The 288,358-nt window shown below is 45.0% G+C and overlaps 1 protein-coding gene across 2 annotated transcripts; it reads right to left on the bottom strand.

Moving 5' to 3' along the window:
* Positions 1-53,625: 53,625 nt before the first annotated feature.
* On the bottom strand, positions 53,626-204,765 carry ITPKB (inositol-trisphosphate 3-kinase B). Of its 2 annotated transcripts, none has more exons than XM_040351335.1 (8): positions 204,331-204,765; positions 183,585-184,905; positions 101,007-101,106; positions 99,823-100,036; positions 85,565-85,769; positions 68,340-68,441; positions 68,029-68,100; positions 53,626-54,044 (listed from the first exon to the last, which is right to left on the bottom strand). In XM_040351335.1, the coding sequence occupies exons 2-8, from the start codon at positions 184,737-184,739 to the stop codon at positions 53,829-53,831; spliced, it is 2,064 nt and encodes a 687-aa protein (XP_040207269.1). In that variant the 5' UTR covers positions 184,740-184,905; positions 204,331-204,765; the 3' UTR covers positions 53,626-53,828. The 2 variants fall into 2 exon arrangements, with proteins under 2 accessions (XP_040207269.1, XP_040207270.1); XM_040351336.1 differs by lacking the exon at positions 204,331-204,765 and adding an exon at positions 185,010-185,815.
* Between the last annotated feature and the right edge of the window lie 83,593 nt (positions 204,766-288,358).

Here is a 288,358-nt window from a genome sequence, read left to right as displayed (position 1 = left end):
TATGCAATCAGCTATCCAGAAAATGAATAATGTCAAAGATAAAGATATTTTATATGGAATTAATAGCAAAATTTTCATTTTTTACTAGATTTCCACTTTAAGTTTTTATCAACACTTTTATGTTGAGATTTCACTACTGATAAAAAAAAAGATTTCTGTCGTTCTTGAATACTCTCTTATATAGGGATGGAAAAATGTTGGCAGTATAGAGAGCCCAGGAGTTGTTTAATTAGATGAAGATGTAGAAGTGTTTTCCCACGAACCAAGTGAACTGAGGAGCTTCCTACACTGCAATGAATGTCAGATGAGAGTAATATTAGAGAATGAGTCACATTTACAGTCACGGAGGACTTGCTGGAAGTTAGACAGTGAACATCTTGAGGTGCCTTATTGCCTCGGCTCTGTCATGTCTCTGCCTTCTGACCAGATTTAATAATTACCTTCTGCAGGATTTATTTTCCTTCCTCTCAGAGCATCCAAAAACAAAACGAATTCTGTGTCTTTCTTGAAGCCTTGTGATTGGGTTCTGTATTAAGTCCTCAGGGTTAACTTCCGGAAAAAAAACAGCCAGTCCTTTTTTTCATTGAGCAGCGAAAACCCAAGAGTGTGGTTTTTGGGTTTGGACATGGTTTTACAGAAATTTTGGTGTGATTAAGTATAAATAGGTAGGGGTTTGGGCAGACCAAGTGGAGTTTAAGTGTCCTAATTTGACATTGTGATTTAGGCAAAGCTCAGTGTAAAACAAAGCACTATGTTACAATGGAATGCAAAGATAATCTGAGAAAAATGTAAGTTGTCTGGAGCATTGTACAGGTTGTTGTGTATGAAATTCCAGCTATGTACTGTATATAGAACTGTAAATAGTCTTATTGTAAAATCACTACAAAGAAAAAAAAAAGCATGGGATTTGTGTTTTTTAATGTTTTTAATCTAAATCTTGATGAATGTTTTGACTATGTTTTTCTTTTCTATTTAATAAAACGATTTGTGACCTTTACATAAATAGTTTTGTTAATTTTATGTCGTTCTTTATGGTCCACGTTGAAGCCAATGTTGATATAAAGCCTTCTTGTATGGGACAGTTATTTCAAATTCTCCAAATCATTTCTAATTTTCACTTCTATTTTAAGCAAACACTCCTCCCTTAAAGAGATGGGGCTTAGTAATAACCACATTTATGGTTTTGTCAAAATATAATCTTGGTTGGGTGTATTAAATGAGTATTCCAGGTCTATTGCCTGAATGCTGTCCCCTGGCATTTTTTTTATGACTACAGTGTAAAATTTTATACGGTTCTGTATATCGAATTGTTGTCTTATTTCTTGTTATACTCTGACAATGTCTTTAATAAACATTTATTTGACTAAAAAGAAGCATTGCAAGATGACATTTTATACTGTACATAGTTACTTTGGTCCAGCTTCAACCAACATTGCTATGTGTGCACTATACCTGTGGAATCCCTCTAGAAATTTTAAATTACTGTAGTAGGCAACACTGCTACTCCAGTGATCTCTACTAGTAGCCAGGTCTTGTGCTGAGTGTCTGTGAGGTCATGCTGTCTGTGAGGGAAATTCACCTTAGACCTCACTCAGGATCAAGTTAAGATGTTTTCTTTTTATTGACTCAACTTTATTGAGCGAGTATACAGATATTTGTCTATTGGTTCTAACAACTGTGACCCGTGCAATAGGGCTGCATACACAGCAGTTAGCCTGATAGATTCCTTTCTGAACTTATCTAATTGGCAAATGATTAACTTGAATTTTTTATACTTTTACAAGTGTCGAATTAGCCACCTCTCCTGGACAATGATTGGTTGACGTAAGTGTCTGGGCTTAACCTTTGTAGCTTAGCCTTACAGACTTGGATAAAAATTAAACTAGCTTGTGATTTACATATATTTCAAGAAACAAAAATGGCTTGTGATTTACAGGTACTTCAAGAAAAGAAACTAGCTTGTTAAGCAATCTTTTGCAAGTAGACATAAATGATTATAAAATAAGCATCTAATTTTTCCAACACTATCTACATTGTCCAATCAGAAAATGCTTTACATTCATTCTCTGAATGATGACCATGCCGAGCGGCCTACCCCTTGTGTTCAGAGTACAGTAGAGCAGTTGCCCAGCATGGGACCCAGAAACTGGTGGAGATCGCTGGAATAGTATTACCTACTTCTCTGATTCCCTGCTTATAGTAGAATCTCACAGCTATTTGTAAGGGATTAGCTCAGTAGCAGGGTGTGCAGGACCCTCTGGATGGGTCACAGCACAGTGAAGTAGGCACGGACAGATAGCAGGATCTTTTTGAAAACAAAACAGTGGTTTATTTCCAGGCTGTGTTTAGTAGTGCAGGTATCAAAAACAGCAAAAATAAAACAAAACAGAAAATAAACCCTTGCCACATTGGGCGTCGAACTGCAAAACACAGGAACCTATCTACCTGGTCTGGAACAGCCTACCGATGCCCAAAAACCTGTCTGACACACAGAAAAGTATTTTAGTAATACAGACTTAATCTCACCATCGCTGCTGCTCCCCTGTCCTACGCAGGAATCTGGTTCTAGGGTGGAGCTCCTTGTTGAAGCAACCTGGGAGTTTTATAGAGCCCTGAGTGCTTCATCTGTTACACCTGAGCTCATTAACCCACATTGAGCCCCAAGCAAGCTCACTACCTGCCAGAAACCCAAAAGCAATCAGTGTACGGCATAAGCCTGGGACAAATATATCTCCCATCTTGGACACAACTCATCGATTTTCTTGGCTTTCTGTAACATATGGTATATGAGTATATCCAAGTTGGACAAATGTAACTATGTTTTAAAATGCCATACCTGGAATTCTCCTTTAAGCAGAGTTTGTTTATTTGATAAGACCAGGCATTTTCTGCCACTTTTTGTTTACATGTAGAGGTCCCCAACCCCCGTGTTCTGTCCATTGCCTGCTAGGGGCTGGTCCATGCAGCCAGGGGGGTTGATGGCTTAGGGTAAACTAGCCAGTAGAACCTGCACTTCTGCCCTCCAACCACCAGAAGGCGCCTGCTCCCCTTCTCCCAGCATCACAATTCCCTTGCCTCTCTGTGGTCACTTCGGCAACACATGGGAAGAAGAGGAAGAGAGATGAGGAGAAGAGGGAGAAAAATAAGAAGGGGATGGAGGAGAGCACCCTGTAGAAGTGATCAGGCAACTATAGAGCCACTCCGATCACGTCTACATCAAAGCAAATCACCAAGTTGAAAATGCATTTTAGAACTGCAGTTGCAGCCATGATCCCAGAATGACTGCTTCTACCTGAGCACATACCGGTATATCCTAAAGGCATGAAGTGTTTCAAGGTAAAAAAAAAACTTTTAGACTTAGAACTACTTTAACCACTTGAAGACCAGGCCTAGTCTGACAATTTTTGTTTACATGTAACAATCTGCATTTTTTTGCTAGAAAGTTACTTAAAACCCCCAAAAACTATATATTTTTTTTATCAGAGGCCATAGAGAATAAAATGTTTTTCGTTGCAACTTTTTATGTCATACAGTATTTGCGCAACAGTATTTTTTTGGGAAAAAATACACTTTAATGAATTTTAATGCATAAACCACAATATATAACCAAATTTTCTGGTAACATATGAAAAATTATGTTATGCTAATTAAATAGATACTTAACATGTCACGCTTTAAAATTGCGCATGCTCGTCAAATAGCGAAAAACTACAATACTTAAAAACCTCAATAGGCAACGCTTGCATTTTTTTTACAGTTTACCAACTAATGCCGCGTACACACGATCGGTTTGTCTGATGAAAAACGGTCTGATGGACCGCTTTCATCAGACTAACCGATCGTGTGTGGGCCCCATTGGTTTTTTAACCATCGGTTAAAAAAATAGGAACTTGTTTTAAAATTATCTGATGGTTAACTAACTGATAGAAAACGATCGTCTGTAGGCATGTCCATCGGTTAAAATCCACGCATGCTCAGACTAAATTAGGGGACGGGAGCGCTCGTTCTGGTAAAACTAGCGTTCGTTATGGAGATGACACATTCATCACGCTGTAACAGACAGAAAAGCGCAAATCGTCTTTTTCTAACACAAAATCAGTTAAAGCAGCCCCAAGGGTGGCGTCATTGGTTTTGAACTTCCCGTTTATAGTGCCGTCGTACATGGTTTACGTGACCGCGTTCTGACATGATCGGTTTTTTAACCGATGGTGTGTAGGCACGACTGATCATCAGTCAGCTTCATCGGATAACTGATGTAAAAATACATCAGACCGTTTTCATCGGATGGACCGATCGTGTGTACAGGGCATAAGAGTAACAAAGTACAAATAAAATCCCAGATCTGCCCTCTAAAATTTGAAGCATGAGATAAAAAAAAAAAAAAAAAAGATCTCATGCTTTCCAAAAAAAATCTTCCCTAAATGGAAGTGACGAAAATGCTTGTCGCTTCTGGTCTCCTAGACCAGTGGTCATCAACCCTGTCCTGCAGGGCCCACTAACAGGCCAGGTTTGCAAGATAACTGAAATACATCACAGCTGATATCATTTTCTCCTCAGTGATTGCAGTATTCTAGACTGCATCTCCCCAAGGTAATACATAAAACCTGGCCTGTTAGTGGGCCCTGCAGGACAGGGTTGATGACCACTGTCCTAGACCGTAGAGGTGATCAGAGATGATCTGGTCTCCAGTCACTTCTATTGTAAGCTGGCTCAAATGCCGAATCAGATGTTTGGCTCTCTGCAAGGATGGGAGAGCCCATAGAGACAAAGGGAAGGGGACCCCCTTCTGTCACCTGTAAAAGAAATCCAGTGGCTATTTAGCTGCTAGGATTGCTTTTACTTTTCAGAGCATCAGCAGTTAAAAATTTTGATTCTGGGGTTATGGCTGACAGCTGTAGTTAAAAATAAAAAAGCCGTTCTGGCTGCTTTAATTTCCTGCTCTCTGGCTCTGTCCCCCGAAGACTCATCCAGTCACCGAACCAATACTGGTCCACGTCCAGGTTGATGACCAGCTTCATTAATACAACCTCCTGTGAGCCCCCACATCCCATCCTGGACTTACAGAAACAATGCTGCAGAGTGCAGTGCCATGTCCAACAGAGGAAAAGGAGGGTGGAAAGGAACTGTGGGGTCACCAAACCAAAAGACATGCAGAATAAAGGTATGTATGCCTATTTGGGATGTAGGGGTGCTTTAATGGGAGGAAGGGATAATGGTGGGAAGATCCAAGCTCGGAGTTGGGCTTTAAGCTTCCTAGGGTGTGTGTCTGCACTGTACAGTAGTCTCACAAAAGGACAAAGAGGCAGAGAACAGGGGTCAATGATATGCAATTACATTTACTAACTTTTTGGGGGGTTTTCCTACATGCATCCACACATTTACATGTTTCAGGTACTGAGGGAAATGTCTAGGCAGCACACAAAATTCAGTTAAAAATCGGACAGCAAGGCCTTGATATCCTGTAAAATGATTTCCAGATAAGAAAAAGTTGTTTCAATTGGGGTTCAGCTTCAATGCAAATTATGTCACTGACCCAGAATTTGTATAGTTAAGAATATGATTAAGACATCTGCCATCTAAGGCTTCTCAAACAGGTGTTTTACTTCACAATATTATCCCTTGAAAAACAGACGTGATGTGATTCCCTGACAGGCCCTCTTTGATAATTCAGCGAGAGGGGAGTCGACAAGCAATACGTGGCTTGTTTTGCCCGTGGAGCTCCAAGGTTGTCAATAATCCAGCTCTTCTTCTTTTCATCCCGTACTTATGTGAGATTTATAGAAGGAAGCTTTTCTGCTTATTTTATTTTTTCAAGTCGCCTCTCCAAATTTCATTATTTTTCCTATCTCAGAGCTTTGTAAAATGCTGCCTGAAAAGATCAAAGCGGCCTCTTTATTAAACAACAATTACCCTCCACCGCTTCCTTCTACAAAGGCAGCAATTAAAAAACACTGCTTGGAACCAGAAGGATTTGAATCCTTCCACAGCAGCAGAACAGCGCTTGTGGAAACAAACACATAATATTATACACACCAAGGAAAATGGGGCCAAATTCTCAAAAAGTCTGCGTAACTTAAATTTCAGCAGTTAAGTTACACTGACTTAAAATTTCTACCTAAGTGCCTGATCGTCAAAGCACTTAGGTAGAAATTACACGCTGTGTAACTTAAGTGCCGCCGTCGTAAGGCGGTCCTCCTCTCCTGGGGGCGTTTAAAATTTAAATGAGGCGCGCTCCCGCGCCGGCCGTACTGCGCATGCGTGTGACGTCATTTTCCCGACGTGCAGCGCGTGAACGTAATTAACGCCGGTCGGCTTTGAGAATTTCGACGGGACACTAAAGTTGCGACGGGTGAAAAAAAAAGACGCGCCGGGAAAACAAATAATTATAAAAAAAAATGTCAGCGTCGCTCAGCATGCATTCCTGAGAGGGAGAACTCCATGCCAATTTTCAAAGAAAAAAACGGCATGGGTTCCCCGCCCAGGAGCATACCAGGCCCTTAGGTCTGGTATGGGTTGTAAGGAGACCCCCCCACGCCGAAAAATTGACGTAGGGGGTCCCCCTACAATCCATACCAGACCCGTATCCAAAGCACGCTACCCGGCCGGTCAGGAATGGGAGTGGGGACGAGCGAGCGTCCCCCCCTCCTGAGCCGTGCCAGGCCGCATGCCCTCAACATGGGGGGGTTGGGTGCTCTGGGGCAGGGGGGCGCACTGCGGGCCCCCCCACCCCAGAGCACCCTGTCCCCATGTTGATGAGGACAGGACCTCTTCCCGACAACCCTTGCCATTGGTTGTCGGGGTCTGCGGGAGGGGACTTATCGGAATCTGGGAGTCCCCTTTAATAAGGGGGCCCCCAGATACCGGCCCCCCACCCTAAGTGAATGGATATGGGGTACATCGTACCCCTATCCATTCACCTGGAGGCAAAAAGTAAAATTTAGTAAACACACAACACAAGGCTTTTTAAAATAATTTATTATTCTGCTCCGGATGCCCCCCCTGTCTTCGTTATTAGCTCAATTAGCAGGGGGGGCTTCTTCTTCCACTCTCCGGGGGTCTTCCGCTCTCCGGGGGTCTTCCGCTCTCCGGGGGTCTTCTCCGCTCTCCGGGGGGGGCTTCTCCGGACTCCGGGGGGCTTCTTCCATCTTCTCCCCTCTTCCGCTGTTGACTCAGCGAACCCCGGTTCTTCTGCAGCTCTCCGGTGCCTTCTTCTTCAGCGCTGGCTGCCTGCTATGTTTGTGTGTTAGCTCGATTTCAAACAGGCAGCCGGCGCGGTCTTCTGTGACGTCAGGGTCTTGTCTTCTGTTCTTCCGATGTTGCCTCGTCGCCTGTTGTCGCTGTAATGATGGAAGCGCGCCTTGCATCACATTTATATAGGCATCACCGTCCCATCATGCTCCGGTAGGTACCCACGTGGTGGGTGCCTACCCACGTGCACCCACCACGTGGGTACCTGCCGGAGCATAATGGGACGGTGATGCCTATATAAATGTGATGCAAGGCGCGCTTCCATCATTACAGCGACAACAGGCGACGAGGCAACATCGGAAGAGGGGAGAAGACCAGAAGACCCTGACGTCACAGAAGACCGCGCCGGCTGCCTGTTTGAAATTGAGCTAACACACAAACATAGCAGGCAGCCAGCGCTGAAGAAGAAGGCACCGGAGAGCTGCAGAAGAACCGGGGTTCGCCGAGTCAACAGCGGAAGAGGGGAGAAGATGGAAGAAGCCCCCCGGAGTCCGGAGAAGCCCCCCCCGGAGAGCGGAGAAGACCCCCGGAGAGCGGAAGACCCCCGGAGAGCGGAAGAAGAAGCCCCCCCTGCTAATTGAGCTAATAACGAAGACAGGGGGGCATCCGGAGCAGAATAATAAATTATTTTAAAAAGCCTTGTGTTGTGTGTTTACTAAATTTTACTTTTTGCCTCCAGGTGAATGGATAGGGGTACGATGTACCCCATATCCATTCACTTAGGGTGGGGGGCCGGTATCTGGGGGCCCCCTTATTAAAGGGGACTCCCAGATTCCGATAAGTCCCCTCCCGCAGACCCCGACAACCAATGGCAAGGGTTGTCGGGAAGAGGTCCTGTCCTCATCAACATGGGGACAGGGTGCTCTGGGGTGGGGGGGCCCGCAGTGCGCCCCCCTGCCCCAGAGCACCCAACCCCCCCATGTTGAGGGCATGCGGCCTGGCACGGCTCAGGAGGGGGGGGACGCTCGCTCGTCCCCACTCCCATTCCTGACCGGCCGGGTAGCGTGCTTTGGATACGGGTCTGGTATGGATTGTAGGGGGACCCCCTACGTCGAATTTTCGGCGGAGGGGGGTCTCCTTACAACCCATACCAGACCTAAGGGCCTGGTATGCTCCTGGGGGGGAACCCATGCCGGTTTTGAATTTCAAAATTGCCGTGGAGTTCTCCCTCAGGAATGCATACCAAATGCCGTCGCTGGAATGGGCCTTTACAAGGTTTGGCTAACTTTCCACATTATAAAACCAGCCCTAGTTTTGCGCCGGCAAATTCGGAACTTAGGCAGAAATCAAAGTGCTGAAATGCTTTGAAAATCTGCTTAAGTCCTCATTTGCATATGCAAAGCTGCATTTCAATGAGAAATGCCCCCAGTGGCGGATGCGGTACTGCATCCTAAAATCTGACCGTGTAAGTGTCTTACACATGTCAGATTTTCTGCCTAACTTTGGAAAAAGCCTTTTGAGAATCGTTTCCAAAGTTAGGCACAGGGATACGCAGGCTGAACAGCAGTTAAGTCTGCGTATCTCTTTTGAGAATTTGGCCCATGGTGTCTGAAATGTATATAGGGTGGGAAAAACCTCAAAAATATCAGCGTTGGCCTTACATGCTGTTGTGCTTATTATGGAAAGTTTGCCTGCACAGTATTTATGATTTAAGTAATTTTTAACGATGATACTTTTAAAAATACAGATTCAATCTTTATGACCACAGTCTAAAAATATGAAATGTATTCACCAGACATGCAATCATACAAAATGGTTATATATCTTGGTTGACAAAAACAGACGTTTACATGAAATTAAAATACAGATTGAGTTACATAAAATCTTGAATATCAGTTGAAACACCCGCTAAATGGGAGTGTAGTACCTTTGATGTGATACAACAGTGATAAACTTCCCTGTAGAATCAATAACCTTGTAAAATGACAATTAGACAGAACGTCTGTATTTCACAAATTCAACCGTTACTATACTGCAGGTAAGTAAGTGGTTAACAACGTGAAATAAAATTAGACATTTGTTATGTCAATAAGATGGAAACTATGAAGATAAAAATTGTATTGAAAATTGAATCTTTACAGAAAAATCTACAAGGCGATTATTGATCCGGAAGAAAATTATCAATTGTATTATATTCAATAAATCAATTTTTAAGAGAACACAAATGAATACAAGATAAAATCAACACAGCATAATTACTCGTTCTGGTCTGAATTGCTGGTTACCAGAGTTTTTAGAATGGCTGCCGTGGCTTTCAAGATGGATACTCTTAAAGAGGAATTACTTCTTGCGACCTCCGAGTTGGCATCTTAAACAATTTGTTTCATAATTTGTTCTAAATCACAAATTTATATTTTTACCTTATAACAGAATTACCATTAGGTCAGTAAATACTAAAATTAAAATCATATCTGTGACCTGGAATATAATATATAATTTGAATGACTTATAACCACATGTAGGTATTTTTAACATATCACTGAGTAGACAGTTTGAAGTGAACTTTGGACAGACCCAATGGATATTTAGAGACGGTTTAGCTATACACACAACTCCTAAACTCTAACACAATGGGTTTTGCTAGACAAGGGTGACTTTTATGTGTTAACAGTCGGTGTAACTTTCTTTTCTATGGCAGTATTTGTCGCTTTTATTTACCCACCAAAGACAGGTAAATATCTTCTTGTTTGTGAAACGGGAGATTATTATATAGTGACTTTATATACAGTAATGGGATGAAACGTGTAGGGTGGGGCCTTTGACAGTGACGTCATCACGATATTCCTTTCGAGAGGTCGATACACGAGTGAGCCAGGAAGTGAAGCCAGGAAGTGAAGCTCATAATAAACTTTTAGTTTATTGTATTTTATCATATACTGATTTTATCTGGAACTTCTGTAAGCGCAATCATTTACTCTATCATTAAATTAGTTTTTGATATACTGCACTATGGAAGCGCTTTTCTTTCTCATTCCCGAGTTCCGTGTGAGCGGTGAGGATTGAAGAGAGCATTTTAGGTTTTGGGGAGACCTATTTCCCTACGCTCAGCAGGACCACCTATAACCTCGTGGTCACACATAGCTGGTAAGCAGACCGTTGTACTAACTTTCACTGGGTGTGGAGCAGGACTTCTCTCTGGTTTAAGGATTATCCCCCTTTCCTCACTTAAAGTGTGTTTTTGCTACATGGAGCACGGATGAGGATCTTCTGTATTTATCACTAATTACATGGACTTTTGATATCAGATTTTTTAAATATAATCTCTGTATGTCATATTTCCATTTTGTGATTTAAGATCAGCACTATTTGCATATAACCTTCTATGTGGAGTTTGTATCTTGACTCTTTGAGTGCTGGCAGCTGAATTTTATTCCAATATTTTTTTTATTGAAAATGAACAATGTTGCCTCAGACATAGGTAACAAATATGAAAAGAACAATCGAGCTCTATCAGATTATATTATTCATACAAAGAGTCATAAGCCTAAAACTTATAGACAACAAAAAAAAAAAGAAAGACTCAACATAAAATGCAGTTAGCGGGAAAGCCTGTTAATATATCTATATGACATAAGGATAACCAAGGAAAAAAACAACACAATGTTCCCTTTAAATCGTATCCCTCCCCTCTTCCGCTGTGAAATCATTCACTGAATGGTAATAAAAATAAAAAAAACAAAAAAGAAAATACGAATAAGGCTGATGAGCCATATTCTCGACTTCCTAGGGTCCAACTAGTGGTTGTCCCAGGAAGCCACACTACCCCAGAATCACAAGAATGATTCATACCAGAAGCAAGATGTATATAAAGAACAGAGGAGGAAGAGAAGAGGGAAGAAAAAGGAGGGGAGGGATTGGGAAGGGTAGGGAAAGATAGGGAAGGACAAGGAAAGGTAGAGAAGGGGAAAGAAAGGGAAACCCCTCCATATACTTCCACCTACATCATGTTAACCTAAAGACAGAAGGTCCATTAATGCATCCCACAGTTGGCAACAATAACAACAATAGCCAATTCAACATTAAACGTTTTTTTTTATAAGAGGAAAGAGAGAAAGAAAAGAAAAGAGAAAACAAAGAGAGGGAGAAAATAAGAGGAGAAGAGAAGAGAAGAGGGTCAGCCGGAGACATTTTATGACGGAGATAGGTAACGTATCCACGGATCCCACGTTATATCGAATTTCTTAGTAGAATCGCGAAGGACACAGGTGAGTCTGTCGTTAACCATGATCCAATTAAGTTTATTCTTCACATAATCAAGAGGAACCACCGACTGCTTCCAATATCTAGCAATAGTTATTCTTGCTGCCAAAAACATATACGTGATTAACGTCATTGATTTTTTGGGAACCTCACTGGGTAATTTATGAAAAAGCGCTGGTTGCGGGGATCGACGTATATTAACACCCGTTACCGAATAAATTAAGTTAAATATACGAATCCAAAACCTCGTGACCACGGGGCACTGCCACCAAACATGAAGCATTGTACCCATCTGTCCACAACGCCTGAAGCAATTGGGCGATGCGGACGGGTGCATCTTAGCGACTCTGGTCGGGACCAAATACCAACGTAGAAGTGTCTTATAATTTGCTTCAATTAATGTAGTGTTAATGGAAATTTTGGATAAGGCGAAGGCAATATCTTGCCAATCTGATAATTCCAGCGTGGTATTCAAATCCCGTTCCCATTGTTTCATGTAAGGGAGCTTGGCATCCGGGTCAGTGAGGATAGTGTATACTGTAGATATCCTTCCCCAGAGAAGGCCCTTAGTTTGGCAAGATAATTCAAAATTTGTAAGAACCATGGGTCCAGCCAACTGATTAAGTTTGGATCGTATAAAATAAATAATCTGGTTATATCTAAATAGTTCGCTAGAAGGCATCTGACATGTATCTGTAAGATATTGTAACGAGTGCGGTTGATCTCCATCAAGATAATCACCTATCCTAAGAAGCCCCTTGTTTAGCCACCACAGAAACAGCATTGGAGTCATTCCAGGAGAAAATTCAGGGTTAAAGAAAATGGGGGCTAATGGAGTATGTGGGGAGGACAAGGGTTTGCGATGTCGTACTCCGTCCCAGATTGCCAATGAATGGGACAGGGTAGGGCACAATATCGGAGGGCGAAGACGACCAGGAAGCCACATTAAAGAGCCTATAGCAAAGGGGTGACATGAAAGAGCCTCGATAGAGACCCAAAGGGGTGTAGATCCTTTAGCCGTTGTGTAGGTAAGCTGGGTTATTTGAGCCGCCTGATAGTAGGCCTGTAAATTAGGGAGGCCAAGCCCACCAGATTGTTTCGAGACACATAGAGTCAATTTATTCATTCGCGGTTTCTTATTGTTCCAAACAAAACAGGAAACTTCTGATTGTAATCGCTGTAAATCTCTCCTCGGAACCGCAATTGGCAAAGTCCTAAAATAATAAAGTAACTTGGGTAAAAACGTCATCCTAATAGAATTGATTCTACCGAACCAGGACAAGGGATAATCTGCCCATCGCCGAAGATCCTCCCGAAGTCGACTGAAAAGCGGGGGATAGTTAGCTCGATAAAGAGTATCGATCGAGGGTGTCAGTTGAACACCTAAGTATGGCAACGATTTTTGTGTCCATTGAAATTTATATAGAGTCCGTAAGGTTGAGACCGTTGCGGTGGGTAAAGAAATATTGAGGGCCATAGTCTTTTGGGTATTTAAAGAGAGTCCCGAGATCCGAGAGAACCGATGGAGCAGGGTCAAAAGATTAGGTAAGGTCGATTGAGGATTTGTGACATACATAAGAATGTCGTTGGCGAACAGGGAACATTTATGTTCCCGCTGCCCACAACAAATGCCATGTATATCAGGATGAGATCAGATTGATACAGCTAGGGGTTCAATCGCCAAGGCAAACAATAAAGGGGAGAGCGGGCAGCCCTGTCTCGTCCCACGTCGGATAGGAAATGATGCCGATTTATAACCCCGAACAGAAACCTGGGCCGATGGATTACTATAGAGTTGTTTAAGCAATAAAATAAAGGTGGAGCCGAATCCAAATGCTTCCAGAGTAGTAAATAAATAGTCCCAATGTAAACTATCAAAGGCCTTGTGAAGGTCCAAAGATAGAAGTAATAATTCCCTCGACACAGGGGCATCCCATTTAGAGCGCACTGCAGAGATCAATGCTATGGAACGACGAATCTGATCCAGCGTCTGACGCCCGGTTATAAATCCAGATTGATCCTTGTGAACATATTGCTCTAAAAAAGAACCAAGCCGTATGGCTAAAAGTTTTGTCAGGATTTTAAGATCGCAATTAATTAAGGAAATGGGCCGATAATTAAGAATGTCTGTAGAATCTTTATGTGGTTTGGGGATAACACTAATGTACGCCCTATTGTCATCTAAAGGAACTGTTCCGCCATCCCACAAAAAATAAAGTAGAGAGCCATATGAGGAGCCAACTGTTCAGAGAATTTCTTATAGTAAATATTAGAGAGGCCATCAGGGCCCGGAGATTTATGTAATGACAGTACTTTAATAGTATTCTGTATTTCCTCGCAGGTAATGGGTTGGTCCATAAGCTCTCTATGGGATTCAGTGAGGGATGGCAGTGATAAGGTGTGCAAAAAACCTTCAATGGAGACAGGAGTGTGGTCCTGGGTTGGGTTGTATAATTTAGTGTAAGACTTTTGGCAGCTGAATTTTAATTTATTTTCTCAACCGCGGCACTAGCTTTTCCTTTTTTCTGATGTATTACCGTGTTTCCCCGGAAATAAGACATACCCATAAAATAAGCCATAGCAGGATTTCTAAGCATTTGCTCAATATAAGCCAGCCCTCAAAATTTGCACTCGCCTACTCGCATTTGGCGAGTAAACAAATGAGGAGGGCGAGTAATGACAGGGCTGTGCTATTACAGAAATGTATACCATCTGTCTCTCCGCCGCGCACAGGCTCGCAGCGAGGATATTTCAATTCATACAGTCAGCCGCCTAGGTCCGCCCCTCTCCACCTCCTGCCACACATCCCCACCCAGGCTCGCAGAGTTTGCTGTTCTATAGGCATGAAAGAGCTTCTGTAACCGCCCCCCTCCACCTCCGTTCTGCACATACCCACCCAGACACACAGACCGTGCACTGCACGATACTTGCAAGAGCCGCTGGGACCGCCCCCCTAGCCTCCGTTCTGCACATCCCCGCCCAGACACACAGACCGTGCACTGCACGATACTTGCAAGCAGGGCCGCTGATAGGGCAGTACAGGCAGCCCTGTTGTACCGGGCCCGGCCCCCAGCAGCTCCACAGGGGGGCCCGGGCAACTTGGCAGTTAATTTCTGGCTATTAAAAAATAGAGCTTTCTAAACTTCACCCCCGTCCCCCGCTACTACTTGCTTAAGAAAAGGGGGTGTAATTACATTTTCCTGGGCCCCATCAGGTCATCAGAGGTGCCCAGGAGGTGAGCGCAGTGGTCGGACTATTTTTTGTTTTTCGGGCGGATGTACATAAGACCGTACCACACATTGCTCTGCTTTTTAATTAGTCCCAGCTGCCGCTACTCACTGCCTTCCCTGGTGGAGTAATACTACGATGCCTCCGCTCCACCTCCCGTCCTCATGTGCCGACTGCCGAGACTGATGTGAGGCACAGGAGGCTCTGTGCCTGGATAGGAAGCAAGAACCTGGACACCGTGGCTGCAGTACACACAGTGAGTGGAGCACAGAGGATAGACTCCTTACTGTATATCGCTTACACACAACATGGCATGTTATGATCATCAACATTATGATACTCATGCAGGCAGCACAGTCAGCATGTGCTCTGTAATGGATCTGTCACAGTGTGTCATATTGCTGTTGGGTGCTTACTTTGTTATGGCTGTACTGGGTTATAGTTTGTAACACACAGTACAGCCAAAGTCAGAACCAGGGCAGGACTTAGGGTGGTGGGGGCCCCTGGGCTTGAGTGTTGAAGGGGCCCCCTGGAGCCGAGAATTGGGGGGGATCGAAGTTGTTGAGCGGGGGGGGGGGGGCGAATTGAAGTTGTTGAGCGGGGGGGAGCGCATTAAAGTTGTTGAGCGGGGGGGGATTTTGCAGTTGTTGAGGGGGGGAGTGCCTCTCACCTGTGCCAACAGCCGGGGCCACAGACTGTCATTAGCCCGGCTCTCGGCTTTCTTCCCTTCAGCAGCCACAGTCCTCCACACACCACTCCGGTTCCTCCTGCTTCCGTGCTGCCTCCTCTTGCAGTGCGGGAAAATTAACCCTTTTGCGGGACTGCGGGAAGAAGCTGTCTGTGCGGGAAAGTCCCACAGAATCCGTGCGTGTTGGGAGGTATGCGCAGGGCCGCCATCAGGAATTTTGGGGCCCCTTGCACAGCTTAAGGCATGGGCCCCCTGAAGCAGAGAACCTAGGGGGGGTGGGGGTGCTGCCGCCTGAAATTGAGAAGCGTGGGGGCTGCCGCAAATTGAGAAGCGGGGGGGCCTTTACAAAAAAAAGAAGAAATAAAGAAGAAAACAAATATATATAAATATATGTAGCCATCCGGGGCCCTGGGGACCTCTGGGCCTTTTAATAAAAAGAAAAAATAAACCTCTGGGCCCTTTAATAATAAAAAAAAAATACATTTATAAAAAATACATAAAAAAAGGGAGGTTGCCAAACCTGGGGGCCCTGGGGACCTCTGGGCCCCTGGGAACCTCTGGGCCTTTTAATAAAAAATAAAAAAATAAACAAAAATAAAAAAATAAACATTTATAAAAAAAATAAAAAAGGGGGGGTTGCCACATGGGGCCCTGGGGACCTCTGAGCCCTTTAATAAAAAAATATATATATATATATAAAAAAAAATGTAATTTTTTTTATAAAAAAATAAAAAAGGTGGGTTGCCATCCGGGGGCCCTGGAGACCCCTGGGCCCTTTAATAATAATAATAATAAAATATATATATATATATACATATATATATATTATATATATAAAAATAAAAAATATATAAACATTTTTTTTTTTACAAAAAATAAATAAAAAAAGGGGGGTTGCCATCCGGGGCCCTGGAGACCCCTGGGCCCTTTAATAATAAAAAAAAAATATATATATATATATATATATATATATATATATATATATATATATTATATAAATAAAAAATATATAAAAAAAAACATTTTTTTACAAAAAATAAATAAAAAAAAGGGGGGTTGCCGTCCGGGGCCCTGGGGACCTCCGGACCCCTAAAAAAAAAAAAAAAAAAAAAAAAATTTTTTTTTTTTTTTTTTAAAGGGGGCCCCCTATTGGGTGGGGCCCCTGGGCTTGAGCCCAGTCAAGGCCAATGGTAAGTCCGGCCCTGGTCAGAACCCAAAAGCCATTTGACACTGACAGATCCATGACAGAACACATGCTGACTGTTCTGCCTGTTCATAATGCTGGCGAAGACGAAGTGAGATGCTGCTTTACACTTGTATTTGGGGGGCAGTAAACATGTGCCCCCCAACCACTTCCCTTTAACCATGTGCTGGATGGGGGGGTGGAATTGGAGGCATAGGTGAAGTGAGGAGCAGGACACCCTGCTTTAGGTATTATGTTTCAGGGGAAGAAGTAAAGCTGTGGCTCCCGTTTTACTCAGCAGTGTGGGTCTCTCTCCCCCAGCACCAACCAGCACCAGTCTGTGGGTCTCTCTCACCCCCCACAACCACCAGTAAAGCTGCTGCTTAATAAAAATAAGACATCCCCTGAAAATAAGACATAGTGTGTCTTCTTGAGCAAAAATAAATATAAGACGATGTCTTATTTTCAGGGAAACACGGTGATAATGGTTAGGATGGTAGTCACAGAGATGGCATCCAAAAGTGAGGCAGCAAGGTTCTTCACCACAGCTGGGGCCACTTTTCAAGTTATATACTCTAACATCTATAAAAAAACAAGAAACCTCCACATAGTGTAAAACCATTTGACTACGGATTTTTTTTAAGTAGAAAACTTACATAAATCCTGGGATATCAGGCATCAATAAAATATCTCATATTGTGACCACTTAAGCATTGGAAAATGGATGCAATGACATGGAACGGACTCATCTGAGGGTTCTGTTTAGTAGCAGCTGCAACCATGGATGTATTTAGTTTATTAGATCACAGAGATATTCATTTGGATGAGGTGTTTTCAGGTAACATTAATAGGGAATCAAGCAAGTGATCTTAAACATTCCTTTAGAAAATTGAATAAAAAGATATAGGTATGATTAGTAGTGCTGAACTGTATTAAGTATTGCAGTTTGACAATGATACGCCCACCTCCTGGAGAGGGTCCTTCATTTGTCTGGATGTTGTGAATGGATTTTATTTACCATGGAGAGGATCCTGCGATCTTCCACCACTGTTCTCTTCCGTTTTTCATAGAATGTACCAAACTGTTCATTTGGCCACTCCTAATGTTGCTGCTATCTCTCTGATGGATTTGTATTTATTTTTTTTCGTTTTTGAAGCCTTACAATGGCCTGTTTCACTTGCATGGACAACTCCTTTGAACACATGATGTAGGTTCACAGCAATAGATTCCAAATGCAAATACCACACAATCAACTCCAGACCTTTTATCTGCTTAATTAATAAAGAAATAATGAAGGAGTAGCCCACACCTGGCAATGAAACAGCTTTTGATTTGATTGTCCAATTACTTATGGTCCCTTGAAAAAGGGGGATGGCTATTCTTAAGAGCTGTAATTCCTAAACTCTTCCTCCGATTCAGATGTACATACCCTTAAATTAAACCTGACAGTGTGCACTTTCAGCCCATATCCATTATATAACTATAGCTTTAATATTACAAAGGAAAGGGTTTTTGGGACTTTAAATGCCTCCACCCCTATCAATATGGTGGAAAGAGCAAGGAGTGGGACTTTACATGAAGCACACGGCAGCAAATGGAACGAATTGGTGACATTTTTTATTTATTAAATCATAATATAGAAATTAGACACAGATTTTTATTTGATAATAGTAGCATAACATGATCCACAATCCAATAAAACATCATATCTATCTATCTATCTATCTATCTATCTATCTATCTATCTATCTATCTATCTATCTATCTATCTATCTATCCATATATATATATATATATATATATATATACACACACACATACACATATACAGTCAATATGGATACAGGGAAATAAGTATAATGTCAAAAATAACATAACAAATATATAAACTTATATTAAAAATACAGATGTCATTAAAGATCTTGTATACCATACTGTATATCAATAATGGGTTGACAAGATCTTTAATGACACCTGTCTTTTTAATGTACGTTTTATATATTTATATATATTTTATATGTTTTTTATGTTATTTTTGACATTATACTTATTTCCCTGTATCCATATCGACAGTAAAGTTAACAGGTCACATAGGTACTAACTGTATATGTGTATGTATATACAGTACAGACCAAAAGTTTGAACACACCTTCTCATTCAAAGAGTTTTCTTTATTTTCATGACTATGAAAATTGTAGATTCACACTGAAGGCATCAAAACTATGAATTAACACATGTGGAATTATACATAACAAAAAAGTGTGAAACAACTGAAAATATATTTCATATTCTAGGTTCTTCAAAGTGTGAATCTACAATTTTCATAGTCATGAAAATAAAGAAAACTCTTTGAATGAGAAGGTGTGTCCAAACTTTTGGTCTGTGCTGTATATGATGTTTTATTGGATTGTGAATCATTTAATGCTACTATTATCAGTTAAAAAATATGTGTCTAAACTATATATATTATGATTTAATAAATACATTTTTTCCACCAATTTGTTCCATTTGCTGCTGTGTGCTTCATGTAAAGTCCCACTTCTTGCTCTAACTGTATATTGTGTCACATATTGATTTGATAACACTGCCATTTTGATTTAATTTTGGGAAAGAGTATTGTACATGTTTTGTCTTTTACAAATTGTGTTTTGTGAGTTGACTGTTATCACATTATTTCTTAAATTGAGAATGCTGGTGATTTGAGGTAGCTTTTTTTTTTTTTTTTTTTTTTTATTGTTTGTGGGGACACAGTTGTGAGTGTTGGCAGCTTCCTGGATTAGAAACATTTTACATTTCTTTGAATTACTCATTTGGTTAGCGCATAAGTGGTTTTACTTTTTCTAATTCCTTGGCTTCTGTACTTTATAAAGCCTAATACATGCTATGCGGTCGGAGCTGTTGTACTTCCAATCCCATGTTAGTACAGTGATCTCCCCTGCTTTTCTATTGTGTTTTGACAGGGGGATGCCCCCCCCATCGCCAGAACACTCCGGTCAGCACTCTCAGCCATTGGCTGAGAGCACTGACCGGGAGTCGATTGGCTGCTGGCTTTCCAGCATGCACATCCAACAGAAACCGACCTAACAGCCGGTTTCTGTCGGACTGACTGCTATCCACATGGGCCAAATGTCGGCCGGCTTTTATTGAGGCGGGTTGAACAAAAAACAAACTAACAGCTCCGGTCAGAGCCACTGTACTCACAATCTGATGTTAGTACAGCAATCTAAACTGCTGCTCTTCTGTTGGACCAGCTGCCATACACATGCTAAATGTCGGACAGCTTTTATTGAACCGGCCGATGTGGCCTGACATTTGGCTTTAGTCACTGACCCAGAAAGGGGTTGCAGGTCGAAAACATCAGAGAAAAAGTCAAAAACCATTACCTGTCCTGGATCCATGTTTCAAAGTATTAAAAGCAAAAGGATCAGTATTCCAACCAGGCAATAAGGAAAAGTAATCCAACCTGGTCAGCTATTACCTGTACAATGCAAAAATTGAAAAATGGATACACATCGGAGGAATAAAACTCCAGCTTCTTTATTTCAACAATTAAAATCCTGGAAACAGCACAGCTAGACAAGGAACCAGGTTAATTACCTCGAAGTGTGCATGCACAGCTCCAGTTTACATACAATCCAACAATGGAGTACCACCAACAGGGCTGCTGATAGGGGGGGACCACCAGTCCTCCTGTAGGGGGCCCGGGCTCACAGGGGGGCCCATACAGCAGAGGGAATCAGTGCGGTCGGATGGAGGGGCAAATACAGGATGCCCAATGTGAACCCCAGTTTCTCTCCCTCCCACAACTTTCAGCTGCTGCAGGGAGAGACACGGACACAGCTGCCAGCTTCCCTGTCTCATTAAAAAAATAACAAATTGTTACCCTGTATTGTTTTAAACCCTTGTAAAATGTAATAAAATTCTAGGAAAAAAATATTTTTTTTTATAAAAATTGTCAAATATTTAAAAAAGGGCTAATTCACACAGCTTCTCTCTTATCTTTGTGTCCGCTAAGAATAATTTTAGTATATTTTAATTGAAAATCTTGGTTTGATATATTTGAGGGGGGCCCCTGCCAGGTAGGCTGTACGGGGCCCCGTGATTTCTAACAGCAGCCCTGACCACCAACATCCAACATTCTCGAACCGCTTTATTGATCCAGATGATCAGGACATGACTCTGCCTTGATCCTCACACTCCAATGATAGCCAGGCAAATAGCTTCTCCTATAACAGTTAACTTTTATTTTTAAATACAGAAAGATCGTCTTGTGACTTATCTGTTTATAAACTGTTTACAGCACTCGGGATTAAGTAGCTTATAATATTTAGAAATAACTTCCAGGATGCATGAAGAAAAAAGACAAATAGATGGAAAGAACAAATCTTTTTTTTAATGGTCATGGCAGTCCTAGCATTTCCTCCCACCTCTGGCCTTTAAAAAGCAAGAAAATAAAAACATCAAATCCTGCTTCCCAGTGGAGCCGCACATGTTCCAGGCTCTCGCCCGCAGGATCCAGCCCAGAACAAGATCAAACACGGGTAGTATTAATAAACCATGCTCACTAATTAATTCACATCCAAATAGAGACCGCGGGAGAGAAAACTCACCAGCTTATCTATCATATCATCATGTATGAGGCGCCCTAGAATTTAAAGAAGAATTAAAGTCTTTCAAATGTGTTTTTAGATATGTGTAAAAGCAATTAGCTTAAAGCAGAATTTTACCCATAATAGTTTGATAAAAATTAATGTTCATTAACAAAATAACATTCATTCCACATCATTATTTATGCTACCAAAATTAGTGTGTGCTGTAAATTGTCTAATTTCTTCTCACCAGAGGCTGCCATTTTGTTGAAGCCCAGAGAAGTCACTCCTTATTGGAAACACTACCCCTCTCCTTGGTCTTAAAAGCTATATGTCACTTTCTGCAATTCATTTTTTTTTACATTTCCAGCATTTATGGTATGTCTTGGCTCATACAGAGAGGAAAACTCACAGAAGCTTTACAGTGTTGGCCCCTGACAATGGGGACAATGGGGACAAAGACACTATGGGCTAGATTCAGAAAGATGAGCGGATCTTTGTGCGGGCGTAGTGTATCTTCTTTATGCTACGCCGCCGCAACTTAGAGAGGCAAGTGCAGTATTCACAAAGCACTTGCGTCCTAAGTTACGGCGGCGTATCATAAATTGTCCGGCGTAAGCCCGCCTAATTCAAATGTGGAAGTGGTGGGCGTGTTTTATGGTAATTACTCGTGACCCCATGTAAATGACGCTTCTTACGGACGTCTCCCAGTGCGCATGCTCAAAATTACGTCGCAAATACTCAATGCTTTCGACGTGAACGTAACTTACGCCATAGTAAACAAAAAAGCACAAAAAACAAGATAATACAGCGCTAATAACTTGACCTGTGAAAAATATATATGTGAAATAAATGGTCAATAATAATATGAGTGAACATAATGAGTGAATTAAAAATATAATACAAAATTCAAAATATCAGACCCATCCAAATTGATGTATGGGTGTAATAGGAAAAATAGTCCATAAAAAATCAGTGAATTGAGTGCAATTTAAGTGACCGACAGTATCTGCATGTGAAAAGATCCTCCACCGAAGATGAAGTAGAAAGACACCCAATATGTGGGAAATGAAATCTCCTTACCAGAGAAAAAGACCGGGCTTTCAACGGTCTCATAAGGTATGAGGATGTTTAAAGTCTTCCCTGAAAAGACTATTCCAGACACTGCTACTAACACCAGCATAAGAGCTCCAAGGGACAAGATCCTAATCAGATCCACTCCAGTTTAGCAATTGGCGTTGATGTATTCATAAAATAAAGAATGGTGGGAAACCACATAGTGCGTTACACATTTTTAGAGGCCCAAGAGCACCAGGCAGGGATGGACTGGCCATAGGGACTACAGGGAGTTTCCCGGTGGGCCGATGGCTCAGTGGGCCATTTTTTAAAACAGAGATGCTGCTTGGAGGACTTTTTCTAACGCCCTGGCAGCACCCCAGTGTGAAAGCACTCAGGCTTTCACACTGGGACTGCAGCGGAAGCGTTTTTTAGTCGCTTTACAGGCGCTATTTTTAGCCCAAAAGCGCCTAAAAAACGCCTCAGTGTAAAAAGGGGTCCTACACTGACCCCCTCTCTTTTACACTCACTCTCTTTTTCTTACACTCACCTCCCTCTCTCTCACCCTCTTTTCCTCAACCCTCCCTCTCTCTCGCTCTCATTCCCCTCTCTCTCACCCTCTCATGATATACAATAATGGATGTAGGGGCCTTTTGGTGGGCGTGATTTTGCATTTTATTGAATTAAAGTGGGCCGGTCTGGATGAAGTCCAGGGCCAAATTTTTGTCCCAGTCCAGCCCTGGCACCAGGACAGTTGAAACACCTGCAAACGTCCTCATTTTGAAAAGCAAACACCTTCACATATTTTAGGTGATGATGTCTTAAGCCTCTTGGGAGAGAAAAGACATGCTGCATCTATAAAGAATGAATAATCTAAAAATGGCTGAAGAACTTCCTAGCTTACGCCAGCCCCATTCACGGACGACTTACGCAAACAACGTAAAACATGGAATATTCAACGCTGATCCGACGTCCATACTTAACATTGGCTGCGCCATCTTTTTGGTGGTTTATCTTTACGCCTGAAAACGCCTTACGTAAACGGCGTATCTTACATGCGACGGCCTTTGCGTACGTTCATGAATAGCCCTTACCTTCTAAGTTTACTCATTTTGGGGCAGATCCACATAGATCTGCACCGGCGCAGCGTATCTAAGATACGCTACGCCGCCGTAACTTACCTAGGCTTAGTTTGAATCCTCAACATATTTGCGCCGTAAGTTACGGCGGCGTAGTGTATCTCTCGCGGCGTAAGGGCGCGGAATTCAAATGCGGCGGGTAGGGGGCGTGTTTAATTTAAATGAAGTGCATCCCCGTGCCAAACAAACTGCGCATGCGCCGTCCCTAAAATTTCCAGAGTGGGAGCAGCCAGATGAAGGGGAGGACAGGGTGGATACAGCCAGGTGGAGGGGAGGACAGGGTGGATGCAGCCAGGTGGAGGGGAGGACAGGGTGGATGCAGCCAGGTGGAGGGAAGGACAGGGTGGGAGCAGCCAGGTGGAGGGTAGAATAGAGTTGGAGCAGCCAGGTGGAGGGTAGAATAGAGTTGGAGCAGCCAGGTGGAGGGTAGAATAGAGTTGGAGCAGCCAGGTGGAGGGTAGGATAGAGTTGGAGCAGCCAGGTGGAGGGTAGAACAGAGTGGGAGCAGCCAGGTGGAAGGAAGGACAGGGTGGATGCAGTCAGGTGGAAGGAAGGACAGGGTGTATGCAGTCAGGTGGAGGGTAGAATAGAGTTGAAGCAGCCAGGTGGAGGGTATAACAGAGTGGGAGCAGCCAGGTGGAAGGAAGGACAGGGTGGATGCAGTCAGGTGGAAGGAAGGACAGGGTGTATGCAGTCAGGTGGAAGGAAGGACAGGGTGTATGCAGTCAGGTGGAAGGAAGGACAGGGTGGATGCAGTCAGGTGGAAGGAAGGACAGGGTGGATGCAGTCAGGTGGAAGGAAGGACAGGGTGTATGCAGTCAGGTGGAAGGAAGGACAGGGTGTATGCAGTCAGGTGGAAGGAAGGACAGGGTGGATGCAGTCAGGTGGAAGGAAGGACAGGGTGTATGCAGTCAGGTGGAGGGTAGAATAGAGTTGAAGCAGCCAGGTGGAGGGTATAACAGAGTGGGAGCAGCCAGGTGGAGGGTAGAATAGAGTTGGAGTAGCCAGGTGGAGGGTAGAATAGAGTTGGAGTAGCCAGGTGGAGGGTAGAATAGAGTTGGACAGCTAGGTGGAGTGGAGGACAGAGTGGGAGCAGCCAGGTGGAGGGTAGAATAGAGTTGGAGCAGCCAGGTGGAGGGTAGAATAGAGTTGGAGCAGCCAGGTGGAGGGTAGAACAGAGTGGGAGCAGCCAGGTGGAGTGGAGGACAGGGTGGATGCAGTCAGGTGGAGGGTAGAATAGAGTGGGAGCAGCCAGGTGGAGGGTATAATAGAGTGGGAGCAGCCAGGTGGAGGGTAGAACAGAGTGGGAGCAGCCAGGTGGAAGGTAGAACAGAGTTGGAGCAGGCAGGTGGAGGGGAGGTAAGTTCTTACCTTGGAGGGTAATAAAAGAATCGCTGGCTCCCTCCACGCGACAGCCTCATGGCATTTCTTCTCCTCTCTTCCTATTCCCCCTCCCGCTCGGCATGTTGGGGGCTGAACTCCTCTCAGGGAATCATCATGGGGCCTGCTGATATCCAGGACTACAATTCCCATAATGCTCTAGTTTCCCAGCTATTGGCTCTGAATGTAGCCAATAGGAGCAGGCATTGCCAGGTGAATGCTCTGCTCAAGGAGAGGGAGGGGTGGAATTCCCCCGCAGCTGTGGCTCTGCCTGTGTCCCTTCTCAGAGCCTGTCAGTTTCGTCGCCACTGCCCTGTCACTAGTTTCAGTCCACAGGTTGGGTAAATCACACTGGCGGGCCGCATACGGCCCGCGGGCCGTAGTTTGAGGACCCCTTAAAGGGTCACTAAAGGAAAACATTTTTTTTGCTGAAATGACTGTTTACAGGGTATAGAGACATAAAAGTTAACTGATTCCTTTTAAAAATGATTACAAATAGATAAAAATCAATCATATAATGTGCCTGCAGGTTAGTTTCACTTTTAAACTGGTTTCATGTTCCTGTGAACTAGAGAGACACACAGAACAAAAACAAACAAATCCAGGGCAGTGTTTTGTTTTTAAAATGAATCTGATTGGTTCTGTTAAGTTTTAGACACACAGTAATGACAGCTTAGACCACCGTGAAAATCTCCCAGTATGATGGTTGTAAGGAAACAAACAACCAGGAAGTGTGGAGAACAGAGCAGTTTTACAGCAACATCAAAGCAAAAACGAGCAATGAGGACATGAAACCAGTACTGCAGTAAGGTAAAGGAAGCTATTTAGCTAAAAAAAAATGTTTCCTTTAGTGATCCTTTAATAATATGAATGGTGTATAGCTGCATTACATATGTGGGATTCCATTAATTTACTATACACCATTCACATTTAAATAGGCACATGTATGAGCTTTAAATATTGATAAAAACAATGGGCCAGATCCACGAAGCGCGGTGCTTCTCTCCGTCCGGCGTAGTGTATCTCAGATACACTACGCGCCGTAACTTACTTTGTTTTTTGTATCCTCAAAGATTTCCCGTCGTAAGTTACGGCGGCGTAGTGTAACTTAGGTGGCGTAAGGGCGCGCAATTCAAATGTATGTGATGGGGGCGTGTTTTATGATAATACGTCGTGACCCGACGTAAATGATTTTTTTTTTTAGAACGGCGCATTCGCCATCCGTGGGGGTATCCCAGTGCGCATGCTCAAAATTAAACCGGAACAAGCCAATGCTTACGACGGTGACGTCATTCTACGCAAAGCCCTATTCACGAACGACTTGCGCAAACGACGTAACATTTTCAAAATTTGACGCGGGAACGACGGCCATACTTAACATAGGATACGCCTCATATAGCAGGGGTAACTATACGCCAGAAAAAGCCGAACGCAAACGACGTAAAAAAATGCGCCGGCCGGACGTATGTTCGTGGATCGCCGTATCTAGCTAATTTGCATACTCAACGCGGAATTCGACGGAAACGCCACCTAGCGGCCAGCGTAAATATGCACCATAGATCCGATGGCGTACTAAGAGACGTACGCCTGTCGGATCGAGTCCAGATTCCGTCGTATCTTGTTTTGTGGATACAAAACAGAGATATGACGCGGGAACTTTGAAATTACGCGGCGTATCCATAGATACGCCGGCGTTATTCGTTTGAGGATCTGGCCCAATGTTTTTTAATAATTGGGTTAATGTATATTGTTTGGTGGGAATGTAACTTTATTATTTTATTACTGTAATATGTGGTGTATAATGTGTGCTGATTCCTGTTCAACTTTTGTATTTTTCACTTCCTCATACTGTGATCCCGCTACATCACGCAAGATTACAGTGAGAGAAGCCGTTCTCAGGAGTTTCCAGGCGTTTGTAGATCACGTCTCATCTCAACCTGAGAAGCGAGCTACAGAGCTTCAGAAACAGGCACTCAGAGGAGAGCGATCTCCCCTGAGAATGCCTGAGAACTTTCATAAAAGGACACCTTAGTGCTGGTTCACACAGGGGCAACAGGACTTCCAACGTGACTTTGCGAGATGACTTCATCGCGCCTTCAGCGCGACTTATAACGTGACTTCAAGTCGCCTCCAGGACAGGCAGCTTTGCCAGTGGCCAATCACAGAATAATCAGCTTTGTGGGAGGAGGGGTAAAACTATTTTCTCTTCCTGTAAAGTCGCTTCAGTTAAGACATAGATCCGACTTTGGAGGCAACTTCCATTGAAATCAATGGGTACAAGTTGCCTACAAGTTGCCTTGAAGTAGTACAGGAACCTTTTCTGAAGTCTGAGCGACTTCAGTAGTGTACATTAAGACGGCTCTCATTCACTTCAATGGAATTTCTCATGACTTGGGGCGACTTGGGGCGACTTGGGGCGACACAAGTCGGATCCCAAGTCGCTGTAGTGTGAATCGGCACTTATTTTTAATGTTTTACCTGCAAAAGGGACTAGCCTGAAGTGATCTAGAGTTCCACATTAAGCGCTTCTGAAGGACATAGTTTAAAGTGGAACTTTAGTCAGAAAATGAAGTCCTGCTAGATCACTTCAGGTCGGCCCCTTTTGCAGATATTGCTATGTAAAACATACAAAATAAGTGCCTATACTGTTTAAAATGTAATACTCTGACTCACCTTGCTCTGCACATGCTCAGTTGTTCTCCATTTTTGACACTTTGAGGCACTGACGAATTTGTAGAGGTCGACCTGCTAACAGCCCTAAAGCAGAATTAAACCCTCCTATCCTTTATAGCAGGAGTCTCCAAACTATGGCCCTTTGCTAGCCTTTATCCGACCCTTGGGCCTCTATTCCTTCCAATGATATGAGGAACTATTCCTTCCACTTACACCAGCAATGAGGCACTATTTCTTCCACTAATACCAATAATGGGACACTACTCTTACTAATACCAATAATGGGACACTACTCCTACTAATACCAATAATGGGACACTACTCCTACTAATACCAATAATGGGACACTACTCCTACTACTACCAATAATGGGACACTACTCCTACTAATACCAATAATGGGACACTACTCCTACTAATACCAATAATGGGGCACTACAACTCCTACTGACCACCAGACCATATTCATTCTCACTAATGCTGGGCCCAGGACATTTCCTACCCCCAATGGCCACAATCCAGCCCTCCTAAAGTCTGAGTGACAGTAGACTGGCCCTTTGTTTTATAGCAAAGGAAGCTTCTTCTGTTTGATCTGCAACTGCCATGGTGCTGCACTTGTGATCAGTTATGACACCAGCCATGTGATGGTTTGACAGTTTGGTTGAGGGAGCAAGCAAATGTGACAGTTAACAATCCCGGCATTCCAGGTATGTAACTTTTTCTAAACTTTCTGCTCAGGGGCTGTGGGCTTTAGCAAAATGGTGACTTCCAGCAAGAGGAAACAGAAGCAATGCTGGAGGCAATTTACAGCACACAATAACTTTGGTAGTTTATTTATTTATTGTAGAATGTATGGGCCAGATTCACAAATGAGATACGACGGCGTTTCTCCTGATACGCCGTCGTATCTCTGTTTCTATCTATGCGACTGATTCATAGAATCAGTTACGCATAGTTAGCCCTAAGATCCGACAGGTGTAATTGTTTTACATTGTCGGATCTTAGGATGCAGTACCGTGGCCGCCGTTGGGGGGAGTTTGCGTCGTAAACCAGCGTTTGCAAATTAGGAGTTACGGCAGATCCACAACGGTTTTTCGCGTTCGCTACGTCGCCGCTAGTCAAGTTTCCCGTCGCAAAGTTAGTCGTTTTTTTTTGGTGCCCTAACTTTAGTCAGCAAGTGTATTGCTGTCTAAAGTATGTCCGTCGTTCCCGCGTCGAAATTCAAAATTTAACGTCGTTTGCGTAAGCCGCCCGGGAATACGGAAGTACGCTACGCGCGTCGTCGTTCAAAAAAATGACGTCACGGCGCGCAAAGCACGGAGGGAGTTAGGAAACGGAGCATGCGCAGTAGGTCCGGCGCGGGAGCGCGCCTAATTTAAATGGCACACGCCCATTTGAATTGGCCCGCCTTGCGCCGGAGGCCGCGGGCGTAGTTTTCATCGCAAGTGCTTGGTGAATCAGGCACTTGCGATGAAAAATTGCGGCAGTGTAACCTATCTAGGATAAGTTACGCCGCCGCGATTCTACGTGAATCTGGCCCTATGTTCCTTGCTGAAGGACATGATTTTTTTTATCCTATTGTTACAGTATAGTGTATAGTTCAGCGTTAAGCTAGATCATTCTGGCATCTAGTGGCCCTAAGTGGTAATGCATGTATATATTTGCTATTTGACAATATAACCAGGCAGGTTATTGTAGGGTGGCTTTATAATAGGTATGAACCCTAACTGAATAACATTTAGTTTGCTAAAGCACTGGATATCATTAACGGAACTGTAATTTTTTTTTATAAATAAATAGATATTTTTGCTTTTTTTTTTTTAAAATACAATACTGTTTTGGATTGATGAAATAGAATGCACACAAGTAGTATATATCCATACATCAGTTCAAAAATACCATTAGAAAGCATGTACAACGCATACCATGTAAATTATACTGTAAAAGTATGCGTACATTTCAACTTAAAAAGTACAATTACATTGTTCAACAACTAAGTAACCATAATGTACCGCGATCGATTAGCGCAATCAACTTATTGTAAAATAAATGTGCTAAACGAGTTGCTTGCCAACACAAAAATATGTGATTCAACCAAACTTATGTAAACCTAATAAAAAAAGTTTAGCGCAACTTCCAACTAAATAACTCTATTTAAATAAATAAAACCACATACCCTTAGATCACAGATACTAGTATATAGCAACAACCTTATGTATGTGAATTGAATGATTTTTGCGACAATCCAACAGGTGTCAATCCACCAATTTTCAAATAAATAAATTAAAATAAAAACATATCAAATTCATACACTTATATCCTAAATCATATATAATAACAAACCTATATATGTGAATAAAAGAATTTACGCCAACAGTCCAACATGTATCCAAATTGTAAATATTATCACAATAATAAAAGAGGAAATTGATCAGTGAAAGCAATCCAACTTCCAAAATAATCACAGCTGTGTCCAAACAAAGAATAGCGACTCCATCCCCAATTCAATATGGCCGCTCACCTCACTGCTATGACCCCTGCGCTACCAGATGGTCACAAAACTGGGAAAATTGAAATAATAGCTGACACTTCTTAATCCTCACTGCTTCATATTTGTATCTATGGGTCTCAGATGTAACCAATATACATGCTGTGGCAAGAAGAGCACACAGACCCTAATGTTCTCTGGTTTAAAATCTTATTTAATTTGAAATAAAAAGCAATGCACTTACAAGTAAAGCACTCAAGCCAGTGCTAGCAGTGTATCGCATGTATGGTACAATCGCTGGCACTCAGCCTAGTACAAATATCGCCATGGGAGGACGTCACGTGCGGGACTCCACCTCCTATACGCGTTGCGTCCTATGACCAGGACTTCCTCAGAAGCAAAACTTTTCAAGAATTTGTGGTGAGTTACAGTGTTTATATGTCACTTTTTACTGTATCAATGTCTAATTTATTGGTCTATCCAAATTTGGTGGAATAAATGATATCCATTGTCTTGCTATTAACTTTTGGAAGATATAGAGAAGTCTTTACACTGCTACAAGTACCATTGGTTGAAACATCTCTTTGTCCAAGGAACCCAAAAGGCATATTTCAGGAACAAGGGGAATGGTGATCTGGGAAACCATAGGTATGGTTTATAAAATATCAGACTAAAATCGACCTAATTTTGGACAACGCCAAATCATGTGGATTTAGTCTCTTCTTTTGCTATTGTACTCAGACTCAGGGGATTGCAGGGATTCTTTCTCACCCCACTGAAAGGTATGAAGAGTTGAATGAGTCTGTCAGAAATGAGCAGCAGGGATGGCCAGATCTACATTGCTACACACAGGAAATTGAGAACAGACTATACAGTATATGCTTTAAGCACATTTGTTAACAGTGAAACAAAACACATCCAAACACCTGCAAGCAGAAAACACAGTTAACGTGAAGATAGAAGAAAACCAGAACCCAAACACAAATTACCTAAGAACCTAACTATAATACAATATATACAAAATGAGGAACACAGATCACTGGGTAATTCGTGAGATGCAAGGAAGGGAGGACCAGGACAGGAACAAGGGGAGCAAGGCACAAGATAAAGGTACAAGGCAGGATCGGCAATAAGGCTCAGGATCAAGTGTTAATTTGGTCAACAAAAATATTTTTGCCGACTAAATTAATACTATCTTAGTCGACTAAAATACGACTAAAACTAAAACAATTGACTAAAATACGACCAAAACTAAAAAGGCAATTTTAGTCAAGAGTATGTCTAAAACTAAATTGAAATTTGATGTCAAAATTAACACTGCGTGCATGTTCAAACCTAAATACCATAAATAATAACATATTACATTTTTCACTCCAGGATTATATGAGTTTGGAAATGGTAGAAAATTGCTTAAATAATGCATTACAGTGTAACTACACCCATTAGATTTTAGATGACAAAAATGACTTTAGTCGACTAAAATGTACTGGAGATTTAGTAGACTAAATACAACTAAAACTAAAACAATTGCAGAAGACTAAAATGGGACTAAACAGCATTTTAGTCAAAAGACTGTTAGCTAGATTCAGGTAGGAGAGCCTAACGTTAGGCAGGCGTAGCGTATCGCATATACGCTACGCCGCCGTAAGTTAGAGAGGCAAGTGCTGTATTCACAAAGCACTTGCGTCCTAAGTTACGGCGGCGTAGCGTAAATGTGCCGGCCTAAGCGCGCCTAATTCAAATTGTGAAGAGGTAGGCGTGTTTTATGCTAATGAACCGTGACCCGACGTGATTGACGTTTTTTACGAACGGCGCAAGCGCCGTCCGTGGACATATCCCAGTGCGCATGCTCCAAATTACGCCGCAAAGACATATTGGTTTCGACGTCAATGCAAATTACGCCCAGCCCCATTCACGGACGACTTACGCAAACGACGTAAAAATTTCAAAATTCGACGCGGGACCGACGTCCATACTTAACATTGGCTGGGCCAGCTTTTTGTTGGACTAACTGTACGCCTGAAAACGCCTAACGTAAACGGCGTATCTTTACTGCGACGGGCAAGCTTACGTTCGTGAATAGGCGTATCTCGCTGATTTACGCATTCTAGGCGTAAATCAGCGTACACGCCCCTAGCGGATGGCGTAAATAGTCAGCTATGATACGACGGCGTAGGAGGTCGTATCTTAGCAACATTTAAGTGTATCTCAATTTGAGAATACACTTAAATGTACGACGGTGCAGATTCAGAGTTACGACGGCGTATCTACTGATACGCCGGCGTAAACCTCTCTGAATCCAGCTATGTTGCCGCATACACACGACCGTTATTCATGTCATGCAAAAAAACAAAGTTTTTCTCAATATGATTTGTCGTGATTCCTCTCAAGCCTGCCTTGCATACAGACGTTCGTGAAAAAAAATGCCCGAGCAAAGCGCGGTGACGTACAACACGTACAATGGCACTATAAAGGGGAAGTTCCATTCGAATGGCGCCACCCTTTGGGCTGCTTTTGCTAATTTCGTGTTACCGTGTGTTAGTAAAAGTTTGGTGAGAGACGATTCACACTTTTCAGTCTTCATGTTTTTTAGTCTGTTACAGCGTGACGAATGTGCTATCTCCATTACGAACGCTAGTTTTACCAGAACAAGCGTTCCCGTCTCATAACTTGCTTCTGAGCATGCACGTTTTTTCCCCCCTCGTAAAAGTGTACACACGGCCATTTTTCGCAAAAAGAAATAAGAACGACGTGAAAAACGACGAGAAAAAATAGAGCAGGTTCTAAACTTTTTTCGCCCATTTTTCTCGTAGAGAAAAATGCTCTGGAGCCTACACACGACCGTTTTTCACGACCAATTAAAAAAATGGCATTTTCCTCGTCATGAAAAACGGTCATGTGTACGCAGCATTAGACTGAAACTAAATCGAGATTTTCTGCCAAAATTACCACTGCTCAGAATAAATCAGCAAATCTCTGGCTAGCAGGCAAAATACGATAGGAAATAGCACCAGTAGAGGAGGAACTAAATACTCTCCCAACAGCCAGCACCAGGTGGAGCTTACTGGGATCTGCTGGCTGCTGAGAGACACCTGCTGGTGGACAATGGAACTAAAACCTCTGCCTAGAGAACCACAGTGCCACCAGCAGGCGATCCAGCTGCTGGCAGAATCCATGTGACAATAATGTGATGCTCTGGCACATAGAGAGGGCTCTCTGATAGGCTGGTAGGCTAGCCTGTCTAACCAAGCTAGCTAAAAGCAGTGCGTTTTGCTAGTTTAGCCCATGTACAAAAACTTTACTACACTGTGGGATGCCATGCGAGCGCATCAGCAGCATAGTGCGGGAGCAGCTGCTAAATGGAGGAATCGATCCATCTGCAAAGAAAAGAAAAGCCCTGTCTGAGCTGGCCTGGCTAGCGGCATGCAAGACATAATCCAAACTTCCTTTCATGACCTTTAGTAATTACTCGCCTTAACTATAAATTAATAGGAGTTTGGAAGACTGCATAGCTTATAGTATATAGTATATAAGCAGCTGCGTCTAGTATCATTATTTACAGTATTTGAAATTTGCATTGAGAACTTAAAGCAGAATTCCGCTGAAAAAAAAATTCAGTAGAAAAAGTCAGCAGCTACAAATACTGCAGCTGCTAACATTTAAAATAAGGACACTTACCTGTCCAGGGCGCCCACGACGTCCTCATCCGAAGCTGACCCGTCTCTCGGCTCCCGAGTGGAGGAGTTAGCATTTTTACTAAGGAAGTTAGTGCGGCTTCACAGCCTGGTTTCCTACTGCGCATGCGTGAGTCATGCTGCGCATCCTGATTGGTTCCTGCTGTCTTCTGGGAGATGTATGTCTCCCAGAAGACAGCGAGGGGACAGAGGAGGGGCCGGCATAGTTTCTTGCAGATTCAGCAGCAATCTATCACTAGAAGTGGGAGCAAATACCTGTATTAGACAGGTATCTGCTCTACCCTCCCCCTGAAAGGTGCCAAATGTGACACTGGAGGGGGGAGGAACCGGATAAGCGGAAGTTCCATTTTTGGGTGGAACTCCGCTTTAACCAAAGGAGGACTTTAAACATAAGTGATGCATCCTAAAAACTTCAGCTCATCACCCTGAACACACCATCCCCTCTGTCAAACATGGTGGTGGCAGCATCATGATTTGGGCCTGCTTTTCTTCAGCAGGGACAGGGAAGATGGTTAAAATTGATGGGAAGATGGATGGAGCCAAATACAGGACCATTCTGGAAGAAAACCTGATGGAGTCTGCAAAAGACCCGAGACTGGGACGGAGATTTGTCTTCCAACAAGACAATGATCCAAAACATAAAGCAAAATCTACAATGGAATGGTTCACAAATAAACATATCCAGGTGTTAGAATGGCCAAGTCAAAGTCCAGACCTGAATCCAATCGAGAATCTGTGGAAAGAACTGAAAACTGCTGTTCACAAATGAGGAATGGGCAAAAATTTTAGTCTCTCGATGTGCAAAACTGATAGAGACATACCCCAAGCGACTTACAGCTGTAATCGCAGCAAAAGGTGGCGCTACAAAGTATTACATTAAGGGGGCTGAATAATTTTGCACGCCCAATTTTTCAGTTTTTTATTTGTTAAAAAAGTTTGAAATATCCAATAAATTTCGTTCCACTTCATGATTGTGTCCCACTTGTTGTTGATTCTTCAAAAAAAATTACAGTTTTATATCTTTATGTTTGAAGCCTGAAATGTGGCAAAAGGTCGCAAAGTTCAAGGGGGCCGAATACTTTTGCAAGGCACTGTATATGTGAGTGTGTAAATTACTGCATTTTATTATATGATACATGGAAAGGACTATTATTTCCCTGTTTTTTTTTTTTTTGCATTGAGCCTGAGCTGAAAGATTAGGAGCAAAGTGACTGAGTGGAATGGAAACCTGTCTGTTAAGAGGTCCAACATTTTAGGTGAGCACGCATCCATAATGCACGAGATAGTGGGGTTGATTTACTAAAACTGAAGTACAAAATCTGGTGCAGCTCTGCATAGTAACCAGTAATCAGCATCCACTTTGTGAAAGCTTAATTAAACAAGCTGAATTTAGAAGATGATTGGCTGCCATGAACAGCTGCACCAGATTTTGCGCTCTCCAGTTTTAGTAAATCAACCCTAGAGTGAATTGACACAGTGGCCTACTGCATGCGACATATGGTAAAGATTTTTACTGAGAATTATATAATTTAAAGGGCACCACGGACTATATATAAAATGTTTTTGCATGTGTGTGTATTTAAAGAAAAAGTACAGCCAAAGCTCATTTGGCTGCACTTCTCCCATGGATCACAGGAGTGGCGTACATTTTGCACTCCTGTGACCTGTTTTCAGCAGACAGCAGGCTGAAGCCCACTGTTGGCTGATATCACAGAGCACGTCTAGGCTCGGGAAGGTCGCGCTCCACCCAGGAACCTGGACCGGTACTCAGGTTCAGCCTCTCAGTGAGCCGCTGAGAGCCTAAGCCAGCCGCTCCCACCCCCTCCACAGCCCAGTTCTCCAGCGAGGGGGGGGGGCAGAGTAGAGAGCCGCTGACTGACAATCACTAGCTCTTTTCTAAAGGAGCCCTGAGAACTGAGCAATTGATGTTAGATCGTTCGTTTTTTAGTGTTAGACTGGGGACAGATGCAGCATCGACCAATGCTGCATCCACCTAGGTAAGTATGAATAATAATAATAAAAAAAACATACTTCTCTTTTAAGCCTGTATATTTGAAAATCTACACTGAGGATTGTATGATTTAAAGAGGGCTATGAATAATGTAAAATATGTGATTTATTTTTATAGCATTATTTAGAGCACTAGTTCAGAGATTGAGGAATGTACTAAGCATATGTGAAGCTGATATGACGATTTTATGTTGATTTATTAATATTTGCTTTAATAATACATTAGAGAAACGACTGGAATATGCAGCTGCTCTTGTTCAAAATAAAATGACGCAGATAGTCTGCAGTGAGTAAATACATTGAATCAATGTAAGGTTTCATTGTACAGTAAAACCTTGGTTTGCAAGCATTATTCGTTCCAGAAACATGCTTGTAATCCAAAGCACTTGTATATCAAAACATTTTTTTTACAGGGTATATAAGAGAAGAGAGGCACCTCCTAAGTGTAGCAATAAGTTGCTAAATGTTGTACCTTCATTAAATGTAACCATATTGCTCCACTTAGAGGCTCCTCTCTTCTTCTTTATACTCAGCTGTGACATGAGGCTACTCTTATATCAAGACATCGCTTGTATATCAAGGCAAAATTTAGCAGCCGAAGATGAGGAGCTGGATGTTAGAGGCGAGTCCTAAAATCTTGTTGAAGTTTTTTGGGACATATAGGCCCAGATCCACGAAGCAGTTACGTCGGCGTATCTATTGATACGCCGCGTAACTTCTAGGATGCTCCGGCGTATCTTTGTTTTGTATCCACAAAACAAGATACGCCTGAAGCTGGGCTAGATCCGACTGACGTACGTCTTAGTACGCCGTCAGATCTAAGGTGCATATTTACGCTGGCCGCTAGGTGCCGCTTCCGTTGATTTCTGCGTTGAGTATGCAAATGAGCTAGATACGCCAATCCACAAACGTACGTCCGCCCGGCGCAATTTTTTATGTCGTTTACGTAAGGCTTTTTTCGGCGTAACGTTACCCCTGCTCTATGAGGCGTACGCAATGTTAAGTATGGACGTCGGGCCAGCGTAGAATTTTCCGTCGTGTACGTCGTTTGCGTAAAACGTTCGCGAATAGGGCTTTGCGTAGAATTACGTTCACGTCGAAAGCATTGGCTTGTTGCAGGTTAATTTCGAGCATGCGCACTGGGATACCCCCACGGACGGCGCATGCGCCGTTCAAAAAAAACTGCAAAAACGTGGGGTCAATAGGAATTACCATAAAACACGCCCACATCTTATCCATTTGAATTGCGCGCCCTTACGCCGACACAGTTACACTACGCCGCCGTAACTTACGGCGCAAATTCTTTGTGGATACGGAAAATACGCTGTAAGTTACGGCGGCGTAGTGTATCTGAGCTACGCTACGCCGGACTTATAGATGCGCCGAGGTACGTGGATCTGGGCCATAATGTTCTAAATCCTGAAATGGTTAAAAATGAATGGCCTTTGTCCTGAGGTGTCTGTCTTTGAGATTCTCACTAATGGAACAGTAATTAAAGCCAAACTTTACCCATAATAACTTGATAATTAATAATGTTCTTTAACAAGGAACATACATTCCACATTAATAATTATGCTATTTGTAGCAAGGTCCCAGGCCTCCTTTGGTCTAATGAGAACCTCCAGAGCCTGAGACAGCTGACATCCTTCTGTATATGGTGGGTTGTGAGGCATAGTGGGTGCAAAGTAGTTAAAGTCATTGGGCGCCAGACACTTCTTGAATTCAAAAGAGATTTTTATTTCTGTTAATTGGGAGAGAGGGTAAGGGCCAGGACACCTCTAGGTAGTTGCAAGATTAATTGTCAGACTCGGAGACTACAACAGGAGGACAGCCAGGCAGGGAAAGGCATCCAGCAAGAGGCATCTATCTGCATGTGTGCAGGGCCGTTTGAAGGAATTTGGGGGCCCCAAGAAAAATGGACATGGAGGCCCCCAAACCACCCCCCCCCCACGCACGCACGCACGCAAAGCCTACAGGAGCCACAGCATAGCGATACAGTTTAACGTCACCCACACTTTATATAAATAAAAAGATTTACAGTGCAAATACTGCAGCAGAGCCCCCCCCCCCACAGCAGGTGTCCCCAGCAGAGTCACCCCACATCAGGTGGTGTCCTTATCAGAGCCCTCCCCCCACAGCAGGTGGTGTCCTTATCAGAGCCCTCCCCCCACAGCAGGTGGTGTCCTTATCAGAGCCCCCCACAGCAGGTGTCCCCATCAGAGCCCCCCCCCACAGCAGGTGTCCCCATCAGAGCCCCCCCACAGCAGGTGTCCCCATCAGAGCCCCCCCACAGCAGGTGTCCCCATCAGAGCCCCCCCACAGCAGGTGTCCCCATCAGAGCCCCCCCCCACAGCAGGTGTCCCCATCAGAGCCCCCCCACAGCAGGTGTCCCCATCAGAGTTACCCCACAGCAGGTGTCCCCATCAGAGCCCCCCCCCCCCCCCACAGCAGGTGTCCCCATCAGAGTTACCCCACAGCAGGTGTCCCCATCAGAGCCTCCCACAGCAGTTGTCCCAAGATCATTAGAGCTGTACCTGTCCAATAAGTCCATGGGAACAGAAGCATGTTGCAGGGGGTGGGGCATACGTGACATCTTCAGTTGCTAGGAGGGCAGGACTCGGAGTGCATTTCTGGGAGTACAGGAGATGATTGGCAGCAGCTCTGGTCAACTAGAAGGCTCTCATCAGCCGCCTATGTCTGTGAGAGGAGCCGAAACACACAGAGGGGGCGGGGGGCAGACAGGGGACTGCTACAGTACGGCGCGGCCGTTCCACGCGCACAGGGCTGGAGGATTAGTGGATACAGCGCAGCAAGGCAAGTGCCCTGCTAGGGGGCCCCAGGCCAGCTGGGGGCCCCAAGCAGTTGCTTGTTTTGCCTGTCTTGTTCCGACGGGCCTGCATGTGTGGGAATGCTGTCTCCTATGGCAACAGTCTTTAACAGTTCCTAACACAAAGTGTAACAGTTTCTTCACTTCCACTACAATCACTCATTGTAGTTCTTCAGGTCACTGAGCTCCCAGTCTCTCACTAGACTAGTTGATTCACTGCCAGTCCCTTGAGCTCCTCCAATCTTCACAGGAGTGTCTTCCTCAAGCGTCACCCCTGCTTCTCTGCCGGGTCCCTAGCTTGGCACTCAAGATACTTCGCAAGCTTCACCCCACTGGCCCGCTCGGTCCCTGACTTGACACACAAGGCTGCTCTGCAAGCGTCACTTCCGCTGGCTGAGTCCCTGGCATGATACCCACTGAAGTTTCCAGATTCTTCACCACCTCAGTTGGTGAGAATACTGCTCCAGTACTTGCTTCAGTTACTCACTGTGGTCCCTGGTAATTAGACCGATAGTCCCTTAGTGGCGACAGCTTCCCCTCCACCTCTGACCACGACAGGTTCTCCGGCTGGCAGAACTGTCACTTCTGGTTGGACTGCAAGCTGCAATTCCAACCCTGCGCTGCTCTCTTGCTTCTGGATAGGCCCTCAGACAGCCTATCAGCCAGATGTGCCCGGGACAGGCCCAATATCCAGCCTAGCAGCCTGGGCAGTACAACACACATCCACCCAAACAGCCGTCCAGGTGGCACAAAACACTGATCACCTGACTCCACCCAAATATATAGGTTCTTCCAGCAGGCCAAGAGATCCAAGAAAACCCATGCCCATTGGCTGAGATACCACATATACCCATAATCTGACCTTGTATTGCCCTTCTCATACCTAATGCCACCAGGTACCCCGCCACCTTGCGGCAGAAGAGAGAAGTGCAGCAATTACAGACTAATGCCTAATGTTGACTGAAATTTGTGTTGCATACACACGGTCACACAAATGTTTTTGGAAATGCCGATCGGCCAGAACGCAGTCACATACAACACTACGACAAGCCGAGAAAAATTAAGCTCAATAATTTCGAGCATGAATCGGATGTTTTTTAAGGTGAAAAAACATTTACCTTTACAACCCCTTTAATAAAGGTTTTATTAATTCCCATTCTATCCAAAACAAAAACAAAAAAGTTGTACAGAATATCTAGTTTAGTAAAGAAGATTTTTTTATTGTACCTTGCACTACAGGTCTCATTGTCTCTACTGTACTATTGCAGGCTAATGCCCTAAACCAGGGGTGTGAAACTCAATTTCATTGTGGGCCGCATCAGCATTATAATTGCCCTCAAAAGGGCCGGTTGTATCTGTAAGATTAGATGTCCAGCACATTTCATTAGATGTCCAGAGCCACCCCACCATCATAAGTTGAGTCCCCCACTCTCCCTTACATCACAATGCACCCCCTTTTCTTATGCTGCTGCTGGGAATAAGCTGGATGCATTGCTTGAAAGCAGAAAGTAAGGGTCTGGAGTAGGACCAGAGGAGGGCTGAAGCACTTCTGCAGCTGCAGGAGAGGTGTGAGGGCCACATGAAATGGCCTGAAGGGTCGGATTCGGCCAGCGGGCCTTGTGTTTGACACCTGTGCCCTAAACTATCTACAGGCTGCAGAGATATCATTGCAAGATAAAAATATATACATAATGGTAGTAGTACAATGCAGAGAACATCTCCTTATGATTGGCTGTTCGGGGTTTAATTAATTATTTACTAATTAATTAAATATGTAATTTATCATGGAGAGTATACCTGGCAAGCCAATACAAAACCTCCTAAATCATGAATCTTGAGATTGCATTTACAATATTTACCACTAGATGGAGACAAAGCCCATACTATTGAAGCATCTTATTGAAGAACTATTTACAGTATTATATTTTTTTGTAATATTTTAGGTAAAAGGGCTTGTAAAATATGTGTGTCTTTCTTTTGAGTACTTATGTGTTTTAACATGAAAATTATATACATGATGGGGTAGATTCAGGTAGGGAGCGCATATTTGTGAGCGGGCGTAACGTATCCTATTTACGCTACGCCTCCGCAACTTTGACAGGCAAGTGCAGTATTCACAAAGCAAAGTTGCGGCGGCGTAGCGTAAATAGGCCGGCGTAAGCCCGCCTAATTCAAATGTGGAACATGTGGGCGTGTTTTATGTTAATTTATTGTGACCCCACGTAAATGACGCTTTTTACGAACGGCGCATGTGCCGTCCGTGAAAGTATCCCAGTGCGCATGCTCCAAATTAACCCGCAAACAGCCAATGCTTTCGACGTGAACGTAAATGACGCGCAGCCCTATTCGCGAACGACTTACGCAAACGAGGTAATCGACGGAAAATTTGACGCTGGCCCGACGTCCATACTTAACATTGGCTGCGCCTCATATAGCAGGAGTAACTTTACGCCGGAAAAAGCCTAACGTAAACGGCGTATCTGTACTGCGATGGCCGGGCGTACGTTCGTCAATAGGCGTATCTAGCTGATTTACATATTCTAGGCGTAAATCAGCGTACACGCCCCTAGCGGCCAGCGTAAATATGCAGTTAAGATACGACGGCGTAGGAGACTTACGCTGGTCGTATCTTAGACAGATTATGGCGTATCTGATTCTTTGAATCAGGCGCATAGATACGACGCCTCACACTTAGAGATACGACAGCGTATCTGGAGATACGCAGTCGTATCTCCTACCTGAATCTGGCCCGATATGTCCAAAAGTTTGTGAACGTCTGACCATGACACCTACTATATGGCCACAAGTATGTGAACAGAAATGTTTGGGTTCAGGTGTTTCCAGTGAAGGGTACTGCTATTTCTACACCATAAAAGACACAAGGACGTTTTAGATGATCATGTGCTTCCAACCTTGTGGTCACAGTTTATGGAAGGCCCTTTCTGTTCCAATATGATTTGTACCCCTGTGTAGAAATCCAGCTCCATAAAGACATGCTCAGACCAGTATAATATGGAGGAACTTAAGTGATCTGCACAGAACCAAGACCCCCATCCTACCGTGCCCTTCTAAGAAAAAAGAGAAGGGCGCATAGCGTAATACTGCAGATAACGTTTTTTTTTAATGCAGGTAGGAACACTTACATTAGGAGATGAAAAACAGCACTGATCAAATATAAACGCCAACAGTGGGGTCTCCCGACGCGGTAATACCCCAGACGGTGCACCATGTTGCGAAACGCGTCGGGAGACCCCACTGTTGCCGTTTATATTTGATCAGCGCTGTTTTTCATCTCCTAATGTAAGTGTTCCTACCTACATTAACCACTTGCCTACTGTGCACATACACCCCCTTCCTGACCAGACAAAATTTTAGCTTCCGGGACTGCGTCGCTTTAACTGACAATTGCGCTGTCATGCGACGTGGCTCCCAAACAAAATTTACGTCCTTTGTTTTCTCACAAATATAGCTTTCTTTTGGTGGTATTTGATCGTCTGTGCGGTTTTTATTTTTTGGGCTTTAAACAAAAAAAGAGTGTAAATTTAGAAAAAAAAAACACAATATTTTTAACTTTTTGCTATAATAAATATCCCATTTTTTTTAAAAAACATTTTTTTTATCTCCGTTTAGGCCGATACATATTCTTCTACATATTTTTGGTAAAAAAAATAAAATCGCAATAACCGTATAGTGACTGGTTTGCGCAAAAGTTATATTGCCTACAAAATAGGGGACATTTTTTTTTTTTACTAGGAATGGCGACGATCTGCGATTTTTTTTCCGTGACTGCGACATTATAGCGGACACATCGGACACTTTTGACACATTTTTGGGACCATTCACATTTATACAGTGAACAGTGCTATAAATATGCATTGATTACTGTATAAATGTGACTGGCAGGGAAGGGGTTAACCACTAGGGGGCGGGGAAGGGGTAAATGTGTAGCCTAGTCAGTGTTCTAACTGTAGGGGGTTGACTGGGGCAGGTGACCGATCTGTGTCCCTATGTACAAGGGACACAGCATCGGTCTCTTCTCCCTGACAGGACATGGAGCTCTGTGTTTACACACAGAGCTCCACGTCCCTGGTCAGTTACTGGGCAATCGCGTGTGCCCAGCAGCCATCGTGGCCGCCGGGCATGCGCACGGTGTTCTCAGTAACGAGACAGGTGCACGCGCGCGCCCCTAGCGGCTTCTAATGACAGGACGTCATATGACGTCCTGTCAGAACAATAGAGTATTCCGCCCGCCGTCATTTGACGGCGTGCGGTAGTAAGATGGTTAAATACCCTTTATCTACAGTATTACACTATGTGCCCTTCTCTTTTTTCTTAAATACACTCCATCTGGTTCCGTTGCTCGACATCTGTTGGGTCATTGCCCATAAGCACCCATATCTACATACCCTGCTCCAGCGGTTTGATGTGTGAGACGTTGTGTGGGAACTGCAGCAGAGGATCCGGTCCTACAGTGGTTTATAGTATGCCCAGTTGACCCTTTGAACATATGCTCTTTAGGGTTCACTTTTTCCGGTAAGCCTCTCTCAAGTTGGCGGCGGCCATTTTTTCAGTCTATCTGTCAAGTTCAGATTGTGGGAGCACCAGCACCTTTATTCATATTGGACTGTCACCCTTCCACTTTTTCAGAGACTTTTATCATATATATATAGACATATGTCTTTTTATCACTTTTATACATTGTTGTACACAGTGTTCACATCACCAGGTGTAATTTTTATTTGTTTAGCGCTACAATTTATATGTTGAATTGGAACACTGATTGTGAACCAGATCTTCTCATCCAACATCAATCCCTGACCTAACATAAATTCTCGCAAACAACCTTCAAATTATTATGTAAAGCCATCCGAGAAGAGTGGAGGCTACTCTAGCCACAAAGGTTGGGGGTGTAATGTCATATTATTGCCCATAATCTTGGAATGGGTTATCAAGCAAGATCATATATACAGTAGGTAATAGGTGTCCCTCAATTTTCTGGCATAAAAAGTAAGCTGTCCGGGGATTGCTTGGTATTTTTCCATGAAGCTGTGAGTGATAAAACTCATATATAATGTCATTAAGGCCTGTGTTTACTTCATTTTTCATTCCTGGAAGCTAAAAAAAACTATTGCTGAAAACTGAACTCTGTTGGCATACTGTGCTAAAAGGCAAACCGGTCTTTGGATGCAATTAACGTTTAGTGTAGAAGGACTAGTGTTTTTTGTTTTATATATTTTTATTATTCATTATGTTTAGGAACAAAAATTTAACTGTAAAATGTATTTTGCAATGTTGTCAATATTGCTCATTAATATTTTGTATTTTCATTTTCAGACAGCAGGGGGCAGGGGAGCCCTAGGTTCCTTTTCACACATTTATCTGTATATTCTTAGCTGCTCTGTAGTTAAAAAAAGAAAAGAAAATTGTGTTCAGTGTTCAATAACTCTGGAATGTAACACACATTACTGTATTAGTCAAAGGAGTATCTTCTCCCCTCTCCATGCCCGATTTATCCGGTTGATCTGGAGTTGTTCAACTCCAGATCTAAGACCCCTTTCACACTGCCGACGCCCATAACGTCGGCCATAAAATAGCGTTAAAACACCGCTATTTTACCGTCGGTTTTGCGCCGCATTTTGTCCGTTAGCGGGGAGCTTTTAACCCCCGCTAGCGGCAGAGAAAGGGTTAATACCGCCCGCAATGCGCCACTACAGCAGCGTATTGCCGTCGGTACCGCGGCGCTGCCCATTGATTTCAATGGCCAGGAGCGCATTAGCAGCGGTGAGTTCACCGCTGCTAATGCGCTCCAAAGAAGCTGCTGGCAGGACAGTCTTCTGACCGTCGGAAGCCTGTCGGAAGACTGTCAATCAAATAGGAACGCCCAGTCCCGCAGCCCATACCCAGAAGCGGCGGAGAAGATCGCTCTCTAAAACGGTAAGTACAGCTTCGATTTTTAAAAAACTAGCCGATTCCCCTAGACAAAATGAGCATGAATCTAAGGTTAAAATTTTTTTTTAGGGTGAACTCCCGCTTTAAAGTAATAGGCCTGTGGCAGAGGCCCTAGAGCCAGCCCTGTGAGAGAGACCTGTTCCTCCCAGCAAATCTAAAGTGACATCTCGGCTGCCAGGCTTACGATAGGGGTCTGTCCGGGGGCACTTCACCCACTCTGGCTAGAATGGCGACGAACAATAATTTGATACTTCTGCGAGCAGGACTGCTCGGTTCATATCCAGGCCTGATACTGGAAAGTTTTCTCCCTCTCTTCATTAACCTTTTTCTTCCCATTGAAGTTGATGTTGGTCGTGTTGGCCTGGAAATAAAGCATTGGAAAACCTCTATTCACTGTCTGGACCTTCGCTCACTACTTTGTTCTCCAACTACACCCCTGGACCACACCAAGGTAACTTAATATGCCGATCCCAACAACAAATCAACGGCTCCGTCGGGGGTAGCGCTACACACACGGTCTGAATTTCCGATGGAAAAAGTCCGTCTGACTATTTTCATCGGAAATTCCGATCGTGTGTACAGGGCATAAGTGTCACTGAACATGTCCGCCCGTTTGTACGGCCTAGCGGACAGGTTTCCAGCGGACAAAAGTTTCTTAGCAAGCTAAGAAACTTGTCCGCTGGAAACATGTCCATCGGACATGTCCGATGGTTAGTACACCTAAGCGGACATGTCCGCTGGTTATGACGTGTAACCAGCGTCCCGAAATCCCGCGCATGCGTCGAATTGATTCGACGCATGCGTGGAAGCATTGCACTTCCGTGTTTTCTACGTCACCGCGTTCTCTGTCCGCAGGGATTTTGGTCTGATGGTGTGTACACACATCAGACCAAAAGCTCCCAGGAGACATGTCCGATGAAAACGGTCCGCGGACCGTTTTCATCGGACATGTCTCCTCGTGTGTACGGGGCCTAACAGAGAATAATAAAGTTTCTGCCTAGCCAGACAGGGCTGTGCTGTGTGGTGGAGCTGTTTAAATCTGAAGGCTGGATGGGCAGAAGTACAAAGCCTTTGGCAGGTAAAATATCTCCCTTATACGTACCGTATTTATCGGCGTATAACACTTAAGAGGGAAGTTTCAGGAAAAAAACTTTCCACAGCCCCCTGCGTAAAACACGCAGGCACAGTTTTCACTCCATTTTCAGGATAAAAAAGTGAGTGTTATACGCCAATAAATACAGTAATTCCTTTTAATGCGGTTTATTTATTTTCTGCTAAATATGTTAATAAATACAAAATATAAAAAATAAAATAAAAACAGAACCACAAAAAAATTAAATGATGTTGTACGCCTTTATTTAAGAAACCAGGCTGGAGGCACCGCAAGGGTGTCCGCTTGTAGGGGTGTACAATGTGGTCACACGGAAGCATGTACCAGGTAACAGTCACAGCAAAGGAACACGCGGTCAACCCTTCGGCCCTCCAAGGGGGACCAGCATAACCTCTATGTACAGGCAGCAAGGTGTATATGTAACAAAACAAGCGACAACGGCATGCCATGCTGTAAACTCACAACTAAAGCATTAATATAAAACACAACATTGTATGCCATGCAGTTAGTTGTAGTGTCCTGTGCAAATAAAAATAAAAAATAAATGAAATAAATATTATTTAAGAACATTACACAGAGAAAAAAAAAAAAAAAACAAGTCGGTAAGGCACTTCTTAATATATAGATGTATGTAAATAGACACCTAGGCTATTCTCCATGTGATAATGTAAACTTGGAAAAAAAGCTAGATAGTGGGGGCCAATAAAAAGATAATAAAACAACAAATGCAAAATCCACAAAAAAAACTGCTGCAGACACAACCCTAAAGCATCACACCACCGCTGGTAAATATTACATATTGTAAGGCAAAAAAAGTGAAATAATTACACGTAGAAATAAAATGTATTAACTTATTTATCTATCTATCTTGTTCCATTATGTCTGACTTTTGAAGGTTTTTTTGTGCAGTGTGGGAATTGTTCAGATTTTTATTGCAGCTGTATAAGACTACAGGCACAGCTTTGCCTATGGAATCTACAGTAGATACAAACAGGGCATTCCATAGGCGCGGCTGCGATCTGCTGCAAAAACGAAGGATACTTTAAAAAACAAGTGCACGTTCAAAGTGTACGTCTAAGCATGACTCAACCCCCCCAACCCCCCCCCCCCCCCCATAAACCTCCGTCTTGCTTTGAGATCTGTGGTCTCCAAACAACTGCCCATGGGACAGATCTGGCCTACCACAAAATTGTATCCGGCCCACGGCTAGGGTCAGTGGAATAGTCCCAGTCTGCACAGATTGAGGATTCAGGTCAGCAGAGGTTGCCTATGGTCCCTGCTTTAACCTGATGTAAAGGGGACTCTAATGGGGACCATGATTTAAGGGGGGGGGTTGTAGTTCAGCAACTTTGGTTTGCCAATAGCAACAGTTGTTGGTATTTCCAAACAAATATTAAGGAATTTGATTGTAACTTGTGTGATCGGTTTTAAAGGAGAAGTGTTGGAAATCATAAAAACGGACAAACGTAGTCACTTATATGGCTGCAGCATTAGTCTGATGATGCAGCTGTCCCCCATTAGCTCTAAGACCGAGAACCAAGCGATCACGTGACAGCTGCTCACTCAGTTCTCAGTTTTAACACAGCGGAGAGTGGTGACTGTCACTCACCGCTCTCTGCTCTGCCCCTCCAGCTCTCACTGGAGCACCGGGCTGTGGAGGGGGCGGGATCCCTTAAAATCAGGATCCTTTCCTGGATCAACTCTGTTACATCAGCCAACACCAGACTTTATCACGCTGTTGGCTAAATCTGGATCAAAGGAGTGCAAAAATAAGTGCACTTCTGTGACCCAGAAGGGAAGTGTGGCCAAAAGAGCTTAGGTCATACTTCTCTTTTAACAAAAAAGGATGGGGTTGCAAGGAAATCGAACCTAAAATAGCATTTCAAACATGTTAATCCAGCTATAAATAAGTGCATTACATGTATTTTAAAAAAACTTCTGAAGAATTGTCTGAAATCTGTGTTCATATTTTTTTTCCAGTGCACAGCAGAAATCAGACTGAGAGTGGGAGGTTCTGAACTGTGAGCCAATCAGGGTCTTCAGGTATGTGATGCCAATCAGGGCTGTAAGCTATTGGGTAACTAAGGGCCAGATCCACAAAAGGGATACGACGGCGTATCTGCTGATAAGCCGTCGTATCCCTGTTTCTATCTATGCGACTGATTCATAGAATCAGTTACGCATAGATAGGCAGAAGATCCGACAGGTGTAATAGTTTTACACTGTCGGATCTTAGGATGCAGTACCGCGGCCGCCGCTGGGGGCATTTCTCGTCGAAATTCCGCGTTGGGTATGCAAATTAGCACTTACGGAGATCCACAAAGCTTTTTCCCTTTGTTTTTTTTCCGTAAGTGTTAGTTTGCCGTCGCAAAATTAGGGCTTCTTTTACAAAGTGTAAACTTAGTACACCATGTAAAAGTAGACCCCGAATTTCCGACAACAAATGTGGGATAGCATGCTTTAAAATTTTCCGACAACAAATGTGTGTTGTCGGATTATCCAATCGTGTGTACCCCCCTACTCACTCTGTGCAGTGCTGATTCCTCCTACCCCGTGCCGATCCTGACCTCCCTGGGGCGCTAAGCAAAATTACATGTCACATTAAAGTTGAGAAGCGGGGGGGGGCTGCCGAAAATGACATGTAACATTATGAGAAGCGGGGGAGGGGTGTTCTGCTGTCGGAAATGACATCTTACATTAAAGTGAGAAGCAGGCGGTGCTGACTTCTTACCTCTTCTCCCATGCAAATCACTTCTCACCAGGCGGGGCCTCTAGTAATTTAGGGGGCCCCGCACAGCTTTGCAGGGCCCTAAGCAGCTTGCATAGTGAGCCTATAGGGCGGATCTGCCCTGCTCCTACCGCCTAGGCCTCCTCCTTTGTTGTCCCCACAGTGCTGCTGGTTTCCCTCCTCTCGGGTGCTGTGGGGATGTTTCAGGATGGAGAGTGGGTGAAAGGCCTAGTCAATGTCATTTACCAGCCCCTTCCTTTTCTAAATGAACACAATGAGCACACTCACTCACCTGGTTCAATTATAACTGAAGCATAGTAAACCGTTCAGTTTGTGAATGAACAGGAAGCCGCTCAACACAGAGCACTTCCCCCTTCATTCACTGTCCAGTGCAGCAGAGGCTGCAGAGAAAGATGTGTTTGAGCTTTGAGGTGCACACTCAAATGCAATGGGCTGTGCACACCTATGTGGCCAGTTTAAATCCTTTGAGATAGGTTAAAGCAGTGTCTATATGTATTTGGTTGGAGTTCTGCTTTAAAAAGCTAGGAATATTTTTTATTATTTATTCCAGGTACTTATATATAAAATGGAGGATACTGCAACTATCCTATGATTTTATAAGGAGCCTGCTGTATATAATTAAGGTTTTGGTACATATGTGGCAGATTGGCTTTATTAGGAACCCAGGGACTCTACGATAGAAGGCTGAAGAACGTGCCTTGGAAAATGAAGGGAAGCTCATTGGAATTCCATTGCATTGTTCTCCTGAATAACCATAAACAGGGACAGTGATCCCCCAGCTGTTCTACGAGGCGGGGTCACACGGAAATCCTCTAATGAGCGGCGATGGATCAGTATAATGACCACAATGCTGAGCTGAGGATATCCTGAACGTGCACAAGGTCAGGAAGCTCTAAAGGGCAGCCATTCAGTCCTGACACAAGGAAACTACATCTGTGGTCTCTTTATAAACATTCAGCTTCACATAACTGCTAGGAGCAGACAAATGACTGCCATCTCCTGCAAATGTATATAAGAAAGATTATTAAAGGCATTGGAACCCCTGGAGGTTAATTATATAATCATTTTGGATTGTTATCCAATCATATCACGGTGGTATGACTATGGGGAATCTACACACTGGCTTGTGATGAGGTTAAGTTATAAGTGACGTGAATTTGGCCAGCTCAGAAGGGACTGGTCGAATTTCGATCAGTGTCTAGCAGTCCCAACTAAACAGAAGTTGGTCGCTTGTTCAACTTTTGCCAAAGGTACACGATGAAAATTTTTCCTTAATTTGCAGCTGGAGCCACCAATCAATATATTTTGACAGCAGCGGGTGCCACACGGGGTAGAGGGATCATTTTTTTGCGTTCAGCTCGCTGGCATCAATGTGTATAAAATATATTTATTATTATTATTTCATTTTAATTTATTCATTATTATTATTATTATTTTTTTGTTACATTCAAGCCCTGATGAAGGGGTGGAGTACAGGTCCAGAAACGTATTTTTGAAACAATTTGCCTTTTGGAATAAACCTGAACCAGGATATAAATATTATGGGGTGCCGCTGCAATACTAGACTCACTCTTTCTACATACCGGTATGTATATCGTTGCATAAGCTTTGACAACAAAATGTTGGATTTAACCTGGCCCAAATTTTTTTTTGTATGTTTTGGATAAGTGGAATGGTTAGAACACTTATTATTGCCATATGTGCCCCCATTTGGAAGTATTCTCCTGGCTTCCTATCATTTCACAGTTTTTAAGCAAAATAGTTCACACACATTTTGTAGTAGAGTAGGGCGCTTTAGAACCCCATCAGGTTTTATGGCCATATGCGTCCCCTTAACTCCTGTCCAGATGACAAGTGTCAGACAGAAGAGGAAAAGAGGAAATATCTTTTAATGGGGTTGCAGACATCATTTCAAGACTTGACAGTAGCCCTACCTCTTCCCTACTCAATTCATATGATTACATACAGCATAAAAACGATGAGACTCTTATGCTGCGTACACACGGTTGGAATTTCTGACAAAAAGTGTTCGATGGGAGCTTGTTGTCGGAAATTCCAACCGTGTGTCCATCGGACATTTGCTGTCGGAATTTCCGGCAACAAAAATTTGAGAGCTAGTTCTCAAATTTTCCGACAATAAAATCCGTTCTCGTAAATTCCGATCGTGTGTGGACAATTCCGATGCACACAAAATGCCACGCATGCTCTGAATCAAGTATGAGACGGAAGCTCTCGGTCTGGCAAAACTAGCGTTCGCAACTGAGATAGCACATTCGTCAGGCTGTAACGGACTGAAAAGCACAAGGCTGAAAAGCGTGAATCGCCTCTCACCAAACTTCTACTAACACGACTGATATTGAACTTCCCTTTAATAGTGCCGTTGTACGTGTTGTACGTCACGAGTTCTTGGTGTTTGGAATTTCCGACATTTGTGCGAGCGTGTATATGCAAGACAAGTTTGATACAAAATCTGACGGAAAAAAAAACACGGTTTTGTTGTCGGAATTTCCGATCGTCTACATTTATATAATATATATATATGTTTTATGTATTGGTTTAAACGTATGAATTCTATATGATCCCAGAAGTGCTTTAAATTGATGCCAAAGCAAACTGCATTTGTCCATTGACACAAACCCAAAGCCAATTAACATGGGCCTTTGGGAACAGGGAACAAAATGGCTGCTTCCCTTTCTGTAGAAGTTCAACAACCAAAAACTTTTCTATAATTACAAGGTCTTAGAAAAATCTAGTCTCTTCTCTGTCCTCCATATGCATTCTTCCTCCTGCCCCCACATCCTCTCTTGGGAGTTCTGCCAAAGCAAAATGTATTTTTTAGTTGATGGGCAGTCCAAAATTTTACTGGTCTATTGTCGTAACAGCACTGAGCTGTCCAAGCTCAACGTGACATCATAGCTTATTATTTGGAAGAGGAATGTTCCTAGCATCATTTTGGTAATGATATAAGACAGGGATGCCCAACTAGTGGCGCGCTGAGCCCTCTGATGTGGCCTGCGACCTCCTGCTGCTTAATTAAAGGTAAGTTTATTACTAAAATCACAGTGTATATATGGGCATATCTGTTCTGCAGTGGTTACTGGGCTGCTTTCAAACTGATCCACAGGTTCAGAGAAGTGCACCTGTGCATACAACCATGCATCAGTGTGAAAGCAGTCTTAGGCCCCTTTCACACAGTCAGTCCGACCAAATCAGACTCTCCATTCACCTCTAAGGAGTGGAAGATGTAAATGGACTTGTGTACATTTACAAACGCCTACCCCCAATCCAATCTCAACAAAAAAAAGAGAGTGGCCTCTATAGAGCCGAGTGGGCTGCCATCCACCCGCTCATTGTGGCCCGCGACCGGTTACCAAGTCGCTTAAGTGACCCTTGCTCTTCAAAACGTGGGGCACCCCTGATATAAGATATTGACCTATTACAGTATTGTGTTTGAAAGGAGCAATAATTGACCATGTAGAATGTTGAGGCATGTAGAAAGACCTCCCTACTGTTCCCTAGGAGTCCACCATTGAAATATACTGTATCTTCAGTAGAACATCAGACAGGGATGGACTGGCCATTGGGACTACAGGGAGTTTCCCAGTGGGCCGATGGCTCAGTGGGCCGGCTTCAGTAACAGAGGCCTGGGAGTTTCTCACTTCTGACTAATCTTGTCCCATAAGAGGGGGGCACCAAACTGATTCTTTGCCCCAGGAGAAATAATGTCTAGCTTCCCCACTGGTACTGCCTAAAAGAGTACCAGTACCAGCCGTTCTACTCTACTAAAGTAAAACAGCTAGTGGCTAGTGAAGTGGGAGAGGGGGCTTGGGTGGCCGGTGGGGTGCGAGAGTTGTCCGGCCGCTGTGGGAGAGACCTGTCAAAGTGGGCCAGTCTGGATGAAGTCCAGGGTCAAATTTTTGTCCCAGTCCAGCCCTGACATCAGATGTAAGTAAACCTTTGCCTTCCCTAATCACAATTAAACAGAAGTTCAGGGTAACAGTAATAAAGAAATGTATTGCAGTACAGAGCGGAAGATTTACAAACTCTGTGAAGGTTTTGTTTCTGTTTGTCCATAAGTGAGATGAAAGATGTATCCATGATGCACACAAATCTCTCGCCTTCAAGCTTCTGGGTTGCATCACCAGTAGCGGCCCTGCTAGAGACTCCACGCCAAGAAAAAAAATGGCTTGTTTGAGGTTTAAAAGCAACTCAGTTGTTGGGTTAAAAATGTCAAAGAGCATGAGCTCCAAAAAAGATGATTTACACGCACCCAAACTGCCATCCATTGCTGTAACCTTTGCTCTGTTCAAGAGGTATGGCCACCAGAAGAAACTTCATATTTGACACTTCCGGAGTGTCAGATTCCTGCGCCCCCTGCCATCGGTTCCTTCTGCTGATACCCTATATCACTACTGTGTCCTGTAATGATGTAGGGACCGGAGCAGGAACCACAGGGCGCAGTGGAGACACCCAACACCCCTGGAAATTTGTCAGATGTGAAGAGGTCATTGTTCTGTAATGCCGCGTACACACGATCAGAAATTCCGACAAGAAAACCGTGGATTTTTTTCTGACAAAATTTTGGCACAAACTTGTGTTGCATACACACGGTCACACAAAATTCCGACCGTCAAGAACTCAGTGACGTACAACACCACGAGCCGAGAAAAATGAAGTTCAATAATTCCGAGCATGCGTCTACTTGATTCCAAGAATGCATGTTTTTTTTGTGCGTCGGAATTGCAAACAGACTATTGGAATTTCCGACAAGAACTTTTCACGTCTGAAAATTTGCTGTCTGAAAATTTGAGGTCGGAAATTCCAGCAGAAAAAGTGCGATGGAGCCTACACACGGTCGGAATTTCGAACCAAAGGCTCACATCAAACTTTTCTTGTCGGAAATTCCGATCGTGTGTACGCGGCATAAGAAGGCAAGGATCAGAGGAATGGGAGGCGGGTTGTGTTTTTTAAAACTTTTTAACTTAGCGACAGAGGCCCTTTAATATACAGTATATGGGCTTTTTTATGATTGAAACATTACGTATAATGTGTCTTCTGAAAATGTTTGTCACTTGTAGTAACTAACCGGAATCTAATATCTGATTGGGAAACTCAGCCAGTTCACATCTTACACATTGAAAAATATTTTACATATTGTAATTTACAATGAACGTGTGATTATTTGCAGTGCAGTGCCTCAATGACGTAAATGATATTTAAGAAGGCCACCCAATGTGGTCACATGACAAAATGGCCGACTCCACATTCTTGAAGAACCCAACAGCTGCAGTAATGAACTTTAAAAAAAAAAAGCGATAATTAGGAGGGGAATTAAAAAGCAGATGAAACAAAGATAAGCCTGCTGAAATTCTATATGCACTTTTGTTTCTGCTTTCTTAATTAGAATTTTTTAAAAATAGTCCTTTTTTTTTTTTGTTCTGTGGAGTACCTATTTACAAGACTTAAAATCACAGATTCCATTTTTTCACCCTATAACAGCAGGAGGCTGAGCCGCTCCAGACTGCATCGTCCTCACTTGGGCGGAGGGGGGTGGGGAGAGCTAAAAGTGTTTTGTAGTGCATTCCTGGAGTGTCAGCGAGGGGTCGGAAGTCCCTTTTAATGGTTGTCTTCCTCACATGGCATGTCTCTGAGGATATTGATTAAGTTGTCCAGTCCGTACAGGTATCCATCTTCGCGGTTTCCTTCCACCCAGGCTATTCTGTGGTCCAGAACTTGGCCCTCCGACAGTGGGGTGGTCTTGCCAAAGTCAATCATCCATACTTTAGCCTGCTCCTTCTTATCATGGACGAAGAGCAGGGAGCTCCCAATAACCTGCAGGGGAGACAAATCATGAAAAATTTCCAGTATTTATAGCTTCTGCAAACACACGGACTACTGAAAAAAAATACTTTATGGCTCTGCTTTATCAAGATGCAATAGCATTTAGGGCCCCTTAACCACTTAAGACCCGGACCTTTAGGCAGCTAAAGGACCCGGGCAGTTTTTGCGATTCGGCACTTCGTCGCTTTAACTGACAATTGCGCAGTCGTGCGACGTGGCTCCCAAACAAAATTGGCGCCCTTTTTTTCCCCACAAATAGAGCTTTCTTTTAGTGGTACTTGATCACCTCTGCGGTTTTTATTTTTTGCGCTATAAACAAAAATAGAGCGACAATTATGAAAAAAATTCAATATTTTTTACTTTTTGGTATAATAAATATCCCCCAAAAATATATAAAAAAAAATTTTTCCTCAGTTTAGGCCGATACGTATTCTTCTACCGATTTTTGGTAAAAAAATCGCAATAAGCGTTTATCGGTTGGTTTGCGCAAAATGTATAGCGTTTACAAAATAGGGGATAGTTTTATTGCATTTTTATTATTTTTTTTTTTTTACTACTAATGGCGGCGATCAGCGATTTTTTTCGTGACTGCGACATTATGGTGGACACATCGGACAATTTTGACACATTTTTGGGACCATTGTCATTTTCACAGCAAAAAATGCATTAAAAATGCATTGTTTACTGTGAAAATGTCAATTGCAGTTTGGGAGTTAACCACAAGGGGGCGTTGATGGGGTTATGTATGACCTCATCTGTGTTTCTAACTGTAGGGGGGTGTGGCTGTAGGTGTGACGTCATCGATTGTGATTCCCTACACTCCGCGCGACCCCACGGCTGGGCTTAAAGGGCAACGTACAGGTACGTTGATGTGCCCAGCCGTGCCATTCTGCCGATGTATATCGGCGTGAAGGGGTCCTTAAGTGGTTAAAGTGGTTGTAAACCTCAGACATGAAATATGAATAAAGCATATTCGTCATTCCTCTGCTATCAGCAATAATCACCTCTGAAAAGTTTTTCAGAAAGAGAAAAAAAGGTGACAGGGGTGGGACCTCCAGCTGATTGACAGCCTCAGCTTGGTTCCTGTGTGCTGTGTAGAGCAGTGTTTCTCAACTCCAGTCCTCAAGGCGCACCAACAGGTCATGTTTTCAGGATTTCCCTCAGATGAAATGGCTGTGGTAATTACTAAGGCAGTGAAACTTATTAAATCCCCTGTACAAAATAATGGAAAGCCTGAAAACATGACCTGTTGGGGCGCCTTGAGGACTGGAGTTGAGAAACACTGGTGTAGAGAGGGTGTATCCCATCCCTCCAATCACCTGTCAGGCCCCGTACACACGACCGAGTTTCTCGGCAAAATTCAGCCAGAAACTCGATCAGAGCTGAATTCTGCCGAGAAACCTGGCCATGTGTACACTTTCGGCCGAGGAAGCCGACGAGTTCCTCGTCGAGCCAAATAGAGAACATGTTCTCTATTTCCTCGTTGTTCAATGAGGAAAGTTGGCTGGCCGAGATCCTCGGCGGCTTCACACAGAACTCGACGAGCAAAACAATGAGTTTTGTCCGTCGGGTTCCTCGGACGTGTGTACGGGGCCTCAGAGTTCTCCTCACTGAGCTCTACGGAGTGCAACTTCATCTCTCCGCCCCCATTTTTCTAACCTCTCAAACAAACTTTAAAATTCAGCAGTTTGAACAGCTGTAGAGAAGAAAGTCCTGCAGATAGACATGTACAACTTTTGTTTAATCGTTGTGTATCACCTGAGGCCAGTCACATCACTGGATATATGTACGGATATATGTACGAGTTTACAGCCACTTTAACCACTTGACAACCGCCACGCGACGATATACGTTGACAGAATGGCACGGTTGGGGATAAGAGCGTACAGGTACGTCCTCCGTGACCACGGGACCCGCGGACCCGATCGCCGCCGGTGTCCCGCGATCTGGTCACAGAGCTGAAGAACGGGGAGAGGTAAGTGTAAACAAACATCTCCCTGTTCTTCCTTTTTTTTAAATACGTTTTTGTTTTATTCTTTTATGTGTCTACATTTACATCCATCAATATTATCACGTTTCTTCATTTACTCTTTTTCCATTTCATAAATACAACCACATCAGCAGAAAAAAAGTGTCATCATACATCACATTCCACCTTAAAAAAGAAAAAACAGATAGCAAAAAGGAAAACAAAACAATAAAGACAAACTACCCCAGTACCATGGTTGCAGCGCCCCTCCCACCCTCTTGACTGACTTCCAATAATCCAAATTTCCTTCTATTAGTGCCCCTCTTGTACTTATTCACCACTAATGCCGCGTACACACAATCGTTTTTCGGCATGTAAAAAACAACGTTTTTCAGCCTCTAGAAAAAACAAAGTTTTTTCCAACTTCATCATTAAAACGACGTTGCCCACGGTGACGTACAACACGTACGACGGCACTATAAAGGGGCAGTTCCATGCAGATGATGCCACCCTTTGGGCTGCTTTAGCTAATTTAGTGTTAGTAAAAGACGATTTGCTCTTTTCTGTCTGTTACAGCGTGATGAATGTGCTTACTCCATTACGAACGGTAGTTTTACCAGAACGAGCGCTCCCGTCTCATAACTTGCTTCTGAGCATGCGTGGGTTTTTCACGTCGTTTAAGCCCACACACGATAATTTTTTACAACCGAAAAACGAAATTGTTTAAAACGTCGTTAAAAAATGCAGCATGTTCGATTTTTTTTTTTGTCGTTTTTCAGAACCCGAAAAATGCTGTGAAGCCCAAACACGATCGTTTTAAAGCAGGAGTTCACCCGAATTTTTTTTTTAACATTAGATTGAGGCTCGTTTTGTGAAGGGGAATCGGGTGTTTTTTTTTTAAATCGAAGCAGTACTTACCGTTTTAGAGAGAGATCTTCTCCGCTGCTTCCGGGTATGGTCTTCGGGACTGGGCGTTCCTATTTGATTGACAGGCTTCCGACGGTCACATACATCGCGTCACGAGTAGCCGAAAGAAGCCGAACGTCGGTGCGGCTCTATACGGCGCCTGCGCACCGACGTTCGGCTACTTTCGGAAAATTGTGACTCGCTGTATGCGACCGTCGGAAGCCTGTCGGAAACCTGTCAATCAAATAGGAACGCCCAGTCCCGCAGCCCATACCCGGAAGCGGCGGAGAAGATCTCTCTCTAAAACGGTAAGTACTGCTTCGATTTAAAAAAAAAACACCCGATTCCCCTTCACAAAATGAGCCTCAATCTAATGTTAAAAATTGAGTTTTTGGGTGAACCTCCACTTTAAATGACATTTTTTAAAAACGTAGTTTTTTACATGCCGAAAAACGATCGTGTGTACGCGGCATGAGAGTTGACCCTGAGTTCAACCACTCATCCAAAATTCTATAATATTTGTGGGGTGTTCTTCTATGCTTGTACAATAGTTTCTCATATGGAAGTATTTGATTTACCGCCCCAAGCCATTGTCCCTTCGAAGGAGGCGTAGGTTGCATCCATCCAAGTACAATTTGCTTACGGGCCATAAATAAAGTTTCCTGTAAACAAGTCTTAGCGTATACATTCCACCTCTGACTCTCGATTAACCCCAATAGACATACTTCTGGAGTGAATGGGATGCATCCTCCCACCACCTCTGATAATATATCCAAGACCTGTCTCCAATATCTACTGATGCCCGGACAAGACCACATTATGTGCTCAAAGTCAGCCCGTGGTAGGTGACATCTTGCACACTCCGCATTTACTACTCACCCCATCAGGCTTAGTTTATAAGTTATATAGTTTGTAAGATAAACCTGGTGTATTATGTAAAACTGCATCAATCTATTATTGCTTGCGGGTGATACTGTCAAATGTGATTTGCAGGCTTCCCCCCAAATCTCATCCGTCATAGATGGACATATCATTTGCCACTTCCTAGTGACACTGTCAGTGATCACCTGTTCCCTGTCATCGGGAACAGCGATCAGTGACGTGTCACGCCAAGCCACGCCCCCTAACAGTTATAATCACACCCTAGGTCACACTTAACCCCTTCAGCGCCCCTACAGGTTAACCCCTTCACTGCCAGTGCCATTTTTACAGTAATCAGTGCATTTTTAGAGCACTGATCGCTGTAAAAATTACAATATCCCAAAATGGTGTAAAAAATGTCCGATGTGTCCGCCATAATTTTGCAGTCACAATAAAAATCGCTGATCATTACTAGTAAAAAAAAATATTAATAAAAATTACATAAAACTATCCCCTATCTTGTAGACCCTATAACTTTTGCGCAAACCAATCATTAAACGTTTATTGCGATTTTTTTTACCAAAAATATGTAGAAGAATACGTATCGGCCTAAACTGAGCAAAAAAAATGTTTTTTTTAATATTTTTTGGGCATACTTATTATAGCAAAAAGTAAAAAAAATTTTTTTTTCAAAATTGTCGCTCTATTTTTGTTTATAGCGCAAAAAATAAAAACCGCAGAGGTGATAAAATACCAACAAAAGAAAGCTCTATTTGTGGGAAAAAAAGAACATCAAATTTTGTTTGGGAGCCACGTCGCACAACTGCGTAATTGTCAGTTAAAGCAACGCAGTGCCAAATCGAAAGTAAAGCATGCTTGTTATACTCACTGTGAAACCTAAGGGGTTAATCCTTTGCATTGTGTATAAAGGCTGTTTGATCCTGTATCTCTGATCCTCCAGTTCTTCCACTGTCTCCAAAAAATAACCTGATATTTACTGAGTCAGGGGACAGGCCGCACATGCTCAGTTTGGTATGTATTACTAAAGAGTTTTATTTTTATTTTCTTTGGAGAGTGCATGTGATCAGCACAGGGCCAATCAGCACTGCCCAGACATGTCCAGACAGATGATCAGGGGAGAATGAAAACTCCTCCTACAAGCTTTACTATGAACTTGATAGAGGTCACAAGACTGCTATAAACTGCTGATGAGAAAAGGTATTTAGCTATTTATATTTACTAAAATAGTAGAATTTCCATGTTCTGTGTACTGTGGGAGACCAGACATAGTAAATGCAGGGTCCTGGGTTTAGTAACACTTTAACTTCTATTAAACTTCCACCCGAGTGCAACTTGGAAGCTCAAGGCAACATTTTAGTCGTGTTTCCGGATAACGTCCCTTTGAACATGTAGAAGACACATCCGCTCCAGTGAGAACCTAATTAAGTAAATTCATCCTCATGTTTCTGACATTCTGTAAGCCTCAATAAGCAATTATTCTCCAAATCTTTGTATCCCCTGAGCGAATGTACTTGGCACTCACGCCACTCCTGTGAGCGGCAGGCAGAAAACAATTAACACTCATAAATAGATAATAAGACCTTTTGTTGTACACTGGATGAGTCATGAAGGAGGAATAAAATATATTTTGTTTTAACAAAGAGCCATATTTAGCCGCACGCCATAGAGACAGCAGACCTCTGGAATAGAGCGCACCATAACCGCACGTGTTTTACACGACAGGAGCACAGCGGCCAAACCATAGAACATCAACCCACCAAATCTGTGAGCATTGCCTGCTAGAGAGATAATAATCATCACTTTCCTGACGGAGCGACCGCAGTAAATAAACGGACTTAACGCAACACAGTGTGCACATCAAAGGGCAGAAACCAAACCGGCCAATCAGAAGTCACCAAAAATAAATAAAAAATGTTGGATCCAGCTATATGTTTATAATAAATTATAAATATTTCAGCATATACTGTAAGATTAAAAAGCTGTTCTGTAAAGACCTCAGAGGTTGTATTTTATGGCCAAAACAAGAAAAAAGGGCCTGATTCACAGATATCTGCGGCGGCGTAACGTATCATCTTTACGTTACACCGCCACAAGTTTTCAGCGCAAGTGCCTGATTCACCAAGCACTTGCGTGTAAACTTACGGCGGTGTAACGTAAAGCCGTCCGGCGCAAGCCCGCCTAATTCAAATGGGGCGTGTAACATTTAAATTAGGCGCGTTTCCGCGCCGAACTCACTGCGCATGCTCCGTTTTGAAATTTCCCGCCGTGCTTTGTGCAAAATGATGTCGCCCGACGTAATGTTTTGAATGGCGACGTGCGTAACGTACTTTCGTATTCCCGGACGACTTACGCAAAAAAAAAAAAAAATTGAAATTCGACCCGGGAACGATGGCCATACTTTAACATGGGCTGTCTATTGTTACACCACCTCAATAGCAGCCGTAACTTTGCGACGCGAAAAGACGACTAGCGACGACGTAACGTGGATCGCCGTAAAAGCTAATTTGCATACCCGACGCTGGAAAACGGCTCGAACTCCACCCATGGGCGGCCGAAGTATTGCATCCTAAGATCCGAAGGCGTACGAAGCCGTACGCCTGTCGGATCTTAGCCAAATGCCGTCGTATCTTGTTTGTGAATTACAAATTAAGATACGACGCGGCAAATTTGAAAGTACGCCGGAGTATCAGCAGATACTCCGGCGTACTTAGTCTGTGAATCTGGCCCAAAACTCCTAATGAAAAGGCTAAATAGATGTAGTTTTTTTGTGAATTAATATTTTTCTTGACTTAATCATAATGTCCTATAATAATTAATAATTTTGTGTATTAATCTTTGTCTACTTGAAAAAGTATTTTTAGTATTGTTTATATAAGCCAATATTATTATTATTATTATATTTCCTGTTTTTATATATTTATAAACCGTATAGCCCCTGAAATGCATTGGATTTTCCTTAGTGCTTTAAATAAAATACAATTCTTGACTTTTATATGTGAAATGGCACTTCTATTTCTAAGGGAGGTCATACATGATTCATTTTTTTTAATGCCACCAGCAGGTGGATTAAAACAAAATTAACATATTCCCCGATCAACACATTTGAGGTGGATCGCTCCCAAACGAGATGTATTCTGACAGCGGGAGTCTTCCTCGCCAGCAGAATGCAGTGATCAATGTTGCCGGCCTAAAGCCGGCGGCACTGATCATTTGGAAAAAATTGACAAGCTGGTTGTACACAAGTCGATCAATAGATCAACTTGTGTACAACCAGCTAGCCCAAATATCGATCGGAATTTTGATCCATGTATGTCCAACTTTATCCTATATGTACTTTTTACTCCTTAAAATTTAAAGAATCATCCCAGCCTAGGCAAAGTCACTGAACTAGAGCTCAAAAATGGCTTTTTAATGATAAAAGGTGAAACTTTTTTTTTTTTTTAAGTCAGCAGCTACTAACACTGTAGCTGCTGACTTTTAATAAGGACACTTAACTGTCCTAGTCGCCCGTGATGTCGGTCCCCTTTACTCCCTGTTTCCTACTGTGCATGCGCGACTCGCGCAGCGCATTGTGAATGGGCGGCTGCCTCCTGGGATACACACAGTTCCCAGAAGACAGCGCACCCCATTCACCAGAAGACACCGCAACGGAGGACGAGGCAGAAGATCCACCGCGGTGGAGGAAGAGGCAGAAGAGCTACTTCCGCATAGCAACCGCCCTTTCAGGTGAGTATATAAAAACATTTTTATTTTTTTTCTATTTATTTTTAGATTTTGGGGGGGGGGGGGTGGAACTCCACTTTTAAATATATATATATATATACTTTTGCTGTATTGAGACATGTCAGTATAAGCAGTGCCGATCCTGACCTCCCTGGGGCCCTAAGCACAATGACATGGCACATTAAAAATGAGAAGCGGGGGGCGCTGATGGCAGTGACATGTCACATTAAAGAAAGTTGAAAAGCGGGAGGAGGGGGTGTTCTACTGTCGGAAATGACATTAAATTGAGAAGCGGGGGTTGCTGACTTCTTACCTCTTCTCCCATGCAGCCAGCGACTTGAGAAGCAGGGTGAGGGGGCAAAAATGACTTCTCACCAGGCGGGGCCTCTAGTAATTTGGGGGGTCCTTCGCAGCTTTGCGGGGCCCTGAGCGGCTTGCATAGTGAGCCTATAGGGCGGATCGGCCCTGAGTATAAGTCACCAACACTGCTTGTACATAAAAAGACAGGACTTGACCAAGGCTGACTGTTTTACAGCTGGGTCTCGATTTCAGGCTTCCTCATTGCATGCAGTGAAATATTTTTTTAGGTGCATGTGAAATAAGCAAACAGATTGTACACTGGTGACATTAAATAAAGCAAATAGGAAAATGATTTTGTGTGCCAGAGAGTCTTGTGCAGCCTTTGGCATCTCTGGATGAGAATGAGGACGTTTTACCCCTGCAGCCATTCATGGCACTAACAATGTATGTGCTGCACACAGAAAGGGAGTGTAAAGAGAATAGAGAACTTTTTCTCATGAGGATATAATTGAAAAGTATTCCCCCCTAGGAAGATGAGAATAAAAGACTGAAATACAACTTCATACATACATACTACTTTTTTTGGGATTAATCATTCCAAGACTGGAGTGGAATAATCTCAAACAACCAATCAGAAATCAGCTGCACATATGTTCCACCTTAATACCCCCTTTTCAGGGCAAGTCTGCCAGACAGCACTGTTTGAAAAAACAATTTGAGTGCTTTATGGATGTTGCTGCATCAATCAGTCCAAGTAACTGCAGTGAATTATGGGTCCACCCCTGAGGGACCATAACCATATATCTATGCAGGGAGCCGCAATGACAAGCTCACACCAGCGTTCATAGCTGCAACTGGAAGGCCACCCACTGCCTGCAAAAGACTGAAGAGGAAGAATATTCTCTCTCTCTCTCTCTCTCTCTATATATATATATATATATATATATATATATATATATATATATATAGAGAGAGAGAGAGATACACACAGTGGCCCGGATTCAGATAGAGATACGACGGCGTATCTCCTGATACGCCGTCGTATCTCTGAGTTCCGTCCGTCGGATCTATGCGCCTGATTCATAGAATCAGGTTCCGCATAGATCTCCCTAAGATCCGACAGGTGTAAGTGACTTACACCGTCGGATCTTAGGCTGCAATCTCCCGCTGGCCGCTAGGTGGCGCTTTCGTTTGTATACGCAACGAATATGCAAATGAGGAGATCCGCCGATTCAGAAACGAACGCCCGCCCGTCGCTTTTTTTTTACGTCGTTTGCGTTCGGCCTTTTCCGGCGGATAGTTACCCCTGCTATATGTGGCGTATCCTATGTTAAGTATGGCCGTCGTTCCCGCGCCGAGTTTTGAATTTTTTACATCATTTGCGTAAGTCGGTCGCGAATACGGATGGACGTAATTTACGTACATGTCGAAACCAATGACGTCCTAGCGACGTCATTTGGAGCAATGCACGCTGGGAAATTTAGCCGGCATGCGCAGTACGATCGGCGCGGGGACGCGCCTGATTTAAATAGTAAACTCCCCCTAGCCGCGGAATTTGAATTCCGCCGGGGGATTTACGATCCGCCGGCGCAACTTTAGAGGCAAGTGCTTTCTGAATACAGCACTTGCCTCAAAGACATGCGCTGGCGGATCGTAAATAAGATAGATTATGCGGATCTAAAGATCCGCTGATCTATCTGAATCTACCCCAGTATCTCACAAAAGTGAGTACACCCCTAAATGGAAATGTCAAAATTGGGCCCGAAGTGTGACATTTTGGTTTAGGGGAGTACTCACGGTTTAGACAATAATGGCTGTGTGTTGAGTTATTTTGAGGGGACAGCAAATTTACACCGTTATACAAGCTGTACACTCACTACTTTACATTGTAGCAAAGTGTCATTTCTTCAGTGTTGTCACATGAAAAGATAGAATAAAATATTTAGAAAAATGTGAGGGGTGTACTCACTTCTGTGAGATACTGTGTGTGTGTATATATATATATATATTATATATATAAAAAAAAAGTAACATACCGTATTTATCGGCGTATACCGCGCACTTTTTTGCAGGGGAAAATCGTGGGTGCGCGATATACGCCGATACCCGCTTTCCCGCGCCGAGTTTGAATACTGCGCCGGCATATACCGAGTGCAGTACACTCGTGTATAGTCGGGCAGTCTCGGCTCCTCTCCTCTCGGACATACAGGATGTGAGCGCGAGAGTAGCCGAGCCTGCCCGACTATACACGAGTGTACTGCGCTCGGTATATGCCGGCGCAGTATTCAAACTCGGCGTGGGAAAGCGGGGAGGACGCCGGACCCGACGAAGAGGACACCCGAAGCCGCAGATGGACGCCAGACCCGACGAGGCCGCCGATGGACGCCGCGCAAGACACCAAAACTGTAAGTACAAAAAAATATTTTTTCCACAGGAATGCGGGTCCACTTTAGGGGTGCGCGCTATGCGCCAGAGCGCGCAATACCCCGATAAATACGGTACTTGCTGAGCCAACAGTTGGGCTGTATGGCAATGACAATGTTGCCAGCCTGTAGTGTATTTTAAGTTTTGGATGTGTTTCAAGTTGAAGCTCTTTGAATGCACACAAACATTTGTAACAAATCTTCAGCTATATTTCATACTCTTCTAGTGCAGAAAACAGCCATAATGGGCTGTGGTGATGGAACATTCCAGTCAAGCGGCGTGAACTCTGAGCTGTGGGAGATGGTGACTTGTGATGACCCTCTCTGGAGCTCTCTGAGGGGACGAGTGTCCTGGAATAAGTCTGGGAACCCTTCCCACATCTCTGAAGACTGGGGAACATTCATCTTCTTGTGCATGTAAACAAACACAGAGGCAGGCGAGAACTCTCATTTTCATCAGCTTAGACGATATTTGTTATGGTGCGGTTGCTATGTCAGCGAGCAAAGCTTTTCAAGATTAGTAGTGGCTGTATTTTAGGAGGAATGTCACCACATTCCACAACAGACAAAAAAAAAAGGTATTCGTCCATGACTCTCACTAACCAGATCACAACAATGGACCTTAAGCCTCGGTAAGGGTAGCACACTGGCATAGTGGTTAGCACTAGGGTCCTCAGTTTGAATCCTGGCCAAAGCACTATCTGCATGGACCTCTAGGTATTTATAATCTCTTATAGAGATCACAGTTCTTCCCCTGACAATGCCTCCATCTGCTTTTCTCTTCTGGAGGACAGAGCAATTTTTGTTCAGGCATTCTCCAGGGTCAGCATCTATTTCCTGGACTGAGATTTTGGCTCAGTCTTGACAAATGTCTGGCACAGATCAGATCCTGCTGCATCCTCTCACCTTCTGACTTGCTACAAAGTTATAATGTTGCCATCTGATCACTGGGGGAGAGGAGACTCAGGAAATACTTCTTCTTGCCTGCAGCAGACCGATGACATCATCTTGAACCAGACAAAGGGCCAGATCCACAAAAGGGATACGCCGGTGTATCTACTGATACGCCGTCGTATCCCTGTTTCTATCTATGCGACTGATTCACAGAATCAGTTACGCATAGATATTCCTAAGATCCGGCAGGTGTAATAGTTTTACACTGCCAAGTCTTAGGATGCAGTACCTCCGCCGCCGCTGGGGGCATTTCTCGTCGAAATTCCGCGTCGGGTATGCAAATTAGCACTTACGGAGATCCACGAAGCCGTTTCCCTTCGTGAAGTCTCCGTAAATGTTAGTTTGCAAAGGCAAAATTAGGGCTACTTTTACAAAGTGTAAAGTTAGTACACCATGTAAAAGTAGACCCTTCTTTCCCGCGACGCTGTCAAATTTTTTTTTAACATTTTTTTTTTTCCCGCCGCATCTCTTTTTTTTCCCGACGCAACTTTCTTTTACCCGGCGCGATTCACAAAACTTGGCGTAACGTAATTTCACGCAAAGCACGTCGGGAAAATCGCGTCGGGAGCATGCGCAGTACGTCCGGCGCGGGAGCACGCCTAATTTAAATGAGACTCGCCCCATTAGATTGGGTACACCTTGCGCTGGACAGATTTAAGTTACACAGCCGAAAATTTCTAGTAAGTGCTTTGTGGATCGGGCACTTAGGTAGAAATTTTGCCGCGGTGTAACTTAAAGAGGAAGATTTAAGTTAAGCCCGCTGGCTGTGGATCTGACCCAAAGTCATTGGACTGGAGCTCATGGACAGCTTTTTAACGATGACTAGTAAGCTTTTCTATAAAATTAATGTGTTGCTGTCATAGGTGTGTGCTCAGGGTGTGCCAGGTGTGCCTGGGCACACCCTAAACACCATATGTGGCTTAAATTCCCCCTGTTTAGACCCTTGATATTTCACCAAAGCCCCCCTAACGGGGCTCCTAAAAATATTGCAAAAAAAAATTATAAACAAAACTGTAAAAAATAATAAAAAATAAAAAACTTTTTAAAAAACTTCAGACACCATCCACTGCCCTTCTGACACCAATCTCTGCCCTACTGACACTGTCCACTGCCCTACTGACACCAATCTCTGCCCTACTGACACCGTCCCCTGCCCTACTGACACCAATCTCTGCCCTACTGACACTGTCCCCTGCATTACTGACACCAATCTCTGCCCTACTGACACTGTCCACTGCCCTACTGACACCAATCTCTGCCCTACTGACACTGTCCACTGCCCTACTGACACCAATCTCTGCCCTACTGACACTGTCCCCTGCCCTACTGACACCAATCTCTGCCCTACTGACACTGTCCACTGCCCTACTGACACCAATCTCTGCCCTACTGACACTGTCCACTGCCCTACTGACACCAATCTCTGCCCTATTGACACCGTTCCCTGCACTACTGACACCAATCTCTGCCCTACTGACACCGTCCCCTGCCCTACTGACACCAATCTCTGCCCTACTGATACCATCCACTGCCCTACTGACAACAATCTCTGCCCTAATGACACCGTCCCATGCACTACTGACACCAATCTCTGCCCTACTGACACCGTCCCCTGCCCTACTGACACCAATCTCTGCCCTACTGACACCGTCCACTGCCCTACTGACAACAATCTCTGCCCTAATGACACCGTCCCATGCACTACTGACACCAATCTCTGCCCTACTGACACCATCCACTGCCCTTCTGACACCAATCTCTGCCCTACTGACACCGTCCCCTGCCCTACTGACATCATCCACTGCCCTACTGACATCATCCACTGCCCTACTGACATCATCCACTGCCCTACTGACACCGTCCCCTGCCCTACTGACACCAATCTCTGCCCTACTGACACCGTCCACTGCCCTACTGACATCATCCACTGCCCTACTGACATCATCCACTGCCCTACTGACATCATCCACTGCCCTACTGACACCGTCCCCTGCCCTACTGACACCAATCTATGTTCTACTGACACCATCCACTGACCTACTGACACTGTCCACTGCCCTACTGATACCGTCCACTGCCCTACTGACACATCCCCCTTCCCTACTGAAACTGTCCCCTGCCCTACTGACACCGTCCCCTGTCCTACTGACACCATCCTGTGTTCTACTGAAACTGTCAGTATATATACACATGCACACACACTGGGGGAGTATAAGCTCAGGAAATACTTCCTCTTGCATGTAGCAGACTGATGACATCATCTTAAACCAGACAAAGTCACTGCACTGGAGCTCATGGACAGCTTTTTAATGATGACTAGTGAGCTTTTCCATAAAATTATAGTGTTATTGTCATAGACGTGTGCACAGGGTGTGCCAGTAGGGTGACCACGTGTCCCGGATTGCCTGGGACAGTCACGCATTTTGCAGGGCTGTCCCGGGCACCTTCATTCCAGGCCAATACAGTGTCCCAGAATGAAACTGACACAGCTACCCCCCGCGCCAATCTGATGCCCTCAAAAAAGGCTGCCACATCACCGCTTTACTCACTGACAGTACTTGTCCTGGCCGGGAATGCCTGGAGGAGCACAATGCCCGCCCCCTGCTTGTGATTGGAGAAATCATAAATCCCGCCTCTTGTGTCCAATCATTGTGCTGTGATTCATTACAGCACAAGCTGATTTTTGGGAAGGGGGGGGGATGTTACTTTGCAAGCTCATTTGGGTTGAGGGTGATGTAAATAGTTCTATGTGCTGTGGAATATTTCAGTATCATACAAATAAGGGAAGAAATTATAACAACACATAGACATGGCTCACCTCATGGCTCTTAAAGAAAGGAGACAGCTCTAGTGTGTTTCTTATATCCTCCAATCGATTCAGGTACAACGTCTGTAGACAAAGGTTTAAATAAAGAGAGGTGTGAGTTTTTCTGGGTTTGAAGAATGATATTGGTTTAGCATTAAAACGAAATAATTAAGCTTAGCACTATTTGTATCACATATCCCCAGCACAATGTTAGGGAATCACAACCCTTTCTTAAAGGAAAAACTCTTATTAGTCTATATGTGTGGTGTGGGTTCATTCCACACAACGGCTGCATGCAAAGATTAGGAAGCTGCGACCCTTACCAAGATTGTGGCGTTCCCCTTTGTAAAGTCCCGGAAGGCTTCCTTGATCTGCTCTGGGCTCCTCGTTTTCTTAAAATCCCTGTTTACTGTGCCATCTTCTTTCTGAAAAAAAAAAATGAATATCATACGATCAAACTGCCAATTAACAGATTTCAGGGGTTTAGAAAGTGTTGCTGTAAAAACAAGATGGATATGGAATAAGATAGAAACTTCCTTCCATATCTTTTCTTCCTACTTACGTCTTTAATTTCTCTTTCTTCATCCTCACTTCTTTCAATTGACTTACTTAAAGGGGTTGTAAAGGTAAATGTTAGTTGAAAAAACATCCGACAGCACCGCCCCCCCCCCGTTTTACTTACCTAACCCCTTCGAAAGTCCCGCGCGCGTCCCCCTCATCCTGTTCCGTTGCCAGCCTGGCCGTTGATTGGCTAGCTTGGATGGATTGATAGCAGCGCAGCCATTGGCTGGCGCTGCTGTCAATCACATCCAATGATGCGGTGCGCCGGGGGGCGGGGCCGAGTGATACAGTTGGCAGCTATGGCCGCGGCTGTATCACGGGAGCGCGCTCGCAAGAGCTTTCCACCATGCGAGGGAGCTCGCATGAAGGTAGAAAGCTCTTGCGAGGAGGAGCCGAGACAGCCGCCGAGGGACCCCAGAAAGCCCGGGTTCGGGGACACCCTGTGCAAAACGAGCTGCATAGTGGAGGTAAGTATAAAATGTTTGTTATTTTACCAAAAAAAAATTGGACTTCAGTGTTCCATTAATTAATTTTCCTTCCTTTCTCTTTACTTCCTTCATATCCCTTTATTCCTCCTTAATTCTTTAATTTCCCTTCCTTCATTTCCCTTTCTTCCTCCTTACTTCTTTCATTTCCCTTCCTTTATTTCTCTTTCTTCCTCCTTACTTCTTTCATTTCCCTTCCTTTATTTCCCTTTCTTCCTCCTTACTTCTTTCATTTCCCTTCCTTTATTTCTCTTTATTCCTCCTTACTTCTTTCATTTCTCTTCCGTTATTTCCCTTTCTTCCTCCTTACTTATTTCATTTGCCTTCCTTTATTCCGCTTTCTTCCTTCTTACTTCTTTAATTTCCCTTCCTTTATTTCTCTTTCTTCCTCCTTACTTCTTTAATTTTTCTTCATTCATTCCCTTTCTTCCTTCTCACTTCTTTAATTTCTCTTACTTTATCCTCACTTCTGTCGTTTACCTTTCTTTTTTCTTACTTCTTTTATTTCCCTTCCTTAATTTCCATTTCTTCCTGCCTTACTTCCTTCATTTACCTTTTTTACTTCTGTTTCCTTCCTTTTTTACTTTCTTTAACATATATGCTTCCTTCCTTCTATGCTTCCTTTTCCTTCTTTCCCTCCTCCCTTTTCATTTCCCTTCCTTCATTTCCCTTTCTTCTTCCTTACTTCTTTAAAGCGGTAGTTCACCCTCCTTTCCATCATTAGACCATTAAATTCGGCATCGTAGCGCGAGCTACGGTATGCCGGTCTTAAATTTTTAATCCCCGTACTCACTGTGCTAGCGATGATTGAAGAATCCGACTCCCGCGGGGAATGGGCGTGCCTATGGAGAGGGAGGATGATTGACGGCCGGCTCTGGCACGTCACGCTCCCCGAAGACAGCCGGAGTAGGTCTCGGCTATTCACGGCGCCTGCGCACAGGCTATGCGCAGGCGCCGTGAATAGCCAAGCCTATTTTGGCTATTTCCGGAGAAGCGTGACGTGCCAGGGCCGGCCGTCAATCACCTTCTCTCACCATAGGAACGCCCATTCCCCGGATTCTTCAATCATCGCTAGCACAGTGAGTACGGGCATAAAAAATGTAAGACCGGCATACCGTAGCTCGCGCTACGATGCCGAATTTAATGGTCTAATAAAAAAAAACTTTTTTTTTTTTTTTAACAGGGTGAACCCCCGCTTTAATTTCCCTTCCTTTATTTCCCTTTCTTCCTCCTTACTTCTTTAATTTCCCTTCCTTTTTTTTCTCTTTCTTCCTCCTTACTTCTTTAATTTCCCTTCCTTCATTTCCCTTTCTTCCTTCTCACTTCTTTAATTTCCCTGTCTTTATCCTCACTTCTCAAATTTTTTTTTTCTTACTTCTTTTATTTCCCTTCCTTAATTTTCCTTTCTTCCTGCCTTACTTCCTTCATTTACCTTTTTTACTTCTTTTTCCTTTTTTTTTTACTTCCTTTAACATATATCCTTCCTTCTATGCCTCCTTTTCCTTCTTTCCCTCCTCCCTTTTCATTTCCCTTCCTTCATTTCCCTTTCTTCCTCCTTACTTCTTTCATTTCCCTTCCTTTATTTCTCTTTCTTCCTCCTTACTTCTTAAATTTTTCTTCCTTAATTTCCCTTTCTTCTTTCATTTCCCTTCCTTAATTTCCCTTCATTAATTTCCCCTTCTTCCTTCTCACTTCTTTCATTTCCCTTTCTTTATCCTCACTTCTCTCATTTCCCTTTCTTTTTTCTTACTTCTTTTATTTCTCTTCCTTAATTTCCCTTTCTTCCTGCATTACTTCCTTCATTTACCTTTTTAACTTCTGTTTCCTTCCTTTTTTACTTCCTTTAACATATATCCTTAATTCCATTTATGCTACCTTTTCCTTGATTCCCTCCTCCCTTTTTCCTTCCTTCCTCCCTTACTTCCATTTTCTTCCTTCTGTCCTCTTCCCTTCCTTCCTTCCCACTTTCCTTCATTCCTTCTTTTATCCCTTTCTTCCTCTATTCTGTCCTTGTACACTTTGCTAGCCAATTCCCATGCCCAAACACTCATGTGGGGGGTGGTGTCATTATGTCAACCTCTGAGCTCCAACTGGTAGGAATACTGGAGAGAGATGGCAAGTGTGTATGCCAATTATACAGGCCTATGAAGGTGGGTTATTTGCAGACACCATCACTTTGCCCTTTTCCGTCCCTACCCTTTCTTTCATAACCTTTCTTGTAGCTGTCGGGGGACATATAAAAAGGAATACAATATAGGGTCATATGAGTGACAAGTCTAAAGCTGGGTAGACACGGGTCGAATGTCAGGAGGCATTTGCTGGTTAAAAAAAAAAAAAAAGGACAGCATTCGGCCCGTGTGTATGTCGGTCTGTCTGACAGAAGTCGGTCATTTCGCCCGGTTCTTTGAGACAAGCATGCTGGAAAGCCAGCAGCCGAATGACTCCTGATCAGCGCTCTCAGCCAATGGCGGAGATCATTGATCGGAGTGTTCTGTCGGGGAGAGGGCCCGTCCCCCTGTCAGAACACAACAGTTTAGTGGGGGAGATCGATGTACTAATGTTGGATGATTAGTACAGCGGTTCCAACCGAAACTGTCAGTTTTTTTCGTGCAATCCAAAGGGTTGCACAAAAAAACTGTTATGCTGCGTACACACGAACAGATTTTCTATTGGAAAAAAAATTGATGTTTTTTTTTCGACGCAATTCAGCTGAAGCTTGGCTTGCATACACAAGGTCATGCAAAATTCCGACCATCAAGAACGCGGTGACGTACAACACTACGACGAGCCGAGAAAACTTAAAGCGGTAGTTCACCCCCCCCCCCGACACATTTTACCATCGAGACAGGCATTGTAGCGCGAGCTACAGTATGCCTGTCCCGATTTTTTTAACCCCGTACTCACCTTGTAGTCGTCCATCGTAGATTTCGGCTCCCGCGGGGAATGGGCGTGCCTATGGAGAGGGAGGATGATTGACGGCCGGCCCTGGCACGTCACTCTCTCCGAAGACAGCCGGAGTAGGTCTCGGCTCTTCACGGCGCCTGCGCACAGGCTATGCGCACGCGTCGTGAAGACCAAGCCTATTTCGGCTATTTCCGGAGAAGCGTGACGCGCCAGAGCCGGCCGTCAATCATCCTCCGTCTCCATAGGCACGCCCATTCCCCGGTATCTTCGATGGACGACTACAAGGTGAGTATGGGGCTAAAAAAAACGGGACAGGCATACTGTAGCTCGCGCTACAATGCCGGATTTTAAGGTAAAAGAAAAAAAAAATGTTTTTTTCCCGTCGATAGGGTGAACCCCCGCTTTAAGTTCAATGCTTTCGAGCATGCGTCGACTTCATTCTAAGCATGCATGGTTTTTAGTGCGTCGGAGTTGCATACGGACGAACGGATTGTCAAATAGAATTTTTTTACGGCGGAAAAATAGAGAACCTGCTCTCTATCTAGGTCCGTCGGAAATTCCAACAGAAAAAGTCCGATGGGGCATACACACGGTTAGAATATCTGACGAAAAGCTCCCATCGGAAATTCCGACCGTGTGTACACAGCATTTGTGTGTACGAGGCTTTAGTCTGCCAGGGCTGCTTGCATCACATCCAAGATGGTGGGACCCAGCAGCAGTTTTAGGGGGTTTGGGTGTCTACACAAGGGAGGATTTTACAGGTAAATCACATGTAGAAAACACAATGAATTTACATACAGTCTTAGTAAGGCAGTTATTGAATGATCTGTATTTTACCCTGGAACAGATCTTCCTGCAGTATAAGTTTACAGAACAGTATATCTGCACTGCCTAAAATCCCAGAGTCAATAAAGAGAGTCATTCAACGCTTCCTCCTCCACTTCACAGGAGGCAATTAAACTGTGTGACAAAGTTTAGTCTCAGAACTTAGGGGCCTTTTATCATAAGTAAACAAAACTTCAAACAGAAAAAAATGTGGTTTTATTGTATAATTATCTGGAACAGAAAATACACAATGTACAAAACAGGTCCATACTGATAGAGTCGGAGAGGGGTGAAACTCAGCACAAAGATGTCAGGTCACTTAAAGCGGTATTAAACTCTAATTTTGAAAAACGCGTTTTCATAACAGAAGAGTCTCTTCTGTCATAAATGACTCTCCCGGCCTTTCAGTGGTAATGTCACCTGTGCTGCGCATGCACAATTCATATCACATTTATGGCATCTGTGGAAATGTGAGGGAGTGACATATGTGCAGCCCGGCGAATCAAGCAGCCAGGGAGCGCAAACCCAGGAGGAAGACCAGGCGAGTGAGTGGGAAACTTATATAGCGCAACACATGCAAACTGAATCGCCTCTGGGCGCTTAGTATCCTTTCCCTACTGTACTTTTGCCCTCAGAAAAGATGGGTTTTGAGTTTTTTTCTGAAGGCCAGGTGATTCACCTCCAACCGGATGCTGGTTGGTAGAGCGTTCCATAGTCTAGGTCCTTGGATTCCAAATCTTCGTTCTCCTTTGGACTTGTATCTGGCTTTGGGTATCTGGAGTAGATTTTTGTTGGTGGATCGCAAAACGCGTTTGGGGTTGTGACATTTAAATTTTTTGCATAGATATTGGGGGGCATTTCCTTGAACACACTTATGCGTCAGACAGAGTGCCTTAAAAGTGATTCTGTCTTTTACTGGCAACCAATGAAGGGATCTCAGTGAAGGTGAGATTGATTCCCATGTTTTTTTCCCAGTCACGAGTCGAGTGGCCGTATTTTGAACGACTTGCAGACGAGTGATTTGGTATTTTGGGAGTCCGAGATAGAGGGCATTTGCATAGTCGAGTCTGGAGTTGATAATTGTACCCACCACGACTGCTATGTCTTCTTTCGGGATAAAGGGAATGAGTCTACGTAGCAGGCGCAGCAGATGGTGGGATCCGCTGACTACTGACCCTATTTGTGAATCCATTGTCATGTGGGTGTCAAAAATGTCTCCGAGACTTTTGACTTTGGTGCTAGGGGTGATGGTTTGTCCCAGAATGGGCGGCGGTGTCCATATTGGTGCGGGAAGTCTCTTTCGGTTGGCGTGAAACAGGAGAAGTTCTGTTTTTGCGCCGTTGAGTTTAAGGTAACTCTCCGTCATCCAATTTTCGATCAAAGTAAGGCATTTCTCTAGTCCGAGATAATGATCCTTATTGTTGGAGATGCAAAAAAATAGTTGCGTGTCATCCGCGTAGGAGTGGTAGAGTAACTTTTGGTTACTGATGATTTCAAAAAGAGGGCGGAGATAGATATTGAATAGTACGGGCGACAAGGGGGATCCCTGAGGGACTCCGCATGACACGTTTTTCAGAAGTGAAAAGACCCAGTTTCACTATTTGAGATTGGTTTGGGCGAAGATGGAAGCTCCGGGAGCAGTGGCAGCTCAGTGCTGGAGGGCTCTGTACGAGAGGTATATCCAATATAATGTGCTTGTATGTAGTTAATGAGCCGCAATACCCATAAGTAACCCCCAGGAGAGATGTCGCAGCCAGAGGGGGGGGAGGAGGACCATTGAGGGGGCTTCGGTCTAAGGTAAGTAATTCATAATGAGCTAGTATGCTATGCATACTAGCTCATTATGCCTTTGTCTTGCAGGCTTTTTTTTCAAAGGGTTTACAACCACTTTAAGTGTATAAGTGTATGTTTGTAAAATAAAGAGGTAACTGTAGAATTTAATTTCAGCTCCCTCTCAACTCTTTTGCCTGCACCACACCCCCTTGGGGCATAAAGGAGGGTCGCGGGAACTAGAGTTGAGCTTAGAATAAAGAGATAATAAAATTAGCACCAAAACGAGATTGAACCTGTATGGGTCAAGTTACTCAAGAACCCCCCCTAGCCGGGGAACATACGAGACGTCTCCATTAGCCCTGGAGGGGCACCTTGCGCAGACCAACACACGGAGATGGGTGGCCGGCCCTCCGGGCTTCCCACTGGCAAGTACAGCGCCACCTAGAAAGGGGCTGTACACTGGGAAATCCTCCAGAAACGTGTTATATCGAGACACACATCGTTGTCCCCTGAGGATGTTACTAGTGGTCATTACAGACCCCCAAGACCTGATCTGTATTGCCGTAAATGTTGATGTCTTGCATTGTTGTTGATCTTGTAACCTGATATGTGATGTCACATAAGCTGAATTGTTGTACAACTGTGGACTGTGCAGGTCGATCTCTCTGATATAAATAATAAAAAAAAAAAAAATTAGCACCAAAACATTTGTGGGTGGGGCTTAAACAGTTGGGGAACCCAGAGTGAGCTTTCACTAGCGCCCCCAAAGGCGAGCTGAGACTGTGGTCACATGAAATTAACATTAAGGCAGCACTCTAACTTAAACGCTAAACTCCCCCTTGAGAATACTGTAGAGCAAAAAATGTAAATAAAACATTTATCACAGAAAGCATTCTGGAAGCACCTGCTTACACATTAGTTTAGTAAGTGAAACACATACTAAAAGGAAATGTATGTTGTTTATCTTGTGGCACTTCCTTATGCTGGAATAACACATTTTAAAGGTCACCGACAACGGTTTTGTGGTCAGTAGTTACTTCCTGTCCAGAAAATGCATGCATCTTCCTGTGCATCACTTTATAAGTTGTAGCGTAAGTTGTATTTAAAAATAACATTTCATACACTTCAAGTTTTACTTGCTGGTGATACATAGAACCTTAACCCTTCATCCACCAAGGTACATCTATAAACGTCCTGGTATTTGAGGTATTAACACAAGACGCAGAAGTAGAGACCCTTGTATCATTTTTTCGGGTGCCATCTGGCTTTTATGTAAAACTGATCTATAACTGCCCAATCACTTTTACTGTGAGGGTGTGGGTTCCCCAGCTCATGCCACTTGCTGTGACTTCTGGTCTCTCCCATTCCTGTGGGGAGCCTGGCACCACAGTAAACTGTCTCTGGATGGCGAGCTGACGTTTCCTGAACTCCGTTATGCTTAACCACTTAAGCTCCGGAATATTTTACCCCCTTTCATGACCAGGCCAATTTTTGCTATACGGCACTGCGTTAATTTAACTGACAATTTGCGCGGTCATGCAGCGCGGTACCCAAATGAAATTTGTAGATTTTTTTCCCCCACAAATAGAGCTTTCTTTTGGTAGTATTTGATTGCCACTGGGTTTTTTATTATATAAACTAAAAAATATCAATTTTGAAAAAATTAATATATTTTATACTTTCTACTATAAAACATATCAGATAAAAAATATATATTTTTTTATAAATTTAGGCCAAAATTGATTCTGCTACACATTTTTGGTAAACAAATTCCAATAAGTGTATATTAATTGGTTTGCATGAAAGTTAAAACATCTACAAACTATGGGATATATACTGGAATGTTTTATTGATTTACTTTTTTTACTAGTAATGAAGGCGATCAATGACTTATAGCAGGACTGTGATAGTGAGGTGGCCAATCTGACACTAACTGACACTTTGTGGGCACTGACTGATACTGACATCACCAGTGACATGAATACAGTGATAATTTCTTAGGGCCAGATTCTGGTACATTTTGCGGCGGCGGCGCGTAAGCTATTTACACTACGCCGCCACAACTTACAGGAGCAAGTGCCGTATTCCCCAAACACTTGCTCCGTAAGTTGCGGCGGCGTAGTGTAAATGGCCCGGCGTATGGCCGTGTAATTCAAAGGGGCGGCTTGTATTCAAATTAAGCGCTCCCCGCGCCGATTGAACTGCGCATGCGCCGGGCTGTAAAATAGCCCAGTGCGCATTCTCCAGCTCACAACGGAAAACGTCAATGACGCCGTCGTGAGCGTCATTGACGTAAAGTCGTATTCAAGAACGACTTAGGAAAACGACGTAACCGACGGAAAAAGCTGACGCGGACCCGACGCCATACTTAACATGGCATACGGCGGACTGGCGTAAGGTTACCCCTCATATAGCAGGGGTAACCTTACGCCTACGTAAACGACGACTACGAGACGCAAATTTGTTCGGGAATCGGCGTATCAGGCTCATTTGCATAGTCAAATGAGAACTGAACGTAAACGCCACCTAGCGGCCGGCGTCGCATTACATCTAAGATCCGACGGTGTAAGTGACTTACACCTGTCAAATCTTGGCCGTATCAATGCGAAAATGATTCTAGGAATCACTCGCATAGATACCCGGGCTCAGAAACAGAGATACGACGGTGTTTCCTGAGATACACCGTCGTAACTCTTCTGAGAATCTGGCCCTAAGTATATACACTGTCACTGTACAAATTAATGACACGGGCTTGGAAGGGGTTAACATCTAGGGGCAATGAAGGGGTTAATTGTGTGCCTAGCAAGTGTTAATGTGTTTACTGCTTTGTACTACTTGCTTAGAAGGGAAGAGAAACAAAGTGATCGCTTCCTCTGTATTGAGCTCTGTGTTGTTTACCAACACAGAGCTCTAGACTGTGATTTGACACAACCAATCAACTGGTCCTAGGAATGAATCATTAAACGTGATCTGTTAATGAACTCGCACTGTGTCAAATCACAGGGGAGTAGGCGGGCAGGGACCATTGCGGTGCATGCAGCTGCCAGCCTGCCGCAGTAATAAAACCGGAAGTGTTCAGCTCTAAGCATTCCCTGGTCCAGAGCTGTCAAAGTCGCAGTAGAAATGCCAGTTAAACAACCGATCAAGTAGAGTCCTGTGCTCAAAGCAGAGTTCTACCCATAAAAGTATTAGCAGCAATAAACCTAAGCAACAAAATTGTATTTATTTATTTATTTTACTCACTCTTTCCTGGCTGTTGCTAAGGGGTGCCTTGTAATCTGCCTCTTCCTCTCCTTGGCGCCTGACGTAATTTCCCTCGGCCAGTGCTCGCTAGTGCTCCTGGGAGATGTGTATCATCATTTGCCAGGAGTCAGTGGGCAGCGCAGAGGGCTTCGTTGCCATCACAATGGGGCGGGCACTTCCGACGATGCTGCCCGTTGTGATGGCAATGTCAGAAGTGTACAGCGCTGCAAATGTACATACTGCGCATGCACGAGAACGTGTGGTGCATGCTGGTCGCTGAGCTGCACTGTGACCTGGAAGATAGTACTTGTGGGCTTCACATGCCCACAAGCAATATGGAAAATGCCAGCAAAGCAGAATATAAGTCATCTTACTTTATGAAATTGGCAATCGAGCGGTGATCCGTCCGTAAAAAGTGAGTGCCTTTTAATAAGAGTATTAAAAAAACGATATTAATGGAAAAAATAATTTTTTTACACAGTTGGAACTCCGCTTTAATCCACTGGAGTGGAGGGCAGTGGAGACATTAGGGATCTAATAGATCCCTGAAGTCTCCATAAATAGAACCTGTCAATGTTATAACATAGGGCCATAATATACCACCCATAAAGTAAAAAAAAAATGAAGGAAAAAAAATGTCAATAAAAAAAGATAAAAATGAACAGCACCCTCCATGCACACACGCTCAAATGCAAATAATTACATAGGGTGCAAATGTATATGTAAACATCAAATGCACCACACGTTAGATATCACTGTGAACTTTGGAGTGGGCTAAAGTAATCTAGGGCCATAATTCACAATTAAAGCCGCTCTTCACTATCTTAGGAAACTTCCCTCCAATCCACCCCTCCCCCCTGCTAAATGAATAGCGCCATCTTTTTTTGTTCTGTTTATTTACCTTTTTTAATGAAACCGCATGGCCCCCATGCACGTCAATCGCCTAGGTGCATCACATATCCCAGGAGATACAGCCCTTTATTTAGAAAGGTGAAGGTTAGCGTGCCTAGTACCGCGTCATCGGGAGGTGCGCTGGCTGAACCCGGAAGGGACCAGGCCTCTGGATGACGTCGCAAGCAACATGTCGGTGTGGTACTGAAAGGTGGCAGAAGACATGAGGATCTCAGAGGGACAACGCTGGATCCTCTGGGTGGGTAAGTGTCTAAAATATGTACAACAGACTGCCTGGGGGTAAAAAAATAAAAATGGGCGAAGATCCTCTTTAGTGCCACTTATGGACAATTATGGGTACCATTGTTTTTTGCCATTTTGCAGCCGCTTGACATGCTTGATATCTATTTACTCGATGCAACCACAGCTTGTACACTTTACCAATAAAATAGGTATTATTTTGTGTTTGCATGCACAAAAACAATTTAACTGATGCTATTTTAAGTTACAAGAACTCTTCCAGCAATAAAATCTAATTTCAACATGTGTGTGAAAAATGTAGACCTGGCAAAGACAAAGGGCCAGATCCACAAAGAGGCGCCGTAACTTAACTATTCTGATTTAAGTTACACTGCCGCAAAATTTCTACCTAAGTGCCCGATCCACAAAGCACTTACCTAGAAATTTTCGGCTGTGTAACTTAAATCCGGCCGGCGCAAGGCGTTCCCAATTCAAATGGGGCGAGTCCCATTTAAATTAGGCGCGCTCCCGCGCCGGACGTACTACGCATGCTCATGACGTCATTTTCCCGACGGGCATAGCGCGAAATTACGTTACGCCGTGTTTTGTGAATCGCGCCGGGTAAAAAAAGTTGCGGCGGGAAAAAAAAATAAAATAAAAAATAAATCAGCGTCGCTGCAAAGAAGGGTCTACTTTTACAAGGTGTAAACAGTTTACACTTTGTAAAAGCAGCCCTAATTTTACGATTGCAACGTAAGTATTTACGGAGATTTCACGAAGCTAAACCGCTTCGTGGATCTCCGTAAGTGCTCATTTGCATAGGCGAAGCGGCATTTCGACTTGAAATGCCCCCAGCGGCGGATGCGGTACTGCATCCTAAGATCCGGCAGTGTAAGTCCCTTACACATGCCGGATCTTCTGCCTATCTTTGGGAAACTGATTCTGTGGATCAGTTCCAAAGATAGAAACAGGGATACGACGGCGTATCAGTAGATACGCCGGCGTATCCCTTTTGAGGATCTGGCCCTCAGTGAGTGTAAATAGAAGAGGAAGCACTCGCATTGCCACATCCATAGATTAGAGGGGAAAGCGCATTTCATCATTAGGCTTCATCAGGACACATTCAAGGTTCAAAGATAGCAAAGAGAAAACAGATCTCACTGTCTTATAGTAGAGTTAGCCTCATACACAGATATCAGAAAACAATGATATATAGAGATGTCTTCCGACAAGGAGACTAGTTCCAATAGTCTGTATATAGGTAATATAAAGACAACTTAAAATGATATCTGTGTATGAGGCTAACTCTACTATTAGACAGTGAGATCTGTTTTCTCTTTGCTATCTTTGAACCTTGAATGTGTCCTGATGAAGCCTGTGGTGAAACTCGTTGATGCACAAGGGCTCACTGTATACTTGGTATAATTTTATATGATTTTTTATGTTTTTTAAAGGCTCAATGTATATGATGTACTTTTTTCAATAAATATATATTTTTTTTCTACTTCTCCATTGTTTTCTATGCCTATAAAGTCCGACCTAGGGTTACTTTTTAAGTACCCCTGTTTTTTTGTTCGACTCAGTGAGTGTCTACGCATGTGCCAGTCCCAAATTAAAGATGTGGGTTAGGGGCAAACAGAGTTTTGCATCATCAAGACAACACTGGACTCAATGGCCCAGATTCTCATACAATTACGTTGCTCCTGGGCAGCGTAACGTATGTGATTTACGTTACACCGCCGCAGGTTTACAGCGTTAGTGCCTGATTCTCAGAACACTTACCTGTAAACTTGCGGCGGTGTATCGTAAAAGCGCTCGGCGCAAGCCCGCCCAATTCAAATGGGGCGGGCACCATTTAAAGCGGTAGTTCACCCTCTCGTACTTGATGTTACCATCGAGACAGGCATTGTAGCGCGAGCTACAGTATGCCTGTCCCGATTTTTTTAACCCCGTACTCACCTCGTAGTCGTCCATCGTAGATTTCGGCTCCCGCGGGGAATGGGCGTGCCTATGGAGAGGGAGGATGATTGACGGCCGGCCCTGGCACGTCACTCTCCCCGAAGACAGCCGGAGTAGGTCTCGGCTCTTCACGGCGCGTGCGCACAGGCTATGCGCACGCGTCGTGAAGACCAAGCCTATTTCGGCTATTTCCGGAGAAGCGTGACGCGCCAGAGCCGGCCGTCAATCATCCTCCGTCTCCAGAGGCACGCCCATTCCCCGGTATCTTCGATGGACGACTACAAGGTGAGTATGGGGGCAAAAAATTCGGGACAGGCATACTGTAGCTCGCGCTACAATGCCTGATTTAAAGGTAAAAGAAAAAAAAAAAATTTTTTTCCCGTCGATAGGGTGAACCCCCGCTTTAAATTAGGCGCGCTCCCGCGCCGAGCGTACTGCACATGCTCCGTCGGGTAAATTACCCGACGTGCATTGCGCTAAATGACGTCGCCCCAACGTCATTTGCTTAGACGTTAACGTGAATGGCGTCCAGCGCCATTCACGGACGTCTTACGCAAACGACGTAATTTTTTAAAATTTCGACGCGGGAACGACGGCCATACTTAACATTGGTTGCCCCTCATAATAGCAGGGGCAACTTTACGCGTCGCCTAAGCTACGGAAACGTCGTAAATTCTCAGCGTCGACCGCGCATATGTTCGGGAATCTCGCGTAATTACCTAATTTGCATAGACGACGGGGAAAACGACGATGCGACACCTAGCGGCGGGGAAAAAAAATTGCATTTAAGATCTGACAGCGTAAGAGCCTTACACCTGTCAGATCTAATGGGTATCTATGCGTAACTGATTCTAATGCCGCATACACACCATCACTTTATGTGATGAAAAAAAACGACATTTTCTGTGAAGTAAAAAACGACGTTTTTGAAACTTCAATTTTCAAAGACGAAGTTGCCTACACACCATCGTTTTTCTCACAATGTTCTAGCAAAGTGAGGTTACGTTCCACCACGTTTTTCCATTGAAGCTCGCTTCATAAGTAGCTTCTGGGCATGCGCGGATGAAAAAACGTCAATTTCTGTGAAGTAAAAGTTGACGTTTTGAAAAACGACACATTTTTGGTCGTTTTTTTGAAGACATAAAACGACGTTTCCCCCCACACACGGTCAATTAAAGTGACGTTTTTAAAAACGTCATTTTTTTTCATCACATAAAGTGATGGTGTGTACGCGGCATTAGAATCAGTCGCATAGATTCCCGGGGCCAGATTAGGACTTACAACGGCGCAAATGGTGTTGCGCCGTCGTAACGCCATTGAGAATCTGGGCCCATGCTTTTAGTAAGTGTTTTTTTTTTCTTTTTAATTTTAAGATAAGATATGTTAGGAGTTTTTTTTCCTTATAAAAGATTTGACAATAACACTGTTTATGACACAGAATATTTTTCCAATCCAAAAAGTTTGTCAGGAAGAAGCGGAATGACAATGTAGTGGCGATGCACATCCTGCATTAACAATTCTATTGCTGTATACATCCTTCCTCAGTCACGGCAGCTGGTCATGTATGGGACAGCTTAGTGCTGTTACATAACAATATTGCAGGCGGCCTTTGTGATATAAGAATAGCAATAGGAAAAATAATTGGGCGTTATTACCTGGCCTCTATTCCTGCTTTGAATAGCACAGCCTAACAAGAGCAATAAAGTGATTCAATTTTCCTAGTATTTGCTTTTCACATATGGAGAAGGAAAGTAAAGCATAAAATAAACGAAATGTATTGAAATAAGGGGCAGGTAATAAATGGGCAATAAATGGGGAAGACGGCTTTGCAAGGAACCAAATTGAGTAGTGTCTATTTACTGTCATTCAATAATGCAAGTCACAACAACCTTAACAATATGGGGCAGATCCACAAAAGAATTACACCGGCGTATCTATTGATATGCCGTGTAATTTTAAATTTCCCGCGTCGTATCTTTGTTTTGTATCTACAAAACAAGATACGACTGCATCTCGGATCGATCTGACAGGCGTACGTCTTAGTACGCCGTCGGATCTTAGTTGCATTTTTTCCGCCGGCCGCTAGGTGGCGTTTCCGTCGAATTCCGAGGTGAGTATGCAAATTAGCTAGTTACAGCGATCCACGAACGTACGTCCGGCCGGCGCATTCTTTTACGTCGTTTGCGTTCGGCTTTTTCCGGCGTATAGTTACCCCTGCTATTATGAGGCGTACTCAATGTTAAGTATGGCCGTCGTTCCCGCGTCAAATTTTTAATTTTTTACGTCGTTTGCGTAAGTCGTTCGCGAATAGGGATTTGTGTAGAATGACGTCACCGTCGTAAGCATTGGCTTGTTCCGGTTTAATTTCGAGCATGCGCACTGGGATACCCCCACGGACGGCGCATGCGCCGTTAAAAAAAACGTTGTTTACGTCGGGTCACGACGTGTTTACATAAAACACGCCCCCATCACATCCATTTGAATTCCGCGCCCTTACGCCGCCAAAGATACACTACGCAGCCGTAACTTACGGCGCAAATTCTTTGAGGATTCGAAAAAAAAAAAGTTACGGCGGCGTAGTGTATCTTAGATACGCTACGCCCTACGCATATATGCGACGAAGTACGTGGATCTGCCCCTAAACTTCTATTGTTTGGACCCTTTTGGTCTGTTTAATATAGCACTGAAATCATTTCAATAGAATGTAAAGGGGAGAGCGCCATAGGCTTGTACAGTTTGGGAAATGTTTCTCTGTCTTGACAACCAGCCAAAGGATAAAGCCAACACGTTTTGGATCAACTGTGGGTATAGAATTGGGCATATGGGATTGTATGATATTTTTTTATTTTATTTATTTTTATGGTTGAACTAGATGGACTTGTGTCTTTTTTCAACCTGACTAACTATGTAACTATGTTTTGGGGGGTCACAGCTTAGATTAGAATTGTTGTGGATCGCTACTCTGGTAATCCGCAACCATTGTACATTTTGGGCCAGATCCACGTAGCGTATCGTAATTTTCGGCAGGCGTAGCGTATCGTATTAACGCTACGCCGCCGCAACTTTGAGAGGCAAGTGCTGTATTCACAAAGCACTTGCCTCTAAAGTTACGGCGGCGTAGCGTAAATCTGCCAGCGTATGGGTGCGGAATTCAAATGTTACAGATGTGGGCGTGTTTTATGTTAATTTTACTTGACCCAACGTAAATGACGTTTTTTTCTGAACGGCGCGTATGCGCCGTCCGTGGGGGTATCCCAGTGCGCATGCTCGAAATTAACCCGCAACAAGCCAATGCGCACGACGTGAACGTCATTCTACGCAAAGCCCTATTTGCGAACGACTTACGCAAACAACGCAAAATTTTCAAAAATCGACGCAGGAACGATGTCCAACATTGAGTACGCCTCATATAGCAGGGGTAACTTTACGCCAAAAAAAGCCTTATGGAAACGACGTAAAAAAATGCGCCGGCTGGACGTACGTTTGTGGATTCGCGTATCTAGCTAATTTGCATACTCGACGCGGAATTAGACGGAAGCGCCACCTAGCGGCCAGCGTAAATATGCACCTTAGATCCGATGGCGTACTAAGACGTACGCAAGTCGGATCTAGCCCAGCTTCAGGTGTATCTTGTGGATACAAAACAAAGATACGCCGGAGCAAAATAGAAGTTACGCGGCATATCAATAGATACGCCGTCGTAACTTCTTTGTGGATCTGCCCCTTTGTGTACAATTGTTTTCCAATATGCTCCAATCATTGCCAGCATTCAAGCCCTGCTGAAGGGGGAGCTGTAAGCCCCCCAAATCTGTTGGCTTTATCTTTTGAGTGGATGTCAAGATAAGATTTATTGGACTGTAGAAACCTGTGGCGCTCTCATCCTTTGAATTCTATTGGCTTAATTCTGGGGACCCTAAGGCCCCGCACACACATCCGAGGAACTCGACGTGCCAAACACATCAAGTTCCTCGTCGAGTTCTGTGTTGAAGCCGCCGAGGATCTCGGCGAGCCAATTTTCCTCATTGAACAACGAGGAAATAGAGAACACGTATTGGTACAGGCAGACAGCTATCCTGAAAGTCTGCAGGAGCCAGACATTGCACCCTTGATCTGCTGATCACAGGTGCAATGCTCTGCAGGCTCTATAGAATAAAAATAATAAATGCACATTTTTTTTACCTGCCCAAAAATTAGATTTTTTTTTTGTTTTTAAGTTGAACTTAAAGTGATTGTAAGGGAAATGTTTATTTTTTTTTTAAAAAACAACAAACATTTCTATAATTACCCATTGCTCAGAGCAGTCTCAAACCTCCAGTTATCGGGTCCCCTGCTGGTGCTCCTCCTCTCTGTCTGGTGCCCCCATGGGAAGCCGCTTCCCATGGGGGCACTTGTGCGCACTCACGCCTGAGCCTTGCTGCTGCACCATTCATACCCCACTACCTGGTTACTGGCTTTGATGGACAGCAGAGGAAGCCAATGGCTCCCATGAACAGTCGACGACCAAACTGTAAAGAAAGGTAAGGTCACTGGTCTGGCTGCACTGTCTGGCAGGGGATCAAAAGACTGGTTGAACAGAATAGAATGTCTCCATGTACGACAGTTCTAATGGGTTTTTAGTGGTTTGTCTGGAACTTAGCTTTATATCTTAATCATGGACTATTCTGTACCTTGATGCCTTCAATCCTGAAGCCAAGTGTGGCTGTTGAACTGATCGTCTCTCTCCACGTCATGTAGCGCGGTTTGGTGACAGCTCGCTGCAAATTTTCCTCTTCTGTTGGCGCACTGGGATCCACTTCAATCATCTTGCCATACATGTCTTTTCTCAGGCTAGGCTTCTTCCGGGCTTTTGTCAGCTCTTCCTCTAAGTAGGTCCTGAAGTCACCAACACGGGAAAGATTGAGAAACAACATTTTATATTTTAGTCTTAACAATATTAACTATACAATGTCAGTGAGGGCACTAAAAGCCAATGTCTCCTTGGCTATGTCTGCAAACAACCCCTCTGATAGAAGAAGCGACTTCTGGTTAATGCCCAACTTTATATGGCAGGCCTGTAAATGAATGCCACGCCCACTGCGATTTAATCGTGTATTTTCAGCTTTGCAGTCAATTAAAGTGAAACTAAAGGCATTTTTTATACTCACCTTTCTTCCAAGAGACGTGTCCTTTGTCTACATCTTCTCCTGTATGGCAGTTTCCTGCCATTTTCATTGGCCGGTGCAGCATGACATCACTTCTGCACATGCGCAAGAGGCCAGGAAAGCGGGGGAACAAACACCCCCTTCCCCTCCTGAATTGAATGGAGGATGCTTTCAACATGAAGGAGGGGCACTTTGCCAGGGGGGACCATAACTGCCTTTTTTTTTTTCTTCTTCTTTTTTTTATAAGGTTAACGTGTTACTAAACCCAGGACCCTGCATTCACTATATCTGGTCTCCCACAGTACACAGAACATGGAAATGCAATTTTTTTAGTAAATATAAACTTGAAAAAACTTTTTCTCATCAGCAGTACATAGCAGTCTTATGACTTCTATCAGTGTCTGGTTAAAGCTTGTAGGGGGAGTTTTCATTCTCCTCTGACTGTCCTATGAGGCTGCATGGCCCTTGACCCTCTGTCCGGACAGTGCTGATTGGCCCTGTGCTGGTCCCATGCACCCTCCCAAGAAAAAAAATACCTCTTCAGCAATACACACCAAACTGAGCATGTGCAGAGTGACTCCAAATGTTCTGTCTTATCAGGAGATAGATTGGGGACAGTGAAAGAAGAGGAGGATCAGAGAAGACAGGTTGAAACACCCTTTAACACAGTGCATACTATTAAGGTTTCACAGTGCATATAATCAGCATGCTTTACTGCAGGGGTGTCAAACTGGCGGCCCTCCAGCTGTTCCGAAACTACCGTATTTTCCGGCGTATAAGACGACTTTCTGGATGCAAAAAAATGCATCCAAAGTCGGGGGTCGTCTTATACGCCGGGTACAGTCTCAGTACTCACTTTTTTCCCAGCGCTGACAGTCTAACATGCTGCGATCGCGATCGTGAAGGATTTCAAAGCCGCGCCTTCACTGCAGAGTGTTCTGTGATAGGATGAACAAAAATCTTCCCAGCAGCGCCTCTGTTCTTTGTTCCTCCTATCACAGATGCCTTCTCATCCTCGGACGAGATGAGAAGACGTCCGTGATAGGCGGGAAACATAACAGAGGCGCTGCTGGGAAGATTTTTGTTCATCCTATCACAGAACACTCTGCAGTGAAGGCGCGGCTTTGAAATCCTTCACGATCGCGATCGCAGCATGGGGGACTGTCAGCGCTGGGGAAAAAAGTGAGTGTTAATGCACTGGGGGGGGCAACAAGTTCAGGCACAGTGGGGGCAAGTGATGGCAATGTGGGGGCATGTAATGGCACAATGGCAATGTGGGGGCATGTAATGGCACAATGGCAATGTGGGGGCATGTAATGTAATGGCACAGTCTGGGCATGTAATGTAATGGCACAGTGAGTAATGTAATGTAATGGCACAGTGAGATTTGAAAAAGCCTGTTTCTGTCAGCGGTTCTGGCTACCCCTCAGCTTCCAGAAAGACAGTAAGAAGGGGGTAGTCTTATACAGTGAGTATATCCCAAAACCAAAATTTTTCCTGGAAAATTAGGGGGTCGTCTTATACGCCGGGTCGTCTTATACGCCGGAAAATACGGTACAAGTCCCATCATGCCTCTGCCTGTGGGAGTCATACTTGTAACTGTTAGCCTTGCAATGCCTCATGGGACTTGTAGTTTTGCAACAGCTGGAGGGCCACCAGTTTGACACCCCTGCTTTACTGCATATACAGACTGATTTGACTTTTGTGGGTTTAGCAACACTTTAAAAAGTTCTGTCATGTGGCCATGCATCTCTTCTTCCTGATCCTGATAGTGGGGAGTGGGGTTACAGGAGTGTGCCTGTGTTCTAAAGCCTGTTCATCCTAAGGCAAGATGCAGGCTGGGCTTGAGCAGGGGGCCTGTTCAAGAGGCAGACTGTGATTGGAAGGGGGTATGTAACATGCTAAAGGCATGCTATGATTGGTCAGGGGGTGCAGTGACTGAACAAACTACCCAATACAGGCATGCTGTGTGTCTGCACAGAGTCCTGTACCTCTGAATGGCCAGCCAGAGGATGAAAACTGTCCACACTAACACAGATCAGCTTCTGTGCTTTGTGTGGTCAGTTTGGAACAAGAAAGAGAGGTGATTTGCAGAATAAACCAGGATATGATTTATAAAATAAACATATGTGAACACACACATAGAAAAAAATAAACATTTAGGGTAACATACACTTTAATTTCAGAGCTATAAAGAAAAAGCTGCAGGAATACTTGTTACATGAAGCTTCAGCTTTGCAGCACAAGGCAGGCGGGTGGCAGATGGAAAATTACTTAAAATGTGTGAACAACATAGAAGATGACAGATTATTCTGCAACATTTCTCACGATTCTCTAGAGGAATAAACACGCATTATCTTGTGTCATTTTATGTTTGTTCCATACTCTAGAGATGCATGCGTCATCTGCTACATAAAACATAGTGGCCCGGATTCAGAAAGATCAGCGGATCTTTCTGCTGGCGTAACGTATGTCATTTACGTTACGCCGCCGCAAGTTTTTCAGGCAAGTGCTTTATTCACAAAGCACTTGCCTGTAAAGTTGAGCCGGTGTAGTGTCACAGTTTGCTGCCTATCCTAGAATGCTGCGGAAGTCACGTGGCGGGCAACTGCGCATGCGCGATGCGTTCCAAACGCAAGTGCGATGCATTCCAATGGATTTTCGACAGTACACACCAGCGAACCCGGCATTCAGGGCGACGTGGATTTAGAGGAAAGTGGCCAGTCGGCCTCACGTCCTCGCTACGCTCGGACGGCTTGCTCGGCCTCCTGGCTCTTTTTTTAACATCCTCCAACCCACGGGGATGTTAAGGAAAGAGCCTGGATGCTGACCGAGGTTTCACTGGTGTGCACTGTCGTGAATGCATTGGAACGCATCGCATTTGCGTTTGAGGATAGGCAGCAAACTGTGACAATACCCCCCCCCCCCCCCCGGTGCCACACCACGGCCAGATTGTTAAGAAAGGGAAGGGCTGTGATTATGGAATGCTTGTAGCAATATTGTCTAACATGAGTCTGTAAATGAAATAAACTAAACTATTCTAAATACATCCAAAAACACACCCTCTGAAGAAATAAAAGTGTTTTTCAAATTTCTCTTTGCTTTAGCATTATCACTCCATTCGTCTCCAGTGCCTACCCTTTTTGACCTCCAAAATAATTTTGGTCTTAAGGGTGGTAAAGGTACAATTTTTGTTTTCCTAAATAGCTTCCTTTACCTTAGTACAGTCCTTCTTTACTTACCTCATCCTTCCATTTTGCTTTTAAATGTCCTTATTTCTTCTGAGAAATCCTCACTTCCTGTTCTTCTGTCTGTAACTCCACACAGTAATGCAAGACTTTCTCCCTGGTGTGTAGTGTCGTGCTCGCCCCCTCCCTTGGAAAACAGGAGAGTCGGGACGCTCTCTACGTTGCAGATAGAGAAAGGAGCTGTGTGTTAGTGGGCGCCCCCTTCCTTGGACTCTCCTGTAGTCCAAGGGAGGGGGCGAGCACGACACTCCACACCAGGGAGAAAGCCTTGCATTACTGTGTGGAGTTACAGACAGAAGAACAGGAAGTGAGGATTTCTCAGAAGAAATAAGGACATTTAAAAGCAAAATCGAAGGATGGGGTAAGTGAAGGAGGACTGCACTAAGGTAAAGGAAGCTATTTAGGGGGAAAAAAATAACCTTTACAACCCCTTTAACTCCACTTTCTCCATGCTTGTTTGGTGCCAGCAATGAAGGCATTGAAGCCACAGGGGTCCAATTAACCAGATTTCAGGAGTTGTGCTTTTCTCATGACAGGTTCCCTTTAATGAAAACCAGACCTTGCTCTGCAGGTTAGGGTCAGCTTGCCCGGTCAAGGGCGATGACGGAGCTGGGCTTGTACGGAAAGGCAGGGTGTGCTTTTTTTTTTATGGCCCATGAATTTTGGATAGATTTCATTTTTATTCTACAAGGGTCTGCTGACAATGGGAATAAAAAGTCCATTGATGCGTTAAGCACACAACAATGAGCCGAGTATAATTATAATAATGAGGAGAGACTTTCCAGGGAGAAACAGGAAAAGCCGGAGATGATAAGCGGCTCTGCGGGAGTGACAACCGAGGGTGATACATTGAAACAGTTCAAGGTCTCCTGGAACACCTGACACCTGGACGCACTCAGCGGACTGCTGATGTCAGCAGATCACAATGGGCGATTTCAATCTCGTATTGTCGTCCAATTCTGAAAAGAGGAAATATTTTTTTTTTCCAAGCAGTTGTAATGGTTCCTGCTGTAAAAATCTCATTCTGTTTGGCCAGTGACATCAGTGTTCCCCCCTGTGCTTTGTACCACCAGAGTTTAGATCAGCTGTTAGATCTAAACTTTAGCTAGATGTCATATAGAATATCTGCTAGTTTGGATCTCATATTATGTGTAGCACCCTCACTGTTGCTAGTGTCGGTAAATTTAGATTGGCTTCCCGTAGGCATAGAATGGGTTGTGTTTAGGAGACTAAGCAGTGCTACAAAGGCCGTGGCTCTGTTGCCTCCACGTCTTCTGGAACTCTTTGGATATTTCCAGAACATAGTGGGTGGAGGGACAGAGGCTGCAGTCTGAATATTTAAAGAGTTTCCACCAATCCCTGAGAAGGCGGGCCTAGAAGGTGGGGAAGTAGCCCATAAACACTCAAAAGTCTGTCAAACTCATCAGAGCCCCCCTTACATCAGAGTCTGTATAGGTTTCCCCCCCCCCCTTCCATCAGGGTCCCTATCAGAGCCCCCCTTTCATTAGGAGGATCGCCATCAGTGCGCCCATCAGTGTCCCCTCTTACATCAGGGTCCCCATTAAAGTCCTCTTTTACATTAAAGTGGAATTAAACCCTCCTTTCGTTTTCAGCCAAGGAAACTGCCATCTTTCCCTCTGTTTAATCTTCAACTGCCATGATGCTACACATGTGATCAGTTATGAGACCAGAGATTGGATGATTTGACAATTTGGTTGGGAGCACAACCAATGGGAGTGTTACATTTCCAGCACGTGCCGTAAATGAAACTTATTTATGGATGGGTTTACTTTCCGCTTTAAGGACTCCATCAGAGCGCCCATCAGTGCCCCCCTTGCATCAGAGTCCCACCTTACATCTGGATCCCCGTTAAATTGCCCCTTTACATTAGGGTCCCCATTACAGCCCTCCTTACATCAGAGTCCCACCTTACATCTGGATCCCCATTAGATTGCCCCTTTACATTAGGGTCCCCATTACAGCCCTCCTTACATCAGAGTCTTTCATAGGATTCCCCCCCTCATCAGGGCCCCGTCAGAGTCCCCCCTTTCATCAGAAGTAGATATAAGCAGCCTCTGCTGACCATAATCCTCAATTAGTGCACAATGAGGATATGTCACTGACCCCAGCTGTGGGCCGGATAAAATCAAGTAGCAGGCCAGATAAGGGCCCCTAGGAGTCCCCTACTGTAATGCAATGCATTAATGAACTAAATACTGTACATTAACATGTACCGCAATGGAACAGCACAGCGTAAAGAGGGCCTAGACGAAAGCTGCAGATCTAAAAGACTAAAAATGATGATGTGTGAGCACTGGTCTATGGAGGGTTCCATTGTGAGCCTGGGCTCTATGAGGACACACCTCTAGAGGCCACAAGAAGTGCGTTGCATGACTGTAGACCAGGGGTCTCCAAACTTTTCAAACAAAGGGCCACTTTATTGTCCTTCAGACTTTAGAAAGGGTCGGATTGTGTCCAGTGGGTGCAGAAAATGTCCCGGGCCCAGCACCAGTAAGAATAAATGTGGCCTCAGGGTTGGTGGTCAGTAGGAGGAGAAGTAGGGCCCCTATCAGTAGGAGGAATAGTATCCCATCATAGATATCAGTAGAAGAAATAGTGCCCCCTGTTGGTGTCAGTGGAAGGAATAGTGCCTCATATCAGTTGGAGGAATAGTGCCCCAAGGGCCGCATAAAGGCTAACAAAGGGCCACATTTGGCCCTCGGGCCGCAGTTTGGAGACCTCTGCTGTAGACAGATGCCAAAAGAGGACCACCAATGGAAGGGCAGTGCTGGAACAGGAGAGTGAATTTTTTGAGAAATAAAATATAGATGGATTGCCGTTATAAAATTCTATAGCCAGCCTGTTACCAATAGAGATACAATTCTGAAGACCAGCCTTGGTCTGTGACCGGTAAACCAAGGCGGTATTTTGGCGGCTCTGTGGTTGGACACTGCAGATATCGCTGTCAGTGAGAACACATGTACACTAGTTTCCTTCCAGCTATGTACAGAGCACGCCCACGCACTGTCAAGCTTCTGACAGTTCCTTTAACACCTTCTGTGCTAGTGTCCCTGTCCCAGCAGCCAGAGACAGACACATCTCCTGTAGGATACCGACCATCCCCCGTGACCCTGGGTGACCTGCTCGTCATTACTGCAACCACTAATGGCATTTTTTAGTTTTGAATTTGGAAGGTGCATAGTTGCCAACATTTAAAAAAAAATTCCAGGGACACTTTGCAGCACAGCTATTAATTAATTACCACACTCACTTCCCCGAAGCTCCACCCACTCCGCATAATCTTCGCCTACTTATCAGATTATAGCGGGGGCCTCAAACTCAAATTACCTGAGGGCCACAAGAAAAGTTTTCATATGCCATGGGGGGCCGCATGCAAACTTTCAAACTTCAAAAACAACAGTACTGGTGTCAGCGAACACATTATTAACCCCCAGCACTGGTGTCAGCGAGCGCATTATTACCACCAGCACTGCTGTAAGTGGACGCATTTTTACCCCCAGCACTGGTGTCAGTGGATGCATTATTAACCCTGATCACTACACTGCACACCGACCACTGCACACCGACCACTGCACTACACGATGACCACTACACTGCACACTGACCACTACACACTGACCACTCACCATCAGGGCACAGCACATTAGGTCACAGAGCCCAGCACATTAGGGTACAGGGCACAGCGCACATCAGGGTACAGAGCCTTTCACATCAGGGCACAGGACCCGGCATGACAGGGCACAGGACACGGCACGACAGGGCACAGAGCCCGGCACATCAGGGTACAGAGCCCGGCACATCAGGGTACAGAGCCCGGCACATCAGGGTACAGAGCCCGGCACATCAGGGTACATGGGGCACATCAGAGCACAATCGGGGCACATTAGGGTACATGGGGCGCATCAGAGCACATCAGGGTACATGGAGCAGATTCAGGGTACAAACAGGGTACATGAGGGCACGTACATGGGGCACATCGGGGCACAATCGGGGTACATGGGGGCACAATCGGGGTACAATCAGGGTACATGGGGCACATTAAGGCACATGGGGAACATGAGGTCACAATCGGGGTAGATGGGGAACAAACAGAGCACATGGGGCACAATCAGTGTACATGTCAGCGTTTACTTGTTTTTCTTTTTTCTTCACATGCAGAGTAGCGCAGGAAGCGTCTGTCATATGTTCGATTCTCTGTCTCGTGCTGCGGCTGCTCCCCGCCCCCCCCCCCCTCTCTTCTCGTCCATCCCAGGTGATATCACAAGCAAATAGGGATGGACGAGAAGAGAGAGGGGGGGCGCCGGGGGGGGGGAGCAGCTGCAGCGTGAGACAGAGAAGTAAACTTATGACAGAGACGCTTCCTGCGCTACTCTGCATGTGAAGGAAATCTACTCCCCCCACTTCCGCCCTGCCTGCGGGCCATTTATAACTGGTCCGCGGGACGCAAATGGCCCGCGGGCCGTTTTTTTGAGACCACTGGATTATAGGGTCTACTCAATAAAGAGAGAATTACAGGAAATTGATACAACCTCTGTGATTGTGTAAGAGGGGAGAGGAAGTCCTTAGGGTAAGGGAAGGTCCAATATAAAGGACTACAAGTATCAGCACGCCTCCTGCCTTGTACACCTATGACTCACTGCCTGTGATTAGCGCAGTGCTGACTTCCTGGTGGGCTCTGCACATGGGCTGTGTGAAAACGCTGGAACTCATCCTTAGTCAGAGACTGCAGACATGGTACAGGAGATGGTCAGAGAGTGTGCGGACATAATTGGGCTGAAATTGCACAGAATGCACAGCGTGTTCCTGTGTTTTTCAGTGTGAACCTGGACCTGTGACCTGGAACCCACACTTTGCTAACTTGCCTGGAAAGGGGGCATTAGTATGGGCACCTGGAGCAATTTGCCACATCTTTTCTGAGATGCCAAGGGCCACCCCCTCTGTGGCAGACAGCAGCTTTAATTTGGGGGGGGGGTATGTGCTAAGGGGGTGGATTTCATATCCAAGCCCCCTTGCAGCATACATCATAAAGTGCCCCCTAGAACATTTCCTTTCCCCCAAAATTACTCACAGTAAACTGTAACCTGTAGGCATGACCCCCTCCCTCCCCCTCTGGAAAGCTCACTTACTTTGCATTAGGACATGTGTCATCTTGTCAGACGAGCAGCTTTTCTCGGCAGCAGCGTGGTGAGCCTCCTTCTCCTCCCCCTCCTCCTCTGTGTATACAGGAAACCTCACACAGCAGGAGAAGGAGGGGGGCGGGCTCAGTTCACTCCGTCTCACTCTGCAATGTGTGTGTCAGGAGTCAGGACCAGGCAGCCGGGGACTGCAGGGAGATATATAAACATACTGCCGCACCTGCCTTCCCCACTAGCCGGGACAAGTCCCGGCAGGCTGAATTAGCCGGGACTAGGTCCTATTTCACGGGACTGTCCCTTTAAAAACGGGACAGTTGGCAAGTATGAAGGTGATAGCTGCAGGAGCCCTGCCATGAATGTATTAGTTGTTTTTAACTTGGAAGACCAAAAATACACAGACAAAGTGACAGATGAGATGAACTGATGCAGATTAATGACTTGGTTTCTGTACATATCTGATCACAGATGCACAGATGTCTCACCAAAAAGGTTGACCAGTGAAACGTCTGCCTGTTCATCATCATGCTGTCAGGACTTGGATATCAGCTCTGATCAGGGCCGTCAATAGGGGGGTACCACCAGGCCATCTGTAGGGGGCCCGGGCACACAGGGGGGCCCAGACAGAAGGTGGATTGGTACAATTACAGAACAAATCACTGTGTCTCTCCCTCCCGACTTTCAGCTACTGGAGGGAGAGACACAGCACATTGTCCTGTGATTGTCCTCCTGTCCAGCTGCACCAATCCCCCTCCCCAAAGTACCCACATCATATTCCCCCTGTGTGCCCCCCCCTCGTCCCCCCGCATCGCACCAGCTTCCCTCTCCCGCTGGCTCTTCTGGGCACACAGGCGGATGGAGAGTGGAGGAAGGGGTTGGTAACTATGTCATTTACCGGCCCCTTCCTTTTCTGAATTGGACACAGTATTGGAGATTTATTAAAACTAAACAAAGTTGTGCATAGTAACCAATCCGCTTCCAGGTTTTATTTCCAAAGCTTAATTGAACAAGCTAAAGTTAGAAGGGAAATTTTATCAAGGGACCACAGCACTAGAGGGTTGAGAACCACTGCTCTATAATGTGCGCATGTCTCAATTAGGAGCTCTAAGTGTTATTTCTGTCTGCTGCTTTGTTCCTCTGCTATCAGCATTAGTCACTTCTGACAAGTTTTCCTGACATAAAGAGAAAAATGGTGACAGGGGAGGGACCTCCAGCTGATTGACAGCTTTGTTCCTGTGTGCTGTGTGAAGGATGTGTGTCACTTCCTACCAATCAGCTCTCATAACTTTCCTCACTGAGCTCTGCAAAGTGTAACTTCAGTTCTCCACCTCTTTTTTTCTGAACTCTCAGACAAGCCTGATATATTAGGCACTTTGAATGGCTGTAGAGAAGAGAAGACCTCAGATAAGCAGGTACAACTTATGTAGGCAGATTTGTTTCATCTCTGTGTATCACCTGAGGATAGTCACTTCACTGGGTAAATAAGGGTTTACAACCACTTGAAGCCTCCTAACATGCTTGTCCTGGGTTCTTAAAGCGGAGTTCCACCCAAAATTGGAACTTCCGCTTAACCCACTACTCGCCCCCTTACATGCCACATTTTGCATGTAATTTTTTTGGGGGGTTAGTGGGGGCTTCAGGAGGAGTGGGACTTCCTGTCCCACTTCCTCCTTCCGCCGAGGGGCATTGTAGGCAAATAGCTTAATCTCCTACAGGGAGGGGCTGCAGTAGGCGATCGCCTGGGACACATGACAGGTCCCATGCGATCGCCTGTCCAATGAGAGAGCGCAGCGCCGCTCGCGCATACGCAGTGGGTGCCCGGCCGTGAAGCCGAAAGCTGTCACGGCCGGGTGCCCACACTTAGGATGAAGACGCCGGCCGGGGAGGGGGGGAGAGGAGCGGAGCCCCGATCGGCGCGTCGCTGGAACGTGGAGCAGGTGAGTGTATGTTTATTAAAAGCCAGCAGCTACACTTTTTGTAGCTGCTGACTTTTAATAAACACAAAAAATGCCTGGAACACCCCTTTAAGCATACCTCCCAACTGTCCCTGATTTCGAGGGACTGTCCCTGATTTGGAGCAATGTCCCTCTGTCCCTCATTCTACTCATTTGTCCCTCATTTTGGTCTGATCTATAGAGTTGTATATAAAATGCACTTTTTATCTATCAAAAAGTGTTCCCAGTGCCAAACCATTCATCTGATGTATAAATTGCTGCATTTGTAAATTTCAAAAGCCAATATAAAGGAATAGTAGTGGTAGAAAAGCACTTGTGGGTTTAACCAATCTTATTTTTTTGTACAATTCTCCTTTAAGGGGGCGTGGCAAGGGGTGTGTCCTATCCCTGCATACTTTTGCTGATAGGTGTCCCTCATTCCCATCTCAGAAAGTTGGGAGGTATGCTTTAAGTAAGAACGTAATAAAGGAAAGATGGGGCTGATAGCATAACAAGTTGACAATACCGCCCCTGATATTTCAGTAAAGATTTTTTTCATTTTATTAAATCACACACTTGAGTTCTGCAGCTGAAGCTAATTGTCTTTTATTTGAAAATCTAGCTGACATGTTGTTCAATTATCCACACTGATGAATAATGGCATGTGTACAAAGAAGGAGATGTAAGTTGTACATTTGCATGATTTGCTTACTTCCACTTCAGCGGTTTTGGATAAAGACGATTAAGAACTCTGAATGAGGTTATAATTAGATGAGGCCCGGCACTTTCCATCGCATTACCTGAACCGCCCTGAGTTTCACCAAACAAGATTGTCCTGCTTTTCCCAGGAATTATCATCTATCTGGACTAAAGTGGATCTCTCTTCACAAGTCGGCATAAATCAATTTCTGATGTGTCACAATACACAGCAACAGTATCATTCATTGCTCCAACGTGCAACATTGATTGTTAAAGTAATCTTTAACCACTTAAAGCGGAGGTTCACCCGTACAATATACTTTTTCCCCTTAGATTCCTGCTCGTTTTGTCTAGGGGAATCGGCTAGTTGTTTTAAAATATGAGCAGTACTTACCGTTTACGAGATGCATCTTCTCCGCCGCTTCCGGGTATGGGCTGCGGGACTGGGCGTTCCTATTTTGATTGACAGTCTTCCGAGAGGCTTCCGACGGTCGCATCCATCGCGTCACGATTTTCCTGAAAGAAGCCGAACGTCGGTGCGCAGGCGCAGTATAGAGCCGCACCGACGTTCGGCTTCTTTTGGCTACTAGTGTCGCGATGGATGCGACCGTCGGAAGCCTCTCGGAAGACTGTCAATCAAGAAGGAACGCCCGCTCCCGAAGACCCATACCCGGAAGCGACGGAGAAGATGCATCTCGAAAACGGTAAGTACGGCTCATATTTTAAAACAACTAGCCGATTCCCCTAGACAAAACGAGCATGAAGCTAAGGGGAAAAGGTCAAAAAATAAATAAATGGGTGAACTCCCGCTTTAAGCCCCGGACCATATTGCTGGTCAAAGACCAGAGCACTTTTTGCGATTCGGCACTGTGTCGCTTTAACTGACAATTGCACGGTCGTGCGACGTGGCTCCCAAACACAATTGGTGTGTTTTTTTCCCCCACAAATAGAGCTTTCTTTTGGTGGTATTTCTACCATAATAAATGTCCCCCAAAAATATATAAAAACATTTTTTTTTCCTCAGTTTAGGCCGATACGTATTTTTCTACATATTTTTCGTAAAAAATCGCAATAAGCGTTTATTGATTGGTTTGCGCAAAAGTTATAGCGTCTACAAAATAGGGGGCATTTTTATGGCATTTTTATTAATATTTTTTTTTTACTAGTAATGGCGGCGATTAGCGATTTTTTTTTCGGTACTGCGACATTATGGCGGACACTTCGGACACTTTTGACACATTTTTGGCCATTGGCATTTTTATAGCGATCAGTGCTATAAAAATGCATTGATTACTATAAAAATGCCACTGGCAGGGAAGGGGTTAACACTAGGGGGCGGGGATGGGGTTAAGTATGTTTCCTGGGTGTGTTCTAACTGTATGGGGGGGTGGACTCACTAGGGGAAATGACTGATCGCTGTTCATACATTGTATAAACAGAAGATCAGCATTTCTCTCCCTGACAGGAGTGGGAGCTGTGTGTTTACACACACAGCTCCCGGTTCTCGCTCTGTAACGAGCAATCGCGGGTGACCAGGGACAAGCGGGCGGCACGCCCCTAGTGGCTGCTTCGCGAGGCAACGTAGAGCTACAGGCTCTTGCGCAGGAAAGCCGACCTGCCGCCGTAGAACTGCGGCGGCTGGTCGGCAAGTAGTTAAACGAAACTCTTTAGCCGCTTGCCGACGATGTACTTTGGCAGAATGGCACGGCTGCACAAATGGGCGTATCCGTATGTCCCTTCGTCATCACAGGCTAGCAGGCACGCGCACACCCGCCACGCGCCGCAGACATAGGAGTGGATTTAGTAAAGACAAACAGACCGTACACTTTGCAAGAGCAGTTGTTCCATAGCTTAGTAAATGAGATGGAGCTTAACTGCAAAGAATACCCAATCACGCGCAAGGGAAATAAAAATATAAAACATTTACTTCCCCATGAATGGATGACGGAAGTCAGCAGAGCTTTTGCTCATTTACTAAGCTCTGGGGCAACTGTTCTTCCAAAGTGCACAGTCTATTTGCCTTTAGTCATTTTGCATGGCAAGTGCATCCTATAGCCGGCAATAGCACTGTTCACATGGGTGTGATGCCGACTTTGCGGGGCTGCGCTGATTTGAAAAAGTAGCACATGCACTACTTTGGTCAATTTTGGGTGCAACTTGAAAATAAATCTTTGCATTAAAGGGGTTGTATGCATTAAGGTGAAAAAACATCCGATGGTACCGGCCCCCCTCGAACCCCTGTTTTACTTACCTGACCCCTCAAAAGTCCCGCGCGCATCCACGTGATCCTCTTCGATTCCCAGCCTGGCCGTTGATTGGCTAGGCTGGACGGATTGATAGCAGCGCAGCCATTGGCTGGCGCTGCTGTCAATCACAGCGGATGACGCGGTGCGCCGGGGGGCGGGGCCGAGTGATACAGTCGGCGGCTGTGCCCGTCGCTGTATCACGGGAGCGCGCTCGCAAAAGCTTTTCACCATGCGAGCTCGCTCGCATGAAGGTGGAAAGCTTTTGCGAGGAGGAGCCGAGACAGCCGCCGAGGGACCCCATTTTTCAAAGCCGCAGTCAATGTGAACAGGGGCGAAGTTTCCTGGTAGGAGAAGTTCTCTTTACTGGTATAAGCTCTAAAATGCTGGCCCTACCAATGGGCCATAAGAGAGCAGAGACCCCATAGAACAACCTAGTGTACCCCATTCCCTCTATAGCATTCATTTCATATACATTTAAACCAATTAATAAAAAGCAGTGCTCACCGGACCCCCATCTTGCAGTCCATGACACAGGGACTTTCAAACTCGGACAGCAGGTCCTCCATCTGGTTGTATCTCTCACCGTCTTTCAGCACATCGCCGTGATACATGGGGACGTAGGGCTTCAGCACATCATTCATAAGCTGGCTGAGACATCGCTGCTCGCAGTCACAATGCTTCTTTAGGATCTTACCATTGGCTGCGGCCTTGAAACTACCTGCAAAGACAAGGAAGTTACACGTTTGCCGGAATACATTTTGAACTTGAATTTGGACATTTGCTTTTGTTAATGTGTCTATTATACTGGATGTTCACATTGAGGCCTGGTTCACACCTATGCATTTTTTAGTGCATTTTGCAGAAACGCACTGCAGTCCATTTAACATGGCTTCCTATGGGACACGTTCACATCTATGCGTTTTTTAGCTGCTGCGTTTTTAGAAAGGGTCAGGGACTTTTTTAACCACTTAAGTCCCGGACCATTTTGTAGCTAAAGGACCTGGCCACATTTTGCAATTCGGCACTGTGTCGCTTTAACTGACAATTGTGTGGTCGTGCGACGTGGCTCCCAAACAAAATTGACGTCCTTTTATTCCCACAAATAGAGCTTTCTTTTGATAGTATTTGATCACCTCTGTGGTTTTAATTTTTTGCTCTATAAACAAAAAAAGGGCCTCATATCAGTTGGAGGAATAGTGCCCCAAGGGCCTCATAAAGGCTAGCAAAGGGCCACAGTTTGGAGACCACTGCTATAAGGGATGAACAATCCCTTGTAATAGCTTGGGCAGTGATAGGTCCTTTTTGAGAAATCAGGGGTCTCTGGTAACACATAATCAAAACAATCTGTGTTACCAGCCAAGTAAACAAAGAACTGAAAACTTCAGTGGTCACAGAGGAGGTGGAGGAACAGATGGTCCTACTCCTCTGTAAGCTGCTAGCCCAACTACTTCCAGTGTTCCCAGACTTCTCAATGGAATGGGGAAGCCCAGGAACAGTGGCAGGTTGGGGCAGGGCCCCTTTCACAGGTCTCTAACACCCTCTGTGTTCCCATTAGGGAGATTTTTACTCACTTCCTGTGTGGTGGTCATCATGACAGGAAGTGAGGGCATAGCTCCTTATCTGGGAGCCAGAGATAAAACTGGGATTATGTTCAGAACCTTTCTCTAACATGGTTTTCTGTGTGGTACCTGCATGTCCTGCCAGTTGAATCCAGGGATACTTCTTCTTGAATGACATGACAAAGGGAGACCAGTGAACCATATTCTTGATCTTCCTCCATGACTTGCTCTAAAAAAAAAAAAAAAAAAAAAAAAAGATGAAAGATGTCAGCTTTTGTGTTCTGTGACTAATAAATAGGTTTATTCATAAAGGTAATCATACAGATGATAAATCTGTTCCCCAAAATTGATATATTCAAGGAGACCCAATGGTGATCCAATCTGCAACCTCTTTCTCCAAAATGAAAACACCACACTCAGAAGGTGCTAGCAAGGGAGCTTTGATGTCCCATTTCTGGAATGGAGGTGCGTATTTGGAGACTTTAGTACCACTTTAACGTATAATTTTTAAAAATTGGATGAAGAAGTAAATAGATAAAACCTCTGCCAGATTTTTTTTTTGTTACGGTTATCCCATTACAGAGATTTACTTCCATGTTCTGTCATAGAAACCGAAGTAGGTGGACACCCCTCCAAGTTATTGAGTCAAGGTGTACAAATCCAGCTCCATAACGACATGAAGGACCAATTGGCGTGGAGGAACTCGAGTGGCCTGCACTGACCTCAACCCTACGGAAAAACTTTGAGATGAATTGGAAATCTGCGATTTAGGTCTTTTTGTCCAACATCAGTACCTGACCTCAAAAATACTCTTTTGGCGAATTCCAACACACACTCCAAAATCCAAAACAGTCTCCCAGAGGAGCGGAGACTGTTATAGCCAAGATGAGAAGCTCCATAGTAAATTGTGAGAAAAACAATCAGCGCTAAAAATGTTATTAAATATACAGTGAAATTAAACCATGCTGCTCAATACTATAATAATACCCTGGAGTGCACACCACCAGTAAGAATGCGTGCTCACCTCCCAGATGAGTTAAAACTCATAATTAGATCTTCCCACGAGTCCTTAATGATCTCCTCCTCTCATTAATCAATGGTGGGTAATCCAAATTGCTCCTTTCCACTAGTAACTCTGCACACTTGCATTCCAAGGAAACAAATCACCTCCCAGCTTTGCTCAAGATTCCGTGAGTTCAGGACATGTAAATAATAAGTATAGAGACCATGACCATAGTGTTCTCCGTATACAAATGTATTCAAAAGCCCCCAAAAACAAGGTACTCTTAGGCCTCGTACACACGACCGAGTTTCTCTGCAAAAAACAGCAAGAAACTTGCTGGGAGATATTTTTTTGCAGAGGAAACCGGTCGTGTGTACATTTTCGTCGAGAAACTCGACGAGCCAAAAAGAGAGCAAGTTCTCTATTTCTTGCCTTGTCGAGTTCCTCGACAGCCTAACAAGGAACTCGACGAGGAAAATGATGTGTTTCGCTCGTCGAGTTCCTCGGTCGTGTGTATGAGGCCTAATAAGATAAAACTGTAAAATTTGCATATAAAAACCTCCACAGTCGCGCCACCAAGGTCACACTCACAGTGCCTGGCAAGACGTCACACTATCGGCTCCTCCCCTCTAGACGCGTATCGCCCAATCACAGGCCTTCCTCAGTAGAACTTTTTCATTTAGTGGACTATTTAACATTTGATCTATTAATATTATATATTTGCACCTTTATTTTATGTAATTTCATTTAGCTTCATAGTAATGTCCATGATTTTGGAATTAGATGTCCAACAGCTCATACAGGTGCGATGGACGGGTGTCAGCAAATGTTTGGCCATATAGTGTACACGAGGACAGCCATATTTGTCCATTTCGAATGCAGGCTGTACTTTTTCCTAATAATTATTACTTCTACTGCTGCTATTAATATTATTAATTCCAGAATAAGACTTAAAAGCCCAATGCAGATGCTCCAAAGCTGGATTATTCCTAACTAATAAAGAGCACTATTCCGCATTACTCATAGTAACAATATGGAATGCATCAATGAACACCGGTATTCTCATAAAGGGATGTTATGATGTGACTGAAGGTAGTGAACATGTGTAGAGGAAGCATGCTCAGACACTCACAATGTGGAATGCAGATCTCCTGCCTGTAGGAAGTGACTCCATGTGAAATGATGCGTCCCCGGGGTCTCTCACGCACAGCCTTACGTCTTATGCATTCCGTCCCCCCCCCCCCCATTCCGTCCCACAGAACACCAACAAATAAGAATTATGTGATACTTAAGTGCTGTTTTCAGTGCAACATCTGTTGTACACAATGTTAACACAATATGAGTGTTGCATAATTGAAAGTAGATCTCAACCATAACTTGAAACACGTAGTTTGCCTAAAACATATCCAAACCCAAAAACAACATAATATATTGCAGCTTACCAGTCCTTAGATGTACTGGCTGCATTCCTTTTAACATATTACGGGAACGACAATTTTCTTTTGTCGCTCCCTGGGAGCTTAAAATAAAGCATATTAGAAAAACCTTATCTTCATTGTGTAAACTACTAATCCCAATAATCCATCATGTAATGGAGATGAACAAAGTCCACCCTGGGTGACAACCATGGATCTTTCTTAAGATTAATGGAGAAATTAGTGTAGACACCGAGGGACAGGAACTGTGTAATTTGCAGGATTACCAGGTAAAAATAAACAAAACGATTACCTCCAAAAATATGGGATTTTGTTTGTAATAAGTTCAAAAAGATATATAATTTTTTTTTATATTTATTAAAAAAACATAATAGAAAAAGACACAGAAACCACAAACGTGGTAGACAAATTAAAAAACAATGTTACATTGAAATGCAAGAGCATATAAACCATGATAACGGTAACTGCATTGAGATCCCAAGAACAATCGTAAAGGTTCCCGGGAATGCCAAGCTGCTGGATCCAATGTAACATTGTTTTTTAAATTGTCTACCACGTTTGTGGTTTCTGTGTCTTTTTCTATTATGTTTTTGTAATAAATATAAAAAAATAAATTGACCGTATATACTCGAGTATAAGCCGAGTTTTTCAGCACATTTTTTTGTGCTGAAAGTGCCCCTCTCGGCTTATACTCGAGTCACCTTTTTGCGCCTGATCTCCTGGTTTCGGGTATCCGGTACCAGCCAGCCGTAGGTCCCCTGGACCCCAAACTTGGCACACATATAGCCCCACTTCTCTACAAGTGTGCAAGGTTTGTTGTCCGGGGGACCTACGGCCGGGGAGCACCGACTTTTCAAAGCTGGGCACCCCTTCCATAGACTCCCATGTTAAATGGTAATTTCTCTGTTGATTTTGGGGACCTGTTACTGGCCGGACGTAGGTCCCCTGGACCTGGAACTTGGTACACATGTAGCCCCATTTCTCCTTTACAAGTGTATAGACTCTCATGTTAAACGTCAGTCTAGGCATGGACACAGTGAGGCATGTACATGGACACAGTGAGGCAAAGTGAGGCATGCAGAAGGACACCCTAGGCTTATACTTGAGTCAATACGTTTTTTTGTGGTAAAATTAGGTGCCTCGGCTTATATTCGGGTCGGCTTATACTCAAGTATATCCGGTATATATCTTTTTGAACTTATTACATTGCCAACAAAATACCCTATTTTTGGAGGTAATCCTTTTGTCTATTCACGAGGGATGGTGGCAATTTACATGCCAGTTTATGGGAGTCTATTTTATTACCAGTTAAAAATAAAGGGATAGAATGACTGAAAATAGAAATGTAACGCTACCGCTACCCACATGGAATAGAAATATATTTCCAATATATTTAGAAAATAAAAATTATATGTGACATATATTTACAATATATTGTAAATAAATGTCACAGATATAAAAAAAAAAAAAATTGAAATATATTGGAAATATATTTCTCTTCCATGTGCAAAAGACTGGTAACCTATAATATATAACATGTTTGGGTTAGGTTTTAGATATGCTTTAAAGCTATTCCTTTCATCATCCTAAATTTTTTATATACTTTAAAATGGTGCTAAATTCTGTAAATCCTCACCTCCACTCCAAAGATGAGACATCGGACAGTTCCCTCGCTGGTCTTCCAGGTTGTGGAGTCTTTGGCCATCTTGATTGGCCAGTACAGGATGATGTAATTACTAGGCATGCATACGGGAGGAGACTCATCCAGGCAGATGCTGGAATTGGGAACTTCCAACCTTATAGTAACATTTCGGGGATGTCCCTTTTCTGTTACAGCATGACTGTGCCCTTGGGCAGAAAGCAAGTTCCATAAAGACATGGTTTGATGAGGAGAAACTCAAGTGACCTGCAAAAATTTTAACTAAGCCCTGCCCCTGCTTTCTTGAGGTTCCAGACAACCAACTGTGGCAAGCAGAGCACACAACCAAAGGCCCGTCCACACGATCGGATATTCCGACCATAATTGTCCGATGGACGGATTTTGTCGTATAATCCAACCGTCTGTATGCTCCATCGGACAATTGTTGTCCGAATTTCCGACAACAAATGTTGGATGGTCATGCTCTCAAATTGTCCGACAACAAATGTGTTCCATCGGATTATCCGATCGTGTGTAAACAAATCCGTCGGACTAAAATCTAAAGTACAAACATGCATGCTCCGAACCAATGCTAACCATCAGACAACATTAGCAGAAGTTGCCAAAAGGGTGGCGCTAAAGAGCTGAAAAACAACGTAGTTTCGTGTATGTTGGCTGAAAAAGTTCTGCTGTCTGTCTGCAGAACAAGTTCACAGGCCAATGCCCTTCCAACAAAAATTCACGGATTTGTCCGATGGAAGTCTGATCGTGTGTATGAGGCTTAAGAGAATCTCTGATGCCTTTCCTGCTATAGCAAAAAGTGATTAAAGTGACTGCTTTCTTCTAGGAGTTTGTGATCTCGAGTGATGACATGACTGCAGTGCAACACAGAAATACAGTAAAACCTTGGTTTGCGAGCATAATTTGTTGCAGAAACATGCTTGTAATCCAAAGCACTTGTATATCAAAGCATCTTTTTTTTTACAGGGTATAAAAGAGAAGAGAGGAGCCTCTAAGTGTAGCAATAAGTTGCTAAATGTTGTACCTTCATTAAATGTAACCATATTGCAACACTCAGAGGCTCCTCTCTTCTTTTTATACTCAGTTATGACATGACACTCCTCTGATAAAGACATCGCTTGTATAACAAGGCAAAATGTATTAAAACATTTTGCTTGTCTTGCAAAACGCTCTCAAACCAAGTTATTCTCAAACCAAGGTTTTACTGTAATAATATATACTGGTAAATCCTGGCAAAGAAGCATATGTGGAGCACATGCTTTCCTTGTTCATAGTACTTGTCTGCAGTTACAATGCAGATTGCTTAAAAGATGACAATGGCCTGGGTCTATGATGACAGCCTTCAAAGCACAGAGGGAAAAAAAGGCAGAAATTGTATTTGCACAGTTGTTTGGCGTTTTGGGACATGTTACAAGAGTTGTTGTTTTTGTTATGGTTTAAACGTATACCGGTAGTTCTCCTTTAACCACTTTACTACCGGCCGCCTTCAATTGACGGTGGCACGATAGTGCTGTTGTTCTCGCATTGCTAAGCCACTACTGGGAACCTGATGCACGTGCCCAGCGGCCGTGATGTCCGCCAGGCACCCGCGAGTGCCCAGTAACTGAGCAGGACCGTGGATCGCTGTGAGTCTTCCTGTATCGGACTCTATTCGGTTGTCAGTGTTATGTCCAACCACCAATTCATCAAAATCTCAGATTACTAAGGTTTTAAATAAACCGGAATTGACGTGGTTGGAGTTTCTGATGGGTTGGAGATATTGACAGAACACAGGCTATCTTTCTCCCTGACTCAGTCAATGCAGGGTTGGGGTGTGGGGGGAAAAGCTGAGTTTCTTGTAAATGGAAACAAAAAGGTGAGAAAATTAGAGATTATTGTTTTGCTCTTAACCCCTAAAAGACCTGATTCTAATGCCCTGTGCACACGATCGGTTCGTCTGATGAAAACGGTCCGATGGACCGTTTTCATCGGACGAACCAATCGTGTGTGAGCCCCATCGTTTTTTTTTTTCCCATTGGTGAAAAAAAATAGAACCTGTTTGAAAAAATGTTCTGATGGTTAAAAAAACGATCGTCTGTGGGGAAATCCATTGGTCAAAAATCCACGCATGCTCAGAATCAAGTCGACGCTTGCTCGAAAGCATTGAACTTCATTTTTCTCAGCACGTCGTTGTGTTTTACGTCACCGCGTTGGACACGATCAGATTTTTAACTGATGGTGTGTAGGTAAGACTGATGAAGATCAGCTTCATTGGATATTTCATGAAAAAATCCATCGGCCCGTTTTCATCGGATGAACCGATCGTGTGTACAGGGCATTACACTTGATGCTCGAATCTCACACCTCCTGTATCTTGCTTTGTTTTCCAGCAGTCAAATTCTTCTGTGTGTGGCCACCTTAGGTCTTGACATTATTGTAAAAAAAGAGAAGCAGACTTTATATATAATATTCCAGCGCAGCAGCCAAAACGATTGCAATCTGGTGACATTTGAAGCCATTGTTGTCTCTGGGTGTTGGTTAAACACTCTGTTTTCTGCCACACCTTCTGTTTCCAGGGCTGGGAGATTCCTGGAAGATATGTATCTCCGTATGGAAAATGTCACTGATTGGATTTACAAGACCCAGAATTTCCCGGATACAATCTCACGTTCAGCTTAAGGTGCTTACAGAGATGAGAACTTTCACTGATAGCGTTGTTTCTACCTGCCCTCCTCTATTGTCTCAGATATACAGGTGAACATGCGGAATGACGAAGGATGTTTGGTGGTGTACGCACAATTGGATTGACCCCATAAATGCTTCTATTACTAGACGTGCAAGACTATCCAACCTCAATGAAGATACCTAGAGTTGTGAGATGACTGGGCAATTCATCTCTTATTTTCCATATCAGGTCACCACCTCATATCTATGACTTCTCCACAATGCCACCATCTAGCGTGGACAATCAACTGGGCACATAAGAAAAACTTCCACTAGCTTTTCCCCTTGGTACTGCCAATGTCTTTCTGTGTGACTCACCTCCTCCACCCACCCCCTCCAATCACAGAGCCAAGCTTGCAAACTGTTGGAGCACAAAGAGGACTGGCTACCTAGAGGGTGGTTGAATTGTGCCTGCATGTTCTACCACCAACGCTGTATCCTGGCCTAGGCCAACAAGGCTCAGGCCTAGGGCAGCACTTTGTAGGGGGGCAGCACGGAAAGAAGTTACACTGTTAGTGTAGTGCCAGTCTTATGGGGTGGACTGGGCAGAGAGGCAAATTAGTCTAGTGCCCCCATAAAGCGGCCATGGTATGCGAGCGGCCGGCATTCCCCAATCGTTCCAGAAATCATTGCAAACACTTGCCTTATATCCTCCAGCTCATGTTGTGGCCGTATCCATCATATGTGTGGGCATGTGAAGCCCAGTTCCCTTTTCTTCCTGGTTTTCAGGGAGGGGTGCATGCTGGGCGATTTTTAGGCACAGTAATGCCCAGAGACTCCTGGGAAATGAGTGTCATCCTTTCCCAGAAGGCAATGGGGTCTTAAAACAGGAGGTTGAACCACCTAGGACCAGGAACTAGACAGATTACGAAATCTGCCTAGTAACAGCCAGATAGAAGTGAGTAAATATTTTTTTTTTTTAATTTTTTACATTAAAGGCAAGCTGTTAATAGAAAGTTATTTTTTAGGGTGGAACTCTTCTTTAAACTCCATGCTGAGACTTAAATTTCCTCAACAATTAAAGGGCTGCAGATTATCTGTGCCTATGATACACCTGTTACTTATTTATCTGCTACAGAAGTCACTTATCCTCTATTGTAAATAAGGATGTTGAGGACCCATCAACAACTTGGAGCATTTAGAAGAGGGTAAGGCCTCGTACACACGATCGGAATTTCCGATGGAAAAAGTCAGACTGACTTTTTCCATCGGAAATTCCGACCGTGTGTATGCCCCATCGGAAATTCCGATGAATTCCATCGGAGATTACATCGAGTACATGTTGGCCCAGATTCACGTAGGAGATACGGCAGCGTATCTCCAGATACGCCGTCGTATCTCTGAGTCTGAGTCGTCGTATCTTGGCGCCTGATTCAAAGAATCAGATACGCCAGAATTTGTATAAGATACGACCAGCGTAAGTCTCCTACGCCGTCGTATCTTAACTGCATATTTACGCTGGCCACTAGGGGTGTGTACGCTGATTTACGCCTAGAATTATGTAAATCAGCTAGATATGCCTATTCACGAACGTACGTCCGGCCGTCGCAGTACAGATACGCCGTTTACGTAAGGCTTTTTCCGGCGTAAAGTTACCCCTGCTCTATGAGGCGTAGATGAGGCGTACCAATGTTAGGCATGGACGTCGGAACAGCGTAAAATTTTTCACGTTTTACATCGTTTGCGTAAGTCGTTCGCGAATAGGGCTAGGTGTCATTTACGTTCACGTCGAAAGCATTGGCTCTTTGCGGGTTAATTTGGAGCATGCGCACTGGGATACTTTCACGGACGGCGCATGCGCCTTTCGTAAAAAGCGTAATTTACGTGGGGTCACAATAAATTTACATAACACACGCCCACATCTTCCACATTTGAATTAGGCGGGCTTACGCCGGCCTATTTACGCTACGCCGCCACAACTTTGCTTTGAGAATACTGCACTTGCCTGTGAAAGTTGCGGAGGTGTAACGTAAATAGGATAGGTTACGCCCGCACAAAGATGCGCTCTCCTACGTGAATCTGGCCCGTTATCTTTTCCTCTGATGGAATTCCGTCGGAATTCCGATGTGAGTTTGCTCGGGGTAAAGGCCGATCGTGTGTACAGGGCATAAGAAAGACAGCTGCCAGGGGGGATGACCAGGGTTCAGCTTTAAAGGAATTTTTGTAAAATCTTCTAATTCTATTTGATTGGCTCAGCTCTAAATCTTGGCCTCCTGTGCCCTATCCTTAGGACAACCATATGTGAATATTCAAAGCCATCCTACTGAAAAATGCCAAGATAAATTCCTTGACGTTTTCTTGGAAGCATTCTGCTGTCTATACATGACATTTTTACACTTCATATTATATGTGTTAAAGGTTCAACCTGTGGAGGTTGCAGGGAGCAAATGGACATGAGGATTAAAAAAAGGCTGCAAAGGCTAGACATTTTTTTTTTACCTTAATGTTTCCCCTAAGCTAAGATAAAAAAACGTCCTACTAGTTGTGTCACACCAACCTCCTTATGTACCTCAGTCTTATCTCAATCCAGCGCTGTGCCTGTCTGCAGTGGCGCTGGTCTCTCTCTCTCCTCACAGGTTAGGAGACAGCAGCAGGAGCCATTGGCACCTGCTGCTGTCAGTCAAATCCTATGATCTGAGAGCAGAAACAGGGCCGAGCCATGCTGTGTGTATCAATGGACACACATCCCAGCTTGCGAGCGAGCCCACAGGTGTGACACCACAGGAAGCCTTTTCGTACATTAGTGACTGTGACGGATCTCGAATACCCCAGGTGGGCACATCCGCCAGACCTGTGTCTCCTGTCCTCCAAACGCACCCGCAGCCTGTAGATTCGCCATAACCAGCCCTTTACCCCTCAATCACGAGACAATCCACACAAGTGTTGAGGGTTAAACATGCAGAGCATAAACTGTTTATTAAATCCAAGACATACAGTTTTACACACAGTTAGGGACACTCCCCTTAGCCTTGTCAAAGAGGGGAGGGGGACAAGGAACAACCAATGGGAACTGAACGTTTGTACATTGAAACAGGCTACAGATAAACATCATGGCCCAGATTCAGGTAGAATTTGCCCCATTTTTCCGGAGGCACAGGGCAGCTTTTTTGCAAATTTACTGCGCTGCACGCGATTCACGGAGCAGGAGCTCCGTAAATTGCATGTGCGCTCTTTAAAATTGCCCTGCGTAAGGGCGCCTAATGTAAATGATCCCGTAGGGGGCGGGAATCATTTAAATTAGGCGCGCTCCCGTGCCGAGCGTAGAGCGCATGCTCCGTCGGGAAACTTTCCCGACGTGCATTGCGGCAAATGACGTTGCAAGGACGTCATTTGCTTCCAAGTGAACGTGAATGGCGTCCAGCGCCATTCACGAATCACTTACGCAAACGACGTGAAATTCAAATTTCACGACGCGGGAACGGCGGGTATACTTTAGCATTGGCTGCCCCTACTATTAGAAGGGGCAGCCTTACGCTAAAGACGCCGTACGGAAACTCCGTAACTTGCGTACGCAAGGCCCGCGCAACATTGTGAATCGGTGTATAGTATGCAAGGGGGGGGGGTGGGGGATAAGGGCTGTAGCATTACATTACATTATCTCAATGCCAGCTTGTCTTCAGGTCTCCAGTATCTCCAGTATTCTGGGCCATAATCTGTGGGTAACAGACCCGCCCACAGTCCCTTCCAAAACACACAGTGACAGTGGGTTCTGTCACAGTGACGAACAGAGAAGAGGAGGAGCCAGGAGCACCCCTGAGGAGGAGATTTTGGGCTGCTCTGTGCAATATTATTGCACAGAGCATGTAAGTAAATCATGTTTATTAGTTTAATTTAAAAATACCCTTGACAACTCCTTTATGTCTATATATGTTTATTTTCAAGAAGTGAAATATGCAGCACATGTTGATATTGTAGAATAATTTTTGCTAAAGTTAAACATGCGCTATCTGTTATAAATACCATGAATGTTACTGAGATCTGGGGGAATATTTATAAGGCATTTAATCTGATGTTCACTAATCATTCACTGCAGGGGAAACTTGATGGTGTATGTACTATAAATGCCAATAATTGTTTCACCACCAGTGAATGTTTGAAGCACATTCACTGCTTTATGAAAATGCCCCTTAGATTGCGGATTGCCTCAGTCCAATATACAGTAAGTACTGTAATTCACATCTATAGAAAATATTCTAAAGATGTCTCTGCAAAGTATAAGCAAGAAAGGCTAATTAACCACTTGCTTACTGGGCACATAAACCCCCTTCGTTCCCAGGCGAAATTTCAGCTTACGGCACTGCGTCGCTTTAACTGACATTTGCGCGGTCGTGCGACGTGGCTCCCAAACAAAATTGACGTCCTTTTTTCCCCACAAATAGAGCTTTATTTTGGTGGTATTTGATCACCTCTGCGGTTTTTATTTTTTGCGCTATAAACAAAAAAAGAGCGACAATTTAAAAAAATATATATATTTTTTACTTGTTGCTATAATAAATATCCCAATTTTTTTTTTTAAAAAACTATTTTTTTTCTCAGTTAAGGCCGATACGTATTTTTCGACTTATTTTTGTAAAAAAATCGCAATAAGCGACTGGTTTGCGCAAAAGTTATAGCGCCTACAAAATAGGGGACAGAATTATGATATTTTTTATTATTTTTTTTACTAGTAATGGCGGCGATCTGCGGTTTTTATTGGGACTGCGATATTGCGACGGACGTATCGGACACTTTTGACACAAATTTGGCGCCATTCACATTTATACAGCGATCAGTGCTATAAAAATGCACTAATTACTGTATAAATGTGACTGGCAGTGAAGGGGTTAACACTAGGGGGCGAGGAAGGGGTTAAATGTGTATCCTAGGTGTGTTCTAACTGTGTGGGGGGAGGGGGGTGACTGGGGGAGGTGACCGATGCTGTGTCCCTATGTACAAGAGACACAGATCGGTCTCCTCTCCTCTGACAGCACGTGGAGCTCTGTGTTTACACACAGAGCTCCATGTCCCTGCTGTCTTACCGACGATCGCGTGTACCCGGCGGACATCAAGGCCGCCAGGTACACGCATCGGCTTCCCAGCTATGCGCCGGGACAGTGTTTACCCGCTGCGCGCCCCCCAGTGGCGCGCGCGGGTAATGCTTTCAAATGACGTCCAAAGACGTCCAGTTGGCACCTGAGAGCCGCGCTGTTGACGTCTTTTGTCTTTTGTCAATAGCGCGGGTCTCAAGTGGTTAAACGTATAATGCTCCACTTTATGAATATGTACCATTGCTGCTATTGCAAAGAACATGTTATGTAGTGAGGACTGTAACCTGCTATGCTAGAGTTCCCCTAGCAAGGCATTAAAGCCCAAAGCCTAGTACACACGGGTCGAATGTCAGGTGACATTGGCTGGTTCAATAAAAACTGGCTGATATTTGACCCGTGTGTAGTACCAGGCTCAGGGCTGATCCTAGGGTCACAGGTGCCTGGGTGCAGAAATATTTTGGGCGCCCCCACATGGTCGTCGTCATTTTACTAACTCCTCCCCTTTACAAATGTTTTTATGGCAATGACTCAACCACAGAGATGCTCCCCCACAAAGTCTTCATTACCCTGGGATCCTTACATGATCTCTTAAGAATAAACAAAATACAGGAAGAGAAGCAGAGTACTTTTTTGGGACCTGGAGGGGGGCCTCTCTGATGGACGCAGAGAGGGCTTCTGTTAGAGAATCTGTAAGAAAGAGCCCCCAGACATGATAGAGGAGATGGTCAGAGACGGCAGACATGATACAGGAGATGGTCAGAGACGGCAGACATGATAGAGGAGATGGTCAGAGACGGCAGACATGATACAGGAGATGGTCAGAGACCACAGACATAGTACAGGAGACAGTCAGAGACTGCAGACATAATACAGGAGATGGACAGAGACTGCCGACACAGTCCAGTAGATGATCAGAGACTGCAGACATAGTACAGGAGATGGACAGAGACTGCCGACACAGTCCAGTAGATGATCAGAGACTGCAGACAAAGTACAGGAGATGGTCAGAGATTGCAGACATAGTAGAGGAGATAGTCAGAAACTACAGACATAGTACAGGAGATGGTCAGAGACACATCAGTTCTGGACGGATACACACCTATGCTCAGAACACTAGTTCTGGACAGACACAAACAAGGAGAGAAGTAGGGAGGGGAGAACTCTGTGACTTTGGCGCCCCCATGTCTGCAGGCGCCTGGGTGCAAAGCACCCTGTGCACCCTGCCTAGGATCGGCCCTGACCAGGCTTAAAGCTGGCCATACACTGTTTGGCTGAAAGAAAAAGGTGGATAGCGGTATCCCACCCCCTCCGCTGGAACATTGTATTCTGACATCGGCCCAGTTGCTGTAAGAATACGCTGATCAGCGCCTGCAGCCACTGATCATTAAACATTTTTTCAATGTGTTGCTTTGATAGAAATTGATCAAGAAATTGGCTTCTGTTAAAGTGGAGTTCCACCCATAAATATAACATTACATCAGTAGTTTTAAAAAAATGTCATTAGTCCTTTAAGAATTTTTTTTTTTTTTAGATGCCTTCAAAGTGTTGTTGCTAGGCAGAATAGTTAATCTTCCCTCTTCCTGCACCTAGGTGCTTAAGCTTCCTAACCTACACGGCACAGACTCCTGGGAATGTAGTGGGTGTAACTTTCCAGGAGTCTGTGCACTCTCCAGTCTCGAAGAATCATGTGACTTGGACAGTACAGGTGCTGAAACCTGATCTGAAACCTATTACACTGCTTGTGCAGCACTGAGCATGTACGAGATCTGCAAGGCTGAAATCCAGGAAGTCATACAGTCTGGCTTCATGATGCCCACACTTAAGATGGCCCCAGTCAATTTCTATTTTATAAAGTGTCTAAATGCTGTAACAACCTAACAAAACGGACCTTAGTTTACAGACTAACTTTACTAGAATACATTAAGCTTGTGTATTACAGAGGTATTTATATTTAAAAAGTGAAATTGTGGCCGGAACTCCGCTTTAAGAGGAGGGGTGGGCACACACTGATCACAATTCCGTCCCTGTGATCTACGGGCAGCATTACTTTGAGTATCAGTGAGAGGGGCAGAGACAAGATTGGTTAGAGACTGGCAAAAAGAGTGGGCCAGATTCAGGTAGATCCGTGCAATATTTGCGTGGGCAAAGGGCAACGAGTTTTGCTCTGCGCCCACGCAAATATTTTGAAATGCCCGCGATTCACGGAGCAGTAGCTCCGTAAATTGCGCGGGCGATATGCTAAATAGCCTGGCGTAAGGCTGCCTAATGTAAATGATCCCGCCGGGGGCGGGAATCATTTAAATTAGGCGCGCTCCCGCGCCAAGCGAACAGCGCATGCTCCGTCGGGAAACTTTCCCGACGTGCATTGCGGCAAATGACGTCGCAAGGACGTCATTTGCTTCTAAGTGAACGTGAATGGCGTCCAGCGCCATTCACGAATCACTTACGTAAACGACGTGAAATTTAAATTTCACGAGCAGGAAGGGCGGCTATCCTTTAGCATTGGTTGCCCCTGCTATAGCAGGAGCAACCTTGCGCTAAAGTCGCCGTACGGAAACTCCGTACCTTGCGTGCGCAGGGCCCGCGCAACTTTTGTGAATCGGTGGTAGTATGCAATTTGCATACTATACGCCGATCACAATGGCCGCGCCCCCTAGCGGCCAACGCAAGAATGCAGCCTGAGATATGAAGGCATAAGGAGGCTTATGTCTGTCATATCCTAGGCTGCAGTCGGTGTAACGAGGTTCCTGAATCAGGAGCACTCGTTACACCGGAGCAAGTAAGCACTTGCGCCGCGCAACCTATGGTTGCACGGGCGCAAGTGCTTCTTGAATCTGGGCCAAAGTCTTCTTCCCCACAAGCAGAACTGGTGGAGAGTAAATTGGGGGCGGGGATAAAGGAAAGCAATCACTTTGTATTATCCCATACCCAAGAGCTGGGTCTTTCACCCATTGCGAGGAGGACATTTTTTTATTTATTTATTATCTTTTAGGCTTTAAGTTCAAAATATTTAGTTGTGTCTTTTTGCATTGGTAGAAATACTGTGCCCACTCACATTATGTCACGTTTAATTGTTTATACAAGTGTAGCTCTGGAAGAAATTTTGCTATGCATTAACATTAATCTCCCATCCAGGAACAGCAGCTTGCCATAAACTAGATACAAAGTGTTGGTCGCCAAAGAAATGTCAAAAGGTTTTATTTTTAAAGCTTAGCAAAACCCACTAGAGAGAACATTTAGCATAATTTTTTCTTGGTATGATTGCAACAAAAAAAAAAAGGCGTTGAATGATAATCCAGTCATATGTCTTCTGCATTGTACTGGCTCTGTATCAATCCCTGGAACAGACTCAGATGACATTATGGAACAACATCCCATATGTTACAAGTATAAAAATAGTATAAACATATTGGAAAGGGCTGCATTAAAGCTGAACTCCAGGCCCCAAACTTTTCATCACATAAATTCCTCAATAACCACAAAGGTTATAAATCGAATTTGTGTGCACCAAATGCCTTTGCCAACCCAGATATTACCTTGTTAAGTAGCAGTGACATCATCACTGTACTGTACAAGGCCTATGCATAAAGCAGAGCTGTGGGAGGGACACATCAGGCCCCACCCACTACATGGTGCCTGCAGAAAACTACAGGAGGAGGCGGAGACAAGACCAGTCACCCTGCACAGGGAGAGAGAGCAGCAGTGACTGGTCTCTATCATAAGAAGCTTCTACGCAGAAGGAAAGTTGCATGCAGAATTAATAGAGCAAAGATCTGAAAGAAATACACAAAGTACAACAAGATTCAAGTAAGAATACACACGCTTCCTGTAATTAGACAATATTTGCCTGCAGGGTTCAGTTTTAAAGCGGAGGTCCGCCTAAAAAAAAAAAATTAAAAGCCAGCAGCTACAAATACTGCAGCTGCTGACATTTAATAAATGGACACTTACCTGTCCAGGGTGCCCGCGATGTCGGCAGCCGAAGCTGATCAATCGCTTGGCGCACGGTTGCCCCTGCCGCCATTGTCGGTGAGGCAATCAGGAAGTGAAGCGTTCCCTACTGCGCATGCGCGAGTCGTGCTGCGCGTCCTCACTGGTCCCCGCTGTCTTCTGGGACCTGTGTGTGTTCCCAGAAGACAGCAGGGGGGACGGGAAGTGACGTAGACCCCAGCAGATTCTGCTGGGGTCTATGCCCGGAAGTGGGTGCAAATACCTGTCTTATACAGGTATCTGCACCCCACTCAAAGTTGCCAAATGTGACACCAGAGGGGGAGAGGGTTCCGAAAAGCGAAGGTTCCATTTTTGTGTGGACCTCCGCTTTAAGGCATTTTGCAAACGAGCATTAGGGTTGACACCTTTTCTTCAAGCCAAACCTGAACACTTTAGCGGCCTGTGATACCCCAAGGAGAGCAGTAATGCAGTGTGCATAACATGCCGCAGCAAACAGTGGGTGTTGCCAAATAGCTCTTGCTGACATCATCACCCTGCCCCCCAATGATGCCAAACCTGCCCTCAGACAACCTGCAACAGATTTGTGTGTGACTATCTTGGTTATTTGGGGAGCCACAGTCCGGTCTAATGAGTAATGTGTCCGGGTTTCAGGCCGCCTGAAACCTGGACATAAGATTCAAATCCCGGACTGTCCGGGTGAATCCCGGACTGTCCGGGTGAATCCCAGACAGGTGGCAACCCTAACGAGCAAAACTTATTTTGGTAGCTTTATAGATTTTTTTTATGTATATCTGAACACAGGTGCATTGTTTTCTATGGGGCAATGTACACAGGTGCATAAAGATCTGTAATGTAGACATGTGCATTCGTTTTCGTTAGAATGCATTTTCGTCCGAAAATCGGGTTTTTTGCAAGAAACGAAAACCGAAAGATCCGACATAAAAAATGCTTTATTTTCGTTTTCGTTGCGGTAAAAATTCGATATAGAGAGATTCGACATTACAGGGAAAAGATTCGACATCATAGAGAAAAGATTCGACATTATAGAGAATAGATTCGACATTATTACTAGTCATACAACATTAGAATTCTTGTAGGCGGAATATTCGAACGGAAATGTACGATTCAACGCAAAGATTCGATGTTCCATCGAATATTTTTTTGACCATTAGACAGAAACCAACAAAGATTCGACGTTCCGGCGAATATTCTTTTGACCATTCGACAGAAACCAAGTATTATTGGATTTTCGGACGAAAGCTATTCCCCAACGAAAAACGAAGTAAATCAAAACGATTTTCGGGAGTAACTAAATAAATTTATTTTCCAAACGAAAACGAAAAAACGAAACGAAATATTCCAGTCTGCACATGTCTACTGTAATGCAGAGATGAACATTTTTTTTTTACATTTGAGTGCAGCAATTTACATGTATAAGCAAGTACAACACTGGTAGCTAGAATAGCATGAAGAAGAATTATAACTTTACTTGTGTTATAGAGCATAATGGTTTGGTTTGTTTTTTCCTCGTTCTGCAAGCCTCTGCCAGCAAGATCCTGCATATAAACACCAGTAAAGTATTACGTCTGCGTGCAACAGGCCTAATGATTACAGTGCTGGATGAGACTTTGGTGGCTTTAAAATGTATCTGAATCGAAAGAATTAGAACCTCTTTGGCCCCATACACACGAGAGAATTTATCCGCGGATACGGTCCAGCGGACCGTTTCCACGGATAAATCCTCTCAAAGATTTCCGTAGATTTCGATGCGATGGAGTGTACACACCATCGCATTGAAATCCGCGCGTAAATCCTCTGGCGATGACGTGTCGCGCCGTCGCCGCGATTATGATGCGGCGACGGGCGCGACGCTGTCATATAAGGAATTCCACGCATGCGTCAAATCATTACGACGCGTGCGGGGAATCCCTTTGGACGAATGGATCCGGTAAGTCTGTACAGACGAGCGGATCCATCCGTTGGAATGGATTCCAGCAGATGGATTTGTTGTGCATCACAGCAAATATCTGATCTGCTGGAATCCATCCCAGAGGAGATTTCTCCGCGGAAACAGATCCGCTGGCGTGTACACACCCATAGGATCTATCCGCAGAAACCCATTTGCTGGGATTTATCTGCGGATGGATTCTATCGTGTGTACGGGGCCTATCACGTATGTATTGCTGGATTGGTGGAAGAGGAGCACCACTTGCCAACTGCCCCATAGCAGATTTACAGTTACAGGGCGGCCGCGCTGTCCAGAATCACACATATGCAGTATACGTGACCCTGCACTTTCTGGTAGGGGGCTCGCACGCCGTTTCTGCTGTGATTTTATATCTGAACCCCATCTAATATAGGCCTCCTGTTACACAGCGGAACCTTAAAGTGGTAGTAAACTCTTTACTACCACTTTTACCTATAATACGGCTTACCTGTAGGTATAAATAATATCTCCTAAACCTGTACGGTTTAGGAGCTATTCCCCTCGCAATGTGCCGCTGATTGCAGCGGCGCATGCGGAGCGGGGATCCTCGGCTAAAGGCCCGGCAGCCGCCGGACCTTGCCGGAATGAAGTCTGATGCCGACATCGCAGATTCAGCCAATCACAGCGCTGGAGCGTCGATACACAATGTCAGACAGGTAAACAGTTCCCATCAATGTGGTTCAATTGTTGGTTGTAAACCTTCGTTGTTTTTTCACTTTAATGCATCCTATGCATTAAGGTGAAAAAACACCTTTCACTGTCCGGCCCCCAGCCCTCCTCGTTTTACTCACCTGAGCCCCGAATTTCAGTGGGCATGATCCTGCATCTCTCTCTCCACTGCTTCTCAGCTCTTCATTGGATAGATTAATAGCAGCACAGCCATTGGCTCCTGCTGCTGTCAATCAAATCGAATGACACGGGTGCGGGCAGAGTCATACACTCGGCAGCTATTGACGCTGACTGTATGACACGGGAGCGCGCCCGCAAGATAATGCCCTCGGGAGAGGGCTTCCCAGAGAGCTTTAGTGTCACTTTAAATTCCCATTTCCGACTTTTGTTGTACAGACATTTCCAGCTGCTCATTCCCGGCAGAACTTCTAGGGGCATATTTATAAAGCATATAATCTGACATTCACCAAACATTCACTGCATTAAGGCCCATACACAGGATTGGACTTTCCGACAACAACGGTCCGACGGACGTGTTGTAGCGGACATTTAGGCCGTCTGTACGCTCCATTGGACAGTTGTTGTCGGTTTTCCAACAGACAAATGTTTGCTGTGCATGCTCTCAAACTTTGACAACTAATATCCGATGGAGGATCATCCGGTCGTGTGTATACAAGTTCATCGGACTAAAGTCCAAAGTACAAACACGCATGCTCCGAACCAATGCTAAACATCAGACAACAATAGCAGAAGTTGCCCAAAGGGTGGCGGTAAAGAGCTGAAAAGGTTCCTCCGTGTGTATGCATACCAAGTTCACGTCCAACGCCCATTCGAACCAAAATCCATGGAAAAGTCCAAAGGAAGTCCGATCGTGTGTATTAGGCTTTAGAATATTCTAGGTGAATGTGTTTTAAATGACAGGGGTTGATTCACCAAGTCACATTTACAATAATTCCTTTTCACACACAAGCCCTTTTTTTTACAGACCCAGTGAACCACAGTGCTGTGACAAGAAAAGTATGTAATCTCAGATCTGCCATCACACTTGGCTTTGTACGGCGTACACGAAATGAAGGCTTCACCCAATGTAACCGAGAGCAGCCCTGAAGACACAGTCTATTTGCCTCCCTCTGTTTACCCTGGCCTTTAAATAGTACAGCAAATCACTATTGAATTTTCCATGGCTGAGAGCCTGCTAATCTCTGAAAGGGTTTCCCTGAGAGACTATACTTGCTGTTGTCCGCAGGCGAAGAATAGAAAACGATAAGGGCCACATTGTTTTGGTTTTCCTCGCTTTTTGTTCAACGGGCGCACAAGTTGGCAATGTGAGTTATTAGAAAAGCCTTAGCAGGCAGCTCACAGCCCCCTTCCGGGAACTCTGCACAGGTGATTCCACGTTTTAACTCCACGGAGCGTTCCACGAGGGTAGACCCTTAGCTGGTAACATGGCAATATATTTTACAGTTTTTTAAAGTAGATGTAAAGCTTAGGTTGTAAAAAAAAAAACTGTAATAAACTATTTTAATGAATTTTCTAATAAAAAAAAATTCTGATATAATTGACCCTCTATATTTGTCGTGGCGGCCATTGTCAGTTACTCCCCCCCTACCCCTACTTACTGAGTTAATTCCGACTTTCCCCTAAGGCCTTGTTCACATGGCCCTACTTAAAGGGGTTGTAAAGGTTCATGTTTTTTCACCTTAATGCATCCTATGCATTAAAGGGGTTGTAAAGGTTGAAATAAAAAAAATTAACAAACATACCATACCTACCTCCACTGTGGAGTTCATTTTGCACAGATTGGCCCCGATACTCGTCTTCCCGGGTCCCTCGGCGGCTGTCTCGGCTCCTCCCCGCAAGAGCTAACCCCCTATGGGAAGCGCTCTCCAAAGGGAGTTAGCTTGCGGGCACGCTCCCGTGTGATACAGTTAGTGGCCATAGCTGCCGAGTGTATCTCTCGGCCCCGCCCCCCAGCGTCATTGGATTTGATTGACAGCAGCGGGAGCCAATGGCTGCACTCCTATCAATCGTATCAATCATCCAATGAAGAGCCCACAGGAGCTGGGGGAAAGAAATGCGGGGTCGTACCCAGAGAGCTTTGGGGCTCAGGTAAGTAAAATGGGGGCTCGGGGGGGAGTGCAAGGTGTTTTTTCATCCTAATGCATAGGATGCATTAAGGTGAAAAAACACAAAGCTTTACAACCCCTTAGGGCATATTGCAGGCGCTATAGCGTTAAAAATAGGGCCTGCAATCCACCCTCAAACAGCTGCTCCATTGTTTCCAGTGTGAAAGCCGGAGGGCTTTCACATGGGAGCGTTGCGCTAGCAGGACGGTAAAAAAAGTACTGCATCTTTGGAGCGGTGTGTTTACCGCTCCTCCACCGCTGCTGCCTATTGAAATCAATCAGACAGCGCGGCTATACCGCCCGCAAGGGGCTGCCGGCGGTTTTAACCCTTTCTTGCCTGCTAGCGGCCGAAATGCCCTGCAAATTCGCCCATAGCGCCAGATATAGCAGCATTTTATCGCCGACGCTATGGGCGGCTCAGTGTGAAAGGGGTCTTAAGGTGAAAAAACACCTGCCAATCACGGCCCCCCAACCAGCTCCACCGTTTTACTTACCTGAGCCAGTTCACCTGCTCTGCGTGTCCCTGGTGTCCTCTTCTCCACAGAGTCTCAGCGTTCATTGGATAGATTGAAAGCAGCGTAGCCATTGGCTCCCACTTCTGTCAATCAAATCCAATAATGTGGCCACCAGGGGTGGGGCAGAGTCATACACTCGGCGGCTATGGACGCCGAATTTATGACACGGGAGCGCGCACGCAAGGTAACCCCCTCGGGAGAGAGCTTCCCAGAGGCGGTTAGCTATTGCGGGGAGAAGTCGTGAGAGCCGCTGTGGGACCCCAGAACAGGTGGATCAGGGCCACTCTGTGCAAAACAAACTGCACAGTGGAGGTAAGTATGACATGTTTGTTACTTAAAGCGGGAGTTCACCAGAAAAAAATGTTTTAACCTTAGATTAATGCTCATTTTGTCAAGGGGAATCGGGTAGTTTTTTTTAAATCTAAGCAGTACTTACCGTTTTAGAGAGCGATCGTCTGGTATGGCCTTCGGGACTGGGCGCTCCTATTTGATTGACAGTCTTCCGACAGGCTTCCAACGGTCGCATACATCGTGTCACGAGTAGCCGAAAGAAGCCGAACGTCGGTGCGGCTCTATACGGTGCCTGCGCACCGACGTTCGGCTACTTTCGGAAAATCGTAACGCAATGTATGCGACCGTCGGAAGCCTGTCGGAAGACTGTCAATCAAATAGGAACGCCCAGTCCCGCAGCCCATACCCGGAAGCGGCGGAGAAGATCGCTCTCTAAAACGGTAAGTACTGCTTAGATTTTAAAAAAACTACCCGATTCCCCTAGACAAAATGAGCCTCAATCTAAGGTTAAAAATTAACTTTTCGGGTGAACCTCCACTTTAAAAAAAAATATTGGAACCTTTACATCCACTTTAAGGGTACACCCGTGCAAGGGCCATGTTTGCTTGAACAGGATGCCCAGGTGTTCCATGCATCTGCATACGGGCAGTCCCATTCATAATGAAAAAAGCTTAGGCTTGAAGTATACTTCAATTTTTTATTTTATTGGTGAGCTGCTACATTTCCATGAGTTATTTAGCCGCTGGCAATTCCTCTTTAAATGCTAACATGGCCCATACAGATTTCATAAAGATCTACGCATATGAGATGCAAAACCTATTTCCATGATGACGGTGGCCGATACCCTCTGCCGAGCTCTATTGTCAGGGAGTTATGTCATCGCACTTGGCGAGAAGAATCGGCATTGTTATAAGGGACTCCCATTGGTCAGGGAACGCACACCAACAGCGTTGGCTCTGTGTGAAAGTCCTGATTTTATAAATAGCTGCGATGTTTGCCAGCCTGTTACAAAGCACACTTGTTCGGCTCAGCCTTCGTTTACTTTTCCATCCCATGCTGCATCTGTCAACACATCGTATTTCACCGGGCTCTCCAGTCTGCTGGGGGTATAGCTCGAGCAAATTTGCTTAGAAAATGGGATGCTGGCTGGGGAAACGCTATTCAATTGACAATAAAGAGCGGAGAGCTGACTTCATTTTAGGAGAGAAGGAAATCAGTCATCTTATTCTTGGGTTTATTTTTTAAAGCAAACCTGTCCTAAAAAACAACGCAAGAACTGCAGGCACTGGGGATGAATGGAATTACATTTTTCTAACATTGGGGGACTTTAGCGAAATTTCTTGATTTTTGTAAAATACATTGGCGTGATGGGGACATGGGGAAGGGAAAATTAAAGCTGAGGTCCAGGATAATCAAATTTTATCTACAGAAAATACAATATCCATGTACACTCACCGGCCACTTTATTATGTACACGTTGCTAGTACCAGGTTGGACCCCCTTTAACCTTCAGAACTGCCTTAATTCTTCATGGCATAGACTCAACAAGGCCTTGGAAATGTTCCTCAGAGATTTTGGTCCATATTGATATAACAGCAGATTTGTCGGCTGCACATCCATGATGTGAATCTCCCATTCCACCACATACCATGCTCTATTGGATTGAGATATGGTGACTGTGGAGGCCATTGGAGTACAGCAGGGGTGCCTAACCTTTTGAATAGCGAGGGCCACTTAAGCAACTTGGTAACCAGTCGTGGGCCACAATGAGCGAGGGCGTGCGGATGACAGGTCACGGCTACTCTATGGGCCCTCCGATCTGCCCAGATGGAAGGGGACAAATTCCCTTCTGTTTTTTGGATTGGAGGTAGGCGAGCGTAAATGGACATCTGTCGCTCTGTAGAGGTGAATTGAGGGTCCCATTTGGTCAGGCTGATCATGTGAAAAGGGCCTAAGACTGCTTTCAACTGATGTGCTGCGGTTTGCCCACACTGCAGGTGCAGCGTAGTGCACCTGTGTCTATCCTGCGGGTTAGCTGAACTTTGCCATAGACTCCGTCTGTGGCAAAGCCGGCGCTGTAGAGGAAACATCAGCTTTTGGGGCTCTGGTCCGCAGCCGCTTTTTTCCTCTACCACCAGCTTCATTCACAACACTGATGCTGTGGTATGGCAAATCGGCAACCTGCGATCTGGGCTTGCCAACCCGCTATTCCAGAGCAGAAGGTCGCGTGCCCCATCAGAGGGCTCTGCGGGCCACATGTGGCCCCCGGGCCACTGGTTGGTCACCCCTGGAGTACAGTGACCTCATTGTCATGTTCAAGAAATCAGTTTGAGATGATTTGAGCTTTATATGTGGCATTTAAACGATGCTCAATTGGTACTAAGTCCCTGGTACATTACCCAGGGCCCAAAGTGTGCCAAGAAAATATACCCCCACACCATTACACCACCTACCACCAGCCTGGACCATTGATACAAGGCAGGATGGATCAATTCTGACTCTACCATCTGGATGTCGCAGCTGAAATTGAGACTTCTATTGTCTAATTTTGGTCAGCCTTTGCAAATTGTAGCCTCACTTTCCTGTTCTTAGCTGAAAGAAGTGGCACCCGGTGTGGTCTTCTGTTGCTGAAGCCCATTTGCTTCAAGGTTCAATGTGTTGTGCGTTCAGAGATGGTATTGGAGTTACTGTTGCCTTTCTATCATCTTGAACCAGTCTGCCCATTCTCCTCGGACCTCTGACATCAACGTCGTACTTTTCGTCCACACAACTGCCACTTACTGGATATTTTCCCTTTTTTGGACCATTATGGTGCATACAAAGTGAATTTATTTAAGTATATGTTTTTGTGCCTAAAGTTCTGCTTTAAAAGGGTTGTAAATGAAAAAACTTTTTTTCATAATAAGCATCCTTTACCTGCAGACATTCCTTTTTTCACTTCCTCGTTGTTCGTTTTTGCTCAGAAGTTGCTCTATTTCTTCTCCGTTCTGTTCACTTCCTGCTTGTCTGATTGTTACTCACCACCGTGAAGGGAGGCTTTACTGCGGTGGTCAGTGACGTACACATCTCGGCGCTGTGATCCGTCATAAATCACCTCATTTCCTGTCATGAAATAACGCGATTTTTGATCACAGTACCTGACCATAGACTCATGGGAAATGATGACACAACACTTCCCAGGAGCACAGGCGAGGAAGGAAGTGACGAGGAGCGACGCTGACCAGGAAGTAGCAGATTAGGAGGACTACATAGCAACAGGGCGATTTTGGTAAGTATAAAAAAAAAAATTCCTCCAAATGTTTTTTATAGGTTTAGAGGAGTCTGATTATAAAAAAAAAATCAGGGTGGATGAGGTGGGTTCTATTTGATTTGCTGCAGCTCCTAATGCATGCTACAAGAAGCTCACAGTGTGCAGTGAAATGAGGGTAAGCAATTGCAAGACCAGAGAGGAGCCTGAACAACTGTGCAAGACTGAAGGGAATGCTGGAGTTTAGCTTCAATGTCTCCCATGGGCGTCCGCTCCATAGGGCAAGGGGGGGAAATGACCCCCCCTGGAAAATCAAGAAGGTGTTGAAGAGTCTCGCGGCCGTGGGCTGTCTGAGCAGTCCCGGGCCAGATGTCACACAGGCACAGCGAGCAAAGTGAAGCCGCCTCCCCCTCCAATGTTTATGTGTACACAGGGGGAGGGAACCTGCTGCCTGTGCCGTGCTGATGGCTGATCTGAAGTACTGAATGGGATGGGGGAGGGGGTTCCGTCTGTGCTGAAGGAGGGGGTTTGTGCTGAATGGGGGGTCCATCTGTGCTGAAGGGGGGTCTGTGCTTAAAGGGGGTCCATCTGTGCTGAAGGGGGGTCTGTGCTGAATGGAGGGGTCTGTGCAGAATGGGGGGGTCTGTGCTGAAGGGGGGTCCATCTTTGCTGAATGGAGGGGTCTGTGCATAATGGGGGGTCCATCTGTACTGAATGGTGGGCTCTGTGCAGAATGGGGGGGTCTGTACATTCTCTAGGCTATATTTATATGGGCATTGAGTGAAGCTGAATTATCTCAAGAGCTATATCACACTGCCAGCTGGCCGCGTTATCGGTAAAGCGCCGCTAAAAAGCGGCATTTTACCATTGTTTTAGCTGTGCTATTCGGCCGTTAGCGGCACTTTTAACCCCCGCCAGCGTTTGAAGAAAGGGTTAACTGCGACTGTATCGCTGCTGACAAAGTGCCCACCCCTGAAAAAAATTCAGCGGATGCCCATGACGTCTCCCCCCCCCCCCCCAAAAAAGTGGCTTCAGATAAACTTTAACATTTATTTTAAAAAGTACACTTGGCCTAAATGATGTTAACATTTATTAAACCAACAATCGTTTTATGAATTGCTGGTACCTGTCCTAATCCGCACCTCAATGTGTCTAATCTTCTAGTAAAGCAAGCAGGAAAAGTGTTGATTTTCACTCAAACTGACATATTTTACTTAATGTCAACGTCAAATTAACTGGCAAGGAAAAAAGAGAAATCTCTATGTTTGATCTCAGACTGTTTTCTTTTCATCCTGCATATTTTCACAACCTTTTTTTTTTTTTTTTTTCAAAGCCAAAAGTGACAAGTTTACTAACCGCAGCAATGGAATTTCCAGTTACTTGAAAGAAACTGCTAATATTTATCTTATCGCTGACTTTCCACAAACTTCGAACAGGCTTGATAATAATGTGATAGAATGGTGAAACACTTAAAATAAGTATCTATAAAAAAACTAATGTTGGGTACATAGGTGTGCGCAGCCTATCGCATTAGGGTGTGTAATATATATATATATATAAATATATATATATATATAATAATTATTATTATTATATTATTATTATGTCAGTAGTTTATTTTTATTATTACTTTTTTACAATTGTATTTAAAATATATATATATATATATAGATATGCGCCGGGCAGACGTACGTTTCTGAATCGGCGCAACTACCTAATTTGCATATTCCTTGCGGAAATATACGGAAGCGCCACGTAGCGGCCAGCGTAAATATGCAGCCTAAGATACGACGGTGTAAGACACTTACACCAGTCGGATCTTAGGGAAATCTATGCGTAACTGATTCTCTGAATCAGGCGCATAGATACGACGGCCCGCACTCAGAGATACAACGGCGTATCAGGAGATACGCCGTCGTATCTCCTATCTGAATCCGGGCCTCTATGTTTAATTACACATTTACAAAAATAAGGAAAAAAGAGGGGTAAACAATGGTACATTTTTTCCATATAGAAAATTCCACACTTGCTGTTCTACATGTTTCGCCTTTCGGCGTCCTCAGGAACACGCATGGACATTCGTATCTAATAAGTGGGTATAAACAAATTCCAAGTAAATATTAATCACAACAACATTATAAAAACATCATTAAATCTCATTATACATATTATTGCTGTACCTGGATAATTTGCAGAAACCCTTGAATATATTACTTTTGAGTCCACAGTGGGGTACCCCACTGTGGACTCAAAAGTAATATATTCAAGGGTTTCCACTGTGGATTCAAAAGTAATATATTCAAGGGTTTCTGCAAATTATCCAGGTACAGCCAATGCCATAATATGTATAATGAGATTTAATGAAGTTTTTATAACGTTGTTGTGATTAAGGTTTACTACTTATACCTACTTATTAGATAAGAATGTCCATGCGTGTTCCTGAGGAAGCCGAAAGGCGAAACATGTAACAGCAAGTGTGGAATTTTCTATATGGAAAACAAAATGTATCATTGTATACCCCTCTTTTTTCTTATTTTTGTAAAAGTGTAATAAAACATAAAAGTTTTTAATTGACATCTTTTGTCTTTGTTTAAATAATATTAACAAGCACCCAGAAAGTCCCATACATCCCCCCCAATTGTTTTCTTTCATCATAAAGGAATGTAGGTGCTGAGTAATTAAAACATAGCAATTGATCGCTCTTAAAAAAAAAAGGTCTATCTAGGGCCAGGGTAACACTGATTGCCTTTAAAACACGTTAAATGATGCATTAATGATTACAGCACTGCATTAATTGGAGTCTTCTATATCTACATAGAATTCAGCTTTAAAACAAAAGTATATAACTAAAGCTTAACACACAAAAAATGGAAAAAAAAAATGATTCCACACAGAATAACCTCTGCTCAGCACAAAGTATAAAGCCAACATTTCCTTTATTTTAATCTCTGTCCAGATTTTATGTCAACAGTCTACTGGAGCGAGTACAAGTAAAATGAAATAATAGTGTTCACTTCCTCCAAATATTTCCAGACTTTGACTCTGAGGTCGGAGGCTATGCAGACAATAAGGATACCTTCCCATTAGTTGAAGGATATCCCACTCAATAGATATTCTCAGATATGAGTTTTGACTATGCTGCAGAATACATAAAAGCCCACCTGCTAGTGTGAGCTATGACTAAGCATTGAGGTTCAATGTGAAACGCGTCAGTGTTTATTTCCCACTGTATGCTGTTTTTTGTAGTGCATTTTCTTTTTACCCAATAAAGGGCACGTCTTTTTTAGACCTATTGGAGTGCGGCTGTCCATATACGTTTCTTCTTTTGCATGCTCTGTGCATTGCCGGCACCCGTTTGGTTCCTGAGTGGACATTGATTGCCTTAGGTGTGCTCACCTGGAGCGGCAGTTTTCTCTATCTAGTGTGAAGAAGTCTTTTATCTACTTATAGAGTTGAGATGACCATTGTTCAGTCTAGTTAAAGGGTCAAAACCTTTGTCAGTTGGCTGTCTGAGTCCCATAGGGTGAATTTCTCTTCACCTCCTGTCTTGGAAATGCAACAAGAAGTAAGAGTAAATCTTTCCAAAATAACTGTCAGTGGAACTGGTAACCTCACCCTGAATACTGGAGACAGCAGTAAAATAATGGGTTTCCATCACTTGCAGTCTCAGTGAACAGGACCACCAGGATAAACAGAAAGAGTGAACCTCTCCATTGGGGACAAACTGAATAGAGACTGAATATATTTTCCTTCCACCTATGCCAGGGCTGTCTTAATGCATGGGCACCCCTGGGCATTGCCCAGAGGCCCCAGGTGCATTGGGGCCCCATGACAATCTTGCATTACATCATACATGCCAACTGTCCTGGATTTGCTGGGACAGTCCAACTTTTTACTAAGCTGTCCCGGGAAGGCTGTGTCCCAGACTGGTTCCAGAACCTGTACTGTGCCCTTCTGCCTCCCCCATGCGGTGTAACTCCACACAGTAATGTGAGACTTTCTCCCTGGTGTGGAGAAAGCCTCTTGAGGGGGGAGGGGGCGAGCAGGAGTGTCAGGACGCTCTCTACTTTGCAGATAGAGAAAGGAGCTGTGTGTTAGTGGGTTTCCTGACACTCCTGCTCGCTCCCTCCCCCCTCAAGAGGCTTTCTCCACACCAGGAAGAAAGCCTCGCATTACTGTGTGGAGTTACAGACAGAAGAACAGGAAGTGAGGATTTCTCAGAAGAAATAAGGACATTTAAAAGCAAAATCGAAGGATAAGGTAAGTGAAGGAGGACTGCACTAAGGTAAAGGAAGCTATTTAGGGGAAAAAAATTACCTTTACAACCCCTTTAATTCGCATACCAAAAATACCTTTAAAAAAATGACCTTTGTCAAGCCAAGTGGTGCTTTCAGGGCAACCCATGGCTCAAAAATTGTCTGATTCAGCAGGAATCAGTGGAAGTACAAACATGACTGCCATTCATTCCCCCACTTGTGTTTGCGCACACACGTTATCCCACGTCCAGGCGAAGTGGAAACACGGCACTGTTGACAATGTTGCATCTCCTGTCATGGGAGTGTGGCCTTGAAGAGCATTATTAATCGTCCACATGTAAGTGCACACGCTCCAGGTAAATATAAGAATGGTCAGATTTAACCAAAGGAAAATTTAAAATTGACAGATTTAACCTGCACTGTATGCTGAGCAAGCACAGACCAGCTTACAGTGCAGGGCCCGTCTTTGAGTGACGGGATGACTTGCATGGACAAGACTGATGTCACATTCTGCCAGCCAAAGAAGAAGCCCGAAGACTGGCACTCAGAAGAATATGCCGGAGCGAGACAGTTGGATAGGTAAGTATTCACCCTTTAGTTCCGTTTTAAAGGGTCGCCAGGACTCAGTAGATGGCACTTACGGTGCATTCCCCCAAAATAGAATTATTTGTAAGTGTTTGTAATGCCTCTCAGCCCTTCCTGTGAAATGAAGCTTGGCCCCACCTGACTGTGGGCAAGGAGTGTCAACCATGTATTGATCCCCGCCAACAGCCTGGGGACACTTCTGACTGTCTCCATGGAACTAAAGTGCTCCTGGGATGTGTAAAATTGGCTTGCGTCGTATTTGAGGATCTGCCCATAGGCCCCTAAGCTAGGGAGAAAAGAGCACCCAGGGGGCCATGTGACCACTAGGAATATAAAGAAAATTTGTATATCATTTCATTTTAGATTTTCAGTTTCATAGCATACTTATGCCGCGTACACACGATCATTTTTCAGCATGAAAGAAAACGTCGTTTTTCAGCATGTCCAAAAAACAATGTTTTTCCAACTTCATCATTAAAAACGACGTTGCCCACACACCATCGTTTTAAAAAAATGATGAACAAAGCGCGGTGACGTACAACACGTATGACGGCACTCTAAAGGGAAAGTTCCATTCGCCTTGGGGCTGCTTTAGCTGATTCCTTGTTAGTAAAAGACGATTTGCGCTTTTTTGTCTGTTACTGCGTGATGAATGTGCTTACTCCATTATGAACGGTAGTTTTACCAGAACGAGCGCACCCGTCTCATAACTTGCTTCTGAGCATGCGTGGGTTTAAAACGTCGTTTTAGCCCACACACGATCATTTTTTACAACCCGAAATTTTTTTTTTTTAAAACAACGTTAAAAAATGCAGCATGTTTGAAAACATTTTTTGTCGTTTTTCAGAAACTGAAAAACGATTTGCAGCCCCCACACGATCATTTTAAATTACGTTTTTTTAAAAATACGTTTTTTTCATGCTGAAAAATGATCGTGTGTACGCGGCATTAGATTGGAAATCTTCCTAGTTATAGTGACCCTGATGACACTTAGGCCTCGTACACACGATCAGTCCAAACCGATGAAAACGGACTGAAGTTCAGTTTCATCGGTCCAAACCGACCGTGTATACGCCCCATCGGTCTGTAGTCCTTCAGTCCAGAAACAGAGAACTTGCTTTAAAATTGGACCGATGGACACCTGACCAATAGGTCAAAACCGATGGTTAGTACGCAAAAGCATCGGTTCCAAACCCGCGCATGCTCAGAATCAAGTCGACGCATGCTTGGAAGCATTGAACTTCATTTTTTTCAGCACGTCGTTGTGTTTTACGTCACCGCGTTGGACTCGATCGGTTTTTGAACTGATGGTGTGTAGGCACATCAGACCATCAGTCTGCTTCATCGGTGAAACGATGAAACTGAACTTCAGTCCGTTTTCATCGGTTTGGACTGATCGTGTGTACAGGGCCTGAGGGATTCCTCTCACTTCCTGTTTTGGCAATGGGACAGGAAGCAAAGGTAAATCTCCCCAATGGGACACAGATAAAAAAAAACTGACATGAGTTATAACACTCCTTTACTCTATCCAAAATTAGAAAATGTTTAGCCCATAGGCTCCATTCACATCTATGCGACAAAACGCCCGACGCCGGACGCTTCTGCCGCTAGAGGGGAGAATTCCCAATTGCTGTCTATGGAGATGGTTCACATCTCATAGACGCCGAACGCCTGTCGCCTGAAAAAAAGTCCCGGACCCTTTTTTTCAGGCAACATTGGCGTTCGCCCATTGACAGCAATGGGAAGAATCTGAAAAAAAAAAAAAGATACACACTCGCGGCAAAATACGCCGCGTACGCCGTACGCCGCTGTCGCATAGATGTGAATGCAGCCATAGTGCTATTGAGTAAAGAAGTCAAGCCTTAATGTAGATGACGTGTGTTAGGTTTACAGAAACTTTAAGCAGATTATTTCTTGTGAATCTGGCGCAGTTTCAAACCTGGAAATCTGTCTGGGAACAACACTTCGGCCCAGATTCACAACGGAGATATGACGGCGTATCTCCAGATACGCCGTCGTATCTCTGCGTTGCGCCGTTGTATCTATGCGACTGATTCTTAGAATCAGTTACGCATAGATATCCATTAGATCCGACAGGCGTAAGTCTCTTACACCGTCGGATCTAAACTGCATTTTTTTTTTTGACCGCTAGGTGGCGCTTCAGTCGAATTCCGCGTTGAGTATGCAAATTAGCTAGATACGCGAATTCCCGAACGTACGCGCGGCCGACGCAGTAAAGTTACGACGTTTACGTTAGGCTTTTCCCGGCGTAAAGTTGCCCCTGGGTCTATGAGGAGCAGCCAATGTTAAGTATGGCTGTCGTTCCCGCGTCGAAATTTGAAAAAGTTACGTCGTTTGCGTAAGTCGTCCGTGAATGGGGCTGGACGTCATTTACGTTCACGTCGAAACCAATGACGTCCTTGCGGCGTACTTTGGAGCAATGCACACTGGGAAATTCCACGGACGGCGCAAAGGTCGTTCCGCAAAAACGTCAATCATGTCAGGTCACAGTAGTTTAGCATAAAACACGCCCCCCCCCCCTTCCACATTTGAATTAGGCGGGCTTACGCCGGCCGATTTACGCTACGCCGCCGCAACTTACGGAGCAAGTGCTTTGAGAATACAGCACTTGCCCGTGTAAGTTGCGGCGGCGTAACGTAAATCAGATACGTTACGCCGGCACAATTTTGCGCGGCTGTACGTGAATCTGCCCCTGTCTGTTTCAGGCTGACAACACTAGGCTGTTACCTTGCAACAGCGTCATCAGTCTGCTGTGTACAGTCCTTCATGTGGCAGCCGGGCTGTTTATTATGTCTGCAAGAGGCATGGGCAGAACTAAAGGACAACCTAATTCAGGTAAATGGAAGGCCAAAAACACAGCAGCTAATTGTGAGACAATTTTTTAGTGTTGTCAGCCTGGAACTTGTTACTGACAAGATTTCCAGATTAGAAACATCACAACAGATTTACAGAAGATGATGTTTAAGTAAAAATGTTTGATGATTGTTTTAGAAACCGAATGCAGTGAGATGTGATGTCAACCATACTAAAAAGTACATTTTGAGTTAACAAACACTTTAAAGTAGACCTAATGTAAAATCTTTTTTTTATATCTGGGTGTAGCACGGGAGGGTTTGAACCACGTGAGGAAAACTGAGACAAACACCCGCATAACATGGCACCACATCCAAAAATGTATATAAAGAAAAAACAAAGAAGAGAAAGTGGACTTTAACGGCTGCCACTGTAATCCCAGTTGAGAAGAAAGTACTCACAAATAGATAAAATGTATCAAAATGTATTTAAACAACATCATAAAAACATGTCAAATGACCAAAGTTATGTAAACATTTTCCCAGAGAAACCTGTGCAGGTGGCCTCTTAGATGGTAGATATATATATATATTTGCAACAATCTGTGTAAAAGGCCAGCCGATGGAATCAGAGTACTGGCACCAATGGATCACAACATGTTTCGCCAGTGGCTTCCTCAGGAGATCCTATTGGTACAAGACCACAAAAATTGCAGATGCAGAGTAACTGATCCACCGTGTGGGAGAAGAAGGGTATAATAAGGGGAAGGAAGAAACGCTTGACCAGCTCAGAGGGGAGTATGTAGGGAGCATCAAACACCCATATGGATAGCCTCCAACAGCTTGTAAAAGTTAGTAAATTGTAGATAATAAGTAGAGAGCTCCGTGCATAGAGCCTAGACAGGGCATATGATGCAATATGTTTCTTTCGGATATTACCTCTCAAGGGTAATCAAGTTTATGTGAGTGCCCTTACAAAGGGATTCTCTGCTGCCCTGGATGCCGGTCCTGTTTACCGAAACACCCCCCACATTCAATGAGACGTTATGGTTTGTCTGAACCACTTTCAAGCTTTTAGCTCTGGTTCGCACTATTGCGATGTGAGAAAGGCAGCCAATCCTATGCGTTTCTCGCACTGCCTTGCAATCGCACGGCGTCCATGCAATCTGCTGTGGGTGTCAATGTTATCTTAATGACACCCCAAAACAGATTGCAAAATGCAGTGCGATTGCCAGAATCACATTGCATGGGTGCGAACACCTATGGGATGCCATTTAGATGGTGGGGAGAAAAGGGTCTTGAATCATTTTGGTGCGGATGCGTTGCAATTTCAGCCATACAAAATGTATGGCTGAAATCACATCGCACAGACATCACGTGTGATGCGCACAGGAATGCAGTGCAAATCACATGCGATGTCTGCGTCGCAGGTGTGAACCCACAGTCAGTGTTGTCTGTGTCCCCGCTGGGAGATTCACCCTCTCTGTTTGTCCAGGTGACCACCTATACATTGAGGTAAAGTGATGTGATAAGATGTCCATGGCCCAGATTCTCGTACGAGTTACGCCGGCGTATCTCCAGATACGCCGTTGTAACTCTGAGTTTGAGGCGTCGTATCTATGCGCCTGATTCTTAGAATCAGTTACGCATAGATTTGTATTAGATCCGACCGGCGTAAGTCTCTTACGCCGTCGTATCTAATTGGCATATTTACGCTGGCCGCTAGGGGCGTGTACGCTGATTTACGCCTAGAAATATGTAAATCAGCTAGATACGCCAATTCACGAACGTACGCCCGGCAGAAGCAGTACAGATACGCCGTTTACGTTAGGCTTTTCCCAACGTAAAGTTACCCCTGCTATATGAGGCGTAGATGAGGCGTACCAATGTTAAGTATGGACGTCGGAACAGCGTTGAATTTTTCACGTTTTACGTCGTATGCAGCCATGTCCCCCACATATGCAGCCATGTCCCCAAACATATTGCAGCCATGTCCCCAAACATATTGCAGCCATGTCCCCAAACATATGCAGCCATGTCCCCAAACATATTGCAGCCATGTCCCCCATATACGCAGCCATGTCCCCAAACATATTGCAGCCATGTCCCCAAACATATTGCAGCCATGTCCCCCACATATTAAGCCATGTCCCCCCACATGCAGCCACGTCCCCCGTACCTAAATGATGCCGCCGCCGCGTTAATCACCGCGCGGGGAACATTACAGTCAGCTTTCGTTTGAATAGCTGTTTTCCCTGCCGCGCTGTGTATAGAGACACTCCCCCTTGCTCGCGATTGGACAGATCCGTCCAATTCCGAGCAAGGGGGAGTGTCTATGTGCGGCAGGGAAAACAGCTATTCAAATGAAAGCTGACTGTAATGTTCCCCGCGCGGTGATTAACGCGGCGGCGGCTTTGCGATATACGGCGGCGGCGGGCGGGGGGGGGGGCAAGTATTCTATTTAGGCATCGGGGGTATTTGTGGGAGTACAAGTACTCCCGCAAATACTCGGTATCGGTCCCGATACCGATACTGGTATCGTATCGGGACAACCCTAATATAATAAAGTGCAGTTTAGAACATACCTCTCACCAGAGAACTAAGCAGGCTGCCATTGCTGGCCTCCTTCTGAAAATGCTGGCTGCTTGGCTGTGCCTGGCTTTGCTAGTTCTGAGTTACAGATGTAGAACAAGCTTTCAACTCAACAAACGAAAGTTGGAGAATTGTCCCAATTTCTTGTCCGTATTTATATTCCAGGTCAGTGACAAAATACTGTGACGCAAGCGCCACCATGAAGGGCAGGCGGTCCTCAACCTCCATACTTCTATCATGACAGACTTTTTTTGTAGCTGTTCAAAGTTACTTTTTCATCCTTAGATATGGGGACACTTTAAAGTAAACTGTACACATCAATAGAAAAATAACACAAATAAGATGCGTAGAGTTTACTGCCGCCATACCATGAAAAAATGACTTTGAAGAGCTACAAATAAACTTCACAGCTATTTCTGTAAACCTGCCCGCATCTGGACGGAAAGTCAGATATCTGACATTTTTGTAGCTCTGATGTTGCGGCCCTTTGCTCAGTGAGCCGCCGCTGGAGGTCAAAGGAGGCAACCGAACGTCTGGAGGTGTTTTTCTTCCAGGAGAACACTGGACAGGAACATTTCTCCATACTGCCTGTTTTGCTAAAACGCAGATAATCTCCAGAAACATTTACATAGTCATCCATGAATGTTATTAAAACCTATTTTACATCAAATGACGGGAAATGTAGTGGCCCAGATGCTGTTTACGTCTAAAAACTGAGCTTCTGGGCCCTCTTTGTTTTTTTTAAATGAAGCCCTTTAGGTGCATTATAGCAACACGCTACATGCTGGTAAAGGTTATGTTAACATATTCATTGAAAATTATACTTATACTGCTTGTAAAAGGTCAGCTGTGTATTTTTAGGTCCATCTTTGGGGTATTAAAGAGACCCTGTCGCCAACCTAAAGCTGAAGTTTAGCTTTTAGTTTTTTGGGTTCTTAAAGGGGTTGTAAAGGTTTGTGTTTTTTCACCTTAAAGCGGAGCTCCACCCAAAAATGGAACTTCTGCTTTTCGAAGCCCTCCCCCCTTTGGTGTTACCTTTGGCACCTTTCAGGGGGGAGGGGGGTGCAGATACCTATCTAAGACATGTATTTGCACCCACCTCCGAGAATACGGAACTGGAATATGGAATAGTAGTGGTAAGAAAAAGCACTTGTGGGTTTAACCAATCTTGTTTTTTTCTGTGCAATTTTTCTTTAATGGGGCGTGGCAAGGGGTGTGTCCTATGCCTGGATACTTTTGCTGATAGGTGTCACTCATTCCCATCTGAAAAAGTTGGGAAGTATGTCTGTTGGATCGTCTTATTATCTGTGCAAATATCCTCTTGATTTGTGCTGCACTGAACAACGGGCCATATTCTCATAGATATCCGGCGGGCGGCGCGTAAGCCATTTACACTCCGCCGCCCCAACCTACAGGAGAAAGTTCTGTATTCCCCAAACACTTGCTCCGTAGTTTGGGGCGGCGGAGTGTATTTGGCCTGGCGTATCCCTGCGTATCTCCAAGGGGGCGGCTTCTATTTAAATTAACCACGCCCCCGATTCTAACGAACTGCGCATGCGCCGGGCTTAAAATAGCCCAGTGCGCATGCTCCAGTTCTCGGCGTAAAACGTCAATGACGCCAACGTGTGCGTCATTGACGTAAAGTCGTATTCAAGAACGACTTTGTAAAACGACGTACCCGACAGGAAAACACGACGCGGACCCGACGCCATACCTAACATGGCCTAAGTGGGACTGGCGTAAGGTTACCCCTCATATAGCAGGGGTAACCTTACGCCTAAGCAAACGACGTAAGCGACAGTTACGCAACGCGAATTCGTTCGGGAATCGGTGTATCAGGCTCATTTGCATAAACAAATGAGACCTGAACGTAAACGCCACCTAGCGGCCGAAGGAAGGAAATACATTTAAGATCCGACAGTGTAAGTGACTTACACATGTCGGATCTTCAGTGTATCTATGTGAAAATGATTCTAAGAATCATTCGCATAGATACACGGGCCAAAAAAGAGAGATACGATGGAGTATCCTGAGATACTCCATCGTAACTTTACTCAGAATATGGCCCTCTGTCATTATGTTCCATTTTATTTTATAATTGTTGTTGACTGCAATAAAGCACCCCAATTTGTAAAAGAAAAAAAAAAAGTATGGCCTATGCAGACAGCTTGATCCTTGATAATTATTCACTGCTGGGATGCCCTGTCCTTATCCTGTGGCATAATTTACAACCACTTTTAGTGCTCAGCAGCACTAGGGTTGTCGGTTCAAATCCCAACCATGGCACCAACTGCCTGAAGTTTGCATGTTCTCCCTGTACCTGTGTGGGTTTCCTCCGGGTACTTCAGTTTCCTCCCACACTCCAAAGACATGCTGGTAGGTTGATTGTCTCCTGTCTAAATTGGCCCTAGGATGTGTATGTATGAATGTGAGCTCGGGACCTTAGTCACAAGTTTTCCTACTTTCTAAAGAAAACAAACCATTAAGTCTTTGAACATCGGTTGTCTTCACACAAGTGATGTTCAGTTGGGCTTTACCTTGCTTGCACCCCTATTTCTGTACAACGAGAAGCTTTTCTTCCTAAGTAACTAGAGCAGTGAACAGTTTTTGTAAGCACACTTTGTACGTTAACCTAATTTGTGCAACAATCTGTTTTTTTTAGAAGAGAATTTTCCACTGACAATGCTATTGCAGTAAAAGTGCACGGTGTGAAGTTACAGAGGGGAACACTCACTGTGTACTTTCTGTTTGTTGTACTGCTTGATGAAGGGGGGGGGGGGGAGGGGGAAGTGGTTTCTGACCCCAAGGGGAAACGCTAGCTTGACACAGGAAAATGGAACCCTTAATTTTCCATTGTAGCGGTGTGCACACACAATCCACTAATGAAGCACAGACAGAGTAGACACTGTACGCTGACTTTGTACATCACACCGGAAAAGATTATAGTAAGTGCAGCAGAGCATGAAAAAAAACCTACATGCCGCAGTGAGCATATAACAAGATAGACTAAGAATGTGTATTTCTCTATGAAAAGCAGTGACAACTGGGGAATATCAATACAATTTGATTATATTACATTACTGTAACTGTTCAGTTCTACTTGTAAAAGTATATTTTCTCCCTTGTTAAAGTAGTTCTAAAGTTACATTTGTTTCTTTAAAAAAAAAAAATTGCCTGCTCTGTGGAATGGTATTGCCTTTACCTCCTCTTCTGGGGTCCCCCATAGCAAGCTGTGCACATTCTGCCACGCTCCCAAGCTGGGCTGTGTGTGTCCATAGATGCACACAGTGTAATTCGGCCCGCCCCCTGCTCACAGGATTTGATTGACAGCAGCAGTAGCCAATGGCTCCCGCTAGTGCCTCTGAGTTCTGTGAGAGTGAGGAGAGAAGAGAGAGCCACTGCAGATGTGCACAGTTCTGGATCAAGTGAAGTGTTTGGGGTGGGGGACCAATACTACTACTACCCCTTGTTAAAGGGGACGTCCAGATTCCAAAAAGTCCCCTGCCTGCAGACCCCCAAAGCCCAGGGTTGTGGGGAAAAGGCTCTTGTCCCCATCAACATGAGGACAAGGTGCTTCAAATCACCCCCCCCCCCCTATGTTGAGGGCATGTGAGCTGGTATGGTTCAGGAGGAGGCGCTCGCTCATCCCCTTCCTTTCCTAACCTGTTGGATTGCCTGCTTAGATAAGGGTCTGGTATGCATTTTAGGGGCGGGGCCACACAATTTATTTTTTACATTTTGGCATGGGGTTCCCCTCCAAATTCATACTAGACCTGAAGGGCCTGGTATGGATTTGAGGGGAGGGACCCGACGTAGTTTTTATTTTTGCCGGCAATTCTTTTTTTTACTTTCGGTGGTCAGTGGGGAACCCCATTGACAGCTGATGACTCATTGGTTGTTAAGGACACGCCGGCCGGCTTTCTGGCCTGCTCCTTAGCAACTAGCTATACACAGTGGCCCAGATTCAGCTAGATCCGCGCAATATTTGCGTGGGCAAAGGGCAACGATTTTTGCTCTGCGCCCACGCAAATATTTTGATATGCCCGCGATTCACGGAGCAGTAGCTCCGTAAATTGCGCGGGCGATATGCTAAATAGCCCGGCGTAAGGGTGCCTAATGTAAATGGTTGCGCGGGAGCAATAGCTTCTTGAATCTGGGCCAGTGTGTTAAAGGAAAAAAAAAACTGCAAAAGGCATCAAAAATGCACCACTTGCATTTTTTGTGCGGTTCCATTGATGTCTATTACATGCAAAATGCAATCAGCTGTGGGAAAAACAGTCCTTGACCCTTTCCAAAAATGCACCGGCTGAAAGTCGAATAGAAATACGCATAGATGTGAGCGTGTACCATAGGAAAGCATGTTAAATGGAATGTAGTGCGTTTCTGCAAACGGGACCCTTCGGAGTAAAACCGCGCTATATCAAGATACCTCTCAACTCAACACATGAAAAAAAACGCATAGGTGTGAACGGAGGGTAAGTGAAAAAGTTTAAAGTCCATGCAATATCTTCATAGCGATCATACAGGTTTTTGATAATGTAACAAAACATTTAAACTGAAGAGCTGCACCACTACTGAAAGGTCCAGATACAAATGTATTCCAATATGAGTTTCGGGGGGGGGGGGGGTCAAAAAAGGCCCCCTTTATCAGGTCTAGTAAAAACATAAGGTCATTGCCATATCAATACAATAGCAATATAATATATATTCCTCAGGGTCATAGTTAAAGCCAAATACTCAATAGTCATTAGTATTAAATGTATAAAAATTATATATATATATTGCTGGCAGTGTTTACAGCTCCTGAGTGAGTGAGAAACTTATATAGCGCAACACATGCGAACTGAATCGCCTCTGGGCGCTTAGTATCCATTCCCTGAGTAAACTTTTTGCCCTCAGAAGAGATGGGTTTTGATTTTTCTTCTGAAGGCCAAAGTAGTTCACCTCTAGGGCAGTTCAGGTTCGGTACGGACTTTGGGTTTTTCCCGAACCCGGACCCGAACCCGAATAGTTGGAAAAAGTTCGGGTTCGGGTTCGGAGTTCGGGTATGTTTTGGCGCGCTGCACAGCAGCCAATCGCCATTCGTGTTACTACTGTGACTGGGAACTGATCACAGCCATGCCTACTTATGGCATGGCTGTGATTGGCCAGTGCAGCATGTGACCCATCATGTGACCAGTCTCTATATTAGATAGAGGCACACAGCACAGATCGTCACTCTGCTTCACTCTAGATAGGGAAAGGCTGCTGGAATCTGCTGCTTAGGGAAAGTCTTAGGTGTATCTGGCTCGTTTTCACTGTATTTCACTTATGTGAGGGAAAGGTTGCTGAATCTGCTCAGGGAAAGTGTTAGGTCTATGCTGTTATACTGCTCCAGAAATATCAAGAAGCACACTTTATTTCTTTGATATCTGCATCATCTTATGGCATCTGGCTCGTTGTCACTGATTCACTTATGTGAGGGAAAGGTTGCTGAATCTGCTTAGGGACAGTTTTAGGTGTATGCCGCTCCAGAAATATCAACAAGCACTCTATTCCTGTGACATCTGCTGTGCTTCATATAGTTTAGGAATTTTGTTCAACTATAGGGGCAGTTTGCAATCTATAGGTGACTCTGAATATTTCAACAGCAGTACACCTGCCACACCACCTGTGCACCTGTGATATACTGTGTTTCTGTCAAGTACATAGTCAGGGAGAGTTTGCTGAAATATTTTTTCTATGGTGGCAGTCAGCACTCTATAGGTGACTGAGTATTTCAACAGTCATTATATTTTTTATTTTATTTTTTTTATGTTATTTTAAGTTATTTCCCTATCCACATTTATTTCCAGAGTACTTGCCATGCTCTTCCCGACATTTTGCTGCCATTTGCAGCCCTCCAGCCCTTTCCCTTCGTTTTTTAGAGACATTTTTGTAGTCAAAAGTCCGGGTCCCCATTGACTTCAATGGGGTTCGGGTTCGGGTCAAAGTCCGGGTTCGGACTTTTTTTTCAAAGTCCGGGTTCGGGTCCGAACCCGAACATCCAGGTGTCCACTCAACTCTATTCACCTCCAGTCGGATGCTCCTGGCACCATGTCCCATATTTGAGGTACATGCCCAACATTTCTCCAATTTTGGAATAACATTAGACATTTGTTTGATAAACTTGTTGGCGATAACATCCCAAACACACCTCAGATCACTGTATTGTCCATGATTCCAGGCTCCTATAAACAAATTTTATGTTCTACAAAGTGTTCTGACTGTTATAACCCAGTGCTGTACGAAGTTGGATACATTGGCTTTGACAAGGTATGTATCTGTTTTGCGTGCCTATATTGTTTCCAATTCTTAATAAAAGACGCCTAATTATAAAAAGTATATATATATTATATATAAATTAATAAATATATATATGTATGTATATATATTTATATATACATATATATATATATATATATATATATATATATATATATATATATATATATATAAATTAAAAACGAAATAAATAAATGACCTGAAATTTTCATAAGTTTCGCGTACACACGATCATTTTTCGGGTGGTAAAAAACTATGTTTTTTAAAAATGTCATTTAAAACGATTGTGTGTGGGCTTCTGAGCATTTTTCAGGTTCTGAAAAACGAAAAAAAAAAAAAAAATCCGAACATGCTCTATTTTTTCACGACGTTTTAAACAATGTTTTTTTTCGGGTTGTAAAAAATTATCGTGTGTGGGCTTTAACGACGTGAAAAACCTGTGCATGCTCAGAAGCAAATTATGAGACGGGAGCGTTCGTTCTGGTAAAACTACCGTTCGTAATGGAGTAAGCACATTCATCATGCTGTAACAGACAGAAAAGTGCGTCTTTTACTAACACGAAATCAGCTAAAGCAGCCCAAAGGGGTGGCGTCATCCGCATGGAACTTCCCCTTTATAGTGCCGTCGTACGTGTTGTACGTCACCATGCTTTGCTAGAGCATTTTTTTTTCAGTATCGTGTGTAGGCGTGATGAAGTTGAAAAAAACTTCGTTTTTTACAACCCGATAAAAAATGTTCGTGTGTACGCGGCACTATAGTTTTCTATAAATACGACCCTTTGGCATTTACTGGACTAAGAGGATGAAAAAGTTAAATATTTCTACCGGTGTGTAAACATCTCCCGCAGCTCAGATTCTTTGAGCTCGCAGACATTGTGTAATGCGGTTTCCAGTTCCCAAACTAAAATAGCTTCCTAGTCAGCTGGATTCAATGGATGCGGAACTCTGAGCTATTGGACCAATATCCGGCAAAATAAAATCAACTGGACTACAGAGGCCCCTCTAGATCCAATGTTGTTGGCTAGCCCTATTTTTTATACAATTGTAGTCCAACATACTGGACTGGAGAATGCTCAAATGACTAAAAAAAAAACTGGAAAATCTTACAGTTCATCAAAGGTCAGGCTAAGAAATACACTTAGAGCCGGTTCACACTGGGGCGACTCGTCAAGCGACTCAGCCTCCTGACAAGTCGCGTCCCATTGTATTCAATGGAACCATTCTAATAGGAGCGACGCAAGTCACTCCGACTTAGAAAAAGGTTCATGTACGACTTCAGGGGCGACTTGCATTGACTTCTATACAGAAGTCATTTTACAAGTCGCCTCTGAAGTCGTCTTCAGGACGCCTTGCCGAGTCGCGCCCGAAGTCGTGCCGCCCCAGTGTGAACCGGCTCTTACACTAAGGGCCCTTTCACACGGGGCGGATCAGAAATGATCCACCCTGTGAAACTCTGCTTGCTCAGCGGGGATGGCTCCGTTGATCCCCACTGAGCCGGCGGGTGACAGGGCGGTCCCCACTCACTGTGCAGGGACCGCCATGTCTTTTCTCCGCTCTCCTCTATGGGGGGTTTGGATGAACACGGACCGTCTGTCCGTGTTCACCTGATCCGATCTGCAGGCGGATTGAAAAATAGGGTTTTCCTCCGTCTGCAGAATCGGAGGAATGCAGAAGCGGGCGAGATCGGGTGTCATCCGCTGACACCCACGATCTCATAGGGACCAATGTATGTCCCTTTTTCATCCGTACACGGATGGATGAAAAAGCGGACATATGGTCCGCCCGTGTGAAAGGGCCCTTACAGTCACAATGGAAAATTAAACCCCAAAATGAATACTGGAAAAAAATTGCTATCTGATTATTGGGAACTGAGAGTCTTTACTTTACCAAAATTTTGGCAACATTTTTTATTTTGGCTAAATCCTTTGGAGTAAATCAGGGGAGAAAAATTTGTGTCTTTTATTGGCTATCAATAGCTACTGAGGGTTAGGGGCTCTCCTTCCAGCTATTTTGGACCTGATCTTTTTCCCAAAATTGGCCCCTAAACTGGAATTCCTAAACCAGATTGTTTACTAACAAAATTTATAGATTAGGACAATATTGCCTAAGCAATCCACATGGCAACATTTTTTGACTAATTGCAACAGAATACCATGTAACGCATTAATGGTAATTTTGTGATTAAAAACTATTTCTGGAGAATCACGCATTCCTACTGCTAAGTATGTCAAGTGTAGTTCCAAACCAATTCTTTTTGTCAGATCTGTTAGGAAAGGTGAGTGGTCTGACTTTCAGTGCAGTTGCTAGAAAGCATTAAAGTGGATGTAAACCCAATTCATGAAATTGGAGCTGGGTACATACAGTATATCTGCAGTGTTTTCTTATCTCTCTTCAAAGCACTACATCTAGTAGCTTTCTTCTGCTTCGCTCTTCTGTTATCAGCATTATAACCTCTGACAAGTTCTCCGTCACATATGATAAAAGCAGCCTGAGTTTTGTGTTGGAGAAGATGCTACAAATAGTTTAGCAGAGCCCTGAACTATTCAACGAAAGTCTCTACCTATGAGGAGAGGGGGTGTGTGCCTTTCCCCCCAATCAGCTGTCTTGGCTGTATGCCAAGGCTTCACTGCAGTGTTGAACAGGAAGAGAAAATCTCCTAACACAATCTGAACTTTCTAAACAGTATGTAAAGATGAAGACAGCAGATATACATGTAAAACTTATGTAGGGAGATTTGTTTCATCCCTGTGTATCATCTGAGGCTGTTCACTTCACTGGATATATGTGAGGGTTTACATCCACTTTAAAGGGCTTGTAAAGATACATTTTTTTCCCTAAATAGCTTTCTTTACCTTAGTGCAGTCCTCCTTCACTTACCTCATCCTTCGATTTTGCTTTTAAATGTCCTTATTTCTTCTGAGAAATCCTCACTTCCTGTTCTTCTGCCTGTAACTCCACACGGTAATGCAAGGCTTTCTCCCTGGTGTGGAGTGTCGTGCTCGCCCCCTCCCTTTAGGGGGGAGGGGGCGAGCAGGAGAGTCAGGACGCTCTCTATATTGCAGATAGAGAAAGGGGCTGTGTGTTAGTGGGCGTCCTGACTCTCCTGCTCAAGGGAGGGGCGAGCACGACACTCCACACCAGGGAGAAAGTCTCAGAAGAAATAAGAACAGGAGGAGGACTGCACTAAGGTAAAGGAAGCTATTTAGGGATATTTTTTTTTTTACCTTTACAACCCCTTTAAGGGCTTGTTCGCAATGGACTAAATTTCTAACACTTAACAAATGCTCCTACAGCAATAGTATGGGCGTTATACTCATGTTAATGAGCTTTAGTATGGGCGTTAGACTGGCATTTTCAAAGCTTTAATGAAGAGTTAAATATGCTCCCCAAACGCTATATGGGCAGTTTTGAAGCATCTAATGAGTATTAAGTGGAGTTGCAGCTCTCCAACCAGAAGGAAGCATAAAGCATTGTTGATTGCAAAGCAATTGTCTGACTCAGCAGGGGGCATGTTGAACAAATGTACCGTATTTGCCGGCGTATAAGATGACTGGCCGTATAAGACGACCCCCTATTTTTCCAGGAAAAATTTTGGTTTTAGGATATACTCGCCGTATAAGACTACCCCCTTCCTACTAGTCTTTCTGGAAGCTAAGGGGTAGCCAGAACAACCGCTGACAGGAACAACCGTTGACAGAAACAGGCTTTTTTCAGATCTCACTGTGCCATTACATTACATGCCTCCACTGTGCCATTACATGCCTCACTGTGCCATTACATTACATGCCTCACTGTGCCATTACATTACATTACATTACATTACATGCCTCCACTGTGCCATTACATGCCTCACTGTGCCATTACATTACATTACATGCCTCCACTGTGCCATTACATTACATGCCTCCACTGTGCCATTACATGCCTCCACTGTGCCACCACATGCCTCCACTGTGCCACCACATGCCTCCACTGTGCCGGCCAAGGCGATCTCCCTACCTTACTTTCTTTTCAGATTTTGGCTTCCAGGCTGCGGGCATCCATGATTCAAAAGCCGCGCCTCCTCCTCAGACTGTTCCGTCATAGGCGGAACACTAATTTTCCCAGCAGGGCCTCTGTTCAGTGTTTCGCCTATCACGGATGTCCTCTCACTGAACACTGAACAGAGGCCCTGCTGGGAAAATTAGTGTTCCGCCTATCGTGGAACAGTCTGAGGAGGAGGCGTGGCTTTTAAATCATGGATGCCCGCAGCCTGACGGAGACAGGTACCGGCGTATAAGACGACCCCCGACGTTGGATGTATTTTTTTGCATCCAAAAGGTCGTCTTATACGCCTGAAAATACGGTAACCAGAACAGAGTGGACAGCAGTGGTCTTTAGTTGCAGACTGGCAATAGGGCACAGGATGGATAAGCGGCAATAGGGCATTCTTCCACTGAGACATTCATCACCCATCATTTTGGTTTACTATATATAGGTACAAAAGGGTAATTCTGCTTTAAAAAAAAAAGACAGGTATGCCTTTCCTTTGATTACCAACCTGACTATACTCGTAGAACTAGTATGGTAACTTGATCAAGGCGACCAACGTCCCTTGATGTAAATATTTGACTTTAAAATTTCTCAGATTTGCCAAGTTAGTCATGAACCTGAGCGCTCGCCACCTCCCCGCTGAATGAGATGTGACGGCTGATACTAACCATGCAGCCAGTAATGATAATAATTACTATTGGCCGTCTTTGTCACAGGGATTCGTATTGTCCCGGGCAGAGGCTGCTCAGTGTCAAGCTGTCAGGGGAACATTCAACAGGAAAGAAGCAGGCTCATTCATTTACAATGACAGCGCACGACAAACACTCCATTGTCATGTCAGTCTCTGCACTGGAGGATGTATAGATTCATCTCCATCACTTGCTGTGCTTGTACAAGGACAATCACCATCGGAGGGGAACAAAACAACAATGACAGCTTATTACGTAGATCCGCATGGCTAAAATACCTTCTTGGTACAATTGACAATATTTCATATAATAGCTAAAACATTTCAGGAAGAACTGGAACAGTGTTAAAGTAGATGGAACCGTATTACATTTAGATTGCTAAAGCACCGCGAATTATGAAGAACTCAGAGATACAAGTCTTAGTGCTGCTGATATTTTGCAGCCTCTCTGCAGCCACTTCTTGTCTACATGCACTCCATCATCGGCGTTTGTCAAGACGAGCTCCCTGATAGTTACATTACAACAGTGGACCATGCCTGTCCACCGCATGTAGTCTTCAATGAAAGCCATGTGATAGAATGACAAGGCAGGAGCACAGCTAAGGCCCCGTACACACGACCGAACATGCCTGCTGAAACTGGTCCGACGGACCAGTTTCAGCAGACATGTTCGGTCGTGTGTACGGCCGACCGGAAAATTGTCCGGCGGATCGGACAGTTTCCAGCGGACAAATGTTTCTTAGCATGCTAAGAAACATGTCCGCTGGAAGCCTGTCCGTCGGACATGTTCGGTCGTCTGTACAGACTCACCGGACATGTCCGATCGCCCGAAAGCCCTCGCATGCGTTAAAGTGATTCGACGCATGCGTGGAAGCATTGACCTTCCAGGGCCGTGCACGTCGCCGCGTCATCGTCGCCGCGACGGCGCGGCCACGTCACCGCGTATCGTGTCCGCGCGGACGCAGCGGACAGATCCGCTGGTGTGTACGAGGCCTAAGACACAGCAACATGGTGTTGTCACTCTATTAGCTATTACAGTAAAACCTTGGATTGTGAGCAAAATTTGTTCCAGAAACATGCTTGTAATCTAAAGCACTTGTATATCAAATCGAATTTCCCCAGAAGAAATAATGGAAACTCAAGTGATTCATTCCACAACCATTTATAAGTCCTTCAGTTTATAGTCCATATAAAAAGATTATAGCAATGTGATAGGTTGTGTAACCATAAAATGTTCATCCACAAATGGAAGCCTCAACAAGGGGATTAGAAGCAAAATCCAGCAGGAGCTACAGAGTATAAAAGAGAAGAGAGGCGCCTCTAAGGCCTCATTCACACTTGGCGGACTCCAGCTGAGCGGGAGATCAGTCCGCAGATCTCCGCTGAGCCGACGGATGACAAGCTCCTCTCTGCTCACTGAGCGGGGAGGGGCTTGTCGGGCACCGCTGTCCTCCCGATCCGATCCGCATGGACGGATGGGGACGTGGCCCCCATACGTCTGTTTTTAGCGGGTCGGATGTCAGCGGACATGTCTCCGCTGACATCCAACGCTCCATAGCGATGCATGGAGCGGCCGTTCAGGTCCGTGACAGACGGACCCGAACGGCCCGTAGTGTGAATGAGGCCTAAGTGTAGCAATATGTTGGTAAATGTTGTACCTTCATTAAATGTAACCATATTACTACACTAACAGGCGCCTCTCTTCTGTTTTATACTCAGTTGTGACATGACGGTGCTTGTATATCAAGACATCGCTTGTATATAAACCCAAATTTTACTAAAACATTTTGCTTGTCTTGCAAAACACTCTCAAACCAAGGTTTTACTTTTATAATGAAATAAGCTAATTTAAAACTACCAAATACCGAAAGATCAATTTTGGTTGAATTGCCCCTTTAGTAAGTATAATCATTCGATCTAGCAAGATGGGACGTATTTCTAACAGTGAACGTGTTTTTCATTCGGGGACTTACATTCATTCCAAAAATCGATTGTCAAAAGTAAAAAAAAAAATAATTACATATATTCAAATGACATTTGTCCAGCCATTGAATGAACAAAAATGTTCATACAAATGTTTGTTTAACTAATTAAAGACCGCCCACCGAAGATATACTCTATTGCGTGAAAAGTCCGGGACCTGACGATCGTTCCCCAGAGAGGCAGAACGGTGATCTGCCTATGTAAATAAGGCAAATCGCCATTCTGACTGGGAAGTACCTTGTGTTCCTCCTAAGCAGGAACACAGATCTGTGTGTTCTTCCAGTCAATCCATCCCCCACACATTTAGAAAGCATCCCCTAGGGTTTAATCGCCCTTGGTGTTAACCCCTTCCCTGCCAGTGTCATTAGTACAGTAACAGTGCATATTCTTAACACTGATCACTGTATTAGTGTCATTGGTTCCCAAAAAAGTGTCAAAAATTTCAGTTAGGTGTCCGATTTGTCGGCCGCAATGTCACAGTCCTGCTAAAAATTGTTACTCGCCGCCATTACTAGTAAAAATTAATTTTTAAAAATGACATAAAATATCCCATAGTTTGAATATGTGATAACTTTTGCACAAACCATTGGGATTTTCTTTACCAAAAATTTGTAGCAGAAGCATGGACCTGCGGCACTGAGGCAGTAAGGGGGAGCTCCTTTGGCACCCACAACAATGACTGGGCCAGGGGCAGCTGACCCTTTTGCCCTGTGTTAATGATGGCCCTGTATGTTAGTGTGGAAGAGCGTTTCTAGACAGGCTACATTTGCATGAAGCTCACAGTGTGCAGTGAAATTGTTGGCTAACATCGTACATTACTCCACTACCACTATCCCAATCCATTAGTTTTCAGCTAAAAATCCTCATTTGTGTATGCCAACATTCAACTACTATACAGTATTACAACTCCACAAAGTCAAGGCATGGTTACCCCCATTCCCACGAAAATTGGGAGGACACTTCACTACGGCAGGGAAAAAAAATGGAGGTTCGGGTTAAATATAATGAAAATGTGTGCTGCCCCCTTGTCTGGGGGGACATTTCAGGAATACGGGTAGAATGGGACAATTTAAAAAAAAACAACAGAAAATGTTATCAAATACTTAGCATGGTTTTCCTTTCCTGGTGCAAATCCATACATGTGTTGTCATGTGCTGTCATGTCATGTGCTGTCATATTGGCGACAGGAAAACAGAAAATTGGATCAAATATTTAGTGTAATTTTCCTTTCCTGGCGCCAATGCATGACACCATTCTTGTGTTGGTTTGCTGCCATGTTGGTGCCAGGAAAACAGAAAATTGTATCAAAAATCCTTTGTAACTTTAACCTTTTTGGACATCAGTTGATTTTGCTTGATGCTAGAAGACGTCATCTCATTTTAAAATTTTGCCAGACATCTCTAAGAAATAACAGCATCTGCAACATTCCATGTTATTAGGCCTCTATTCAGAAAGTCGTTGCAATAAAACAAAGCTTCCAGCTGAACGGTGACCCTAAAAAAATGGAATATAAAATGGGCCAGGTGTTCTTTTGTTGTCGAATCGTTCTGTTCTATACAGACTGTGTAGAAACGTTAGCGCGAACGCATTATCCTCGAGAAAATAATTACAGGCTGTTCAGACGGCGTTTGGAGCAAAGTCAGCAATCAGCCGTTCGCTGTCATCGGAATTGTGAATCAGAACGAAAAAAGGTAAAAATGAGAAGTCTTTAGCAGCTCATTGCTCTCTGTTCTACGATAATTAGGACACTTGTGAGATAGAACTTCTGCAGAATTATTTGGTGATTCAAACAGGGAGTGTTTGTTACTGTAAGCAGAACCAGCAACATTTTATTCATTGTGCACCTTTGTTCTTTTTGATATACAAAGCTGCTTCAAAGCAAGTCGGTGGGACCCAACTTCTGCCTCTGAAGTCCAATCAGTTCAATCTGAAACCTGCAAACAGGAAAAGATACGCAGAACTTTCTAATCGGCAGCCAAGGATGGAGAAATGTCAATTAAAGGACTTCCTAGAGGAAGTGCAACACATGAGGGAATGAATATAAAAAATAAAACAATATAAAATTACAATAAAAAATTTAAGAATATGTAAACCCAACATTTCATATTCCTGATATGTGCCTGATGTACCATGTACTTGTAAGAAAATGATATCCTGTTCTCTTTGTATTGCTTCCTTTTAGCTAAATTCACAAAAAGTTACGCCGGCGTATCAGTAGATACGCCGTCGTAACTCGGAATCTAAACCGTCGTAGGTTTAAGTGTATTCTCAAACTGAGATACACTTAAACCTAGCTAGCCTGCGCCGTCGTATCTTAGCTGTCTAGTTCCGCCGGCTGCTAGGGGCGTGAACGCTGATTTACACCTAGAATGCGTAAATCATCGAGATACGCCGATTCACGAACGTACGCTTGCCCTTCTCAGTAAAGATATGCCGTTTACGTAAGGTGAATCCCGGCGTAAAGTTAGTCGAACAAATAGCTGGCCTAGTCAATGTTAAGTATGGCCGTCGTTCCCGCGTACTTTGGAGCAATGCACGCTGGGATATGTCCACAGACGGCGCATGCGCCGTTCGTAAAAAAAACGTCAATCACGTCGGGTCACGAGTAATTTACATAAAACACGCCTCCTTCATCCTCATTTGAATTAGGCGCGCTTACGCCGGCCCATTGACGCTACGCAGCTGTAACTTAGGAGGCAAGTGCTTTGTGAATACAGCACTTGCCTCTTGACTTACGTCGGCGTAGCGTATATGCGATACGCTACGCCGCCTCAAAAGTAAGCCGCCCTACCTGAATCCAGCTATTTGTGTGAATTACTTGGTGTTCCATCCAGTCCTAGCTGTGCATGCTGTCCTCCAATGATCAGACGTGTGTCCCCTGCACAGCCATTTAGAGCCGGTTCACACTGGGGCGACTCGTCAGGCAGCTCACCCTCCTGACGAGTTGCGTCCCATTCAATGCAATGGAACCGTTCTAATAGGAGCGACGCGAGTCGCTCCGACCTCGAAAAAGGTTCTTGCACGACTCCGGGGGCGGCTCGGGGCGACCTGCATTGACTTCTATACAGAAGTCGTTTTGCAGGTCGCCTCTGAAGTCGTCTTCAGGACGACTTGCAGAGTCGCCCCCAAAGTCGTGCCGCGGAAGTGCGAACCTGCTCTCAGAGCCCATTCACACAGAGACGACTTTGGATCTGACTTCAAGTCGCCCCAAGTCGCCCCTAGTCGCCTCAAGTCACGCAGTCGAGAAAATCAATATAAGTGAATGGAGCCGTCTTAACGTACACTACTACAGTCGCTCCGACTTCAGAAAAGGTTCCTGTACTACTTCAATCCGACTTCTATGTGACTTGTAGGCAACTTGCACCCATTTATTTCAATGGAAGTCGCCTCAGAAGTCGGATCACTGTCTTAACAGAAGCAACAATACAGGAAGGGAACATACATTTCTCAGGCAAACCCCTCCCTCCCACAGAGCTGATTGTTGTTTGATTGGCCACTGGAAAGCCTCCTGTCCTGGAGGCAACTTGAAGTTGCCTTGTAAGTTGCCTCAAGTCCCGCTCAAGTCCCGCTGTGATTCATACTCAAGTGTCCAAGTTGCCTCCCAAAGTCGTGCTGGAAGTCGTGTTGCCCCTGTGTGAATGGAGTCTCACTGGGAAGATCAGTGCCCTGCTGTTTCTCCTCCCCCAGTTCTCTAAGATCCTTAATGCAGATGAGAACCGAGGAATTGTGATCACTTATATAAAAAGGGGGGGGGGGATATATACCGTATATTTTTTTTAACACTCTTTATTTTAATAATTTTTTATCCAGATAAGAATTCCGAATGATCGTATACATGCTTTAACATAGGCAAACACAAAAGCCATGTGCCATACACAGCCATACACAGAAAACCAACCATCCTGTCGATTGAAAAGTTGCTCTTCAAGGCCAAAGTCCAAATGGCCAATTAAAAAGCACATGCATCTCATCTGTGATATTTAACAAGAAAAAAACAGAGGCAGAACGGGGATCTGCCAGTGTAAACAAGGCAAATCCCTGTTCTTCCAGAAGACATGACAAAGATCTTCTGTTCCCAAAAGTCTCTGTCATGTCCCTGGTAGTCCATCCCCCCCTACAGTTAGAACACACTTAACCCCCTGATTGCCCCCCTAGTGTTAACCCCTTGCCTGCTAGTGTAATTTTTGAATAAATCAGTACATTTCATATAGCACTGGTCAATGTAATTTGTCACTTGTCCCCAAAAAGTGTAATTTGGGGTCAGATTTGTCTGCCGCAATGTCGCAGTCCCGCTAAAAATGAAGATCACCACCATTACCAGTAAAAACATAAAAAAATAAAAGTCCCCAAATCTAAATCTATCCCATAGTTTGTAGACACGATAACTTTTGCGCAAACCAATCAATATACGCCTATTTTTGTTTACCAAAAATATGTAGAAGAATAAATATCGGCCTAAACTGATAAATAAATTTGTTTTTATATATATATATATTGTTATGTATTATAGCAGAAAGTAAAAAAAATATATATTTATTTTTTAAATTGTCTGTTTTTTTTTTTTTTTTAGCGCAAAAAATAAAAACCACATAGGTGATCAAATACCATCAAAAGAAAGCTCTATTTGTGGGGAAAAAAGGACAATAATTTTATTTAGATACAGCATCGCACGACCGCGCAATTGTCAGTTAAATCGGTGCAGTGCCGTATTGCAAAAAATGGCCTGGGGGCAAATGCTTCCGGGGCTGACGTAGTTAACATCCAGCTGCCCTTAGATCTAATATGGGTCTGGGAAGCTTTTAAATGCAGCAAAAAATGAATGGACATGGATGCCACGAGAGTCATATCTGTTTTGTTCTGCTCTAAATTAGCAGGGGATGTGTTCATGGATGTTGGACTGGACACGGCCAATGTGAAAGGGACCTTAAAGGATCACTAAAGGAAAAAAATGTTTTTGCTGAAATGACTGTTTACAGGGTATAGAGACATAAAAGTTAACTGATTCCTTTTAAAAATGATTACAAATAGATAAAAATCAATCATATAATGTGCCTGCAGGTTAGTTTTCACTTTTAAACTGGTTTCATGTGCCTGTGAACTAGAGAGACACACAGAACAAAAACAAACAAATCCAGGGCAGTGTTTTGTTTTTAAAATGAATCTGATTGGTTCTGTTAAGTTTTAGACACACAGTAATGACAGCTTAGACCACCGTGAAAAGCTCCCAGTACGATGGTTATAAGGAGCCAGACAAGCAGGAAGTGTGGAGATCAGAGCAGAATTACAGCAACTTCAAAGCAAAAACGAACAATAAGACATGAAACCAGTACTGCAGTAAGGCCCCTTTCAGACTGGGGCGGGAGCTGCGGTGGCGGTATAACGCCGCTAAAAATAGCGGCGCTATACCGCCGGAATTGCCGCGGGTATCAGCCGCTAGCGGTGCGGTATTAACCCCCGCTAGCGGCCGATAAAGAGTTAATACCGCCCGCAATGCGCCTCTATAGAGGCGCATTGCTGGCGGTATTGCCGCGGTTTCCCATTGTTTTCAATGGGAAGGAGCGGTGAAGGAGCGGTATACATGCCGCTCCTCTCACCGCTCCAAAGATGCTGCTGACAGGAGATTTTTTTGTCTCCCGCCAGCGCATCGCCTCAGTGTGAAAGCCCTCGGGCTTTCACAGTGAGTCTGCAGTGAAGGAGTTTTTCAGGCGCGATAGCAGCGCTATTTTTAGCGCTGTACCGCCTGAAAAACTCCTCAATGTGAAAGGGGCCTAAGGTAAAGGAAGCTATTTAGCTAAAAACAAATTCCTTTAGTGATCCTTTAAGGTCTGATAGTATTGCTGAGAAAAACAACTGGCAGCACATAGTAAAGTCCAACATTTGTAAAACTTTATTATTTTAGGACAAGCTGCATAAAGCTCTTCCTAGAATTTCCTCCACTGACATGTTTCACCCACCACTGGACCTAATTGAAGAAATTTATCTTGACAATTAAAGTAATATTAAAACATAAACTTTTTTTTTCTCAATTCCTTTTTTTGAGATAATACTTTATATTTATTGATTTTTTTCCAAAAAAACTGAACCTTTACTGGTATGAACGTTTTTATTAGTCCCTATTCTGGGGAATTCTATTCTTTTTTTTTTTAGCCGGTGATCATTGTCACCGGGACAGAAAGTGCGGGAAAATCCAACATTTTGAGTTGTCACCAGAACAGGGACAGAAAAAATTCTTCCAATGGTGACAACTGTCTAAGGGGGGATTTTCCTCACCGTGGAGAGATTTCCACTGACTTCCTGTTGTGTCTACAGGACAGGAAGTGAAATAACCCCAAGAGGACATACTGTGGGTGATAAATACCTGACAGCGTGGGCTCAACATACAAGTATTTTTAATGGGTATTTATGCAGCCCTGAAAACAAGGAAAGAAGAACTGGGTTCTAAAGTGAGTAAGCCGGGTGAAAGAGTTAACCTCCTCATAGCAACTAGTTCAAAGTTTCCATAGACGCACTCCATCCTGGCGCCTGTAAAGGTTTGGGACTGTTTCAGCTGAAATTTTGCTTTCCATTTTATTATTACCAGAGTGGGAAATTCTGTGAGGTCACTGTATTTGTGTGTGCATGTGTGTGTGTGCATGTGTGCGTGAGTGTGTGTGTGTCTTGTGCAGAGAAAGTTTCCATTTTAAGCACAAATTGCAGAAAAGTCAGCCATGCACAGCAATTTCTGTATACACCATTATATATAGCGTTCTATGGGCTAGATTCATGTAGAATTGCGCATTGTTACGGCGGCGTAGCGTATCGTATTTACGCTACACCGCCGTAAGTAAGTGAGGCAAGTGCTGTATTCACAAAGCACTAGCCTCCTAAGTTACGGCGGCGTAGCGTAAATGGGGCCGGCGTAAGCGCGCCTAATTCAAATGAGGGGGGTGTGTTTTATGTAAATGGATGGTGACCCCACGTGATTGACGTTTTTTACGAACGGCGCATGCGCCGTCCGTGTACATATCCCAGTGTGCATTGCTCCAAAGTATGCCGCAAGGACGTATTGGTTTCGACGTGCACGTAAATTACGTCCAGCCCTATTCGCGAACGACTTACGCAAACGACGTAAAAATGTAAAAATTCGAAGCGGGAACGACGTCCATACTTAACATTGCATACGCCTCATAATAGCAGGAGCAACCTTACGCCGAAAAAGCCTAACGTAAACGACGTAACAAAATAGCGGCGGGTGTAGGTACGTTTGTGAATCGGCGTATCTACTATTCCTCGCGTAAATCGACGGAAGCGCCCCTAGCGGCCAGCGTAAAATTGCACACAATTATACGCCGGCGTATTCAAGTTACGTCGGCGGAGGAAGCCTATTTTTTCAACGTATCTGCCTTTGAGAATCGGCGTAAAGATACAACGGCGCAGATTTGAAATTACGGCGGCGTATCTGTTGCTGAATCTAGCCCTATGTGTCTGAGCATCGGGATTTCTAATGCCCTCCTGGCCACTTTTAGGGCCATTTCACCCCTTTACAGCTTTATGCAGTACAATGCAAAGAGTATACCATAGAAAACTCCCCATACAGTTTCACAATATAGTTATACTAGTTTGGGGTTCATTTTATTTTGTTATAAAAGATTATACATTTTTAAATCTTTGATATATCTATAACTGTATACAGTGAGGCATTATCTCAAACTTAAAAATAGACTTAAAGCCCAACTGATGTGAATGTAAAATATACACCTTCAGATCTGCCTTAATTCTTTGTGGAATAGATTCAACAAGGTGTTGGAAACATTCCTCAGGCCCCGTACACACGACAGAGTTTCTCGGCAGAATTCACCGAGAAACTCGGTCAAAACCCGGATTCTGCCGAGAAACTCTGTCGTCCGTACAGTTTTGGCTCGATGGAGCCGCCGAGGAGCACGACGAGAAAATAGAGAACATGTTCTCTATTTTATCGTTGTTCTATGGGAGAAGGCGGCCCGCCGAGCTCCTCGGCGGCTTCATCCCAGAACTCGACGAGGAACTCGACGTGCTTGGCACGTCGAGTTCCTCGGCCGTGTGTACGGGGCCTCAGAGATTTTGGTCCATATTGACATGATAGCATCACACAGTTGCTGCAGATTTGTTGGCTGCACACCCATGGTGGGAATCTCCCCTTCCACTACATCCCAAAGGTGATCTGTTGCAGGGGTCTCCAACACCCGGGCCGCGGCCCACTACTGGGCCGTAGCGTCTCTGCAGCCGGGCCTTGGATACTACAGGCGGCATGAGAGAGCAGGCCGGGTGAGAGAACCCAGTGCATCAGAGGCGGGGGCGGGCGGATGAGGGAGCCCGGTACATCACAGGAGCAGGCAGGTGAGAGAGCCCGGTGGTTTACAGAGGCATGCGGATGAGAGAGGCCGTCAGCTTCTCTGCGCCCGCCCCGCATCACAGCTCTTCCGCCCTTACAGTGCTGGTGTCGGAGGTACGGCAGGGAGCAGAGAGATGACATCATCTCTCACCGCTGGCTCTGCATCGGCGCTCTACTGGCATGGCAAGTGGCATTCATCTGGTGGCAGGCAGCATGGCAAGTGGCATTCATCTGGTGGCAGGCAGCATGGCAAGTGACATTCCTCATCTGGTGGCAGGGAGCGTGGCAAGTGACATCCCTCATCTGGTGGCAGGCAGCGTGGCAATCCTTATCTGTTGGCAAGCGACGTGGCAAGTGACCTTCATCTGGTGGCAGGCGACGTGGCAAGTGGCATTCATCTGGTGGCAGGCAGCGTGGCAAGTGGCATTCCTCATCTGGTGGCAAGGCACGTGGCAAGTGACATTCCTCATCTGATGGCAGGCAGCTTGGCAAGTGACAAGCTGCATCTGGTGGCAGGTGCAGTGGCAAGTGTAGTAATAGAAATAATGTGCTTCATTCATCCTGACACCATAACAACCATGGTGCTATAATGATTGAAGTGCCAACACCAGCTATTTCTCAGATTAATTGCCCATGAAAAATCGCTTACCCCCGTAAGCGCCCCCAACCCAAACCCCCCATGCCTTGGCACAAATTTCGTCCAGGCAGCTGGTCCCCGGTGCCAAAAAGGTTGGGGGCCGCTGATCTATTGAATTGAGATCTGGTGAGTGTAGAGGCCATTGGAGTACAGTGACCTCTTTGTCATGTTCAAGAAACCAGTGGTGAGATGATTTGAGCTTTGTGACATGGCGCATTATCCTGCTGGAAGGAGCCATCAGAAGATGGGTACACTGTAGTCATAAAGGGATGGACAATACCCAGGTAGACCGTAGCATTTAAACAATGCTCAATTGGTACTAAGGGGCCCAACGTGTGCCAAGAAAATATCCTTCGCACCATTACACCACCACCAGCCTGAACCGTTGATACAAGGCAGGATGGATCCATGCTTTCATGTTGTTTACGCCAAATTCTGATCCTATCATCTGAATGTCGCAGCTGAAATTAAGACTCATCAGACCAGACAAAGTTTTTCCAAGTTTCCCAGTGTTTAGCCTTGAAGTGTCTTCAGACAAAAACTAAAAACTATGGCTCGGATTCACAAAGCACTTACGCTGACGTATCTCGATATACGCCTCGTAAGTGTAAGTATGCGCCGTCGTATTTGTGCGCCGTGCCCACAGAACCCGATATGCCTGAAAATAGGCTTCATCCGACCGACGTAACTTTCCTACGCCGGCGTATCGTGGGCGCATATTTACGATGGCCGCCTCATTGCAAATATGCAAATGAGGGAGATACGTCGATTCACAAAGGTAGTTGCGCCCGGCGCATAATATACGCGGTTTGCGTAAGGCTTACGTCCGGCGTATAGTTATTCCCCATATATGAGGCGCAACTCATGCAAAGGTATGGACCAGGGAACAGCCGTCATATTTTACGTCGTTTACGTAGGAGTATGTGAATAGGGCTGGGCGTAGGTTATGTTCACGTTGTAGGCAGTGATTCGACGTATCTTAGGCAGTTGTTTCGACGTGATTCTGAGCATGCGCACTGGGATGCGGCCACGGGACGGCGCATGCGTCGTACGTCATTCGTATCTTTATAACGCTCAAGTCCATCATTTACATGGGGTAACGCCTCATTAGCATGGCTCACGCCCACTTCCACCTACGCTGGCTTATGCCGAGGAAACCCAGCGTAGATTTGGGGGCGAGTGCTTTGTGAATACTGTGCTTGCCTCTGTGCGCTGCGTCAGGGTAGCGTATATTTGATACGCTACGCCGGCATAACTATGCGCCAATGTATGTGAATCCGGGCCTATGTTTTTAAGAGTCACCACAATGTATGGCCGATAAAAGTACGCTCTTTATAGTCCTCTTTCTCTAAAGTACTTGGTGAACCTGCCGTATTTGTGGTACTGATGCTAATTCCACCTTTCCCCCACCTACAGTATGAAGCCACAATATGTTTGCTTTTTAGGATCCACTTAAAGGACTACCAGGAGGCGTAGACAGGAGGTTAATGCTTGGCAGGAGTTTGTTCGTTGCCTACATACTTTGTTCTGGAAGGTGTCCCTCTTTCTCACCTTAGAAAGTTGGGAGGTATGGGCCGGATTCACAGACGAGATACGCCGGAGTATCTACTGATACTCCGGCGTATATTAAAATTTGCCGCGTCGTATCTTAATTTGTGATTCACAAACAAGATATGACGGCTTTTGGCTAAGATCCGTCAGGCTTACGGCTTCGTACGCCTTCGGATCTTAGGCTGCAATACTTCGGCCGCCGCTGGGTGGAGTTTGCGTCGTTTTCCTGCGTCGGGTATGCTAATGAGCATTTACGGCGATGCACGACGGTTTTCGCGTTCGTTACGTCGTCGCTAGTAATTTTTTCCCGTCGCAAAGTTACACCTGCTTTTACATGCCTTAACTTTATACGAGCCATGTTAAAGTATGGCCGTCGTTCCCGCTTCGAATTTAATTTTTTTTAATTTTTTGCGTAAGACGTCCGTCCGTTCAAAAAAATGACGTCACATCGCGCAAAGAACGGCGGGAATTTCCAAACGGAGCATGCGCAGTACGTCCGGCGCGGGAGCGCGCCTAATTTAAATGGTACACGCCCCATTTGAATTGGGCGGGCTTGCGCCGGACATGTTTACGATACACCGCCGCAAGTTCACAGGTAAGTGCTTTGTGAATCAGGCACTTACGCTGAAAACTTGCGGCGGTGTAACGTAAACGGGATACGTTACGCCGCCGCTAGTGTACGTGAATCTGGCCCTATGTTACTACAGCTATACATTGTGACATGTTAGGATTTTATTTATACAGATTTTTCAAATAGTTGACAGGTCCACTTTTAAATGGTAAAGCGTAACCCACCCCCTGGCGCAGGACTGCACTCCAGATGAAGGCAGAGATCTATGTCTCTTGGTCATTAATGGGTCCAGGAATCCCTTTACCTGAGGACTGATACAAACATAGGACCTCATTTGTGGATTTCAGGGAACGGCGGGGAACTGGCTGAGCTATTCTATAAAAGAGACACTGTTCCTGTATTTCCAACATTAGAAAACTGATCCCTTCTCACTAAACCCTTGATAGCTGCAGAATGGAAAATCTTCACCAGCGGAAATATAAATACATTAATCTCTTTATTATGTCGCGTGAATGGATTTTAGTGCCGGTATTGCTGAATAAGATCTTGTTAAAGGCATTAGATCATTTAAAGGGGCATTCACCCAAAAATTAGCTCTTGGTTTTAGGTAGATGCCGGAGTTACACCGTCTGAAATTCTCTTCTATTCTTCAGGGATTCTATTGGTAGTGATCTTATATTAAAGTAGATGTGAACTCTTATCGTGTAAAACAACCCATTCAGTTTAAAATACAAATAAAATGCAAAACATTTGTGTATACTTACATTACAAATTGTTTCTTTTTTTTATAGGTGATTGCATGACCTTGTCAGGGGTGGACTGACCATTGGGACTTTCAGGCACTGCCCGAGGGCCCCATGCCACTAGGGGGCCCCATCAGGGTTGCCAGGCTCAATAAAACCAGGGACAGCATGTAAAAATCTGTGTTTTTTTTACATCTGTCGCTGCTATGTCTTAAACCAACATGCTTTTGGTGTGAAAATCCTGAGCTACCCTGCCTCTGCACTGCCTCCTGGCGTGGTGGCCATCTGTAAGCCCAAAGGCCCCATAATCTTCTATTGCCCGGGGGCCCCATGGGTTGTCAGTCCACCCCTGACCTCTGTTCTCAACTGCATAAGGGGCTTAGAGAGGTGGGGGTGGAGAATGAGCAATACCCTGAACTTCCCAGTGAATGGCTGTGGGGGGGGCGTGTCAGCACAAGTCTGATCATTGGAGGACAGGCAGGCTGTTCTCTCAGCAAAGGTGCTCAGACCTCAAGGCTGCCAACACCTCCAACGTACCAGAATAAGGAAAGGGATGGTCAGCACTCAGAATGACATCTATAAAATAGCATTCCTTTATTAAAGCGGGAGTTCACCCTAAAAAAAAAATTTAACATTAGATTGAGCCTAATTAAGGGGAGCAGAAATGGGTATTTTTTTTAAAATCAATGCCGGACTTACCGTTTTCGAGATAGATGTTCTCCGGTGGCTTCCGGGTATGATCTTCGGGACTGGGCGTTCCTATTTGATTGACAGCCTTCCGACGGTCGCATACAGCGCGTCACCAGTTGCCGAAAGAAGCCGAACGTCGGTGCGGCTCTATACCGCGCCTGCGCACCGACGTTCGGCTACTTTCGGAAAATCGTGATGCGCTGTATGCGACGGTCGGAAGGCTGTCAATCAAATAGGAATGCCCAGTCCCGCAGCCCATACCCAGAAGCGGCGGAAGAACATCTATCTCGAAAACGGTAAGTACGGCATTGATTTTGAAAAAAAAAATACCCGTTTCTGCTCCCCTTAAATAGCCTCAATCTAATGTTAAAAAATTATTTTTTGGGTGAACCTCCACTTTAAGCAAACATGTACAATGCTGTAAAAACAGCCTACGCATTTCGGAAATTAGTCCTTAGTCATGGCTAATAAACATTTGAATAAGTAATGCTTAAATAGTATATTCAAAAGGTCACATGATTAACCAATACCAGTGAATTAAGTGCCGACCATCCTTTTCCTTATTTCGTTCTCCCAGCACAGCCAGAAAACTGACCACACTGGGATGGTGAATGCCTAGCTTGGTCAGGTTAAAATAGGAAAACAGGTGGACTGGAAGGATCACTAGGTATTTCACACACAGGAAGCAATACAAAGAGAATAGGATACTTTTTTAATAAAAGTACATGGTACTACATACACATATCAGGAATATGTTGGGGCAACGCATAGAGCAATTCATACGTAAAGTAATTTAAATGGACCTTGCAAAAATGTGCATCATCACAGGGTGACTGGTTGCTGTGGATGCAATAATATAAGTGTACCAACGTCCCGGTATTATGAAAATGGAAACGAATCTAAACTAGAAAAAATTGACTTTTGGCGGTACACATGTAATGAATATAAAAATCTATTTATTGTAGAAAATATGTATAAAAAAGTATATAGACTTATAATAAAGTATTACATTAGCATGAGTACCCAGTGGGTATTCCAATAACACTTCCAAAACCTTATAATAATGCAAGTACGCTCACAGCATGAGGATACATAAACATCAAAAAGTACATGTAGGATTTGTGTCCTTGAAACTGGGTCTGGTATGCGGGATATTAGTTCTTGCAGTACACAGGAGCGTTTCTTTGGAAGACGGTCCCCCTCATTCTTCTCCTCTCCCCCTCCGGCGGTTTTATACATTGGTTGGCAAGAAAACAGCCAGGTTAACAGAAAAAAAAAATCCTTTTCTTGGATGTACCCTGGGGCAGAGACGGTTATCTCTCCTCTCTTGCTCAGCCCCTGGTGGTGATTTATGTTGAGCCGTATGGGGTGCAGAGAGACCTGACTATATCGGAGGGACTCTTCCTTTTCCACTCTCTTTCTGCTTACCAGCAGACTGTGTCGTGGTTTAACCTTCCATTGCCATATATAACGACTTTCATGCTCCTGATGAAGTCTTTTCACGCGAAACATGTTGAGCAAAGCAAGAACTAATACCCCGCATACCAGACCCAGTTTCAAGGACAAAAATCCTACATGTACTTTTTGATGTTTATGTATCCTCATGCTGTGAGCGTACTTGCATTATTATAAGGTTTTGGAAGTGTTATTGGAATACCCACTGGGTACTCATGCAATACTGTATTATAAGTCTATATACTTTTTTATACATATTTTCTACAATAAATATCTATAGATTTTTATATTCATTTCTTGTGTACCGCCAAAAGTACATTTTTTCTAGTTTACATACGTAAAGTAACACTTATGAACCAGTCAGGATCCAACTTTGTTTTTTAAAGAAAATGTATTTGTTTTTTCAATAAACAAAAACCAGCAGATAAATCAACATATGATTGAATAGTACATTGCTTGTAAATGGAAAGGTGATAATCAAAATTAAGACGTCTGGGGGGGGGGGGGGTGTCTAAAGAGGAAAGGTAGGTGGACCCAACTTGGATTTACAAACTTGATCTACAAATCTAGTAAAGAGACATAAAACTATCCATGTTATGAAAAGATAATTACTCCTGTGCAAACGTAAAGAGCGGTGGGTGATAGCTACATAGCCCACTGTGGCCGTGGTTCTCTGGCAAATGTTTGGTCTTTGAGAGGACAGAGATGGGCCCATGGTGTCAAGCCTAGAGGAATATGATGGTAAACTTGAGTGCCTTAGTGGTGTTTGAGTGGTCGCTTAAGGTATGGCGGCTGGAGCAGATCAAGTCCAGATTCTCCTTTCTGAGTGGACTCAGCAAGTCAGCTTTTACGTCTTTGATTGTAGGAGGGAGGGAGGATGTCCACTGCCTGAGAAATTCTCTTCTAGCAGCCATGTAGAATGTGGACAGCCATGCCTTGTTGTGTTGTATGATTTTGATCTGTGATCTCGGCAGGTCCTGGCGGGATGCTTCTAGGGATCCAAAGAGTAGGGGGTTGATGTCTTTGCGAGGGTGTAGTCCGGTGACTGCCGCCACAAAGAGCTCTACCTGGTCTCAAAAGCGTAAAAATGAGAAGGCAAGACCAGGACTTTTGGAGTAGGGACGGCTTGCGGTCGTAGCAGAGAGGGCAATTGTGACGTTCTGGGAGATCTTTGGATTGGAGATGAGGGATGTATGCCTGGTGCAGGATTTTTGATTGTTGCTCTCTCCAGAATTCGACCGTGAGTCGTGACAAATGCACACGTCGTATTGTAGCCAGCCAGAATGTGGTCTAGTGACTCCGGGGATTGTAGGTCCTTGTTCCAAGAAATGGAGGAGCTGGAGTGGACCGGTTTTGTGAAAAGGGAGTTGAAGGGTTTGTATAGATCAGTGATCTTGTGATGGTGCAGATCCAAGTAGATGTCCAAAAGATCCAACTTTTACTATTCTCCTTTCTATATGCAAGTGAAAAGCCTCGAACACACGTACGGGTTTCCCGGCATAGGAAAAGGAAGCTGTTTTTTTTTGGTTCTCTTTTTTTTCCTGGCAGTTTTCCTGCTGGGAAAACTGAGATGGAGCATACACACGGCCGGTTTTCCCAGCCAAAAGCTCTCATGGCAGTTTTTCCGACGGGAAAACCGGTCACGTGTACAAGGCTAAAATGTAACAGACTATAGTGTGTTGTGTTATGATGTGTTTCAAAATCAAAATCATCATGTCCAATTTTAAACTTTAAATGTACTGGCAGCCACATTCTTAAGACTAATCTATCTAACCCTGTAAAGCAAAAATCGCTACACATACCTTTCCTGCAGGCGATCCAGTCTGGTCCCATGCTGAGCTGTAGGAGAGGCAGCTGACAATGGAGGCCCCATAGTAAGTCTATGGGTGACGTCACTTTCCTGGCATTTCCCAGCCTTTATCGGCTGTCTCCAGCATCCACTGCTGCAGACCGGACTGGGTCGGCTGCAGAAAAGCTATGTATAGCAATTTTTGCTTTACAGGGTTAGATAGATTAGCCTCAGAATGTGGCTGCATGTAGATTTAGAGTTAGTAAGTTATAGGTTGAACTTCTACTTTAACCAGTCATTATACTGCGGCAGGTCGGCAAGATCCCGTGAACCGCCGTAGCTGTACGTCGGTCCTTTTAAGCGAAATAGCAGGCACGCGCCCGCTGCATCGTGGGGGTGCCGATACTCGTGACTAGCTGTCGCGATTATCACTGCCCAAGTTCGATCCCGTGCACGAGGGGCAGAACAGGGACGTGTGTAAACACACAAATCCCTGGTCTGTTCTGTGAGGATAGCTAGGAATCACAATCTGTCATTTCTTCTAGGTCAGTCCCCTAACCCCACAGTTAGAACACACACTAGGGAACACAATTAACCCCTTGATCGCCCCCTAGTGTTGAGCCCTTCCATGCCAGTGACATTTTTACAGTAATCAGTAATTTTGATCGCTGTATAAATGCCAATGATCCCAAAAATGTGTCCGATGTGTTTGCCATAATGTCGCAGTTCTGGTAAAAATCACAGATCGCCGCCATTACTAGTAAAAAAAAAATAATAATAAAAATGCTATGAATCTATCCCCTAATTTGTAGACACAATAACTTTTGGGCAAACCAATCAATATACGCTTATTGCGATTTTTATTACCAAAAATATGTAGAAGAATACATATTAGCCCAAAGTGAGACATTTTTTATTTTATTTTTTAAATTGGTGACATTTATTATAGCAAAAAGTACAAAATATTGTGTTTTTTTTCAAAATTGTTGCTCTTTTTATGTTTATAGCGCAAAAAATAAAAATCGCAGAGATGATCAAATACCACCAAAAGAAAGCTCTATTTGTGGGAAAAAAGGACATCAATTTTGTTTGGGTACAGTGTTGTACCACCGTGCAACTGTCAGTTAAAGCGACGCAGTGCCGAATCGCAAAAACTTGGCTCGGTCATTGAGCAGCCAATTCTTCCGGGGCTGAAGTGGTTAAGGTATGTTGGCGGGCCATTTATTTCAACAGGCTGCCTTAATGCAACACAGGTGAACGTGTGACATAATTCGTGTGAAATTTGTGTGAAAAAGGTAAAAAATGGGCCCTTAGTGTTCTTTGTGTTTGTGTTTTATTCTTTTGTACTCTCGCTTTTTTTTTTCTCTCTCTTTTTGCACTATTTATTTTTTTCTAGTTGGAAAGAAAAAAAACAATGAGGCTTCAGGAGTGCTTACAACCCACTGCACCCTTCCACATGACCAACAATCACCAAAAAAACACTTTCATTTCACCTTCCACATTGACTACAATACAAAACGCTGAAATCTCCTGATTTTTACAGACATTTCTGAGAAATATGAACTCTCAGTTTTGCTCACTCATACTTGCATATGCAGCAATTCACTATTTAAATGAATGCTTCTTTTAAGTCTATCAGTTTCTGAATGAAAAAGCAGAACCAGACAAGCAAAATAAAATTCTGTTGGCTATGGAGCAGACACACAATGGAATTCTTCATCTGCCCTGTAAAGGCAATGTGTGGGCTCTTGGTGTGCGCTGTACCCTTAAGGCTCCATACACACGGGTGTATTAAAATGCTCCTATCTACGCCGGATCTTTCTGCTAGAAGCAGAGGGGGTAGTTCACCTTTTCAGGAAAAATTAGAAGGTGAACTAACACTGTACACCCTCTCCCCACTGCGCCCCCCTACCCCGGTACCCACTGCATTCCTCCGTGTATGATGAGCTGTCAGTGCCCTCACAGTGTAGCAATTTGTGGATTTTTCAATCCCGCTCTTCTCTCCTTGTTTCTGTAGGGCTTCCAGGACAGATCATAGTGATTCTGATTGTTTAGCGGCACTCTGATCTGTCCCGGAAGCCTTACAGAAAGAAGGGGGAGAAGACCACTTAGGTGTGTTTAGAAATGTTTATTGATTTAGACTTCAACTCTTCTGGGAAGGCTGTCCTCAAGGTTTAGGAGGGTGTCTATGGGAATGTTTGACCATTCTTCCAGAATCGTATTTGTAATGTCAGACACCGATGTGGATGAGAAGGCCTGGCTAGCAGTTTCCGCTTAAATTCATCCCAAAGTTGTTTTATCGGGTTTAGGTGCAGGCCAGTCAGGTTCCTCCACCCCAAACTCACTCATCCATGTCTTTATGGACCTTTCTTTGTGCACTGGTCCAAATAATTTGGTTGAGGGGGGGGGTTTGATGTGGGGTTGTTTTTCAGGGATGGGCTTGGCCCCTTAGTTCCAGTGAAGGGAATGCTTAAAGTGGAGGTAAACCCTTCATACACCCAGTGAAGTGAACAGCCTCAGATGATACACAGGGATGAATCAAATCTCCCTACATAGGTTTTACATGTATATCTGCTGTCTTCACATTTATATACTGTTTAGAAAGTTGAGATTGTGTTAGGAAATGTTCTCTTCCTGTTTAACACAAAATGTGATGTCTGGGCAAACAGCCAAGATAGCTAACATTGCTGATTGGATGAAATGCACACACCCCCTCTCATCATAGGCAGAGACTCTCAGGCCCTGTACACACAATCGAACATGTCTGCTGAAACTGGTCCGCAGACCAGTTTCAGCGGACAGATCCGACCGTGTGTACAGCCTAGCAGACAGGTTTCCAGCAGACAAAAGTTTTAAAGCATGCTTTAAAACGTATCTGCTGGAAACCCGTCCGTCCGACATGTCCGCTGGTTAGTACGCTTAACCAGCGGACCGAAATCTCCCGCATGCGTCGAATGGATTTAACGCATGCGTGGAAGCATTTTACTTCCTGGTTTGCGGACGTGGCGGCGTCAACGTCACCGCCACGTCACCGCGCTGTCTGTCCGCGGGGATTTTGGTTTGATGGTGTGTACAACCATCAGACCAAAATCTCCGAGCAGACATGTCCGATGAAAACAGTCCGCGGACCGTTTTCATTGGACATGTTCGAGCGTGTGTACAGGGCCTCAGAGGTGTTTTTTAATAGGGCCAGCTCCCTGCTAATCTATTTTAGAAACCTCCCTGGAGTGAAGATTCAGACTGCTTTTGTCTAAAGTGTCTGAGAAATAGTCAGGAGTTATCAGGCTGATAACAGAGGAACTGTTCAGGAAAGAGATAACAAAATACTGCAGATATTTGTGCCCAGCTCAAATTTTATCGGATTTACATCCACTTTAAGGCTTCAGCATACCAAGACATTTTGGACAGTTTCATGCTCCCACCTTTGTGGGAACAGTTTGAGGATGGCCCCTTCCTGTTCCAACATCACTGGAAACCAGTGCACAAAGCAAGGTCCATAAAGACATCAGGGAGTGAGGGGTAAAGGAACTTGACTGGCCGGCACAGAGTCCTGACCTCAACCCGATAGAACACCTTTGGGATGAATTAGAGTGGAGACTGCAAGCCAGGCCTTCTTGACCACATCAGTGCCTCACAAATCTGGAAGGATGGTCAAACATTCCCATTGACACACTCCTAAACCTTGTGGACAGCCTTCCTAGAAAAATGTAAGCTCTTCTAGATGCAAAGGGTTGGCCAACTCAATATTGAACCTACGGATTTAGGCCTCGTACACACAACCGAGAAACTCGTCGTAAAAGAAACATCGTTTTCCTCGACGAGTTCCTTGTCAGGCTTGTCGAGAATCTTGTCAAGCTTTCTTTGCGTACACACTGTCAAGACAAAATCTCGTCGTTCTCAAACGCGGTGACGTACAACACGTACGCCGGCACTATAAAGGGGAAGTTCGATTCAACTGGCGCCACCCTTGGGACTGCTTTTGCTAATCTCATGTTACTGCGTGTTAAGTAAAAGTTTGGTGAGAGACGATTCGCGCTTTTCAGTCTGTTACAGCGTGACAAATGTGCTACCTCCATTACGAATGCTACTTTTACCGAACGTGCTCTCCCGTCTCATACTTTATTCTGAGCATGAGCGGGTTTCTAAGCATACACACGATTGTGTTTCTCGTCGTAAACCAGCCCGACGAGGAAATTGAGACTCCCGACGAGGAAAAAGAGAACTTGTTCTCTTTTTTTCTCGTCGAGATCAACGACAGTTTTCTTGACGAAAAACATACAAACGACCGTTTTCCTCGGCAAAAAAGCTCTGCCACCAAGTTTCTTGATGGATTCTGTCGAGGAAAACGGTCGTGTGTACGAGGCCTAAGACTTTGATGCCATTAAAGTTCATGTGAGTGTCACGCCATTTTTGGTAATACATTGTATGTGGAAGGGCTCAATCCAGCCATCGGGTCCTGGCAGAGCCCTTTGGCACATCTGTACACATGCGCAAAGGGGAAACCCTGGGGAAACCTACATATGCGCACATGTGCCACAGGACTGTCAGGACCCCAGGCTCTGAGGTACATCTGTGCAAAGGTAGAATCTGAGAGGGGTGGGAGAAGAGCCAGACATAATTCCTGCCTATATAAAAAATAATATCTAATTTAAAGAGAGGGAGAGGGCAGAAGGAATTCAGTTTTAGGGTGAAGGTCTGCGTTAAACTGAGTTTCCCGGTTCCTCATGTATGGAGTGGGTGGGTTTGCTTCCTGAATCTTTGCTGTGTGACTTCCTCTCTCTGTTTCACCTCTCAGATTCAAACGTCCGCAGCAGACATTTTTTCATACAGCCAACACCAGTACATAATTCTCTCTTCATATTGGCCACTTTGAATCTCGTCAACAGCAGCACCTATAGCCAATCAGTTTCTGCTACATGCACATGTGCTGACAGGAAACCCATAGCTCCTAACTCTCCCTGATTTCGAGGGACTGTCCCTGATTTGGAGCAATGTCTCTCTGTGCCTCATTCCCCCTCATTTGTCCCTCATTTTGGTCTGATCTATATAGATGTATATAAAATTCACTTTTTATCTTTCAAAAAGTGTTTCCCAGTGCTAAACCTTTCATCCAAGTTCTAAATTGCTGCATTTATGAAATTGAAAAGCCAATATAAAGAATAGTAGTGGTAAAAAGAAAGCCCTTGTGCATTTAATTGACATTTTTTGGGGTCAATTCTCCTTTAAGGGGGTATGTCCTATGCCTACATACGTTTGAAAGTAGGTGTCCCTCATTCTCAAAATGTTGGGAGGTATGGGAAACCAGAAAGAGAGAGTGGAGTTAACAGAGTTGATAACAAAAGAACATACATGCCTCATTAATAATTATGCTACCAAAATTATATAGTGTGTTGCACTTTGCTCCTGTTTCTTCTTGCTTGAGGCCGCCATTTTGCTGAAGCCCAGAGCAGTCACGTCCTTATTGAGAATTCTCCTGCTCTCCTCAGTCTCAAAAACTATATCTGACTTTCTCCAATTAAAACGTGTACATTTCCAGCTTTGATTGTATGTCTTGGCTCAGATAGAGAGGAAGGCTGACAGTAGCTTGCCTGGGGTATTGTGTAAGTTATGGCTGTTATGCCACTTACCAAATCTCACCTTACCTTATTTAAATAATTCAGACCAGGCATACTTTCTTGGGTTTAAATGGCCATCGCAGCCCTTTATTACAATAACAAAACCATGAAAGATTACTTTATTACATAATATAAGTGGTAAAAAAACAGAAAAACATACCATAACCTCTCCGACTGAATGTAACTGCCTGTTTTCTATGTCTTATGACCCTTGACTGACCAACTCGCTGTATCTGAAATCAACTTGCCATTCCACAGGCCGCAACCTACACCTGCTTGGGGACAATTGTTTGGCAAATTCTTCAGCCGGTACAGCCAACAGCTCCAACACGTATTACTTCCGCCCTTATTAGGGGGCAAGTATACCCATACAAGAGATGGGCCCAACCCATCGTTCTCCAAAGAGCGTAACCATCCCCGCCTTCAAAAACCCTACAACCTCTGCCTGCTGCTACAATATCCCTCAATCTCCATCTTCCAATCCACAAACAAAGGGCAAGTTTATTGTCCTTCAGATTTTAGGAGGGCCGAATTGTGGCCAGCGGAGGCAGAAAATGTCCTGGGCCCAGCACCAGTGAGAATAAAAATGGCCTCAGCGTTGGTGGTCAGTAGAAAGAGGAGTAGGGCCCCTATCAGTAGGAGGAATAGTATCCCATCATTGATATCAGTAGAAGAAATGGTGCCCCCTTGTTGGTGTCAGTATGAGGAATAGTGTCTCATATCAGTTGGAGGAATAGTGCCCCAAGGGCCGGATAAAGCTTAGCAAAGGGCAACATCTGGCCCTCGGGCCGGAGTTTGGAGACCCCTGCTCTAGCCCAACTGATGTTAGAGGGTCGTCTCCCACCAAGGAACCCTTTAGGCCCACACCCTGTTTCACCCTGCCCCACCCTAACCTCCTCCAATGAGATAAGATCTAATAATACTCCCTCCTGTTAACTAATGTTATTTTAACCCCTACCTTACTATAGCCTCTCTAGGCAAACACCATCATGTAGGCCTTCCGCTTATGCTGTGCCTGAGCTCCAGGCCTGAAACTTTAGCCCTGGTTGGCACTGATGTGATTTCGGATGCATTTCAGAATGCAAGGAATTGCAGCACAAGTAAATTACCATGACTTTCTATGGAGGCTGTTCACATATATGCGTTGCAAATACAATGCATTGTTAAACAGGGTCCTGTGTGTCTTTAGTGAGGTGCAGTGCAATTTTGAGCACAATAGACTTGAATGGGAATCGCATGTTTAACGCTTATCTGTTTAAAGATAAGGGGATTCCAGTGTGTTTTCTGCAAGTCTCAGCTATGTTCTTGACCTACTTGCTGGAAGGAGAGAGGGAGAGTGAGAGAGAGATAAAGAACGCGGTTGTATCCAAAACGCATAAAAACACATTTGAATTTCATTGCTAAATGCATCAAATCGCACTGGATGCGACTCCTTGAAATCCCGCTGAGAGAAAGAAAATTGAGCCAAAGTGCAACTCATCAGTGTGAACCTTGCCTTAAAGTGCTGAAGATCACAGGCTGGCAATGTGGGAGAAAGGAGAGAATGTCAGGGAGATAAGATACATCTCTATCCTTGTAAGGCTGGGTTCACACTGGTGCGCTGTGCGAGATCGCACGTGATTCGCACCGCGCTGCAGTGCAAATCACATGCGATGTCTGTGCAATGCGATTTCAGCCACAGAGATAGTATGGCTAATATCGCACCGCATTCGGACCAAACACGCACAAGACCCTTTTTTTGGTCCACACCAGAATCTGATCGCATGGGTGTTCACACCTATGCAATCCGATTCATGTCCAAACTGTCAGTTCGCAGTGCGATATGCGAGATAAAATGGGGTTGTCGTTAATGTTGTATGACACTCCCCAGCAGTTTGCATATGGCAGTGTGATATGCCATGCGAGTCGGCTGCGATGCGGGAACTCACAGTGGATTTGCAGGGTTCCCGCATCACACTAGCGCACATGTCCGCTGCGAATTGCATGTGTGTTTTCACTATGAGTAAAAAAAAAAGCATTTGCTCAGCTGTTCAGGTGCGTTTTTGATGCAGTTCCGATGCAAATTTTCAAGGTTCAGGACCGTATTTTTATCACAGCTCACAGTTTTTAGTGCTGGCCAATCCTGAACTGAATCCTGAACAGAATTCTAAAAACAACCAAACACAAATGCGATTCAGAAACGTTCCCATAGAACTCAATAAACCTGGGTTTGCACCTAAAACGCACCGCATATATGTGACCAGCTTCCATGGAAATCACAGCAGGACTCGGCCCAGCCAATGGCTCCCGCTGCTATCAATCTATCCAATGAGGACCTGAGACAGAGGCTGGAGCCGCTGGGCTCTTTCTCGTCTCTGCAAAGATCGGGTTCAGGTATGTAAAAGGGGAGCTCTGGGGTAGGGTTGCCAACTGTCCAGGATTCATCCGGACGGTTCAGGCTTTGAATCATTTGTCCAGGTTTCAGTCCACCTACACATTTAGACCAGGCTGTGGTCCCCAAGTAACCAATATAGTTCTACACAAATCTGTTGCCGCTGCGGGCGGCTGTTTGGGGCAGGTTTGGCATCACTGAAGGGTTGGGTGATGTCAGCAAGAGCAATTTGGCCGTACCCACTGGCACGCTCTGTGCGCTACATTACTACTCTCCTTGGGGCACCCAAACGTGTCCCAGGTCTTTTATGATTATAAAATTGATTATAAAATTGATTATATAATTAATTATAAAATGATTATATATAATAGTGTTTAGTGCAAAAAAAAATTGCCCTGTGCCGCAAAAGTGTTTGGGTTTTGGCTTGAAGAAAGGGTGGCAACCCTACTCTGGGGGGCAGCTGCACTGATGTGGTTTTGTTACAAAATGTTTTGCAAATGTGTTTTTTACATAACATAAAATGCTACATAAAAACTAAAAACACAGTTGCGCTTTGTATAACTTTAAGTGTATTTGTACTTATGTGTCTTATTGAAGCACTAGGAGCGCCCTCGGGGTGGGATGTACCACCAGCTGACAAGCCTCAGTACATATTACAGGTCCACCCAAACCGGACTGTAGAACCGTCTGCAGCATTCAGTACGCCGTCTCTTGTGATTGGGTAACATCAAGCATCAATGTTTTTTTTTGTTTTTTTTATTATTTACAGCCTGTTTGGAATCTAATGTTCGTACAGAAAACATTGCACAGCGACATTCTGCAGAGCTGGTAACCACAAGGTGAAGTTTCCACTCCACTGTAGGTCTACCTCGCCCACGCCCTGCCCACCAAACCCCCGGCGCTTGCACTATACACTATGACTTAACACAGCAGCAGCGGCACGCGCAGTGCACCACGTTAACCCTTTTAAGCCCAGCCTCAGCTATATCTTTTTATTTTGTTTTGTATAGAAATGGCAAAGGTTAGAGCCTCTGTGTGTGTGTGTTTTTTTTTTGTTGTTGTTGTTTTTTTACTTAGACCAAAACAAAAACACATTTTAGTTGAGTTGGGACAATGGTCTTAAAGTAGAAAAGGCTAATCAATAAACTCACTTTACAAGTTAAGGACCTGCTCACGTCTATATACGTTGGCACTTTAAAGATGGATATCTCGGTAACGGCAGCAGCTGCTGCCACAACCAAGATTTCCATCTTTTTCGTGAGCAGTCCTGTAACCGATAATGGTGGTCTGTGCGGCAGATTCGCCGCAAAATCACCATTATCGGCGTGCCCTCTGCCGCTTACTGAAGCAGTCGGAAGCGGCGGATGCGATCAAGTCCTGTTCCGTGCTGGGTATGGATACGAGTGAGGGAAAGATGGTCCCACCCGTCTCCATACCATAGCAGGGCGGAAGCGGTGTCAAAATGTCACTTCTGCCCATACAGGGCCGATCCGCCCTATAGGCTCACTATGCAAGCCGCTTAGGGCCCCTCAAAGCTGTGGAGGGCCCCCCAAATTACTAGAGGCCCCTGCCTGGTGAGAAGTCAGTTTCAGCCCCTCACCCCGCTTCTCAACTCGCTGGGGCTGCATGGGAGAAGAGGTAAGAAGTCAGCACCGCCCCCTTCTCACTTTGTCATGTCCAACAGCAGAACACCCCCCCCCCCCCCCAAACCGCTTCTCAACTTTAATGTGACATGTCATTTTGCTTAGGGCCCCAGGGAGGTCAGGATCGGCACTGCGCCCATACTTATTAAAGGCAAATTTTTTTTCTTTTAATGGTGTCAGTGGGAGAATAAATAAGTCCCACTGTTGGTGTCAGTTGGTGCAATTGTGCCCTAATGTTGGTATCAATGGCCCAGATTCACGTAGGGCGGCGTAAGTGTGAGCGGGTGTAACGTATCGTATTTACGCTACGCCGCCGCAACTTAGAGAGGCAGGTGCTGTATTCACAAAGCACCTGTGTCCTAAGTTACGGCGGCGTAGCGTAAATGTGCGGGCGTAAGCGCATCTAATTCAAATTGTGAAGAGGTGGGAGTGTTTTATGCAAATAAAGCATGACCCCACGTAAATGACGTTTTGAACGAACGGCGCATGTGCCGTATCTTGGCCAAATCTATGCGTAACTGATTCTATGAATCAGGCGCATAGATACGACGGCGGCCATTCGGACTTACAACGGCGTATCTGGAGATACGTCGTCATAAGTCTTTGTGAATCTGGGCCAATGGAAACAATTCTGCCCATCGTTGGCATCAGTGGGAGGAATTGTGCCCATTGTTGGAGTCAGAGGGAGGAATTGTGCCCCATCGTTGGTGTCAATGGAAAGAATTCTGCCCTGTGGTTGGTGTCAATGAAAGGAATTGTGCCCTATCATTGGTGTCAATGGGAGGAATTGTGCCCTATCGTTGGCGTCAATGGAAAGAATTCTGCCTTGTGGTTGGTGTCAATGAAAGGAATTGTGCCCTATCGTTGGTGTCAATGGAAAGAATTGTGCCCCATCGTTGGTGTCAGTGGGAGGAATTGTGCCCCATCGTTGGTGTCAGTGGGAGGAATTGTGCCCCATCGTTGGTGTCAGTGGGAGGAATTGTGCCCCATCGTTGGTGGCAGTGGGAGGAATTGTGCCCTCTTAATGATGTCAGTGGGAGAAATAAAGCCCCATTGTTGGTGTCAGCGATGGGAATCATGCCCCATTGTTAGTGTCAGTGGAAGGAATGGTGCCCCAAGGGCCAGATAAAGACAAGCAAAGGGCAACACTTTGGAGGCTGCTGCCTGTAAAGGATTGCTATGGAAAAGTATAGTTTTCCTGTAGGAGGAAAATGTTGTTTATAAAAGGTCCCGTTGAGAAAGTGATCACAATGAACAGCCTTGCAGTGGCCAGCCGAGTGTTTTATTGCACACATTATAAACACAAGTGATGGGATCCGGGGACGGGGTGCCTCAGAAGCGGATGGTCACCTCTCAGACCTTCCATTGTGTGAGAGCGGTTTGGTGCGATTCAGTGTAGATTGGAGCCGGCACAGAACACCGAAGGATGCACGATGGATGCCAAGCACCTCCACACACATCTCCATGAAAGGAAATACCAATTCCAAAAAAGTACAATCTAGGTATGTGAGGTTTTTATTGTTTCTTCTCTCAAAGACATCAGATATTCCAGAGAAGAGAATTACAACGCGCCTGGAGTTATACTAACCACACACCAGCATCTCCGTCAATTCTATTTAAAAACCAGCAAAAACGTATTTAAAGCCAACACTATTTTTTTTTTTTTATTAAGTTTTGAATACAGTACAGAAAATTAAATGCTGAGCCTGGAGTATAAAAACTTTGATTAAAATACACAATATTACCAAAAGTATTGGGACACCTGCCTTTACACGCACATGGGGCCAGATCCACGTAGCGCGTCGTAATTTTAGGCAGGCGTAGCGTATCGTAGTTACCCTACGCTGCCGCTACTTTGAGATGCAAGTGCTGTATTCACAAAGCACTTGCCTCTAAAGTTACGGCGGCGTAGCGTAAATCTCCCGACGTAAGGGCGCGGAATTCAAATGATGAACAGGGGGGCATGTTTTATGTAAAATAAGCTTGACCCCACGTAAATTACGCTTTTTTCGTACGGCGCATGCGCGCGCATGCTCAGTATCACGTCAAATTTTCAAATTAAATTACGCGCACTCCATGCCTAGACGACGTGAACGTAATTTACACAAAGCCCTATTCGCGAACGTTTTACGCAAACGACGTAAACAACGGAAAATTTAACGCTGGCCTGACGTCCATACTTAACATTGCGTACGCCTCATATAGCAGGGGTAACGTTACGCCGAAAAAAGCCTTACGTAAACGATGTAAAAAAATGCACCGGGCGGACGTACGTTTGTGGATTGGCGTATCTAGCTAATTTGCATACTCGACGCGGAAATCAACGGAAGCGCCACCTAGCGGCCAGCGTAAATATGCACCTTAGATCCGACGGCGTACTAAGACGTACGTCATTCGGATCTAGCCCAGCTTCAGGCGCATCTTGTTTTGTGGATACAAAACAAAGATACACCGGAGCATCCTAGAAGTTACGTGGCGTATCAATAGATACGCCGACGTAACTTCTTTGTGGATCTAGGCCATGAACTTTAATGGCATCCAAGTCTTACTCCCTAGGGTTCAATATTGAGTTGGCCCACCCTCTGCAGCTATAATGCCGCATACACACGATCATTTTTCGGGTTGTAAAAACTACGTTTTTCAGGCTCTAGAAAAAACGATGTTTTTTTCAGCTTGATCATTAAAACGGCCTTGCCTACACACGATCGTGAAAAAAAAAATGCTCTAGCAAAGCACGGTGACGTACAACACGTATGACGGCACTATGAAGGGGAAGTTCCATGCGGATGACGCCACCCTTGGGGCTGCTTTAGCTGATTTCATGTTAGTAAAAGACGATTCACGCTTTTCTGTCTGTTACAGCGTGATGAATGTGCTTACTCCATTATGAATGGTAGTTTTACCAGAACGAGCGCTCCCGTCTCATAACTTGCTTCTGAGCATGCGCAGGTTTTTCACGTCGTTAAAACCCACACACGACCATTTTTTACAACCTGAAAAATGACAACGTTTAAAACGGCGTAAAAAATAGAGCATGTTCGGAAAAAAAATGTGGCTGTTTTTCAGAACCCGAAAAATGCTCTGAAGCCCACACACGATCGTTTTTAATCACATAAAAAAAAGTATTTTTTCGCCGGAAGTGGGAGCAAATGCCTATATTAGACAGGTATCTGCTCCCCCCACCGCCCTGAAAGGTGCCAAATGTGGGGGGGGGGGGGGGGGGGAGAAACCGCATAAGTGAAGTTATATTTCTAGGTGAAAAGCCGCTTTAAGACAAAAAACGCCAAAAAACGTTTGACGTTTCTAGGTATTTTTACATTATAAGGAGTTTTTTTAATAAAAAAACAAAACACAAAAACGCTAACGCCAAAAAACGCAATAACGCTAATGTGAAAACTGGGCTAAACGCACAAAAACAGGAGCGTTTTTAGCGCTGCTGTAGCACTGGCGTTTTTGAGCCCTTACATTAATTTTTTAGCACCACTGCCATCTCCAGGTCCCTAAGCACAGCTTCCCTGAACTTCCCGTTTGGGAGAATGCATGCTGTATACCAAGTCACGATGGGCAGCAGCTGTCTATCTATTGGCTATGAGGAGGGAAGAGGCGGGAGCAGGGGAGTGGCTTGCTATTGTGAGGTTTCAGGGGTGGGCGTACACCGCTTCCAGCCCGGAAGGAGCACACAGGAGTGGCTCCATAGGATAGTATAAGGGAAAGTAGTTAGTTAAACACTGCACTATTATTCAGGATGTGTTCAGTATAAAGACTTCGGCCCGGATTCTCGTACCTCGGCGCATAGTTATGCCGGTGTAGCGTATCGAATATACGATACGCCGACGTATCGCAGAGCGGCGAGCACAGTATTCACAAAGCACTTGCTCCCAACGTTGCGCCAGTGTAAAGTAAATTCTTCGGCGTAAGCCGGCCTAATTCAAAGTAGGTGGAAGTGGGCGTGATCCATTTAAATGAAGCGTGACTCCATGCAAATGATGTGCCGAACGAACGGTGAATGCGCCGTCCCGTGGAAGCATCCCAGTGCGCATGCTCAGAATCACGTCGGAAATACTCCTTAAGATACGTTGAATCACTGCCTACGACGTGAACGTAACCTACGCCCATCCCTATTCACGTACTACTACGTAAACGATGTAAAATACGACGGCTGTTCCCTGGTCCATACCTTTGCATGACTTACACCTGCTTTATGAGGCTTAACTTTACGCCGGACGTACGACTTACGCAAACCTCGTATATGATGCGCCGGGCGCAACTACGTTCGTTAATCGCTGTATCTCCCTCATTTGCCAATTTGCAATGAGGCGGCCAGCGTAAATATGCGCCCAAGATACGCCGACGTAGGAAAGTTACGTCGGTCGGAGGAAGCCTATTTTCAGGTGTATCTAGTTGGGCACGGCGCATAGATACGACGATACGACGGTGCACATTGACACTTACGCTGCGTATCTCGAGATACGTCGGCGTAAGTGCTACGTGAATCCGGGCCTTTCCCTTTACATGGAAGTTTTATGTTACTATTTTGTGTATGAGTATTATTCCTATAATGTTTGCAGGCTGTAATCTTTATATGGATTGCAGGAGTTGACTCTGCGCAGCTCAGAGCGCGGCGATGTTATGCACGGAATGAATAGAGATGACTGCTGACTATCTCATTGACATGACCCAGTGCCGCGCCTGCACTGCCACATCTAACGCTGTCCCTTCCATCCCAGGCCGGGGTATGTAAATACTCTGCAGATGTGAGTTTGTTATGGTATGACGTGAATTCCTGGGACACTTTCTGTTTCGCCTGCGTTTGCTTCACCCCAGAGAACGGTTGCGTAAGCTCAAAAAAAGAAGCAAAAATAGAAACAAGGTCCTTGCCAAAACGAAAATTTCACATCTATTGAGAAATGACTTTTATAAACTTTTCATGGAATTAAACAGATCAGAGTATCCGTCTGGGGTTACAGCTTATGTAAACTCATGCAATACCAAGCACTCTATCATAGACCTATAACATTTCTACGAGTCAAACGCTGCTAAAAATGCTATTTACTATAAAATGTCGTTTTATTCAGCGGTCACATGATCAGTCACATGATCGCATGAGCTACCTTCACATCGCGCTTTCTATGTGCAGGGGGCGTGGTTTCATAGTTACAAAGTTACATAGCAGGTAAGGTTGAAAAATGACAATAGTCCATCCAGTTCAACCTGTGTAGGTGTACGTGTGTCAGTGTCCATAATCATTTCCCTGTACATTGTGTTCTTTATGATGCACGTCCAAGAGTCTTTTAAAAATATCAATACTCCCCGCTGACACCACCAATTGTGGAATTGAGTTCCACATCCTTATCGCCCTGATAGTGAAAACCCCCCTGTGCAGCCTAACTTCTTGCCGAACGCCCCACATACATTTGCTGCAGGGTGGCAGCTTCTCTGTGCAAAATCACATATAGGCCTTGTACACACGACCGAGTTTCTCGGCAAAAAACAGCAAGAAACTCGCTGGGAGATATTTTTTTGCCGAGGAAACCGGTCGTGTGTACATTTTCGTCGAGGAAACTGTCGAGAAACTTGACGAGCCAAAAAGAGAGCAAGTTCTCTATTTCCTTGATGGGAATGGAGAAAATTGGCTTGTCTAGTTCCTCGACTGCCTAACAAGGAACTCGACGAGGAAAACGATGTGTTTCGCCCCTCGAGTTCCTCGGTCGTGTGTACGAGGCCTCAGGTATGTGATTTTGTACTTCCGGGTGATTGGACACAGCGGGAGCCAATCAGCCAGACCGACAGACCCGGTGTTAACGGGACCCACTGACCATTCCCAACAGAGGCGGAACAGCGGTCTGCCTATGTAAACAAGGCAGATCGCCATTCTGTTAGTAAGGAAGACAGAGATCCTGTGTTTCTGCTATGTAGAATGTTTCTGTCTTCCCACAGTTAAAGCACCTCCCCCATGTTTAGCAAGCACTTCCAGGGAACACATTTAATCGTTTGATCACCCCTGATGTTAACCCCTTCCCAGGCAGTGTCTCTAGTATAGTGACAGCGCTTATTTTGTAACTGATCACTCTATTGGTGTCACTGGTCACTACGAAAGTATCAAAAGTGTCACTTAGTCAGGGCTTTTTTTTTTGCGGGAACGCGGGGGAACGCAGTTCCGGCACCTCCTGGACTGACTGTATGTAATGGCAAGGGGTTCTGGGGTGTGCTGCAGGGTATTGATGCTCACTGCTGGGGATCTATTTTTGCTGGGGGGGGGGGAGGCAAACAAACCAGCGTGTCTGCTGACATCCTCCGGCCCATAGAGGAGATTGCAAGGTATGATCATTTTTTTTTTAATTATTGTATTTCTACCACCAAGGGCGAGTCCAGGTTCTCATAACAGTCATATATAAACAATAACATAACAGATATGATCACTAATCAATAATCATTAATCACAAAATAATAATCACATCCTTCATATGTGGTCCGATCCTATCCGCCTCAAAAACTGACAGGCGGACCAGATCGGAAAGCCTGTGTGAAAGGACCCTTAAATGCCTATAGTGTGCATGAAGGTGAAACAAATTCTGTTTGCAGCAGCCCCCCCCCCCCCTAATACTTTCCTGGGCCCCCTCTCGATCCAGCAATGTCCATGAGAGCCTTGTCTCTCTGGGGACTTGCACTTCTTATTAGCTTTTTGCTGTCAATTACAGCCAGTGAGCCAATCAGGAGACACACATGGACACACAGAGCCACGGCTTGGGAGTGTGCCTGCTTGGGTGCAAGCAGCTTGCTGTGGGGGCATCCGGCAGGAGGGAGGAGCCAGGAGCACCAGCATGGGACCCGAGGAGAGGAAGATCCGGACTGCTCTGTGCAAAACCAATGCACAGAGCAGGTAAGTATAACATGCACAGCTGCACCAGATTTTGCACACTCCAGTTTAGTAAATCAACCCCATAGGCTAGCATGGAGGGGGGGTTTAGAGGCAGAAAAAAAAAAAGCTCAAACACCTGTAAAAGCAGTGTGCATGAGCCCTTTAAAGTCGTTCCTCCATTTTTAATACATTAACATGCATCATTGCACAATTATGTGAAGAAGCACATGTAAAAGTACAAGCAATAGCAATAACTCATGTTATAACAAGCACATAGGCATAAAAGGGCCCCAAAAGGTATAGCCATAGAGAAAGTGTATATAGATTAAATAGTTTGCTTTACAATTTGTAAAAAGTTTGTAAAGCTTTTATTGTGTAAACTAACAAATAAAACTTTGAGCAAACTCACAGAACAGGTTCTAAAATATTTGAAAACCAAGGACAAGATGATTTTATTGCAACTAATTGCATACAATTGTAAATGATTAGAACAGAAATATTTGGATTAGCTTGCCTTTGCTCAGCTAGGAAAGACGGGTTATGTTTTGGACTAAGCCCTGGTTCATATTGATGCTACTTTGAAATTGCGCTACTTCACTTGAAGTTGCGCAAATTCAAAGTAGCAAGATCAGCACTATTTCAGGTGCTACTTGATAGACATCTGGGTGGCTTCATACACTATGCAATATGCATCATACATGCTAGGGGAGTACAACTGGGGGAATCCGTAGTGGAGAAGGATCTGGGGGTTTTGGTAGATCATAAACTCAATAATAGCATGCAATACCAAGCTGCGGTTTCCAAAGCAAGCAAAGTCCTTTCTTGTATTAAGAGAGGTATGGACTCCAGAGAGAGAGATATACATTTTCCCTTGTAGAAATCATTAGTAAGACCTCATCTGGAATATGAAGTTCAGTTTTGGGCTCCAGTTCTCAAAAAGGATATCGGGGAACTGGAGAAAGTGCAGAGAAGGCAACCAAACTGATAAAAGACATGGAGGAGCTCAGCTACCTTGCTACCTTGTTTCCCCGAAAGTAAGACCTACCCTGAAAATAAGACCTACCTTGGTTCTCCATGAGGGCTGAAAAATAAGCCCTACCCCGAAAATAAGACCTAGTTTGAAGTGATTGTCTTCTCCTGCCTGTCAGCGGGGGTTCTCGACCCCCCTCCCTCTGCAATGCTCGGCTTGTGGAAGATAGCTCAGGCAGGCTATGGAAGCCCAGAACGGCACTCAGATCTCCTTCTCCTGTCAGTAGGGGATGTCAGCCCCCTCCATCTGTAAAGTTTGGCTTGTGGAAGAGAGCTCAGGCAGGCTATGGAAGCCAGGAGCAGCGCCATACTAAGGTACCTGACACAATACATTTTACTTTACTTCACACAGGGGATTCCTGTCAGGCAGAGAGGGAGAGGGGTAGAGAAGACCGCACAATAGTAAGCCCTACCCCGAAAATAAGCCCTACCGTGTTTTTGGTTGCCAAAATTAATATAAGACCCAGGCTTATTTTCGGGGAAACACAGTATGAGCAAAGATTCAAGGAATTAAATTTATTCACTCTTGAGAAGAGGAGAATAAGGGGGGATATGATCAACATGTACAAATATATAAGGGGTCCATATAGTGAACTTGGTGTTGAGTTATTCACTTTACGGTCAACACAGAGGACAAGGGGGCACTCTTTACGTCTAGAGGAAAAGAGATTTCATCTCCAAATATGGAAAGGTTTCTTCACAGTAAGAGTTGTGAAAATGTGGAATAGACTCCCTCCAGAGGTGGTTCTGGCCAGCTCAGGTAGAATGCTTTAAGAAAGGTCTGGATACTTTCCTAAATGTACAGAATATAACTGAATACTGACATTTATAGGTAAAGTTGATCCGGAGAATATCTGATTGCCTCTCGGGGGATTTGGAAGAAATTTTTTCCCCTGCTGTAGCAAATTGGATTATGCTCTGCTGGGTTGTTTTGCCTTCCTCTGGATCAACTGTGTGTATAGAATTGGGTATATGGGATTGTACGATATTTTTTATTTAATTTTTGTTTGTTTTTACGGTTAAACTGGATGTCTTTTTTCAACCTGACTTAACTATGTAACTATTGAAGTCGCACCTGAAATCAGCAGGAACTACTTTTACAAATCGGTGCGGCGCCACAAAATCGGTGTCGCAACGATTGGAACAGTGCCATTGCTGCCAATAGGCTGCGAATTGTCATACGGTTTGATCTCTCAAATCGCATGACAAATTGGCACGCTCCAATGTGAACTTAGGCTTAACCCTGCTTTTATTTTTTGAAGCAAAATTATTGGGGCTTCTAACAAGTTTAATAAGAAAGACATTTTTTTTCTACCTGTCTACTTATGTAACTATATGATGCGGTGCAATGTTCCAGTCCACAACAGCAGGACATCAGATAATCTTAATGTTCTGCGATTACAATAGCACAGCAGTCATTAGTGGGAAGTGATAATACGGAACAGATTTGAATATATGAAGTCACTTTTCCACAACGTGGTGGAGTAAGTAAGATATAAAGCCAAATAAATAACACAATAGATCTCAGTGCACTTACCACTCTTGGCTTCTGCTCAATCGTCTGAAGGAAAGGAGTGCTTTGTTCTGGGGATCTTTCAGGATCACTGGAGACATCATCCTCAGATTCATCCCAAGAGGAAGAAAATCCAGTAGAAGAAGCGGACGAAGAGGATAGTTTTCGGGGAAGAGTTGTCGGGTCGATGCTAGGGCTATTAAGGTCCACATTAAAATCATCCTCCCCATGGTCAGTGACTATGACCGCAGGAATGGGAGAGGTCAAACCATGAAAGCTTGACTTGCAGGTGTCCTCTGATAGAAAGGAAGTGTTGAATAGCTGAGTGGGGGCAACTACTGAAGAGCAAGTGTTGAATGTATTTGTATTTGTTACATTGTTAGTTCTATAAATGTCCTTTTCGACAGTGGTCATAATGGAAGAGGTTGTTGGAACCACCGTTGGAGCTGTTGAAACCACTGACTGACTTGTAGATGATGGTGGCTCCTCTTTTTTGCACCAAGAGGGTTTTCTTCCCCTGTCCTGACCAAATGTAAACACAGACTCTTCTTGCCTTGTGTGTCGTAGAGGGGAAGGTGACCTACTGCCCAGTCGAGGGCTTCTAAGTGTTGGGGAATTTGGACTATTTTGTGCTTGAATATGAGCTTCAAAAAGTCCAACCACCTGATTGACTTGAACATTCTGAAGCTCACGTTGTATCCGTGCTATGCGCCTTTTGTCCTCGGATTCAGTGTTTGCAGTCCCCGAGCCATTACCCTGTCCAGACCCCAACCATGTCCCCAAACGTGAATCTATCACAGAAACTGCTTCTCCAACATAACTACCCTGAAGTCGAAGCGGTGAAGGGCACCTCCCAACTCTTGGCAACCTTGGTGACTGTCCATCTCTGCCATTCCAACTTGGGCTGCGGCTTCTTGACGTAGTCCGTTCTCCTGGTTCAGGAAAAATAAAAGAAGAAGATGACCCATTGTTTCTAGGAGAGTTCCCAGGAGTAGGTGGTCCTGGGCTGTAGAGTGGCAGTGACGGACTGACCAACAGTGGGCAATAAGTGCTCCGTCTGTCCGGCACAGGCAGCACAGGTCTCTGGCAACTTGGGCTCGTCTTTGTCACACTGACCGTCTTCACATTGCTGTTATTCATTATCACCAAGCTGTTCAAGGCATAGCAATACACAGCCATAGTCCTGTGATAAGAGGCGCTAGGGGTGACCGAGACACTGAGCACCAGGAGCTCACGATCTGTGATCCCAATGACTTATTGTCTTCCAGGACAGCGACATCGCTTTTGAAGGTATGCAGACGAGAAGTAAGCTGGGCTCCTGCCCAGACCTCCATAAACAAATTATCTGTAAAATGAAAAGAGAGGGAGGGGGAGAGAGAGAAAACACATGTAAATGACTGAATACTCACTCTGAGTTCTAGCTACTTTGACTAAGAGAGAGGTCATTACAATTTGGCAGTGACAAGGACAAGAAGAGCTCGTGTGATGTAATCCACACGGATGGGAGACCTGTCATTTGCATGGACCTGCCCAGAGTTTAATACCTGTGCTGTAAACAACAAGTAATGTCAGATGGACGAGAACAGACTTGCAGAAGCATGCTACGAATGTGAGCTTTCTGCTCCATGTAGTAACCTACCCTGAAACATGTGTATGTGCAGTCTATCCACGATTATCCTATGTGTGTTCTGGAGAATTAAAATAGATATAAACCCTAACTCATAAACTTGCCTTTTTCCAACTTTCTTATCCTTTGTTGGATCAATGTGGTGTGTGTCCCATGCAACCTCTTTGTGTCAACTTCTTCTCTACATACACTCTAGTGATGGCTGCCTGCCATTTCTCAGGGTGGGTTTTCTGATGAGGACAAGAATGGACCATGCCTGCGTATTGTGTGTTGAAATGGCCATTAATAAATCTTTACAAGGCACTCATCATGTGACAGAATGACAACACAGGTGGCACAACTGGGAGATGGGCACACACTGTTGTTACTCTATAACAGGGAGTTCCTGAACAAGGGCCTTCATAGCAGGATTACAATGTGGTATTTTCATAAAAGTTGAAGACCTAAAAAAAGGTTGAATATATTCTCTGTGCTGTACAGAAAGCTGTACCCAAGGACCCATAGTGCAAGGATCTCCCTGCCCGTCTACTTCCATTCTGTGGATACTTTCTCCACCTCTCCTGTTGTTTCTTAAAGGGGTTGTAAAGGTAAATGTTTTTTTCACCTTAATGCATCCTATTTAAACAAGGCAGATCGCCGTTCTGTCAGTATGGAAGACATTGATCCTGTGTTCCTGCAAAGCAGGTACAGGGATCTATGCCTTCCCTTAGTAAAATCACCTCCCCACAATCAGTGGTGTATTTAGGTTTTGTGCTGCCATAGGCCTGACTAAACTTGTGCACCCCCTAATTTAAATATGACACACCCCTTACTGTCAAGGCTACCCGCCTTTCTGTTTAAGACCCGCCCTGAAATTTTTAAGTGGGGACATTAGTTATGAGGGCCTTGGGGGGGGCATTGGATTCCCTTAATTTGCATAGATTTCCTCTCACTTCCTGTTTGGCTATGGGGCAGGAAATGAGGGGTAAATCTCTGCAATGGGACAGGGATGGTAAAAAATAAACTGACAGGGGCTATAACCCTCCCTTACTCTCCAAAATGAAAAAAAAGTGTAGCCTATAGTTCTACTTTAAGCACAAATTTCTGATAATTTTATGGAGAGGATATAACCATGCCAAGGGTGCAGCAGAAAACATATAGCACAGGGAGGAAGGTTTGTGGTCCAGGATGATAGGACACTTAAAATTAGAAGCAGTGCCCCCCAACCCCCCCCCCCCTATAGTTACAGAATGTTGCTCTCTCAGCCCAGTCCGCCCCATAAGACTGGCGCTACACTAACAGTGTAGCGCAAGCCGGCGGGGACTCTTTCCGTGCTGCCCCCCTGCAAAGTGCTGCCCTAGGCCTGGGCCTTGTTGGCCTAGGCCAGGATACAGCTTTGCCCACAGTAATAAAACACTTGTTGGGCACACATTAAACTTTTTGATTGCCCTAGATGTTATCAGATGTTATCAGATGTGACAGTGCATATTTTTAGCACTGATCACTGTATTACTGTCACTGGTTCCCACAAAGTGTCACTAAGTGTCCGAATTGTCGGCCGCAAAATTGCAGTCCAGCTATGAGTCGCTGATTGCCACCATTACTAGTAAAAAAAAAAAAAAATGTCCCCGGATTTCATTTGAAAAATCTGGTCATCTTACTTTAATTAGACTTGTAGGGGCTGCTCGCGCCGATTAGCTATCCTTCCTAAATATCCCACCGTTATACAGCACAGTGCCATGAAAACCTCCTTCGGTGCCACTTCAGGCATTGGTCTACTTCCTGTTTTGTAGGGGTGAGAAAGGAAACTCGAACTTTTGTACTTCCCCCTCTGCAGCAAAATAAACATGATGGAAGAAAAAAAAAAGTTAAATATCATTTGTGTGTACAAATACATTTCCTGAATATGTACAATAAAAAGTTCATTTAAAGGCAAAAGCACAACATGTATCTATGGCACCAAGTGTAGAGGCATTGGTCAGAAATAGGAATGCCACAGAGAGGCGCTACAGCATCCAGGGAGCTGGCATCACAGACAGTCTGGAAAACAGGTTCATTAAAGTGGATGTAAACCCGATTCATGAAATCTGAGCTGGGCACATATATCTGCAGTATTTTGTTATCTCTTTTCAATGAGCTAAGTCTTATAGCTCTCTTCTGAACGGTTCCTCTGTTATCAGCCTGAGAACTCCTGACATATTTTTAGACTTTTTAGACAAAAGGAGGTTACTAAAAATAGAGTAGCAGAGAGCAGCTCCTATTACAAAACAGCTCTCAGAATCTCTGCCTATGAGGAGAGGGGTGTGTGTGCCTTTCTTCCAATCAGCAATGTTAGCTATCTTGGCTGTATGCCCAGACATCACACTCTGTGTTAACCAGGAAGAGAAAATCTCCTAACAAAATCTGAACTTTATAAACGGTATATAAATTTGAAGACAGCAGATATACATATAAAGCCTATGTAGGGAGATTTGGTTCATCTGTGTGTATCATCTGAGGCTGTTCACTTCACTGGGTGTATGGAGGGTTTACATCCACTTTAAAGCTATATTCCAGGAAGATTTAACCAAATGCATTCAGTTATAAAAACTGCATTATGAGTATGTAAAGCCGAAATGTTTTTATTTTTTTATTTATTTTTTATTTATTTATTTTAGTATGGAAGGATTAGAACCCCTGGGTGCTCCTAGGAAGACTCCATTTGTATGCAAACCACCCTAGGTAATGCCCACAATGATACTGAGTCTCCATGGCTGAAAGAACTGACATTTAAAGGGTTACTAAAGGAAACATTTTTTTTTTCTAAAATAACAAACGTGTTATACTTACCTCCACTGCGCAGTTCGTTTTGCACATAGTGGCCCCCGATCCATGTCTTCTGGGGTCCCTCGGCGGCTGTCTCTGGTCCTCCCCGCAATTACTCACCACAGTAATGCAAGAGCTCGCATGGTGGTCAGCAATTGCGGGCGCGCTCCCGTGATACAGCGAGCAGCCATAGCCGCTCACTGTATCACTCGGCCCCGCCCCTCGACGCGTCACTGGATGTGATTGACAGCAGCGCCAGCCAATGGCTGCGCTGCTCTCAATCCATTCGCTCTAGCCAATCAGCGGCGAAGAGGATCCTGGGACTGCGCGCGGGACTTTCGAGGGGTCAGGTAAGTATAAGGGGGGCTCGGGGGGGGGGGGGCGGCAGTATCAGATGTTTTTTCACCTTAATGCTTAGATTGCATTAAGGTGAAAAAACATTTTCCTTTACAACTCCTTTAATTAATGAAAGGGGTGGGCCAGGGACAGTCAGGTTGGGGAGGAAAGGACAAGTGGATATCGGATGTTCCCTAGCCCGATAATGAGGCAGGCTGTGCGCAGCCTATTGCATTAGGGTTTGCTCCCCAAAGCTCAAACGCACACTACGATGAAAGGGAAGGGGTCGGTAAGTTACATATTTACCGGCCCCTTCCCCATTCATCCTAAAACATCCCGGAGGGAGAGGAGAGTAGGGAAGCCTTGAGCACTGCAAAGGGAAGGATGGGAGGAGACAGGGCAGTAGGGGGAATCTGTGCTGCACAGTGTGATTAGGGTGTGCCTGGGCACAACTGGCACACCCTGTGCGCACGCCTATGAGGCTCTATCTGACTTGTTGCAGCTTCTAATGCATATTGTAAGAAGCTCACGGTGTGCAGTGAAACCAATTTCAGTAAGGAAAGAAGTCTGCACAACTGTGTTGAAGGTAAAGCTGGAGTTCCACTTTAAGGGAATATAAGAAAGATCAAGCTGGCTGGTACCATAGAGCCCTAAAAAGACAGATCTGAAGCAGCGTGTACGCTGTGCCAACCTCCCACTTGGCTCCAGCTCCCGGCGATATGCAGACGCAGCTCCAGTGACAGGTGATTCCTCTGTGCGTGGCATCTGTGTTTGTGCTGCGGAGAGCCGTCCACAGCTGGGAAGCACTGGGAAATCCCCTGCTGCTGGCATTGGACTGATAAACACAAACCTCAAATACTACGAGGAGCCTTCAATGGACTGCTGACTAAAATAGAAAAACTTTCAGCTGCGAGGACACGACTGCAAATGTCAGATAAGAAGTCCGACCAGAAAAGACTCCACAGGGCGAGCGATTACCGCTTAACACCGGGCAAGCCGATAAACACAAATACTAATGTATACAAATAGAGGAAAATTAAAGTGGACTTTTCAGTAGCTTTACAAGTCTCTGAATACATTTCTGACATGTCACAATATACAGCCATCAGCCTGCTGCAGGCAGGAGGAAGCATTTCCTCAGTCTCCTCTCCGCAGTGATAAGAACATTGGGCCAGATTCACGTAGAATCGCGGCGGCGTAACTTATCCTAGATAAGTTACACCGCGGCAATTTTTCATCGCAAGTGCCTGATTCACCAAGCACTTGCGAAGAAAACTACGCCCGCGGCCTCCGGCGCAAGGCGGACCAATTCAAATGGGCGTGTGCCATTTAAATTAGGCGCGCTCCCGCGCCGGACCTACTGCGCATGCTCCGTTTCCTAACTCCCGCCGTGACGTCATTTTTTTGAACGGCGACGCGCGTAGCGTACTTCCGTATTCCCGGACGGCTTACACAAATGATGTTAAATTTTGAATTTCGACGCAGGAACGACGGCCATACTTTAGACAGCAATACACTTGCTGACTAAAGTTAGGGCACCAAAAAAAACGACTAACTTTGCGACGCGAAACTTGACTACGGACGACGTAGCGAACGCGAAAAACCGTTGTGGATCGGCCGTAACTCCTAATTTGCATACCCGACACTGGTTTACGACGCAAACTCCCCCCAGCGGCGGCCGCGGTACTGCATCCTAAGATCCGACAGTGTAAAACTATTACACCTGTCGGATCTAAGGGATATCTATGCGTAACTGATTCTATGAATCAGTCGCATAGATAGAAACAGGGATGCAACGGCGTATCAGGAGAAACGCCGTCGTATCCCTTTTGTGAATCTGGCCCATTGTGCATTGCAGGGAGTGGCCGGGGCCGTCTTGATAGCATCATGGGCCCCTGGGCAAAGTAATGCACCTGGGCCCCACCAGCTTGCCCCAATTTATACACCTACTTTCAAGAAATAAAATATAAATAGTTGATAGCATTAAACATATATTCATTAGTGCTTTCAATAAAATCAATTTTACAAAAGGAAAAAATTCCATAAATCAAAGACTAGTCAACACAAAGGGCACAGTACAGAGAGGAATGCAGGAGGGCACAACATTGGGATCAGGAGGGCACAGTATAGGTTCCGTGACGCTTCCCGGGACACAGCCATATCGGGACAGTTTAGTAAAAAGCATGACTATCCCAGCAAATCCGGGACAGTTGGCAAGTATGATGTAATGCAAGATTATTGTGGGGCCCCCCCCCTGTACTTGGGGCCCCTGGGCAGTGCCCAGGAGTGCCCTTGCATTAAGATGGCCCTGGGTGCGGCCCCATAGAGCTGCATTAGTTTCATTCAGAGGTGGCACTGCCCACCAAAAGTAACATGCTCTTTACATTTTTCTGCAGCTGTGAAGCACAGCATCGTGATGGCATCATGTGTACAGCTGTGAATGGCTGTATGATTAGTGTTCAGGCAGGTGGTTGGGGGGGGTTGGGCAAAACCGTGGCTCAACAGCCTGGTTTTACCACCGCCCCCCTGGCCACCTGTGTGAATGCGCCCTTACAGAAAAAATGAAAAGGTGAATCCTCCACACCCTCCATTGCATTTAACTCTGTAGGTGATAGAGTTTCACTGTCCACGCAGGATTAGTGTGCTTCTGATTGGTCAGTGCCGGCACGTGACTGTGCTGACCATTTAGAACTGATCTGATCTGTCCAGGCATCTTTAGGGAAAGAAGAAGAGCAGTGCAGTATTCAAACCCCATGACCGCTGCACCGGGCTGCAAGGACCTGGGGTTTCTGTATCACCCATGGATACAGTTTCTGTATCACCCATAGATACACTTTCTGTATCCATGGGTGATACAGAAACTGTACCACCCATGGAGGCAACTGCGGCAAGGACTGGGGGGAATGGGTTGGGAAGGGTGTAGAGTAGGGGTCTCAAACTGGCGGCCCTCCAGCTATTGTGGAACTACAAGTCCCATGAGGCATTGTAAGGCTGACTGTTACAAGCATGACTCCCACAGGCATTATGGGACTTGTAGTTCCACAACAGCTGGAGGGCCACCCGTTTGAGACCCCTGAGTGTTAAACTGACCTTGCATGTTCAATTTTTTTGTACAAATTTCCTTTAGATTTACCTTGAACTATGTAGAGCAAGGGCCTGCCTAATTCAATACAATTGAAAATTGTTTCATTTTGACCTCATAATTTTTTATAAATCTAAAGAAAAATTGTACAAGAAAATATATATATATATATATATATATTTGGTGTTAGGTCAACTATAATTATATATATATATATATATATATATATATATATATATATATATATATATATACTGTATATATACAATTTATAGCCCTTTTTACCTGCCGTTTAGTGCTGGCCCTCACTTTGTTGGTAAGCTAATAAAAAAGCCTAATTTAGCTACTTATACTAGCTGCAGTTACAAGTACATTGAAGGATTTTTAACCTGAATACATAGCTGAATTCGTTTGTCTTACTATCTGGCTGGAATTCAGTATGTATGAGGAACCCAAGATATCACCGCAGGCACTAAACTTTGCCCTTTTTTTCCAAGCAGCCAAGGTTGTACGTAACACAAGGCCAGTGCCCGGGAAAGCAGAGTAACAGCGGGCAGTGCCAAAGCACAATATTTACAGGTTTGTTTTCCGCCCGTAGATGCCAGTCGTCCCTGAAATTAAGGCTCCATGCACACTGAAGCTGATAAACTGCAGTTTATTGGCATTTTGGGCTTTTTTTAAAAAGCCCATAAACTGAACCCTATGTTAGCCTATGTGCCAATGCACATAGCTTTGGAGTTTATTGGCTTTTTTCGGAACGCCCGAAATTTGTGTTCAAAGTGCCGTTTTTCGACGGGAAAAAATGCTAAAAAAACGCAAAACGCCGGCACCAGCGTTTTTTTGCATTTCTTTATCCATTGAAAAAAAAAAGCTAAAAAACGCTACACTGAAAAACACTAATAAACGCTAAAAAAAATTGAAAGGCTCCCTGCAAAGCTACTGGCGTTTTTTTATAGCTTTTTTTTTGCTTCAGTGTGCATGGAGCATAAACATGGAACTGTTTTTTTATTTTTTTATTGGATTTGCCAAACAACTGCAAACAAACAAAAAATAAATCCTCTCTTTCTCACAGATGAGGACAATTTGAGAAAAATGGGTTCAGGCTCCAGGTCTGGTCTTCCCATCATTGCCTTACTGATTACAATTCACTGAGCCACAAGAAATATACAGCTTTGACTTTCATAAGAATTACTATAAAAGGTACAAATTAATGATGTTTTGTATTCATAAAGTTATTTTGTTAAGCGCTGCGCAAACTGTTGGCGCTAAATAAATCCTGTATAATAATAAAGGGACCATTTACTTGTTTGTGGTGCGTTAATTCACATGCGTCATGCTGCACATTAACCGCAGAGCACTTTTTACAATTTGGCACTGCGTCGCTTTGACAATTGCGCGGTCGTGCAACGTTGTACCCAAACAAAATTGATGTCCTTTTTTTCCCACAAATAGAGCGTTCTTTTGGTGGTATTTGACCACCTCTGCGGTTTTTATTTTTTGCGCTACAGAACAGCGACAATTTTGAAAAAAAACACAATTTGGGTTATTTACAAAAGGAAAATCCACATTGCACTACAAGTGCACTGAAAGTGCACTTTGAAATGCAGTCGCTGTAGATCTGAGGGGAACATGCATGGAAAATAAAAAATTTTTTTAGCTTGCACATGATTGGATAATAAAATCAGCAGAGCTTGCCCTTGTTTCAGATCTTCCCCCCAGATCTACAGCGACTGCACTTACAAGTGCACTTTCAGTGCACTTGCAGTGCACTTGTAGTGCAAAGTGATTTTGCCTTTTGTAAATAACCCCCTATATCTTTTACTTTTTGCTATAATAAATATCCCACATTTTCTCCCAAAAAACAATTTTTTTCCTCAGTTTAGGCCGATATGTATTCTTGTACATATTTTGGTTAAAAAAAAATCGCAATAAGCGTATATTGATTGGTTTACGCAAAAGTTATAGCGTCTACAAAATAGGGGATAGTTTTATGGCATTTTTTTTATTTATATTTTTTTTTACTAGTAATGGTGGCGAGCTGCAATTTTTATCGAGACTGCGACATTATGGCAGACAGATCGGACACTTTTGACACATATTTGGGACCATTGACAATTTTACAGCGATCAGCGCTATAAAAATGCACTGATTACTGTAAATATGTCGCTGGCAGGGAAGGGGTTAACACTAGGGGGCGATCAAGGGGTTAACTGTGTTCCAACTGAAGGGGGGATGGGACTTACTAGGGGAGATGGCAGATCGCTGTTCATACTTTGTATGAACACACGATCAGTTATTTCTCCCCTGAAGGAACCAGAATCTGTGTGCTTACACACACAGATCATGGTTCTCGCTGTGTCATGAGCGATCGCGGGTGCCCGGCGGTCATCGTGCTCACCCCCTTGCGTCCTCTCCGGGGGCGAGCAGTGGGCGCACACGCCCCCTAGTGGCCACAGGGCGAAGAGACGTAACATAACGTCGTTTCGCCCAGCCGTGCCATGTTGCCACAGTAAAACCTGCGGAAAGTGGTTAATGTGTGCTGTGTTAAAGCAGTCCATTAAAATGCACCAATGTGCCCTAACATGGTGGAAATCTAGAGTGACCTTTTTTTAACGCAATGTACCTCAACACACTACCATGCATTGGTGTTTGCTGTGGTGCGCACACCAACACAGGTGTGTTGCCTTAGTGCGTTGGGGTGCCCTTGAAAATGAACTGCACCATTGCACAGAAACTTTGCGTTTGTGTTAATGGGCCCTCATACATCATTACCTGTATTTTTTACTGCACGTAGTATAAGCATCTGAATTTATTCAACTTGGCATCAGCCCCTTGCAGTTTCTGTACAGTAGGGCTCAGACTGGGGGAGGCAAAAGCAGCACATGGAGCATCATAGGCGTGCGCACAGGGTGTGCCAGGTGTGCCTAGGCACACCCTAATTCACCCTGTGTGGTGCAGATTGCACCGAACTATACTGTGTCAAACGTGCACTAATGCACAGAAAAATACAGCATTAAATGGCACGTAACACACAGAAATATACTGCGTTAAACATGCAGTAATGCACTGAAATATACTGCGTTAAGCGTGCACTAATGCACAGAAATATGCTGCATTAAACGTGCAGTAACGCACTGGAATATACTGCGTTAAACATGCACTAATGCACAGAAACATACTGCGTTAAACGTGCAGCAACGCACAGAAATAGACCCCTGATATTTAACCAAAGCTCCCTAATGGGGCTCCTAAAATAAAAACTACTGACACTGCCCTACTGACACTGTCTACGGCTCTGCTGACACCATCAGTATACTGTATATACACATGCAAATATGTTTGATCTTTGGGGTGCACACCCTAATGCAATAGGCTGCGCACACCTATGTGGAGCATGCAGATAGAAGGAGAATGTAGAGTGCCAGAGAGATAAGCTCATCATTGTGCTGCTTCTCCTTTAACTGTCCATTCATTGGATGGGATTAGGGAGCGGATCAGAAAGTGAAATTGCAGCAGAGAAAGATTAGGTCCCATTGTCTGCTAGACAGGGGTGAGCTGTGTACCAGAGCTGTGTAAATCTCAGGATTGGATAGACAGATATACAAATCTTTTGGCAGGATAATCAGCTCCTATGTATGTATTTAGTCTGTGTACTTAGCCCTTCACCTGGAGTTCAGATTGAAGCCGTCTTTCAAAAAGAAATTCCATGTTTTTGTCCAGACAGGACAGAAATATCTCTCATCTTAGCAGCCAATGCAGATCTGATGGCACCCGAGGGCATATGGGGCCCAGTGAGTAGGAAAGACATACCTCCCAACTTTCTGAGATGGGAATGAGGGACACCTATCAGCAAGAGTATGCAGGCATAGGACACACCCCTTGCCACGGCCCCTTAAAAGGAGACATTTACAAAAAAATACGATTGTTTAAACCCACAACTGCTTTTTTACCACTACTATTCCTTTGTATTGGCTTTTGTAGTTTTCAAATGCAGCCATTTAGAAATCAGATGAAAGGTTTAGCACTGGAAAAAAAGTGCATTTTATATACATCTGTATAGATCAGACCAAAATGAGGGACAAATGAGGAGAATGAGGGACAGAGGGACATTGCTCTAAATCAGGGACAGTCCCTCAAAATCAGGGACAGTTGGGAGGTATGGGAAAAAGCTTCCCCACTGTGCTGTATTCTTCGGTCTCCTGCACTGCCGAGAGGGTCAGTCCACCAAATTAATAAAACTGATGTAAACCTAATAGAAAAATCGATTTATTTTAGGAATTTTGAAACAACGTTCTGTCCAGCCAGGGCACTATCAGCATGGAGTTTGCATGTTCTCCCTGTGTTTATAAGGGTTTCCTCTGGGCATTCTGGTGTCACTGCAGTGACATGCTAATAGTGTAATTGGCTTCTATATTAACTGACCCTAGTACAAAGTGTTTCCCACATATTGAAAATTCAGGGTTCCAAATATCCCTCATCTCCTCCTTCATGGCAGTAGACAAGCAGGGATTTTATAAATTAAATACAAGTGTGTGTACAATGTTTTCTTGGGAATTGTATAGAATTGGGGGGGAAAAATCCAATAAAAAATAATATTCTTGATAAGGAAATCAACAAAAAAAAAATATTTCCCTATCGAAAATATTATTTTTCTTTCCTAATACTAGAAAGTTCCCAATTTTACGTAATGAATCCATCACTGGGCACCTCTGCTATACAGGAAACCCCTGATATTTTTTCCATCAGCGCTAAGTTATTCTTATCATCCTGATGTCCCCCGAGAGGATGTCAGACTGGGCTTCCCCTGAGCATCAACAGCGACCTTGTCTTCCTCTGCATGGAGACAGATATATTCTCCACAAGTGCTATTTTAAAGTTGCATACGCCATAAGCCTATGGTCACTCGTAAATTACACTATCTTAGGTCTACTACATGTTTTGTTCTGTTTTTTTTACCCAATGGGCAATAGGCCAATACACCATAAGGCTATCTTTCTCTACACTTTTATCATGAAGGAACTTTTAAAATTCAGGTCTGCTAAAAATGATTATATCTGCAGATGACTACATTGGTGGTAAATAGGGTTGTCCCGATACCGAGCATTTACTGTATTTATTGGCGTATAACACTCACTTTTCTACCCTGAAAATAGAGGGTAAAGTGTGCCTGTGTGTTATACGCAGGGGGCTGTGGAGTGTTTTTTTTCCTGAAACTTCCCTCCTAAAGTTAGGGTGCGTGTTATACGCCTGTGCATGTTATGTCAGAACTATACAGCCACCATCAGGCCAGAGATCAATCCACCACTGTTCACTACTCAAGGAACCCCTAGAAACCTCTGGAGGAACCCAGCTGAGAATGTCTGCCATAATTGCTCTGTCATCTTTCCTTTTTCTACTTCTTATGTGGGTGTCCTTAGGTTTCCCTTTTTTTTTTACTCCAAGTACCACCACAAAGAGAAGAAAAATGACCCCTCACCCACCGTCCAGTGGTGTTTAAAATGCCATCTTCATAGACAGCTAAAAAGATAGCTGGTGCCACGTAGCTGGCTTTACCAAGTTGTTTTGGCCCCAGAACTATGCAGGCATCATAAAATAGAACAGTGGTTCTCAACCTGGGGGCCGGGACCCCCTTGGGAGTCGAATGACAATTTTCCAGGGGTCACCAAATCCTGGGCTATTCCTGAAGCCCGTGCTGCTCTACCAGTCTTTTCACAGCCCAGAAAGGCTGTCCCTGGAGCCTGTGACTGTCCAGCGGGGCTGTTCTTGGAGCCCACAGTCGCCCATTTAGTTCACCGCATGGCTGGGGGCAGAGACTAAAGGTCAGCTGACTAATGAGGAATGTGAAGTGGGAGGGGCTGGAGGAGACCCTATCTCCTGATTGCGGCATAGGTGTCACTGCTATGAGACACCACGAAGTCGGAGACACAGTGAAGCCAGAGTCACAGTGAGTAACACTACCTGTGATTATAGTTACCATTAAAAGTCCCCACTACAGTTCTCAGATCAGCAGATGACCTTGATCAAGAGCATCTAAGTTGGCTGATCAGAACTCCCCCTAACACTGCCACTGATCCCATTCCCCCACCAGCACTGTCACTCATCCCATTCCCCCCCCCCACCCACCACCGAGCAGTAAGAGAATGAATAAAAAATAGAGAATACATGCAATGAAGAGGAAAAGTGGAGGAGCGAACAAAGAAAAAGGGAGAAAAATAATAAGAAAGATGTCTAGAGGGAGGGATGGGGGGAAAAAAATAAGAAATTAGCATAAAGAGAGATAAAAGGGGAAAGAAGGAGAACAAAGAGAAAGAGTGGTACATCGTAAAATGTACCATAAGGGGTATAATACCGTACGAGTGGAAGGGACTCAGGGAGCGCTAAATGTCTGTGGGTTAGGGGTGCAAATGACTTGTCTTGCCTTGGGTGCTGACAGCAAACGCTACGAAAATAATTTTACTGTTAGGGGTCCCCACAACTTGGGAAATTTTATCAAGGGGTCACGGCACTAGAATGTTAAGAACCACTGAAATAGAAGGTCAATCCGCCACAGCTTAAGAAACATCTGGAGGAACCTTAGGGTTTCATGGAACCCTGCTTGAGGATGGCTGGTCTAGGGCAGGGGTCTCCAAACTTTCTAAACAAAGGGCCAGCTTACTGTCCTTTAGATATAAGGCGGGCCAGAATGATTCCATTGGGAGTAGAAAAGATCAAGATGTCAGTATGAATAAACAATGCCCCATCTTTGGTATGAGTGCGGGGAATAGTGCCCCATTATTTGTGTCAGTGAGAAAAATTGTGCCCCAAATTTTTTAACATGGTTTCCTATGGAACATGTTCACATCAATGCTTTTTTGTGCCTCTGCATTTTTGGAAGGGTTCATTTTTAGCAGCGTTTTGCATGTAATAGAATTCAATGGACCCGCATCCAAAATGCAAGTGCCACGTTTTTACCGCAATTTTGCAGGAGTACGCATCGTTTCTGAATGAAAGAAAGGTTCTAACTGGCAGACCTGCGTAAAATCTGCGCATACGCGTGTAAAATCTTCAGGTCTATGCATTTCAAATCTGCAGTTGTGTCCTACCTTGTTTTGTTTGCTGTGCATATTTTTGAATATGCAGCCGTGTGTATGGGGTCATTGATTGGTGCGTCATCTAATTGTGTACAAAATGTTCTATTGTACACATCTAAACGTAGTATATTTTCTGACTGTGTGATTGAGCTCTAAAAGAGGCCCTGTCTTTTGTTGGTATCTCCCTTCCACTAGGACTAATTCACCTCACCTTGCCCATGAGCAAACTTCTACACCCCATTGTGCAATCTGTGTAACGTAGCAACATGTCAGAGTCATTTAGCTGTCACTTCTGCCACCCCTGAACAATAAATTACCTTGCTGTTCATTCAGGTGATCGCACCAACTACAACATGACACATAACTTACACACTGTTGTGCTGCTCTACGACATCTGAGCCGGAAAATAGTAAACAAATACGCAGGCGTCCACAACCATGATTTAACTATATCCCTACCACACAATGCTAGGTTTACCTCAGAAGGAGGTTCTATTGCTGTTCATGAGGTACAATCAACTTTGTTTCCAATAACACTTTAAAGGGGTTGGAAACCTTTGTGTTTTTTCACCTTAATGCATCCTATACATTAAGGTGAAAAAACAATTTGCATTGTTCGGCCCCCCCAACAGCCCCATTTTACTTACCTGAGCCCCGATCCCGCGTCGCTCTCTCCACAGCTTCTCGGCTCTTCATTGGATAGATTGATAGCTGCACAGACATTGGCTCCCACTGCTGTCAATAAAATCCAATGATGTGGGGGGCGGGGGCCAAGTCATACACTCGGCGGCTATGCACGCCGAGTGTAAAACACGGGAGCGCGCCCGCAAGGTAACCCCCTCAGGAGAGAGCTTCCCAGAGGGGGTTAGCTATTGTGGGTAGGAGCCGCGAGAGACGCCGTGGGACCCCAGAACAGGAGGATCGGGGGCCACTCTGTGCAAAACGAACTGCACAGTGGAGGTAAGTATGACATGTTTGTTATTTTTTTCTTATTTTTTTTCTAAAACTGAACCTTTACAACCACTTTAAAACTTCAGCAAATGCTTAGGCCTGGTTCACACCTATGCATTTTTTTGTGCGTTTTCAGTTTTGCAGAAACACACTACAGTCCATTTAACATGGTTTCCTACAGATGTAGTTCACATCTGTGCATTGTATGGAAAGGGCCAGGGACTTTATTCTGGTTTTAGGTTCCATAGACTTCAATGGATTAAAAGTATGTATTGAAAAACGCAAAATGCGTGTGAATCAGGACTAAGGCCCCATACACACGATAGAATCCATCCGCAGATAAATCCCAGCAAATGGGTTTCAGCGGATAGATCCTATGGTGTGTACACGCCAGCGGATCTTTTTCCGCGGATAAATCTCCCCTGGGATGGATTCCAGCAGATCGGATATTCGCTGACATGCACAACATATCCATCTGCTGGAATCCATCCCAACGGATGGATCCGCTGGTCTGTACAGACTCACCGGATCCATCTGTCCGAAGGGATCCCCCGCATGCATCGTAATGATTCGACGCATGCGTGGAATTCCTTATATGACAGCGTCGCGCACGTCGCCGCGTCATAATCGCGGCGACGGCGCGACACGTCATCGCCAGAGGATTTCGGCGCGGATTTCAATGCGATGGTGAGTACACTCCATCGCATTAAAATCTGCTGAAATCCTCGAGAGGATTTATCCGCGGAAACGGTTCGCTGGACCGTATCCACGGATAAATTCTATCGTGTGTATGGGGCCTAAGGCTGGATTCACATCTATGCAGTTTTGGTGCTTTTTGAATTTTGCAGATTTGCACTACAGTGCATTTAAAGGGGTTGTAAAGGTAACATTTTTTTTTCCTAAATAGCTTCCTTTACCTTAGTGCAGTCCTCCTTCACTTACCTCATCCTTCGATTTTGCTTTTAAATGTCCTTATTTCTTCTGAGAAACCCTCACTTCCTGTTCTTCTGTCTGTAACTCCACACAGTAATGCAAGGCTTTCTCTCTGGTGTGGAGTGTCGTGCTCGCCCCCTCCCTTGAGGGGGTGAGCAGGAGAGTCAGGATGCTCTCTACGTTGCAGATAGAGAAAGGAGCTGTGTGTTAGTGGGCGTCCTGACTCTCCTGCTCGCTCCCTCCCCCCTCAAGGGAGGGGGCGAGCATGACACTCCAGACCAGGGAGAAAGCCTTGCATTACTGTGTGGAGTTACAGACAGAAGAACAGGAAGTGAGGATTTCTCAGAAGAAATAAGGACATTTAAAAGCAAAATGGAAGGATGAGGTAAGTGAAGGAGGACTGCACTAAGGTAAAGGAAGCTATTTAGGGGGGGGGGGGGGGGAATTACCTTTACAATTAACATGGTTTCCTATGAAACACGTTCTGTAGCGCAAATCTGCAAAATGCAAAAAACACTAAAAATGCATAGGTGTGAATCCAGGCTAAATCATCAGCTACAACAGATCAGAAAATATGTTAGCTGCTTATACACTGCCATGTTTTAAAATACTTTCAGGAAAAGACTGTCCTGCAAAGATGTGATATCAAAGGGAGTGATCAGCATTCGGAGTTGCGGGAGGCCCCGGAGATCGACACTGCTGGAAGTGTCCCATCTGGTTCTGCAGGACCAGTTCTCTGCAACACAGCAGTGTTGAGTGCCCCGGCGTCAGGAGAGTTAAGTAATTGGCCTCTTCTTTACAGGTATGTGCTATACTGAAGGCATTTTAGTACACGGCAGGGTCTTCTTAAAAATAGGTAAAGGGTGCTGGAGATTAGGTGATCCACAAAGGGTGTACTAGTAAACACTGTCTTTTTAAAATCTGAAAGCAAATGACACTTTTGCTTTGTGGCGCGTTGTGGTAATCCACATTACACGCATTAGAGCATTGAATTCTGAATGGCAGACCAATGCACTAAAGCAGGGGTCTCCAAACTGCGGCCCGAGGGCCATATGTGGCCCTTTTCTAGCATTTATCCGGCCCTTAGGGCACAATTCCTCCCACTGATATGAGGCACTATTCCTCCCACTGACACCAACATTTGGGCACTATATCTTCCACTGATACCAATGATGGGATACTATTCCCTTATTATTAGGGGGAATACTCCTCCTCCTCCTATTGACCACCAACCCTGAGGCCATATTTATTGTCACTGATGCTGGGCCGTGACATTTTCTGCCCCTGCTGGCCACAATCCGGCTCTCCTAAAGTCTGAAGGACAATAAAGTGGCCCTTTGTTTGAAAAGTTTGGAGACCCCTGCACTAAAGTAATGCAGATGCATTGCCACACACCACAATGCACAGTAACGCATGTGTCATAACACTGTGCATAGGAAAAAAATGCAGTATGTTTTTGTCCATTCTGGTGCATTAGCTGCCCATTTGAATTAAATTGTCAGCCTTAAAGTGCTAGTAAACTTTGTTCTACCATTTGTACCTACAGACAAGCCTATTATAAGGCTTACCTGTACTGTAGGTACTGTGAATATCTCCTAAACTCGCAACAGTGCATGCAGCCGGCGACGTCACCGGCGCATACGCTCTGAACATCCAGCATACAGTGCCGGACCCGTGCGGGAGTGACATCATCGCACCCACGGCCATTCATGTAGCCAGAGGAGGCGAACCCGGAAGATGGAAGCCCCTTCAGCGGTAACAGCGCAGGCTCTGGAGAGCTTCGTTCTAAGGTAAGTCACTCATAAGTCAAACCTTGCAGGGTTTTTTTCCCATTAACTGCGGTTTACTAACACTTAATGCATCACACCTTAACATGTGACACAACACGCATTAATGCAACACATGTGTGAATGGGCCCCTAAGTATAGTAAGGAGGAGTTAGAACATCTGTCAGGGTTTAATGCTGCTTCTGAGGTGGGGGGGGGGGGGGGGTTCCTCATTTCCTGTTTAGGTGATACTGTTTGGTACATTAGCTATTGTACCAATTTTTTCTGTAACAGCTAATATGACCAACAGCGAAATATGCGACATTCACTGGATTAATAAAGGTAATAAAGCTTCTAGGGTCTCTCACACCAGGTGTGGTAGGACTGCATTGGACGGTTATTCCAGCACAGTCCCTCCACAAGACAAAGCAAAATGCCTTGTCTCCTACCTGACCAGTGCACACCACCGCGTTGTGTGGTGAAAAAAGTATGACATGCAGTACTTTTTTCAGCGCAATGCAAAACAATCTATTGATTCACACTGTGCAGTGGCCAATAGAAGTTAATGACATTTTAATAAAGTCATTTAAAAAAAATGGAACAGTGCGCCGCACGGCGATCACCGCATCGGCAATGCTATCATTCCACCGCACACCAGCCGCTTTATTGTAACGCAATGGCTGGTGTGCATGTACCCTAAAATGATCTTACAAAATAGACTGCAAGCGACTTGCTCAAGAATGTATCACTGACTATTAGGCACCTTGAACCTACATATCGTCTGATAAACAAAAACCGTGGCAAAACCATGTCTGGATTGGATGCTAACAACCAATGAGATTCTACAAGCAATTTAAAAAAAATTAAAATGGTACAAATATATCAGTTTTTCTTTTAAAACGTATTTAAATGTGCTAAACTCCCTTATGCCCCGTACACCCGATCCGAATATCGTACAAAAAATGTCGTCCGAGGAAGAATCATACGATAATCGGATCGTTCGAGAGCCGATCATGACAGTTAATCCGATATTATTTTATCGGACATTCGACTTTCGGCACAAAAAATGTTCTCGTACGGTACAAGATAGTACGATTTTCGTTTAGTCAGTACAGTTGTCGTCCGAAAATACAATACAAATACATTACAACACATGACATCACTTCTGATTTATTTTTTCTGTCGTACCAGAATTTTCGTGACTTTAATAACCTATTTAATTTCTACTTGCAACTATTAAGCGGAAAAAGTCGTGCGATCTGTCGTACGATATTCGGATCGTGTGTGCGGGGCATTACTCTACACAGCGCAAACAGTTTTTGTTAAATGAGTCCCAGTTTAATCCCCTGAGGAAGCCTTAACGGCGAAACATGTAGGGATAGCTAGGACAATCTTCTGTGACCACTACCTCATACAATTTGGGAACACCAGCGACCCATAAACTCCTACGTCTGCTTTAATATTTGGTTTTATTGAACCCCTTTTTTGTACAATTTATATGTGTATGTTATCCTAATAAAATTTATATTTTTTCTATAATAACTATTTATTGTTGAATATACTGTCTTAGAACCGCTACCATGCCACTTTCCTCCTCTACTTCTACCAATTGCCTTTGGGATGAGGTGCGTATTGTTCTAGAATCACTCGGATCCTCTTTATTCTCAGTCTTGTTAAATGTTTTTGCAGAACGGCCAAATTACGAACTTTTTGAATTTCTGCCAAATAATTCTTTTAAGAAGTGTCCCCAATACAATACGCGCAGAACTTTGACCCATCACCTCTAAAAATGCAGCATTTCTCTACGCTTTAAAGTGTAATATTTGGAACTCGGAGTGGAATTTGCATGCAGTGTCTCTTTTTTAAGAGGGGGGGGGGGAGCGCGTGACAAAAGCCCCTTTTATCGTGGTCCAGCCTGTAAAGAAAGGATTTTTTTTTTTTTTTGCAAATCCTCTTTTCCTTGAAATTATTCTGCTATGGAAAAAAAGATTTTATTATTTACTGCAGAATCCCTTGTTCTAGCTAGCTACCCTTCTGTAAAGTTACATAACATTTTAATCATTCCTGAGCGTGTCTACGTGATGGGAGATCTCAATGCCAGGCTGGTACTATTGTCCGCCACACTGGGATGCATGTATGGGAAAACAGGCTGGGCTTAGGATGATGTCCTGGAAAGTAGGATAAGTAATGTCAGGCTTGCATAGCAAAGCTCCAACACTTACCTGGGCAGTAGATAGGTGGCAGATCTCTTCTAAAGGGTCTTCTGCTTCTTGGTGAAACTTCTGCCCAGTGCAGGCAGCGATCCCCCCAGTGCAGGCAGCAATCCCCCCAGTGCAGGCAGCGATCCCCCCAGTAAAGTCCCAATCCTCTGGTCGTTGGCTCTGTGGACCCCCGCTCTCTGTGTGGCTCTCAGCTCTTTTTCTCTGCTATGTTTGTTCAATGTGTAATGTCAAAGAATGCAGGAAGGAAGTTGTGAAGTCTGTCTGGGGTTGAACTCAGCCGAACAGGCTTCCTTGTACTAGGGTTTGAGTCAGGAGGGAACTCAGAAAGTTTCCATTGTCAGGGCAGCAAGCTGCACCCAGTGCTTGCAGATCACACAACTGCCTTTTTCCACTGCCTGAGCCTGAGCCAGAGAGGGAGAGAGAAAGAGGGAGAGAGAAAGAGGGAGAGAGAGAGCTGTGCCTTCATTTCCTGTCCAATCACTAAATAGCAGGAGGAGGCAGGACTCAGGCTCTGCAATTTGGAATCAGAAAAGAAAAAGCTTAATCCTCCTTGCCTGGGGATGCCTAGCGAGCTTACGGATGGGGACCAAGCATGGCTGACTGGCACACAGCTGTGACATTAACAGATGCGTCCGATGCCAATTTTCGAAAGGGTGCTGATAAAGACCAATTTTTACATTGAAAGCTCCCTTGGTGATGGACCTGGTCAGTATAGGTGTTGACATTTTCATGGGCTAAGTGCCTGATTTTCATATACCGTATTTATCGCGGTATAACGCACTCCTGCGTATACCGCGCACCCCTAAAGTTGCCCTGAATCCTGTGGAAAAAAAAGTTTTTTTGTACTTACAGTTTTGGTGTCTTGCGCGGCGTCCATCGGCGGCCTCGTCGCGTCCGGCGTCCTTCTGCGGCTTCGGGTGTCCTCTTCGTCGGGTCCGGCGTCCTTCTGCGGCTTCGGGTGTCCTCTTCGTCGTGTCCGGCGTCCTTCTGCGGCTTCGGGTGTCCTCTTCGTCGGGTCCGGCGTCCTTCTGCGGCGTCCTCGCGTCCTCCCCGCTTGTTTCCCCCGCCGAGTTTGAATACGCCGACATATACAGAGCGCAGTACACTCGTGTATTGTCGGCAATGCTCGGCAACTCTCGTGCTGACGTCCTGTACGTCCAGGACGTGAGCGCGGAAGGAGCTGAGACTGCCCGACTATACCCGAGTGTACTGCGCTCGGTATATGTCGGCGCAGTATTCAAAACTCGGCGCGGGAAATCGGGTATCGGCGTATACCGCGCACCCACGATTTTGCCCTGATTTTCAGGGCAAAAAAGTGCGCGGTATACGCCGATAAATACGGTATATATTTTTTAATTTTCATATATATATATATATATATATATATATACAGTCAAACCTTGGATTCAGAGTAACTTGGTTTGAGAGCGTTTTGCAAGACAAGCAAAATATTTAAATACGTGTTGCCTTGATATACAAGCGATGTCTTGATATACAAGTAGCGTCATGTCACAACTGAGTATAAAAGAGAAGAGAGGCGCCTCTAAAGCCTCGTACACACGTTCGGTTTTCTCGGCAAGAACCAGCAAGAAAACTGCTGGCAGAGCTTTCTTGCAGAGTAAACTGAGCGTGTGTACGAGGCTTTCAGGTTTCTCCTCTGGAAATCTGCCCAGAATCTCGACGAGAAATATAGAGATCCTGCTCTCTATTTTCTCGTCGAGATTCTTCTCAGCCTGTTTCCTGATGAGAAACCCAAGCGTCTGTATACTTACCTGTCGCATGCGCGGTAGTTTCCACAGCATAGGTAGGGTGAAGCAAGATGGCGGCGACGGCATCGAATGTGACGAGCGCATGCTTGTCATACACAATGACGTTACTGCGTTCTTGCCTTTCAAAAGAACTGCGGTTCTTTTGAAAGGAGTGTGTGTACACTCGGGCGGCAAGAGATTCTTGCCAAGAATCTCGTCAGGAAAAATTACGTTTTTTTCCTGACGAGATTCTTGCTCGTGTGTTAGGCCTCGTACACACGACCGTTTTCCTCGACAGAATCCATCAAGAAACTTGGTGGCAGAGCTTTTTTGGAAAACGGTCGTGTGTATGTTTTTCATCGAGGAAACTGTCGAGGAACTCGATGAGAAAAAAAGAGAACAAGTTCTCTTTTTCCTCGTCGGGAGTCTCAATTTCCTCGTCGTGTTTCTCGTCGGGCTGGTTTTCGACGAGAAACACGTTCGTGTGTTTGCTTAGAAACCCGCGCATGCTCAGAATAAAGTATGAGTTGGGAGCGCACCTTCGGTAAAAATAGCGTTTGTAATGGAGATAACACATTCGTCACGCTGTAACAGTCTGAAAAGTGCAAATCGTCTCTTACCAAACTTTTACTTAACACGCAGTAACATGAGATTAGCAAAAGCAGCCCCAACTTGTATATCAAAGCGAATTTCCCCATAAGAAATAATGGAAACTCAAATGATTCGTCCCACAACCATTTATTCATAAATCATAAATTATAGTCCATATTATTATTATTACCGTAATTATCGGGGTATTGCACTCTCCGGCGTATAGCGCGCACCCCTAAAGTGGACCCGCATTCCTGTAAAAAAAAGATTTTAGTACTTACAGTTTTGGTGTCTTGCGCGGCGTCCATCGGCGGCCTCGTCGGGTCCGGCGTCCGTCTGCGGCTTCGGTGGTGTCCTCCTCGTCAGGTCCGGCGTCCTTCTGCGGTGTCCTCCCCGCTCGATCCCCGCTTCCCGCGCTGAGTTTGAACTACTGCGCCGGCATATACCGAGCGCAGTACACTCATGTATAGTCGGGCAGGCTCGGCTCCTCTTGCGATCATGTCCTGTGCGTCCTGTACGTCCAGGACATGACTGCGAGAGAAGCCCAGCCTGCCCGACTATACACGAGTGTACTGCGCTCGGTATATGCCGGCACAGTAATTCAAACTCGGCGCAGGAAGCGGGTATCGGCGTATATCGCGCACCCAAGATTTTGCCCTGAATTTCAGGGCAAAAAAGTGCGCGGTATACACTGATAAATACGGCATTATACAGGATTTATATAGCGCCAACAGTTTGCGCAGCACTTTACATCAGGGAAGACAGTACAGTCACAATACAATTCAATACAGGAGGGATCAGAGGGCCCTGCTCGTATAAAAAGATTATAGCAATGTGATAAGTTGTGTAACCATAAAATGTCCATCCACAAATGGAAGCCTCCACAAGAGGATTAGAAGCAAAATCCAGCAGGAGCTACAGAGTATAAAAGAGAAGAGAGGCGCCTCTAAGGCTGGCCATACACCTATAGATTATCTGCAGATTTTCTATGGTTAGATGGAAAAAGTGGAACAGATTCCTCCTTCTACGCTGAACTGTGTGGATAGAGAATCTCCCACTGGCCCAAGCCTCCATATCTTGCTAGTCAGCCCCACTGGCTCTCAACCTAAACAATGCCTGCGTCCAATCAGAATGTTCAGGTATTGTAAGAGCCAACGGGCTGACTAGCAAGATATGGAAGCTTGGGCCAGTGGGAAGAAAAAAGAATGTGAGGAAAAGCCAATTACCGGCTTTTCCTGTTTACATCGTGATCAGCCGTGATTGTACTCGGCTGATCACGTGGTAAAGAGTCTCCGTCAGAGACTCTTTACCCTGATCAGTGTTGTGGGGTGTCAGACTGACACCCTGCAACAACGATCGCCGCGATGCGTGGCCCCCGGGGCGCGCAGCGGCTAAATATCCTGAAGACGTCATATGACGTCCAGTCAGGATATTGAAATCAATTTGCCACCGTCATTTTGCTATATGGCGGGCGGCAAGTGGTTAATCACCAACCATGTCAGTTGCTAAATGTTGTACCTTCATTAAATGTAACCATGTTGCTACACTTAGGCCCCGTACACACGACCAAACATGTATGCTGAAACTGGTCCGCGGGCCAGTTTCAGCATACATGTTCGGTCGTGTGTGGGCGTGAGCGGGCGGGCCTTTTCCCAGCAGACAAATATTCCTGGACGTGTTTTAAAACCGTCCGCTGGAATCCTGCCCGCTCGGACATGTACGGTCGTCAGTACAGACCTACCGTACATGTCCAGGCGCCCGCCGTCCCTCGCATGCGTCGAATGACTTTGACGCATGCGTGGAAGCCTTTAAATGGCAGGCCCGCCCATGTCTCCGCGTCATCGTCGCGGCGACGACGCGGACACGCCCCGCGTATTGTTTACGCGCGGACTTCTGTACGATGGTGTGTACAACCATCGTACAGAAGCCCTCTGGCAGACATGTACGGTGAAAACGGTCCGACGGACCGCTTTCACCGTACATGTTTGTTCGTGTGTACCCGGCCTTAGAGGCAACTCTGTTCTATTTTATACTCAGCTGTGACATGACGCTACTTGTATATCAAGACAATATTTATTATGAACTTTTGCTTGTCTTGCAAACTGCTCTCAAACCAAGTTACTCTCAAACCAAGGTTTTACTGTGTGTGTATATATATATATATATATATATATATATACACACACACACACACACTATGTGTGTGGGCGGCGCGTAAGCCATTTACACTCCGCCGCCCCAACCTACAGGAGCAAGTGCTGTATTCCCCAAACACTCGCTCCGTAGTTTGGGGCGGCGGAGTGTAATTGGCCCGGCGTATCCCCACATATATCCAAGGGGGCTGCTTCTATTTAAATTAAGCGCGCCCCCGATTCGAACGAACTGCGCATGCGCCGGGCTTAAAATACGTGGGACTGGCGTAAGGTTACCCCTCATATAGCAGGGGTAACCTTACGCCTACGCAAACGACGTTAGCGACGGTTACACAACGCGATTTCGTTCGTGAATCGGCGTATCAGGCTCATTTGCATAAACAAATGAGACCTGAACGTAAACGCCACCTAGCGGCCGGCGGAGTAATTACATTTAAGATCCGACAGTGTAAGTGACTTACACATGTCGGATCTTAAGCGTATCTATGCGAACATGATTCTAAGAATCACTCGCATAGATACGCGGCCCAAAAAAGAGAGATACGATGGAGTATCCTGAGATACTCCATCGTAACTTTACTCAGAATATGGCCCTATATTACCAAAAGTATTGGGACACCTGCCTTTATACACTCACATCAACTTTAATGGCATCCGAGTCTTAGTCCGTAGGGTTCAATATTGAGTTGGCCCACCCTTCCCAGCTATAACAGCTTCAACTCTTCTGGTGAAGGCTGTCTACAAGGTTTAGGAGTGTCTATGGGAATGTTTGACCATTTGTGAGGTCAGGCACTGATGTGGATGAGAAGGCCTGGCTTGCGGTCTCTGCTCTAATTCATCCCAAAGGTGTTCTATCGGGTTGAGGTCAGGACTCTGTGCAGGTCAGTCAAGTTCCTGCAGCCCAAATACCTTGGACTGTTCGTCTTCCAAAAAGGGGGTTATTTTTGGGGATGTTTGTACTATCCTGGCATTTCAGGACCTCCAGAAATGTAAAGGAAAGTTAAAACATCAGGTTTGACAAATTTCAAATATACAGTATATATACACCATAGTTTGTAGACTCTATAACTTTCACAGAATAAATATTATGCACTTATTTTTTTTTATTTTTTTTTTAATAAATTGAATACATTTATTTGATATGTTTTATAACAAAGTAAAGAAATCTGTTTTTCCTATAATGTCAATCTATTTTTCTTTATAAAGTAAAAAATAAAAAAAACTGTGTTATAGGTAGTTTACAACTATATACAATTATTTTGGGTTCAGTGTTGCATGACCAAGTAATTGTTAGGCAAACTATCACAGCACTTGAAAATGGCCTGGAAAGAAAGGGGTGTAACATGTTGGTATTGAAGTGATTAAACCATACCTGCTTTAAACTTAAAATACCCTTTACAAAATATAAACTTCTTATAAACCTCCAGGGACATGTCAATATTACAAAGTCTCCAATCAAAAGTACCTCTTTCTTGCCATGCAAAGAAAAAAAGCAAAGAAAAAAAATATATTCCCAAGCTCCCTCATCTACTCTCAAGCCTTCTCGAAGTCTTTTGTTTTCAGACAGATGGAATGAAGTGAATTTGCAAGTGAAAGTGCACTCATAATTTCCAGTTTAGTAAATGTGCTAAAGCTCTGCAGATTCCCATCATCCAATCATGTGCAAGCAAATTTATTTTTATTTTTAACCACTTCAGCCCTGGACCATTTGGCTGGCCAAAGACCAGCCCACTTTTTGCAATTCGGCACTGCCTCGCTTTAACTGACAATTGCGCGGTCGTGCGACGTGGCCCCCAAACAAGATTGACGTCCTTTTTTCCCCCACAAATAGAGCTTTATTTTGGTGGTATTTGATCACCTCTGCAGTTTTTTTATTTTTTGCACTATAAACAAAAATATAGCAACAATTTTTTTTTTATATATATATTTTTTACTTTTTGCTATAAAATTCCCCAAAAAATATATAAAAAAAACATTTGTTTAGGCAATTTTGAAAAAAAAGCAATATTTTTTACTTTTTGCTATTATAATTATCCCCCCAAAATATATATAAAAAATTATTTCTTTCTCAGTTTAGGCCGATATGTATTCTTCTATATATTTTTGGTAAAAAATCGTAATAAGCGTTTATTGATTGGTTTGCGCAAAAGTTATAGCGTCTACAAAATAGGAGATAGTTTTATAGCATTTTTATTAATAATGATTTTTTTACTAGTAATGGCGGCAATCATCGATTTTTATCGTGACTGCGACATTATGGCGGACACATCGGACACTTTTGACACCATTTTGGGACCATTGTCATTTTAACAGCGATCAGTGCTATAAAAATGCACTGGTTACTGTAAAAATAGCACTGGCAGTGAAGAGGTTAACCTGTAGGGGGCGCTGAAGGGGTTAAGTGTGACCTAGCAAGTGATTTTAACTGTTAGGGGGCGCGGCTTGCCGTCACATGTCACTGATCCCTGTTCCCGATGACAGGGAACTAGGAAGAACTATGTTACAACTCATCAAGTGCATGGTTATAGAATACTCAATTACAACATTATTTGGGCACATGGTCCTTCATCGACTCTCTGACGCGACCACATACTGATATGGAATCTTTGTTATCTCAATCTTCTAAGCCTGTCCATACCCTTTTACAGCTATACCAGATTTTGCGAAAATCCACCAAAGCTACTTCCATTCCTTTCAAAGTGGGAACAGGAATTACTAGTTTCACTGAAAGACATGGAACGGGACAACTATTCACTGCCTCTTATAAGATGTCAATTTCTTCCCAAGCACAAGAGCGAAACTACCATATTTTAGCGAGGTGGTACCACTGCCCTACGCTCCTCCATAAAATTGACTCCTCCATTCCAGACACTTGTTGGCGGTCTTTGCAGGCTCCTGGCACCATGACCCACATCTGGGGTACATGCCCGAAAATTTTCCCATTCTGAGCCAAAATTTTGCACCTGTTTGAGAGACTTGTTGGAGATAAAATTCCATACAAACCACAGATCACGGTATTAGGCCCCTTTTACACGGGGGCGGCGTCGGCGGTAAAGCGCCGCTATTTTTAGCGACGCTTTACCACCAATTTCACGACTCTATTCGGCAGCTAGCGGGGCGGTTTTACCCCTGCTAGCGGCCGAGAAATGGTTAAAAACCACCGCAAAGCATCTCTGCAGAAGCGCATTTCCGGCGTTATAGCCGCGGTGTCTCATTGATTTCAATAGGCAGGAGCGGTGGAGGAGCGGTATACACAACGCTCCTTCACTTCTCCAAAGATGCGACTAGCAGGACTTTTTTTACCGTCCTGCTAGCGCACCGCTCCAGTGTGAAAGCTCTCGGGGCTTTCACACTGAAGACACAGCAGCGGCTGTTTCAGGTCGGTTTGCAGGCGCTATTTTTAGCGCAATAGCGCCTGCAAACCGCTCCAGTGTGAAAGGGGTCTTATCCATGTTGCTAGGCTCCTGTAACCAAATTAAGAAAAGCTTGGTTAGGCATTTCATCACCGCTGCTCGCTCTGTAATAGCAAGACGCTGGCGACAGGTTGAATTGGCTTGCGAAATGGATAAAATGTACCAATTGGAACAATTGCATGGGAGGAGAATAAAGCCGAAGCCTACAAGCTTATGTGGACAGTGTGGTCCAATTTCAGATACTCTTCAGAGTTTTTTTCCTAAAGGTCTTATGGCTGTACTAGTAACGTCACACACAGGTCCTTCCTCTTCTCTTCTCCTTCAGCAGTAGACAGCCCTTCTTCCTGCAATGAATGGCACTTACTTCAATCACATGTGAATGCCATTCAGTGCAGTAGTAATCCAAACCCAGTTCAGCGTGATGAATTCCTCTTAGGCCTCGTACACACGACGGGACCGTTTTCTTTTTTTTTTTTTCAATTTCTTTATTTTCAAAACAAAAAAATAACATTTTATAGAAAACATTAAAGAAAAATTAACAATCATCTAACAAAAATAAATAAATAAATAAATCCTGGTTCATTCCAATGGACATATTACAACACTATCTCTCTATCCGATCGTCTCCAGAAGGAACCAAAGCTACAAAAAAAAAAAAAAAATGTTAAAGTTACGCAAGAGAGAGAAAGAAGAAACCGGAACTATTCTATATTATTGATATCTTCGGGGTCCTCTCCTTTCCTCCCTTAATTCCCGTCCTCCCACTATTACACATCAGGAGCATGGCCCCTTCGCTACCATTATTGGTTCATAACAAAAGGGAGGAAGGGCCTTATAGGGGGAAGAATTCAATAAATCAGCACTTCAAATTTCCTAATGTTTGGACATGGGAGGACGCTATCCCATGCCATCCCATTTCATTATAGCCCATTTCCCGTGCCCTCTCCCCCCATGTTTCTTATAGTTCCTTTTCGTTCCTTATCTTAATATGCATTCCTAGATTTTCCCTCCCGAGCCTTCTCTAATAAAAAAAAAAAAAAAAAAAAAAAACCCCCACCCAACACAAAAAAAAAAAAAAAAAACAACATCCCCACATATCTCTCCCCCTCCCCCTCCCTCCACCCTACTCCCCCTCCAACAATCCCCGCTCTCCCTCAGACTGAATCCAGTCATTCCAGGGTGTCCAGACTTTACAGTATACTTCCCTTCTTTTCCTATTTGTCCAAATCAGATCCTCCATTCTATTCACCTCTTCCACTTTCTTAATCCACATGCTCAATGTTGGGGGTTGTGTTTGTTTCCATTTCAACGGTATACATGCTTTAGCAGCATTCAACAGGTGGTGCAATAATGGGTTACCTTTTATTCCCCAGGGAATGTCTGACAGATGCAGCAGGAAAAAAGCTGGGTCCTCTGGTATAGTCATTTTACTAAATTCTTGTATAATCCTCCGGATACCTCCCCAGAATCCCCTAATTCTAGGGCATGTCCAAAAGATATGTACCATCGTACCATTTTCTGCCTTACATCTCCAGCATTCACTTTTTATGTTTGGGTAGAATCTGTGTAGCTTATCTGGAGTCCTGTACCATTGTGCCATTATTTTGTAATTACATTCCTGCATTTTGGTACAGGTTGCTGTCTTAAATATGGCTTGTATCATTCTAGTTTTTTGTTTTTCCTCAAAAGTCCTACCCAAATCTGATTCCCACTTCTGGATAAAAGGCAGCTCAAAATTTCCTAATGGGCTACTCAATATTGCATACATTTTAGATATTGTATGTACGCTTGGTTCTTTTTCCATACACTGTTTCTCAAATTGTGACAGTTCCCGTTCCCGGTACCGTGGCACCACTCGAGAGTTTAAGAAGTGAATTAGTTGTGCTGCTTGCCAGAACTCTAACTGATAATTTCCTTTTTTATCCATCAGGTTATGTATTGTTGGCCATTTACCTTCATTTCTGAAGTGGGAGATCTGATATATCCCCTTCTCAATCAATGATGCAAAGGGGCCTTTCTGTATGCCAGGTAAAAATTGCGGATTACCCAGTATAGGTATTAATGGCGAGTTGTCCATAGATATTAATTGCCTAGAGAACAGATTATGACAAATCCGTAGGGTTGTACCGATTGTTGGATGTTTTTTGGTATTTATTGCGACAGCTTTATAGCACCAGGGGGCTCTACTTAATAGTTCCTGACATTGTAATTGTTCTAAGTTTGGCCAGATCTTTGTATTCTTATGTCTACACCAATCAAGTACTCGACCTATGTGTATTGCCTGATAATATTTATAAATATCTGGGACTGCTAAGCCTCCATAAGACCTTGGTAAGGATAGCCGTTTTCATCGGACATGTCCGCTGGGATCATTTGGTCTGATGGCTGTACACACCATCAGACCAAATTTCCCGGCGACGATGACGCGGCGACGTGCGCGACCCTGGAAGGTCAATGCTTCCACGCATGCGTCGAATCACTTTGACGCATGCGAGGGCTTTCGGCCGAGCGGACATGCCGGTGAGTCATACAGATGGCCGAACATGTCCGACGGACAGGCTTCCAGCGGACATGTTTCTTAGCATGCTAAGAAACATTTGTCCACTGGAAACCTGTCCGCTCGGCCGGGAATCCGGTCCGGTCGGCCGTACAGACGACCGAACATGTCCGCGGAAACTGGTCCACGAACCAGTTTCAGCAAACATGTTCGGTCGTGTGTACGAGGCCTAAGAGGGACAGCCTGGTCTCAGAAGATGTGGTTTAAATGTTGCTGGCTGGCATTTAATCCACAAGATTGGAGACATTAGTGGCGGATAATAATTATTACAGGTGACAGCCTAAAGCTGGGTATACACATTTAATTGTTTTTTTTCACTCAGCCAATGGACTGAATGAAAAAAAAAAAAAATGATCGGGTTCCCCCATTCACACAAGTGCTATTGTATTAAGACAGCAGTGACTCCTCCCAGAATACACTGATCACCGCTGCAGCTGGTTGGCTGCAATGGCTGATCGAATGAACGTTTTCCAACAGTCCTGATCAACTTCTGTCAAACAAGGGCCACACACAGATCGAAATTTGTCTGGTCTCCTGCTGATCCAGCTGAATTTCGATCCGTGTGTACCCAGCTTTAGAAGGAATGATAGTATTTCTGCAAAATCAGTTTTTCATGTCTGCAATTGCTAGGCTTTTTATTTATTCCACTTAAAAAAAACAACAAAGGCAATAATGACCCCAAAATCATTAGTGTATTAATTAAAAAAAGTCTTCTCAACTGAGAGTAGAGTTTGCTTTAACCGCTTGCCGACCGCTGCCTATAGATATACGTCGGCAGAATGGCATGGCTGCGCAAAGCAACGTACAGGTAGGTTGATTTGAATTTAAAGGCTCCTGCCGCGGGATCCGTGACTGTGCCCGCGGAGCTGCAGAAAAGGAAGATGCCTGTGTAAACGAGGCATTTCCCTGTTCTGCCTAGTGAAAGGATAGTGATGCTCCCTGTCATCAGGAGCAGTGATCAATGTTGTGTCACTGGTAGCCCATCCCCCCACAGTTAGAATCATTTCCTAGGACACGCCTAACATCTTCCTCGCCCCCTAGTGGTTAACCCTTTCCCTGCCAGTCACATTTATACAGTAATCAGTGCATTTTTATAGCACTGTCGCTGTATAAATGACAATGGTCCCAAAATAGCGTCAAAAGTGTCTGACGTGTCCGCCATAATGTCGCAGTCACAATAAAAATCGCAGATCGCCGCCATTACTAGTAAAAAAAAAATATTAATAAAAATGCCATAAATCTATCCCCTATTTTGTAGACGCTATAACTTTTGCGCAAACTACTCAATTTACGCTTATTGCAATTTTTTTAACCAATATAATGTAGAAGAATACATATCAGCCTAAACTAAGAAAGAAATGTGTTTGTTTATATATTTATAATAGCAAAAAGTAAAAAATATTGCATTTTTGTTTTTTCAAAATTGTCACTTTTTTTGTTTATAGCACAAATCCTCCGGGGTGGAAGTGGTTAAATCTATTGTTTTGCCAAAATGTCTGCAAAATGCTTGCTTTTTATATGGAGAGAGATAATAATATATAATTAGTAGGAACATATGAACAATTCCCTTACAGAGCCAAGTATCTCAGGAAACAGCCAAGGAACGGGGAACCCTAAAAAAAATCTCTTTTTAATACACCTAGGAGGTAATCACAGCCTTATGTACCGATAATTACTCTCTGCTTTCTGCTTACTCTTCATTTTAGCTATACAACAGCCTGTGAAAGAAGGTAATTATTATATAGGGAAGACAAAAATTACGTTTTTCACAGATCTAAAGGATTTCAAAGTTTGGGAAGAAAATTACAAATCAGAACTTTTTGCTGAGACGAAGAGTAGCAAAATCTGTAGAAAACCCTATGTAATGCATTGTGATGTAGTTAAAGAAAGCCCAGCTTCGGGCTCGGAACTCTTCCCTTTGTTGGGTAGTAATTTACCCAAGCCAATTTATAGTTTTTTTTAGCTCTTTTTTTTTTCCCTCCGCCCCAAAAACGCACAAAAAAAGCTACGGTACTAAATCTTGGCACAGAGCCAGGAGCGTTTGCGGACGCAACTTTTTGCTGCGATTGTACCGCAATTTGATGATTATTGCAGCAAGATCACACTGCGTTTGGGCTGTCATTAAGAAAAAATGCCATTGCAAACGTGCTCCGTGTTTTGTAGCGATTCTGTAATCCAGAACGCCCAGGTGTGAATGGAGCCTTAAAGTGGTACTAAATGTTCCTTTTTTTTTTTAAATAACAAACATGTCATACTTACCTCCACTGTGCAGTTCGTTTTGCACAGAGTGGCCCCTGATCCTCCTCTTCTGGGGTCCCACGGCGGGGAGGGAAAAAAAAAAATATATATATATATATGTATATATATACAGTGAGGAAAATAAGTATTTGAACACCCTGCTATTTTGCAAGTTCTCCCACTTGGAAATCATGGAGGGGGTCTGAAATTGTTATCGTAGGTGCATGTCCACTGTGAGAGACATAATCAAAAAAAAAATCCAGAAATCACCATGTATGATTTTTTTAACTATTTATTTGTATGATACAGCTGCAAATAAGTATTTGAACACCTGAGAAAATCAATGTTAATATTTGGTACAGTAGCCTTTGTTTGCAATTACAGAGGTCAAACGTTTCTTGTAGTTTTTCACCAGGTTTGCACACACTGGAGGAGGGATTTTGGTCCACTCCTCCACACAGATCTTCTCTAGATCAGTCAGGTTTCTGGGCTGTCGCTGAGAAACACGGAGTTTGAGCTCCCTCCAAAGATTCTCTATTGGGTTTAGGTCTGGAGACTGGCTAGGCCACGCCAGAACCTTGGTATGCTTCTTACAGAGCCACTCCTTGGTTATCCTGGCTGTGTGCTTCGGGTCATTGTCATGTTGGAAGACCCAGCCTCGACCCATCTTCAAAGCTCTAACTGAGGGAAGGAGGTTGTTGCCCAAAATCTCGCAATACATGGCCCCAGTCATTCTCTCCTTAATACAGTGCAGTCGCCCTGTCCCATGTGCAGAAAAACACCCCCAAAGCATGATGCTACCACCCCCATGCTTCACAGTAGGGATGGTGTTCTTGGGATGGTACTCATCATTCTTCTTCCTCCAAACTTGGTTAGTGGAATTATGACCAAAAAGTTCTATTTTGGTCTCATCTGACCACATGACTTTCTCCCATGACTCCTCTGGATCATCCAAATGGTCATTGGCAAACTTAAGACGGGCCTTGACATGTGCTGGTTTAAGCAGGGGAACCTTCCGTGCCATGCATGATTTCAAACCATGACGTCTTAGTGTATTACCAACAGTAACCTTGGAAACGGTGGTCCCAGCTCTTTTCAGGTCATTGACCAGCTCCTCCCGTGTAGTCCTGGACTGATTTCTCACCTTTCTTAGGATCATTGAGACCCCACAAGGTGAGATTTTGCATGGAGCCCCAGTCCGAGGGAGATTGACAGTCATGTTTAGCTTCTTCCATTTTCTAATGATTGCTCCAACAGTGGACCTTTTTTCACCAAGCTGCTTGGCAATTTCCCCGTAGCCCTTTCCAGCCTTGTGGAGGTGTACAATTTTGTCTCTAGTGTCTTTGGACAGCTCTTTGGTCTTGGCCATGTTAGTAGTTCGATTCTTACTGATTGTATGGGGTGGACAGGTGTCTTTATGCAGCTAATGACCTCAAACAGGTGCATCTAATTTAGGATAATAAATGGAGTGGAGGTGGACATTTTAAAGGCAGACTAACAGGTCTTTGAGGGTCAGAATTCTAGCTGATAGACAGGTGTTCAAATACTTATTTGCAGCTGTATCATACAAATAAATAGTTAAAAAATCATAAATTGTGATTTCTGGAATTTTTTTTTTTTGATTATGTCTCTCACAGTGGACATGCACCTACGATGCCAATTTCAGACCCCTCCATGATTTCCAAGTGGGAGAACTTGCAAAATAGCAGGGTGTTCAAATACTTATTTTCCTCACTGTATATATATATTTTTTTTAAATAACAAACATGTTATACTTACCTCCACTGTGCAGCTCGCTTTGCACAGAGTGGCCCCGAACCTGGTCTTCTGGGGTCCCTCGGCGGCTGTCTCGTCTCCCCCCGCAAGGACTCAACACCTTGATGCGAGGGAGCTTGCATGGTGCCGAGTTCTTGTGGGCACGCTCCCATGATACAGCCGGTGGCCATAGCCGCTCACTGTATCACTCAGCCCCGCGCCCGGCGCACCACGTCATTGGATGTGATTGACAGCAGCAAGAGCCAATGGCTGCGCTGCTTTCAATCCATCAACTGTAACCAATCAACGGCCAGGCTGAGCGGCAAAGAGGAAGTCGGGGGCGAGCACGGGACTTTCAAGGGGTCAGGTAAGTATAACGGGGGGGGGGGCATTATTGTCGGATGTTTTTTTACCTTAATGCATAGAATGCATTAAGGAGAATAAACTTTTATCTTTACAACTCCTTTAAGGTGAAAAAACAGGAGGGTTTACAACCACTTTAAGTTAATGATTGCTGCTGTTTCCTGCAATAGTCATAGATGGCAATAACAAATTCGGTTGCAAGTGATGATCAGTGTATTCCCGGGGGGGAGGAGTTCCTTGTTAGAATATCGGGTCTCAGTGGCAGTTTTTTTTTCTTTTAACCCACTGGAAAAAAACTGGAACACAAAGAACATATTTACAGGGGAGTGGAGCATAGGAATGAGCTCACCAATTGTCATTTTTTTCCCAATCACAGGCTTGGAGAGGAGACTCAGACATTTTTCCTATAATTATCGATAAGACGGGAGAGTACCACCTCCATGATTTCCTGGGGAATGTGGTTAAACTGTGCAAACTTATATAGGGGAATTGTAACGGAATATCCGTGACAAACAGAGACTTTGGAAGGATGAAGGGTACTCCTGTACTGGCGTCACCAAGGAGTCTTATGTCTAGGGTCACTTTATGTCCGATAGGGCCATAGGGTGACTGAGAAATGATATCCTAAATTACAGGACAGGAGACATTAATAATAATTCATGTTTGCAGGATGTCTTGAGATATCACAAGTTGTTGGCTTATTCAATGTGGGGACACATTCTTTTTTTTTTTTAAAGTGTATTTTTGTGCGTGTACTCGAGAGAGGAGCCGGACTGCAGGAGTTGGGAGTAGGCAGGCCTCCCCCAGGGGCAATCTGCCACCTTTCTCCATGCCCCGGGTGGCAATGGCGGGTGTGTGAGGGGGTCCTTCCCACACAGCCTGCCCTACCTGCTCCGCTTTGAAGCCCAACGGGGCTATCTGGGAAGTGCAAGGATCATGTATATAGGAGAAGAGAGCAGTGAGATAGAGAGATAAGCTGCTCCTTTCACTGCCAATTACTGGCTATGTGCACTACTTGCATTTAAAAATACATTCAGCCTTCATTCACATTGAATGTGCATTCATGTGAAATCGCACCTTTTAAAAGATGCATTTCAGTGCAACTTCGGGTCCAACTTTAAAGACATCTGTGTAGCTTCATGCACAGATGTCTATTGAAGTTTCCAAAAGTAGTGCGTCGCACCAATTGGAACGGTGCCATTTCCAGCAATAGGCTGCGACTTATCGTGTGATTTGAGCTGTCCAATGTGAACTAGGGCTTAGAGATGTATGAATACAGAGTTGCATTAATTGGTGTCTTTTATATTCCCAGAGTTCAGTTTTAATGACAGGAAAGTGTTTGAGCACTGAGGTGTGCACATGACAAACAGTGCCCTCTGAAAAGCTCTATACAGTAAAAAGTTGCTTGTTTGTTTTTGTGAAGGAGGCAGACTACTATAGTCCACACTTTATTGTTTCTCTGTAGAACACGAGGCCTGCTCTCCACATGTCCCCTTTTGTTTCATAAAGCGGAGTGTTTATACAGCGGAGTCACTCTGGTATTCACTGAGCTGCCCCAATCTGCTCTCTGGGCCTGACAGCAGTGCCGGCCCAGCATTGTCCTATGGAGTGTGTGCTGTACATGTGTGGAGGATGCCGCACAACACCGGCTGGAAAAACACACACAGCTTGTTGTGTGCACAACTTCTTCTGTTTTGTTTGGTTAGAAATAACTGTCATGGAAAGTCTTAGCGTTCCCTGCCGGCAATGGAAAAATAACAAGTAACAAAACAAAGAGGACACATAGATAAACACGCATATATTTTACACACACAAGTTTACATAAACAGGTGTAGCGCCCTCCCAGGTAGGCTGTTAGGTAAATTTATTTATTGGCTCCACCACTATAGTAAGTGGAGTGGTTGTTGTTCCCAGGTAGGCTGTTAGGAAAATGTAGCTTTGGCTCAACTGTAGTGAGTGCAGTGGTGGTTGATTGTTTGGTCTGCTCAGGATTCCTAGGCCGAAGCCTCGTACACACGTACGGGTTTCCCGGCTGACTTTTTACCTCCGGGAAACCCAAGGGGAAAACCGAGAACCTGCTCGGTAACTTTTTCCCCCTACACACTACCGGGTTTCCCAACAGGAAAACTGCCGTGAGAGCCTTGGTCAGGAATCCCGGCCGTGTGTATGCTCCATCGCAGTGTTTTCCTTAGGAACAACTGCCGGGTTAAAAACCGGCGGGAAAAAAGAGAGCTGGTTCTCTTTTTTTCCCTAGCAGTTTTCCTGTTGGGAAAACTGCGATAGAGCATACACATGGCCGGGATTCCCAGCCAAAAGCTCTCATGGCAGTTTTCCCCATGGGAAAACCGGTCGTGTGTTACGAGGCTTGAGAGTTTGATTCCTTCCAGAGCAGAGAGGGAGATTGAAATGATATGGTGAATATTTATCATGCCCCGGCCAATCCCTGGAAGGGAGTATCTGGGCGGTGGATATGGAAGTGATAAATAGGCAGGAGCCCTGAGCAGGGGGTTCTTTCCTCATCAGGGAGGGTTCCAGTCAGTGGCGTGCCACTCCCTCTCACTTGGCACCGTTCTATTACCATAGATAGATTCATGCATTGAATGAATCTATCTATGGTCGCCGGGTCTGTTAGGTTGCCGGGTCTGTTACCTGTCATCTGATTGGCTGAAACATCAGGCGCTGTGATTGGATGCCTGAGAGAGGACAGAAGAAGATATGGAAGACGTGCAGGACACCGCTGCTGACCCGCTCCGAGACAGGTAAGTGCCAGGAAGCATTTGATGGGACACAGTAGCAGCAATTGATGGACACGCTGGCAACATTTGATGGGGCATAGTAGCAGCAATTGATGGACACGCTGGCAACATTTAATTGGGGCACAGTAGCGGCACTTGATGGGCACCCTGGCAACATTTGATGGGGCACAGTAGTGGCAATTGATGGACACCCTGGCAACATTTGATGGGGCACAGTAGCCGCAATTGATGGGCACACTGGCAACATTTGATGGAGCACAGTAGCGGCAATTGATGGACACACTGGCAGCATTTAATGGGGTACAGTAGCGGCAATTGATGGGCACACTGGCAGCAATTGATAGTCACAGTGTCAGCAATCGATGGGCACACTGGCAGCAATTGATAGGCACAGTAGCAGCAATTAATGGGTGCAGTAGCTGCGTTTAATGGCAAAGTGGCAGCAATTTATTGGTACAGTGGCTGCGTTTGATGGGCACAGTGGCTGTGTTTGATGGGCACAGTGGCTGCGTTTGATGGGCACAGTGGCTGCGTTTGATGGGCACAGTGGCTGCGTTTGATGGGCGCAGTGGCTGTGCTTGATGGGCACAGTGGCGGCAATTGATGGGCACAGTGGCTGCAATTAATGTTTTTTTTTTTCATTTTGTTTGCACCCCCCAAAAATTTTTAAAAACCAGCCTCCACTGGTTCCAGTACTCCTGGGGCTGCTGCCCCTATGAGAAGGATCACTAAGACATTTTTAGCGGCACTTTACCATCGTTGTAGAGGCGCTTTTTGGCGGCTAGCGGCTGATGAAGGGGTTAAAAGCGCCTGTGAAGCGCTGCACGCTTTGCAGGCACTTCGGCGGTGCTGCCCATTGATTTTACACCGCTCCTAAAGTTCCCCAAAGATGCTGCTTGCATATATTTACATAGAAAAATAACGTGTTCAATACTTACCGTATTTTTCGCTCCATAAGACGCACCTAGGTTTTAGAGGAGAAAAACAAGAAAAAAAATATTCTGAACCAAATGGTGTACTAAAATATTTACCAGTGCCATGAAATGCAGCCTGACTTGTGCCCATTAAGAATTCAGCCTGACCTGTGCCCACTAAAAATGCAGTCTGACCTGTGTCCATTAAGAATGCAGTCTGACCTGTGGCTATTAAAAATGCAGCCTGACCTGTGCCAGGTGACTGGCGAGGACATCAACATATCCGCCTGTCACTCAGATAGAAGACAGTGCAGCAGGAGCGGCAGTACTCCATTCGGTCAATGGGGCTGCTGTCTTCTGTGAGTGACAGGCTTAGCCAGGAGATCACCAGGCTCGCGGGAAATGGCCGCCCGTTATTGAGATATAGAGGCGACGGCAGCGGGGAGAGGCCTGGTCAGTATTCCCTCCATAAGACGCAGGGACATTTTCCCCCTATAACTATCGATTGATCTATCTATTTACATTATATCTTCCTCTCTATCCAAATTTTATCTATCTATCTATCTATCTATCTATCTATCTATCTATCTGTCTGTCTGTCTGTCTGTCTATCTAAATCATATCTGTCTGTCATAGCTGAAAAGCGTTAACTTGTTACCAGTGTGTTTCAGAATGTAGCCAATAAAGATTCAGACTTTACAAACTACACCAAATTGTCTAGTTTACTATGGATCTAATCGTCTGAGTGGCAGGAGCACTATAGCAAGAGCACCAGTCTTCAGCCATCAGAAGCTAGACTTGCAGTTGAGCGTCTGTCTGTCTATCTGGATGGCATTGTAAAGCAATTTTTGTGTATGTGTGGAAGATTTAAAGATTAGGTTTGGTGTGATAACTAATATTTTTATTGATTATCCCTGCCTGTGCATCGGAGGGGCGTTTGCCCTCATTACACTTACACCTGACTTATTTTTTTCCAACTCAACACAAAGAAATGCAAGCGTTTTCTATTGCATAAACTGGGGATCAGGAGATATTATTCTTGTGATATAGTAGGTGACCATGATATTGTGTCAATCTTGCTTCTTTTTCTCGGCGAGATTGACCACCTACGAGCCCCGTTGCGGGAGCCAGCGCCGAGCCGGCTCGCCGTGACGGGAAGAAGCCGACATAGAAGCGATGGGATCCGACTTGGATTCCCGCCAATTATAGACGCCGTGTTTGGTATGAATCATGAGGGGGAACTCCACGCCAAATTTTAAATAAAAAACCGTCATGGGTTCCCCTCCAGGAGCATACCAGGCCCTTACGTCTGGTATGGATTGTAAGGAGAACCCCCCTACTTTGAAAAAACGGCTTGGGGGTTCCCCCAAAATCCATACCAGACCCGTATCCGAGCACGCCGCCCGACCGGTCAGGAAAAGAGTGGGGACGAGCGAGTGCCCCCCGCCCTCCTGAGCTGTACCAGGCCGCATGCCCTCAACATGGGGGGGTGGGGGCAGGGGGGCGCCCTGCGGTCCCCCCACCCCAAAGCACCCTGTCATGTTGATAAGGACAGGGCCTCTTCCAGACTACCCTGGCCTTTGCTTGTCGGGGTCTGTGGGCGGGGGCTTATTGGAATCCGGGAGCCCCCTTTAATAAGGGGGCCCCCAGATTCTGGCAACTACCCTAAGTGAATGAGTATGGGGTACATCGTACCCCTACCCATTCACCTGGAGGAAAAGTGTCAAAAAAATAAACACACAACACAGATTTTTAAAATCATTTATTAGTCAGCTCCGGGGGTCTTCTCCACTCTCCGGAGATCTTCTTCTGACTTCGGGGGACGTCTTTCGTGGGTGTTCGCAGGTGTGCGGTGCGCAATGATTTATATAGGCCTCTTATGACGTCACAGAGCATGGTGGGACTGTGACGTCATAAGAGGCCTATATAAATCGTTGTGCACCGCACACCCGGCATTACAGCGGGAGGGAGTGTCGAGTCAACATCGGAAGAAAAGAAGAGGGAAGAAGGCGACTAGTAAAAGAGCTTCAAAGAAGATAGCGGCGGCCAGCCCCGAAGAAGGCACCGGAGAGCGAGCAGGAGAAGAACCGGGGAGCGCGGAGACGACACCGGAGAGCAAAAGAAGAGAGCGGAGAAGACGAAAGACGACCCCCGAAGTCAGAAGAAGACCCCCCGGAGAGCGGAGAAGACCCCCTGGGGCTGACTAATAAATGATTTTAAAAACCTGTGTTGTGTGTTTATTTTTTTGACACTTTTCCTCCAGGTGAATGGGTAGGGGTACGATGTCTCGTGGACAGGTACTGTATGTCAAGAATGTTTTTATGCAGTAAAGGTACAAAAATGATAACTTTAAGGGACCCACTTACATCAGAGAGTAGCTATCGCTTTTCACTTTTCGTCATGCTGCGCTACACACACAGGACCCACGTCATTCAGAAAAACCTTGCTATGGCCAGCGAAGCCCCACAAAGTTCTTTTCTGGCAAAATGTAAAGATAATTTATGGTTTATTTTATCAAACTATGCTTGAAGTTCTCCTTTAAACCTATTGTCCTAAATACGGGATTGCCAAAATGGAAACCTTCCTTACATGTTACAGTAAAACCTTGGATTGCGAGCATAATTCGTTCTGGAAGCATACTTGTAATCCAAAGCACTTGTATATCAAAAAAGGGAATTTCCCCATAAGAAGGAATGGAAACTCAAACGATTCATTCAACAACCATTTATTTATAAGTCCTTCAGTTTATAGTGCATATAAAAAGATTATAGCAATGTGACCAGGTTGTGTAACCATAAAATGTCCATCCTCAAATGGAAGCTTCCACAAGGGGATTAGAAACAAAATCCAGCAGGAGCTACAAAGTATAAAAGAGAAGAGAGGAGCCTCTAAGTGTAGCAATATGGTTACATTTAAAGGGGTTGTAAAGGTACAATTTTTCCCCCCCCAAATAGCTTCCTTTACCTTAGTGCAGTCCTCCTTCACTTACCTCATCCTTCCATTTTGCTTTTAAATGTCCTTATTTCTTCTGAGAAATCCTCACTTCCTGTTCTTCTGTCTGTAACTCCACACAGTAATACAAGGCTTTCTCCCTGGTGTGGAGTGTCGTGCTCGCCCTCTCCCTTGGACTGCAGGAGAGTCAGGATGCTCTCTACGTTGTCCCTTGGACTCTCATGCAGTCCAAGGGAGGGTGCGAGCATGACACTCCACACCAGGGAGAAAGCCTCGCATTACTGTGTGGAGTTACAGACAGAAGGATAGGAAGTGAGAATTTCTCAGAAGAAATAAGGACATTTAAATGCAAAATGGAAGGATGAGGTAAGTGAACGAGGACTGCACTAAGGTAAAGGAAGCTATTTAGGAAAAAAAAATTACCTTTACAACCCCTTTAATGAAGGTACAACATTTAGAAACTCACATGGTTGATGATTAAAAGAGGCACATCTAAGTATGCATTCATCGGAGGGGAAAGCTGCAATCGTGACCAGGAAGACTACGCTCTGAAAGCGAGGCTTAAACCGCTCATGGAGCGCAGCATGGAAGGGATGACGTCAATGGCGATCAGGAGGATGGTCTGTGGACATCTTTACCCCGGATGCCTGCATAGTTAGATGTACCTCTTTTAATCATCAACCATGTGAGTTTCTAAATGTTGTACCTTCATTAAATGTAACCATATTGCTACACTTAGAGGCACCTCTCTTCGCTTCTATACTTACAGTAGTTGTGACATGATGGTACTTGTATATCAAGACATCGCTTGTATATCAAGTCAAAATTTATAAAAAAAATAGCTTGTGTTGCAAAACGCTCTCAAACCAAGTTACTCTCAAACCAAGGTTTTACTGTATTACATTACATGTTTTAAAGATACATTTGTAAAAAGACTGTAATACATCTCCCCTTCCCTCGCTGTTGGCGATGTGGCGTCCGCCGTGCAGTTCAGATGTAATTAAATCACAGGTTCAATTAGTGAAGCTGGATAGGATTCCTTCACACGGGACGGGGCGACGTTACCCTAATGAGCACAGCTGCGCTAAAAACTAAATTACGACAAATATAATTCTAGCGGAACCAAATTAGGAATTCATGTGCAGAGTACATGACGCTGATGACATTGCCCCTAGCGGAGTATGTTGGGAAGATTTATGGGAACATAAGAAGGATTTGCAGGGACATGTTATGGCTTATGAGAAATGAAATGACAGCGGCTTCAGGTTCTGTCGCTTCTGGCATACGAGGTACAAAGTCACAAAGTATTTCCTTTAACAGGGAAAATTATTTTGGAATATGCCGGAGGTATGTCCCTATATTAAACTCATCATCATCCTTCCTTCATTATGGGTACATGGTACATTACCGGCACATACTTTCCGGAAGAATAAAAATGTAAAAAGCTTAAAAGGATAATTCACTTTTAGTGACGATGTCCTTGAAAGGGTATTTAACCACCTCAATACCGGGCCTATTCTGCCACTTCTCTCCTTCACTATTTTAAAAATCACCATTTTTTTGCTAGAAAATTACTCAGAACTCCCAAACATTATATATATATTTTTAGCAGACACCCTATGGAATAAAGTGGCGGTCATTGCAACTTTTTATCTCGCACGGTATTTGCGCAATAATTTTTCAAACGCCTTTTTTGGGGAAAAAAACAGTTTCATGAATTAAAAAATAACAAAACAGTAAAGTTATCTCAATTTTTATGTAAAATATGAAAGATGATATTACGCTGAGTAAATAGATACCTAACTTGTCACACTTTAAAATTGCGCACACTCGTAGAATGGCGTCAAATTTCGGTACTTAAAAATCTCTGTGGAACTTAAGTGGTTAATCCTCTGCATTGTGTATGAAGGCTGTTTGATCCAGTCTTCTCTGATCCTCCCCTTCTTTAAAGGGGTTGTAAAGGAAGAAGATTTTTGCATTAAGATAAAAAGCCTTCTGTGTGCAGCAGCAAAGCTCGAGCAAAGCGCGGTGACGTACAACACGTACGACGGCACTATAAAGGGGAAGTTCCATTCGGATGACACCACCCTTGGGGCTGCTTTAGCTGATTCCGTGTTAGTAAAAGACGATTCACGCTTTTCTGTCTGTTACAGCGTGATGAATGTGCTTACTCCATTATGAACGGTAGTTTTACCAGAACGAGAGCTCCCGTCTCATAACTTGCTTCTGAGCATGCGTGGGTTTTTAACGTCGTTTTTGCCCACACACGATCATTTTTTACAACCCGAAAAACGACATCGTTTAAAACGTTGTTAAAAAATGCAGCATGTTCGAAAAAAAAAAAAATTGTCGTTTTTCAGAACCCGAAAAATGATGTGAAGCCCACACACGATCATTTTAAATGACATTTTTTAAAAACAAAGTTTTTTTCATGCCGAAAAATGATCGTGTGTACGCGGCATCAGAGCTTTAAGCAGAGACTGACGCAAGTCACAAGACTGCTATATACTACTGACTAGTGTTGAGCAGAATATGCCATATTCGATTTCGCGATATATCTCGAATATATATTCGAATATTCGAGATATATTCGCTAAATTCGAATATTCGTGATATTTTATCGAAATTAATTGAATGCGATTTTTCGCTATTGCGAATGCGAAAATAATTGCGATTTTTTTAATAACTGCGGTAGGAGCGCTCTGATTGGCTTAGAATATTCGTGATATTTTATCGAAATATCGCAACATGCGAATGCGATATTTATTGCGCAATTTCGAGATATGCTGGAGGAGCGCTCTGATTGGCTCAGAATATTCGTGATATTTTATCGAAATATCGCAACATGCGAATGCGATATTTATTGCGCAATTTCGAGATATGCTGGAGGAGCGCTCTGATTGGCTCAGAATATTCGTGATATTTTATCGAAATATCGCAACATGCGAATGCGATATTTATTGCGCAATTTCGAGATATGCTGGAGGAGCGCTCTGATTGGCTCAGAATATTCCTGATATTTTATCGAAATATCGCAACATGCGAATGCGAAATTTATTGCAGATATTTCGAAAACTGCTGTAGCAGCACTCTGAAATCGAATATGTATGATATTTTAACCAAAATACATATTGCGATTGCGATTTTTCGATCGCGCATGCGCAATTGCGCGAACAACACGCGACCATTTCCTGGAGCCTTGCCAGTTTCCCAATATTACAGCAACATGGTGGGAAGCAATTTCTCAAAGTCTGAGGAAAAGTTGCTGATTTGTGTAAGTATTTTGACCACTGTTATTTCATCATCTTCAACTGCATTTAAGTCTAGTTTAAAAGTTAGTATATATGATCAGATATTAGTATTTCACCAAAAATGTGTCTCCTGCTTTTACAAAACTACAAGTCCCAGCATGCCTGGACAGCTGCAGACACCCTGGTTGGCAAATGTGTATTTAGGCACTTTTCCTTGTTATTTAGCATAATGAATTTAAAATTTTTTTGGACATAGGACGTATGCGAACGTCCTGACTTCAGTGTCCTCAAGGCCCAAGGACGTTCGAATACATATTGCCCTTTAGATGTTGCAGAACTACAACTTCCAGCATGCCTGGGAATGCTGGCACTTCTAGTATTGTAAGTTCTGCAGGCCCACATTTTTCAGGCCTTTATGCACGGGTCTCTAAACTGTGGCACCCTAGATGCAGCAAAAGTAAAATTCTTAGCATGCACTGAAAGACCGTGGCTGATGGGAGTAGTAGTTTTGCAACAGCTGGAGGTGGACTGGTCTTGAAACCCAGAGTTAGGTAACAAACCCGTAGTGTTTTGCAACCATTCTGCCTCCAGCTGGTTATTTTCTGTTGAAAAGCCTGTGGCGTGCAAAACACAACCCAAAAACTCCACCCGGTGCAAGGAAAAATTTGCACACACCTAAAGAGTGACATCACAAAAAACTGCGACGGTTGCATACGTCAGTGGTCCTCCGAAAAGGTCCCGTCTCTGACCCCCCGGGGCGTTAGGCTCCTAGGCTCCTGACAGGGAAAAGAGTTACTGTGGTCCATACAGCCGAAGCCATATGGACCCATCTCGGTCCAAGCAGCGCAATCAACACGCGAACAACACGCGACCATTTCCTGGAGCCTTGCCAGTTTCCAACTTATGATCGCAGCGCAATCACACAGCAACATGGTTGGAAGCAATTTCACTAAGTCTGAGGAAAAGTTGCTGATTTGTGTAAGTATTTTGACCACTGTTATTTCATCATCTTCAACTGCATTTAAGTCTAGTTTAAAAGTTAGTATATATGATCAGATATTAGTATTTAACCAAAAATGTGTCTCCTGCTTTTACAAAACTACAAGTCCCAGCCCAGCCCAGCATTTAAGTCTAGTTTAAAAGTTAGTATATATGATCATATATTAGTATTTCACAAAAAATGTGTCTCCTGCTTTTACAAAACTACAAGTCCCAGCATGCCTGGACAGCTGCAGACACCCTGGTTGGCAAATGTGTATTTAGGCACTTTTCCTTGTTATTTAGCATAATGAATTTAAAATTTTTTTGGACATAGGACGTATGCGAACGTCCTGACTTCAGTGTCCTCAAGGCCCAAGGACGTTCGAATACATATTGCCCTTTAGATGTTGCAGAACTACAACTTCCAGCATGCCTGGGAATGCTGGCACTTCTAGTATTGTAAGTTCTGCAGGCCCACATTTTTCAGGCCTTTATGCACGGGTCTCTAAACTGTGGCACCCTAAATGCAGCAAAAGTAAAATTCTTAGCATGCACTGACAGACCGTGGCTGATGGGAGTAGTAGTTTTGCAACAGCTGGAGGTGGACTGGTCTTGAAACCCAGAGTTAAGTAACAAACACGTAGTGTTTTGCAACCATTCTGCCTCCAGCTGTTTTTTTCCTGTTGAAAAGCCTGTGGCGTGCAAAACACAACCCAAAAACTCCACCCGGATGCAGTGAAAAATGTGCACACACCTAAAGAGTGACATCACAAAAAACTGCGACGGGTACATACGTCAGTGGTCCTCCGAAAAAGGTCCCGTCTCTGACCCCCCGGGGCGTTAGGCTCCTGACAGGGAAAAGAGTTAGCAACGCATATCTCCCCTATACGTGTATCCTGTGTTGTTAATAATATATTCATAATTATGCAAATGATAATGGCTGCTATATTTATGCAAAAAAGGTGGCGACCGAAATGGCAGGATATAAAATCTTTCATGTTACCCCTGTCATTGATTAATAAGGCGAGAATGCTTCCAATTGTTGAATAGCATACATTTACGTCATATATCCATAAGGCTGTCAACAGAAGTATTACAATATACTTTGTTCTTCATCTTGCAGAAGTTCCTGGAAACAGGATACGATGAGCTGCGGCGGCAGCCACAGAAAAGGGCTGTGGTCAGCGCCCTAATCGCTGACTTTGGCGGCCAACATGACCACAAGGCCATTGTTAAGAAGTGGTCTGACCTGAAGAGGCGCCAAATGGGTAATGTCAGACGTCTTCGGGCTAAATATCATCCAGGTAAGTTATTGTTGACAGTTATGTTTTTTTTTAAAAAAGTGTATTTTGTGCGTGAACTCGAAAGAGAGAGGAGCCGGCCTGCAGGAGTTGGGAGGCCTCCCCCAGAGGCAATCTGCCACCTTTCTCCATGCCCCGGTTGGCAATGGCGGGTGTGAGGGGGTCCTCCCAACCCAACCTCGCATAGCACACCCACCAGTGGCGGGGCTGAGACCACCAAACTCAATTCACAGGTAGCCGAGAGCGGGATCCGAACCCCTAGCTGCAGAGGTGAATCAGTTGTCAGTGCAGTGGCAATCGCGTGGAGCCACCGCAGCTCCTTTGGTGACAGTTATGTAAGGTCATATGTAATTCATGTAAGGTCAGATGTTGTTAACCAAGATGCCATGTTGTGCTAACATATATCACCACCGGCCAAGGTATTCATAGTACTGTTGAAAAAAGACATGGGGCAGCAGACAGGAACACAGAAGTTATGTGGGAACATAATTTTCCCATTGCTTTGCATGGGACTTTAAAGAAAAACCCCGACCATGGCAAGTGGGGGTGGGTAAGGTTTAAACCACCTATCCTATGTTTGTGGCTGACATATAAGTAACCTGTGTGCCAAGTTTCATATAAATATCTTTAGCCGTTTGTACGTGATGCTGGAACATACATACATACATACATACATACATACATTTATGCACACACACACGTTGAGTTTTATATATATAGATTACCACTAAATTCCTGTGTTAGGAGTGGGGTTGTTATAGTAATCCCGTGTGCTCCATCAGGCCCTTTTTTTAACATGAGATGGTCTGAACAAAACAAAGGAGACAAAAACAGCTCATTTTAACATGGTTGCATCCCAGCTCACGCTCAGTCCCCTGTAGTGCCCACAAGACCCTTTAATATAACATTGTCCCATTGGTTAACTGTCTATATAAATCAATTTGTATTCATATACAATACAGCACAGTACACAGAATTTGCATACGTCATTAGAAAACATTTTTATAATATATGAACATTGTGTTATTATAGGAGCTCCAATGCCAGTTGTCCGCGCCAAGCGCAGAAGGCGCCAGGCCGATGAGGAGGAGGAGGAGGATGCGGCAGAGGAGGATGCGGCAGAGGAGGACATGGATGAGGAGGAGCAGCCAGGGCCCTCCCACTCCCCAACCCCAGCTCCTGTTGAGGAGCAAGCTGAGGAGCTTCCCCCCCCACCACCCCAACTTCTCAAGCAGAAGAGCAGGAGGAAGAGAGCGGTCCTGTGAGCCTCATTCAGGAAGGTAAATATGTGCACAATGATTAATAACATTTCAACAACAAAATGTAGATATAAAAATGGACAACATATAAAGCGCACCTGTCAGATTGTAGAACCATAATATGGTATTGATGCTAGAAGTATACAGGTAGTGCATAATTATTAGGCAAGTTGTATTTTTTGAGGATTCATTTTATTATTGAACAACAACCATGTTCTCAATGAACCCCAAAAACTCATTAATATCAAAGCTGAATTTTTTTGGAAGTAGTTTTTAGTTTGTTTTTAGTGTTAGTTATTTTCGGGGGATATCTGTGTGTGCAGGTGACTACTATTACTGTGCAGAATTATTAGGCAACTTAACCAAAAAATAAATAGATAGCCATTTCAATGATTTATTTTTAACAGTGAAACCAATATAACATCTCAACATTCACAAATACACATTTCTGACATTTAAAAACAAAACAAAAACAAATCAGTGACCAATATAGCCACCTTTCTTTGCAAGGACACTCAAAAGCCTGACATCCATGGATTCTGTCAGTGTTTTGATCTGTTCACCATCAACATTGCGTGCAGCAGCAACCACAGCCTGCCAGACACTGTTCAGAGAGGTGTACTGTTTTCCCTCCTTGTAAATCCCACATTTGATGATGGACCACAGGTTCTCAATGGGGTTCAGATCAGGTGAACAAGGAGGCCATGTCATTACTTTTTTTTATTTAATACCCTTTCTTGCCAGCCACGCTGTGGAGTACTTTGACACGTGTGATGGAGCATTGTCCTGCATGAAAATCATGTTTTTCTTGAAGGATGGTGACTTTTTCCTGTACCACTGCTTGAAGAAGGTCTCTTCCATAATCTGGCAGTAGGACTGGGAGTTCAGCTTGACTCCATCCTCAATCCGAAAAGGCCCCACAAGCTCATCTTTGATGATACCACCCCAAACCAGTACTCCACCACCACCTTGCTGGCGTCTGAGTCGGACTGGAGCTCCCTGCCCTTTACCAATCCAGCCACGGGCTCTTCCATCTGGCCCATCAAGACTCACTCTCATTTCAGCAGTCCATAAAACCTTAGAAAAATCTTTCTTGAGATATTTATTGGCACAGTCTTGACGTTGCAGCTTGTGTGTCTTGTTCAGTGGTCATCGTCTTTCAGCCTTTCTTACCTTGGCCATGTCTCTGGGTATTGCACACCTTGTGCTTTTGGGCACCCCAGTGATGTTGCAGCTCTGAAATATGGCCAATCTTGTGGCAAGTGGCATCTTGGCAGCTGCACGCTTAACTTTTCTCAGTTCATGGGCAGTTATTTTGCACCTTTGTTTTTCCACACGCTTCTTTTGTTTGATGATCACGCTTCAGAAGCTTTGCAACTTTAAGAGTGCTGCATCCCTCTGCTAGATATCTCTCTATTTTGGACTTTTCAGAGTCTGTCAAATCCTTCTTTTGGCCAATTTTGCCAAAGAAAAGGAAATTGACTAATAATTATGCACACCTGATATAGAGTGTTGATGTCATTAGACCACACACCTTCTCATTACAGAGATGTACATTACCTAATATGCCTAATCTGTAGTAGGCTTTCGAGCCTATACAGCTTGGAGTAAGACAACATGCATAAAGAGGATGATGTGGTCCAAATACTCATTTGCCTAATAATTCTGCACTCCCGGGATGTGTTAGACACATAACAAGTGTATACACATGATAATGATTGATTAATAAGCAAAAAAAAATATTTATTTATTTGGTAACGTTATTTGAAATCCAAATGTTTTTTTATTATATCCTAAAAGCATCAAGAGATCTGAAGAGGCAAAATATACTCATTGAAAAGACGCACCAGAAGATCCTTCAGAACCAGCGTAAGATGAGCTACCTCAACCAACAAAATGCTCTGCTAGAGCAGCAGCTATCGGGTCAGATTGCGGAAATGCACCGCATTCAAAAACGGATTGAGAGCTATATTTAAATTTATTTTTGTATTAAAAAAACTTATTTTTTGGAAATGTTTCATTTCTTTTTGAGATAGAGTTGTAGGTTTTTCAACACATCTAACTTCACATCAAACAAATCAACATCAACACATTTAACTTCATAATAAGCAAAAACATTTTATACTATTATTTTATTTAACATTAACCTAGGACAAACTAAAGCACACGACACAGACACGACGAACACAAAATAAACTGTTGAAAAATGAACATAACAAAAGCAACAATATATATATATATATATACAAAGAGAGAGAGAGGGAGAGCAAGAAAGAGAGAGAATGCAGATGAGCTCTTGCAGTCAGCCCAATGGTTGCAGTATAAATGCCGCAAAACAGGGTTTAACATAAGGTTCATTGTTATAGTTACACTTGCTGTTTAGATCCGGTCTGGTAGTCCGGTCTGGTAGCTTGTAGCGGAGGCTGTTGGTGGATCCGCTGTGCCAGAAAGGTCATGAAGCTTTACTCAGCATGGAGGCAGCAGCAGGAGTATTAAAATATAATATAACTAGACAATGCATTTCCTGAGGAAAATGCGAGTGGGAATGCTGAATAGCTTAATTGGTGAGCCCCTTGCCAAAGACATTCACCATAACCACTACACTATCTTTAGGACACACAGCTTCTTTCTCTATCTGCAAAGTATAGAGTATGCTGACTTCCTGGTCGCCCCTCCCCCCTCAATAGGTTTCCCCTCCCCCCCAGGTCAGTGAGGAGGAATATTGCACTGAGGTCAGGAAAGTTATTTATGGAAAGAAATAACATTACAAACGCTTTTAATTCACAGATCTAATACATGATTTAAGCCTCCAAACAAAGCTTAATAAATCCTCAAACGTACATGCAATTGATACAACGACTACACCGTTTGAAATACACGGCCCTTGTAAACGCATCGATATGAAATTTATGTAGATAAACTTAAAAATGTGGCCATTTCTGCGATTTAGAAAAGAGCGTCTTTGTGAGTTCTGCAGCAACATTTTTTAGATAATTTCACATGAGAGTCTATGAGACATAATTTCTGGCTGTTGCTCCAATAATTAAAACTAAAATACGTATCGCAGAATTGGTCACATTGCCATAAACCAGACAAGCATAGCTACGTTTTGATCTAAAAATTGTGTATGAAAAGTAGATCTTGTGGGCGTGAGACCAATTTGTTTCCCCTTTTTGTAAAGATATTTTTAATTACAAAGATCTCCAATGTTAAGGTCACATGACAGACTCTAAATCCCCTCCATAGGATTACATTATAACCTATTGCATTTTTGTGAAAAATTCGCAAAACGTAAATTGCGTTTTCACCAAAAAATTGTAAACGATAACGATTTGAAAAGTCATAGCCGGATAGCTAAATATTTTGTGACCGCTTTAAATTTTTTTCAGTGTCTGTAAGTGAAAGTATAAAGTAGCTGAAACTTTTGGCATGGCATGTGAATTCAAAGGGGAAAAGGATGTTCTCATTGACTTCAATGTTTAAAAAAAGGGTCTAAAAGCTTAAAATTTATAAAAGTGTAAAAAGTAGAAAAAAACTTGAAGAAGTCCCATCATTAGCTGAACGAGACGAACATTTTTACAGTTGAATGGTCTCAATAGCTGAAAGTATGCCGAAGTTACGCAGAACCAAAAAACTTAAGGAATAATAAGATTACTAAATTTACGGATATCAATACTGGAAATGTTTATTAAAGCATTCACACTAATTAAGATTAATACATTTACGGGTATCCATACTAGGAATGCTTATTAAAGCATTCCCACTAAGTATCACACAGGCATGATTTACAAGCAGTAGTGGTAATAGTAATACATAGCATAAAAACACTTGGGGAATACTTTACAGCATCAGTAGTGGTCATAGTAGTCAATAGTGTACCAAAAAATTGGGACACAGGTGTCTTGACTGAGCTGTAATAGTAGTAGTAGACATTGACAATACAGTGTCAAATCACTCGGGCAAGAGGTGCCATGATGAACAGCAGTCTTAATAAGAGTATATAGGGTGTGAAATAACTGCTGACATAGGTGTCTTGACTGGGCAGCAGAAGCAGCAGTAGTAGTATTAACAGTAGTAGTTGATACAGAGTCATATCACATGGGCAGGAGGTGCCATCATGAACAGCAGTAGGAATAGGAGTATATAGAGTGTCAAATAACTGCTGACATAGGTGTCTTGACTGGGCAGCAGCAGCAGAAGCAGCAGTAGTATTAACAGTAGTAGTTGATACAGAGTCATATCACATGGGCAGGAGGTGCCATGATGAACAGCAGTAGGAATAGGAGTATATAGAGTGTCAAATAACTGCTGACATAGGTGTATTGACTGGGCAGCAGCAGCAGAAGCAGCAGTAGTATTAACAGTAGTAGTTGATACAGAGTCATATCACATGGGCAGGAGGTGCCATGATGAACAGCAGTAGGAATAGGAGTATATAGAGTGTCAAATAACTGCTGACATAGGTGTCTTGACTGGGCAGCAGCAGCAGAAGCAGCAGTAGTATTAACAGTAGTAGTTGATACAGAGTCATATCACATGGGCAGGAGGTGCCATCATGAACAGCAGTAGGAATAGGAGTATATAGAGTGTCAAATAACTGCTGACATAGGTGTCTTGACTGGGCAGCAGCAGCAGAAGCAGCAGTAGTATTAACAGTAGTAGTTGATACAGAGTCATATCACATGGGCAGGAGGTGCCATCATGAACAGCAGTAGGAATAGGAGTATATAGAGTGTCAAATAACTGCTGACATAGGTGTATTGACTGGGCAGCAGCAGCAGAAGCAGCAGTAGTATTAACAGTAGTAGTTGATACAGAGTCATATCACATGGGCAGGAGGTGCCATGATGAACAGCAGTAGGAATAGGAGTATATAGAGTGTCAAATAACTGCTGACATAGGTGTCTTGACTGGGCAGCAGCAGCAGAAGCAGCAGTAGTATTAACAGTAGTAGTTGATACCGAGTCATATCACATGGGCAGGAGGTGCCATCATGAACAGCAGTAGGAATAGGAGTATATAGAGTGTCAAATAACTGCTGACATAGGTGTCTTGACTGGGCAGCAGCAGCAGAAGCAGCAGTAGTATTAACAGTAGTAGTTGATACCGAGTCATATCACATGGGCAGGAGGTGCCATCATGAACAGCAGTAGGAATAGGAGTATATAGAGTGTCAAATAACTGCTGACATAGGTGTATTGACTGGGCAGCAGCAGCAGAAGCAGCAGTAGTATTAACAGTAGTAGTTGATACAGAGTCATATCACATGGGCAGGAGGTGCCATGATGAACAGCAGTAGGAATAGGAGTATATAGAGTGTCAAATAACTGCTGACATAGGTGTCTTGACTGGGCAGCAGCAGCAGAAGCAGCAGTAGTATTAACAGTAGTAGTTGATACAGAGTCATATCACATGGGCAGGAGGTGCCATCATGAACAGCAGTAGGAATAGGAGTATATAGAGTGTCAAATAACTGCTGACATAGGTGTCTTGACTGGGCAGCAGCAGCAGAAGCAGCAGTAGTATTAACAGTAGTAGTTGATACAGAGTCATATCACATGGGCAGGAGGTGCCATCATGAACAGCAGTAGGAATAGGAGTATATAGAGTGTCAAATAACTGCTGACATAGGTGTATTGACTGGGCAGCAGCAGCAGAAGCAGCAGTAGTATTAACAGTAGTAGTTGATACAGAGTCATATCACATGGGCAGGAGGTGCCATGATGAACAGCAGTAGGAATAGGAGTATATAGAGTGTCAAATAACTGCTGACATAGGTGTCTTGACTGGGCAGCAGCAGCAGAAGCAGCAGTAGTATTAACAGTAGTAGTTGATACCGAGTCATATCACATGGGCAGGAGGTGCCATCATGAACAGCAGTAGGAATAGGAGTATATAGAGTGTCAAATAACTGCTGACATAGGTGTATTGACTGGGCAGCAGCAGCAGAAGCAGCAGTAGTATTAACAGTAGTAGTTGATACAGAGTCATATCACATGGGCAGGAGGTGCCATGATGAACAGCAGTAGGAATAGGAGTATATAGAGTGTCAAATAACTGCTGACATAGGTGTCTTGACTGGGCAGCAGCAGCAGAAGCAGCAGTAGTATTAACAGTAGTAGTTGATACAGAGTCATATCACATGGGCAGGAGGTGCCATGATGAACAGCAGTAGGAATAGGAGTATATAGAGTGTCAAATAACTGCTGACATAGGTGTCTTGACTGGGCAGCAGCAGCAGAAGCAGCAGTAGTATTAACAGTAGTAGTTGATACAGAGTCATATCACATGGGCAGGAGGTGCCATGATGAACAGCAGTAGGAATAGGAGTATATAGAGTGTCAAATAACTGCTGACATAGGTGTCTTGACTGGGCAGCAGCAGCAGAAGCAGCAGTAGTATTAACAGTAGTAGTTGATACAGAGTCATATCACATGGGCAGGAGGTGCCATCATGAACAGCAGTAGGAATAGGAGTATATAGAGTGTCAAATAACTGCTGACATAGGTGTATTGACTGGGCAGCAGCAGCAGAAGCAGCAGTAGTATTAACAGTAGTAGTTGATACAGAGTCATATCACATGGGCAGGAGGTGCCATGATGAACAGCAGTAGGAATAGGAGTATATAGAGTGTCAAATAACTGCTGACATAGGTGTCTTGACTGGGCAGCAGCAGCAGCAGAAGCAGCAGTAGTAGTATTAACAGTAGTAGTTGATACAGAGTCATATCACATGGGCAGGAGTTGCCATGATGTACAGCAGTCTTAATAAGAGTATATAGGGTGTGAAATAACTGCTGACATAATTGTCTTGACTGATCCAAAGGAGTCATGGGAGAAAATCATGTGGTCAGATGAGACTATAATATAATTTTTTGATCATAATTTCACTAACCGTGTTCGGAGGAAGAATAATGATGAGTACCATGCCAAGAACGCCATCCCTAATGTGAAGCATGGGGGTGGTAGCATCATGCTTTGGTGGTGTTTTTCTGCACATGGGACAGGGTGACTGCACTGTATTAAGGAGAGGATGACCGGGGCCATGTATTGCAAGATTTTGGGCAACAACCTCCTTCCCTGAGTTAGAGCTTTGAAGATGGGTCGAGGCTGGGTCTTCCAACATGAGAATGACCCAAAGCACACAGCCAGGATAACCAAGGATTGGCTCTGTAAGGAGCATATCAAGGTTCTGGCGTGGCCTAGCCAGTCTCCAGACCTAAACCCAATAGAGAATCTTTGGAGGGAGCTCAAACTCCGTGTTTCTCAGCGATAGCCCAGAAACATGACTGATGTAGAGAAGATCTGTGTGGAGGAGTGGGCCAAAATCCCTCCTCCAGTGTGTGCAAAGCTGGTGTAAAACTACAAGAAATGTTTGACCGCTGTAATTGCAAAGAAAGCCTACTGTACCAAATATTAACATTGATTTTCTCTGATGTTGAAATAGTTATATTCAGCACTGTAAATACATCAGGTCCGGGGCTTCATCAGGGAATGCATGGCAAGGGACCCTTCAGCGCCCTGAACCGACGACGGGTGCCAGAAAGTCACCGCCGATCCAGGACTCATTCATCTTTATGAATGTGAGTCTGTCCACGGACTCTGTGGACAGACGGGTCCTCTTGTCCGTGACCACCCCACCTGCCGCGCTGAATGTCCGCTCAGATAGTACGCTGGAGGGGGGGCAAGACAATAACTCCAGCGCATACTGAGCGAGCTCGCGGCAGGTGTCCAATCTGGCAACCCAGTACTCCATGGGGTCGTCGGTGCTCATACTGTCAGAAGCACCGACGGACGCCATGTAGTCTGCCACCATGTGGGCCAGCCGCTGGTGGTGACTGCTGCTGCTGCTGCTGGTGGTGGTACTGGGTCGCTCGGTTTGGAAGAACATCCTCATCTCTTCCATTAGGTCCCCTGCTCGGCTGCAGCTGGGTGCAGCCACCTGCTGGGTGAGATGAGGGGGGACAACTGGAGGCCGGGGAGTTGCCTGCTCCAACCGTCTGACAATGGCTGCCTGCAGTTCCTCCATCCGGTGCTGCCTCCGGCTGGCTGGGATGAACTGCTCCAGTTTCCCCTTGCACCTGGGATCCAAAAGGGTGGCCATCCAGAAATCATCCCTCGTCTTGATGGTCTTAACCCGGGGGTCCCTCCTGAGGCATCTGAGCATGTGGGCAGCCATGGGGAAGAGCACAGCCCGCTGTGACTCCTCAATGCTGGCCAGGTGAATGAGGTGCGACTCTTCTTCCCTGAGGCGCTGCTGGTCAAACTCAGACATGCCCAACCCCCGGACTATCGGTGCCCCCAACACCGGCTCTCCCTCCTGACCAGGCCCTGACTCCGGGACGACACCAGCAACCACCTCCTCCTCCTCTTCATCATCATCCTCCTCCTCCTCCTCCTCCTCCTGGTCCTGGCCCTGGTCTCGGTGGAGCATTGCTGACTCCTCCTGCTCCACCAAGGCACTCTCCCCAGCCTCGAGCAGGCGATCTAGTGTCCTCTCCAGCATGAACAGTATTGGCAGCACGCTATTGAGGCCAATTTGCTCACTGCTGACCATCTTGGTCGCCTGCTCGAAGGAGGACAACACTTGGCAGACCTGGTTTATCTGCCCCCACTGCGCACAGGCGATGAAAGGGAGTTGTGGTGAAGCCCTCTGAGTGCCTAGTTCCATCAGGTACTCCCTCACCGCCCTTTGCTGCTCCCACAACCTCTTCAGCATGTGGAGGGTGGAGTTCCACCGCGTCACACTGTCCACAATCAGCCTGTGAAGGGGCAGATTGTACTTCCGCTGCAATTTGGACAGGGACGCGGTAGCGGTTGGGGAGCGCCTGAAGTGGCTGGCAATCCTACGCGCCTTTGCCACAATGTCACTCAACCCTGGATAAGTGCGCAGGAACTTCTGCACCACCAGGTTGAGGACATGTGCCAGACAGGGCACGTGCGTCAGACTGCCAGCATGGAGGGCGGCGAGTAGGTTGCTGCCGTTATCGCAGACAACCATACCTGGCTGGAGCCTTCGGGGTGTCAGCCACTTCTGGACCTGAGCTTGAAGTGCTTTCAGCACTTCTTCTGCAGTGTGTCTCCGGTCCCCTAAACTAACAAGCTGGAGCACGGCCTGACAGCGCACGTGCCCCACACTTGAGTAGCTACGGGGGCGCTTGCTGGGAGGCTCAGCAGCTGCGGAGACAGTGGCTTGAGGGAGACCAGCAGTTCTCCCCTGGACACCCCGGGGCGGCACCACAAGATCGGTTGCCGACGATCCCTCACCGACGCCTCGGAGGGAAACCCAATGGGCCGTGAAGCTGATGTAGCGTCCCTGCCCATGCCTGCTGGTCCAGCCATCCATTGTCAGATGAACCCTGTCGCTGACAGCGTGATCCAGCGACAGGGTTACATTCTGCACAATGTGCTGGTGTAGGGCAGGGACACCAGTCCTGGCAAAGAAATGGCGGCTGGGGACACGCCATTGGGGTTGGGCCTGCTCCAACATCTGCCTGAAGGGGTTGCTGTCAACTATGTTGAAGGGCAGCAGATGTTGGGCAATAACCCTTGCCAGGAGCCCATTGAGGGAACGCACACGTCGGTCTCCAGGGGGGAAGGGAGTGGTGCGGTCAAAGGCGTCTGAAATCGACGCCTGGCGCCGGACGGCAGTGCGGGACACAGACGTGGAGGGTGCTGTGGAAGTAGAGGTCTGGCTGCCGGTACCAGTACCTCTACTAGAGGGAGCGGGGGGGCATGACCTGCTGGAAACAGATGAAGATGTGGCAGGGGCTGCTGTACCCTGCTCACTTGTGGTGGTGGCGCTGCTACCACCACCACGCTTCATCTCCTCATACAACGCCCAGTGGTTTATCCTCAGGTGCTGGTTCAGGGCTGTGGTACCCACCCGAGCCAAACACTTCCCTCTCTTCACCCTCACTTTACAAATCCGGCAGATGGCCACGGTAGGGTTGTCTGCCACCAGGGTAAAGAAATTCCAGACAGGTGACTTCAGCACCGCCCTCCTGTCAGATGGGGTGACGCTTACTTGCACCTGCTGGGATTCGGTGCGCACAGGTGGAGCTGCCTGCTGCTGCTGCTGCTGCTGCTGCTCCTCCTCCTGACACCTCCTGCTGCCATCACCAGTGGAGACCCTGACGATGGTCTCCCTGGTGGTGACCTGGCGCACCGTTTCACCAGGGTGCCTACCTTCCCCGTCGTCACTGACGTAGTGAGCCGACGCGTCAGATGGCAACCATGATGGGTCACCCTCTTCGCCCCCAGAGATGTCAGACCAAGGGCTGAGATGTGTTGGTCTGAGGGAACCACGTGACATGGAGCCTCTAGCCTGGCTCCGCTGTCCCCTCACCCACGCCTGGGTCTGACTAGGTGCTGCTGTTTCCTGCACCAAAACAGCAGCACCAGTTTGAAGGGATGTCTCTGGGATACTGCCAGCAGGTATCCCATCCTCCTCATCCATCCCTTCAAAAAGGTCCTGACCATCAGGACAGAGCTGGAGGTCTGCCTGATGCATGGCCTCCCCCAAGAGATCCCTATCACTGTCGCTGTCGAACAGTAAGATGCTGGACTCTTGGGGGCTGGGGGGGGGTAGTACAGGCAACGGTGTAATGGTGGTACTACTGTGAGTCGGGACCGACGACTCAGTGGCACTGCTGTGCCCCATGTAGTCCACCACTACTTGAGCCTGAGATGGCAATATCGGGCGGCTGCCCGATGGGAAGAACTCCCGGATCAGGCGTACTCCCCTTGCACCCGATCCTCTACCACTAGTAGGGGCACGAGAGGTACCCCGTGCTGGCAGCGATCCAGCACTGGGAGTAACTCCCCTACCCCTACTGCCACGGCCACGGATGCCGCTCATAATTGCTGATATGTGTGTGGGGGGGTTAAACTTTATTGGGGGGGAAAATGTGAACAAAATGTGTTTTTGTGTTTTTTTTACAAGACAGGCACGCAGACAAAGACGTACACAGACAGCTACTAAACTATAAGAAAAGTAGTACACCAGACAAGGACTACAAAATTAAAGAAAAAAAAAAAAAGCACTAAACAAACACTAACTTTTTTTTTTTTTTTTTTTTTTAAACACAAAACACAGACACTAAACACACACTAAGCTAAGCTAGATGAAATAAATGTACACTAACAGTGTGTACACTTACTACACAAAATTTAACTAAACTGAACACAAAACTTAGCTTTTATAAAAGCTCTTTAGGGAAAACTAAACAAAATTTGAACTGAGATGCCTATCAAATATCACTGAACAGCGAACCTGCAAGATCTGACAGTAACACAAGATGAACAAAACTTAGCTTTTAGAAAAGCTCTTTTATAAAGCTCAGATCAATATGTGTTCTGAAATCTCTTGCAAATATAACTGAACAGGGAGGATTGCAGGATCAAACAGTAACACAAATGAAAAAAACAGCACAAAACAGCACAAAACGTAGCTTTGAAAAAAGCTCTTGGGTCTATTGCTTTGAAAAAAGCAGTTGATATACTGGAAAAGATCCACTGGAATCACTAAATAGCAATGCTGGTGATGATCTAAATCAATCAAGAACAAAGACACAGGAAACCAGGAACACAGAAACAGCCTCCACACTCTATAGCCAGCTTCTGAATCTGCAATGAAATGGTGCTGGGAGTGAGCTTATATAATGTCCATGCAGGCAGGTTCCTATTGGTTGCTAACCTGTGACGAGTGTGGAAGGAGAACTCTGATTGGCTCTGATGCAAAAGGGCGGAGCAAATAATCGCGCAATATTCCTATTGCCGAATATTCGCATTGCGAATATTCGGCAATATAAAATGATCGCTTCAGCTACTCGGCCCAATGGCTCTAATCATACCAGCAATGCTTTCAGACGTCTATGGAGATCACTAGGATGTGATCTGTTTTAAAAATGAAACTGTAAAAATCGCTCTGATGCGGAAGATCGGGGCGAGGAAAATAATCGCGCGATATTGCGTTTGCCGAATAATCGCATTGCGATCTTTCTGGAAAATTCAATGAACGCTTCAGCTACTCGGCCCAGGGTCTCTAATGATACCAGCAATGCTTTTAGACGTCGATGGAGATATCTAGGATGTGATCTGATTCAAAAAAAAAATTGTAAAAAATCGAATATTCGGAATTGCGAATATTCACCGCGAATTTCGAAATATAGCGCGATTTCTCGAATATGCTATATTCGAGTCGAATATTCGCAATGCGAATATTCGTGAGCAACACTACTACTGACGAGAAAAGGTATTCAGCAGTTTATATTTACTAAAATAATTGCATTTCCATGTTCTGTGGGAGACCAGATATAGTGAATGCAGGTTCTGGGTTTAGTAAAACTTTAATGCATAGAATGCATTAAGGCGGAGGTCCGCCAATTTTTTTTTATTTTTTAAGTCAGCATCTACAAATACTGCAGCTGCTGACTTTTAAAATAAAGACACTTACCTGTCCAGCGCGCCGGCGATGTCGGCACCCAAAGCCGATCTCTGCCTCAGCTCTGCCTCTGCCGCCGCCATCTTCGGTAAGGGAATCAGGAAGTGAAGCCTTGCGGCTTTACCTCCTGGTTCCCTACTGCGCATGCGCGACTCACGCTGCACAATGCCAGTGGTCCCTGCTGTCTTCTGGGACCCATGTGTCTCCCAGACATGGTGTAGATTCCCGCAGATAATGCAGGGATCTATGCCCGGAAGTGGATGCAAATACCTGTCTTAGGTGAAAAACCATAATGCCGCATACATACGACAGTTTTTCATGACGAGAAAAATGCAATTTTTTTAATTGGTCGTGAAAAAACGGGCTTGGGTAGGCTCCAGAGCATTTTTCTCGATGAGAAAAATGGTCATTAAAAATTTAGAACCTGCTCAATTTTTTTCGTTGTTTTTCACATCGTCGTTTTTCTCGTAGTTAAAAAACGGTCGTGTGTACGCTTTAACGAGGGGGGAAAAAACGAGCATGCTCAGAAGCAAGTTATGAGAAGGGAAATTTGCATGTACGTCACCACGCTTTGCTCAAGCATTTTTTATCACGATCGTGTGTATGCAAGGCAGGCTTGAGGGGAATCACGGCGAGAAAAACTTCGTTTTTTCCCATGACATGAATAACGGTCGTGTGTACGCGCAATAGGCTTTAGAACCACTTTAATTTCAATTGTCATTAAGTGTCCCCATTGTCTACATTATTGTTCTGGTGTCAACTCAAATGTTTGTACAGTAAAACCTTGGTTTGAGAGTAACTTGGTTTGAGAGCGTTTTACAAGATAAGCAAAATGTTTTAATACATTTTGCCTTGATATACAAGCGATGTCACAACTGAGTATAAAGAAGAAGAGAGGAGCCTCTAAGTGTAGCATTTACTGAAGGTACAATATTTAGCAACTTATTGCTACACTTTGAGGCGCCTCTCTTCTCTTTTATACCCTGTAAAAAAAATGCTTTGATATACAAGTGCTTTGGATTACAAGCATGTTTCTGGAACGAATTATGCTTGCAAACCAAGGTTTTACTGTAGCTTAGTCCCAGGCAAGGCTACCAGAAAACAGAGAGATGGAGTATATCTCCGTGGTGGGCCGCATGATCAGCAAAAAAAAACACGACAGGGGTTCTAATACCGCGTACACACGATCATTTTATCAGGTTGTAAAAACCGACGTTTTTCAGGCTCTAGAAAAAACGAAGTTTTTTTCAACTTGATCATTAAAACGACGTTGCCCACACACGATCATGAAAAAAAAATGCTCTAGCAAAGCGCGGTGACGTACAACACGTACGACGGCACGATAAAGGGGAAGTTCCATGCGGATGATGCCACCCTTGGGGCTGCTTTAGCTGATTCCGTGTTAGTAAGAGACGATTCGCGCTTTTCTGTCTGTTACAGCGTGATGAATGTGCTTACTCCATTACGAACGGTAGTTTTACCAGAACGAGCGCTCCCGTCTCCTAACTTGCTTCTGAGCATGTGCAGGTTTTTCACGTCGTTAAAGCCCACACACGATCATTTTTTACAACCCGAAAAACGACATTGTTTAAAACGTCGTGAAAAAATAGAGCATGCTCGAAAAAAAGGTTGGCCGTTTTTCAGAACCCGAAAAATGCTCTGAAGCCCACACACAATCGTTTTAAATGACATTTTTAACCACTTCCATACCAGGCACTTACGCACCTACCTGCCCAAGCCAATTTTCAGCTTTCAGCGCTGTCGCAATTTGAATGACAATTGCGCGGTCATGCTACACTGTACCCAAATGAAATGTTTATCATTTTGTTCCCACAAATAGAGCTTTCTTTTGGTGGTATTTGATCAGCTCTGTGATTTTTATTATTTGCGCAACAACTAAAAAATGACCAACATTTTTGAAAAAAATTAAGTTTTTATTTTTTTCTGTTATTTTTTTGTAAATAAGTATGTTTTCTTCTTCACTGATGGGCACCGATGAGGTGGCACTGATGGGCACCGATGAGGTGGCACTGATGGGCACCGATAGGCGGCACTGATGGGCACTGATAGGCGGCGCTGGTATGCTGCACTGATGGGCACTCATAGGCGGCACTGATGGGCACTCATAGGCGGCACTGGGCACTCTTTGGCGGCACTGATGGGCACTCATGGGTGGCACTTATGGGTGGCACTGATGGGTACTTATGGGTGGCATAGATGGGCACTAAGAGGTGGCACTGATGGACACTGGGTGGCACTGATGGACACTGAGGGATGGCATTGCTGGGCATCATTTCAGTCAGTTCCCATGTTGCCATTTGTGGGCACTGATTGGCATTGATTGTGTTAAAAAAAAAAAAATGTTGTGCCTATTTTTGCTCTATTGAACACTGGGGGCACTCCCTGGTGGTCCAGTGCTGGCATCTGAGGGGGAGCTGCGCTGATAAACAATCAGCGCAAACCCCCCCTGTCAGGAGAGCCGCCGATTGGCTCTCCTCTACTCGCGTCTATCAGACGCGAGTGAGGAAGAGCCGATCAACGGCTCTTCCTGTTTACATTGTGATCAGCCGTGGTTGTACACGGCTGATCACGTAATAAAGAGCCTCCGCCGGAGGCTCTTTACCAAGATCGGAGATGCAGGGTGTCAGACTGACACCCCGCATCACCGATCGCCGCGCTGCGCACCCCCACGGGCGCGCGCCGGCATGTAATCCTGCAGGACGTCAATAGACGTCCAGTCAGGATTTCAGAACCACTTCCCGGACGTCAATTGACTATTAAAAAAAGAATCTCCACGGGAGTATGGGATTACTAGTCCTCCTCGTTTTTTTCCCATGACACGGAGTCAGAGCAAAAAGGAGTACGACGACAGAGAGGCATCAGAGGGGGGAGGCGAATTCGGGCCAAAGAGAGGAAAACCACGGACCTAGCTGGTATTTTCAATCTTAGCTCAGCCTCATTAACAGTCGGCGAGCAAAATGTTTTGAGTCACGGTCTTAAATATGCCCCCCCACATCAACTCAATAAATTTGAGACCTTTATTGATGTTAACAAATTCATCCGCAAGATGAATATTAAAAGACATTTCATTTTAAATCCAATTGGAAATGGCACTCAGGTTATCCATAGGATTCCCCCATCTTCTATTCGACGATCTGGAGTCAATTCAGACGACGTTCCACCTACCATTTGTGCTCCTATTCAACATAGCAATCTGAGGAATGCATCACTATTCAATCCACCAGGCTTTGTTGCTCCTGCGATACAAGTATTTAAAGAACTGGTTACAAAAGATCTTCTGTCTCTTAAAATTACTAAACCTAGAGGTGTTTTCCCTATTCAGACTAACATCAAGAAGATCTGTCAGCGGAATGAGATAGTAATTAGACCTGCAGACAAAGGGGGGGGGATTGTCATTTTAGACAAGTCCCAGTATGTTGAAGAAATGAATCGACAATTGTCTGATAGTTCAACATACACCCCCCTACCTTCGAATCCTACAGTAAAATATAGGAAGTTGTTATCCAATCTTGTGGATCAAGGCCTACATAAGGGGATTCTTAACAAAAAAGAACATGCCCATCTCATACCCATCACACCGCGAGTACCGGTGATATACTATTTACCTAAACTTCATAAAAGTTTAGTTAAACCCCCTGGCCGTCCAATTATAAGCGGAATAGATTCCGTCACGGCCAGGATAGGTAAATATGTAGATAGTTTTTTACAACCCTTAGTGAAATCGACTCCTGCTTTCCTTAGAGACACCACTGAAGTCTTGAATCTATTAAAAGAGGTCCAATGGAAGGATGGCTATATCCTTGCCACTGCTGATGTGGCTTCTTTATACACGGTTATCTCACATCAACATGGTCTGCAGGCAGTGGACTTTTACCTCCAGCAAGAATCTGATATACCACCCTTACAGAAGGAGTTTATTTTGGAGTTGTTAAGATTTGCAACTACACATAACTATTTTTGGTTCGGTGGTACCTTTTTTCTTCAGATCTGTGGCGTGGCGATGGGGGCTAAATTCGCCCCCAGCCTAGCCAATTTATTTATGGCTCATTGGGAACGAGAAGCTATTGATGATCAACCACCCTCACAATTACGACTTTGGAAACGCTATATAGATGACGTGTTAGTCATATGGGAGGGAGACACAACATCACTTGAGGAATTCTTTTTTAAATTAAATTCCAATACGAGGGGTATTTCTCTTCAATATGATATTAGCACCTCCCACATCCATTTTTTGGATCTAAACATTTATGTAAAAGAAGATAAACTGATTACCAACACGTTCTTCAAAGAGACAGATAGGAACGCTTTTATTCCTGTCACAAGCTGTCATCATAGCTCATGGTTAGCCGCAGTACCTAAAGGTCAATTTCAACGCTTAAGGAGGAACTGCACTGATATTAAGGACTACCACGAACAAGCACACGTTCTGAAACAAAGATTTTTGACTAAAGGATATCAAGAAGTTTTGATTAACGAAACCATGAGAAAGGTGGAACAGATGGATAGAGAATCCTTATTGGTAAAAAACAGTAGTAAGAACCCTATTCCTTCAGAAAAATTTAGCTGGTCCCTAACTACCAAATATTCAAATCAGCATTTTTCAATTAAAAAAATCTTAAAAAAGCATTGGGACATTCTTAAAAGTGATAAGATTATTGGATCACTTATCCCTGATAATCCAATCGTGATTTTTAAGGGGGCACCTGCTTTAAGGCTAAAAATTGCACCAAATGCTATAGATCCACCAAGAACTATGTCATTTTTCCAGTCCCTTAAAGGTTTTTTCCCATGTCGCAGATGTAATATCTGCAAGGTAAATTCCTTTAGGGAACGGAAATGTACTAATTTTCAATCAACAGCTACTGGTACAATTTATGACATAGATTCATTTATGACTTGCTCAACAAAATACGTTGTTTACATGATTCAATGTCCATGCTCAAAGCAATATATCGGCCGTACTAAGAGAGAACTGCATATACGTCTTAGTGAGCATGTGGGCAGGATCAAAAGCGGGTTCCCTAAACATAACCTCTCGAAACATTACGATAAATTCCATGGGAGACAATTAAAGGGGACAAGTTTTTTTGCCATAGATAACATTCGTCCTCATTGGCGTGGTACTAATATGGTTCGGGCCATATCTAGGCTCGAAACTCGCTGGATTTTTTCTATGAAGTCTTTTATTCCGTTCGGACTTAACGTAGATTGGGATATAAACTGCTTTTTAAATAATTCATAATAAATTTTTTTTTTTTTTTTTTTTTTTTTTATTAATTTTTTATTCCAATTTTAATTATCATAATCATTATCAAAATTTAAATTAATTTATAGATCTTCTCTAATTAAATATAGATGATTTTTATGATATAGATCTTTTCTAATTAAATATAGATTGATTTTTATGATTATGCAAATTCATGATACAATCTTTTTGCATATATTGTTAACCTCCGATCTTATTTTCATTATTCGATGCTCCGCTACCAGTTATTAAACACCCCCGCGTTCTGTACTAATATAATACGTTATGTACAACATGATTAGAACACTTTTCCATTTCTCGCTACTCAATTATTTTGCCCTCAGTCACTATGAGGACTCTCCCCGAGTTTTCCAGTATCAAACATGGAACCCGTGGGTATTTAAACACCTAGCGCGCTGACGTCAACATCCGGCTTACTCCCCCGTTGAAGTCCATTAGCGACGAAACGTTCGTAGGGTGCCGTGACGTCATCGCGTTCCGTCCTGAACGCCGGCTGTGTTTTCCTGACCGAGTAGCGAGAAGCATCGGAACAAGAGATCGGAGACGTTTTGCTATCCATGCTGTATTTATATTGCCTAATTGTAAGTGCAATTTTTATTAAACCCTCTTCTATTTTTAAACGTTATACGCTATGAGAGGTCCTTCTTCTCTTTTTTTTGGTTTATGACTCTTCGGATTGTATGCTGAGCTATACCGTGGTTATCTTGACGGCTAAGTTATTGGGAGACCAGACTTCCCACAGGCCCTATTAGACTGATGCAAAACAGTCTTTTCATCTGGTAAGCAGGCAATCTTATCCTTCCTCACGGGTGTATTGGTGACAGCTTACCTCACATCAATCAAGAGTCTTTCACATTGTCTGCACAATCCACTTCTCTTTCACAAGGAAAATTACTGGATAGAGTCATATGAACTTTGTTTCGTGGCTTTTTAAGACTTTTTCTTCATATATCCATCTGCATTTTTATGTTTTTTCCTATTCTGGCTAAATTTTCAGTTTATTCCAGAATGACTTTTTTTGTTTATTATTAATTTATATGAGCACAATATCACTCACTAGCGCTGCACTGTTTTTTTCTTTTTTATGTTACCAAGTTGTTGTACACAATTTAGTGCTAGCAGCTATTTACATTTATAATTCAATATTTAATTTAGCGCAGCGTCAACCTTTTGGTTTTTGTTTATGTCAATTGACTATTGACCGGGCGGGAAGTGGTTAAAAAGCGTTGTCTTTTACAACCCGAAAAATGATTGTGTGTACGCGGCATAACTCCCGAGGACAACGTTTGGCTATTGCGTACACTTTAGCATCCTGAGATATGCGTTCCCATGAACATTGTCCTTAGGGAGAGCGATTGTTTGCCGTCTCTTTGACATCTAATTCCATCTCTACACTGTACTCCATAGTGGTGTTTAGAGAAAGTTAAACACACTGAAGTGGCCTTGTTAAAAAATGAGCCCATTCTTATGCTATAAACCTTCATAAGTACCAGTATTTTTCATCTATACACTAATGCCAGCCGGGCCCCAGCACTCATCCTCAATGTCTGAACAGTGTGTGCTTCTCCTACAAACATACAATCAGGTCTTTAGAATAAAACTGACACGTATTTGTTTCTTTTCATTTATTTTGGCAGTCAAGCAACATCTATGAGAGCTGTTTACTTTCCAAAGTATATTTATTTCTGTCCATCCAGTTCTGAGAATTACACAGTATATCGCCCTGCCTAGCAAAGGAGGGGACCTGGTATTTTCTCTGCTGCAGGTTCACTTTCACTTACAGGTTCCCTGCCCAACTCCATGGTGGATGGTAAAAAGGAGAAGCAGCACACTGATAAACGTATCTCCTTGGTTCCTTGTGTTGCTTCTACATTCCTCAGTCTGTTCAAGGATCTGATGCCAAACCAAAGAAAAAATAAATAACATTTGAAGCAGGATTCCAGCCAAAAACAAGATAAGAATTAATAATCCAATAAATTATAAATTAACAAAAACATTTTTTTCTGCAATATTTTCCAGAGATTTCCTCTGCAGTCGTTTTTTCTCTCTCTGATGACCAGCATCGTTCAACCCTCTTTCTCTGAGCCCAGGTCATCCTCGACCCGCCCCAGCCCATGAATGGACAATGACAGGAGAAGCAGCACAGTGATGAGTTCATTCATCTGTCACTTTGCTCTCTCCTCCTATCTGTATGTGTCTTAGGCCTCGTACACACGGGCAAACATGTCCGATGAAAACGGTCCGCCGGACCGTTTTCAGCGGACATGTCCGCCCGGAGATTTCTGTATGATGGATGTACACACCATCATACAGAAATCCGTGCGTACACGATACGCGGTGACGAGGCCGCGATGATGACACGGCGACGTGCGCGGCCCTGGACGTTCAATGCTTCCACGCATGCATCGAAGTGATTCGACGCATGCGAGGGATGGCGGCCGCTCGGACATGTACATTAAGTCTGTAAAAAAGAGCGTCAATTTTGAAAAAAAGGCAATATTTTTTTACTTTTTGCTTTAATAAATATCCCTAAAAATATATAAAAAAACAATTTTTTTCCTCAGTTTAGGCCGATACGTATCCTTCTACATATTTTTGGTAAAAAAAAACGCAATAAGCGTATATTGAATGGTTAGCGCAAAAGTTATAGCATCTACAATATAGGGGATAATTTTCTGGCAATTTTATTATTAATTTTATTTTTTACTAGTTGTGGCAGCGATCAGCAACTTTTATCGTGGCAGCGACATTATGGTGGACACATCGGACACTTTTGATGCTATTTTAGGACCATTGTCATTTATACAGCGATCAGTGCTATAAAAATGCACTGATAACTGTGAAAATGACACTGGCAGGGAAGGGGGTAACCACTAGGGGGGCGAGGAAGGGTTTAAGTGTGTCCTAGGGAGTGATTCTAACTTTGTGGGGGCTGGGCTACATGTGACACGACATTGATTGCTGCTCCTGATCACAGGGAGCAGACGATCAGTGTCCTGTCACAAGGCAGAACAGGGAAATGCCTTGTTTACACAGGCATCCCCCTGTTCTGCCTCTCTGTGACCCGATCGGCAGAAGCTGATCTGCGGGTCCCGGGGACTCGATGTCCTCCGCCACTCATCGATCATTAGTAAAATACAAAGAACTATGTATACAAGGCTTAGCTCAGTTCTGACAGGGGGGAAGGGATGAACCAGTGTCTCTGCAAAGCAGGGACTAGAATCAATCTCTTCCCCTAGTAAAAGCAGCACACTGTATACACAAAACTCTGGCTAGGCACACATGTAACCCTTTGATCACCTTAGATGTTTAACCCCTTCCCAGTGTCATTTGTACGGTGACAGTGCATATTTTTAGCACTGATCACTGTATTAGTGTCACTGGTTCCCGCAAAGTGTCAGTTAGTGTCCGATAGACTGCTACAATATCGCAGTCCTGCTATAAGTCACCGATCGCTGCCATTATTAGTATAACATTTTTTTTTTTTAAAATCCATAAATATTTACCATAGATTGTAGACGCTATAACGTTCACGTAAACCAATCAACATGCGCTTGTTGGGCTTATTTACCAAAAACATGTAGCAGAATACATATTGGCTTGAACTTTTAAAGAAATTTGAGTTTTTACTTTTTTTTTTATTGGATATGTTTTATAACAGATAGTAAATATTGTTGTTTTTTATTTTTATTTCAAAATTGTCGCTCTTTTTTTGTTTATAGTGCAGATGACTTTAAGCCCTGTTCTCAGATTCTACAAAGTAACAATTATGTTCCAATACATATTAAGATTCAGCGCTGATTTCACACTGATCCCAGGGCCTAGTCAGGAGTTTGGTTCAGAATATGGGGTTGGTATCAAGGCTGAAGCTTAGGCCGAATTCACATCTGTTTACGTTTTACTAAATGTTCCAGAAAACCAACTAGGATGCCTTTCAGTTTTGAATGGCACCTTTATGCACCTTACCAGTGGACTGTGCCACACATTTGTTTTTGTGCAGCGTAATGAACGACTGTGTCAATCTGTCCATTATGGTAGGCTGTAGCATGGGTTGGCAGCGACCGGGGCAAGGCAAAAAATTTGCACCTCCTAACATATGGACTTTTAGCACTTCCTGAGTCCCTTCCCTTCCTTCAATAGTACTGACCAGCCAAATTCCTACACTGACCACTACACTGACCTACCTGATTCCTACACTGTCCACTACACTGACCCTTAGGCCTCTTTCACACTTGTGCTACTCCAGTTTGACTTTGTGGATTCGACTTTGCCTGACGACTTGAAGTACAACTTTAAATAGCAGCGACGCCACTTTGATCCCCCAATAATTAGGGGGAAATCCACGGCAATAAAAAAAACGGCATGGGTTCCCCCTTTATGAGCATACCAGGCCCTTTGGTGTGGTATGAATTTTAAGGGGAACCCCCATGCCAGAAAAACGGCATGGGTCCCCCCCAAAATCCATACCACATCCTTGTCCGAGCACGCAGCCTGGCCGGTCAGGAAAGGGGGTGGGGACGAGCGAGCGGTCCCCTCCCTCCTGAACCATACCAGGCCGCATACCCTCAACATGGGGGGGTGGGTGCTTTGGTGGGTCCTGCGCCCCCACCCCAAAACACCTTGTCCCCATGTTGATGAGGACAAGGGCCCCTTCCCGACAACCCTGGCCGTTGGTTCTCAGGGTCTGCGGGCGGGGGGGCTTATTGGAATCTGGGAGCCCCCTTTAATAAGGGGACCCCCTTATCCCAGCCCCCTACCCTATGTGAATGAGTATGGGGTACATTGTACCCCTACCCATTCACCTGGGGGAAAAGTGTCAATTAAAAAAACACATTATACAGGTTTTTAAAGTAATTTATTAGGTAGCTCCGGTGGGGTCTCTTCTGACTTGGGGGGTCTCTTCCGCCTTTTTATACCCTCTCTGGCCTTTTCTCCACGCTCTCCGGTGACCCCACCTCACACCTATATAAGTCATTGCGCACCGTGCACATGGCATTACAGCGGGAGAGAGCGTTGTGTCAACATCAGAAGAAGAAAAGAGGGAAGAAGACGACGGAGAAGACCGGGCAAGAGTGGGCAAACGAGCAGATGAACCCGGCAGAAGGTAACAGCGGGAGGAGAACCGGAGAGAATAGGCCGGAGAAGGGAGAAGAAGGCAGAAGAGACCCCGGGAACTGCCTAATAATTTACTTTAAAAACCTGTGTAATGTGTTTTTTCTATTGACACTTTTCCCCCAGGTGAATGGGTAGGGGTACTATGTACCCCATACTCATTCATATAGGGTGGGGGGCCGGGATCTGGGGGTCCATTTATTACAACACCCTACACTGACCACTACAACACACACTACACTACCAGAGGCGATTCAGTTCGCATGTGCCGCGCTATATAAGTTTTTCATTCATTCATACACTGACCACTACAATACCCACTACAATACCCACTACACGACACTGACCACCACAACACACTACACTGACCACTACACTTGAGGCGATTCAGTTTGCATGTGCAGCGCTATATAAGTTTTTCATTCATTCATTCACTGACCACTACAACACACACTACACTGACCACTACAACACCCACTACACTAACCACTACACTACACTTGAGGCGATTCAGTTTGCATGTGCAAGGTAAACAACATCTGGAAGGTTCGCTGGTGGAGTACGGAATCCAGGGCACCAGCGACCATGCTGGGGAGGATGGAATCCCTGTCTGGAGGTGTAGCACCCACAGGCTATGGGCAGAGATGCAGCCGTGTCTAGAATATGGTGGTACCTGCGGTGCAGGAGGACATGGGGCCAGCCTAGGCCAAGCTGGGGTCTGAGGGGTCTACCAAATGCAAACTTGTCTCTGGACACTAAGCAGCCAATCCCTTATTATCACACTGCAATGATCAACTGCCAGCATGCTGGAAAACATACTTAACAACCCATTACACTGTATTGTATTGATAAAGTGCTATTCTTGTTTAGAAACCACCATGTTCTGTTCCTGCACTGGGATTATTACGTGTTCAGCAGTAAATAAGGTTTAGTTATTGTAAAGCCCCCGGATCGCTCTTACTTCTCATGTTATACAGTATAATTAGTTATTTGTGGAAATCCTAAGATAAAGACTTACAAGTCCTCCCTCCATTTCTTCTTTACCAGGTCTGTTATTCTTTAACTTGTGTTTATAATTCAAGGAACCTGATATTTAGATCATTAGAAATTACCATTGCGGTTGAGTATACATACAGTAGATGAGTGTTTATAGTGTATAGTGTAAACCCCCCACCCCTATTTTACATTAAGTCTCTTTTTCACAAATCCATTTTAATCCCCATGAATAGGTCTCTCATCATTCCTAAATCAGCTTTAGTGTCCTTGTACCAGATTGCCTCTGAATATCTAAATACCACTACTTCACTGCCAGAGAGGTGCGACTGCAATAAGAACTGTCTGTGCTGCAGCACCTACTCAATAAAAGTACATTTTGCACTGCTATTTAGATTTTCCAGTGCAGGTTTAAAGTGAAGGTAAACCTCTGAAATGAAAAGTGAACAAAGTGTAGCACAGGCCCCAGACCGGGCTGGCTGATTTATCCCGGGTTTAACTTGGGTAGGGTGCGGGTGAGCCTTGGGATACTCCAAACTAGCAAAATAAAAAAATACCGGAGGACACCTTTATTTTGACTGTCTGTTCAGGTTGCAGCCACCCTCTTGTATTTAGTGTTTACTGGACTACAACAAAGAGACCTCATTGCGAAGGTAAGACCCCATTCATACTATTAGATTTTCTGCAGATTTTTGTCTTCAGATTTACCAAAACCCAGGGCTTTTTTTCAGCAAGAACGCGGGGGAACGCAGTTCCGGAACCTCCTGGACTGACTGTATGTAATGGCAAGGGGTGCTGGTGTGTGCTGCAGGGTATTGATGCTCACTGCTGGGGATCTATTTTTTCCGGGGGGGGGGGGGTCTATTGGTGATGGTGGGGGACCTATTGTTACTGGGGGGTCTTATGTTGCTGGGGGGGGGGGGTCAGTTGTTGCTGAAAGAGATCTACTGTTGGGGGAGGGGTCTATTGTTGATGGAAGCCAGAGAGTCTATTAATGCTGGCTGTGCGGAGATCTGTTGATGCTGCCAGGAGTCTATTGTTGCTGGGGGGGAATGTTATTGTGGGTGGTCCATTGTTGTTAGGGGGATCTATTGTTGCTGGCTGCAGGGGATCTATTTTACTGATTTTCTTAATATCATTACCAAATTCCATACAAATTACTTAGCACCACAAATATATACTTGGTTCTAGATTGTCTAAAAGGGGCGATACTGGGAGGTGGGTAGAGGGCGGAGAAAAGGGGTGACCCAGAAAGGGGGAGTTCCTGTACCTATTGTCTGAGAAAAAAAGCACTGCCAAAACCATGTAGTGCAAGCGCCTGCCTGATTGCATACAATTTGAAACTCCTAAGGTTTGACCTCATATTATATGGTTTTGGTAAATCTGAAGACAAAAATCTGCAGAAAAGTATATAGAATAGTGTGTATGGGGTCTCAGGCCTAAGTCAGCAGACTGGAGCGAGCTTTCCTAAAAGGTGGCAAGGACAGTCCCTGGTATCTTTTAGGCTTGTACTTACTGTGTCCCGTGTACTTCCATGCTTTCTTGCAGCACCAGCTAATCTATGAATCTATGTACCGGGTGACTTCAGGTCAGAGCCTCTGTGGACTTCCTGCTTTCAGGACTCTGGATGGGGGTCCCCTAGCTTTAGCTGAAGCTGGAACCCAGATGCACTTCTGCTAAGTTTCAGCTATCAGCCAAGAGGGCCTCAGACCTCAGGCTGGGTCTTCTCCCAGAGGAACAAGGGCCCAGATTCACAAAGGAGATACGACGGCGTATCTCCTGATACGCCGTCGTATCTCCTGATACGCCGTCGTATCTCTGTTTCTATCTACTGTATGCGACTGATTCATAGAATCAGTTACGCATAGATATCCATAAGATCCGACAGGTGTAATTGTTTTACACTGTCGGATCTTAGGATGCAGTACCGCGGCCGCCGCTGGGGGGAGTTTGCGTCGTAAACCAGTGTCGGGTATGCAAATTAGGAGTTACGGTGATCCACGACGGATTTTCGCGTACGCTACATCGCCGCTAGTCTAGTCCCGTCGCAAAGTTAGTCGTCGTTTTGGGTGCCCTAACTTTAGTCAGCAAACGTATTGCCGTCTAAAGTATGGCCGTCGTTCCCACGTCGAAATTTAAAAATGAACGTCGTTTGCGTAAGCCGTCCGGGAATACGGAATTACGCTGCGCGCGTCGCCGTTTCGAAAACATGACGTCACTGCGCGCAAAGCACGACAGGAATTGCGAAACGGAGCATGCGCAGTAGGTCCGGCGCGGGAGCGCGCCTAATTTAAATGGCACACGCCCATTTGAATTGGCCCGCCTTGCGCCGGACGTATTTACGATACACCGCCGCAGGTTTCCAGGTAAGTGCTTTGTGGATCGGGCACTAAAACTGGAAACTTGCGGCGGTGTATCGTAAACAGGTTACGTTACACGGCCGCAAATGTATGTGAATCTGGCCCAAGGTTCCTGCTGTCCCAGGCCCCAGCCTATTTATTCACACCTTAGCCCCCTACTGGTAATTCTTCCAGCCAGGGATTGGCTGAGGCTGCATAAATATGCAAGCGAGGGTCTGCTTCTTCCAACCACTAAATGCTGGAATCTACCAGAGTCCAGGGGAAAGCAGCAGAACCCAGAATAGCCAAAAACAATCAAACTTCACTCCACTGGCTACAGTGGAGCCAAGAAACGATATTTGCCACAAACTGTTGGCAACCTAGCTAGGACGGTGAGAGCCGGCGGTGAGGAGGACAGTCTATGTGGATCTCTTTACCTCAGATGCCTGCATACTTAGATGCACCTCTTTTAATCATCAACCATGTGAGTTGCTAAATGTGGTATCTTCATTAAATGTAACCATATTGCTACACTTAGAGGCGCCTCTCTTCTTTCATACTCTGTAGCTCCTGCTGGATTTTGTCTCTAATCCTTTTGGGGAGGCTGCCATTTGTGGATGGACATTTTATGGTTACACAACCATTTCTTAGGGGGAAATTTGCTTTGATATACAAGTGCTTTGGATTAAAAGCATGCTTCCGGAACGAATTATACTCGCAATACAAGGTTTTACTGTAATAGTAAAATGCAAGACTTTGATGGGTGTAAAAAGATGTGCGCTTCGCCACTTCAGACTGCAGGCTTACTGCGGACGAGTGCGGGTGTACCAAGATGGCCGCAACAGAACATCACTTTGGTTGCACTTTCTGATGAGTAGCGGCTATCTGTGATAGAACACCAGAAACAGTGGCAAGCATTGAACTGCAGATGTCACCTCCAGCCTTCTACGGAGCACAGGGGCACCCGGAAGAAACCGGAACCTGGTGTCACCGCCAAGGCCGCCATCAGGGGGTACAGGCATTACACCTGTAAGGGGCCCAATGGTCCCCAGGGGCCCGGTCGACCTTCCAGGGTTGCGCACGTCGCCGCGTCATCGTCGCGGCACGTCGCGGCACGTCACTGCGTATCCTGTCCGGGCGGATTTCTGTTTGATGGTGTGTACAACCATCAAACAGAAATCTCCGAGCGGACATGTCCGCTCGTCTGTACGGGGCCTTATCCTATCAGCATTCCCCATGCACTGCAACACATTTAATATGCTCCTTGTGTTTTGTCTCCCTCCCCTTCTAAGTTCTATGACCTCCGTTGTACTGGAACTGTAACAGGCTGATTGTGAAGGGGGTTCTTTAAACGGATGTTAGCTGAAGTAGTAACTTCCATCGAGTTCTTTTAATTCACGAAGCAACAAACAAAACAACAATGAGCCAAGGTTGCAGCCCAAGGCACAGCTCTCTTCCCACATCCTGGGATGGGCATTTATACATAGGGTTTCTCAGTCAGTAAACACAAGTAATACAACATAAAACATCAACACATAATAAAAGGCAACACGATATCTACAATATGTACAAACACTGATATGTATAAAATAAATATATTACAAGCAACTCAAGGAACTGATACTTTTTAAAAATTAATTCAGTCTGCTAACGTGTAATGAGCAGACGTCTGAGCAATGGTTAACCCTTTTCATTGCAGGATTAAAAAATCAAAGCCATTTAAATGTTAATGTTTAATTCCCTGTGAAATGCGGAGTGAAGGAAGAAGATTTGCTGGCCAGCATAGCAGTATTAAGAAGAAAATGGAATAAGAAGGGAGTAAAGTCCAAATAGCACAAGTATTACACAAAATAATCTTTTAACCCTTTTTCTGCCACTGATGTACACTATTTTGTCAAAAGTATTGGGACGCCTGCCTTTACACACATGGGGCCGGATTCAGATACCTGAGCGTATCTGTCCGGCCGGCGTAACGTATCTTAGATACGTTACGCCGCTGTAACTTTGGGACGCAAGTTCTGTATTCAGAAAGAACTTGCGCCCTTATTTACGGCGGCGTAACGTATGTGTTGCGGCGTAAGGCCGCGTAATTCAAACGGGGATGTTGGGGACGTGTTTTATTTAAATTAGGCTTGACTCCGCGTATATTACGTTTTTTTTAACGCCGCATGCGCTATTCGTGAAAACATCCCAGTGCGCATGCTCGAAAATCCGCCACAAAACGTCATTGCTTTCGACGTGAACGTAAATTACGTCCAGCCATATTCGCGAACGACTTGCGCAAACAACGTAAAAAATTCAAAACTCGGTGCGGGAACGACGGCCATACTTAACATAGGATACGCCGCACATACCCCTCATATAGCAGGGGTAACTTTACGCCGGAAAAAGCCGAACGCAAACTACGTAAAAAAAAAGCGTCGGGCGGCCGTTCGTTTCTGAATCGACGTAAATAGTAATTTGCATATTCCTAGCGTAAACAAACGGAAGCGCCACCTAGCGGCCAGCGTAAATATGCAGCCTAAGATCCGACGGTGTAAGACACCTACACCTGTCGGATCTTAGGGATATCTATGCGTAACTGATTCTATGAATCAGTCACATAGATGCGACCGAGCGCACTCAGAGATACGACGGCGTATCAGGAGATACGCCGTCGTATCTCTTTCTGAATCCGGCCCAGTAACTTTAATGGCGTCCCAGTCTTAGTCCGTAGGGTTCAATATTGAGTTGGCCCACCCTTTGCAGCTATAACAGCTTCAACTCTTCTGGGAAGGCTGTCCACAAGGTTTAGGAGTGTCTATGGCAATGTTTGCCCATTCTTCCAGAAGCGCATATGTGAGGTCAGGCACTGATGTTGGATGAGATCAGGGCTGGATTAACAGCTATTGGGGCTGCAGCTCCAGGCCCCTACCTTAACCACTTAAAGACCGCCGCCTGTAGATATACATCCACAGAATGGCACGGCTGGGCAGATGGACGTACCGGCACGTCCTGTACATCTAAACAGCCGTGGGTCGTGGGCGCGCACCGGTCCGAAGCTCCGGGACCAGGACCCGCGGACCCGATCGGTCCCCGGAGCTGAAGAACGGGGAGAGCCGTGTGTAAACACGGCTTCCCCGTGCTTCACTGTGGCGGCTGCATCGATCGTGTCATCCCCTTTATAGGAAGATACAATCGATGACGTCACTCCTACAGCCACACCCCCCTACAGTTGTAAACACACACTAGGTGAAACAACCCCTTCAGCGCCCCCTGTGGTTAACTCCCAAACTGCAACTGTAAAGAATGCATTTTTTGCTGTGAAAATTACAATGGTCCCAAAAATGTGTCAAAATTGTCCGAAGTGTCCGCCATAATGTCGCAGTCACGAAAAAAATCGCTGATCGCCGTCATTAGTAGTAAAAAAAGAAAAATTAATAAAAATGCAATAAAACTATCCCCTAGTTTGTAAACGCTATAAATTTTTGCGCAAACCAACCGATAACCGCTTATTGCGATTTTTTTTATCAAAAATATGTAGAAGAATACGTATCGGCCTAAACTGAGGAAAAAAAATGTTTTGATATATTTTTGGGGGATATTTATTATAGCAAAAAGTAAAAAATATTGATTTTCAAAATTGTCGCTCTATTTTTGTTTATAGCACAAAAAATAAAAACCGCAGAGGTGATCAATTACCACCAAATGAAAGCTCTATTTGTGCGAAAAAAAGGACGCTAATTTTGTTTGGGAGCCACGTCGCACGACCGTGCAATTGTCTGTTAAAGTGACGCAGTCCAGAATCACAAAAAGGGGCCTGGTACTTTACCTGCATTTTGGTCCGGGGGTTAAGTGGTTAATATAGGCCCAGCCACCCAAAAATCTCATGAAAAGCAATGGGCCAACGGGCCCTGAATTCCGCATGCACCGCCTGGGCAGGGTGGTGGGATTGATAATGGGCGGTCCTAATGGAAGCCTTGGACACGCCAACACAGGACTCAATGGAGGCTTAAAGAAATCTGGGGCTTCCATAGTGTTAGGCCTGTGAGTGCACACCAATGCATGGCCCTTACGGCAACTTGGCAAATCAAATACCATGCTTCCCTAGTTGGCATACAACATTTAGAGTTTGGGCGCATGCCAACACAGGCTCTTGGAAACACAGAAGGGTGCCCAGTAAAAGGTCCACCAAAATCCTTAGCATCAAGCACATGATGCTCTTAATCCGGTGCATTGCCATTAAATGTGATTTGCCATGAAATGTGATGGTCCGCCTCCATCACATCCCATTGGCTCACTCATGTCACGTGACATATAGAAACGTCATCAGTCTCAGCTAGGCTATCATAGGGAGAGATCTCCTCTCCCTGTGATAGGTAAAGCTGCACGGAGCTGGTATATACTGTTAGGAAGGAGAAGCCAGTGTGATATGCACAGCTCTGTGAGGAGCAGCCTGTGTGCAGTGAGTGCATTGCTGGTGTAACAATGTATAGAAACAATGATCTCACACACATCTATAGGCTGCTCTCAGGCTGTGTGGCCAGCAGCACACACACACCATGGGCAGCCTGTATAATGGAGCAGCCTCCCATCTGCCTGCCCCCCTCTCCTCTCTCTTAGCCCTTTGAAGAGCTGCACGGGGACTGACCTCCCTGGGTGCGCGAGTAAGCTACATTTACTACTACAGCTCCGTGCAGCTTCAGCTCTCACTGCACACAGGCTGCTCCTCACAGAGCTGTGCATATCACACTGGCTTCTCCTTCCAGTATATACCAGCTCCGTGCAGCTGCACCTATCACAGAGAGAGGAGATCCTCTCCCTATGATAGCCTAGCTGAGACTGATGACGTGTCTATATGTCACATGACATGAGTGAGCCAATGGGATGTGATGGAGGCGGACCATCACATTTCATGGCAAATCACATTTCATGGCAATGCAGCGGCATCTTTCGTTGCCATGGTGATGGGGGCAGCTTGTCCGCACCATGGCAATGCATGACCCTCCCCAAGGTGGGCGACATGCAGAGGAACCCCCAGGGACAGGCTCGTGTAGTATATGTGCCCCATCATTGGTGGCATTGGGGCATTGGGCCTCATTGTTGGTGTCACTGGTAGGAATTTTGCCTCATGATCGGTGTTATTGGGAGGAACTGTGCCACTTTGTTGGTGACATATAACCAAGGGCCATATAAAGGCAAGCGAAGGGCCGCATCTGGCCCCCGGGCCGCAGTTTGGAGACCACTGAGTTAGAGGAATGAAGGGGGTTGGCAGTGAAAGGGTTCATAAATTAAAAGGAAAAAACATTTGACTCGGCAGTTAAAGGGTTAAAAATAGGAGGAAAATATGATTTGTCAGTTGAAGAGAATAAACCTCCCTAAAGGGGGCGCAGAGAGCAATAAAAACCAGACAGGGGTTCTAATCCCTCTCCACTCCATCCAACACTAACTAGAAACAGGATCTCCTTTATTTATAATGTAACATATGGGGGAGAAATGGGGATACAATTATTTGGCGGTGAGAGGGTTAATGTGTGCGGTGGGGGAGGGGGAGGTTTTTTGTTTACTTGGTTTGGCAGTGAAAGGGTTGAAATAAATGAAGAATATAGTTTGGTAGTGAAAGGGTTAAATCTCATTCACAGTGGGGCTGATTTACTATGCTCTGTGCGCTGCGCTGGTTCATGCGTTAATTAGTACTCCGGGTGAAGCCTTAATTAGGCGCATGAACCAGCGCAGCAGCCGGCGCATTGAAAGTAATATGTAAAGCCGCGCCGATCTCCCTATAGAAGTCTATGGGAGAAATCAAAAGTGTTCATATTAAAGGCTAATCTGCAAGTTTTGTCCTAAAAAGTGTTTGGGGACCTCAGTCCTGCCCCAGAGGAGTGTTTGGGGACCTCAGTCCTGCCCCAGGGGACATGTATTAATGTTTTTTTTATTTTTTAAAAACGGCCGTTTTTTCGGGAGCAGTGAAATTACTAATGCTTAAAGTGAAACAATAAAAGTGAAATATTCCTTTAAATTTCGTACCTAGGGGGGGTGTAATGTCAGCATGTGAAATAGCGCATTTTTCCCGCACTTAGAACTGCCCCTGCACAAAATGACATTCAGAAGGAAAAAAGTCATTTAAAAATTCACACGCGGCTATAATGAATTGTCGGCTCTGACAATTCTGACAGGATTAATTCATAAAGGAAAAAAAAAATGTGTAGGGGTTCCCCCAAATTAAATTACCAGGCCCTTCAGGTCTGGAATTGATATTAAGGGGAACCCCGCGTAAAACCCCCCCAAAAAAAAGACGTGCGGTTCCCGGCAAATATCCATTCCAGGTCCTTCAGGTCTGGTGTGGATTTTAAGGGGAACTCCACCCCAAATTTAAAAAAAATGGCGTGGAGTCCCCCTAAAAATCCACACCAGACCCTTATCCCAGCACGTTGACCTGGCCGGCCGCAGAAAAGAGGGAGGGACAGAGTGCGGCCCCCCCCTCTCCTGAACCGCACCAGGCCACATGCCCTCAACATGGGGAGGATGTCCCCATGTTGATGGGGACAAGGGCCTCATCCCCACAACCCTTGCCCGGTGGTTGTGGGGGTCTGCGGGCGGGGGGCTTATCAGAATCTGGAAGACCCCTTTAACAAAGGGGACCCCAGATCCTGCCCCCCTCCATGTGAAATGGTAATGGGGTACACTGTACCTCTACCATTTCACCCCAAAAAAATGTCAAATGACAGTAGCCGGTTTTTGACAAATCTTTTAATAAAATCTTCTTTTCTTCTTCCATTCGGGTTTCTTCCGCTGCTTCTTTCTTGGGTCTTCTCGTCCACATCTTGCCCGACGTCTTCTTCTATCTTCTCCGTCCGTCCTTCAGCCTTCTCGTCCACATCTTGCCCGAGTCCGACGTGTTCTTCTATCTTCTCCGTCCGTCCGCCAGCCTTCTCGTCCACATCTTGCCCGAGTCCGACGTGTTCTTCTATCTTCTCCGTCCGTCCGCCAGCCTTCTCGTCCACATCTTGCCCGAGTCCGACGTGTTCTTCTATCTTCTCCGTCCGTCCGCCAGCCTTCTCATCCACATCTTGCCCGAGTACGACGTCTTCTTCTATCTTCTCCGTCCGTCCTTCAGCCTTCTCGTCCACATCTTGCCCGAGTCCGACGTGTTCTTCTATCTTCTCCGTCCGTCCGCCAGCCTTCTCGTCCACATCTTGCCCGAGTCCGACGTGTTCTTCTATCTTCTCCGTCCGTCCTTCAGCCTTCTCGTCCACATCTTGCCCGCTGTCTTCTCCCATCTTCTTCTCCGTCCGTCCGCCAGCCTTCTCGTCCGCATCTTGCCCGAGTCTGACGTGTTCTTCTATCTTCTCCGTCCGTCCGCCAGCCTTCTCATCCACATCTTGCTCGAGTCCGACGTGTTCTTCTATCTTCTCCGTCCGTCCGCCAGCCTTCTCGTCCACATCTTGCCCGAGTCCGACGTGTTCTTCTATCTTCTCCGTCCGTCCGCCAGCCTTCTCGTCCACATCTTGCCCGAGTCCGACGCGTTCTTCTATCTTCTCCGTCCGTCGGCCTTCTCGTCCCGCATCTTGCCCGAGTCCGACGTGTTCTTCTATCTTCTCCGTCCGTCTGCCAGCCTTCTCGTCCACATCTTGCCCGAGTCCGACGTGTTCTTCTATCTTCTCCGTCCGTCCGCCAGCCTTCTCGTCCACATCTTGCCCGAGTCCGACGTGTTCTTCTATCTTCTCCGTCCGTCCGCCAGCCTTCTCGTCCACATCTTGCCCGGTGTCTTCTCCTGTCTTCTTCTCCGTCCGCCAGCCTCCTCGTCCGCATCTTGTGTCTTCTCCTGTCTTCTTCTCGGTCCGCCAGCCTTCTCGTCCACATCTTGCCCGAGTCCGACGTGTTCTTCTATCTTCTCCGTCCTTCAGCCTTCTCGTCCCGCATCTTGCCCGAGTCCGATGTGTTCTTCTATCTTCTCCGTTTGTCCTTCAGCCTTCTCGTCCACATCTTGCCCGAGTCCGACGTGTTCTTCTATCTTCTCCGTCCGTCCGCCAGCCTTCTCGTCCACATCTTGCCCGAGTCCGACGTGTTCTTCTATCTTCTCCGTCCGTCCGCCAGCCTTCTCGTCCACATCTTGCCCGAGTCCGACGTGTTCTTCTATCTTCTCCGTCCGTCCGCCAGCCTTCTCGTCCACATCTTGCCCGAGTCTGACGTATTCTTCTATCTTCTCTGTCCGTCAGCCAGCCTTCTCGTCCACATCTTGCCCGAGTCCGACGTGTTCTTCTATCTTCTCCGTCCGTCCGCCAGCCTTCTCGTCCACATCTTGCCCGAGTCCGACGTGTTCTTCTATCTTCTCCGTCCGTCCTTCAGCCTTCTCGTCCACATCTTGCCCGCTGTCTTCTCCCATCTTCTTCTCCGTCCGTCCGCCAGCCTTCTCGTCCGCATCTTGCCCGAGTCCGACGTGTTCTTCTATCTTCTCCGTCCGTCCGCCAGCGTTCTCATCCACATCTTGCCCGAGTCCAACGTGTTCTTCTATCTTCTCCGTCCGTCCGCCAGCCTTCTCGTCCACATCTTGCCCGAGTCCGACGTGTTCTTCTATCTTCTCCGTCCGTCCGCCAGCCTTCTCGTCCACATCTTGCCCGAGTCCGACGTGTTCTTCTATCTTCTCCGTCCGTCGGCCTTCTCGTCCGCATCTTGCCCGAGTCCGACGTGTTCTTCTATCTTCTCCGTCCGTCCGCCAGCCTTCTCGTCTGCATCTTGCCCGAGTCCGACGTGTTCTTCTATCTTCTCCGTCCGTCGGCCTTCTCGTCCCGCATCTTGCCCGAGTCCGACGTGTTCTTCTATCTTCTCCGTCCGTCTGCCAGCCTTCTCGTCCACAGCTTGCCCGAGTCCGACGTGTTCTTCTATCTTCTCCGTCCGTCCGCCAGCCTTCTCGTCCACATCTTGCCCGGTGTCTTCTCCTGTCTTCTTCTCCGTCCGCCAGCCTCCTCGTCCGCATCTTGTGTCTTCTCCTGTCTTCTTCTCGGTCCGCCAGCCTTCTCGTCCACATCTTGCCCGAGTCCGACGTGTTCTTCTATCTTCTCCGTCCTTCAGCCTTCTCGTCCCGCATCTTGCCCGAGTCCGACGTGTTCTTCTATCTTCTCTGTCCGTCCTTCAGGCTTCTCGTCCACATCTTGCCCGAGTCCGACGTGTTCTTCTATCTTCTCCGTCCGTCCGCCAGCCTTCTCGTCCACATCTTGCCCGAGTCCGACGTGTTCTTCTATCTTCTCCATCCGTCGGCCTTCTCGTCCCGCATCTTGCCCGCTGTCTTCTCCTGTCTTCTTCTCCATCCACCGGTCAGCCTTCTCGTCCACATCTTTTTCTTCCCCGGACGCAGCGCTTGAATTTGAATTGGCCGCCGTGTTCCGCTCCTGGGACCCGCCCCCCTCTGACGCCACAAGTAAACTCCTTAGAAGGTCATGTGCGTCAGAGGGGGGCGGGGTCACAGAGCGTCACACGGCGGGGGAATTCAATTTCAAGCGCGACGTCCAGGGAAGAAGAAGCCACCGCAGCTTCCAATTGAAGTTCCCGCCATGTCACACTCATGTGACCCCGCCCCCCTCTGACGCACATATGCCACACGCGGACTTTCATATGAGTTTACCTGTGGCGTCAGAGGGGGGCGGGTCCCAGGAGCGGGAACACGGCGGGATCTTCAATTTCAAGCGCAGCACCCAGAAGATCAAGAAGATGCGGGACGAGAAGGTCGACGGACAGAGAAGAAGATGGGAGAAGACGGCAAGACGGCAAGATGTGGACGAGAAGACCCAAGAAAGAAGCAGAGGAAGAAACCCGAATGAAAGAAGAAGAAGGAACCGCGGAAAGAAGATTTTATTAAAGGAATTGTCAAAAACCGGCTACTGTCATTTTTCACACTTTTGTCACTTTTTTTTTGTAAAATGGTAGGGGTACAATGTACCCCATTACCATTTCACATAGGGGGGGCCAGGATCTGGGGGTCCCCTTTGTTAAAGGGGTCTTCCAGATTCTGATAAGCCCCCCGCCCGCAGACCCCCACAACCACCGGGCAAGGGTTGTGGGGATGAGGCCCTTGTCCCCATCAACATGGGGACATCCTCCCCATGTTGAGGGCATGTGGCCTGGTGCGGTTCAGGAGAGGGGGGGGGCCGCACTCTGTCCCCCCCTCTTTTCTGCGGCCGGCCAGGTTAACGTGCTCGGATAAGGGTCTGGTGTGGATTTATAGGGGGACTCCACGCCATTTTTTTTTTAAATTTGGGGTGGAGTTCCCCTTAAAATCCACACCAGACCTGAAGGGCCTGGTATGGATATTTGGGGGGACCCCACGCCATTTTTTTTGTTTTTACGGCGGGGTTCCCCTTAATATCCATTCCAGACCTGAAGGGCCTGGTAATTTAATTTGGGGGGACCCCCATACATTTTTTTTTTTTTTTTAGTTTTAATGAGCAACGCCTGTATTCTTTATAGCCATGAGTACTTTAAACTTACTTTTTTTTGTTTCACTTCAGAAATGACATCTTGTACAGGGACAGTTCTAAGCACAGGAAACATGCGTGTACCCCCCCTCCCCCCCTGTCTGAAATTTAAAGGAATATTTCACTTTTATTATTTCACTTTAACCACTTCCATACCGCGCCTATTCTGGCACTTCTCTCCTTCATGTAAAAATTATATTTTGTTTCTGGGAAATTACTCAGGACCCCCAAACATTATATATCATTTTTTAGCAGACACCCTAGGGAATAAAGTGGCGGTAATTTTTTATTTGATTTCCAACGGTATTTGCGCAATCATTTTTCTAACGCCTTTTTTTTTTTGCCCAAAAAAAAACACGGTCCATGAATTAAAAAATAACAAAACAGTAAAGTTAGCCCAATTTTTATGGATAATGTGAAAGATGATGTTACACCGAGTAAATAGATACCGACTTGTCACACAATCATGGAATGGCGCCAAACTTCGGGACATAAAAATATCCATAGGCGATGCTTGTTTTTTTTTGTTTTTACAGGTGACCAGTTCAGAGTTACAGAGGAGGTCTAGGGCTAGAATTATTGCTCTCGCTCTAACGCATGCGTCAATACCTCACATGTGTGGTTTGAATGGTGTTTACATATGTGGGGACTTACATGCATATTCGCTTCTGAGTGCGAGCTTCTAGGGACAGGGGCGTTTATTTTTTTGTGTTTTTTAGCTTTTGTCACTTTTTTTGATTTCGGATCACTTTTCTTCCTATTACAAGGAATGTAAACATCCCTTGTAATAGGACTAATGTGTGACAGGTCCTCTTTATGGAGAGAGGCGGGGTCAATAAGGCTGGAAAGCATGGTATTGGAAAAAAAAAAAAAGATCTCATGCTTTCAGCTGCAATCATGTTCGTTCAGAACAGTGGTGTAGTGTATAGCACTTTGACCTAGCAACAAAAGAGTCGTTGGTTCGAATCCCGCCCGTGACAGCATCTGCATGGAGTTTGCATGTTCTCCCTGTGCCGGCGTGGGTTTCCTCCCACAATATAAAAACATGCTGTAAATCGGATCCGGTCTAAATAAGCCCTAATATGCAGTAGTATATTTAGGTTTTGTGCTGCCCTAGGCCTGACTACATTTCTGCACCTCCTAATATAAAAATGACCCACCCCTTCCTGTCAAAGCCACACCCTGTTTTTGTATCACCCGCCCAGGAATTTTCAGGGCACACACACACACTAGTTCTGGGGGGGGGAGGGGGTTACTGGACTCCCTTAATTTGCATAGTTTTTCTCTCACTTCCTGTTTGGCTATGGGGCAGGAAGTGAAGGCAAATCTCCCCAATTGGACACAGATAATACAAAATAAACTGACAGGGCCTATAACCCTCCCTCACTCTATCCAAAATTAAAGAAAATAAAAAGTGTTGATTATAGTTCTAGTCAGGGGCGGACTGACCATTGAGTCACTCGGGCACTGCCCGAGGGCCCCATGCCACTAGGGGGCCCCATCCGGGTTGCCATGCTCAGTAAAACCAGGGACAGTATGTAAAAATCCTTTTATTTTTTTAGATCTGTCCCTGATATGTCCGAAACTGACATGCTTTTAATGTGAATATCCCAAGATTTTAGCTGCCCCGCCTCTGCACTGCCTCCTGGCGTGGTGGCCATCTGTAAGCCAGAGGTGCCCCATAATCTTCTATTCCCCGGGTGCCCCATGAGTTGTCAGTCCGCCCCTGGTTCTAGTTTAAGCACAAATTTCATAGAGTTTTATTGAGAGCCCTAAGAAAATATAACCATGCCAATAGGCCAGGATACAGCGTTGCTAATATGTAGGAATGTGTGTGTTAGAGCACCCCACCCAATGTTAACAAAAAAATTATTACTTTGCAAATAAGTATTATCTGCTCATTTTTTTGGGATGTCTGCACCCCTGATAGTGACAACATTTGTGAGGTGTCTTCACCCTTTCTAATTCATTCACTTCCTGTCACATAGCCAAACAGGAAGTGAGGGTAACACCCCTGATAGTGACAACATTTGTGAGGTGTCTTCACCCTTTCTAATTGAAATTCATTCACTTCCTGTCACATAGCCAAACAGGAAGTGAGGGTAAAACCTTACTAATATCTTTTCTTGGGGACACAGAGATCAATCTAAATAGTTTCCCATTATGTAAATTGCACTCTAGCATTTTGCTGTGTACACCCCAAATTATTAGGGATCTTGGACTTTGGGGTCCATTTACTAAAGGCAAATCCACTTTGCACTACAAGTGCAAAGCAAGGAAGAAAACAAAACAACTTTGCTTCTACAGGATTGGATGTTAAAACCATCAGTGCTTCCTCTCTGATTTTCAGCAACTATGCTTGTACTGCAGAGTGGCTTTGCCTTTACTAAACCCCAAACTAAATAATCATTTGGGGCAGGGATCCTCAAACTACGGCCCTCCAGCTGTTGTAGAACTACACATCCCATGATGCCTTGTAATGCACTGACATTCACAGACATGACTAGGCATGATGGGAATTGTAGTTCCTGAACAACTGGAGGGCCGTAGTTTGAAGACCCATGATTTGGGGTGTACACAGCAGTGCTGGAGTGCAATTTGCTTAATGGGGACACTAGTTAGATTGACCTGTGTCCCCAAGAAGAAAAGACACTGGTAGGGTTTTAACCTCACTTCCTGTTCAGCTGTGTGACAGGAAGTGAAGCCAATTTTAAGAAAAGGGACACAAAGCTCAACCCAAAAAAAACACAAGCAGGGGTTCTAACACTCACTTGGCTTCCCTCAAACACCCACAATTTGAATAGGATTGCCTTGCGCTAGATTTAAGCACAGTGCTGTAAATCAGCACGTCAAGCCTGTCCACCAATAGCAAACCCCCCCCACAGGCCATGTTTGCAGGTTTTACTTCATCTTGCACATGTGCTTTAAAAGACAGTCTGGACAGCAATTCTTGATAAGAGAAATCCACAAAACATGTCCTGTCGGGGGTACTTGAGGGCTGAGGACCACTGCAGAAAAAAGAAAATACTTACCAGTTTGTCTTTAATTTCCTCGAGATTAAACATGGCAAACATTTCATGATTACACACCAGGAAAGAAGCTTAGACAAAAATCACACATAATTTGTTAGGCCCAAACCGATTTCAGCTGCAGCTGTCAAAATATAGCATGAAAAAGTAACAAAAAACAAATTTTTATTGGTCAACAAAACAAGGAAAGCAAAAAAAGACAAACAAACACACAAACAAAAATACATTTCAAAAATCAAAATAAATAGGTTTAACATCTTCACAATTTTTTCATAAAATAAGGCCGCAGAGACAAATACATCAAAGTGAACATCATTTAAAAATAAACAAAAACCATTGGCAAAATAAAAAAAAACATGCAACAAACCACATTTGTGTTTGGCAACAGCATTTCTGCCAGCCTGCCCCTTCTGAGGGCAGCTGAGGAATGATCGATCCAAGCTTTTTATAACAGTGCTAGTAATGAAGCAATTGAAATCACATGAACAAATTGCAGTCTCTAGTTTGGGTGAACTTGCGTAAGTCCCGCCCACATATGTAAACACTGTTCAAACCACACATGTGAGGTATTGACGCGTGCGTTAGAGCGAGAGCAATACTTTTAGCACTAGACTTTCTCTGTAGCTATAAACTGGTAACCTGAAAAAAAAAAAAAGTTCGCCTATGGGGATTTTCAAGTACTGAATTTTGGCGCCATTCCAGGAGTGTTTTCAATAGTAAAGCGTGACATGTAAGGTATCTATTTACTCGGTGTAACATCATCTTTCACATTATCATCAAAAATTGGGCTAAATTTTGTGTTTTGTTAATTTATAACCACTTGAGCCCCGGACCATATTGCTGGTCAATGACCGGGCCAGTTTTTGTGATTCGGCACGGCGTCGCTTTAACTGACAATTGCGCAGTCGTGCGACGTGGCTCCCAAACAAAATTGGCAGCCTTTTTTTCTCTTTCGTTCATAGACGGACACAGCCTTCATTGACCTTAGGGTTATGCTTCTTCCTACCAGGAGATTTAGGCAGAATTCTACAGCACTTAAGGTGTTAAAAACTTTCCTTCATGCCGCTCCTCCCAGGGGGCGTGGCTCCCCCAGGCATAACCCACACCCTGCTCTAGAAGCTTTAGTTTGTTTCTGCCTAACCGTCAGGAGAGTCAGGCTCTCTCTGGAGTTGGCAAAAAAAAATTCTTGCAATTGTTTCTTGCGAGTTTTTTCTCGCTTTTTATTATTTTTGTTCCTGCTTTTTTGAATCCTGCGATTCTTCTATCAACAGCTGACTGGGTGACAGGCTGGGTCCTCGACCCTTGTAGTCCCCCCAGGTTCGGCCTTCGAGCGTGTGCCGGCCCGCAGCTCGGCTTTGGGACGTCCACGACAGGCCCCGTGGCTCCAGGGGCGGCCGGGGAACTTCGGTTCTAGGGCAAACATATGACCGGTCTCTATGGCCTTGTCACAGTGTGTCTGGCCGACAGCCATGCCGTTCGCGGACGTTGGTTCTGTCTGGGATACCTCCAGCCGGGTAGTCGCAGGACAGGTAAGTAGTGGCCCCTTACTCAGGTAAGTGGTCTGGCTGGAATGTTTTCCCTTGGGAGGTCGACTGAGGGTTTTCCCCTGCTTTCCTCTCTCCCTTATTCCTCTCCCTCCTTCCCCCTTTGGGTGGCGGCTGTGCAGGGTTTTTTTTTCTCTGGGGCTCATTTTCACTGGCCGTGGTATGGCTGGGGCTGTTCTGTGTCACTGCAGGGGACTGTGGTGGACATTCCGGGCATTTTTTTGATGTGTGCTGTGTGCTGTTTTTGTGTACTGTCATTTTTGGGTACACTGTCTTTTTCAAACTGCGCCACGGCGGCCATTTTGAGAGCCGCGATTATTTTATTCGCGATTGCGTCATTCGCGATTATTTTATTCGCGATTGCGTGATTCGCGATTATTTTAAGGCTCCTCAGCACACACTTGCTTTCACAGACCGCGCTGTACCAGGGGGGTGGTGAGTCTCAGGGGCCCCATACTGTGCTCTAGCGTCCGGGAGGTGACCTGTGGGGGACTTTTTTCCTGCCCTTGGCAGTGGGGGTGAGACGGCAGTTGCAATATGGAGCCTGAATCAGGCCCCTCATTCCTTACAATGCCGGAATTAACCCTTAGCGCCCCTTCCCCTGTCACATCTGTTGAGGCGGTGTCGGCTGTCCTGGAGTCTTTTCTCACCAGGTTTGAAGCAGCCAGTGCTCGGTTGGGGGGTAAAAAGCGCCCCCCCCGGAGGCTGCTTCTGGGGATATCTCTGACGCAGAATCTGACAACGCTATTGATGCTTCTGGTTCTGTCATGTCTGAGGATGCGGGCTTAACCCACATGGACAGCGAGGATGACTCTGCTGCGGAGTCGGCTGACAAGGAATTTGTTGGAGCTCTTATAACTGCGGTGCGTGAGACTCTAAAATTAGAGGATGTGGCGGAAACGCCAGCGGTGTCAGTCCCTTTTGGATTCCGCAAACCACCGCGTACCGCTAAAGTATTCCCCTGTGTTCCTTATTTGGACAATATGTTGTATAAGGAATGGGATACGCCGCAAAAAGTTTTTACTGTGCCTAAAAGCTTTGCTACCCGTTACCCCCTGGAGGAGGACTTTTTAAAAAAGTGGGTCACTCCTCTGTCAGTGGACCCTCAGGTGTCCAGACTGAGCAAGGCTACTACGTTGCCTGTGGAGGGGGCTCCTGCTTTCAAGGACCCCGCTGATAGGAGAGTGGAGGCCGTGGCCCGCTCCCTGTTCTCGGTGGTGGGTTCGGTGGTGAGGCCGGCTCTGGCCGGAGCCCTGGTGGCTCAGACGCTGACTGAAAAAAGCGAAGTTCCTGCTGCAGGAGCTGGAGGTCCAGGGTGCTTCCGAGTCCTCTAGGGACCTGGCTGAACAGTCGGTTCAGGGTCAGAAGTTTCTCTGCGAGGCGGCCATGGATTAGATTCCTTTGCTTTCCAGGGCTTCTGTCTACGCAGTGGTTCTGCGCCGCCTTGTGTGGCTGAAATGCTGGTCGGCTGACCAGTCCTCAAAAAAGGCCTTGGTGGATTTGCCCTTTAAGGGCGGGCGGCTTTTTGGGGCGTCCCTGGATGACATCATTAAGGATGCCTCGGGAGGTAAGAGCACGTTGCTCCCACAGTCTGGGAAGGGTAAGGAACCTCGCCGCAAGCAAGGTCCTACCTTTACTACCCCTAAGCGTTTTTTTCGTGCGCCCAGCGCAGCGGGAAAAGGTCCGCAAGGTGCAAAAGCCCCTGCTGCCGGGCGTAAGCGCCCCTGGTTCAACAAACCAAACAAGCCTGCGGACAAGCCTGCTTCCGCATGAAGGTCTGCCCCCGCCCGGGTCTCGGGTGGGGGGACGGCTTCTCGAATTCGCGGATCGGTGGAATTCTCTTCTATCCGACCGTTGGGTTTGCGAGGTGGTTGCCTCGGGGTACAAGATAGAGTTTCTTTCTTGTCCCCCAAACAGATTTTTTCCCTCCAACCTCCAGCTTCCTCCGGATCGTCGGCTAGCCCTGTCCGGGGCTGTCCAGGATCTTCTGGACAGGGGGGTGGTTGTGCCAGTTCCCTCGTTGGAACGGTTTCGGGGGTTCTACTCCAATCTGTTCGTGGTCCCCAAGAAGGGAGGGGTTCGCCCTGTCCTGGACCTAAAGGCCCTCAACTCCTTTGTCAAGGTGCAAAGATTCAGGATGGAGTCGGTCCGATCGATCATAGCGGCCCTCCACCAGGGGGACTTCATGGCGTCCTTGGACATCATGGACGCATACCTGCATGTTCCCATTTGCAAAAGACACCAAAGATATCTGCGCTTTGCGATCGGGGAGGACCACTATCAATTTGTGGCCCTCCCGTTCGGTCTGGCTTCGGCGCCACGGGTTTTCACCAAGGTGCTCGCCCCGATCCTGGCCTTGCTAAGGCAGCGAGGGATCGCTATCGTGGGATACCTGGACGACCTTCTCCTGAGAGCTTCTTCAGGCTCAGAGTTAGAGGAGGACGTGTCCATCACATGTCGGACTCTTCAAGAGTTCGGCTGGATTCTGAATCTCAGAAAGTCAGTGTTGGTTCCGTCCCAAAGACTGGAACACCTGGGGCTGGTTTTGGATTCGGGGGAGGCAAAAGTGTTCCTCCCATCGGAAAAACTGCTGACCCTGCAATCTGCAGTGAGACAGTTGTCGACCCAGAAGTGGTCATCTCTTCGCTTCTGCATGCGGGTTCTGGGTCTGATGGTGGCCTCCTTCGAGGCGGTTCCATATGCCCAATTCCACACCAGGGTACTGCAGAAGGAGATTCTGTCACGTTGGGACAAGGTCCCATCTTCTCTGGATCGCCAGATTCGGTTGAGCCATCAGGCCAAGTCTTCCCTGGCGTGGTGGCTGACGTCTCCGGTGCTTCGGTCCGGGAAGTATTTTCTTCCGTGCCGCTGGACAGTGGTCACGACGGATGCCAGCCTCTTCGGCTGGGGGGGCGTCTGGGGCACCCAGTCTGCCCAGGGGCGCTGGACTCGGGAGGAGTCCCGCCTGCCGATCAATATCCTGGAGCTCCGAGCAATCAAGCTGTGCCTTGTCAGGTGGTCCCTGGAGCTGCAGGGCCGTCCTGTCAGGATCCAGTCCGACAACGCCACGGCCGTGGCGTACGTCAACCATCAGGGCGGCACAAGGAGCTCGGCCGCAGCGACGGAGGTCGCTCACATACTTCGGTGGGCCGAAAGGTCTGTTCCGGCTCTGTCGGCTGTATACATTCCGGGAGTTCAGAATTGGCAAGCCGACTTCCTAAGTCGCACGACTCTGGATCAAGGAGATCCAGACGTGGACCTTCTGGCGTCCCGTCTCAATCGGAAGGTACCACGGTTTGTGGCCAGGTCAAAGGATCCGTGGGCAGACGCGTCAGACGCTCACTGGGGTCAATATCACCTGATTTACGCCTTCCCTCCTCTAAGGCTCCTACCCCGCCTGCTGCGCAGGGTGGAAGCCGAAGGGATTCCAACGATTCTGATCGCCCCAGACTGGCCGCATCGCTCTTGGTACGCGGACCTGGTGCGTCTGGTGGCGGACGCCCCCTGGCGTCTACCTCTGCGGGAAGATCTCCTGTCTCAGGGCCCGATCTTCCATCCTGCTTTACGATCACTGGCTTTAACGGCGTGGCTGTTGAGAACCAGGTACTGAAGGACCGGGGCCTGTCGGGCCCGGTAATCTCTACCATGCTGCGTGCACGGAAGTCCACTTCTCGAAAAATTTACCATCGTACATGGAAAGCATACATCTCTATGTGCGAGGAGATGAAGTGGCACCCCCGTACTTACGTGGTGTCCCGGATCCTGCTGTTCCTACAGCGGGGAGTGGACCAGGCTCTTGCCTTGAGTACGATCAAGAGCCAGATCTCTGCTCTGGCTGTTTATTTTCAGCGTCCCTTGGCAGCGCACTCTTTGGTTCGCACGTTTGTGCAGGGGGTCCGGCATGTGGCCCCCCCGGTGCGTCCTCCGCTGCCTTCTTGGGACTTGAACTTGGTCCTCTCGGCGCTTCAGCGTGCTCCCTTTGAGGACATTCGGGAGATCCCTTTGCTGACTTTGTCACAGAAGGTGATCTTTCTGGTAGCTATTACCTCTATCAGACGAGTGTCTGAACTGGCGGCCCTGTCTTGCAAGGCCCCCTACTTGGTCATCCATCAGGATAAGGCGGTGCTGCGCCCGCGGCCTTCTTTTCTTCCGAAGGTCGTTTCGGCCTTTCACATAAACGAGGACAGTGTTGTTCCATCATTATGTCCTCAGCCGAAGAACCCGAAGGAAGCCATTTTACATTCTCTGGATGTGGTTCGGGCCCTTCGAGTTTACTTGTCGGCGACGGCTCCATTCCGGAAGTCGGACTCGCTGTTCGTGTCTGTGTCCGTTCCCAGTAAGGGCCTGGCAGTCTCGTCGGCCACCATTTCCAGGTGGATCCGACAGGTTGTGCTTCAGGCCTATGCCCTGAAGGGGCGGGCGCCTCCCTTTCGGGTCATGGCGCATTCGACCAGGGCGATTGGAGCCTCCTGGGCTTTCCGACATCAAGCCTCTGTGTTACAGTTGTTTACACACCAAAAAGAACTCTGCGCTCATGAAAGTTCAAAAAAAATAGGATCAGCTCAAAATGAATAGTCATACAATATTTAAGAAAGTCCAGTCCTTTTAATAAAGAATAATTATAATCTCCCGAAATTCCACGATGCACTTCAAAATATAGTATACATAAACTCCCAATGCCTATATGGCTGTAGCCCACTCTCAGGGCTTAAAAGGGTTAAAGCTTGCAGTTTTAAATTTCAGCTGTCTCATGTAACAGATTCAAGAAACGGGCAGTCAGTACATTAACCAGTCAGTGTGGACATGGAGCGATTCTCACTCCTCTGAGACTTGCGGTTTTAGTTACACATGTCAGTACATTACCCAGCCAGTGCGACCATGGAGCGAGTATCACCCGTCTGGGTGATACCAGGCAACCCGGGATCCTGGTCACTTCTTTGTGCCAGTCTGGCGGCGCTGACAGACCCAATGGTTTCAGCCGTCGGGGACACGGTGCAGAGAAGCCAATAGAAGGCGACGCTCTCTGGATCAGCGCGGTGGCGTCTCACGTCTGAGACGCCGTTCGGATCCACAAGATGTAATGTAGGGGGATGCTGGACGCCCTCTGGTGGACAAGCTGCAGAAAGCACGTTCTTTGCAGATCATGAACTATAAGTGGAATATTGGTGGAGAATTTTTTTTATAAAATATTATTAATGGATAGGAACTTCCATGTTAAGAAGAGGGTGATTAAAAGTGTCCTAGACGACGCGTTTCGCGCTCACAAGCCCTTTGTCACAGTCAATAGGACATGATTATTAAATAGACTAAAATAGGGGAGGGGTGTAGTAAGAGGGAGGGGGAAGTGACTCATGAGGGCATGTGCATCAAACCGAGAGCTTTAACCCTTTTATGGTCAAAAATTAGGAATACAAATAAAAATAAATATAAATAAAAAGAAAAATGAGAAATGAAACACATATAAATACAAGTACAACTACATCATATAAATAACAGTCATAAAACTTATGGAGTTTAAAACGTATAATCGATTCCTATAAAAAAGAGAGATTTTTATATCTATAGCTGAATGTCAAATTCCATAAAAGAATAATAAAAGCGGACGTTAAAAGGGTGATCCAATAAAATGGAGCCCTCTAGTGGTGATTAATAATATCTACTCATGAAATAAAAAATAAAAAGCTGTTTAAAAATAAAGAAACAAGATCAAATGAGGACGTTCACTTCAATCTCCTCATTTAACCCCTTCGGTGCCAGACAGTCGAACCTATGTATCCAAAAGACCTCCCTTCTGCACAGCAGGGAGAATCTTTCATTATTAGTCAGGGTTCCTTTTGGAATGTGTTCTATCACGAAGACTTCTTGGGCCCAGATTCTCAAAGGCGTTACGACGGCGCAACACCATTAGCGCCGTCGTAACACCTCATCTGGCCCCGGGTATCTATGCGACTGATTCTCAGAATCAGTTGCGCATAGGTACCCATTAGATCTGACAAGCGTAAGGCTGTTACGCTGTCAGATCTTAAAAGTAATTTCTTTTCCCGCCGCTAGGTGTCGCATCGTCGCTTTTCCCCGTCATCTATGCAAATGAGGTAAGTATGGCGATTCCCGATCATACGCAAGGTCGACGCAGCGAATTAACGTCGTTTGCGTAGCATACCCGACGCGTAAGGTTGCCCCTGCTAATTAGCAGGCGCAACCAATGTTAACTATGGCCGTCGTTCCCGCGTCGAATTGAATAAAAATTATGTCGTTTGCGTAAGACGTCCGTGAATGGCGCTGGACGCCATTTACGTATACATCTAGGCAAATGACGTCGGGGCGACGTCATTTAGCGCAATGCACGTCGGGTAATTTACCCGACGGAGCATGCGCAGTACGCTCGGCGCGGGAGCGCGCCTAATTTAAATGGTGCCCGCCCCATTTGAATTGGGCGGGCTTGCGCCGAGCAATCTAACGCTACACCGCCGCAAGTTTACAGGTAAGTGTTCTGAGAATCAGGATGTTAACCCTGTAGACCTGCGGCGGTGTAACGTAGAGCTCATATATTACGCTGCCCAGGAGCAGCGCGAATGTATGAGAATCTGGCCCATAATGTTTAAAATCTCTGTTGTGACTCAGGTTAAAGTGCCGAGGAACACTGTGTTCCGTACATCCCTTTTTAATTAAGCGACGGTGATCGCCGATTCGGGCACGTAGTGCTCTGATCGTGCGACCCACGTAGAAGAGACCACAGGAACATCGTAGGACATAAACGACAAACTCTGTGGAACATGTCACAAAATGTTTGATGATGAGTGATTTTCCAGAAGATAAATGTATTTTGTCTGTGCCATGGGTAATAAATTGGCACGTCAAACACGCCCGTTTTTTACACTGAAAAATTCCCTTTCGGTCATTAAAATAACTTCTAATGTCTAACGGGGAACATGACGGTTTCTTTTGGATTTTGCTCGGAGCTAGAATATTTTGAATTGTTCTAGCCTTCCGAAAAGTAACCTGCGGGGTGGCTGGAAGTATAGGGGCCAGTTTTTGATCTAGATGGAGTATTTTAAAATGTTTTTTTATGATCTCGGCCACTGATTTATAGCAATCATTGTATGTGGTAACAAATCTAGTGGTATGTACATTTAAAGGTTGCTTTTTGGTTATTGATGTCTCAGGAGGTTTTAGAAAAAAAGAGAAAGCCTCATTCACCAACTTTTGAGGATAGCCTTTTTTTTTCAAATTTTTTCTGCATTAAAATGCTTTGTTCTATATACTCATCATCCCGGGTGCAATTTCTCTTAAAGCGGATGTGCCACTAAAAATATATACTAAAAGCCAGCAGCTACAAATACTGCAGCTGCTGACTTTTAATATAAGGACACTTACCTGTCCTGGAGTCCCGCGCCGATCGCAGCAGATGACGAGCCGATCGCTCGTCACCCTGCTGCTCCCCCCTCCATCCACGGTGAGGGAACCAGGAAGTGAAGCGCTCCGGCTTCACTGCCCGGTTCCCTACGGCGCATGCGCGAGTCGCGCTGCGCCCGCCGATTGGCTCCCGCTGTGTGCTGGGAGCCGAGTGTTCCCAGCATACAACGGGGGACGGACGGGAAGCAAGGGAAAAACCCGTCTTTTTCCCGCATCGTAGGGCCGGAAGTGGGTGCAGATACCTGTCTGTAGACAGGTATCTGCACCCCCCTCCCCCCTGAAAGGTGTCAAATGTGACACCGGAGGGGGGGAGGGTGCCGATCAGCGGGACTCCACTTTAGAGTGGAGATCCGCTTTAAGTCTATTGAATTGTCCTTTTGGGATGTTTTTCTTCCATGCCGGATGATGGCAACTATCAAAATGTAGATACGAATTGCCATTAGTTGGTTTGGTGTGATTTTTGGTAATTATTTTGTCTTGATCATGTGTTACCACTAAATCCAAAAAGACTAAGGCCCCATACACACGAGAGAATTTATCCGCGGATACGGTCCAGCGGACCGTTTCCACGGATAAATCCTCTCAAAGATTTCCGCAGATTTCTATGCGATGGAGTGTACTCACCATCGCATTGAAATCCGCGCGGAAATCCTCTGGCGATGACGTGTCGCGCCGTCGCCGCGATTATGACGCGGCGACGGGCGCGACGTTGTCATATAAGGAATTCCACGCATGCGTCAAATCATTACGACGCGTGCGGGGAATCCCTTTGGACGGATGGATCCGGTGAGTCTGTACAGACGAGCGGATCCATCCGTTGGGATGGACTTCAGCAGATGGATTTGTTGTGCATGTCAGCAAATATCCGATCTGCTGGAATCCATCCCAGGGGAGATTTATCCGCGGAAAAAGATCCGCTGGCGTGTACACACCATAGGATCTATCCGCTGAAACCCATTTGCTGGGATTTATCTGCGGATGGATTCTATGGTGTGTACGGGGCCTAAGTCTTTTAAGAATTGTGCACCTGCCCCCCCCCCCCCCCCCCCGTCTTCAGCGCCGTATTTCACCGGGACCCCCCTTCACCATGAGGCTTCCTGCCTATGGGGGAGGGTCCCGGGCTTCTACGATGTTTTCCGCCGGGGGGCGACACCCGCGGGCTTCTGCGGTGCCTTCCGATTCTGCCTGGCTCCTCCGCGGAGCACAGGGCTTTCTTCCGCCGGGAGGCGCCACTCTCCGGGCTTCTGCGGTGCCTTCCGCTTCTGCCTGGCTCCTCCGGGAGCACAGGGCTTGTCTGCTCCCTTCTCTTCCATTCGATGTTGACATGACGAGGTCTCGTGCTGGAATGCCGTCTGAGCAGTGGGCATTGACTTATATAGGGCAATGCCACCATGTGACCTCAACCCATGTGACATCACATTCCCATCATGCCCAGGGAATGTGATGTCACATGGGTTGAGGTCACATGGTGGCATTGCCCTATATAAGTCGATGCCCGCCGCTCACACGGCATGTCAGCGCGGAACCTCGTCGTGTCAACATCCAATGGAAGAGAAGGAAGAAGACAGCGGAGACAAGCCCTGGGCTCCCGGAGGAGACAGGCAGAAGAGGGAACAGAGAAGAAAGAAGAGGGAAGAAAGCCCTGGCTCCGCGGGGGAGACAGGCAGAAGAGGGAGCAGAGAAAAGACCGGGGAGTTGGCGCACCCCCGGCAGAAGACCAGGAAGACCGGAACCCTGGCGGAAGGCACCGGAAAGACCGGGGGATAGGCGCCATCCCCCGGCAGAAGTCGCCGAAGTCCGGATGGCCCCCCCTAATGTAAAAGAGCTTAAATGGGGTGGGGGCCCCCAGCGGAAGGCTCCGGAGAGGACCGAGGGATGGCGCCCTCCCCCGGCAGAAATCACCGAAGCCCAGGGTCCAGGCGGAAGATCGGGAGAGAAGAAACCCCCCCTTGTAAGAGAGCTAAAGAAGAAAGGGGGGGCTCCGGAGCAGATTAATAAAATATTTTATTCTGTGTGGTGTGTTTTTTTACTTTACATTTTCCCCAGGTGAATGGGTAGAGGTACAATGTACCCCATACTCATTCACATAGGGTGGGGGGCCGGCATCTGGGCCCACCCTTATTAAAGGGGGCTCGCAGATTTCGATTAGCCCCCGCCCGCATACCCCGACAACCAATGGCAAGGGTTGTCGGGAAGAGGCTCTTGTCCCTATCGACATGGGGACAAGAGTGCTGTGGGGTGGGGGGCAGTGCCCCCCTCCCCCACAGCACACACTCCCCCATGTTGAGGGCATGCGGTCTGGTACGGCTCAGGAGGGGGGGGGCGCTCGCTCGTCCCCACCCCCATTCCTGTCCGGCCAGACTGCGTGCCTGGGATGAGGGCTTGGTTTGGATCTGGGGGGGAACCCCGCGCCGAATCGGCGCGGGTTTAACCCCTCACGTTCCGGACCAAGCCTAAGAGCCTAATGTACCCCTGGAGGGGGACCCCGCGCCGATTTCAAGTTTTAAATTTGGCGCGGAGTTCCCCTTCATGGTCAGCGCAGGCTGAAAACAGGTCGGAGATTCCCGTGCGCCGCGTCACGCAGCGCAATCACGGTTACGCCGCTTGGTATTTACCAAGATTTTCACGGCGTACTGACAAGGCGCACAGGAATCCCTGACATTTTTCTCTACGCATGCCCAGTATGCAAATGAACCTCCCGAGGTTCAGGCGCACTGTGCAAGCGTACGGGGATCTGTTTTCAAAAAACACTTTCACTTTCAATTCGGCCCGCCAAACACATTCAAACACATGTCACTTCACTTCCCCTGCATCCCCCCACCTCCCCCCCTAATAAACTCCCGCCCAAACCCCCGCAATTTACATTTCAATGTGCCGTGCGCCAGGTCTATCAGGCGCACCATGCGCCCTCTCCTGGGCGCACTGAGCACATTAGTAACTAGGGAAATACACTGCACTAGCAGCGTATTTCTTTAGTAAATGGATAAAACGGCTGTTACTCCTGCTTTTACTCCATGAGTCATGGAGTAAAGGCTTGGTAAATCAGCCCCAATGACATATTCTTCCCGGAGCCGCGTCCCTATGAGATCCATATTGTGATCCTACAGCCTGAATTCACAAAGCTCACAAATCAGGACGTGGCTCCTTTAAGAAAAATCGTCAGTTATTTTTTTTTGCTTAGTCAGCAAAAAAAAAAATAACTGACAATTTTTTTTTAAAGGGAAAAAAACCTGACAGGAGTTCTAATCCCTCTCCACTCCATCCAACACTAGCAAGAAACTTTTATTTTTAATTTACACCTTATGATTACCTAATAAAAATAACAAAATAGAACATAAATATATATATATTTACAAGTCATTACATCCACGTTGTATATAGACAAAGAAAACGTCAGACCTATAACATCTGCATCTAGAAAACAATCAATCTGGGAAATATATATCCTTTTATTTTATTTATTTTGTTATTTTTATTAGATAATCGTAAGATTAAAAAAAAAAAAAAAAAAATCCGGATCACCTACTGAGAGTAGTCTGGTGTTACTATGGTAACGCTGTATTAAATACAGTGTGCAAAAAAAAAAAAAAATGAAAAAGGTAATAAAGAAAAACAATTTTTTTTTTTTTTTTATCACCGTCATTTTTACCATTATAAGTTAATAATTACAATGATATTGTTTCTTTTTTATTTATCATTTTTAATATTGTCATCAATATTTGCTTTATTTATTTTTTGGTGCTACAATTATTATAAATCATTATTTAACCACTACCCCACCACGCCATAGCGAAAATACTGCTGCAGCGCGGTGGAGTTATTCCGGGACGACGTCCCTGGGACGTCCTCCCAGAATCCTTCACTCGCGCGCCCCCTGGGGCGCGCTCGCGGAATCATCTGTGAGCGCCGGGTCTAGAAGACCCGGCGCATCACAGATCGTGGTAAATCGCCGCTGATAGCGGCGGTTTACCACGTGATCGCTCTGTCAAATGACGGAGTGATCACTTGTAAACAAACCGGCGTCATGTCATGACGCCGGTTCCTCCCTCTCCTCTCTGTACCGATCGGTACAGTGTGAGAGGAGAGGGGGGAGAGCGGCAGCAGCAGCAGCTGCTGTGGGATGGATCTGTGACACATGCAGTCACAGATCCATCCCTCCCTCCCTGTGCAATACTCTGCAATTAACCCCTCATACTCTGCAATACCCCCATACTCTGCAATTAACCCCCATACTCTGCATTTAACCCCCATACTCTGCATTTAACCCCCCATACTCTGCATTTAACCCCCCATACTCTGCAATAACCCCCCCCCATACTCTGCAATAACCCCCCCCCCATACTCTGCATTAACCCCCATACTCTGCAATAACCCCCCCCATACTCTGCAATAACCCCCCCCCATACTCTGCAATAACCCCCCCCCCCCCATACTCTGCAATAACCCCCCCCATACTCTGCATTTAACCCCCCATACTCTGCATTTAACCCCCCATACTCTGCATTTAACCCCCCCCATACTCTGCAATAACCCCCCCCCCATACTCTGCAATAACCCCCCCCCCCCATACTCTGCAATAACCCCCCCATACTCTGCAATAACCCCCCCCCCCCATACTCTGCAATAACCCCCCCATACTCTGCAATAACCCCCCCCCCCCCCATACTCTGCAATACCACCCAATACTCCGCAATACCTGCTAATATGACAGAAACAAGATTTTTTTTTTTTTTTTTTTTTACAGAATTTTCAGTGTTTTTTCTTTTATAGCGCAAAAAATAAAAATCGCAGAGGTGATCAAATTCCACCAAAAGAAAGCAATTTCAGATGGGCACAATGTTGTATGACTGAGTAATTGTCATTCAAATTGTGAGAGCACCGAAAGCTGAAAATTGGTCTGGTGAGGAAGGGGATTTAAGTGCCCAGTGGTCAAGAGGTTAATTAATAATCCTATTTTTATTGGTAATATTCTTCTTATTATTACTAATATTATTAGTGTATTCATATTTACAATAATAATAATAACATCATTCATATTAAATTATAATAAAACAAATCAAACATACAGAATTATTACATTTTATAATATTACACAAATATAAAATACGGGATTATCTCTGAATAACGATAAGGAATTTATTGAGATAAAATAATATCTAATAATAAAAGGAATTGATCGGATTGAGGGAGACCAATGATTGTTTACAGACACAGACACAATTTTCTCAGTGCTGGTCATGTGACCTGCAGTGTAAAAATAGCTGCACACAGAGAGAAAACAAACATTCTGTTACCATGGTAACCTGCACTGTGAACATAGAGCTATGTGATGTCACAGCTGTGGAAGCAAATAAATAGCCTGCAGGGGGAGGAGCTGTCAGTTGACAATAGGTCTTCACAGCAGAAGCATCTCTCTTGCAGAGCTCCTGACTGATTGATTTGTATTTCATCACATTATCTCCAGTGATTGGAATTCAGAGTCTATTGATTGATTGGCATTAATTGTCTGATCGTCTATTACTAGTACTTGGCATTTCCTGCCAGTTATTTTCTACAAGCAAAAATGAGGAACCAAATCCTCGTTATGATTGTTTCACTGTTGCTCTCTTTGGGAGGACAGAGATATACCATCATCCAATCCCCAGAGGTCCACATGGATCAGGAGGGGCCCTCAAATGTCATCCGAGGGCCCCCAGAGGAGGGGATTGTGGAAACACAGCAGCCAGCGCAGATTCCGCTGATTTTTAAAATTCTTTATCCATGGGCTGTCCCCAGAGATGTCATCAGTGGGACCCCAGAGACCCCAATGGATCAGGAGGGGCCCTCAAATGTCATCCGAGGGCCCCCAGAGGAGGGGATTGTGGAAACACAGCAGCCAGCGCAGATTCTGCTGATTTTTAGGATCCTGTATCCATGGGCTGTCCCCAGAGATGTCATCAGAAGGGACCCAGAGACCCCAATGGAGCAGGAGGGGCCCACAAATGTCATCAGAGGGCCCCCAGAGGAGCTGATTGTGGAAACTCTACAACAGCCAGCGAAGATTCCGCTGATTTTTAGGATCCTGTATCCATGGGCTGTCCCCAGAGATGTCATGAGAAGGGACCCAGAGACCCCAATGGAGCAGGAGGGGCCCACAAATGTCATCAGAGGGACCCCAGAGACCCCAATGGAGCAGGAGGAGCCCACAAATGTCATCAGGGGGCCCCCAGAGGAGGAGATTGTGGATACTCCACAACAGCCAGCGAAGATTCCGCTGATTTTTAGGATCCTGTATCCATGGGCTGTCCCCAGAGATGTCATCAGAAGGGACCCAGAGACCCCAATGGAGCAGGAGGGGCCCACAAATGTCATCAGAGGGCCCCCAGAGGAGCTGATTGTGGAAACTCTACAACAGCCAGCGAAGATTCCGCTGATTTTTAGGATCCTGTATCCTTGGGCTGTCCCCAGAGATGTCATCAGAAGGGACCCAGAGACCCCAATGGAGCAGGAGGGGCCCACAAATGTCATCAGAGGGACCCCAGAGACCAGCATGGAGCAGGAGGGGCCCACAAATGTCATCAGAGGGACCCCAGAGACCAGCATGGAGCAGGAGGGGCCCACACATGTCATCAGAGGGCCCCCAGAGACCCGCATGGAGCAGGAGGGGCCCACAAATGTCATCAGAGGGACCCCAGAGACCAGCATGGAGCAGGAGGGGCCCACACATGTCATCAGAGGTCCCCCAGAGACCCGCATGGAGCAGGAGGGGCTCACAAATGTCACCAGGGGGCCCCCAGAGACCCGCATGGAGGAGGAGAACATGAAGAGGATGGAGCAGCCAGTGGAGGAAACAGTCGGAGGAAATGAAAATGACCCTCTAGAACCCATCAGCCGGTTTATATTCCTGACCCGTCCTCCAGTCTGGTTTAGCTTTGCAGTCCTGATAAAGTTTCTGATTCTGAAATACATCCTGCGCCAATATCACCTGGCCAGAATATTAGGACGTTTTATGTTCCAGGAGCTGATTGGATTGATTTATTTACTGATCGATATCTGGAACAGACGGGGGGCAGTCTTTGAGAACATGATCCTACCCCTCTATATAAATGCGGGTGATTGGGACCAATGGGTGGTCACCGGGCTCTGGTCAGTCTGGTCCAAGGGGTGGGTGACCCTAGACAACACAGTCCCACCCGTCCTTA

This window comes from Rana temporaria, chromosome 4 (assembly GCF_905171775.1).
Source record: "Rana temporaria chromosome 4, aRanTem1.1, whole genome shotgun sequence".
NCBI lineage: Eukaryota > Metazoa > Chordata > Amphibia > Anura > Ranidae > Rana > Rana temporaria.
The sequence above is the reverse complement of the archived record's forward strand: the minus strand, read 5'-3'. Positions and strand labels throughout refer to the sequence as shown.

What these genes read in the sequence shown, in the direction of transcription:
- ITPKB (XM_040351335.1), bottom strand. Translation starts at nt 184,739, where the DNA reads ATGGCTGTGTATTGCTATGCCTTGAACAGCTTGGTGATAATGAATAAC. An exon ending in TCAGGATTGAAGGCATCAAG is followed by an intron (nt 68,442 to 85,564) that starts GTACAGAATAGT and finishes TTTTTTTTTCAG; the next exon opens with AAAGAAGATGGCACAGTAAA. An exon ending in AGGGGAACGCCACAATCTTG is followed by an intron (nt 68,101 to 68,339) that starts GTAAGGGTCGCA and finishes CTTTGTCTACAG; the next exon opens with ACGTTGTACCTGAATCGATT.